This window comes from Cetorhinus maximus, chromosome 11 (genome assembly GCF_964194155.1).
Source record: "Cetorhinus maximus chromosome 11, sCetMax3.hap1.1, whole genome shotgun sequence".
NCBI lineage: Eukaryota > Metazoa > Chordata > Chondrichthyes > Lamniformes > Cetorhinidae > Cetorhinus > Cetorhinus maximus.
Window position 1 is genome coordinate 49287048 of NC_135889.1, and position 288358 is coordinate 49575405.

The following is a 288358-nucleotide window of genomic DNA, read 5'->3' on the forward strand; positions in this document are numbered from 1 at the left end:
CGACATTTTAAGCGCTGACGTGTGGGCTGCGCCACCCGCACGTCAGCCATAAAATTCTGCCCACAGTCTCTGATTAGAGAGGCAGTGAACACCAATGCTGGTGAATGTGCTAAGGGCTGCTGGGACCCAGAGGAGCGAAAGTGCAGTGGGCCTCGGGTTGGGGAGAAATGCAGTGGGCCTGGGGGTTGTGGGTAAAGTGCAGTGGACCTGGGGGTTGGGGGGAAAGTGCAGAGGGCCTGGGGGTTGGGGGGAAAATGCAGTGGGCCTGGGGGTTTGGGGGGAAAGTGCAGTGGACCTGGGGGTTGGGGGGAAAGTGCAACGGGCCTGGGGGTGAGGGAGAAAGTGTGTCGGGCCCGGGGAGAGAAGGTGACGTGGTGAGTGTGTGAGTGTGAGGGAGAGAGAGAGAGAGAGTGTGTGTGTGTGTGTGTGTGTGGGATAGAGTGAATGAGTATATTTGTGTGGGAGAGAGTTAGTGCATGAGGTAGTAAGTGAGTGTGCTGAGGGAGTGAGTGAGTGTGGGAGAGAGTGAGTGAGTGTATGTGTGTGCCTGGCTCACTCCCAGTGTCAGGATTCTCAGTCACCCTCACTGCCACACACCAACACATACTCTCACAGTGAGTTAGGCTGAGTGAGTAAACACTCTGAAACTGGGAGTGAGACAGACACACACACTTTCACCCTCTCACACTCCAATGGTTATTTTTATTTGAAAAAAAATATCAATTTATTGCTTTGACATTGCTTTATTTTTACTTAGCAAGTTGCTTCTTTTCTTCATACTCAACTTTTTTTGAAATTCATGCACATTTCTGAAATCTGTTCATCAGCCCCTTGAGTGAGTAAAAGATGGAAATGTGGTGCCTAACCTCCATGCAAAAAGGTTGGACAAGCCTGGTCTAAGCATCTTTTGCTTTGATTACTTTAAACAAGCAACTCTGGCTGTAAAAGCTCTTGTTTTAAATAGTTAACATAAATTGAAACTATTTTCTTGTACAACTGTGCAGGGCATTGGTGAGATCGCACCTGGAGTACTGTGTACAGTTTTGATCGCCTTCTTTAAGGAGGTACACTTGTTTTGGAGGCAGTTCAGAGAATCCTGTGATGAAGATATTGTCTTATAAGGAATGGTTGAGGAGGTTGGATCAATACTCAATGGAGTTTAGAAGAATGAGAGGTGATCTTGTAAAAACCTATAAGATTCTGAGGGGGCTTGACAGGGTAGATGTTGAGAGGATGTTTCCCCTTGTGGGGGAAACTAGAATTAGGGGGCACAGTTTCAAAATAAGGGGTCCCCCGTCTTAAGATGGAGGTGAGGAGGAATTTCTTTTCTCAGAGCGTTGTTACTCTTTGGAATTCTTTACCCTAGACAACAATGGATGCTGGGTCATTCAAGGCTGTGTTAGGCAGATTCTTAATCTACAAGAGAGTCAAGGGTTTTGGGCGGCAGGCAAGAGAGTGGAGCAAAGGTCACAATCAGATCAACCATGATCTTATTGAATAGTGGAGCAGGCTCTAGGGGCCAAAAAGGCCTATTCCTGCTCTTATTTCTTACATTCTTATGCCCCGATCTACAGCAATTTGAAATACATTAATAGTTGGCACAAAGAAAAGAATCTTTTCTATGGGGCTGGATTTTATGAGAGGTTGTTGTCCCCTAGCTCAAAAGTCAATGGGGAGCCCGCCCACGACCTCGATGGCTGCCCCGTAGCAATTTAATGTTGGGAGAAGTATTACTTGCTTTTAGACAAGATTTCCGCCCCTTTCTCAGGAGGAATTCCTGCCTTTAGAGAGCTGGAGGCCCATTTGATTGGCCAGCAGCTCTGTAGTCCCAGCAGTGTGAAAGTGCTGGCCACTGTTAGAACTACAGCTCGTCCCCAATGCTGAAGAGCCCAGGTAAGACTGGGTTCGGGGGGTCTCTGCAAAGGGCTGCAGGTTGGGGGGTGGGCACGGGCGGGAGGGGAATGACCTTGGGAGGGGTGTCTCCGATAGGCCCGCAAAAGATGTCCCTCCTCTTGCCCGAAAGCAGCATGTGCAGCTAAAGCTGCTAGGCTTCCTGCATGGCATGGGCATCCCACTGCCATGGGTAAAATATCAGCGCTGGGGGGATGAGACCCAAAGGCAGGCATGCAGGCATACACCTTCCCCATCCCATGTCAAATTTCAGACAGGTCAGGGGTGGATGGGTGGATGGCGGGAAGGCCTCCCACTGGGTTTTATGTTCAACCACACCTTCAAACCTGCCAGCTGTGGAGAATAAAACCCTGCCCACAGACTTTTTTTTTGTAAAAATATACTTTATTCATAAAATATCTTCAATCACATTCCAAACCATTTCAAAAACAACATTACAAGGGTACAATCCAGGTTAAACTTTTACAAAATGTATCACCAGGTGCATCAGTACAAACAATATTACAGTCATTTACAGCCTTTCATTTTGATCTGTACAGCCCGAGGGGCTCTAAACAGTTCCCAGTCTCTCGGTGCGCTGTGGTAGAAAGGTCTTAGACAGCGACCCTTCCCCATTGCGCCTTTGCGGCAGCTGCCCCAAGCTTTAGTGCGTCCCTCAGCACGTAGTCCTGGACTTTGGATTGTGCCAGTCCGCAACAATCGGTCAGGGACAACTCTTTGTGCTGGAAGACCAACAAGTTTCGGGCAGACCAAAGCGCGTCTTTCACCGAGTTGATGATCCTCCAGCTGCAGTCGATGTTTGTCTCGGTGTGTGTCCCTGGGAACAGCCCGTAGAGCACAGAGTCCTGTGTCACAGAACTGCTCGGGATGAACCTCGACAGCAACCACTGCATCTCTCTCCAGACTTTCTTTGCAAAGGCACAATCCACAAGGAGGTGAACAACGGTCTCTTCCCCACCACAGCCACCTCGAGGGCAACGTGCAGAGGGGGTGAGCCTCCTGGCGTGTAGGAAGGATCTGACGGGGAGGGCCTTTCTCACCACCAGCCAAGCTACGTCTTGGTGCTTGTTGGAAAGTTCTGGCGATGAGGCATTCTGCCAAATGACTTTGACAGTCTGCTCGGGGAACCATCCCACAGGGTCCACCCTCTCCTTTTCCCCCAGGGCCTCTAGGACGTTACGTGCTGACCACTGCCTGACGGACTTGTGGTCAAAGGTGTTTTTCTGCATAAATTTTTCCACCAGGGACAGGTGGTACGGCACGGTCCAACTACTTGGAGCGTTCCGCGGCAGCGTGGCCAGACCCATCCTTCGCAACACCGGGGACAGGTAGAACCTCAGCACGTAGTGACACTTGGTGTTTGCGTACTGAGGGTCTACGCACCGCTTGATGCAGCCACACACAAAGGTGGCTGCCCACAGACACAAAGCAAAAAAAAAAATCAAAGAATTAAAGGATGTCTGGTGTGTCAACATACACGACAAGTTGAAAGTGCAGGTCACAGATCCACTTTCAGCATGTGATAACATCAAAATAGAATTACCAGTAACTTCAACAATGGACTGGTATATGGCTATAAAGGAAAAAAAACCTTTAGGAGCAGAGGAGAGATGATTGGCAATGAAAGTCAGGGGAAAGAAAGATAAGATCTACTATGTATATTCATCATGAAAATATAACTAAAGAAAGAGATAGCAGGTCAACCACAAGAGTGCACTGTTACATTACAGTATTAATTGTTTCTAGCTGTACCTAGCTCCATCTGGTAGAAGCTGCAGGAATTACAACCATTTTTATCATAAATGAGCTTTAAGTTCGTGTCAATATTAATGGTGATCTATGCTTTGTACTTTAGATAAAACCCCTCACATTTACATAAAAAGTATTTTTATTTGTTAGCTAAGCTTAAATGGATCCGATAATCGCAGTGACATGAAGTAACTAAAAGTCTATGGGTGGAATCGTCTCAGATTTGCACTAAGTGCGGTAGCGTGCGGGCAAAACAACGTCTTACCTGCCGGCCGCAATGGTGGCTTTTCATGCCATATTGTCCCAAACCCACCGCATTAATTATGCATCCCTGGGATACACGCCGTTTTGATGGCGAGCGGGCTCCGATTTGCCTGCCACGCTGTTACCTTGCCACTTCATCACGCCCCAGGCACCACATTTAAAGTGCAGCCGAACTCAGTATTTCCAGCTCAGGTGTTGTGAGTCGTGTCGGAGTTGATAAAGTTGATCTGCAGACACTCCTTGGGTGGAAACTTTAAGTTTATTTTCAAGGTACTCAGCAGCAACTACATGTGTGCTTTCAACTCAAACTCTATCTCTGCATGACTAACTACTGTGGTAGCCCATGCTACTCTCCTATTGGTTACTACAAAACATGTGATCTTCCTTAACAAGCATTATTCTTAAAGGTATATTACACACCAAATAAAACCATAATTACTACATTCCTCCCCCTTTAACTCGGATATACATATTATATTTACAAGTACAAATTTTTTTTATGACAACAAAATATTTACACAGGAGAAGGAGTTTAAAAGTTCAGTCTTTCAGGTGGTTTCTCAATGCTTGGAGAATGTCCCAGCTCTACAACTTCAGACGCTTTGTTGGAAATCTCCTTTTCCGGAGTTGGCTGGACATCAGGTGCTTTGGTGTGCACCTGCAGTTCTGTATCCTCAACTCTTACAGGAACAACAGACATATCAGTCCTGGGTTGAGTATTCTCAACAGGAAACGCAGACGCGTTCATGATCACAGGTGGAACCAATTCTTGGTGATTTGTCTCTCTCTTCCTTAAATGGTCCACATGTTTACGGATGATCCGGCCTTCCACCTCCACGTGGTAAGATAGAGGTCCAGTTACTGCACTTAGTTCACCCGGTAACCACTTTGGTCCTTCTCCAAAGTTCTTCACATATACCGCCTATCCCACAGTAAATTTCCTCTTGCGACATGCCAGTCATGTCTGACTCCTTTCCACCTTCCCCTCTAAATTGGGCATTATTGAGCTCAATCTCGTACTGAGACGGCGTTTCAATAATAACTCTGCAGGTGTGACCTGTTGTTGTGTGAGGGGTGGTCCTGTAATGGAAAAGAAAGTGTGCTAGTTTGGTTGCTAAGGAATTGCCAGTTAGCTTTCTCATGTCTGCCAGTCCATATGAGGAAGGGTGGTACGGTGAAGTTTTTACATGAGTGATACCATTGAGGCTGATAAACCGTTGAAACTCAGCACTTATGAACATCGTGCTGTTATCGGAAATGACTACTGCTGGTGGTCCGTGACTGGCAAAACTTTGGTGTAGTTCTCAACTGTAGCAGCCGACATTGGTGACTTTATCTTATATATGACCAAGCATTTTGAGTGGGCATCGACAATGAGCAGAAACAATGTTCCCTGGAAAGGTCCCACAGAGTCAATGTGTAACTGGACCCAGGGTCTATCTGGCCACTCCCATGGGTGTAATGGAGCTGTCGATGGTAACGTTTGCAGTTGCTGACACAGTGCACACAGCACATAGTGTGTGCACATAGCACACAGCACTTTACTAAACTCTCTGTATTTCGTCATCCATCCCAGGCCACCTGTCTGCTTCTTGGAAAATTCTGCGACTTTTGCTTCCAAAGCCTCTTTGGCTTCATTTAGCTAATTCTTCTTCAGCTCTTCCATCTCTTCTTTGTATGATTGCTGTCTCCTGAAAAATTGAGAATTGTTGGTCTTCTCTGCCAACTCATTCTTCAGTTTATTCAGAGAAGTGCTGAATTCTTTCTGTTTTTCTTCATACTTCTCCAAAGGTTCCAACTTTGACCTGAGGGAATCTTGTAGTATGTGAAGGTCTTTCAGCAGGTTCTCTTTTTCCTTTTGAAGGTTGCTCATCTCGTCTAGAACTCTGTCATCAAGCGTGGTCTCTTTGAGTTCCTTCTGCTGTTCTTCCAGGTTTTGGCTTAAGCAGCCTACATTTCTTCAGGTTTTCGAGTCCTTACACACTCCTTTTTCTAAACAGGAACACTTCCAACTTCCTTTTGGAATCTCATTGGCCTTTGGAACCTCAGTAGCCACTCAAGGTTGATTTCCCTTAGCCAATTTCACCCTAGAAGTCCTCTGCCTCTCGATACCAACACTGATAGTTTTGCTGATTGGCTTCCATAATGGACAGTTACTCCGCTTATGCCCTTGACTTGAATGTCTTCACCCATATATGTTTTTAGTTTGGCAGCTGTTTCTTCTAAATTTATTTGATGTTCACCATTATTCAGATATCTGAAGGTATGTTCCCCAATTACTGTAGCGGAAGCTCCTGTGTGCACTTCCATTCTAACAGGTCTACCATTTACTTTCACTGTTACAAATATTGGTTCTGTCTTTCCAACTTTTAGATTAAACAATGAGTAAATGTCTGAATATGTTGTTTCAGGCTCTTATAAATTGTAGATTTCATTTTGCTTCTTCTTTTGTTTACAAGCCTGCTTGAATCTTTCCTTGCATTGCCTCATCATATGTCCATTTCTGTGACAATAATAGCATTTGATTTTTTTTAAAGTGCCAATTGTTAAAAGACTGCTTGCTTCCACTTCTATTGAAATTATTCTTCGATTTTGCTGCTAAGTTATTTTTCCTGATTCTTCAGCTAGCGGGGGCTGTTTCCTGCTTCTTGTTAGAGCCTTGCATTTTTGAGCCCTTTTTGGCTGGGGTTTCCTGCCCAATGTGGAGGACGGTGCCATTTTTCACACCCTGTATTGCTTTTGAATCTCTTACTACACTTTCCGTGGCCAGCGCTATCTCTAGCGCCTTCTTGAATTCCAGATTTACTTCGGACAGTAATCTTTTCTGAATAGTGTCCTCATTCAAACCACACATTAAATGATCTCTGACCATGCCATTTGGGAGTGTACCAAACTCACAGTGTTCCGTTAACTGCTTCAAATTTTCCACGCAGCATGCAATTGTCTCACCCGGGGGATTAATTTGAATTAAGCTTCAACCTTTGCATCATTACTGAGCACTTTGGTTGATAATGACCCTTCGTGAGCTCCACCAATTCATCAAAACTTATTGAATCTGGGGTGCTGGGTGCCGTCAAATTCTGAATCAAATCGTAGGTTTTATTCTCACATGTACTTAAGAGGATTGCTCGCCTCTTCTCTTCCCCCGTTATCTTGTTCACTTGAGAAGAGAGCACGAGGTGTTCTATGTAAGAAGACCAATTGTCCGTGGCTGGATCAAAAGGATCAATTCTCTCGAATGGCGGCATTTTGAGAGGGGATATCTTTTTCAACTCAAATGGAGCTTTCTACTTACAATCACTGTGCAAGGTACAGTGGAGATTTCTTTTCAATTTGATTTCTTCTGTTCAATCCTGTTTTATCCTCATTGCCAGTTTGTTGTGAGTGGTGGCACAGTTGGTATTATTGACAAAGTTGATCTGCAGACACTTCTTGGGTGGAAACTTTAAGTTTATTTACAAGGTACTCAGCAGCAATGACATATGTGCTTTCAACTCAAACTCTATCTCTGCACTACTAACTACTGAGGTAGCCCAAGATACTCTCCTATTGGTTACTACAGATCATGTGATCTTCCTTAACAAGCATGATTCTTAAAGGTAGATTACACATAATTACTACACCAGGACTGCAGCAAAGAAGAAATGGCACTGTAGGCAAGAAGACTGCAGCACTTGAACGCTTTTTGGATTCAATGGAGGCCTGCTGTGATGTCCTTTACCCCCACTCTGGCTGCAGGGAGGGCAGCTATATTACCACTCCGGCTTGGTAGGCAATGGCAGTGGTGATCAGTGTCAATGTTACACAGAAGAGGCTGGCCATCCAATGCAGATAGAGGATGAATGATCTCATCCATGCAGCCAGGGTATGTCAACTATCTCATCACTCTAAACTCATACACACAAGCACATCATACATTCACTGGCATCTCACTCACTGCCAGCTCAATGGACATCACCACTCACTCTCACACACATTCCCTCACATGTCCATCTGGCCTCATCTCCTCTGGAGACTGCTTCCTCAGTCCCCCACCCCCCCACTCCCCCACCCCCCACTCCCCCATACACCCTAGGCTACCCCACTTTCCCAGTACAGCTCTTCTCCTGCGGCCTCTTCCCTTGCCTGAGGCCACTTCTCCCCCTACCCCAAGCAAGACCTTGCCCTGCAGCCATTGACAAGCCACCTACAAATGGCTGATCTGGTAGGTAGAGACCTGCCCATGAGCCCCACTAAAAGTGATGTGGTGCTGTCTGTGAAGCCTGGTGCTGATGACCAAGGTAGGCAAACAAGCTTTGAAGCCCCGAGCAAAGTGCAGCTTGCCAAGTGCACGCCTTATATATGCTGTTGTGAAACACGTCAGTGTATTTTCCTGCTGACATAGGTGGACGATCCAGTGGACGGGGGACTGAGTCCGGCAGGCTGGCCTTATAATGATATGCTGATGTATTATAATGAGGTTTCTTCGTCTAATGGTGGGGAACACGGCCTGCCATTGGTGGGAGGAGCGGACGATCACAAACTGTCTTCACGACGCGTGAAGCCGAATTTTGGCCTTCTTGTCATATTGTCCGCTCAAGCCATGGAACGCGCCTGATGCCAGTGGACATGGAAAATCCCAGCCCATGAGTTTGCAAAGGAGGAAATAAATGAGCCAAAACACCACAAATGGAAAGAGTAGCATTTTTTTTGTCATATTGGCCCAGGTCTTCCAGTCTCCGGATTGTCGGAGACTGGAAGTACAATCTAAGATGTGCGTCGGGACCCTGAAGAAGTCCTGATGCACTGACCCCTGTGGGAGATGCCCGGGAAGTTTGAACTTCTGATGGGAAATTCTTCTGCTCCCCGAATACTCCACAAATGCCTCAGAGTCTGAGCTAGAGTCGGAGACTTCGAACAGTTCATGGTTCTTACCTGGATAGTTACCCTGGAAATGTTTGACAGATTAAAACCTAGTCTAACACCTGGGTAACTAGAGAGCTGACATCCCATCACTCACATTGACCCCCTGACTACCCCCTGATTAGCCTCCCCAATCCCCCTGACCACCCAACTACATTCTGGCCAGCTGACTACCCTCCGACCTGACCCAACCCGACTACTCCCACCGCTTGACTACCCAACCATTTGACCCAGCTACTCCCCAACCCACCTTCCACCCTAATCACCGGCCGCCCTACCCACCTACCACTCACCCACCTGCCACCCTATGCATCTACTAGCTTACCCACCTACCACTCTACCCACCTGTCACCTCTCTCACCTGCCTCCCCACCCACCTACTACCTCATCTTCCACCCTACACACTTACCCACTTACCTCGCCACCTAACCAACTTATCCATTCATTCATTCATCCACTTACCCATTCACACTGGACATTTAAACCTACTTTACGGCAGCTAGTTTAGTAAAAAAGGGGCATGTCTTGTCCACCCCACGATGCACTGCGCTGAGATGAAGTTGTCCAAGGGCCATTGTGCTCCGCATTTCACGGTAAGCCAGGGTCAAAAGACCTGGAAAGAAAAAGTCCGAATGGCCTAGCAATCCGACGATGATTGCCGCTCCGCAGAAAATCTGGGCCATTGTTTTAAAAGAATCCAATATTCCGAGAAATTTTTTTTTCTAAGCGACCCCCTTTCAATATATCTTTTCTCACAATTCATTGTGCAAAATTAAATTGTGGCAGAACAATTTCAGAAGAAAATACAGAAATATCTCCAAGTACAAAAGAGACAAAGTATTAGTTGCCTCTTTTTGGAAGTGGCACAGAAACATTGTTACTTTTCTTCAAAAAGGACAGGGTGACATTCTTTGTGATGCTGTGTGTAATGGTAAAGGAAGAGATAGTTTCTTCTAGTCACTGCCATGAGTTCTTCGCTTCACCCAATCTTTTCCTGGAAATGCATCGGTTAGGAAAGTGCAGGTAGTCTTTTGGAAGAAAAGGAATGAAAACTGAAGGACAAATCAATGCGAATCACTCTCCTGCCTATCTTCCCAGCCTCTTGCAGGCCCCTTGTCAGAGGGTAAAGTTGCCAGTTTGGCCAGGAATTGATAGTTGATGAAGATATTCTTTTGCATTACTGCTGGCACTAATCTATTTCCACTCAAACTGAGTTGATGCAATCGCTTTTTCCAGTGGATTCTCTGAAACATCTTCCATACAACACAAATCAAACCATGGAACATGAGCAGCTTTTAATTGAATTGCTTCTTAGGGCAGCCCTGAAAGAATTAATTATCCTCAGAAAACACTTCCAGTTGGCTACTTTAATTATGGTTTCCTTTTAAGCATATTAAATTTTAATTACTGTTTTGGCTGCCCCAAAAATGTCTTGTTGGCAAAGATAGGAAGATAGAAGCTTTTTATGTCTAGCAGATATATATGTAAATATATTTCCACATATATTTGATGGCAAAGCAGGATTCTTAAAAAAAACTTTATTCGTGTTCAACAACAAAAAACACATTCCTCAGCACTTGCCCCATCCATATCTAATTATTCAGACTTCCAAATTGTGTGTTCACTTTGCAACATGAATTATTCACTGTTCCATTACAGAATTGACTCTCTTCCAACAAGCTTTGTCTATTTTCACTACAAAAGTAGGCATAGATACATTAATACTTTTAAGGTCTCCAGGAAAATATAGAAGAAGGAATGAAAGATGGGGTTGCCAGCTGGAATAATCAATGATATCTCAGTTGATTGATTGGCTTTATTCTCTGAAGTACTATTTGTTGTATTGTTTCTAGTTAAGTATTTTTGTTTTACTTTAGAATTTCAGACTCTCAGTATCTTGTTTTTCCTTCATGACCAGCAGATGCTTGTCATCTTTCACCCGTAATTCTCTTTGCCTGCCTATGCACACTGTCAAAACTGTAAACCCATCAAATTCTTGTAGCCTAATAGCAATGGGGCATTTTTCTTCCCTGTCACTTATTGCTGCTCTCACTTGCCTCAGGTGCAAGGAAGGTGTGTATGTGGAAAGAACCTATTCTTCAAACCTGTCATATCTTATAGAGCAAAGATAAGAATCATTCAGAAGCAATTTTCCATACTCTTTTCAATTGTAGCAAAGAGTCAGACATACAGCACAGTGCTGGGAGAAAGTGGGGAGTGCGACAGTGAGATTTAATGTCTTCATGGAATTTTTTTTCAGCCTGTTTATTTTGTGTGGAGCTGGCTTTGCTGTGGCTGTTTAACTCAGCCACGACTTTAGTATTCCACTTCACAGTTTCTCGACCAATCAGAGAGCACAGGAGTAATGAAGCCCCATGTCTGTCAGTGGAAGGACCCTGACAGGGGTCAGAATGACTACATTCTCCATAGGTTGCAGAGGCTCAAAAAGCAGAAGAATGGAAGCGAGATGTGGGAAGGTTGCCTCCTGGTTCTCTGACTCTTCACTGGAGGCTCTGCTGCGAGCTGTGAGGGCCAGAACAGAAGTGCAGTTTTCCTCAGACAGGAGGAAGAGGCCAGCCTCTCAAACCAAGCAGGCGTGGCTAGAAGTAGCTGAGGCAGTGAGCAGCAGGAGTTGCTCCCTTGAACCTGGATTCAATGCAGCTGAGTGGCATACAACTTTCAGCTGCTGACTCCCACACACTGGACAGAATATTACGCTCTGTGTGTGGGCATGTGCCCGACATGCCTGAGCGTAAAATGGCGCGCAATATCGTTGGGTGTGCGCCCTGACGTCATCGCGCAGTATCGTGATTTCTCGTTCGGCGGGCGTGCGCCAGAGTCGGCTGCATGCCCGCCAATAATGAAAAGGCCTATTATGGCCATTAACAAGCTAATTAAATTAAAATTTATGCTGCCCACCCAACCTAATGGTTGGCGGGCAGGCGAAAAGGCCAAGTAGCCTTTACATTTTTTAGGAAACCTCATCCACAAGTGAAATGAGGTTTCCTGAAGCAAATAAACATTAGATAAAAACTTTATTTTTGAATTAAAACATGTCCCAGCTCATGTGACAGAGTCCCATGAGGGGACATGTTTTATTAAATTTTTATTCTCTTCATTTTTTTTTTTACACAGCGCTTCATTCTCCTTGAGGCAGCTTCGTGCCTCAGGGAGATTGAAGAACTCTTTCTTGTTCATGCGTGAACTGCGCGCTAGGCCCGGCTCTCCCTCCTCCCCCCCGCCTGTACAGGTAGCGCTTAGCGCTGCTGCTCGCGATCCACAGAGGGCGGGCCTTAATTGGCCACGTGAAATAACATTGCGGAGCCGATCGGGGGTGGCAGTTGGCTTCCAACCTCCCCCACCTGCCCCCGCTTCGCACCCCCGCCAAGGATAAAATCCTACCCCCTGACTTCCCCAGCATTCTCCTGCATTGCACCCCTCAGACTACCATGCCTTGCAGCTCCATTCATCCCTCTCTCTCCAGGCACTAGCTCACATAGCCATCTGAACCACCACCACTTTCACTCACCCTCATATTGTTAATATCCCATATCCATGCCTCATAGTCATCCTCCACAAATGTTGTTATTCCATCCTTTCTAGATAGTCCACTTTTTTTATTCGTTCTCAGAATATGAGCACCAATTGCAAGGAGAGCATTTTATGCCCATTCCTAATTGCCCTTGAACTGAGCAGTCTGTTAGGCCATTTCAGAGGGTAGGTAAGAGTCAACCACATTGCTGTGGGTCTGGAGTCTCATGTAGGCCAGACCGGGTACAGATATCAGATTTCCTTCCCTAAAGGGCATTAAAGCACTCAGTGATTTTTAGAACAATCCAGTAGTTTCATTATTATTAATGAGACTAGTATTTTATTCCAGATCTAATAATTAATTGAATTTAGCCCCAACCCCCTCACCATGGTGGGAATAGAATTCATCTCCCCAGAGCATTAGTCTCGGCTCTGGATTACTCGGTCAGTAACCTAACCGCTATGCTACAGATTCACACTTGCTTTATCTCCTTGCAGAATAAAACTCCAGGGAGAGACAGGGAACCGGGGTTAGGGGTGGGGTGGGGTGTGGTGCCCCTTCATTGATAGCCACCCTGACTGCTTGGAGATCGCAAGGTGGCAGAGTCCATGTACATTGGGAATGAAGAAATAGGGGTCTCCCAGATACCTGCTGACAAAATTAGATATCACACAGACACATGGCACATAACAATCACTCTTGTTGATTTGCTGCCACCAATAACTGAAATGTGATCACTTGTGCAATGGTGATTTTTTAATTCATCCCTCATGTAATTTCTAATTCAGGGCTTTCATCTCCCACGGGCCCACAGGCCACTCAAAAGCTGAAGCAGGAGGTGGCCAAGGAGTCCACAGAAGAGGCCATGCACGCACAGGAAGCACTGTCACATGGTTCATGTGCAGCCTTCACCATCTCAGATACTCGCGCCTCAGTGGGGACTCCAAGGGCAGAATTTTCTGAGGAAGGGAGCGGACACGGAGCCGATTGCCACCCGCGATCAGCTGCGTGCCACCATTTTATGTGAGCGGGCCAATTAAGGCCCGCCCAGCATGACGCATGGCTGGTAGCGCTGGGTGCTACCTGTGCGGGCGGGGAGAGGAGGGAGAGTCGGGGCCTGCGTTCTTCCGCAAGTGCACGCAAAAGAGCACAGAAATCTCCCCGAGGTATGGAGGTGCCTCAGGGAGATTAAGTTCATATGGAAATATTTAAATAAAGAAAGGTAAAGATTATTTAGACATGTCCCTTCATATGACAGTGTCACATGAGCTGGGACATGTTTATGAATTGTGACAAAGATATTTATTCATTTAATAAAACCTTCAGGAAACCTCATCCTGCCCGTGGATGAGGTATACTGAAAAATGCGAAGGCTGCTTGGGCGCTTCACCTGCCCCCAACCTTAAGGTTGGACAGACAGCGTTGACAATTGCTTTAACTGGTTTTTCAATGGCCTTAACAGGCCTTTGACAGTTTGGTGGGTGCACAGCCGCCTCCGGCATGCGTCCGTCGAACGAAAGATCTGAATGAAGTGCGGTGATGTTGGGGTGCACGCCTGACGTCACTGTGGGTCATTTTACGCGACGGAGTGTTGGGCCCGCCCCCGCATGCCAACGTGAAAATTCTGGCCCGAGTAGTTTGTCGCATGTTGAGGTGCACATCACAAGTAAGCAGGACCAGTTGGTGGAGAGCCCCTGTTGGAGGGCGCAGGGCAGTTCAAGTTCTGCCCAGTAGGGCACAGATGCTAAGCCTCAGAGGTCATCTACAATGAGAACTATTCTGGGCAGCAACAGAAAATGTGTGTGGTTCTTTCTGCACTCCAAGAGGCAATTGTGCACCCTTGGAGAGAGTTGGGAGGAGTCTACCTCAAACATGAGTGTCATGATTCCTCAGCCATTTGTGCTGATATCCACCTCCTTGGAAAGGGTGACCATGCTTGCCCTGAACAATGGTCTTCACATTCAGTTTGTCACTTTAAGTCAGATGGAGGAAAGCTTTATCTCACTGAAGTGCAGCAAAGTTCTCTCCAGCTCTTGGCTAAGAGGGAAGTATAGGTGAGCCATTAGAGGGAAGATGGAGAAAGGGCAAAAAGAAGTGAGGATTCTGCTAAAGGCACTGCCACTCCTTATCCCTTACCCCATCCCCCTCCACCTCAGACAGAGCCCCACATGCTGCCTCCTGCCTTGATGACTGAGTTTGCCTCTACACAGATCCAGGTGATGCAGCCATTGATGGGGCTCTCTCTAGGTCCAAAACCCAGAGGACGTTGGTCACGAGCATCTCAGCTGTCAGAGCAGGGAGGAAAGCAACCTGCCTCTAACCCTGCTGAAGCCACAGGGTTTGTACCACTAAGAAGAAATTGGAAAAGGAAAAAAAAGACTTTTTAGTTGTACAAGGGGATTCATTTGGATGATTACAAAAATGTCAGTATATTAATATATTTATTGTAAATATTATATTTATTGTAAACAGTAAATGAATCGTGCAATTATTTCAAGGTTTCATTGCCCATTCATCTCTATCCATGCAGGACAAACTGGCTCACAACAGGAGGGAAAGGTCGCAGACAGGTGGAGGGATGCCAATGATGAAAGTTCTGACAGAATTCGAAAACAGAGCCATCCAGCTGGCCGGCGATGACTGGGACCGGTCCTGTGCTGATGGTGAGGTCGGCGCTGCTCTACCAAGTGAGGATCCAGTAATGCAACATCCATCAGACAACCAGGCTGTGAGTGATGTGTCCTCTTTCACAGGCCACTGCCATGCACTAATTATCTCTCCTTGCTTTCGCAGGCACATCTGCCAAACAGCCGACAGTGTCCATGACCCAGGACCACCAATCAAGCCCCGAAGCAACATCTGAAGAGGAATCAGGAGGCACCCTCCCTGAAGTCCCGTCACAGCGCTCACCCACACCCTCCACCAGCGCAGAGACACACACCTTGGTGGGACCTAGCTTTAGAATAGCCTCAGGGTCATAATCTGGTGAGCACATCGCACTGTTTGATACACAGCAGAGGGCAGCAGGGATTTCCCAGGTCCCCGGCACTCAGAGGACTGCTGGAGGCCAGAATGTTGCTGAGTCCGAGTCAGATGACGAGCCTCTGGACTCGGTCATACCTCAGTTGCTGGAGCTGCAAAGGCAAGCTCGGGAACATCAGGAAGGGATGTCCGCTGCACTCATCAGATTGCAAGGCACGATGGAGGAGTCCGTCCACCTTCAGGCTGAGGTGAGAGCGCCGGCATTGCAATGCACCGAGGTCAACTCTGTTAGGATGGCGGCTGCCATGGAGACCTTGGTCCAGGACGTCACTCCTGCACTGCTGCGCGGGCTTAACTCCATCGCTGATGCCATAGTTGGCCTCCAAAAATATGTACGCAAGAGGGGTGCGGGGCAGCTCGATCTCACTCCAGCTACCCTTTCCGACTATGGAGTCAGCCAGGGGCCCTCGGGCACCCAAAGTGGGGAGGATCAGCAGGTGCACACTCCAGGCCCTTCCATCCAGGTGACTCCGGGAGTGCCTGGCCCATCCGAAAGCCCTCTTCCTATGACCTCCGCAGCTCCAGTTTCACAGGCCAAGGAGGGTGTCGCTGCAACACAGCAGGACCCCGAAATCAGGCCGGGGCCCTCCAAGTCTCGGCCCTCCAGAGGACGCCCACCAAAGTCATCACAGACAGGGTGTCACAGTCAGCAGACTGCCCCCACCCCGGTTATGGATGTCCGGGAAGCACCAGGGTTAGGAAAGCTCGATCTCATTCCAGCTTCCCCTGCTCCTCAGGGAGTCAGCCAGGGACCCCTGGGCACCCAGAGGGAGGAGGATCAGCAGGTGCACACCCCGGGCCCATCCATCCAGGTGACTCTAAGTATCCGGCCCATCTGAATCCCCTCTTCCTGTGATCTCAGCAGCTCTAGAGCCATAGACTGAGGAGGGTGCCACTGCGGGACCCCGAAAGCAGGCCAGGGCCCTCCAAGTCTCGGCCCTCCAGAGGACGCCCACCAAAGTCAACACAGACAGGGTGTCTCAGTCAGCAGGGTGCCTCCACCGTCGCTATGGATGTCCAGGGAGCACCAAGACGTAGTGGCAGAGTTTGGAAAGTTAATTAAAAGTAGTTGCACAGCCTGGCCACAGGTGTTGATCACTTGTACATACTGTTCACTTCCCTGCCTGTGGCTCCTTGTTCTGATGAGTAGTGTTCCTGTCATTCAGATGTGAAACCTTTCTGCACAAGATAAAAGGCAGGTGTCTCAGTCCAGGGCCTCTTCCCTGTGCTCTGTGCGGCCTTCAGACCACAGTGATGGTCCAGCCTCACACTCCCTGGATACATTACTGATGCCTGCACCTCAGCAGTGCTGGTCATTGCTGCCAGAATGTAGTGGGCAGGCATCACAGAGTTTTCTCATTCTCTCTGTGTGCTCTCAGCACCTTTAAGGTGGGGCTGGCCCCCATCACACCAGCATCTGCGACCAGTGACGCTGTGCACCAGCTCCTGAAGGGCTGAGGTGCTGAAGGCAGACGCAGCATCAGATGCATCTAAAGTTTCATGGCTGCGTCTCTGAGATGTCCCTGATCACAGAGCGCAAGCGAGCTGCCCTAGGCCAGACAGGAGTCAAACATTCACAGAGGCTACATGAAGATCTATGGAGTGTCCTCACTGCATGTCGTCATCATCCACCTGTGATCAAGTGGCTATTAGGGCCTCCACTGCATCTCCATGAGAGGAGCATTCTCACAGAGGGTATTGGCGCTGCCATAAGCCAGACTAGAGTCAAACTGTGATGTGAGGATCTATGGGGACACTTCACTGCATATCGTCATCATCCTCCATACATCTGGCAGCTATGAGGGCTCCCGAGTGCGCCTGCCTCATCTAGCCAGTGCGAGAGCCTCATCCCCGTCATCGTCACTGCTGAGGACTCCCTCACCCTCATCCCTGTCGGCGCCATCCTCATCGGAGGAGACATGCAGCTCCTCCATCTCCTCCTCAGCCAGGTCCTTTCCCCATTGCAGCACTAGGTTGTAAAGGACACAGCAGACAACGATGATGCGTGAAATCCTCTGCGGACTGTATTGCAGGGCTCCACCAGGCTGGTCCAGGCACCGGAACCGCATCTTCAGCATCCCGATGGTCTGCTCCACCAAGTTATGAGCTGCTGCATGAGCCTCATAGTGGCGTCGTTCTGCTGCAGTCTGAGGCTGCTGCAAGGGTGTCATCAATCACAGCCTCTGCGTGTGGCCCTTGTCCCCGAGGAGCCAACCCTGCAGCCTCTGTGGACCCTGGAAGACTGCAGGTATCTGCGAGCGACTCAGGGTGTAGGCATCGTGCACACTCCCTAGAAACCGTGCGCACACCTGCAGGATGTATTTCTGGTGGTCGCGTACCAGCTGCAGGTTCAGTGAGTGAAAGCCCTTGTGGTTGATGAAGTCCACTGAGTGTAGCGACGGAGACCTGAGCGCCACGTGGGTGCAGTCAATTGCACCCTGCACCTGTGGGAATCCCGAGATAAGGGTGAATCCAATGGACTTTGCATCCTGGCTGTCCCGGTCCCGGGCGAAATGCACAAAGTTGTGTGCCCTCGAGAAGGTGGCATCCAAGACCTCATGGATGCATTTGTGGGTGGTGGATTGTAAAATCCCACAGAGGTCACCTGTGGAGCCCTGAAAGGAGCCACTGGCATAAAAACTGAGCACCACGGTCACTTTCACAGCCACTGGCAGTGGATTCCCTTCATGTGCCCTTGGCACCAAGTCCTGCAGTAAGTGGCAGATGTGAGCAACCAGGTCCCTAGACATGCGCAGTCGTCAGCGACACTGGTTCTCAGTCATCTGCAGGAATGTCAGGCGGCATCTATAGACCCTGGATGAGGCTAGGCACCGACCAGCCACGGCTTGCTGTCATTCCTGGGTAGTGTGTGTGGGAGCCCCTGCTGCCTCTTCTTCCTGGGGTTGCTGCTCCTGCCTTTGCACAGCCAGGAGCCTCAGTCACTCTCTCCTCCATCTTCTACGATCCCTGTAGGCCATCAGGCATACCGCTAGGTCACCAGGATTCATGATCCTGATTTGGTCCTCCTGCAACATGAAAGAGAGAGAGACGTGGTTATCATGGCTGTACTTAGCGCCTTTCCTGGCCCTGTGTGACCGCCCATTAATGCTTCCTGGAGACTGCTGGTCACCCCTCAGATGGCCAGAGATGAGTGTGCTGCATGGCTGCCCTGTCAACCTGCAACATGGGGGACACTGGTCCAAACTGGGATGCTGAGATTGCAAGGGGCTGTGAGCACCTCCAGCAGTGACTGCTACATGGCCAGCGTTGGAGAGGAGATTGTTCCATGTGTGCAGTCCAACTGCTTCGTGGTCCAATAAAGTGGTGGTGGACTCGAAGTCTGTGCCGGGGGGATGGCGGGGGAGGTGAGGATAAGGTATGGAGCACTTGGTGGCCCTTTGGTGCCTCTGTGTGGGTGGGCAGGCAGGGAGCCCGACCCCAATCATATCACTGTGGCTGCACCTGATCTGTCTCAGTTGCAGAGGCATGGTCAGTTTATACAGGTGTCCCTAATGCATGGCCACTTCCCTTGCTTACCCTGCCCCCCACCTCAATTGCCTGTGCGCGGGATGCAGCGCCAGGGCAGCACTTGACCACCAACCACCCCCCCCACCCATGCCATCACTGACAATGGTTGCCTCCGAGGTTCACCAGCACTTGCCCCCGGACACCTTTTAATTATATGCTGATGTGTTACAATTAGCTCCCCCCTGACTGATGGCGGGAAACGCAGCCTGCCGTTGGAGGGCTGAGCAGATGATCGCGACCTGCCTTCACGCCATATTTTCTGCGCACACTACCTTTCACACAGTAGGCCTACCTACCAGCGGGCTTGGAAAATTCCTCCCCTTATCTCCAAAGGACCGCCAACGGACTCTGCTTTGAGGCATGAAGACCTGTGCAGAATGAAGGCATCATGGCAGGTTTCAGGATATCTTACACAGACGTGTGTGATCATCACAAATGAGCTGAACATTAATAGAGTGAAATCTGTTACAAATGCATAATTTTACAATTAAAATGTTTTAAAGTTGTAATGTTTGGCTCATAAGATATTATTCTGGTTTGGGACACTGTGATTTTAAATGTGGGATTGATGAAAGAAAGCTTGGTCTGGATAGCTTATCAGATAGGTCTGGAGATGCAGCTTAAAGGGGAAGCCCTACTGTGTCACTGGGATGGTGATGAGAGGTGTTCACTCTGAGGATTATAGTGGCCTCTCTGAGTATCTCTTGAGGAGACGTTCAGTCTCTCGGAAGTGGGTTTGAAGTTAAGGTATAAACCTGGGGAGGTGGCGGGGGGCTTAAAGTATTCATGTAATTTTTCCAGATCAAAGAAACGTTTCAAGTCACCTGGTAAACAAGGGAAAATTTTAAAGTGTCCATATAATTTTCAGATCAAATCACAGATTTAAAGATAAAGATAATTAATTTGAATTTCTGTCAGGAAGCAGGCCATGTATGTCAAATTGCTATTAAGGTGGGCTGTGGGGATTAGGAAGCGATTTTTTTGTTTTGGTATATGTGGTAATCTGAGGTGTAATACACCTTTAAGAGAATGTGAGCAGATTGACCACGTGACTGTAAAACCCAATAGCTGTGTGTAGCGCGGGCTACCATGTTAATGTCAGTCTAGAGTAGGGTCTGGCTGGAGAAGCACACACCATGTTAGTGCTCTGTTGTTTGTGTAAATAAATAGCGTGTGCTTCATTTCATACTGGTCTCTGTGTCTGCAGTATATTGTCATCGACTCACCTGCTGACAGATAAGCGTGCAATCAGTTCGCAAGCAAAGCGACCCCTTTTTGAACATAATAGTATATCTCAGCTGTATTGGTCAATATGTGCCTGGTGAAGCTGGGAGAATGCAAATGAGAATCTGCCAGCAGTAAGGACAAGGAGCAGAGAGCCATCAGGAACTAGGGCAGTTTCTGATTTGGAGTCACTCTGCAAGGATGCGAGTGAGGCCCATGCTCAAATGGGAAATCCAAATGTTTAAGGAGTTGAAGTAGAGCTGGAGGTTTCACCTAGCTGGACGTCAGTGCGAGAATTCCCACGAACCCCATCACCTCGGAAGATAACTGGGAAACAGGAAAATTGGAGTGAATTCCTGGAAACTGCAACACACCTTGGTTTGGTTCCAGGAGAATTGAATAACCTCAAGTAACTGTTAGCATAAAAAACGAGTTCTCAGTTGAAATTAAAAATAGAATGGGAAAAGTTCTGTTTGGAGTTTTGGTTAAGTGTATAAGTGCTTACGAGATACAGTGCTAAGTTAATAATGCTTGCTCATTTTCTTTTGTCACTAAAAGATTTTCCCTTTAAAATGTGAATTTGTGCTACGTGGTCTTTTCAGTTAATAACTGGGAATTTAAACTTCCTTTTTAAAAACTACCGGTCTCTGTCGAGATTGTAACAAGTTCCTCCTGATAGACAAATACTGCAGGATGATCTGCGGACACCTTGATTGCCACATGTGCGCAGTCGAGGACTCCCTGTACCTGTGAGAATCCAGCCACTGCAGAAAATGCAAAAGTCCTCTGTGTTTGACTGGCCTCGTCAGTGACAAAGTGAACGTAAGTGGCGACCCTGGCAAACATTGCATCAATCGCCTGGCAGCAGATTGTGAATTCCTGCAGATGTCGCCAGCAGATCCCTGAAAGGAGTCGGTGATGAAGCAATTTAGGGCTGTGATGTTGCCTACCACAGGCAACGTGTGCCCACATGGTCCACTGAGAAGGGGCTCTTATTCCAGGATGCTGCAGTTGACAGCAAGAGCCTGCCACGAAAGCCTGAGCCTCTGAGGCAGTGTTAATCTGCCACGCCCAGGAAACTGAATCTCTGTCTGTATATCCTGTGCTTGGGTGTATCACCTCCTTTGGGCTTGAGCTCTCTGTACATCCCATTTATTCTGTGGAGTGACATGTGACTAAGGAGAAGGCAGCTGCTGTTATTCCTGATGCTCCTGGTGTTACTGCTCCTCTTCTTCCTCATCAGAGGTTCAAGGTAGAGCTGCATAAGCTGACCCCCATGCTGCAGGGAAGACTGACAGCAGGGAAGTGCAGATCAAGGTTAGTGAAGTCTAAAGAGGTGAAATGACTCTCAAAAAGTTGGAAATCACCTGTAAAGCAGTGAAAGCACACTTTGTCCTGTGCACATGAGCCTTTCACATAAGCAGGTGTGCAGTTTCACCCTTTAAAGAGCAACGAGTGCCTGCTGTGTTCTCACCCTATTGATCTTGGCAAGTTTCATCCAGCCCGAGAAACCTGTGTGCTCACTGCTAAAGCCAGAATGCTGCGTTATGGGCAGAATTAATTGGCTCTTAATGTATTTAAATTAGAGAACTGACATTTCCATGAATGTTCCCATACATCTCCAAGTGCTATCTGGTAAAAGCCGGGAGGGGGTGGGGATTATGTTGGCATTTTTTGGTGCTTTAATTCCAGCCTGCACCTGAACCGACCACACCACCCACCCACCCTCTTGCCAGTTAAAATTCTGTCTAAAATTTAATTTTAATTACTACTTAAAGAATTTAAAATTGTTCATTCTGTGAAGCAGTATGATAAACATCTCCTGCTGAATACATTTTTAAAATCTCTGGTGCCTGATAGGTAGGTTCACATTCAAATTAAGCAAAAGACAGGACTGATTTAATTGGCATGATAGACTCAAGGGAAATGCCTTGTACATCTTAGTTTGAATAAGATTTTCCTGACTGAATCATGCATAGGATCTTGATGACACTATTTAGTACTTATCAAAAATTATATGTTAACTGCCTTTCAAACAAATGGAATTCAGAAGTTAAAAGGATATGAAACCCATTGGTGAAATATTTATTTATGAAAACATCTGAAATCATGAGGGATGCAGCAGAACATGACATAAATTGGCGGTGAGGTCTACGACAGGCTCACTTCTCAGATCAGGATTTCTGCTGACCACTCCTTCCCTGCCCACAGCGTAAAAATGGGGATGGGGCAGGGTTGAGCCCCAGTCTGTCGCTTTATAGGGTTGTCTAAGGTGCCAGTAGGCACTGGGAAGTAGTCCTCATTTCTGTCAATGCAGGGTAAGGGCCTAGTTGCATCCTTTTCTCTATCCAATCTGGCTGCAGTGACCTAACAGTATGGGCATTGGTCTTTGGAAGAGTTGTGCTCCTTTAACCCGGTCCTCTCATTTTTGGGTGCTGCAGTGGTGACTCTGCTACACAATCAGCAGGACCTCCTTTGGTGCTGATGGCGGGTTCCACCCTAGTGGTGAGAATCCTGCCAGAGACTCATCATGTATATCAATGGATCCAAATTCAAAGGAATGGGTTGGAGTTTGAGTGGAATCGAAGGCACAGATGGAAGACCTGACCCACGGGAACTCAATTATTTTAAATAGTATTTTGATCTTTAGTTTTAGATGAGCCATTATTCTTGCTTCTCAGCTACTCAATAGCAATTCACCATACCAAAAGGGAGAAATATAGGAAAGTATTGCGAACATGAAATTGTGTACATTCAAGAAGCCTTTCTGTGCTGACCTATATTAGTGTTGTCATTTTTAAAGAACAGGCACACACAAAATAATCCTAATTGGGCAAAGTTTGGGTATGAGGAAATTAATCTGACATGTCACATCATTCAAGTCACTTCAAGTTATGAATTAGATTGACTCACAGTTCCTACTAAATAATTAAAAAAATCTTACAAAATATTCTTATAACAGTTTCCTATTATTGAACCATTAAGACATTGGTTGAAATTATATTTTTCACTCAGTGGACGCATTTACAATGCTTATCTTTTAAAAATAGGTATTATAATTTGTTTCAATTTTCCTTATCCCATTTTTCCATTGTATTTTTCTTAGAAACATAGGGCAAAATTTTCCCCTCCAGGACTAAGTCTTGTGGTGGGGATGAGAATGGGACCGTCTCCTGCCAAGAAGGCTGCTGGGAATTTGCGCCATATCATGTGACCCCAGCCTCATTAATTATGCAGTTTTTTGCGTTGAGGCGGGCTGGATGGCGCACTCCCCGCTGTCATATCCGGACACCAGATTTAAAAGGTGCCCAGACAGCAACTTATCCACCACTCTGCTTGGGGAGGAGGCCCGAAGAGATCAATGAGCTCCAGCGCCCAAGTTCAGTGACGCTTCCCTGGCTGTCTTCCTCGATCAAATGGAGTCCAGGAGCAACGTCCTCTATCCAGAGGATGGAAGAAGAAGGAGATCGAGCAGGGAGACAAACCCTACGTGGGAGAAAGTCTCCAGGGCAGTCAGTGTCCAGGTCCTCCAACAGGGACTGCCCCTTAGTGCAGAAAAAGGATGAATGACCTCATCCATGCCACCAGGGTAAGTGAACCCTCTGCTGATCATGCCCACCTCAATGAATGGTACAGAGGTCATGGGCCTCAGTGGCACCATGATAAGGTCATGCCTCATGCCTCATAGCCCCACTGTAGTCCATCCACTCTGCGGGTGGAAACGCCACTGTGGCTCCCTCACCCTTCCATACAGAGAGCTCACATGCTGTCTTGTGGGTGGGGGGAAGGGGCTCGGGTGTTGAGGGCACCAGCAAGCACCGCAAATGACATGCTTCTCTGAGCCTTAACCTTATTTCTGCAAAGGCTCACCGCTCTGCAGGGTGCTGCCCCAGGACCCCTGTGGACAACCTGCAGTGCATCAATCAGATGGTACACAATCCAGTGGGTTATTTGTAAGACTGGAAGCATGAGAAAGATACATGAAACCCAATTGCGCTCAACCCCATCTTCTCTCTTGGTGCAGGAGAAGTTAAGCCATAATCATGGAGAGAGGGAAAAGACAGGCGGGGGTCAGCCACAATTTAAACAACTGGCTGATTTCGAGAAGCAGGCAGGGGCGGAGTGGGCCAGATTCATCGGAGGTGGAGAGATTGGCTTGCAGCTCCATCCAGTAAGGATCCATGAATGTCATAGAAACCAGTCAGGGTCAAGGGTGCTCCATGTTGGAGGCAGCTCATGCAGCCACTCGCTCTCTCCCCTCTCATTTCCAGATGCCGCCAGGAAGTGGGCAAGGGTAAAAACTGAGGAAGCCCGTCCAGCTCTAACTCAAGCCCAGAGTGGAGCGAGGACATCGCTGATGTAGAAAGTGCACCTGTAGAGGCATCACAGCAGACACCTGCACTCTCCATCAGCACAGACACACATACCTCGGTGGGTATTAGTTTTAGTTTAGGAAGGGTCTCACATCCTGGTGGTCACTGCATGGACCCATGTCTGCAGCATGAGAAGGCAGAGTCAGCCAAGCTCACTGGCACTTGGAGGACTGCTGGGGAAGAGGCATCTGCGAAGTTTGCGCCCATTGATGATGGGCCTCCGGAATCAGCCTTCCAAGAGATGGAGAGGCAGTAAGAGATGGGGAAAAATCAGGCAGAGATGTCGGATGCCCTCAGCAGGGTGGCAAGCGAGGCGGAAGAGTCCATCTGTCAGCAGGCCAACCAAGTGATGCTGACCTGTGCACACAAAGAGGACTTCATAATGAAGGTGGCGGACTCCATGGAGAACCTTGTCTGGCAGATTCTTCCAGAGAGGTGCGCTGACCCCCACTCCATCTCTGTAGGCATGGGTAAGCTTCCACAGTGGCTACGTAAGGTGGGGGCAGGACACCTCGACCTCCCTCCAGGCACCCCTTCCCCTCAAGGAGTCAGGCAGGGGCCCCTCAGGCACCTAAAGGATGAAGGAGCGGCAGTTGGACACCTGTGGGACCTCCACTCAGGTAGTGATTTGATGGTGTACGGCCCTACCAAATCCCCTCTGCCTGCGACCCCTTCAACCTCATCCCCTGTCACCGCAGGGGGAGCAGCTGCCCCACAGCAGGACAGCCGAAGTAAGCCGGGGCCCTCCGGGCCTCGGATCTCCAGAGGGCAGCCGCCAAGGTCGTCCAAGGCAATGAGGCCAACAGGTCAGCAGGCTGCCTCCACCCCTGTTGTGGATGTCAGGGGAGCAGTTAGAAGTGTTAGGGAAAGGAAAATTAAGAAGACCTGAATTCACAAGTGGTTGCATGGGGTGCACTATGATTGTTACACATATTGCACTTTTGAAAATATAGTTCACTTGCACTTTAATCATGACTGATGTGGTTTAATTGCCATAGTCTTTAAGCCTTTGCATACTCCCTCACCACCCCCATCACCTTCCATGACCACTAAAATCAGGCATCTGCAGGGAGGCAAATGTCTTTGCCAGGGCCCTTGTGAGCCATGTGCAAAAAGTCTCCCATGCTGAGTCTTCGCCCTTCACTCTCTCACCTGTCCCAGGGCCCCTAGCATTGTAAAAGCTAATGCTGGTGTTTCCCTTCAGTTGTCCAGTTGAGATGATCTGCATCTCCACCCACCCTGGATGACCGAACCCCCATGCAGCACCTCATGGTCACCACCACGAGGCTCTGCATATTTGTGACCTGCCATGGTGGTAGTAACATTTGAGGTTCACTCTTCCACCTTTTCCCCTCCCCTTGTCGCCCACACTCTTCTACCCATAACCATTGATCCCCCCAAGGAATCATTTTCGACCTCCCCATCATCACCCCTCAACACTCCAGCATCACTTTCCATCCCATCGAGGTAAATTTAGAAGTTCCCTACCTTCCTGAAAATCCCACTCCCGTAATGATAGACATGCCGCCCTCATCCTTCTGATCCCTGAATTCTGCATCCCCTCTAACAACCCTCAGTGCCCCTACACCTGACATCGTCTCAGCCTCACCCTCCCACCCAACTGGCTCCTACTGCCCCCTTTAACCATCACCGTACCCTCCTACCACCGGTACCCTTGGTATGCAAATCCCACTCCCTGCCCCCCCCAGGGATCCACCATTGACTCCACCGACTCCTCCCTCTGAACATCTTTCCCTCAGTAGTCCCACCCATGCCCCTTCACACCTGCACAAGCCCCTCCCACCATCCGCAATCCAAGACGGTCCTTCCCACTCTCCCGCTCCATACCAGCTCACCCATTGCAAGGCCCCCGCTGAATCTATTTTTAGCTTACCACCACCAACTTTCTCTGCTCGCCCCCACCCCCCCTCCGCCAAGGCCTGCACACCCGTTGTACCTCTTCATTCCTCTCCTCCCCATCTTACCCCCACCGCCACCAGCACAGACCCTCAGTGCTCAGCTGTACGTCCTGTAGCCTTCCACCTGCAGCTTGATGATCCCGAACCACGGGAGAAGTTGCTGGTTGAAGACTTGATCACCGGGAGAGGTTGCTGGTTGAAGATCCTACCCTGGGAGAAGTTGCTGTGTCAAGAACAACCACCTGGATGCTGCTGCACAGAGAAGATCCACCTACCCAGTGCTGCACATGGTGTTCCAGGTTCCGGTTGCTAGAGGCATCCATTTTGTCCTCATCTCCGCAAGCTGCCCCAAGTCTTCTTCAGGTGAGTGCCAACTTTTACACTTTGGTCCAGATGTGTTCTGGCCTGGCATGATTTCCCACCGGTGGTGCGGACGATTGTTGGGGTGGGGGGTCGATTCTGGTTGGGCCTTCATCTGCATCTCATTAGCGGGAAGCAAATCAGCTTCAAGCCGACCTCTGGAGGACTTGTAACTCTTTCGGGTCACAACCAATTAAACTAGATTAACAAAATCAGGGACAAAGTAAAAGGGAGGCTCTTAAAGGGAAACTGCAAAAGCAAAAGACAAAATTCAAAGGAAACTTACAAACATCAAACCAAAATGTGATCAAAGGGGTCAATAAAACGCCCCAGTCCCCGCGGTGCCCACCGAGCACAGAAGGCTGGTGGGAATTGTAACCTGCCATGGCGGCCAGGAGCAGGATATCCTGCTGTCATTTTTTGCTGGCGGGAAACTGATTTTTGAGCTTCTGCTGCATTGTTCCCCCCCGCCTACTATTAAACCCACCACGTGATTGGGGGGTGGAGACTGGAAAATTCCGCCCATAGCATCTTACAGCGCAGAAGGAGGCCATTCATCCTATCATGCCTGTGCTGGCTTTTTGAAAGAGCTTTCCAATTAGTCCCAACCCTGTTCTTTCCCTGGAGCATTGCAATTGTTTGGTTAAGTATATAACCAATTCCATTTTGAAAGTTACTATTTACTCTGCTTTTCTTTTTACTTGGGTCCTGTATGCGAACAGAGAGTGTGCAATTAGATACCTGCTACTATAACTGACTGTTATGAGGTACAGAAATGACCCAGCGTGACAAACTGATTATGAATCAGTGCTCCTCCATGGTGAACACCACTTGGAAAAAGCACTGAAGGTTGCAAGGACACAGAATGTGCTCTGGGTGGAGGACTTCAATGTCCATCACCAAGAGTGGCTCGATAGCACTAATACTGATTGACCTGACTGAGCCCTAAAGGAAATATTTACCAGACTAGGCTTGTGGCAGGTGGTGACAGAAATGGCAAGAGGGAAAAACATATTTGACCTCATCCTCACCAAACCCAGGTGCATCTGTCCGTGACAGCATTGGTAGGAGGGACCATTGCACAATTCTTGTGAAGATGAAGTCCTGTCTTCACACTGACACGCTCCATTGTGTGGCACTATGACCATGCTAAATGGGACAGATTTAGAACAGATCCATCGGTTGAAAACTGGACATCCATGAGGTGCTGTGGGCCATCAGCAGCTGCAGAAATGTATTCAACCATAATCAGGGAACCAAAGCTGGTTCAATGAGGAGTGTAGGAGGGTTTGCCAGGAGCAGCACTAGGCATATTTTAAAATGAGATGCCAACCAGGCAAAGCTACAACACAGGACCACATGTATGCTAAACAGTGGAAGCAGCATGCTACAGATCAATAGAGCTAAGCCAGAAAATAAATCAAAGCTCTGCAGTCCTGCCACATATGGCTGTGAATGCTGATGGACAATTAAACAACCAGCTGGAGGGTGAGGAGGAGGCTCCACAATCATCTTCATCCTCAATGTTGGGAGAGGCCAGCACAACAGTACAAAAGACAAGTGTTATGCTCCCTGTAAAGATCAATAGCTTTTAAAAAGAGTTAAATTCCCTAGTGTCTTACTGAAAGAGCTGAAGGAAATATTTCATGTTTTAAGACTATTACTATAATAAGCAAACTAAAATCAACATAGATTAAGCATTACTTAACAGGCAACCAATACATTGAACTAAATAAAAGGTACTTTTGCATCAACTAACTAGCACAACTGAAATATATCTTACAAAACCCTTTCGCCATCTGACGTGCTTCTGGTAGATATGTAGCATTACAGGAACCATCCCACCGTTACTCTCAGAGCCCCAACAGGGTCACTTCTCCCTGCCAGTGTCCTTCGATAATCGTTCCACTCCCCATCCAAGTTTACTCTATCTGATTATTGTCAGCAAGACACACTTCAGCAACTCCTCATTCCCTTCATGAGTCTTATCTGTTCTGTTCCCTTTCTTATAAACAGAATCCAAACGCCTAACAGTATGGTGCTTGGTCATTAGCACTGTGGGAACCATAGTTGTGAGGATCACAACTGAGCATTGCTGTCATACAGTTTCCTCATGATTATCCGCATGTCCCTTTAGTCAGCCAATTATGCTGACATTGAACTCCACCCACCGGAAAAGACCCTTTTCACACTTTGATATATCGCACTTTTATATCAAATGCTTTGCATTGCTATAACTGGAAAGATGGTGTGCGCTTCACAACTTTTACCCTCTCCTGTCACCCACCAACCTCCACCCATCACCATTGACCCACCCAATGTTACCTTTACTCTGCCTTCTGTGATCCTTGAACCTTTTCCCATTATCCTGGACCCCATACCATCCATCTCCACATGCCTTTCCTCCCCTCAGAGTCCATACCCATTACCGTCCCCATGCCCATCCTGACCTTGGCCCTTCCCATTATCTGTGCCACCTTCTTGTCCCCAATGTCACCTATGTCTGCCAGAAACACACCCTGAACCTCCCACCCTACCACATCCCTCTCCCCCCTCTGACTATCACTGTTCCTCCTATCACTGCTGAGTTTGCCCCCCAGGACCCCATGGTTGACTCCACAATTCCCGCCCTCTAAGACACTCTGCCCCTTCCCCAGACACCAGGAAAGTTGAGCAGCCTTTAACTTGCCATCAAAATTGGGAGAACAAAATTCTAAACTGATTTCCCAACTGCGGAAAACTGACTTTTCCCATTACTCTAAATTGTGTGCCCCGGCCAGCCATGAGTCCTGCCGCTAGTGGGAGCGGAAAATTCCACGCAAAGACTTGTTAGGTCAAATGGCTGTTTCTGTGCTGTGAATACTATGCCATGTCAATGACTGAAGTATAAACATCTTCCAATTTGATCACTTTATATTCAACAGAACTGCATTGCATTAAAGCTTATGTAATTGTTAAAAGTTAATTCTCTATTACTGACGTTTTCAAGCATCCAATTGTTTAAATAAACATTCCTAGAATCCTTACTGCATTGTTCATTAAAAAGTTGGTAATTAATTTAAAATGGTGCCTTTTTTGCTTATGTGGGCTAATACTTTTTAATTATCCTTCTCCCAACTTCTAAAATTAGCTTAATTATCCAAGCTCTTTTCACTTACCGTACTAAATTAAAAGAAACTCACTTGATCTCATAGGCAAATCTCCCAGTATTTTATCTTGTTTACACCAGAGGTTTCAACAACTTTGGCTCACCTAAGATTCATCAATGATTGAAAAGGATAAGAATTTCCAGGAAAGTACTGCTTATTGAAATGTGTATGAAATATTGTCCAAAATAAATGACTTTAATGAAAGAACTATTCAAATACAAAATGTATTATATAAGGAGACACAGCCTGAGTTCACTGTATGAAAAAAAATTCAATGCTCGTGTTGCTGCTTCAGAAATTCCTAACTCTGCCACTGCCCTTTTGCTGGTGCTGGTAATGTGCTCACCTGTTGCTCGGATCTGAATCTGGTTCACAGCAATAATATAACTTCAGGAGCTGGCCAGGGTGCATTGCTCCCAAACTGCAATGCATCCTGGTGGAGTCAATGATTTTGCAAGGACCCCTGTTTAACAAATTCCACATTAACAATTGGCTACAGAGAAGGCCCATTTCCAGCTGCTGGAATCAGTATATTCTAAAGTCAAGGAATTCTCGACCCAAGAGGACTGGATGCACAGCCGTTAAGTATATTCAGAAGTGATATAATTGAGATTGATAAGATTTTTGGACTTTAAACAAATCAAGTTATAAGGGGATAGAGTAGGAAAGTATAGTTGAGGTAGAGAATCATCCATAATCTCTTATTGAATGTCCAGAGCTGTATGGCCTACTCCTGCTTCTATTTCTTATGTTGTGCTCTCTGTATGTGCATTGAATGAGGATAGTCTACAATATCAAGATGTGACTGCCACGAAACAGAAGTTGCATGCACCCAATTTGTGACAGAACTGCAAAAGCAATATGAGAAACAGGAGCAGGAGTGGGCCATACAGCCCATCAAGCCTGCTCCACCATTCAATACAAACATGGCTGATATTCGACCTGAACTCCATTTTCCCACCCAGTCCCCATATCAGTTGATTCCCTTAGAGTCCAAACATGCATCGAGCTCACCCTTGAATATACTCGACAACTGAGCATCCACAGCCCCCTGGGAGAGAGAAGTTCAAGATTCGCAGAAGATGTTTCTCCTCATCTTAGTCAAAAATGGCTGAACCCTCACCCTGAAACTATCCCCCCAATCCAGGGGAAACAGCCTGTCAACATCTACCCTGTCAAGCCCTTGCAGAATTTTTATATGCTTCAATGAGATCACTTCACATTCTTCTAAATCCCAGAAAGTATCAGCCTATTCTACTCAGCTACAATTGCTACCAGTGCAGCTGCCCCTCAACATTTTGTATGAATTTGAAGCAAATGCATAGAATAGCAGTCACACAGATTTGCACACCATTTCTCCCATCTGTGCAATGCCTCCCCAGAAAATGCTAGCTGTAATCCCATCTCTTGTTTGCAAAAGTTCAAATGCAGAGTTCACCATCATGTTGAACCATGCTGAAGGCAACATAAGCAGTTTATTGGTAATGGCAGCATAATTTCTCTATGTTTCAACAAACATCAGCATCAGCATTGGGAGACAGCTGCCACTGTTGCTACCTTTAATGCACCTTATGAACTCCAAAAAAAAAGTATAATAAAAATAAAAATATGTGAAGATGTAAAACAATACCAGGCATCTACAATTTAAATTTACATAAGTCCCTTGCCAATTAGACGCAGGGCGGAATTTTCCGTGCCTGATGGCGATGGGTGTGTTTGGCGGCGTGAGCGGACAATACGGTGAAAAGACCAGAAATCGGTTTGCTGACGTCATGAAACTAGTTTGCAATCGTCCACTTAGCTCGTCGATGGTGGGCTGTGTTTCCTGCCATCGGCTGTCAGGAACCTCAATGTAATACATCTGCATAGTATTATAAGGCCAGCCGACCGGAATCATCCCCCTCCCTCCCTGGGTCATCTGCCCAAGTCGGCGCGATTGCACACATGTGCAGACATGTCTTGACAAGTGTGACGTGCCGAAGTCGGTACTTACCGCAAAGGCCTTGCTCACATCGCGGACATCCAAGTAACAGAAGATGCTGGAGCCCAACAGCAATGGCACCTTGGAGAAACATCCATGGCATGTTGGGTGGATTCTCATGGACATGGCTCTGCTGTGAAGCAGCGCATGGAAGTTGAGAGAGTCCCTGTTGAGGGTCTGCTCACAATGGATGATGGTTGAGGGGGTGGAGTGGAAGGTCCAGCTGTGTTTGGGAGAGGAAGATGTACCGGATGGTGGGGGAGGAAGGTCTAGGAGCAATTGGGAGAGGAAGAGGTGCCAGGATGGGGTGAGGTTGGTGGGGGTAATGAAGGTGTCAGGATGGGATGAGGTTGGGAGGGGGGAATGAAGGTATCAGGATGGGGTGAGGTTGGGAGGGGGGAATGAAGGTGTAAGGATGGGATGAGGTTGCGAGGGGGGAATGAAGGTGTCAGGATGGGGTGAGGTTGGGAGGGGGGGAAATGGAGGTGTCAGGATGGGATGAGGTTGGGAGTGGGGAATGAAGGTGTCAGGATGGGGTGAGGTTGGGAGGGGGGGAAATGGAGGTGTCAGGATGGGGTGAGGTTGGGAGGGGGGGAAATGGAGGTGTCAGAATGGGGTGAGGTTGGGAGGGGGGGAATGAAGGTGTCAGGTTGGGGTGAGGTTGGGAGGGGGGAATGAAGGTGTCAGGATGGGATGAGGTTGGGAGTGGGGAATGAAGGTGTCAGGATGGGGTGAGGTTGGGAGGGGGGGAAATGGAGGTGTCAGGATGGGGTGAGGTTGGGAGGGGGGGAAATGGAGGTGTCAGAATGGGGTGAGGTTGGGAGGGGGGGAATGAAGGTGTCAGGGTGGGGTGAGGTTGGGAGGGGGGAATGAATGTGTCAGGGTGGGGTGAGGTTGGGAGGGGGGAATGAAGGTGTCAGGATGGGGTGAAGTTGGGAGGGGAGAATGAAAGTGTCAGGATGGGGTGAGGTTGGGAGGGGGGAATGGAGTGTCAGGATGGAGTGAGGTTGGGAGGGGGGTAAATGGAGGTGTCAGGATGGGATGAGGTTGGGAGTGGGGAATGAAGGTGTCAGGATGGGGTGAGGTTAGGAGGGGGGAATGACGGTGTTAGGTTGGGGTGAGGTTGGGAGGGGGGAATGAAGGTGTCAGGATGGGGTGAGGTTGGGAGGGGGGAATGAAGGTGTCAGGATGGGGTGAGGTTAAGAGGGGGGAATGACGGTGTCAGGTTGGGGTGAGGTTGGGAGTGGGGAATGAAGGTGTCAGGATGGGGTGAGGTTGAGAGGGGGGGAAATGGAGGTGTCAGGATGGGATGAGGTTGGGAGTGGGGAATGAAGGTGTCAGGATGGGGTGAGGTTGGGAGGGGGGGAAATGGAGGTGTCAGGATGGGGTGAGGTTGGGAGGGGGGGAAATGGAGGTGTCAGAATGGGGTGAGGTTGGGAGGGGGGGAATGAAGGTGTCAGGTTGGGGTGAGGTTGGGAGGGGGGAATGAAGGTGTCAGGATGGGATGAGGTTGGGAGTGGGGAATGAAGGTGTCAGGATGGGGTGAGGTTGGGAGGGGGGGAAATGGAGGTGTCAGGATGGGATGAGGTTGGGAGTGGGGAATGAAGGTGTCAGGATGGGGTGAGGTTGGGAGGGGGGGAAATGGAGGTGTCAGGATGGGGTGAGGTTGGGAGGGGGTGAAATGGAGGTGTCAGGATGGGGTGAGGTTGGGAGGGGGGAATGAAGGTGTCAGGATTGGGTGAGGTTGGGAGGGGGATAAATGGAGGTGTCAGGGGGATTGGGGTGAAGGAGTATGGGAGAGGAGGGGGTAATGGGGGGACAACGGCAACTGGGGAGTTGGTGTAATGGGGGTGTAAGGTGTAAGGGAAGGAGTTCAGAGCGGGGAAGGAGTGCGGAGAGGGGAGGGAGTCTGGGGAGAGGAAAGAGTGTGGAGAGGGGTGGCAGTCTTGGGGGAGGAAGGAGTGAGGAGATGGGAGGGAGTAAGGCTGGAGGAAGTGGTTGGGAAGGAGAAGACTAAGTGGGGAGGAAGAAGTAAGGGTTCTGAAGGAGTCAGGAAAGGGGAAGGAGCAATGCTGGAGGAAAGAATTGGCAGAGGGGAAGGCCTAAGGGTGGCAGAAGAACTAAGAGTGCCTGAAGGAAGCGGGAAGGACTAAGTGGGGGTGGAGTCTGGGGAGATGGGAAGGACCAAGGGGTGGGGGGTGGCAGTCTTGGGGGGGTAAGAGATTCCAAGGGAGGGAGGGGTTCAGAGGAGGGGAAGGGGTCTGGAGAGGGGGAAGGTCTCCGGAGGGGGGTATGCACAGGTGAACGTGCATGGAAAGGCTCTGATGAGTCAATGACTGCCTCCTGAGGGAATGCTGAGAATGACCAAGGGCAGAGTGAGGCGGCAGGATGGGAGGCTGAGGGTTCGACGGTAGTGGTAGAACGGATGGCAAAGGTGGTTGGTGGTAACTCGGAGGCAGACATGGACTCTGGGGGTGGGAAGGAGGAGGTCTGGGAGGTGAATGTGGATGGGGGTGGGATTTTTGAGAAGGAAGGGAACGCGTACATTCACCTGGACATCCCCGACGTTAAAGGGTTGCGTCTGGTAGGTCACGGAGGGAAGATGATGCCGGGGGTGGGGGTCGACAGTGACGGGGAAAAGGAAATGGGTGACTGGGGGAGGGGAAAAGACGGAGGAGCTGACGAAAAACAGAGACAAGACCATGTTGTCCAAGTTGAAAGTGAAACAAGAGCCGTTGTGGGCGAGATCAGCTGCTGCTTTGGAGTGTGATCAGTGGGTGGGCAGAGATTCAGGTCGGCTCAGATGGACAACTGAAAGTGAACCCCAGCAGGCAGCATTGAAAATGCTCAGGACATTGAGGTGAGTGTGATACAGGAAGGATCTGGGTTCATGGGAGAGTGCTTGTACGAGGCTCTGAAACGCTCTGCCCCACACACATACACACACCTCTCCCTCCCGAATCACTCATTGGCCAGCTGCTCCCTCTGCAGTGACAGAGGACGAGGTTGAGGGGGTCACAGGCAAAGGGGAACTGGAGGGAGAGGACAGCCTCTGAAATTCCTGAGTGGATGACCCAGGGGTGTCCAGCTGCCGCTCCCCCTCCCGTCGGGTGCCCAAGGGCCCCAGCCTGACTGCTTGAGGGGAAGGAGCACCTGGAGGGATGTCATGCTGCTCCATTTCCTTCTTGCGTTGCCACTTCAGGAACTCACCCATGGCTCTCACGATGGAGTGCAGGTCTGCACACATCTCCACGTTTTGCTGGACCAGGTTCTCCATGGGGCCAGCCATCCTCCCCATGGAGACCTCCATATACGCATATGTGGACACCACCTCACCAGAGAGCAGGCGGACGCACTCCTCTGACTTGTGGGCCACTCTGTTGAGAGGTCCAACAGCTCTGCTTAATGTTCCCCTGCCTTCTACTGACTCTCCAGGATGAGTTGGAAGGCCAAATCCAGAGGCTCGTCGTCTGACTTGGATCTCACAGATGCCTCTTCCCCAGCAGTCCCCTGAGTGCCAGGGAGCTTTTCTGAAGATGCCTCCTCCTGCTGCGGACATGTGTCCATGCAGTAACCACCAGATTGTGAACCCGAGCCTGCTCTAGATCTAGGTCCCACTGCGCTGGTGCAGGGTGTGGGTAAGTGCTGTGACTTGTCTTCCAGGCTGCTTATTTCCAGCTCTTCAATGGAGGAGGTGACCTCTTGGCTGGAGGTGAGGGCTTAGATGGAGCTGAGGGACTGGCTGGCTGAGGGTGTCGGTCGCTTGGCAGAGCTCCCGGTGAACCAAAGTAGAGATAATTACCCCCAGCATGCCCCCAGTTTCATTTTATTCTTCGTCTCATCCGACGCCTCAACAAGAAACGTTTTCTCTTTCTCTCAAGTGCTAAGGAACGCAAGCTCCAACAACTCATCGACACCAACACCCATCTAGGACCCTCCACCCCTGCCTGTTCCTCCGTCCCCACCCCATCTTCCAATCCCAGCCCCAGCCGTGTATTCACTATACCCCCTGACCTTCCCCTCTCCGATGCTGAACGTTCAGTGCTCAGCAAAGGACGTAGTTTCATACCCTTACGCCCTCATCTCAATGAATTTCGGGCTCGGCACGATGCTGAACTCTTCTTCCGCCGTCTTCGTCTCCGTGTTCACTTCTTTGGGCAGGAGTCCTCTCCCCGTTCAACGGATCCTTTTATCCACCTCCAATATTCTCCCTCCACCTGGACCCCTCCCTCTGGATTCTTACCTTCTCATGATCTTTTCATTGAGAACTGTCGGTGTGACATTAGTCGTCTCAATTTCTCTGCTCCCCTCACCCATTCTAACCTGTCTCTCTCTGAACTTACTGCACTCTGTTCTCTCAGGTCCAACCCCAACATTGTCATCAAACCCGCTGACAAGGGTGGTGCTGTTGTTGTCTGGTGCACTGACCTCTACCTCGCGGAGGCTGAGCGTCAACTCGCAGACACTTCCTCCTACCTCTCCCTGGACCATAACCCCACCACTGAACATCAAGCCATTGTTTCCAGGACTGTCACTGACCTCATCTCCTCTGGAGATCTTCCTCCCACAGCTTCCAACCTTATAGTCGCCCAACCTCGGACGGCCCGCTTCTACCTCCTACCCAAAATCCACAAACAGAACTATCCCGGCAGACTGATCATGTCAGCCTGTTCCTGCCCCACGGAACTCATTTCTCGTTATCTTGACTCCCTTCTCTCTCCCCTTGTCCAGTCCCTTCCCACCTACATCCGTGATTCCTCTGACACCTTATGTCACATCAACAATTTCCAGTTCCCTGGCCCCAACCGCTTCCTCTTCACCATGGACGTCCAATCCCTCTACACCTCCATCCCCCACCAGGATGGTCTGAGGGCCCTTAGCTTCTTCCTTGAACAGAGGCCCGAACAATCCCCATCCACCACTACTCTCCTCCGTCTGGCTGAACTTGTTCTCACACTGAACAATTTCTCCTTTAACTCCTCTCACTTCCTCCAAATAAAAGGTGTGGCTATGGGTACCTGCATGGGCCCCAGCTATGCCTGTCTCTTTATGAGGTATGTGGAACATTCCTTGTTCCAGTCCTACTCCGGCCCCCTCCCACAACTCTTTCTCCGGTACATCGATGATTACTTCGGTGCTGCTTCATGCTCTCGTCGGGACCTGGAAAAATTTATTAATTTTGCTTCCAATCTCCACCCCTCCATCATTTTCACATGGTCCATCTCTGACACTTCCCTTCCCTTCCTTGACCTCTCTGTCTCAATTTCTGGTGATAGACTGTCCACCAATATCCATTACAAGCATACCAACTCCCACAGCTACCTCGACCACAGCTCCTCACACCCCGCTTCCTGTAAGGACTCCATCCCATTCTCTCCGTTCCTTCGCCTCCGTCGCATCTGTTCTGATGATGCTACCTTCAAAAACAGTTTCTCTGACATGTCCTCCTTCTTTCTTAACGGAGGTTTTCCACCCACCGTCGTTGACAGGGCCCTCAACCGTGTCTGGCCCATCTCCCGTGCATCCGCCCTCACGCCTTCTCCTCCCTCCCAGAAACATGATAGGGTCCTCCTTGTCCTCACTTATCACCCCACCAGCCTCCGTATTCAAAGGATCATCCTCCGCCATTTCCGCCAACTCCAGCATGATGCCACCACCAAACACATCTTCCCTTCACCCCCCCTGCTGGCATTCCGTAGGGATCGTTCCCTCCGGGACACCCTGGTCCACTCCTCCATCACCCCCTACTCCTCAACCCCCACCTATGGCACCTCCCCATGCCCACGCAGAAGATGCAACACCTGCCCCTTCACTTCCTCTCTCCTCACCGTCCAAGGGCCCAAACACTCCTTTCAAGTGAAGCAGCATTTCACTTGCATTTTCCCTAACTTAGTCTCCTGCATTCGTTGCTCCCAATGCGGTCTCCTCTACATTGGAGAGACCAAACGTAAACTGGGCGACCGCTTTGCAGAACATCTGCGGTCTGTCCGCAAGAAAGACCCAAACCTCCCTGTCGCTTGCCATTTTAACACTCCACCCTGCTCTCTTGCCTACATGTCTGTCCTTGGCTTGCTGCATTGTTCCAGTGAAGCCCAACGCAAACTGGAGGAACAGCACCTCATCTTCCGACTAGGCACTTTACAGCCTTCTGGACTGAATATTGAATTCAACATCTTTAGATCTTGAACTCCCGCGACCATCCCCACCCCCTTTCCGTTTCTTCCCTCTCCCTTTAGTTTTTTCCAATAATTTATATAGGTTTTTCTTTTCCCACCTATTTCCATTATTTTAAAATCTATACCTGTAATGCCCTGTCAGTCTTTCCACCCCACCCCCACTAGAGCTGTACCTTGAGTGTCCTGCCATCCATTCTTAATTAGCACATTCTGTCAGATAATATCACCACCTTCAACACCTCTTTGTTCCTTTATCTGTGACATCTTTTGATTATCTGCTCCTATCACTGCTTGCTTGTCCCTACAGCCACACCGCCCCCCCCGCCAACTTCTCTCCCCCCACCCCCCCCGCCTTAAACCAGCTTATATTTCACCCCTCTCCTAATATTACTCAGTTCTGTTTAAGGGTCGTGAGGACTCGAAACGTCAACTCTTTTCTTCTCTGCCGATGCTGCCAGACCTGCTGAGTTTTTCCAGGTAATTCTGTTTTTGTTTAGAGATAATTGGTGCATGTCAGCAGAGTCAAAAGCAGGAGAGAGAGCACTCACAGTTGCTTTGAGAAATGGATGATGTGGTGCAGGATCTTCACGAGGGTGTTCACTGCCAATCTCACCATCACTACAGGCATGGCCCACATCCTCACCAGTCAGTATGATGGTACCCTCCTCAAATTGAGTGAGTGAGTGAGGGGCCTAATGTGGGCTACTTCACCACCGGCCTGGGACATCTCGCTGCTGATGTGAGCAGGTTTCTCCTGCATGGAAACAGATGGAGGGAGTGAGTAGGACACATGGCACTGCGTGGAATATTTGTGTCGTGAGTGGAGCAATGGAGGCGGTGTGGATGTGATCTCCAGAGGGTACGAGCCTGATGGATATGTGAGGGTGTGTGTGAGAGGACATCATGGTGGGCTTCCATGGAGTTCAAAAAGCGCTCGATGGATGCGTCACTGAAGTGGGAAGCTGCAGTCTTTTTGTCATCCTATCTTCCATGTGGCAGTTGTGGGCTGGAAGAGTTGAGAGGTGTGTGTGCGGCTGCACTTTAATGTGGTGCCTGGTGTGATGAAGCAGCGAGGTGATGGCTCCTTCCCCTCAAGCAGTCAGGCTGGGGCCCTTGGGCACCCGACAGGAGGAGGAGCGGCAGCTGGACACCCCTGGCGATTGAGAGCCCGCCCGCCATGGAAATGGCTTGTTTCCCGGGAATGCATAATCAATACGCCAGGTTTTGTGATGATATATGGTGAGGAGCCGCCATTGTGACCATTTTACCCGCCCGCTACCGCACTTCATGGAAATCTGGGGCAATTCCACTCCCAGTATTCATCACCCCTATCATTAAAATGTTGTAGCTGCAGTATTTACAATATACAGCATGTACTGCAGTGACTCATCAAGGTTACTTCCCTTGCAATCTCTCCCACATAGAAAGACATCACCATTCCTGCACCTTTGCCAGTTGATGTTCTGCAATTCTCTACCAAATATCATTGTTGGAGTACCATCTCTACAGGACTGCAGTGGCTCAAAGGGAAGCCCCACCACCACCTTCGCAGCTGACTATGGATGGGCAACAAATATAGCCCTGCCTGTATTATTCACACCCTGAGAATAAATTTTAAAAAAGGCATATCATAGGAAATATCTTCAAATATTAAAGCTGCATCTCATACTTTGTTAAAGTACTTGAAAAACGATATTAACTGAAATTGCAATTCTTGTTCTCCAAATAGCTGGAAAGTATTTTAAGCACGCTTACTGTAGTGTTTTAGTTCTATTTGTTGCAGGTATTTGCCCATTAAAAATTTTGCATTGCTTACTAATGTGACAGGAGAGTAGAAGAAATCAAAAAGAAAATGTTAAAAACACTTTGGGTGGGTATCTCCACAGAGTTGAATCCAGGTGGCTGGTTGGCAGAATGTGCCGTATCTACATCAGACTGAGGCGGGAAACTGGCGGCCTGCTGTTGCTAGGCCAAAGGAAGACAGGGAGGAAGAGAGGTGGGGAGGCTGGCTTACCTGTGGAACACTCATTCTCCTCTCAGTGTCCAAAAAAATGAGGACGAACACTGCAAAACGACAGCTTGCGTTCTTTAATTCTAAGGGCTGAATTTTCTCAAATTTGCAGTAACTGCGGTAGTGGGCGGGTAAAACAACATTTTAACAGCCGGTCGCGATGGTGGGTTTTCACGCTGCATTGCCCCGAGCCCACCTTATTATTTATGCGCTCCCGGGAAACACGCCTTTTGCATGGTGGCAGGCTCTCATTCGTCTGCCCGCCGTCACCCCGTCACTGCATCACGCCGGAAGCCATGTTTAATGCCCAGCTGCAAACACATCTTAATGCTTCCAGCTCACCACTTGGCCCTAAAACTGAAGAAGAATGCAGCACCCACGTTCGGTGATGCATTTCTCAAGCGACTTTGGATGCCGTGGAGGCCCACCGGGATGTCCTCTACCCTAGCTCTGGCGCAGGATGAGAAGCAACAACACTAACCAGGCTTGGGAGGCGGTGGCAGCGGTGGTCAGTGCCAACACCCTGCAAAAGAGGACAACCACCTAGTGCCGCAAGAGGATGAATGATCTCCTTTGTTCTGCCAGGGTAAGTCACTCATCTCATCACTCAACTCATACACTCATAAACCCATCACACATCCACAGGGCCCGCACTCACTGCTGGTTCAAGGGTTCACTCTCTCACTCACCATCATTATCCTCGTCGCGTCCATGGGACCACCCACCACCCACATGCCAGGCATACTTATCATCTGGCCTGGCAGGCATCCTGCTTACACTTTTTCCATCTCTATCCATGCAGGACAAGCTGATACCCAACAAGAGAGAGAGGTCGCAGACCAGTGGCGGAATGCCCGAAATCAAGGTCCTCATGGGCTTTGAAAACGGAGTCATTCAGCTGGCCAGCGAGGAACTGGTCCGGTCCTGTGCTGACGGTGAGGTCGGTGGTGCTCTACCAAGTGAGGATCCAGCAATGCAACATCCATCAGACAACCATGTCGTGAGTGATGTGTCCTCTTTCACAGGCCACTGCCATGTACTTATCATCTCTCCTTGTTTTCACAGGCACATCTGCCAAACAGCTGACAGAGTCCATGACCCAGGGCCTCCAATCACGCCCCGAAGAAACTTCTGAAGAGGAATCTGGAGGCACCCTTCCTGAAGTCCCATCACAGCGCTCACTCACACCCCCTACTAGTGCAGAGACACACACCTCGGTGGGACCTAGCTGTAGAGTAGCCCTGGATCACAATCTGGTGAGCACATCACACTGTCTGATACACGGCAGGCGCTGGCAGGGACTTCCCAGGTCCCCAGCACTTGGAGGACTGCTGGAGGCCAGAACGTTGTTGAGTCCGGGTCAGATGATGGGCCTCTAGACTCCGTTATGCCACAGTTGCTGGAGCTGCAAAGGCAAGCTCGGGGACATCAGGAAGGGATGTCCGCTGCACTCCTCAGATTGCAAGGTACATTGGAGGAGTCTGTCTGCCTTCACCCTGAGATGATAGCACCAGCATGCCAATGTACCGAGGTCAACACTGGTAGGATGGCGGCTGCCATGGAGAGCTTGGTCCAGGACTACACTCCTGCACGGGCTTAAATCCATCGCTGATGTCATAGTTGGCCTCCAACAGTATGTAAGCAAGAGGGGTGCTGGGCAGTTCAATCTCACTCCAGCTTCCCCTGCTCCTCAGGGAGTCAGCCTGGGGCCCCGGGCACCCATAGGGAGAAGGATCAGCAGGTGCATACTCCGGGCCCATCCATCCAGGTGACTCCGAGAGTGTCTGACCCATCCAACTCCCCTCTTCCTGTGGCCTCAGCAGCTGCAGCTCCACAGGCCGAGAACGGTGCCACTGCCACACAGCAGGACCCCAAAATCAGGCTGGGGCCCTCCAAGTCTTGGCACTGCAGGGGATGCCCGTCAGGGCGTCACAGTCAGCAGGCTGCCTCCACCCCCACTGTGGATGTCCGTGGAGCAACAAGACGTAGTGGCAGGGTTAGGACAGTTAAGGAGAATTGGTTTTACAGCCTGTGCACGGGTGTTAATCACTTGTACATACCGTTCACTATTGTCAATAAACTCCCAAGAATGTCTCCCTGCCTATGGCTCCTTGCTCCGATGAGCAGTGTTCTTGTCACTCAGATGTGAAACTTTTCTGCACAAGATAAAGACAGGTGTCTCAGTCCAGGGCCTCTTCCCTATGCTCTGTGCAGCCTTCAGGCCAAAGTGATAGTCTGGCCTCACACTCCCTGGAGACATTACTGATGCCTGCACCTCGACGGTGCTGGTCATTGCTGCCAGAATGTCATGGGCAGGCATCACAGAGTTCCCTCATTCTCTCTGTGTGCTCTCAGTACCTATAAGGAGGGGCTGGCCCCCATCTCTTCAGCATCTGTGACCACTGATGCTGTGCTCCAGCTCCTGAAGGGCTCTGGTGCTGAAGGCGGACAAAGCATCAGATGCTTCTAAAGTTTCATGGCTGCGTCTCTGAGATGGCCCTGATCATGGAATGCAAGTGAGCTGCCCTCGGCCAGACAGGAGTCAGACATTCACAGAGGCTCTGTGAAGATCTATGGAGTGTCCTCACTGCATGTTGTCATCATCCTCCTGCAATCAAGCGACTATTAGGGCCTCCACTGCCTCTTCATGACAGGAGCATTATCACAGAGGATATTGGCGCTGCCATAAGCCAGACTGGAGTCAAACGTTCACAAATGCAATGTGAGGAACGATGGGATCACCTCACCGCATGTCGTCATCATCCTCCATAAATCTAGCAGCTATGAGAGCCTCCAGAGTGCACCTGCCTCATCTGGCCAATGCGAGGGTCTCATCCCTGCCATCGTCACCTCTGAGGACCGTCAGCATCCTCATCGGAGGAGACCACCAGTTCCCCCATCTCCTCCTCAGCCAGATCGTCTCCCCATTGCAGCGCCAGGTTGTAAAGGGTGCAGTTGATGACGACGATGCGTGACACCCTCTGCGGATTGTATTGCAGGCCTCCACCAGACTGGTCCAGGCATCGAAACCTCAGCATCCCGATGGTTTGCTCTACCAAGGTGCGAGTTGCTGCATGAGCTTCATTATAGCGTTGCTCTGCTGCAGTCTGAGGCCGCCGCATGGGTGCCACCAGCCATGGCCTCTGCAGGTAGCCCTCATCCCCGAGGAGCCATCCCTGCAGCCTCTGTGGATCCTGGAAGACTCCAGGGATATGTGACCGACTGAGTCTGTGCACACTCCCTGGAAACTGTGCGCACACCTGCAGGATGCGTTTCTGGTGGTCGCACACCCACTGCACAGTCAGCGAATACAACCCCTTGCAGTTGATGTAGTTGACTGTTGCAATGGAGATCTGAGCGCCATGTGAGTGCAGTGAATCACACCATGCACCTGTGGGAATCCCGAGATCAGGGCAAATCCCTTGCATCCTGGCTGTCCCGATTCCGGGCGAAATGCACAAAGTTGTGTGCCTTTGTGAAGATGGCATCCGTGACCTCACGGATGCATTTGTGGGTGGCGGATTGTGAGATCCCACAGAGGTCACCTGTGGAGTCCTGAAAGGAGCCACTGGGGTAGAAATTGAGCACCACGGTCACTTTCACAGCCACTGGCAGTGGATGCCCTCCATGTCCCTTTGGTGCCAAGTCCTGCAGTAAGTGGCAGATGTGAGCGACCAGTTCCCTAGACATGCGGTGACACTGGTTTTCGGTCACCTGAAGGAATGAAAGGCGGTGTCGCTAAGTTCCAACCATCCTGTGGCTCTTGGGCGGTGTGTGCGGGAGCCCCAGCCGCCTCTTCTTCCTGAGGTTGCTGCTCCTGCCTCTGCACAGCCAGGAGCCTCAGTCGCTCTCTCCTCCGTTGTCTTTGCTCTCTGTAGGCCATCAGGTGTACAGCTAGTTCACCAGGCTCCATGCTCCTGATGTACTCCCCCTGCAGTGTGAAAAAGAGAGACACATGGTTAGTATGGGTGTACTCAGAACCTGTCCTTGTTAAGTGTGACACCCCCTTAACACTTCCTGGAGAGTGCTGGCCACCACTTGGATGGCCAGAGATTAGTGCGCTGCTTGGCTGCCCTGTTAGCTTGAACCATGGGGGAGACTGTTCCAAACCAGGATGAAGACATTGCAAGGGGCTGTGAGCACCTCCAGCAGTGACTGCTCCATGGCCGGCTTTAGCGAGGAGTTTGTACAACATGTACAGTCCAACCTGCTCCGCAGTCCACTAAAGTGCTCATGAATTTTCAGTCTGTGTCAGGGGCGGGTGGGGGTTGGGCTAGGGTGGTAGCACTGGAGAACTTGGTGGCACTTTGATGCCTCTGCGTTGCTTGAGTGGGCAGATAATCTAGGAGCCCGACCCCAATCATATCAATGTGTCTACGCCTGAACTGTCTCAGTTGCAGAGGAATGGTCACTTTTTACAGGTTTCCCGAATGCGTGGCCACTTCCATTGCCCACCCTACCCCTCCACCCAAAATGCTTGTGCGCTATATTCAGTGCTGCCCTTGCCCATCTCACCCCCCACCCCCCTCAGCCACCAGTCGCCGCTGAGTCAGGGCTGCCCTTAACCACCAACCCCCCTCCCCGCCTCTGCCACCAGTCGTCTCAACAGCAAGGCTGCACCTGCCCCCCTTCACAAGTTGCCTCAACAGCAACATTGCATGCCCCCCCTCGCAGGTCACCTCAACGGCACAGCTGCACTTGCCCCCTGATCCCCCTCACCCTCAAAACTCGCCTCAGAGGCAGGGCTGCACTTGCCCCCTGCTCCCTGTCAGGCAGGGCAGCACTTAACCGCATCGTCCTGATGCCCCTGAAGCCTGCAAAGCAACAGATGACCCTGGTGAGTTCAGCAGAACGGTGCTGTGCACTCACCTCCAGTTCACCCAAAATGCAGGCTGCCAAGTGCACGTCGTCTCTGTGCTGTTGTGAAACACGTCGGCGTGCTTTCCCACCAACGTGGAGGGATGATCCAACGGGGGTGCAAGAGCTTGGCGGGATGGCCTGATAATGCTATGCTAATGCATTACAATGAGGTTCCCGACGACCGATGGTGGGAAACGCGGCTTGCCGTTGGTGGGCTGAGCAGACAATTGCGACCCGACTTCCTGCCGTCTTGGAACCAATCGTGTCATATTGTCCACTCACGCCACCTACCTAAGGCTCAGATTAGTGTCTTTATCAAGCCTGACTCAAGGGGTTACTCCATTTGCTCAGCAGTAGTAGGGGAAACATTGCCAGGACACAAAGATGACAGCAATGGATCAATAGTTCATCACCCGCCTTTTACCAAGCATTACTGCCCCATTTCTGCCAGGAATGAAAATTAACCCTATTGGCTTTAATCTGCTGAGCTGCAGTGCAATTCCAGCATGATTGATAAGCATTGGAAAATCGAATAATCATCTTTAACTTAATTTTATAAACTTCAATTTTAAATAAGATTTTTCACAAGTTATATCTTAATTATTTTATTATTTAAAAAAACTTGATAGATCTTTAACAGCCATTTTGACTCCTCATGCATGATGATAATGGGGCTGAGTACTTACTTCCCTGTTCACACTATTCTCCCACCCGGTGTCAATTTAACTCCAGAGTTTTGGAAGGCATGTGACATGCTTATTGCAGGCACATGAGGATCTTGTTCATATTCACAAATTGGGGTCAGATATATCATTCAGACCCATTATAATTTTAATCACATTGTCATAGTGCGAAAGATGCTAGGATGATACCAGCAAATGGATCCAGGAAACAGTTCTGAAGAAGATCTGCAAGGAAGTTATTTATGAGAATCGTGGTGGCTCCTCCAGACTTCACAATGAAACGTTGGGCTTCCCTATGATAGGTTTCCTTCTGCTGCCAGGCTGTAAGTACCTCCTGACACCACCCCCACCTACACACCCAACGACCTACTTTACAGTGGACTGCTCCCAGGTGTTTCTGGTGTCAGATCTGCTGCTTGAAATCCTGACTCATCATCCCCAGCAGGTTTGGGCAGAGTCTTTTTATAACTGTATAGGGGAGACCACACCTAGGGTACTGTGCACAGTTTTGGTCTCCTTATCAAGGAAGGATATATGTACATTGGAGACAGTACAACACAGGTTCATTAGATTGGCTCCTGGAATGAGGTAGTTGCCCTATGATAAGAGGCTGCGTAAATTAGGCCTATACTCTCTGGAGTTTAGAAGAATGAGAGATGATCTCATTGAAGAATACGCAATTCTGAATTTGCTTGACAGGGTAGACACTGAGAGATTGATTCCACTGGCTGAGGAATGTAGAACATAGGGTCACAGCCTCAGAATTATGAACTGATCATCTAGGATTGAGATAAGGAGACGTTCCTTCACTTAAAGAGTCATGAGTCTTTGTAATTGTTGACCCCAGAGAGTTTTGGATGCTCCATCATTGAATATGTTTCAGGCTCAGATAGACAGGTTTTTGGCCTCTCAGGGAATCGAGAGATATGGGGAATGGGCTGGGAAAGTGGAATTGAGGCTGAAGATCAGCCATACTTTTAATGAATGACAGGGGAATCTTGAGGGGCCAAATGACTGACTCCCGCACCTACTCCTTTCTTAAAAAGAGCAATGGTCCTAATAGTGCCTTCTCAGGAGCATCACTGTATAGTTCCCTAAAGTCTCAAAAATAACCATTCACTACCATTTTTGATTTGAAGAAAAATCTATGCTGATAATTTGAACATTTTTCCCTGAACAAAGGTTCCAATCTTTGTTCCTTAATAAACAATGTCACTGTCAAAATCTGTAAATAGCTTTTTCCATTTTTAAATTTCCTCTAAAACAATATTTATCCATCTGTCAATGTCAGTTACTAACTGGAAAAGAAAAATAGAACATAGAAAATGCTGTCCAGCATGATTATCAAATTCATATTTAACACATCGATTGGTTGTGAACTTCTTTCTAAAGTTTAAATGCAACAAAACAGATATCGCTCAGTTTGGTGCCTTTAAGTAATATAAGAGGCTTCAGTGGCTGGATTTTACAGCACCCCCCCACTGTGACCATGGGCAGAATTTTTCCCTAATTGGCCGGGCGGGCACCCGACCTGAAAGGGAGTAAAATAGTACGAAAAGACGTCGGGCGAACATCCCAATGTCATTGCGCACTCTCGTGATATTTCATTCGGCGGGTGTGCACAAGAGGTGGCAGCGCGCCCACCAACAATTAAGAGGTCAATTAAGGCCCTGAATCAATTCATTAAATTGAATTTTTCGTTGCCCTTCCAACCGTTCGGTTGGCGGGCGGGTGAATAGGCCAGGCGGCCTTTTGCATTTTTAACAAAACCTCATCCACGGGCGGGATGAGGTTTCGGACAGTAAATAAAAAAACCAATAAAAATTTTTAAAACTCATTTTAAACATGTCCCTGCTCATGTGACAGAGTCACACGTGGGGACATGTTTTTCTTATATTTGAAACCTTTCCTTTTAATGTTTGAAAAGCTTCAGCCCCCTGAGGCAGCTCTGTGCCTTCAGGGGGCTTTCACTGAGTGCACCCATGCGCATGTGCACACTTCAGCACTCGTGCTCCTCCCGCCCCCACCCTGGCAGCGCTGAGGCTCTGAGTGCACCTTTGACACCGGCTGGCCGTTAACTAGCCAGCCAGCGTGAAATTGCGGTTGGGGCCCGATTGTGGGCAGTAGTCAGTTTCGCGGCCGCTCTCAGGCCCACCCGCTGTGCCTGCCTGTCAAGGTAAAAACTCTGTCCCCTGTGTTTTTGGTGATGGGGGGAGGGGTGGTGGGGTATGGTGGGCAGCACGTAAAATATGACGGGTGGCTAGCCCACTGCCTTTCCGCCCAGCCCCAATTTATTCCCCATAAAATGTTAGGCACGTGGATGACAAAATCAGCAGCCTGCCCACCATTTTGAAAAAATAATTCATGCGCAATTAGGCTTGTTAGCAAGCCAATTACGCTGCCCACACCATAATACGGTTGGGGTGGGCAGGCAGGTGGGAGTGGGCAGGCCATTTTTTTTAACAAAACTGGTTAAAAGAAAGAAAGGGGTTACATCCCTCAGGGGGTGCCCTGTGCACTTTGGGGGAACCCCCCCAAACCTCCAGAAGTTATCCTTCTTTGCAACTTCCTGCCTGGCCACCAAAACCCACGACCTCCTCCCGACCCTTCCCCGTCCAATACCCTGGAATTACCTCTTTTCGGGATCATCTTCATTTGTCTTCATCGCAGTGCCCGCTACTGAGTTCTGGCGCTGTTGGGACTGCTAGAGCTGCTGGCCAATCTGATTGGCCGGCAGTTCTGGGGGGGCAGGACTTGTTTCCACTGAGGGAGCGGAAGCTCTTCTGTGAACTAGTTTAGGCCACCTCCATCATGTTTTCGCTGCAGGTGGCCTGTTTTAAAGGCGGCTTGTATATAGGGTCTGACTTTTCTGCCTGGGGTTGAGCAGAATGCTCCTCTCATAGAATACTCCGCAGTATCACACAAACAATTATGAATCTTTCAAATTCTCTATGTTAGAAGGCTGAGGATACTTAGTCATTAAGTATATTCAAGACTTTTGGGTACTAAAAGAATTAAGGGATGTGGGGATAGTTTGGGAATTTGAGGTATAAGATCAATCGGCAGAGGAGGCTCAAGGAACCGATTTTCCTGCTCCTATTCCTTACATTCTTATGTTCTTATCAATTGAAGAATATTTCCCCACTGTGGGACTGCCAGAAACAGTCAGGTCAGGAGAAGCTTTGGGTTAGAGACAAAACACCTTCAGCGTTGATAGAGGTCTTTAAGATTGTGAACAGTTTGATAGGCAGGGTAAGGAAAATGTTTCCACTGTCAGGGGGACCAGAACGTGGGGGCATCAACATGAGTCAAAATAAATCCAACAGGAAATTCAGGAGAAACTTCTTTACCATGATAGTTGTGAGAATGTGGAACTTACTACCACAGGGAATGGTTGTAGCAAATAGAATTGATGCATTTAAAGGGAAGCAAAGAGAAAGGAATAGAAGGATATGTTGACAGGGTGAGATAAAGAAGGGTGGGAGGAGGCTTTTGAACACTGTCATGGGCCAGATGGGCCGAATGTCATGTTTCTGTGCTGTAAGCGTTTGTAACTTTGTAACTTTATAAAGAGTCTGTCCTAGACTGTGGTGATCAGGCCTAAGTCATTAAAATGGCCTCACACCTGCATGGCCATATGAGCTTAGCACTCACCTTTTCCTCCACTCGACTGCCCTAAGATAAAATGAAGGCTTCAGAGTTGAACAAAGTTTTTCAGTTTAATTTGACACATTTTTACATTTTTTAGTTTAATTACCTACTTATGTCCCTCTGCTTCCATATTGTCATGAATGCATTAACTTCTCGTATGAAGTTAGCTGAGTGTAACACAATGCATTTTCTCACAGTGCATCTTTGTGGCTCAAATGCAGGCAGGTTATAAATGGGACAAAATTGTTGGAATTCTACTTTTCCCAGGGGTATAATGTATTGTTTGACTGTTTTTGAGTAAATTATATTCAACATATATGAAATGATGTACCGTGTGTGACTGGTATCATATTAACTCCTTATTTGGAGAGCTTCTGGGCTGAAATGATTGAAATAGTGGTATTCTTCGTAAGATGTATCAATATCTGCACTTGGCTAAAAGGCATGTCTTCTGTGGTACATTCAGACTTTCAAACACTGACAACCATTTGAAAAGGTTGCAAAGATTGAATAGCATTGGCATTTAAACGATTGACAGTGGAACTGTTTAAAGGACAGGAGGGCCTGGGGAATAAATACTATAACAGTTTAAATAACTTAGAGGTCTGGATCTTCTCCTCCCTCATTCTTTAGGTTTTAGTAACCTGGAGTTAGCAGATGATTCTAAGTGAGTTTCAATGATTTTATTGAATGATGTAGAGGGCCCTTTTGGCCTCTAAGAAGATTGGTAAATGAATGTTTCTAGGATCAGAGTTTAGAACAATTGCTTCATCTTAACCTCTCTTAGATTCTGACTCTTTATCAAAGAAGGTTTGTGGCTATTTCCAATTAAGGGGAAAAAATAATAAAATGACTTAATCCCTGTTTTGTACATTTGGACATACATTACTGTTAACATTTCAGATCAAATATCCATACTTTGTACAGTGCAGATGGTGGGTGGTTGAATGTTTTCCTGAAGCTATTGAAACATAGAGTAAAGCCATTCAGCTCCATTGATTGAACTCAGTGTTTATACTCCACATGGCCTTCCTCCCACTCTTCCCCCATATCTCTATATTCATTCTCCCTCATGTATTCATCTAGCTACCTTTTAAATGCATCAAACCTACCTGCTTCAATCACTCCATTTTCCCATTATTCTATTTGGTAAGTAATTACTCCTTTTCTATGATCTGTTAGTACTTATCTTATGTTAATGCCACCCTACTTTAGACTGCCCCACAAGTGAAAACAGTTTGCCCACATTCACCCTATCAAACCCTGTAGTAATTATGGTTTGATTTAGTGTGCAATATACCTGTAAGAAGAATATTTGTTAAGGAAAATCACAGATCTTTAGTACCCAATAGGAGCATAGCACAAGCTACCTCAGTAGTTAGTAGTGTAGAGATATAGTTTGAGTTGAAAGCAAACATGTAGTTGCTGCTGAGTACTGTGGTAAAATGAAGTACCCTGTCCCTTTAAGAGAATGCAAGTGTACTTATTATGTGACAGCACTGATGAATCACTGTACAGCGTGGGCAACTGGGAACTGGAAGTTGAGTTCTGGAGGTTTCTGAGTGAGCACTTATGATCAGGTGCTCTGCCCTATGTCTCAATAAAACATCACTGTTTATTCTTACATCAGTCTCTTCCCATTATTGATTGCAAGCAGCAATTGATGAGAACATAGGAAGGCATGTAGTTAGAGTTCGGTTGGCCAACGAACTCATTTACCCAAGAAATAAAAGTGGCGACGAGGATAAAGAACAAAAGAAAATAAATTTCAAGATGGGTGAGCAAAGCATTGAAAAGAGCATCTGCACTTACTTGTAAAATAAGCAACAGCCAGCAATCGGAGCAGAAAGCAGTGCCGCAGTTTAAAATAAAAAAGACGCTGTAGTTGATGAGGGGTCCCGCTAAAACTCGAAAAGAGCATGAAACCCAGCATAGAAAAGCCAACAGCTGCAGAGTCAGAGATTAAAAAAAGGTGATTGCTCTTAAAGCGGCAATACATTTAAAAGGGTAAATACATGAAAAATGGCGATGGACAGAAAATTATAAGAGACCCCAGGGAGAGCGCAACTCCATGGTAAGCCAAATACCTAAATTCATCATTACTTGGAAAGCCTATCGGAAGTGCAGTCCCCTTGCAGTTGTTCATGATGTCGCAGTTCGGGCGTGTCGATCCATTCAACCTCATTTCAGATGACTGGTCTCAGTATTTCGAACACCTAGCGTTCTTTTTTACCGCTAACGACATTGCAGGGGAAGAGAAGAGGGCGATTCCTTAGTCCTCATGTGGGAGCAAAACGTATGGGCTGATCTGCAGCCTTATGTCACCTGCGCCCCAGACTGAAAGACTTTCAACAATAAAAATTGTACAGAGCCACCTGGGACCAAAGCCCTCAGTTACTATGCAGCACTGCAAGTTCAATTCAAGGAGCAGGCTTCCAGAGGAGACAATCGCTGATTATGTGGCCATTTTAAAGGCATTAACTGAGCAATGCGAATTCGGATTGTACAGTAGTGATATGTTGAGAGACCTGCTGATATGCGGGATTGGAGATGATACTATCTAAAGGCGTTTGCTAGCCGAATCTAGTCTAGACTTCAATAAGGCATTAGAATTAGCTACTGCGATGGAGTGTGCTGTTAGAAATTTCGAAATTATAAAACATACACAAAATGGTGCCGTCCATCTGGTCAAGTGGGACAATCTGGCAATAAAAGGAGCGAAAACTTCGGACTCCACGGAAAGGCAGGAAACACTCTCTAGCTCCAGACCATTGAAAACAACAGTACTGCTGTGAAAACCCACAAAATGAATGAGAGAAATACATCCAGGCCTTCAGTGAGTGAATGACAACTCGAACAAGTCGAGTGCTTTTTCTACCACCACTACGGCCACCTAAGGTGGCAAAGCAGATAAAGGCTAAAACAACACTTTAAAGGCAGAAGGAAAAATCGTGAAATATACCTCATGGAAGAGCCAGAAGAAATAGAATCAGACAACCATTCATTATATAACCTGAAAGTGGGTAGACTCGAGCTAATCCAAGTAGTCATTACAGTTAACGGACAACCCATTAAGATGGAAGTTGATACAGGAGCATTGATGTCCGCCATTGGAGAGCATACATTTAGATATCTGAGTAAAGGAACTCATCCTTTGAAGTTAGAAGTTTTGGACACAAAACTGAGGACATACATGGCTGAAGAAATAAGACTGTAAGGGTTATGTCAAGGCTCGGTGACATATGGAGATCAATCTGAAAGGTTGCCCTTGTTAGTGGTAGCTGGATGGATGTCTATGAAGTCCAGTCGCCCATGTCGGCTGCCACTATAGACCGATTGTGGCAGAGTTTTGCAGCGCATGGGTTGCCGGAGGTCCTTGTGTCCAACAACGGGACCACTTTTACCAGTGGGGAGTTCCACAGGTTCATGACTCTTAAAAGCATGACCCCTATCAAAACCTCACCCTACCGCCAGCATCAAATGGCATGGCTGAGCGGGCAGTCCAAACCTTTAAATCCGGGATGAAAAAGATGGAAGGGGATTCCATCAGCACAAGATTGTCCTGGTTCTTGTTCGCATACTGGACCACGCCACACACAACTACCGGCATTGGCCTGGCAGAACTATTAGTGAAGAGTCATCTCCACACCCGCCTGACCTTTATCCGGCCGAAATTAGAGGGGAGGGTGGAGAAAAGCCAAATGGTACAGAAGACCAGGCATGATGGACATGGCCGCGAAAGAACTTTCATGGTGGGAGATGCAGTCCTCGCGAAGAACTTTGGAGATGGGCCCAATTGGCTGTTAGGCGAGGTGAGTGTAGTAACTGGACCCTTTTCCTATAATGTATCAGTAAACGGCTGAATAACTAGATGACACGTGGATAATCTCCACAAAACAGCGGCAGTCCCACAAGAAGAAATGCAGTCTTCATCTACGCTTGAGTTTGTGCCTCGTGTAGAGGACAGGTCACATGATTTGGAAGCACCGGTGGGGCCTGTGGGACCTGAGGGGGTCGGGGACACAGACCTGCCAATTTCCACCGTGGAACCTAATGGACAATTATCCCCTGAAAAGGAGGCCTCGGAAAAATCAGCTGAAGTTGTTGAACTGAGATGCTCAACACATCCAAGAAAGCCTCCTGAGAGACTTGATCTGTAAATAGTTATTGCGTAAATAGTTAATGTGTTTTATGCTTGTTAGCTGTACTTTTAAGTAAAGGGGGAGGGATGTGGTAAAGTGAGGTACCCTGTCCCTTTAAGAGAATGTAAGTGTACTGATCATGTGATAACACTGATGAATCACTGTATAGCGCGGGCAACTGGGAACTGGAAATCCAGTTCTGGAGGTTTCTGAATGTGCACATATGATCTGGTGCTCTGCCCTATGGTATCAATAAACCATCACTGTTTATTCTTACATCAGTCTCTCCCCGTTATTGATTGTAAGCAGCCATTGATGAGAACGTAGGAAGACATGCAGTTAAGAGTTCGGTTGGCCAGCAAACTCATTTAGCCAAGATATAAAATAAACTTGTAAATAAACTTTAAGGGCAGAATTTTGCCCTAGGATCGCGTGCGGGCCCCACCGGCTTGGCGGCGGGCGGCCAGCTGACCCCCGCCACTGAAATGGGGCCCGCCGCCATTTTAAGTGGGCGGGCCAATTAAGGCCCACCCAACGGCATCCCCGACGGGAAGCGCTATGCGCTTCCTGTGCGGGGGGTGGAGGGAATCCCCATCTGTCAAAGTGCGCTCTTTCACACATGCGCGCGAAAGAGCGCACTTCTCCCTGAGGCAAAATGCTGTCTCAGGGAGACCAGTGACAGTCCGAAAAACTTTAAAAATACAAAAGTTAAAAAATTATTAACATGTCCCCCTCATGTGACAATGTCACACGAGGTGGGACATGTTAATAATAAACACTTAAAATTTATTATATTTTTAAAAAAAGGACATGAAACTTCATCCTGCCAGCAGATGAAGCTTCATGAATAATCTGGAGCCCACTTGGGCTCCTGGTCTGCCTGTTAGCCTTAAGGTTGGACGGGCAAGTATTTAATTATCTTAACTAGCCTGTCAATGGCCTCAATTGGCCATTGACAGGTTGGAAGGCGGACAGCTGATTTTGCTGTCTGCCCGCCTTCCTAAAAATTTAAAGGGACCGGGATGACATCGGGGGTTCCTCCCAACGTCATCCCGCGTCATTTTCCCCTCGGCGAGCGGGCCCCGCCCCCAAATCACCGAGGGGTAAATCCTGGCCTAATTTTCCGCCCAATGAGTGTCTGCTGATCAACTCTATCAATAGTACCAACTTGGTCACCACTCACAACAAACCCCTTGATCATTTTTAAGACTGCTACCAGGTTCCCTCTTAGCCTTCTCTATGCCTGAAGAAAGAGCCCCAGTCTGCTTAATCTTTTCAGGTAATTGCATCCTCTGAGCTCTAATAGCATCCTCGTAAGTCAATTCTGCACTTTCACTGGTACTTTAACATCATTTTTGTAGTGCACACAGACTATGAGTGTAACCCAGCGAAAGTTTTATATAAATTTAACATTATCCTCCTGCTGTCATATTCTATTCCTCCAGAAATGAACCCTGGTACTTTGTGACTACTAGGCAGCAAAAGGTGACAAAAATCAAACTATGAAGAGCAATTCTGCCATTATATATTTTAAAGTGAATCTTGTGGCATACCATTGGATCACTCATGTGGAAATTCTTTTTAAATTAAAAATAACACAACTCCCTGTATTTGTAGCATTTATATTGGAACCACAAGAAGCCCATGAGTATCAGCTACTAAAAATGTTTGGCAAATGCCTATCTGGCTTGCAGAGTTCCCAAGCAAACAATAGGCAGTTGGGTTTGAATGTACTTCTGAGCATGGGGACTCACAAAATGGTAAGTTTACATTACAGGCAGGAAGTCAACTGGATATTGCGGCCACCCAGCAGGAGCTGCAGTGGGAGGCTCGGTCCATATTAACTTCACTTACATCCCGCCAGCAATCTGTCCACTCAAAACATGCGTCTGGAGGTAGGCCACTTGTGCTTGGCCCATGAAGATTGGCCCACTCGGTCAGGAAGGTGTTGGGGGTGAGGGAAAGGTGAAGGAGAGTTTTCTGGATTGGAGGCGGTCATGGTGAAAATGCTCCAATTTTATAGGATCTGGTGGAGCACTCCTACTCCTTCGTGTCCCACATTGTAGAGCTTCTGCTTCTTCCCTGCCAGGTTTATTACGTGGGATGTCTGCAGTGGATGTTCCACTCAGTATATCGAAGTGATATGATCCCAATTTTCAAGTGTTTATGGTTGCACATAAATTGGGCAGCTGCCTCAGCAGCCCAATAAAACAATGGCAATAAAATGTCTGCAGGATGGAAATTAAGCCTTATGTTTGTGCTACTTCTATTTGACAAAAGCAAAATACTATGGATGCTAGAAATCTTAAAATGCTGGACCCGCCAGCAGGTCTGACAGCATCTGCGGAGAGAGAAGCAGAGTTAACATTTCAGGGTGATGAAGTCAGAGATGGTTTCGACCAATGAAAGGGGGAAGGGGGAAATGAACAAAAGAGAAGTGTCTGATATAGGTTGGGAGGCAGAAGCGATTAAGTGATGAAAGATTTCATTGTGAAGAGCCAAAGGAAGTGGTAATGGGACAAGCAAAGAAACAAAAAATGTGTCTAGAAGAGGTGTGAAAGGCATTATCGTGAGTGGCTGTCACCCAAAGGCAAAATAAAGAGGGAAACAAGAAAGTCAAACCAAAAAATAACAAAGAAAAAAGGAACAGAATGAAGGCGAAGGTTATGGTCTGAAATTGTTGAACTCACCGTTAAGTCTGGAAGTCTGTTCCTTGAGTTTATGTTGAGCTTTAATGAAAACACTGTAGGAAGCCGAAGACAGAGGGTCAGACTGGGAGCAAGATGGAGAATTAAAATGACAGGAGACTGAATAAACGTGTTTAGCAAAGAGATCACCTTATCTGCATTTGATCTCCCTAGCGTAGAGGAGACTATTTCATGAGAAGTGAATACAGTATACTAAATTGAAGTAAATACACTGAGCGAATTTTTGTTCCCAAGTTGAGAGGACAAAGTTGGGAAAATACCCAACTCTGCAAATCTGACTCGGGAGAAAGTGCTCCAAACCTTCAGATTTTTGTTCCGGGAAGGCAGGCGCTAACAGGAGTCAGGCCCGCTGGCCCCAGAATGAGTTCAGAGGCAGCCGCAAGGGCTGCCAGGTGCCGAGGTAGGTTGGTTAAAAGGGATGCCTCGGTGCTCTGGAACTTTGTCCCAGTTATAATAAAAACAAAAAACAGCCCTCTAGCCCTCAACCCCACATACCCCAATGCCCATCCATGCCTCCCACTCATCCTCATGGTTCTTCATAGCACCCATGCCAGCTTAGTGCCAACTCTTGCCCCCACTCATCCCCACGGCCCCTCATAGCCTCCATGCCAACCCATGCCTCCCATTCATCCCCATGGCCATTTATAGCCCCAATGCAAACTTAGTGCCAACACTTAATGCCTCACAAAAGCCTTTGACACTGTTAACCATGAAGGGTTATGGAGCATCCTCCTCCCTTTTGGTTGCTCCCAAAGGTTTGTCACCATCCTCCCCTTGCTCCACATGCAAGCTGTGATACTGACCAATGGATCCACCACAGACCCGATCCATGTTCAGACTGGGGTCAAGCAAGGCTGTGTCATCGCACCGATGCTCTTCTTGATCTTCCTTGCCTCAATGCTCCACCTCACCCTCAGCAAGTTCCCTGCTGGAGTGGAGCTAAACTACAGAACAAATGGGAGCCTGTTCAACTTCCGCCACCTGCAGGCCAGATCCAAGGTCGTCCCATCCTCTGTCATTGAACTACAATATGCAGATGAGGCTTGCGTCTGCGCACACTGGGAGGCTGAGCTCCAAGCCAACGTCAACACCTTCACCAAGGCATACGAGAGCATGGGCCTTACACGAAACATCCATAAGGCAAAGGTCCTCTGCCAACCTGTCCCCTCCACACCGCACTGCCTCCTCCCCACCCCCGGTTATCAAAATCCACAACGAGGCCTTGGACAACATGGACCACTTTCTATGCCTTGGAAGCCTACTGTCAACAAGGGCAGACATCAATGACAAGGTTCAACACTGCCTTCAGTGTGCCAGCGCAGCCTTTGACTGTCTGAGGAAGAGAGTGTTTGAAGACAAGGCCCTCAAACCCAGCACCATGTTCATGGTCTACAGTGCAGTTGTGATACCTGCCCTCCTATATGGCTCAGAGATGTGGACTAGGTACAGCAGGCACCTCAAAGCTCTGGAGAAGTACCATCAGCGCTGATACGCCAGATCCTGCAAATCCATTGGCAGGATAGGCGCACCAACATCAGTGTTCTCGATTAGGCCAACGTCACCAGCATCGAAGCATTGACCACACTCGATCAGCTCTGCTGGGTGGGCCACATCGTCCACATGCCTGACATGAGGCTCCCCAACCAGCATTCTGTTCGGAGCTTCAACACAGCAAGCGAGCCTCAGGAGGGCAGAGGAGATGCTTCAAGGAGAACCTCAAAGCCTCCTTGGAAAAATGCAACATCCCCACTGACATCTGGGAATCCCTGGCCCAAGAACGCCCGAAGTGGAGGGAAAGCACCCGGGAAGGAGCTGAACACCTTGAGTCTCATCGCTAAGGGCTAGCTGAAGTAAAGCGTTAACAGTGAAAGGAGTGCATGGCATCCTGGGCACCCTACACACTTGTTCTCCCTACCACCGTCTGCCCCAACTGTGACAGAGACTGTGGGTCGCGCATTGGACTCTTCAGTCACCTGAGAACTCATATTTATTGTAGAAGCAAGGCATCCTTAACCCCGAGGGACTGCCTAAGAAGAAGAGTGCCAACTCATGCCAATCCTTGCCCCGCCCCCAAGCCCTCCTTTGCCCTTCGACCCTCCATTCCAACTTACCCAGTGTCAATTATAGGCAGACCTTAGGAGCCATGGTGAGATGGAATAAAATAAAATTCTAAGCATCTATTGGAGACTCCTCTTCCCCCTTCAGGTATCATGCCTAAAAGGTACTGGCAACCATGGACTTCCATTGGATGGGTCCATGATTATGGTGAGCCAAGTACTGCAGTGGTTTGCCATTGCCTTCTATAATATAGCTGACCAGAGAACTCTCCAACTTTAACCACCTGACATCAGGTGTATTGGAAGGATTTACATGCTGATAATCAACCTGTTTAGCCACATTATGAATGCACCTTCCATAGGCATCAAGTCCTGGAGTTGGACTTGAACCCAGAGCTTTAGGCTTATGAGGTAGGGATGCTACCACTGCACCACAATATCTCCTGGTTGCAGGCTTCACTATAATTTAAAAAATGTTAAGGGGTGTTAAAGCTATCAAACCTATTTTGAGTCTGTTACCACCCCATTATCATTGGGTGAAGGCAGTCACATTCGACTACAGGGTTCCTCAGCTATTCCGGCAGTAGAGATTCATTGCTATTACTTGGCAAACAGTGAAACAGCTACTGGGGAAGGAAGTAAACAGCAGCAGCTTTGCAGGAAAGATTTTGGGAAGCTTACCAATGCCTTAATATTGAGCAAAATTATATATTCAATGTTAATTTGCATTGTAGTTTATATTATCATAAAACTTGACATGAAAGGATGTTTGGAGAACTGTAATGAGGTCCTGGTTTTTCCAATGAAGAAAATTAAATGAGTAACATTGTCCCATTTTGGACATTAAGATGCTTCTGGAAGGCTGTCATTTGATTAGTGAATATGCATCATGTGAGTTATTTTGCAAATGTTTATGGATCTTTTCTTTCTTCTGTGTGGGGAAATGTTAAACGTTGTAGGCAGAATTTTACGGCCCTGTTGTGGTGGAGGTGGGGCTATAAAATGTGGTGAGCTGTTGAAAAGCCTATTGGCTTCGGCGGGATCATAAAATCCTGCCGGCGTAAAGTTCTGTCCTAAGTCATTGTGAATCTTTCCCTTTTCCCAGCAATGAGTTTTCGTATGATGTTCTGAATATATTGGATTAATAGGAATAAAATGTTAAAAGGGCCAACCAATTAAATGTTTGCTACAAGCTGATTTTAGCTCAGCACATATGACATGCGGCCACAGTTTATTTCTGAATTGTGTTTTTGAATATTTCTGCATATCAGAGTTGTTTTGAAGGCAGATGTGTCCAGCTGCAAGGATGTAGAAAAGAAACAGACATGATAGCATAAACTCAAAGGGGTTATTTTGGCCAAAAGGTGAGCGGAGGCATTAAATGTGTGCTGTGCTAATAAGACATGCCTGTTTAAAAGTCTGGAGTTAGCATACAATCTTGGTCCTAATTGCTGATTGTCATAATTTGAACTTGCCTGAAACTGCTAAACCAGAAACCTGTAGCTTTAGAGCTCAGTGCTGCTCAGATACAATGGCGCCATTTTATTAAAATAGTCCTACTCACAGTGAGGGGAGGTGGTAGCAGGCCAGGGACCTATTTGTCAGAGAAACAGGCTTTTCTGGGCTCCTTAACTCAGTCATCACACGTTAAAATCCTGCTTTTAGCATACTAGATCAATTAATAAGTACAGGTGTGATACTGATTTACACTCTGTAAATAAACAATTTCTACTGAAAGAGATGCAGGCAGGGGACAGAGTGCTCAAATTGTACCTTGCTTCCTGAGACTTCAACAACCACAGGAATGGAAACAAGACATGGGAAAGCTGCTCCCTCAAGTCTCTGACTTTTCTCTAGAGGTCCTGCTGTGGGATCTGAGGGAGCGAAGTGAAGAGCTGACATCATCCCAAACCAAGCAGGTGTAGATGGAAGTGGTCGGAAGTGAGCAGCAGGGCTGTGGTCCCTTGAACCTGAATTCAGTGTCGCAAGAGGTTCAATAACCTCAGGAGGGCAGAAAAGATGAGAGCTATCTCACTTCCAGCTGAAAACCCTTACGGCCCCCAGCACTCCTCAGACCAACACACCTTGCAGCTCCATTCATTCTTCTCTCTCCAGGTACCTCCTCACAGTCCCATCTGAACAGCCAACACTTTCACTCACCCTAATCTTATTGACATCTGGCACCCATCCCTCATAGTGTGTGTCATTGTTGTTGTGCTATATCTTTAAGGGGTGTATCTAAAACTGCTGTGCATCATCAGACAGGATGCCATGTATAAATTTATGTAAGAATCAGGCAGAAGCTAAGAGCAGTTCTAGAGGCAAGATGTGCTAACTAACCTCCCAGATATTGTTGCATATAGTTTCATCTCTTCAAATAAAAGAACCCACCTAATTGAGTTACCAATCCTCTTCGTGTATTTGGTGTTTCTGTATAAGGTAAAAAACACAACATGGTGGCAGCTGGCGGTGTTTGAAAATTTGAATTGAAGATTTTACAAAACCTGCAACACTGAATGCAATAGAGTTCCAGTGTGTAGAAGTTTGAAGACCTAACAAATTGGTCTGTAGTACTTACAACAGCATGGAAGTCTCTGTGTGAGTGATTTTGCAACAGTGTTGGTGCCCAGTACACAGCGGATCCACGTGGTCGGGGCATCACACATTGCTCCAACGGCGAGCTGTCAGGTCCCAGTAAAACATCTATAAATTGGGGCAGGTAATTCTGAGTCCAATACTGTTGCAAAAACAACTGTTAGCAAACCGACGCTGTAAAGTGTAGCGTTCGACAGGTTTCCATTAACGGGAACAACTACTTCTCCTGTTGACCACCAGAGTGGGAGTACTGAGGGGGTTGGGTGGGGGTGGGGGGGGTGGGGGGTGTGTGTGTGTGTGTGTGGCAACCAAACGTTTGTGACAAGGGCAAGCAAAAGAGTCTGTAGAGCGACAGCCTCCAACAGCTTGATGAAGGCTGAAAATGACCTTCATCGCCATTAAATAATTTTTTTAGGTGTCAGAGCACATTCACACTGAAACACGAGAAAAATGTGGGCCAGCACCAACAGTGCTATCGATCCTAAATCTAACAACAGGGTTTGGCCATCCAAGGAATAGCAAGCAAGTGGAGCCACATAATTTTAACCTTGAAGAGCTGCGCACCTGAATATTTGATCCTGCCACAGATATCATTGAAACTCCTGCAAATACTGACAAGATAATTACAAAATTTCCATCCATGAATTGGAAGGCGACAGACAACCATACTGAGTTCAATTTGTTCAGGCAACAGATTGAACTATGTTTCCTGGACCTGTCTGTCTCCGAACTGGACAAACAAGCCGTCAAAATCAAAATGGCCATAGGAAATGAAGGTCTCCACAGACTGAATACATCAGGAATGTTGAACAATGACCTCAAAGATAGAAGCAAACTATGGTCCACACGGGAAGACCAGTTAAGAGTTAAGCTTAATTTCTGCGTATAGTGTCTTGAATTTATGTCCTTCAGACAGCAATCCAAAGTGACAATGTATCAGTCTGTGAGCCACTGCGGATAGTGTGATTGCAACTTTTCACAAGAAGAACTGGCTATGAGAATCCTCGAGCTCTTGATAGCTTCTACCCCTTTTGAAACATATCAAAAGCATATTTTGAACCAACCCAAAGATTAAAGCTTGGAGACATTGGTAAAAAGTGGACTCAAATATGAAGCAATCCTTATGGGTAGATGGTAGCCAATGCAGGCAGTGCAATCTCATACATGCACCCAGAAATGACCCAGCTTTCCATGACAAGTGCATGGCATGTGGCACCAAAGAACACTGAAGCACCAATGCAAGAAGTCAAACCCAGAACAGATAGCTCGACACTATGACAAGGCACAGTTGGATGCAAGGCAGGTACAGCATTCCAGCAAACAAAGGGAGCATACCAAATACCACAAACAGCAAATACAGAAATGACTAGCCAGACTGCATGTTTGGATGATGAGGATTAGTATTAACACACACAGTGAGCAGGCATTCCATTCAGTCAATGCCACAGAATGGATTGATACCATTGTACCATTCAAAGTCTTTGCCACTATTCACATTATATGTCCACAGAAGCCTGGGAAAAATAACACTGTGGACAAAAATCAGTGTGGATGCAAGTGTTAACATTCTTTCATTTTGCATACTGAAAAGCATTTACTCGCAGAAATTGAAAGGATGGCTCACAGCCTGGCTCAGACATTCTGTCCCTGGAATCCATCACACTTAAATGTCCCTACAACTCACCATGGTCATCCCAGATATTTTATATTGTGGAAACCACAGATCCAGCAATTGCAGGCCCTTGTAGCGTTGAGACCAGACCTTGGTCAACATCCATAGCATGGGCAAGACAATGGCGAAGACAACAGACCACAAGGACAACCCTATTGCCTCTGTAACCAACCTAACATTATTGTACCTGGGTAAGTTTGAAAGGATTGGAAATTTCAAAGGTGATGCAGTATTACGTATACGTACAGATGCAGTTCCTTTCATCGATCCTCAGTGTAAGTGTAGGATCCAGATCCAGAGTAAGCTGAAAGTAGAACTGGATAAGATGGAAAGGATGGCACCACACCGATGGATGTAGCTCCATCACAAGCATTGTTAAAAAAGACGGCTCTATAGAGTTCGTTTAGACCCATGGTGTCTGAAAGGACCACTGAAATGATGCCCATATAAAATTCTCACACTTGAGGAACTAAACCCCAAGGTTGGGACCACCAAATGTTTCACTAAACTTGACGCTAAGAATGGATACTGGTTGGTACATTTGGAAAAGACCTCTAAGGAGCTAACAACATTCCACACTCTGCTCAGGAGATATTGTTTCCACTGATTACCATTTGAGCTTTCTCTAAGCCAAGATCTTTTCCAACAACACATGGACCATATCACTCCTGAAATTCCAGGATGCATCTGCGCAGCAGATGACATGGCTGATGTTGGCAAACCAAACAGGAACATGACCAAAATTTTCACCTCCTAATGGAAGTACGTCGAGAGGGACTTATGTTCAATAGTCAAAAATGCAACTTTGATGTACAACAGATCAACTTTTTCAAGTCAGTATATTTAGGCACCAGCATCCATCTTGATCCAAGCAAGCTGGAAAACATTAGTGTAATAGCACCCCCATGTGGCCTTTTGTGTATGTATATAAACCAAATAGGATTAAACCAGGTCCATGCCGCACACAGTGGCTGGAAATTTCTGGCCACTCCTGCTGGCGGGATCTTCCAGTTCCGCCGAAGTCATTGGACTTTTGAATGGCGCGCTGCATTTACTGGTCCCGCTCCAGCCACGATGGAAAATGCCCCCAGTGTTTTTGTTTTGTGAAGATATCAGAGTCTGGCAACGAGTGTGGGATTGTGGGTTTCCCTAGCCAAACAAATGTAGTTTGGAGAAGCTTTCAGCAAACTAGCTGATGAACTTCTGATTTTTCATTCCAGTGAGAATAGGCTTAAAAATCTGGTCTTAGAGAATTTGTACACATGGGTGGACTGACCTTCAAAGATGGCTACAATAACAGGTATTATTGAGCGACTGGGAGAGTACAGCTGTGATCAAGAGCCTTTCAACGCACATGTGGAACAATTAGAGATGTTTTTCACTGCTCATAATATCCTTAAAGATCTTGAAAATCCAACTGTTGATCAGTCAGTGGGAGAAAGGGGTAATATTTTTAACAGAAGCAGGCCCACAAGTGTAAGAAACGCTCAAGAATTTGCTCTCTCCTGCTAAGCCAAAAGACATGCTGCTGTCAAACATTTTGTGTAAGCTTGAGCAGCAATACAATCCTAAACCATTGGAGGTTGCAGAAAGCTATTATTTTGGAAAAAGGAATCAGTTGCCCAGTGAGGACATTGAAGGGTTTATTGTGGCATTGAAAAAACTGCCCATTCATTGTAATTTGTGTGCAGTTTAATATAGTGAATGCATTCACTGTAAATCGATGACTTTACCAAAGTTAACTTTTGAAATAGCTTGTCAAACAGCATTGCCCTTAGACAACGTAGAACACGACTCGAGAGAATAAAAGCTAAATACTGTGGATGCTGGAAATCTGAAATAAAAACAGAAAATGCTGGAAAAACTCAACAGGTCTGACAGCATCTGTGGAGAGAGAAACAGAGTTAAAGTTTCGAGTCTGTATGACGCTTCTTCAGAAAAGTTTGAGTCAATAATTGCCTGTCATCTGCTGAAATAAATAAGCTGTAGCTGAGTAAGTAGAAGGCTCCAGCAATGGCAGTTAATAGTAGCAGGGCTACAACAAAGTCTTGTCATCAGTGCATAGGCCAACACTGGGACCAGAATTGTCCATTTGTGAAGACAGAGTGCTACAGCTGTAACAAGAAGGGTCATCTTACCAAGACATATTGAAAAAAAGTAAACTGAGAAACGCTGGCTGCAGGAAATGGCAGTCACTTTATACGGTTGTCGAACAGTAGTAGATCGATGAGGGGTCATTTGAGATCCAGATGATCCAAAGGACAAAGATGTCAAGTGGAAATCTACAGAGCATTGTAGTCTAAGTAGCATTGGATGGAGATCCACGAAACATGGAGATCAACATGATGCATCAGTTTGCCTGTTTCCTGAATTGCGACAGCGTGAAAAGTTGAATCAACATCAGCTGGAGAAATCATGAAAAGAGTTACGCAGAAAATTCCCATTATTGGAAGCATGTTGATTCAAGTCCCATACAATGAGCAATGTGCAAAATTGCCCATCATTGTGGTGAATTGTGAAAAACCAGCCTTGTTAGGAAGAAACTGGTTAGCAGCGCTTAAGTTAAATTGGAACGAGCTTTTTTGTATCGAAGCAAAGTTCACCATTCAAGGTGATTTGATCGACAAGTGCTCCCAGATGTTTAGTGAAACCTGAAAACTGATTCAAGCATGCAAGGCCAATGTATGGGTTGAGAGGAACAGAAGATCAGTTTATTGCAGGCCTTGTCCAGTACCCCACGCTCTAAGAGAGAAGGTAGAGCTAGAACTGAAAAGACTGGGGTCTGAGAATGGTATCTCTAAAGTAGAACAGCTTAATTGGGCTACTCCCAAAGCGGTAGAATCAAAGTGAGATGGTAGTGTAAGAATATGTGGGGATTTGAAGGCAACCGTAAATCAGGTACTGGAATGTAATCCATCCAATACTTTGCCAAATGTGGAGGACCAGCTCACAATGTTTTCAGCAGGCCAGATTTTTTCAAAGTTACATCTAACACATGTCCATTTCCAAGTTGAGTTAGACGATGAGTCTAAGTCAGGCTTGTCCAATGTATGGTCTGTGGGCCGGATGCAGCCTGCGAAGCCCCTCCATGTGGTCCCCAGAGCCAGTTTTCAAAATCCCGGTCAAACAGTTAGGTTTGAATGCGAGATTCTAAATGGAGATGCTCCTTCAATCACAGGCTTTTTCTCTCCCGCTTTTGCTGCTGATAGGCTCACTAATGGTGGAGCAGCGAATGCCAGCCGCCGTGTGATTGGGGCCCGAGAAGCCCAGGATCGGGGAGCCCAGGAGCAGGAAGCTGAGGGCTGGGGAATCCAGCTTGGGGGAGCCCAAGAGCAGGTTGCCCAGGAGTGGGGAGCTGAGGGCTGGGGAGCACAGGAGCAGGAAGCTGAGGGCCGGAGAACCCAGGAGCGGAGAGCCCAGGAATGGGGAGCCCAGGAGTGGAGATGCTGGGAAGTAGGGCCTAGGCGTTCAGAGTAGGGAGTGAGGCAGTGAGAGTGGGTTCTACTGGCATCTGAGTAGATGCATGACTGGAGACTGTGTGAGGGAGAGTGTGAGTAGGTAACAGACAGATGTGTGTGTGTGTGTGTGAGGGGGGAGAGTGGGTATGAGGGCCGAGAGAGGGGAGAGTGGGTGTGGAGGGAGAGAGGGGAGAGTGGGTGTGAGGGGGGAGGGAGAGTGTGTTCAGAGGCAGAGCGTGTCCACTGGCTCACTCCCAGTATCAGGGTTTTCAGTCACCCTCACCCACACACATCATCATGCACTCTCACAGTGGGTGAGGGTGCGTGAGTGAGCACCCTGAGACTGGGAATGAACCGGACACACACACTCTCACCCAATTACATGCTAATATTCATCTTTCTTAATTACTTAATTTTTTTTGCTCAGCAAGTTGTTTCATTCCATATCTCTTTTAAAAAAATTCACGTCTAATGTTGTGCTGAACTTTCTTTCCAAAATTTGCTCATCAGCCCCTTGAGTAAGAAACATTTTGAAATGTGCCCACCCCCGCCCACCAGGGGAAAAGGCTGGACAACCCTTGTCTAAGTCAAAGGCCTAACAAATTTGATTGAATTTTTTGAGGAGGCGACCAGGTGTGTAGATGAGGGTAGTGCAGTTGATGTAGTTTATATGGATTTCAGCAAAGCCTTTGACAAGTTCCCCCATGGGAGACTTATAAAGAAGGCAAAGGCACATGGGATACAGGGTAATTTGATAAGGAGGATTCAAAATTGGCTTAGTTGTAGGAGGCAGATGGTGATGACAGAAGAATGTTTTAGTGACTGGAAGCCAGTGCCCAGTGACCACAGGGATCTGTGCTGGGTCCCCTATTATTTGTCATTTATATAAACGAAATAGATGACTATGTGGGGGGTAGGGTTAGCAAGTTTGCGGAAGACACAAAGATTGCCCGGGTGGTTAACAGTGAGGTTGAGTGTCTTGGGCTACAGGAAGATATAGACGGGATGGTCAAATGGGCAGATAAGTGGCAGATGGAATTTAGCCCTGAAAAGTGTGAGGTGATACACTTTGGAAGGAGTAATTTGACAAGGAAGTATTCAATGAACGTCATGGCACTAGGAAGTTCTGAGGAACAAAGGGACCTTGGCGTGTGTGTCCATAGATCTCTGAAGGCAGAGGGGCATGTTAGTGGGGTGGTGAAAAAGGCATATGGGACACTTGCCTTTATCAATCAAGGCATAGATTACAAAAGTAGGGAGGTCATGTTGGAGTTGTATAGAACCTTGGTGAGGCCACAGCTGGAGTACTGTGTGCAGTTCTGGTCGCCACATTATAGGAAGGATGTGATTGCACTGGAGGGGGTGCAGAGGAGATTCACCAGGATGTTGCCTGGGATGAAACATTTAAATTATGAAGAGAGGTTGGATAGACTTGGGGTGTTTTCGTTGGAGCAGAGAAGACTGAGGGACAACCTGATCGAGGTGTACAAGATTATGAGGGGCATGGACAGGGTGGATAGGGAGCAGCTGTTCCCCTTAGTTGAAGGGTCAGTCACAAGGGAGCATAAGTTCAAGGTGAGGGGCAGGAAGTTTAGGGGGGATGTGAGGAAAAGCTTTTTTACCCAGACGGTGGTGATGGCCTGGAATGCACTGCCTGGTAGGGTGGTGGAGGTGGGTTGCCTCACATCCTTTAAAAAGTACCTGGATGAGCACTTGGCACATCATAACATTCAAGGCTATGGGCCAAGTGCTGGTAAATGGGATTAGGTAGGTAGGTCAGGTGTTTCTCACATGTCGGTGCAGACTCGATGGGCTGAAGGGCCTCTTCTGCACTGTGATTCTGTGATTCTGTGTGATTCCATGATATTTCACTATTAATACACACATGGGTCAATATCGGTTTCATAGGCTGCCATTTGGTATTTCCTCAGCCTTGCGAATTTTTCAAGGAATGATAAAACAAATTTTTCAAGGAATTGAGGGAGTAGTGCGCTTTTTGGACACTTATTTCAGCTCTAAACAGGTAGACCCATGAAGACAGACTGAATTAGGTACTCCAATGTTTGAATAAGTATGGAGTTTGGGTGAAGGCACGCAAATATGAATTGTTTCAAAACTCTGTAGAGTATTTGGGTCACAGGGTAGACAAGAATGGATTACATCCTACTAAAGAGCAAGGTTCAAGCAATAAGAAATGCACCACACCCTCAAAATATTTGTGAGCTCAGATCTTTTTTGGGTTTAGTGAATTACTACAATAAATTCATACCAAACTTGGCAACCTTATTGTATCCATTGAATGAACTCATGAGGAAGGGTGTTCTGTGGAATTGGACAAAGGAATGTAAGACCATAAGACATAGGAGCAGAAATTAGCATTCGGCCCATCGAGTCTGCTCCACCATTCAATCATGGCTGATAAGTTTCTCAACCCCATTCTCCCACCTTCTCCCCATAACCTTTGATCCCCTTACCAATCAAGAACCTATCTATCTCGGTCTTAAATACACTCAATGACCTGGCCTCCACAGCCTTCTGTGGCAATGATTTCCATAGATTCACCACTCTCTGGCTAAAGAAGTTTCTCCTCATCTCTGTTCTAAAAGGTCTTCCCTTTACTCTGAGGCTCTGTCCTCGGGTCCTAGTCTCTCCTACTAATGGAAATATCTTCCCCACGTCCACTCTATCCAGGCCTTTCAGTATTCTGTAAGTTTCAATCAGATCCCCCCTCATCCTTCTAAACTCCATCGAGTATAGACCCAGAGTCCTCAAACATTCCTCATATGTTAAGCCTTTCATTCCTGGGATCGTTCTCGTGAACCTCTTCTGGACCCTCTCCAGGGCCAGCACGTCCTTCCTGAGATACGGGATGCAAAATTGCTCACAATATTCTAAATGTGGTCTGACCAGAGCCTTATAAAGCCTCAGCAGCACATCCCTGCTTTTATTTTCTAGTCCTCTCGAAATAAATGCCAACATTGCATTTGCCTTCCTAACTACCAACTCAACCTGCAAGTTAACCTTAAGAGAATCCTGGACTAGGACTCCCAAGTCCCTTTGCACTCCAGATTTCTGAATTCTCTCCCCATTTAGAAAATAGTCTATGGCTCTATTCTTCCTACCAAAGTGCATGACCTCACACTTCCCCACGTTGTATTCCATCTGCCACTTCTTTGCCCATTCTCCTAACCTGTCCAAATCCTTCTGCAGCCTCCCCGTCTCCTCAATACTACCTGTCCCTCCATCTATCTTTGTGGCAAAGCATTACGTTGTATAAAAGTCAACTGGTAGGTGGTACAATGACGATGAGTCCAAAGAGATTAAACTAGCATGTGATGTCTCTCCATACAGAGTAGGTGCTGTGATCTTTCTTGTGTTGGATATTGGTGAGGAGACACTGATTGTATTTGACTCACAAAATCTCGAGAGTGAATTTATGCTCAGATAGAACGTGAAGCATTGGACGGGATTTTCCACATCCACCTGCTGCAAGTCAATGGACTTCTGGCTGGGGCGCCATCTCACCCCGGAAAATCCCAGCCATTGTCTTTGATTGTTGGAGTAAGAAGATTTCATAAATACTTGTTTGGTCATGGTTTCAAAATTGAAACTGAACATAAGCCATTGCTGGCTATTTTGAATTCTTAGTCTCCTATATCCACTTAAGCTGTCACATGAATGCAGAGATGGGCTTTGATTTTGCCTGCTTCTAAGTAGGACATTAAATGCAGATGATTGGAAGATCATTGTAATGATGATATGATACCTAGATTACCTAGAAGTGGAGGGAAGCAGAGAAGATGTCATAGAGTCATAGAGTCATAGAGGTCTACAGCACAGGAAAAGGCCCTTCGTCCCATCGAGTCTGCACCGGTCAAACAAGCACCTAACTATTCTAATCCCATTTTCCAGCACTAGGCCCATAGCCTTGTATGCCATGGCATCACAAGAGCACATCCAAATACTTCTTAAATGTTATGAGAGCTTCTGCCTCTACCACCCTTTCAGGCAGTGAGTTCCAGTACTTTTCTTTTCGCATGCGGGTGAATTGCCAGTCACAGCAGATGAACAGTAGTAGAACAACTCATAGGAACCTCATATTAGCAAGGATGTATGATTATATCACAAATGGGCAGCCAATACAGTTACTGGATTTAGAAATTAGGTTTCTCTTTCGGCATAAGAATGAGTTGTCAGTTGATAAAGATTGTGTTGTGTGGGGAGCCAGAATTGTAATTCCTGAAAAGTACAGTTTGCAATTGCTATCTGATTGACATAGTCAACGCTTAGGGATGTATTTGACAAAGAGTCTAGTGAGAAGCTATCTTTGGTGGCCACAGCATAGAGAATGTCAAGCGGTAGAAAAGAAGCCACCATCAGCACCTTTGCAACCATGGAAATGGCTAGCTTGAGTGTGGCTGAGGTTGCACATAAGTTTTTGCAGAATTTCAACGGCAACAGCTATTCATTGTGATAGATAGCCATTTGAAATGGGATGAAGGGTTTCCGATGAATCGAACAACAACTAGCAAAAATCTAGATATTTGTGCAGTTTGTTTGCTGCTTATGGGTTCTCAGAGGGAATTGTGTCTGTCAACAGACCTCAGTTTTGTTTAGAAGAGTTTGCACAATTCATAAGAATGAATTGGGTAAAGGACACTAGAGTTCCATTGTATCATCCAGCTTCAAACAGAGCCGAAAAGTACGCAGTATAAATCATTAGACGTTCCCTTGGAGAAATGCTAGATACAAATTGGAAGAAACATTCCCCAAGTTCTGAAAGTTTGGATTGAGAAAGGAGGTATCCTCAATGGAATAGGAAACCAGTGGTTAAATTTGATCTGTAAATAAATGATAAATAAGAAATGTATATAAGTGGTATGGAACTCGAACATTGTGTAACTTTTTCATTAAGGAGGGAGGAGTGTAATAGTGCCCTCTTGTAGCCATTTGCACATGCATGTGCATAAACCAAACCAAAATAAACCAGTTTTCATTTGGGTACTAGACTTCACGCTGCACGCAGTGTTTTTGTTTTGCAAGATATCAGAATTAGGAGAATGTCCGCTCGCAAGATAAAAGTGATCTTCAACATTGCTTAGGTTTATTCAATTGTCTTTCATCATACATTACGAATTTTACAGAAAGCCCTATCTCTTTGAGAACTTCTTAAAAAATAAGTACATTTATCTGGCAGGAGATTCATCAACACATGTTTGATGAGCTCGGAAGTCATTGACTGAAGGACCAGCAGCACTTCAATTCTACCACCCAGCAGAGAAAACTACACTAGAGGTTGATGTGTCACAAAAAGGCATTGGAGAGTTCATCCTACAAAAGGGAAGTCTATTGCTTTTGCTTTCAAGTGTCTATCAACAGCCCAAGCCAACTATTCAAATATTGAGCAGGAAACATTAGCCTTGGTTTTTGGAATCCAACGTTTCCACAGTTACTTGCTGCAGAATTCCCAGCCACTGACCTACTCTTGTAGCTACAATGCTTATATGGCTAGTCCAGTTCAGTTTCTGGTTAATGGTAACCCCCCAGGATGTTTATAGTGGGGAAGTCAGTGATGGTAATGCCATTGAATGTCAAGAGGAGATGGGTAGATTCTGTCTTGTTGAAGATGGTCATTGCCTGGCACTGTGTATATTACTTGCCACTTGTCAGCCCAAGTCTGGATATTGCCCAACTCTTGGTGCAATGGACACAGACTGTATAAATATCTGAAGAATATTGCTGGAAAAAGGGTCTAAGTTTTTCATCTTTCACTCATCAGGACACTCGCAAGAGTACCAATATAAGGGGAAGATAACATTTATCTGTATGTGAAGAGAGTGCTGATTGTTTGGCAAGTGGCGTTGCCATGGAGAATGCACCACTGATGGTGACTGACAGTTAAATGCCAAGCATTGTTTAAAATTTAAACCAGGCAGCTTGACACTGATTGGCCAAGGCATTGCCCCGAGGAATGAGTCAGTGAATGGCTGTCACATATTTTGTTTAGCTGAAACAGGCGCAATGTACGTACATGTTCTTTTTGTCTTCAAGGAACAGGGCCCTGTGTATTAATATATGTAGCTTCCAGTAAACACACATGTCCCACACTGTAGCCCAGCTGATAATCTTAAATTGTTTGTCAGCGTAATTCTTAGCACATTGAGGATTATTCAGCAAATGCAGTCCAATCGTGGATTTACATCTAATGTTGGACACTGTGTTTTGACTTTTGCAAGCACGGGCTGGTTGGGTACCTTGCCCGTTGCGAAGAGCGACCGGGACATGCTGATTGATACGATCCATCAGTCTTTGGGACGTACAACCTACATACGTAGCATCACACTGGCACTGAAATTCATAAACCACATTACTCATTTGTGTGATAGGCAGAACATCTTTTTGGCTTGACGGCAGCATCCTGTTAGGGGCGAATACTACTCATGTTGCTACTGCATAGGAGCAGCATGAAACAGCTAGCTTCATCTGTTGCTCAAATGTTTGAGATACCTTGCCCTTCCAGGGTAATCTGAGGTAGACTGGGCACTTGTATTGGTATTCTTGAGAGTGTCCTGATGAGTGCAAGATGAAAAGCTTAGACATGTCTCTTTTTTCAGCAATACTCAAGCTCTTTACTACCAAATGACTATCTGAAAAGTCGCGAATGGTGCTGAACATTCTGCAATTATCCATCAGCATATACTCATGTACTCATTAGACAGAAGATTGGAGCAGTCCTAGAGACCAGATGTGTTAACTAACCTCCTAGATATTGTTGTATAAAGTTTTATCTTTTCAAATAAAAGAACCCGCTTAAATGAGTTACCAATTATCTTCGTATGGTTAGTGTGTTTGTGTAAGGTCCAGAGCACAATAGTAGTCAACGTCCACAAATGTTTTCATTCCCTCTCTCCACACAATCATTTCTCATACTCATAACTCTCTGTTTTCTCTTCTTGGAGGATAAGGGACTGCACAATTTCAGGGAGAAGCGAAGAACCAGGGGAGTGGCCCTTCAGATTTATCCACCTTGATGGCCACTGGTAGTGCTTGTCGCCTGGTTTACTGCGAAGGAGGTCTTGTTCCAGGGTGCTGCAGATGTCAGCAGAGAGCTGCTATGAAAGCCTGAGCTCCCGATACATTGCTGCTCAGTCATGTTGAGAAAGCTGCTCCTCCTGTAGACTTTGTGTTGGGGTATCAGCTCCTTCGAACTGGATCTATATGTCTATCCCTTCTGTCCTGTGAAGTGGCATGTGGCTGAGGAAAAGGCAGCTGGTGCTACTGCCGGTGTTGCTTCTGCCGCTCTTGATGTTTTTACCAGTGTTACTCTGCCTGATATCTTATCCTGCTCTCATACTGTGCCCAGGCCAAGGGGGACCCCTAACAAGATATCCATGACCAAGTACTCCCTTTCTCTTGGTGACTTTTCTTAGGAGGAGTAGCACTAAACTTAGACTCAGACTTTCACTTCCAAGCTGGGTAACGTGAGTCTAGAGATCTCCCAGATCTCCGCATCTGCCTCGGGACTAACTCACTTGAATGGTGGGTTCTTCACTCTGGGGATGTGGGTGCGATATGAAGTTAGGCTTTCCACTCCTGGATGCAGATTAGAGGCAGCCACAGGGGTTCCTGAGTGCTGAGGCAGGCTGTTTAAAATGCCCCCCTTGGTTCTCAAAGACTTTTCCCCATTGTTTTATTAGGTACTTTAGCCCTCAGCCTTCAATACCCCAATGCCCTCCCACCCATTCCCCATGCTCCACCCATGCCAATTCATGCCAACCCATACCCCCATCCACCCAAATGGCTCCTCAGATCCTCCAAGCCAACCCACAGCCCCATTCACCCCCCCCATGACCACTTATAGCTACATTTCAACTTATTGCCAATTCATGCCCCCACCCACCATGAAGGCCCTTTATAGCCCCGTGCCAACTTAATGTCAAATTATGCCAACTCATGCCATCCACCCATCACCCTTTGCCCTTACAACCTCCATGCCAACTCACCCAACATTCACCAAGGGCAGACCTCAGAAGCCATGTTGAGATAAAATAAAGATCTAAGTATCTATTACAGCCTCCACTATAATAAAAAAAATACTTCCATTCATGAAAGCTCATTCAAAATGGTTATCTCTCCTCAAGTACTTAATCTGTTATAAAAACAAACAGACTTGTATTCATAATCCTACATGAAAGACATCAAATCCTTTAATGACCTCTTTGTGCTGTCAAGTAAACTGTGTACTTTTTGAGCATATTTATATGACATACCCTCTGGGTTTTCCTTCTATCTGGAGTTCTTACCAAATAATTCACTTCACTTAATTTCTTTTCAAATTGGTAAGGCCCACTAAACCTGACTCTAAGTGGTTCCTCTGATACTGGCAACAAAACTAACACTTTTCCTCCCAGCTACAAAGCTTACAAGTCTTTGCAATCCTATCTGCTTCTGTTTTCATCACCTGCTGTGATATTTTTAAATGCTCTTTAGCTAATTCACATGTTCTGTTCATTCTTTCCCTGAACTTTGATACATAGTCTAAGAGTAGTTTCTGAATTCTTACTCGCTAACTTTTCCTCATTCTCTCTTCCTGAGCAATCTTATCAAAGATAATATCAGCTAACTGCACTTCAGTCTCTCTGCCCTGTCTTCTAGACTTCTCCTCCTCCTGTTTCAATTTAAGTCTGTGATCGTGTTACTACACAGTCTGGAAACAAACCAGGATGTTCCTCCTGTAACACTTCTGTGGATTGCTTTTTCACAGGCTGTTCAACTACAGTGGACATCACCAACATCTGTGACCCAGCTACATCATTTCCTAAGATAAATTGAATCCCTGAAATAGGCAATTTCTCCACTACTCCTACAATCACTTCACCTGTTTTCAAGCTACTTTTCAAATTCACCTTACACAATGGAATACTTCTTGTTTCTCCATGAATTCCCCTTATTATAACCTTTTCCTGCAAAATGCCCTCGGGACAACAAATATCACTGTCCCATAACATTAAGGATTGACTGACTCCGTATCCCTTAAGATCTGTATATCTTTGCCAACTCCACCTTGTATACATGAACATACCTTTCCCTCACAGATGAAATCTTTAAACATGTCTGCAACCTGCCTTTCAACATTCCTTTGAATAGGCTGTGAACCCAATTTCACATCTTCGGCTAATACTTGTGCTTGCTTTTCTACTTGGAACAGCTCCTACTGGTCTGTCCTGTTCTAAAACCTCTGACTTTACAGCACCTTCCATAGTCCCTACTAATCCAAAAGCTTCCCCATGTAACTCCCAGCACATTGACTTCGTATGGCCAATTTTATTACAATTTAAGCACCTTCCTTCCTAGCCTGAGGTGAAATCTCCTTAAAATCTTCAGCTGTTCCTCCTCTTCCTTGACTACCTACCTTCCTCTTACCTTCCCTTTTTTTTACCCTTCTCAGATTTAAAAGGATATCGAAAAAAAAGGTTTTGATTTATGGACCAGCTCATAATCATCTGCTATCTCTGCTGCCTGCCTAGCCTTTTTAACCCTTTGTTCCTCCACATGGGTTCTTACTACTGAAGGAAGTGAATCTTTAAATTCTTCAAAAGAATTACCTCTCTAAGGGCTTCACAGGTTCCCTCTATTTTTAATGCCCTTATCCACCTGTCAAAATTACTCTGTTTGACTCTTTCAAACTCAGGTAAGTCTGTCCAGGCTGTTTTCTCACATTTCAAAATTTCTGTCTGTATGCCTCTGGAACCAACTCTTTGGTACTCAAAATAGCCTCCTTCACTGCATCATATCCCCTTGATATTTCTTCTGACAGTGATGCTTATACCTCATTAGCTCTATCCACCAACCTAGACTGTGATAGCAATGTCCAAATTTCCTTTGGCCATTTCATCTGTTTAGCTATCTTCTCAAATGAGATAAAGAATGCACAGACATCTCTTTCTTCACTTCGGATGAGCTTGTACAAATTCAAATATCTCCCCACTGGGTTCTGATCTGAAAATATTTCCTCCCTCACCTTCTGGTGTCTCTTTTTTTTAAATTGCCAGCTTTTTAAGCTGGAATTCTGTCCCTCTCTTTTTCTCTTAACTCCATTGCTAATTTCTTCAGTTCCAATTCCCTTTACTGTTTTCTTTCTCTCCTGTCTTTCTGCCTGTTCCCTTTAAAATGCTTGCTCCCTTTCCTTTTCTTCCAATTCAATTTTTTTTCATTTGCAACTGATTTTGAGCCCATTCCAATGACCCACCCCTTGGAGAACTCGATCTCTCGGGTATTTCTTCAAACTTCAAATGCTGTGCTATACCTTCATTTATGTCTGATTTCCTTAACCTTGCAGGTAATCCTAATTGTAACTTATTTGCCAATTTCATTAACTTAGCTTTAGTTACCTTTTGTAAACCAAGCAAGGTTATAACTTCAACTCCCAGACAAGTCTTAGCAACCACCAAAGCCATAATGCAGTCTCCCACTTTAAAATCTCACAATACCACTCCTGGTTCAGTATGCTCCTCACCCTCGTTATCTTTAAATTCACCAATTCCAAGCCAATCAAGGAATTATTCTTTTAATATCCCGCAAAGAGTAATTTATTGTTTTTGTGACATTCCCCCTTAATGATGCTCCTTAAAACCAATCCCTCTGACCAAGCTTATGGTCAACAGCACTAATATCTTGTTATGGGTCTCAGTGTCAAATTTTGTTTGCTAATGCTTCTTTGAAGTCCTTTCAGTGTTTTACTAAGTGTTATAGAACTGCAGGTGTTCTTGAATGTTTCAGAAAATTGTTTCTGAAGCATTCAAGAAGATCTGTACTATGTCAGTACAGAGTTCAGAATAGAGAAATTAGCTGATTATATGGTTTTTGTATGGATTTTTGATTGAAGTTCCATGCATTGAGTACATAAAAATTTGAAATCGATGTGCTTAAGTCAAATTGCATTTTTATCCCATGAGATTCCAGATTAATTTGTACCAGAGTTTTGGGGATCATATTCTGAATTCCATCCATTTTCCCATGATAATCGCAGAGAGTGGCCTTGGAAATGATAAGCGTTGGTTATAGCGGGTGTGTTGGCAAGGTTCAATTCAGTGTTCTAATGAGAAAATATGCACTGGGGATAAATTTTTCAATTTTCCTTTCAAGTTACCTTTTTCCTTATTCCTCCATCTTTCTCTGCCAGTTTTCCCCTTCCCAATTCCACCCTATTCTAATTCACCATCATCCTCTGTCGCTTTGCTCTGTTTCTTTATCAATCCTTAAATCTCATTAATTAAGGAGATAGATTGTTTGGTCTATCATTCAGTAAGTTCCCAGATGCCCTGCTACCCTTGCATTGTTATCATGCGCTTCCAGTGAATTATATTCGAACTGAAGGTTGCAGGAGAAAAAATCTAATTTGGGTACATCACGATATGCATCACACTATCAATAATTGACCCATTGATTTTTAGCTGGCCTGTAGTTCAGCTGGTTGGTAGCCATGCCTTCGATTGTCTAGGTCCTGAGCTCTGAAATTCCTCCCTATCTCCCTCTCTCTCCCCCTAAGATGCTCTTTAAAATCTACCTCTTGGGCAATGCTTTTGTGACCGGTCCTAATGTCTCCCTTTGTGGCTTTGTGTCAGTTTCTTTTTGTGGTGTTGGAGAGAGCGCACAAACCTCCCAAAACCCTCCAAGCGCCACCTGCCCTGCATGTAACAGAGTCCACAGATTGTGCATTGTACTTCTAAGACATCACAGAACTCATCAAAGCAGAGTTGAAGTAAGTCAACGTCAATCCCGTGAGGCTGCCTAAGAAGATGATTATGTTCCTGTGAAGTCCCTTGAGGGATGTTAAAGGTATCATATAAATTCATGTTGATGGGTGCCCTCTGCTATTAATTTTTCCCAGTGACTGTTATTTACAAGTGGATCTTGATAGTGAATGTCAGCAGGCTATTCAGCTATGGGGGCCAACACTGCCAAGTCTGATCTGGCCCTGTTCTATCTTGAGATTCAAATATGTGAAACTCCAGCATGAATCAGTGCCTAGAATGGGAAGCCTGGCTGGGAGAGAAGGGTAAAACTCCAAGAAGTATGACTAATGGGAAACAAAGCAGCAGGTTAGCGTGTGGGGGGGTGGATTCAACTTCATGGAAAATTATGAAAAAACTGAAAAGAAAGGAGACCCCAGGAGAGGCTATTAAAGTCTTCAGAACACAAAATAGGACAGAGTGTTTGGAAAGGGCTAGGAATCTAACTTCAAGCACATCAGATAAAGGGACGACAATGAGAAAGGGGACGGGAAATACAGGACTGAAGGTGTTGTATCTGAATGCACGCAGTATACGAAATAAGGTAAATGAGCTTGTGGCACAGATTGAAATTGGCAGGTATGATGTGGTGGGCATTATGGACACATGGCTGCAAGGGGATCAGGACTGGGAGCTAAATATCCAAGGATATGCATCCTATCGAAAAGTTAGGCAGGTTGGCAGAGGGGGTGCGGTTACTTTGTTAGTAAGAAATGAAATTAAATCGATAGCAAGAAATGATGTAGGGTCAGATGGCGTAGAATCTGTGTGGGTAGAGTTGAGGAACCGCAGAGGTGAAAAAACCATAATGGGAGTTATGTTCAGGCCTCCGAACAGTAGTCAGGATGTGGGGCACAAGATACACCAGGAGAAAGAAAAGGTATGTAAGAAAGGCAAGGTTACAGTGACCATGGGGGATTTCAATATGCAGGTAGACTGGGAAAATCAGGTTGGTAGTGGATCCCAAGAAAAGGAATTTATGGAATGTCTATGAGATGGCTTTTTGGAGCAGCTTGTGGTGGAGCCCACTAGGGAACAGGCAATTCTAGATTTAGTGATGTGTAACGAGGCAGATTTGATAAGGGAGCTTAAGGTGAAGGAACCCTTAGGAGGAAGTGACCATAATATGATAGAATATACCCTGCAACTTGAGAGGAAAAAGCTGGAATCAGATGTAACGGTATTACAGTTGAATAAAGGCAACTACAGAGGCATGAGGGAGGAGCTGGCCAGAATTGACTGGGAGATGAGCCTAGCAGGAAAGACAGTGGAACAGCAATGGCAGGAGTTTCTGGGAGTAATTTGGGAGACACAGCAAAAATTCATCCCTAGGAAGAAGAAGCATATTAAAGGGAGGATGAGGCAACCATGGCTGACAAAGGGAAGTCAGGGACAGCATAAAAGCTAAAGAGAAAGCATACAATGCGGCGAAAAGCAGTGGGAAACCAGGGGATTGGGAAGCCTACAAAGAACAACAGAGGACAACTAAAAAAGAAATAAGGAGGGACAAAATTAAATATGAGGGTAAATTAGCCAGTAATATAAAAGAAGATTGCAAGAGTTTTTTTTAGATATATAAAGGGTAAGAGAGAGGAAAAAGTGGACATTGGGCCACTGGAAAATGACGCTGGAGAAGTAGTAGTGGGGAACAAAGAAATTGTGGAGGAACTGAATGGGTACTTTGCGTCAGTCCTCACAGTGGAAGACATGAGTGACATCCCCAAAGTTCAAGAGAGTCAGGGGGCAGAGGTGAGTATGGTGGCCATTACCAAGGAGAAGGTGCTAGGAAAACTGAAAGGTCTGAAGGTGGATAAATCACCTGGACCAGATGGATTACACCCCAGAGTTCTGAAGGAGATAGCTGAAGAGGTAGTGGAGGTGTTAGTGGCGATCTTTCAGGAATCACTGGAGTCAGGGAGGGTCCCAGAGGACTGGAAAATTGCTAATGTAACCTCCCTGTTTAAGAAGGGAGTGAGGCAAAAGATGGGAAATTACAGGCCGATTAGCCTGACCTCGGTCGTTGGTAAGATTTTAGAGTCCATTATTAAGGCTGAGATTTCAGAATACTTGGAAGTGCATGGTAAAATCGGGCAAAGTCAGCATGGTTTCATCAAGGGGAGGTCATGCCTGACAAATCTGTTAGAATTCTTTGAGGAGTTAACGAGTAGGTTAGACAAAGGAGAGCCAATGGATGTTATCTACTTGGACTTCCATAAGGCTTTTGACAAGGTGCCGTACAGGAGGCTGCTCAGTAAGATAAGAGCCCATGGTGTTAGAGGCAAGGTACTAGCATGGATAGAAGGTTGGCTATCTGGCAGGAGGCAGAGAGTGGGGATAAGGGGGTCTTTCTCAGGATGGTGGCCGGTGACTAGTGGAGTTCCGCAGGTGTCAGTGTTGGGACCACAACTTTTCACTTTATACATTAATGATCTAGATAAAGGAACTGAGGGCATCCTGGCTAGGTTTGCAGATGATACAAAGATAGCTGGAGAGACAGGTAGTATTGAGGAGGTGGGGAGGCTGCAGAAGGATTTGGACAGGTTAGGAGAATGGGCAAAGAAGTGGCAGATGGAATACAACGTGGGGAAGTGTGAGGTCATGCACTTTGGTAGGAAGAATAGAGGCATAGACTATTTTCTAAATGGGGAGAGAATTCAGAAATCTGGAGTGCAAAGGGACTTGGGAGTCCTAGTCCAGGATTCTCTTAAGGTTAACTTGCAGGTTGAGTCAGTAGTTAGGAAGGCAAATGCAATGTTGGCATTTATTTCTAGAGGACTAGAAAATAAAAGCAGGGATGTGCTGCTGAGGCTTTATAAGGCTCTGGTCAGACCACATTTAGAATATTGTGAGCAATTTTGGGCCCCGTATCTCAGGAAGGATGTGCTGGCCCTGGAGAGGGTCCAGAGGAGGTTCACGAGAATGATCCCAGGAACGAAAGGCTTAACATATGAGGAATGTTTGAGGACTCTGGGTCTATACTCGATGGAGTTTAGAAGGATGAGGGGGATCTGATTGAAACTTACAGAATACTGAAAGGCCTGGATAGAGTGGACGTGGGGAAGATGTTTCCATCAGTAGGAGAGACTAGGACCCGAGGGCACAGCCTCAGAGTAAAGGGAAGACCTTTTAGAACAGAGATGAGGAGAAACTTCTTTAGCCAGAGAGTGGTGAATCTATGGAATTCATTGCCACAGAAGGCTGTGGAGGCCAGGTCATTGAGTGTATTTAAGACGGAGATAGATAGGTTCTTGATTGGTAAGGGGATCAAAGGTTACGGGGAGAAGGCGGGAGAATGGGGTTGAGAAACTTATCAGCCATGATTGAATGGTGGAGCAGACTCGATGGGCTGAATGGCCTAATTTCTGCTCCTATGTCTTATGGTCTTATGGTCTTATGGTCTACTTAGGACACACACTGAGATGATGATAGGTTGTGGAAAGCAGCCTAGCATTCAGAATGACATGATGAAAGCCCTTGGGGAAACATCAACAAACCGCTATTGTAACTTTTGGAATCATTTCTTTTCAACTCTCACTGACAGAAGTAGCCTATATTATAGCGTTTTTTTTAAAGCTTGGGGGTTCAAAATAATTTCATAGCTTGAATTTTTTAACATCTTACTGACATAGGGTGAATGTTTAATTTTTAAAGGGTTGGGAAATAACTTTGCAGCTTGACAGTTTTACAGACCTTATCTGTGTCTTTTCAATCCACCGGGTCAGTGATGGGTGTGCGAGGAGCTAGGCGATTACGCTGGAGTGAGACAGAGACTGAGTGAGTAGCAAATTAGGCTCATGTAGTAAGTTCTGGTAAGTCCTTTTCAGGTTTAACTACAGATTAAGAATCAAGCTCTGAGAAAAATAAGTTAGGCTAGCTTGTTAAGTAGAGAATTGACTGGAGTGGCAATTATTTGTCAATCACCTGAAAGCAGTTAGTTCAAGTGGTGTTACTTACTGTAGCAGGAAGCTAAACTTGCTAGTGACTCATCAGAGGGTCTATAAAAGAGACAGGCTTTTCAGATCGCATGCTCAACAAGGGGCGCACAAAGAGACAGGAAACTACCCTGGAGTGAGATGGAGCCAAGTGAGTAGTGAATTAGGCTCACATGGGAATTTGGTGCATGGGGGAAAGAGGTGTGGGATACATAGGAATTATTCTAAGTCAGGAACGGGAGCAGCTGAGAAGAAATGAACCTGGGTGTAAACCTCAGCTTCGGAGCTAAATTTGAAAAAAAGTAATTGAACATCATAGGAAAGCCTTCAGGCATCCATCATTGGTTGCTAAGAACCTGCTGTTAGCGAGTGCCTTTAAATAGCTGTAAATTGGAAAAGCGTGTTATTTTTAGAAAAGTAGCTCCTTGGATTTGAGTAAGAAATGCTAAGAATAAGGGGAAGTCAGGACCAGTAACGTAAAGTAATATAAGTAAACCAAAGTAAAATAAAGTTAACATAAAGGAAGTAAAGTTAAGACATGGCAGAGCAACTCGGTAGTTTGGAACACAAGCCCCATAATATGCGTGAAGTCGGGGACACCACTTATGGCCCAAATGACCACATCTGCAGGAAGTGCTGCCAGCTGCAGAAACTTGAGCTCAGGGTTTCAGAGCTCAAGAGGTGGCTGGAATCATTGTGGTGCATCTTTAAAGCTGAAAGCTACATAGATAGCACGTTCAGAGAGGTGGTCATGCTGCAGGTTACGAGCATGGAGGCAGAAAGGGAATGGGTGACCGCCAGACAGTACAAGGGAATCAGGCAGGCAGTCCAGGAGTTGCCTGGGGTCCCACTTGTGAATCGGTTTTCTATTTTGGATACTGGTGAGGGCGTTGGTTCTTCAGTGGAGTGCAGTCAGAGCCAAGTTTTTGGCACCACGAGTGGCTCGGCTGTACAGGAGGGGAGGAAGAAGAAAGGAAGAGCAGGATGATAGGGGATTCATTAGTTACGGGAACAGACAGGCTTTTCTGTGGCGGTAGATGTGACTTCAGGATGGTATGTTGCCTCCCTGGTGCCAGGGTCAAGGGTGTCACAGAGCGGCTGCAGGACATTCTACTGGGGGAGGGTGAACAGCCAGAGGTCATGGTCCATATTGGTACCAATGACTTGGGTAGTAAGGGAGATATGGTCCTGCAATCAGAATTTAGGGAGCTAGGTAGAAAATTAACAAGATGAACCTCAAAAATTGTAATCTCCAGATTACTCCCAGTTCCACAGGCAAGAAAGTATAGAAATAGGATGATAAGGCAGATGAATGTGTGGCTGGAAAGATGGTGCAGGAAGGTGGGTTTTAGATTCCTGGGTCATTGGGACTGGCTGTGGGGGATATGGCACCTGTACAAGCCAGATCGGTTGCACCTGAACAGAGCCGGGACAGAGTTCCCCACGGGGCATTTTGCTAGTGCTGTTGGAGGTACTTTAAACTAACTCAGCAGGGATGTGAGAACCAGGAGAGAATATTAGAGAGTAATACCAAGGTGCACAAAATACTGGGAGAGAAAGGTAGAAATAGAAGAGGGAATAGTGAGTTAATGGGCGGAGTCGGAGTAAGGGAGAAAATAATAAATTCTGAATCAAGGTTATACTGCATATGTACATGAATGCACGGAATATAGCAAATATGATTGATGAGTTACAGGTGCACATTGCCATGTGGAACTATGGGGCACAACTCTCCCAGATTACCCGCCGGCTGCAATGGTGGCTTCTCACGCTGTATTGTCCCAAACCCGCTGCATTAATTATGCATTCCTGGGAAACATGCTATTTCCATAGTGGGCGGGCTCTCATCTCGCTGCTACATCATGCCGGGTACCACATTTAAAGTGAAGATGCGCGCACATCTCTCAGTGCCTCCAGCCCAAGACTGCGCACGGAAGACAGGGTGACCCTGAAAGGCAAAAAGACTGCAACACCCCCCACCTCACACCCACCCTTCAGTGACATGTCCCTTGAGCACCTTTTGGATGCAGTGGAGGCCCGCCATGCTGTCATCTACCCCCGCTCTGACCGCAGGATGGGCAGCTGCATCACCAATCCAGCATGGGAGGTGGTGGCAGTGGTGGTCAGTGCCAATGCCCTGCAAAAGAGGACAGACACTCAGTGCCGTTACAGGATGAATGGTCTCATCCGTTCCACCAAGGTAACTCATTTTTCTCATCACTCTCAACTCACACACTCTCAAACCATCACACATCCACAGGGATCTCACATCTCAAGGGACAACACCATTAGCTCTCACACACACCCTCACATCTCCATCAGGCTCACACCCTCTCGAGCTCGCGTCCTTATCCTGTCCATGTCTCTGCTCACCGCACAAACATTCCACGCAGTGCCATGTGTCCTACTCACACTCCCTCCATCTGTTTTCATACAAGAGAAGTCTGCTCACATCAGCAGGGAGAGGTCCCAGACTGGGGGCTGGAGTGGCCCACACTAGGCCACTCACTCACTTTGAGGAGTGTCTATCGTGCTGAATGGTGAGGACGTTATCCGTGCAGTGAGGTCAGGGGCGAACACCCTCTTGAAGATTCTGCACCACATCATCCCTCTCTCAAAGCAACTCTGAGTGCTCTTTCTCCTGCTTTTGACTCTGCTGACATGCACTAATTATCTCTACTTTGGTTCATAGGGAGCTCTGCCAAGCGACCGACACCCTCAGTCAGCCAGTCCCTCAGCTTCACCCAGGCCCTCACCTCCAGCCAAGAAGACACCTCCTCCATTGAAGAGCTGGAAATAAGCAGCTTGGAAGACCCTTCACAGTGCTTAGCCACACCCTCCACCAGTGCAGAGACGCACACCTCGGTGGGACCTTGACCTAGAGTAGGCTCGGATCCACAATCTAGTGGTCGCCGCATGGACACACGTCTGCAGCAGGAGGAAGCAGGTTCAGCTGAGCTCCCTGGCACTCTGAGGACTACTGAGGAAGAGGCATCTGTGAGGTCCGAATCAGATGACAAGCCACTGGATTTGGCCTTCCAAATCACCCTGGAGGGTGAGCAGAAGGCGTGGGAGCATCCTGCAGAGCTGTTGAAGCCCTCAACAGGATGGCACGTAAGTTGGAGGAGTCCGTCCGCCTGCTCTCTGATGAAGTGGTGCCCACATGCGTGTGTATGGAGGTCTCCATGGGGAGGCTGGCGGCCGCCATGTAGACCCTGGTCCAGCAAAACACTGAAGTGTGTGCAGACCTGCACTACATCACGGGAGCCATGGGTGAGTTCCTGCAGTGATAATGCGAGAGGGAAACAGGGCACCTCAATGATCCTTTAGATACACCTTCCCTTCAAGGAGTCAGGCCGGGGCCCTTGGGCACCCGAAAGGAGGAGGTGCGGCAGCTGGACACCCCTTCATCATCCATTCAGGAATCTCAGAGGTTGTCCTCTTCCTCTGATTGCTCTTTGCCTGTGAGACCCTCAACCTCATCCTCTGCCAGCACGGAGGGAGCAGCTGGTCAATGTGTGATCCTGGAGGGAGAAGTGTGTATGTGGCAGGGCCTTTCGGAGCCCCATGCAAGCACTCTCCCAGGCACACGGATCCTCCCTGTGTCACGCTCACCTCACTGTCCTGAGCATTTTCAATGCTGCCTGCTGGGGTTCGCTTTCAGTTGTCCATCTGAGCTGATCTGCATCTCTGCCCACCCACTGATCACACTCCCATGCAGCACCTGATCTCACCCACCATGATTCTTGTTTCACTTTCGATTTGGAGAGAATAGTCTTGATTCGGTTTTTTGTACGCTCCCCTGTCTTTTCCCCTCCCCCAGTCACCCATTCCCTTTCCCCCTTCACAGCTGACTCCCCTGGCATCACCTTCCACCTCCCCTCCGTGACCTACCAGCCACACCCCTTTTCCTTCAGGGATGTCTAAGTGAACGTACACATTCCCTTCCTTCTCAAAAATCCCACACCATCCACATTCGCCTCCTTCCCACCCCCAGGTCCGTGTCTACCTCAGAGTGCTCACCAGCCACCCTCGCTGTCCCTTCTATCGCTACTGTTGAACCCTCACCCTGCCACCCTACCACCTCACTCTGCCCTCAGTCATTCTCACTTTCCCTTGTTCCACACTCACCCTCAGTTCGCTCCCCAGGAGGCAGTCAAGGACTCATCAGAGCCCTCCCTTGCATATTCACCTGGACGTCTCCTCCTCTGGACCCCTTCCCCCTTTGGAACCCCTTCCCCATCCGGACTCCCCCCAACCTTGGTCCTCCCCCCCTCCCCACCGTGGCTCCATCCATGCTTAACCCTTCCCCCTTTCCGATTCCTTCAGACACCCTTACTTCTTCTGTCACCCTTAGTCCTTCTCCCCCCCGACTCCTTCCTTCAGCCTCATTTCTCCCTCCAGCATTAGTTCTTCCTCCAGCATTAATCCTTCCCCCTTCCTGACTCCTTTAGACATCCTTACTTCTTCCTCCGGCCTTACTTCTTCCTCCCCCCTTAGTCCTTCCCCCTTCCCAACTCCTTCTTCCACCCTCACATCTTCTTGCAGCCTTACTCCCCCCCTCTCCAAACTCCTTCTCCCCTTCAAACTCCTTCCCTTAAAAACTTTCTACCCCCGCTTACAGCCACCTCCCCAGTTGCCGTCTTTTCCCCTATTACCCCCTCCTCCCGTCCGTAATCCCTCCCACCCAACCTCCCTCCCGACACCTTCACTCCCCCCTCCCAGCCTCACCCCATCCTGACACCTTCACTACCTCCACTCAACCTCACCCCATTGCGACACCTCTTCCTTTCCCACCCCCCTGATACATCTTCCTCTCCCAGACACAGCTGGAATTTCCTCTCCACCCCCCTCGACCATCATCCTTTGTGAGCAGACCCTCAACAGTGACTCTCCAACTTCCGTGAGCTGCTTCATGGCAGAGCCATGGCCGTGAGAATCCATCCAGCATGCCCTGGATGTTCCTCCAGTGTATCATTGGTGTCAGTCTCCAGTATCTCCTGCTCCTCAGATGTCTGCGATGTGAGAAAGGCCCTGTCATTAAGTCCTGACTTCCGCACGTCACATTTGTCAAGAAGTGTTCCGCACTGGTGTCCAATCAGGTGGTTGGGGTGATGATTCCAGTGGGATACTCTAATAATGATATGCAGATGTATTACAATGAGGTTCCTGATGTCCAGTGGCAGGAAACGGCGTTGACAGGCAGAGCAGACAATTGCAAACTGTTTACACAACGTCGTGAAACCAATTTTTGGCCTTCTCGCCATACTGTCCGTTCTCGCTACCGAGCACGCCTGATACCAGCAGGCATGGATGATTCCATCCATGATGCTTTGGTGATAACAGAGACCTGGCTCAAGGAAGGGCAGGGCTGAGTGTTAAATATTCCTGAGTACAAGTTGTCCAGGAAAGATAGGGCAGGAAGAAAAGGAGGAGGGGTGACTGTGTTGGTTAAGGAGAGCATTGCAGTGCTGGAGAAAGAGGATGTCCCAGAGGGTTCCAAAACAGAATCAATTTGGCTAGATCTAAGGACCATAAATGGTGTAATTACATTGCTCGGTGTAGTCTATAGACTGCCAAATAGTGGGAAAGATGTGGAGGAACAAATCTGCAGGGAAATTACAGAAAGGTGCAAACGTTATAGAGTAGTTATAATGGGGGACTTTAATTACCCAACTATAGACTGGGATAGTGGTAGTGTAAAGGGCAAAGAGGGGCAAGAGTTCCTGCAGTGTGCTCAGGAGAATTTTCTACATCAGTATGTGTCCAGTCCAACAAGAAAGAAAGCATTGCTAGACCTGGTTCTTGGAAAAGAGATGGGCCAAGTAGATCAAATGTCAGTGGGGGAACATTTAGGAGACAGTGATCATTGTATCATAAGGTTTAGGATGACAGTAAATAAGGACAATGGGCAATCAAGGGTGAGAATAATTAACTAGACAAGAGCCGACTTGAATGGGGCAAGAACGGAGCTGGGCTGGATAGACTGGAACCATAAGTTGTCTGGAAAAGCAGTTGTTGAACAATAGGCTACCTTCAAAGAAGAAAAGATCTGGGCAGAGTCAAGGTATATTCCTTCAAAATGGAAGTGTAGGCCAACCAAAACCAGAGTTTCATGGATGAAAAAGGAGACAGGGATTAAAATAAAGAAGGAAAAGTGTGCGTCTGACAGGTATCAGGGAGAAAATACAATTGAAAACCAAGCTGAATACAGAAGGTTCAGAGGAGGGATGAAGAAGCAAATAAGAGAAGCAATGAGGGATTATGAGAAAAGACTGGCAGCCAATAAAAAGGGGAATCCCAAAGTCTTTTATTGGCACATAATTAATAAAAGGGTGGTAAAAGGAGGAGTAGGGACAATTAGGGACCAGAAATGGGATTTGCACATGGAGGCAGCGGGCATGACTGAGGTGTGAAATGAATACTTTGCATCTGTCTTTACCAAGGAAGCAGTTGATACCCAGGCCATGGTGACAGAGGGGTTCAAAATTGATAAGGAGAAGGTATTGGATAAACTGTTGGTACTTAAAGTTGACAAAACATTGAGACGGAATGAGATGCATCCAAGGATATTGAAGGAAGTGAGAGTGGAAATTGCAGGGGCACTGGCCATAATCTTTCAGTCTTCCCTAGAATCATGGGAGGTGCCAGAGGACTGGAGAATTGCAAACATAACACCCTTGTTCAAAAATGGTTGTAAGGATAAGCCCAGCAATTACAGACCAGTCAGTTTAACTTTGGTGGTGGGGAAGCTTCTAGAAACAATTATTTGGGATAGAATTAATAGTCACATGGGACAGAATTTTGCCACCAGCGTGCGGGGGTGGGCCCGATATGCTGACTCATAAAATGACGCGCGATGAGGTCGGGCGTGCGTCCCGGCATCACCACGCACCATCGCGATGTTTCGGAGGGCGGGTGTGCTATGACTTCCGAGGCACGCCCAGCATTAATTAACCAGCCACTTAAGGTCCTTGAGGATTTTTCACAGCCTGTGTGATTTTCGGTGCTTTGCACGGGCACAATGGGCAGGCGGGCTGGCTACTTTTTTAAAAACCTCATCCACGGGTGGGATAAGAGGGGTGAGTGGGCTCGCGAATGCGAGTTGTTAGTAATTAACTTTTTAAACTTACTGCTACTTGCTTGTGTGAGTAGGAGAACTTCAATTCTCTTCAGAGCTGCTTTGTCAGGAATAATAGGCTTCAGGTCAGGTCTCTGGAGGAATCATAACACTTGGGGCCTTGCAGGTATCAGACAGCCTTCCCCTACCCTGGGAATGGGGATTGTGGTCTCCGCTGGAGGCACCTCCTCGATGGAGGATGAGAGTGCCAGAAGGGGGAGGAGGGCAGGCGTCTATTTTCAGCCTCCAGGGGAGCCAGCTTTGGTAGGACAGGTGCAGGCACAAGGGGTGCAGGGCCAACAGGAAGTCCAAGGCGGAAAGGGCTGCAGAAGACACCACTATCCTGCTGCCAGGGTTTACAGGCGGCGATGCAGCTACCTCAATATGTCTGAGGTGCAGTGCCGAAGGAGGCTCCACCCCTCCAGGGAGACTGTGACCTCCATCTGTCAGATGATTAGCCCTGAGATCAACTCCAACAGTGTGGGTGGACACTCCATGCCAGTGGTGTTGAAGGTCACGGCTACCCTCAACTTCTATGCCTCTGGCTCTTTCCAGGGGTCAGTGGGTGATCTTTGTGGAGTCTCTCAATCAGCTGTCCATGCTTGTGTCAAGCTGGTGACAGGCGTGCATTGACCTTCATTCACTACCGCTGAGACGAGGCCAGCCAGGCAGAGTGAGCCTGAGGCTTTGCCGTGATTGTTGGCTTCCCCTGTGTCCAGGGTGCAATAGGCTGCACACATGTGGACATCAAGGCAACAGTAGGTGAGCTGGGAGCCTTCATCAACAGGAAGGGCTTCCACTCCATGAACGTGCAGATAGTGTGTGATCACAGGATGCAGATTCTGCAAGTCTGTGCAAGGTACCCAGGCAGCTCCCACAACGCTTACATCCTCAGACACTCCCAGGTGCCAAGGCTCCTCAGTGCTCCAGCCCGGCTGGATGGATGGCTGCTGGGTGACAAGGGCTATCCCTTCAAAAGGTGGCTCATGACGCCTCTCCGCCATCCAAGAACAGAAGCTGAGCAGCGCTACAATAGGAGCCACGCCTCCACAAGGGCTGTGGTGGAGAGAGCCATCGGTCTTCTCAAGATGCACTTCCAATGCCTGGACCGTTCAGGGGGCGCAGCCCAATATCCCCCAGATTGTGTATCACTGATAGTGGTTGCATGCTGCGCTCTCCACAATCTAGCGCTGGAAAGGGGGGACACAGTGGAGGAAGAAGATGTAGACGAAGATGCTCTGGCTGCAGACAATGAGTCCAGTAGTGAGTCTGAGGACGAGCACGCACAGGAGAACGCTGAGGGGATAGACGCTGACCCAGGCAACCTCCAGGGAGGCAGGGACACCCGGGAGGCTTTGATCCAACGCTCCTTCAGCTAGCCTACCAAAGATGAACCACCAACAGGGTTGCAGGCTCCATACTCAATACCTGAGTATCTGCCTGGTTAGGAACATTTAATTCTGTGCCTTGTCAACAAAGCTCAATGACAAACAAGTCACTCATAGCATCATGGGTTCCTCTATACCTGCAGAACTAATGAAAAGCAGCCAGAGGCTTGCGAGAACTAAAACATTTAATGATTGCATACTCGCATACAGAAATGAAAGTGCATTAAATTAGAATGGAAGTGCATTCAGTTGAGCAGCACACCTAATGAAAAGCAACTGAAACTGGGGTAAAAGAAAACCACCAGTTATAAGCCCGTGTTGTGCTGAAGGTGATTTACGTTTACATTTACAGGTGCTACGTCTGGGTGCTCCCCCCTCGCTGGCACCAGCATTGGAGACAGCCTGCTCACTCTGCTGTCCTGTTGACCTTGATGAGATTGGCGGGCATCCTCTGGCCTGTGGAGCCTGTCCTGCCCCACCTGGGAGGGAGCGGCCAGTGGCATCTCCCCAGTCGCTGCAGCCTCATCAGATGCCACAGTCATTGGCAGAGGGGCGGAGGAGTTGCTGCCCTCATCCGGAGTGCCCTGAGAGGAGCCCACAGCGATGACAGGCAGCTCGTGCGTCAACGTGAGGTCGCTTCTGACCTTCCTGCTCACTAATGATGGATGGGCACCTAGCTGGGATACTGGGTGCCTCATCCATCTTCCACGCTGACGCTGACCACCTGAGGTCAAAGCCGCTGTGAGGGCTTACAGGTCAGAGTGCATACCCAGGAGGCCCTGATTGTTCTCCTGGAGGAGCCTCTCCATGAGTCGACACTTAGTCCATGGAAGAGGCAGTGAGCTCGGCCATGAGGGTCATTGCATTACTCATGCTCTGCATGGACTCCTCCATCACAGAGACCATGGCACGCATTCCCTCATGTATCTCCGCCAGATCCTCCCGCACACCCTGCTGGACTTCCAGCATCTGCTGCCTCAGGGACAACTCCAGAGGCACATCAGCCACTGACTGAGCATGTTCCTGGTCCCCGATAGTCCTCCGGGGCTCTCAGCACTCTCTGCCTCCGCCTGCACCTCAACCGAGTTTGAAGTGTCCTCCCCGCTTTGCAACGAGATATTAGCCGACGATCTAATTCCCACCGAGGTTCTGGTATCTGCGCTGGTGCCTGCCTGGCTGAGAGGGTGTGACGCTGGTGCGTTAATGTCTTCTGTGCCCTCAGGGGTCAGCGGCGGTCCCTCAGCCTCCTGAGTCCGGGCGTGCTCCAGTGAGGCTGAATGGAAGAACAAGGACATTTGATTAGTTGAAGTAGTTGCACTGTTAATGTGCACGTCTGGCACCTGGATCAGGATGCGCTCCTCCTTCCATTATCAATGGGGATCCCATGTTGGAGGCTGAGATCAATATATAGTCAACAGTGGAATGTTTGCACTGACAGACATTGTGACCTCAATGCACGGCACTCTTACCTCCCAGTGGCACCCCAACCTCACCGCGGCCGGTTGACCTGGGCGCGTGGCACCTCTCCAGCTCGAGAGCCTTCTACTCATATCTGGTCAGTATGATTTAGGTGAGGCTGCCCTCTGCCAGTCCGCATCCACTCGGCATTATTGTGTGCTGTCTTCTCCTGAAAGGAGAGAGGAGCATTCATTAGTCCACTCTGTACCTGCATTGCCATTGCAGCCTAGCCAACAGCACCTGAGTGACTGATTTTTGACCCTGGAGCAGCAATACACTCACTCCAAGCAGCCAGGGCTGATCCCCTTGCCCAGATGCTGCCTCCATCACATTTGCCACTCACACTCTAAGACCTTCCAAACCCATCAGCATTACCACCTGGAAGGACAAGGGCAGCAGATAGATGGGTACTCCACCACCTGCAAGTTCCCCTCCAAGTCACTCAGTATCCTGACTTTGAAATGTTTCGGCACTCCACCACTGTGCCTAGGTCCAGATCCTGGAGCTCGCCCCAAAACTGCACTGTGGGTGTACCTGCATCACACGCAGTGGATACAGAAGGCAGCTCACCACCACCCTCTCAGGGGCAACTAGGAATGGGCAATAAATGCTGGCCCACCCAGTGACTGCCACATTCAATGAATGAATGCAAAAACAAAATTCCGAGTTTGTGGGTGGGGGGGGAGGGGGGTGGGCTTGCAAGGGACGGGGGGGGCAACCTAACTGCTGTGCTAAGTGGCCCATGCCAACATGGTACTCACCCTTCCTGATTGCAAAGGGTCATTGAACCACTTGCAGCGCTGAACCCAGGTGTGTCTCACCACATCATGGGAGCTGACCCTTTCTGCCACCTCCTCCCAGGCATGTTTTGTCATGTGGGGGGGCCTCCTCCTCCCATCCCTTGGCACAAGGATGTCATGGCATGCTGACACATCCTCGAGGAGGGCAGTGAGGCATCCATCTGAAAATCTTGGGGCATACTGCCCGGCAGACCTGCCCTCTTACCTGGCCTGCTCTCCGAGAGTGCTGTCAGACATCCTCCTGTGCAACATCGGTGGCAGCCTTTGGAAGGCTGCGTGCGCTGTTTTTAAATCGGCCACCGGGTCGCCATTGGACCCAGTTTGGTCATTGGACTCCCGCTGGTGCCCGCCCCTTTCCGCTGTTCTTGGGAGCCGCAATTCATGTAGGGCGGGCCTTAATTGGTCCGCCCAGGTAAAATATCAGCGTGGAGCCAATCGGGTGCAGCAATTGGCTCCGCGCCCGCCCGCATCTACTCCCAAACAGCTCGCCCGCCATAAGAAAAATTCACCCCATGGAAAAAGTGAGTTGATTAGGAAGAGCCAGTACGGACTTCTCAAGGGAAAATTGAGTTTAATTAACTTGCTAGAGTTTTTTGAAGAGGGAACAGGGAGGGCTGATGAGGGCAATGCTGCTGCTGTGGTGTACATGGACTTCCAAAAGGCATTCGATAGAATTCCACACAACAGATTTCTGAGAAAAGTTATAGCTCATGGAATGAAAGGGACTGTAGCAACATGGATACAAAATTGGCTGAGTAGCAGGAAGCAGCGAGTGATGGTTAATGAATATTTTTTGGGCTGGAGGAAGGTTTGAGGTGGAGTTCCCCAGGGGTCGATATTGGGACCCTTGCTTTTCCTGATATATATTAATGATCTAGATCTTAGTGTGCAGGGAACAACTTCAAAGTTTGCGGATGATACAAAAGCTGGAAGCATTGTAAACTGTGAGGGGGACAGTGTAGAACTTCAAAAGGACATAGACAAGCTGATGAAGTGGGCAGGTAGGTGGCAGATGAAGTTCAATGCAGAGAAGAGTGAAGTGATTCAATGTGGTAAGAAGAGCATGGAGAGACAATATAAGATAAGGGGTAAAATGCTAAAGGGTGTGCAGGAGCATAGGGATCTAGGTATATATGTGCATAACCCAATAAAGGTGGCAGGACAGGTGGAGAGAGCAGTTAATAAAGCATGCAGCATCCTAGGCTTTATTAATAGGGACATAGAGTACAAGAGCAGGGAGGTTATGCTCAACTTGTATAAGACACGAGTTAGACCTCGGCTGGAGTATTGTATATTGTTCTGGGCGACACACTTCAGGAAGGATGTGAATATATTGGAGAAAGTGCGGAAGAGGTTTACAAGAATAGTTCCAGGCATGAGAAACTTCAGTTATGAAGATAGATTGGAGAGGCTGGGACTGTTCTCAGCGAGGAGAAGGCTAAGAGGAGATTTGATAGATGTGTTCAAAATCATGAGGGGGTTGGACAGAGCAGATAGGGAGAAACTGTTCCTACTCATAAAAAAATTGAGAGAGGGCACAGATTTAAAAGGATTTGCAAAAGAAGCAAATGCGAGATGAGAAAAAACTTTTTCACACTGAGTGGTTTGGTTCTGGAATGCACTGCCTGGAAGTGTGGTGGAGGCAGGTTCAATCAAGGCATTAGATGATTATTTAAATAGAAACAATGTGCAGAGTTACTAGGGAAAGGCAGGAGAATGGCACTGAGTCAGAATGCTCATTCAGAGAGCTGGTGCAGACACGATGGGCCAAATGGCCTCCTTCTGCACTGTAACAATTCTGTGATTCTGTGTTCTCTCCTTCAAGAGCATTTAAATCTAATCCAAAAATTATAACTCCCACGTTGCAGTTTAAGACTCTTGCTGCAGTAAAAATGGGGTCCGTTTGAACTCAGCGTTGAGTTCAGATGGCCCTGCTGAGTTTGGGTTTCCCTCATGTGTGAGTCACACCCCAACCCCTTCCCCCTACCAATGAAAATGGGTTCTGTCAGCAGTGGGTTGAGACTTCTGGACTGGTCTCTGTGGAGTCTCCATGGCTCTGTGAAAATCTGGGCTCACTCTTTTAAGGCAAAGCGCTCAGACAATTTCTGGAATAAATGTTGCTTGAGCGTTGATGAGGTTTTGGTAAAGTGTCCCAATGTGCTTCTGTGGTCATCTTCACCATTCTAGCAGCAATTGGACATGAAATAGTGAATAACCCTTCAAGTAGTGCTTGAAATATAAAGCAATGTCGCATTTATTCCCAACAGCTGTTGCCATTACAAGAGGGCATTAGAAGGAGTGCTAGCTATTAAAACGCCATGCAGCTCCTTAATGAATGTGACTATGGCAATATAAGTGTCAACCTCTTAATGACCCTCCAGGTGGCCATTCCTAGCACAGCCTTCAACTTTTTCAACAAAATGTTGTCTGGTGCTAAATGTAGCCTAAACCAATGTTTTATCTCAAGTCCTCCCCTTGGCCACCTCGGAGGATCTTTGGTGTTAGATTTGCTGGAAATTTACCCAATCTTCACTGCACTGTTGGAGCACCAGCTCCAGTCAATCATTTCCTTAAACTGTAGCCAGGGCTCATAGAACTCTGTTAGTCATTGGTGCTAGATATGCCACATAATTTCACATCAGGCACAGGTATTACATGACGCTGTGGATTAATGGCAGACTTCCAAAAAAAAACCAATTTTTAAATAACGTGCAGTTGAGATCTGCAATGTTGGAGCTGCCATCTTTTGGATACGATGTTAAACTGAGGCCCTGCCTGCACTCTCAAGTGGATGCATATCCCATGATACTATTTTTAAGAAGCGCAGGGGAGTTCTCCCCAATCTCCTGGCCAATATTTGACCCTCTACCAAAAAGGATTATCTGATCATTATCATAGTGTTGTCTGTGGGAGCTGCTGTGTATAAATTGGCTTCCACATTTCCTTCTTACAACAGTGACTACACTTTATTGGCTGCAAAGTGTTTTGGGATGTTCTAAGGTTGTAAATGGTGCTATGTAAAAGCAAGTCTTTCTTTTTGCACATATACATAAGAAGAGAAAACCATAGCTACACACCAGGATAGGAATTGCTATTCATTATTTATACCAGTAGGCGAACTTCTTACAGGATTGCAGCTGGTATTGAGGATGTGCTTACAAAATATGAAAATAAAGTTGTTTTGCTCCAGAACTGCAAGATTTTCCTCAAAAATAATAGGAGTATCCATGCCAAATCAGTAATGATGATTTCTTGAGATGCACATCCTGCAAAAGATGTGCTTCAGCTGGGAGTGCTGGTTAAGGGAATCACCCTGTATTTTTAAACATTAAATTTGATATTGGAAATTTGTTTTCTACTTAATTGCTCAGAATGAATTTAATATGCCACCTGTGGGCAGGAAAGCAGACGGGTGAACTCGCAAATTAGGGCGCTGTGCCATTGGCAGCGCGCCAGCTGCTGGCCCGTCCCTGCCCCCGCTGAGATTTTACAAGTGGCGGGTGAGACGTCGGGTAGGTCTCCTGCTCGTGGCCCTATTGAGGCCTTTAAATGGGCAATTTTTTGCCGGATTTAGGACCTCATCCCACTGCTGTTCTGCAGTAGCGGGAAAGGCAGGCACTCAACGTGCAGTCCATCAAGTTTAACCCTGCGGGCTGCTGGCCAGTTAAAGGGGTGGAGGAGTGTCTATTGCTGGGCCCACGCTGCTTATTGGAGGTTCTGCCCCACAGTTTTGCCTTCCCAAACCCACCCACCCACTGCTCTACCCAACATGTTCCTCACCCCACACCACCCCACCCCACACCTCCCTCACCGGAGCTTGACAGCTTGGTCCCAGTGAGATCCAGATGTACCTGATTGGCTGACAGCTATATGAGGCCAGGCTTCCTTCTGGAGATGGATTGAAGTCCCGCCTCATACTGATTAAAGGGCCATAAAGGGCGAATAATTAAAGCTGGGCAAGCCGCATACGCGGGCCATCCCTTAGCGTATAATCCAGCCTATAGCTTCTGTTCAAAAATAAAACTTCTGTTTTGCCACTTCATCTATCTATGGAAGTAGATTTGCCAAGATATGCATATTTTAAAGGTTATCAACCTGCTCTTCTACCTATGCAGTGAAAATGATGTTTCAGAACAAAAGATTTTGTATTTGGACAGTGTTGGCACGGTTACATCTGGAAATGGTATATTTCAGAATCTTTAGTTGTTCTTGACAAGTGGTGATGAGGTGTCAAGATGGTAGATTCTTTTGAAAGCTGGAGCTAAATTACCCTGGATGCTTTATGCTCTGCAAGATACCTTGATTATTTCTGTGTGCATCATTTTGCTCTTACTGAATTTATGCTACAGTTACTTATTTATTTGTTCATCTGGGCCAACAGATAGCACTGAAAATGTAAACCTGAAGGGCTTATTATAATTACAGCAAGGAAACATGGACAAAAAAATAGTTCCAATAAATATATGGTGAAATGTTAAACTTGAATCCTATAAAGTACAAGAAATAAGTAGTTTATGCGCACTAAATAAATGCAATGGCAAAAGATTATTTTTAGCAATACATTTTAAAAAGCTGTTTCCATTACTATGTCATGACAAAAGATATCTTCTGTAGAACTATGACTTAATTCCTAAACATATTAAAGAAAAATCCATCTGCACACTTATCATCTTCTTGTTTTTTGTTGCTGTGATTTTTGCTTTAAAATTATCACTTGGAAACAATTCAGGAGCAGGCATTTTGCATCTGATTTTCATAAGTCAGGAAGGCTCCACTGACATTTAAAAATGGCAGGAGGGCCCCTGATGTGGAAGTCCTGCCTCACAAGAGATCCCATTTTTGCTGGTAGTGGAAAAGGGGAAGAGCATGATTCACACAGGAAGGAAACCCAAACTCAGCAGGGCCATTTGAACTTAGTGCTGAGTTCAAACAGACCCCATTTTGGCTGTTGCAAGGGCCTTAACCTTCAGTGGGAGTTCTAAATTTATGGTGTAGATGTAAATGCTCTTAAGAGGCAAATAAGATCTGTTTAACTATCATGATCAGAAGTTTTTTTGTTAAATCTCCCACTCTTTAAACTATAAAGAAAAAACTGGCTACAGCTGTCAGTGACTGTAAAAAAAAAAAACTCTGCTGGACTGCTTTGATTGATAGGTCGGCTGGTGTAGCATCTGTTCGAGCAGTTTTAACTGAGTCCTTTGTTGGCATTCCCTGAAGGGCTATTCATTATGAATGCTTGGCTGAATTTCAAAAGCTACAATTATCTCAACAAGGGGTTCTGAGTTCACAACTTAAAGAGTTTGAACAGAAGTTTGTTTTTATAAGAGATTAACCACTTGAGGAGATGTAAAAGCTTCAATGTTTTCATGAATGGGTGCGTTTTTGATAATTATGCCTGTGTAGTGAGCGGTGTATTAGATGTTTAGAAGTTTATTTTTCTTATCTCCACATGCCTGCTATGGTGGATATTGGGTGAGTTGGAAATGAGTGGCATTGGAGGTATGAGGGGCCATGGGGATGGGTGGGAGGCATGTGTTGGCCTGAGGGTATCAGGGGCCATAGTGGGGAGGTGGGGAGGGTCAATGGATGTGAGGAGTGAGGGCTGGAGGGCCTAAAATCTTCTAAAACAACTGGGGTGAAGTTTCAGAGAACTGAGGAGGCCCATCTAACCAGCCCGCCTCAGGACTTGCCTGCCCCCCCTGGCCACCTATACTCTGCTTTTGGGGTCAGCTGATATGACTGCACTCCACACCCGCCCCACCCTAGAGTGAAAATCTCATGATTCTGGGTATTTTTTACCAAAGTGGGTCTGGCAAGAAATTTCCCAATTCGAATTACCTGCCTCTGTCGCCAAAACCCAGCCCTTTGTCTGAAACTCCTGCTGATGCGTGATCACAAAGTTTTATTCCAGTGGCCTGAAAGGGACGAGCTGCCCACAGCCTAACATTTATTATGTTACCTCAGGCAATGTTCAACGACTATTTATTCACAGATTACCTTTCTCAGTATTGAAGCTGAACATAGAGGGAGATTTTATCTTCCTCCACCCAGTGAAAACAGGGTGCTAGATCTGTTAAAATGGAGGAAGTGGACTTACCACTCAGTTCCTGCTCTGCCACCTTTTTCTTTTGGGCCTTCTGCTGGGTAGTTAGCCACCTGCCTGCATGAGACAGAGCCTCAATAATCTATTCAAACTGTGATCCTGTGACTGACACAGAATCCTGATATCATTCTAATTATCTACTGATTGGAACATGCAATATGGCTGCTTTGGTACATAAAACCTTATGGCACAGGAGAAGAGGCCTGAAAGGGCAAGTCCTAAAACTATTATTATAGAACCAGGAGAAGCAGTTATACTCCTCCAGGATCCGCAAGAATAGTGTGGACCATTCGTAGCCCAGGATCCTTCTCCACTACCACCTACTGGCATTATTGCACTCCATCAGTCATTTGCCTGATGGTTAAATTCCAGAACATGGTAACAAGAGATGACCAACATATAAAAGTTATCTCCATTGTTACAGAATCACAGAATTTTAATGCCACAGAAGGAGGCCATTCAGCCATTGTGCCTGCACCAGCTCTCCAAAAGAGCATTATGACCTAATGCCATTGCCTTGCCTGCTCCCCATACCCCTGCACATTATTTCTGTTCAAATAATCATCTAATGCCTCCTTGAATTCCTCTATTGAACCTGCCTCCACCACACTTCCAGCCAGTGCATTCCAGCCCCGAACCACTTGCTGTGTGAAAAAGCTTTTTCTCACGTCACATTTGCTTCTTTTGCAAAACACTTTAAATCTGTGCCCTCTCGTTCTTGATCCTTTTACGAGTGGGAACAGCTTCTCCCAATCTAGTCTGTCCAGTCCCCTCATGATTTTGAACATTTCTATCAAATCTTCTCTTAGCCTTCTTCTCTTCAAGGAGAACAGTCCCGACCTCTCCAATCTATCTTCGTAACTGAAGTTTCTCATCCCTGGAACCATTCTTGTAAACCAATCCTGCACTCTCTCCAAGGTGTTCACATCCTTTCTATAGTGTGGTGCCCAGAACTGCGCACAATACCTCAGCTGAGGTCTAACGAGTGTCTTATATAAATTCAGCATCACCTCTTTGCTCTTGTACTCTATACACCTATTAATAAAGCCCAGGATACTATGTGCTTTATTAACTACTGTCTACACCTGTTCTGCCACCTTCAATGAGTTTTACACATATACATCCAGGTCTTTCAGCTCCTGCACCCCCTTCAAAATTTCACCCCTTATTTTATATTGTCTGCCCATGTTCTTCCTGCCAAAATGCATCACCTCACACTCCTCTGCATTGCTCTTCATCTGCCATGTATCTGCCCACTGCACCAACTTGTCTTCGTCTTAGATGTTCTACACTGTCTTCCTCACAGTTTGCACTCCCAAGCTCCTTATTATCTGCAAACTTTGAAATTGTCCCCTGCACCCCAAGGCCTAGATCATTAATATATATCAGGAAAAGCAAGGGTCCCAATACCGACCCCTGGGGAACTCCACTGCAAACCTTCCTCCAGCCTGAAAAATATTCATTAACCATTACTCTCTGCTTCCTATTTTTCAGCCAAATTTGTATCCAGGTTGCTACTGTCCCTTTTATTCCATGAGCAATAATTTTTCTCACAAGTCTACAGTGACACTGCATCAAGTGCTTTTTGAAATTCCATGTACCCCACATGAACAGCATTGCCCTGATTGACCTATTCTGTTACCTCTTCAAAAAACTCCAGCAAGTTAATTAAACACAATTTCCCCTTTAGAAATCCATGCTGCCTCTTACTTATCAACCCATATTTTTCCATGTGACTACTAATTCTATCCCAAATAATTATTTCTAGGATCCTGCCCTCCACTGAAGTTAGACTGACTGGTCTGTAATTGCTGAGCTTATCCTTACAACCTTTTTTGAATAAGGGAGTAATATTTGCAATTCTCCAATCCTCTGGCACCTTCCCTGAGTCTAGGGAAGACTGAAAAATTAAGGCCAGTCCCCTTGCAATTTCTACTCTCACTTCCTTCAATATCCTTGGATGTATCTCGCCCTGTCCCGGTGCCTTATCAACTTTAAGTACTGACAGTCTATTCAACACTTCCTCCTTATCAATTTTGAAGCCTTCTAGTGATAGAGTTTCTTCATGTGTCACCATGGCCTGGTAGCATCTACCTCCTTGGTTAAGACGGATGCAAAATATTCATTTAATACCTCAGCTATGGCCCCTTCATCCACATGCAAAATTCCTTTCAGGCCCCTAAACGGCCCTACTCCTCCTTTTACCACCCTTTTACTATTTATATGCTTATAAGAGACTTTGGGATTCCCCTTTTTGTTGGCTGCCAATCTTTTCTCATTACTCCTCTTCGCTTCTCTAATATGCTTTTTCACCTCCCCTCTGAACCTTTTGTATTCGTCTTGGTTCTCAATTGTATTTTCTACCTGACACCAGTCATAAGCACACTTTTTCTTCTTTATCTTAATTTCTATCTCCTTTTTCATCCAGGGAGCTCTGGATTTGTTTACCACCTTTCCCTTTCAATTCTAATTCCTTTTTGAAGGTAGCTCATTGTTCAGCTACAGGTTTTCCTGCCAATCTTTCATTCCAGTCTATCTCGGTCAGCTCCGTTCTTGCCCCATTGAAGTTGGCTCTTGTCCAGTTAATTATTCTTACTCTGGATTGCCTTTCGTCCTTTTCTATCATCATCCTAAAATGTACAGTACAATGATCACTGTCTCCTGAATGTTCCCCCACTGATACTTGACCTACTTGGCACACTTCATTTCCAAGGACTAGGTCCAACAGTGTGTCTTTTCTTGTTGGGCTGGACACATACTGCTGTAGAAAATTCTCCTGAACACAATCCAGGAACTTTTGCCCCTGTCCACCCTTTACACTACCATTGTTCCAGTCTACATTCGGGTAATTAAAGTCCCCCATTATAACTACTCTATAATGCTTGCATCTCTCTGCAATTTCCCTGCAGATTTGTTCTTCTACGTCCTTCTCACTATTTGGTGAACTATAGACTACACCGAGCAATGTAATAGCACCCTTTTGTGCCTTAGCTCTAGCCAAATTGATTTTGCCCTTGAACCCTCTGGGACACCATCTTTCTCCAGCACTGCAATGCTCTCCTTAACCAAAACTGCCAACCTCCTCCTTTCCTATCTTTTCTGAACACCTTGTACCCAGGAATATTTAACATCCAGTCCTGCCCTTCCTTGAGCCAGGTCTCTGTTACAGCCACAACATCATATTTCCACATGGCAATCTGTGCCTGCAACTCCCCAATCTTATTTACTATACTCCGTCTATTCGCATACATGCATAGTAACCCTGACTTAGATTTTGTTACTTTTTCCCTTACCCTAACTCCTCCACTTACTATTCTCTATTCTAGTGTTATCTGTCTCTTCCAGTACTTTGTGCACCCTGGTATTCCTCTCTAATATTTTTCTTGGTTCCCACCCCCTTGCCGAGTTAGTTTAAAGCCCTCCCAACAACACTAGCAAAACACCCTGCAAGAAACTCAGTCTCAGCTCTGTTCAGGTGCAACACGTCTGGCTTGTACAGGTGCCATCTTCTCCAGAGCCAGTTCCAGTGTCCCAGGAATCTAAAGCTCTCCATCCTGCACGATCTTTCCAGCCACGCTTTCATCTGCCTTACGCTCCTATTTCTGTACTCGCTGGCATTTGGCACTGGGAGCAATCTGGAGATTACTACATTTGAGGTCCTGCTAGCTAAATTTCCACCTAGCTCCCTAAATTCTGATTGCAGGACCACATCCCCCTTCCTACCTAAGCCATTGGTACCAATGTGGACCATGACCTCTGGCTGTTCACAATCCCCCAGAAGAATGTCCTGCAGCCACGCTGTGACATCCTTGACCCTGGCACCAGGAAGACAACATACCATACTGAAGTCGCATCTATGGCCACAGAAACACTTGTCTGTTTCCCTAACCAATGAATCCCCTATCACTATTGCTCTTCCTTTCTTCTTCCTCCCCTCCTGTAACAGCTGAGCTTCTTGTGGTACCACAAATTTGGCTCTGACTGCACTCCTCTGAGGAACCAGTGCCCTCACCAGCTTCCAAAACAGAAAACCGATTGGTGAGTGGGACACTAGGGGACTCCTGCACTACCTGCCACTACTTCTCTTGGACTGCCTGGTGGTCACCCATTCCCTCTCTGTCTCCAGGCCCTTAAGCCGTGGTGTGGCCACCTCTCTGAAAGTGCTATCCACGTAGCTCTCAGCATTGTGGATGTGCCACAGTGACTCCAGCCACCGCTTGAGCTCTGGAACCCAGAGCTCAAGTTTCTGCAGCTGGCAGCACTTCCTGTACATGTGGTCATCTAGGACACCGGTAGCATCCTAACTTCACACATATTACAGGACAGGCATACACTTGTCTGAGCTGCCCTGCCATGCCTTAACTCTACTTCCCTTACACTAACTTTATTCTACTTTGGATTATTTATATTACTCGATTATATTGGCCCTAAATTTCCCTTATTCCTGACGCTTTTCAGTTAAATCCAAGTATAACTACTTGTTTAAAAATATTACACTTTTCTAATTTATTCACCAGGTCCTACTTACCAAGGCCACCGCTCTTCTTTCTGAAGAAAGGTAGAAAAGGAAAGGAGCACCTCCTCCCTCCTCGCCGAACTCCCTCAGTCACCTCTGCTGTCGCGCTGTCACCGCTTCTCATGCTGTTTTTATAGCTCCTCTGCTCTCCTCTAGATGCTGCTGACTGCCTGGCTTGGGGTCCTCCTCTCACACTTTCCTCTAGGTTCTGCTGACTGCCTGTCCCAGGGTCTTCCTCTCGTACCTTCCTTTCTTGCCTTTTCTGGTAAGGAAGGAATTAGAACCATTTTCTCTCTTCAGATCTAAGTCAGTTAAAATCTGGTAAAGACACAGAGATTATAGTAATTCAGTCAAATTTTAAGGGAAAGAGCAACTGAGTGATACTGCTGTTTCTGAGGACAGCAGGAGCTGCCAGGTCTCCAGCTTTCCTCCTTCAGCCAATACACCAGTGCACCAATATCCAGGAGTGAATCGCCATGAGGGGAGGGAAACATCATTCCCAGGATCCTACAATAGAACATGGGAACCACCTCTTGCAATACTGGCCCTCACGTTGTAGCTAGAAGAATAGCTCAAAGCTTCCTGGGGAAGCACAATGTTAGGAAAGAGTAGTCAGTATTAGTTCACTTTGCACATTGAAACAGAATGTGCACTGATGTCATGCTCTGTTATTCATGGAGGCTAGAGCTGTACAGAAAAGGATGCATTTATTCCATTCTGACTTATTCAAGCAGGAGATTCTTATTGACTTGATCATGTAGGAGCAAAGAGTGCTGATGTGCAGTCATGTTCGAGGATGAATATTGGATTAAATGATTGGCCTTTTATTTGAAGAGGGGGAGAAGAAATTAAAGCCTAAGATAACTGCGTTAAACTAAAGAGAAGACTTCAATGATTAGCTGTGCTTTGATGTCCCTTGCCGTTGTCATGATATAAAGAAAAATTCAATTAATGGAAATAATGATGCAAAGTATTATGAAACATCCTGACAATTGGAGGTCAGTGCTTTGGAGTGAAAATGCATGTTCTACACAAGATTTTTAAAAATAATCTATAGGAATAAGCTATGCGTTAGTTTTGTTAGCTTTGTTCACATCTCAAAGTACTCGCTATGTCACTTAATACTTTAACCAAACACACACATATCGAGATCTTGCTGAAACTTAATTTACTAATGCTTGTTTTGGCGCCAAGTGATATAACTGTTGGATTATGATTGGTTGTTCAGAGAATACCAACATAGTATTGGAAGTATGAATTCAGTGATGTTTTTCAACAATTATAAAGATATTAAATATTTTACACAGGAAAAGTACTGCTGCATATTGGAACATCAGAGTGTTCTGCTGGGACAGTAAGAGATAGATTTTTATGCATGATCCTCTGCACAATGAATTCCTTATTTTAGCCATGCTACCCTTGAGTGGTTCTTATTGGAAGACAGGGAAAATCAAAGGCCTGAATTTTTCGGATGTTGGGTGCATGTGTTTGGTGGGCCTGGAAGCAGACAGGAAATGGGCCACCGGCCGTGAATGGCCCCCGACCACGATTTCACGCTGGCTGGCCAATTAACGGCCAGCCAGCGTAAAACGCACGCTGAAATGCTCAGCGCTGCTGGAGTGGGGGTGGGAAGAGGGCGGGCACTGATGTAACTGAGGGTGTGGATGAGTGCTTTGAGAGAGCTCCCTGAAGGTAGACAGCTGCCCCAGGGAGCTGCAGACCTCCACAGACTAAAGCACATGAATAAAATGCTGCAAAATATGTCCATGCAGCTCAGTCAAGCACCTGAAAGCATACCTGATAAAAAACCAGTACGCACATAACTCTTTTTATTTTATTTCACCACGGAAATTTCATCCCGCCTTGGATCGAGGTTTGAGCAAAAATGTGAATGCCGCCTGGGAGAATGGCCCGTCCGCCAACTGTAAATGTGGGCCACATAAAATCACAGTTTATTGCATCGCTAATGGGCTTAATTGCCCACTTAATTGTCGGCGGGCGCACTTCAGACTGCCGCACGCACCCACCGAGCGAAATAACACACCCGACATCATCTTGCGCTATTTCGCGTTCGTTTGGTTGGGGCGCGCACTCGTCCATGGGACCTAAAATTCTGGCCAATGTTTCACTGGGGACCATTTGATGAAACTGATGCCTAGCACCAGGTAAGTCATCAACCCTTTGAACTAGAGTTGGCTTGACTCACCCTCAATGAAAATGCTGCACTCTAAATACTTCACATGATGTTTGCCACGTGAGTTAATTTCTATTGCAAAGTATTCTTGATAAGTTCCTCTTAAGTGTATAATTCTTAAGAGGTTTATAAAAATTAGTGAATGACCAATGATCTATTTAACAGGTATAGTTATGAAAGTCTTAATTAGAGCCTTTATCCATTAGCCTCAGCTCAAAGAGGAACTCATTAATGCATATATTAATATTACATAATCTGTAAATTAAATGACAGTGTTGAGTTGCCCACAGGCACAGCCTCCTGTGGGTATAATACAGCATGAGGTGACGAGCAGGGAAACTGTACTTTAATGCTGACTGTAATTCGTTAGCAACAATAGTCAATTTATTTCCCCACAGGAGCTGCTTTCACAGCAGGTGGAAAGATCTAGGCTGTAGATTTCTGCATTAATGATCAGATTTTATTAATTTCAAGAATGATCATCATCTTCACAAATAACTGACAGAGATGTAAAACTTTGTCAGTGCTGTATTATCTTTCACATGTTTCATATTTTAATTTTCATGATTTTCTTCAAAATGTTCTGTCTTGGCTTTTTTACATTTCCTCCTTTGAACCTCTTGCTAAGCCTTGAACCTAATCCAGTTGACGGGTCACACAAAGATCACAACCTCTTCATTTGTGATTTTGAGCCAGTTTCTAGAAACTGAATCCATGTGGTCCCCAAACAGGCATACCTCTGGTTCTCCTGGGTACCCATGGCATAGTGCAATTGTGTTCCAATGCACTGTGGCACATTTCAAAATATTCAAAATTCTCTGATTGTACAAAGATGTTGGCTCATGTTAGTTTATCGTCAGTAAAGGCCCCATTAGATCACTACTCAAGTAAGCTTGACTAGTGAGTAGTGGCAGGATATTCATCATCACAACCAACTCCAACCCTGGACCTGAAATCGTCCAACATCCACACGTGCGCACGTGTCACTGAATAGCGATCAGGAGTTGGAGTCTTGGTTGCTTTTCTTCTCCCCCTAACACAAGGGCTTGAGACCACATGCAGTGTCTCTAAAGCCACCCTGATGAAATCAACTAGTTCATTGCAGACTAATGCTTTCTGGTTATATGGTTCAGTCACACGTTATCTTGATCATCTGTTGTCTTCAGTGGTGCCTACCTGTTAAAATGCATTGTTGATCATCTCCATATCTGTAGGTACAGTTATGAGCTCCCACATCACAATTTCTCTACTGCTGTGCACTAACATAGACGTTTACTATTTTTATTCAGTTTCAGTCTCAACACTGTTATAACCTATCAATCCTGTCTAAAGCCCACAGCCTCCGAATAACTATATCTTTCATATAACAGATCTTAACTAATTCATATTTCTGCATACAAAAGGTACAGTTTAAGTTTTTAATATACTAATCATTCCAAAGAGCCTTGTCCAATGAAACAATAAGATACTATACTGGCTAGTTCATAATTAGAAAATGAACCAGCTATACATTGTGTCCTGAGACATAACAAAAGAATTGACAAATATTTAATACACATTTCAGAAATATAGATTGGATAAAAATAACAAATACGTTCAGAAAACGAAATGGTACAGCAGCCCGCACACAATGAATATTCCTGATTTTATTTTAAAACACTTTTAGAGATATGTTCAAATGATTAAAGATATTTTGCAGTACCGCCAAACATAAATCTTTAAGCTCCATTGTCAGATTAATTCCCTGATGCAAGGATGCAGTTGATGAATGAATAGAAATAAGATTACCATACAGTGCACATTCATGTGTAAAATGAAATTTCTATTACAGTGCATTGCTTCAATGAAATAAGCTTTTATGTTCTCTCCAGGGAGATGCTTGCTGATTTCCGACACAACCTGCTGAAAGCTACACTTTCTAATTATATATTTGTGTGCATCATTAGAGAAGTCATGTGCTGTTTTTTTAATATTACTGCTGTAACAAAGATTACACCTGTCTGTTGATTCATTTCTGCTTTCCTTGTGTAACGTGGCAAAGAATAGGAATTGGTAGAGAAAAAGGGATGGTTATTAGTATCAATGGAAACAGCACTGGTGAAACATTGCTGGATTCAGTTTATGAACAGGAACATTGAAGGGCTTTCTTTATATGATTTGGAGGTAATGTTCATTACCCTAAAAAGAGAGCAGATTAATTAATTGTCTTCAAAAGACATAATTAAATATGCTTATCAGAAAAATAGCATTGCTTTTAATGCTTTAAAATTGTATATTTTATGTCAGAATTGGGTTAAATGCTAACTAAAATGAAAGGAACAATATATTTCCCAAGTGTGTCTTAATTACATATGCAGATCAGATTGATTATAAAACAGAGTTTCCACTGTAACTCCTATGTTTAAGTCTGTCTTGCTCAGATAAATTATAATAATATTACTATGTCATTATTTAAGTGGTTATTTATATGTTATTACTTTAAGTGGTTTTAGGTGGGGTTGGGGCCTGGGTGTAAGTTGGAGGTGACATGAAAAGAGGGACTTGGGAGTGGTCTTGATTATTCCCTGAATGTTCAAGCTGATTTTCAGGAAACTGTGGCCAAAGCAAATATTGTTCTAAGCTGTATGGCTTAGACTGTTCAATTTTGAACTAGAGTCCCAAGAATGGAGTTACATGGGAACTTGGTGAGACCTCATCATTTGCTCTCCCATTTCGAGAACATGTTCAGTCCTAAATATTTTGATGTAATGCAATAGATTTCATGCCCTGTGTTTGGATTTGATGGAGAGCTGGGAATGTCACCTGGTTTAGGTTCTTAACATTATCAACGGTAGCTGGATTGAAAATAAAGTCAATCATTTAAAATGTGATTTAAACACAACAGAATGAAGTGAGCTGAGTGGAAGTTTTATTTTTCTCAAAGAGTGATCAACCTATGGAAAAGAATTCCAGAATTAGTAGTAAGAACTGACTCCTTGCAGTCCTTTGAAAAATCATTAGATTCATTCCTGGAAGACTATTAGATTGCAAAAGAAGACTGTTGATAGTAACCAATGGGTTGGGTTCATGTGGACTTTGCTTTTGTGGGATTGGAGAAGAATCTTTAGTGGAGATTTTTTGAATTGTCTGTAGGCCTCTCCCAGGAAGGCGGGTGAGGAGAAAGGGTGGGGAAATTAGAATGAGTTTGGTATAAAGTGAGCCACTATTTGGCCTTTTGTTGTCCTGAGTACATGACATGATGTAAGACTGCATAAGATAGGCCAGATGGAAATGTATAGAAAAGAACATCTGCATTACTGAAAAAAAACTCATGCTGTCAAGTGTGCTAAGAATTACACCAACAACCAATTTAAGGTTAGCAGTCAGGTTCATAATGTAGCTCACTTACGCTTTTTTGAAGCTGCATATATTCATATGCAGGAACCTGTCCTCTGCAACCAAAAGGAATATGTTCAGATACTGCACCTTTTTTTGAATTAAACAAAATCATAGAGAAACAAGAGATCCTTGGTGCATTTGCCATGGCAGCACCTTGACCAATCAGAGCTGACTTACCAACCAATCAGCACCCTTTTCTCATGCAGTATAAGTTATTGTTCTCTTTGAAATTTGGCATCCTTGTGTTTGTCCTGATGAGTGCAAGATGAAAAGTTTCAGCAGCACACCTCTTTTTTCAGCAATACTCAAATTCTGTGCTACCAAACGACGAGAAGAACTTCTGATATTATTTGACTGACAGAGTACTTAGGCCACAAAATTTGGTTCCATAACACAGGTAGTTTTGGTGCTTTGGGTAACGGTTTAGGAGAAAAATGCCATCTGTGCCAGTTTCGCCCACAGCCGATGTAATCCATGCCAAGCGGGATATTGTTGAAAGTGTTAGCATGGGCATTATGTGTGTGCACCAAAAATATGCAGAGTAGATAGATTGTGACTTCCATTTGCGTCTAATACTGATTTGATGCCTGATTTGCTATTTTTGACTACAGTACTCTAGCTAATGCCCTCTCTTAAACATACAGCTGAACATGCATTCAGCAACAAGAATAAACCCCCAACCAGCCCTATATAACGACATTGGGCAGAATTTTACCCTTGGCATGCAGGATTGACGGGGCAGTTGGAAAGCCGACTGCTGCCCGCGATCAACAGCACAGAACGATTTCACGCTGGTGGGCCAATTAAGGCCTGTCCAACATGATATGCGAGTGGCAGCTACATGTGCGGGCAGGGGGAGGAGGGCGAACAGGCTTAGTGCGAACTTTGCGCATGTGCACGAGAGAGCGCTGAATAGTCTCCCTGAGGCATGGAGCTGCCTCAGGGAGATGAAGAGATATTTTAAAAAATAATAAAGAGCAGAAAAATGTAATAAAACATGTCCCCTCATGTGACTTTGTCACATGAGCAGGGCCAAGTTTTCAGTTAAAAAATAACGTTTTTATTTTATTTGTATTTGCTTTTGGAAACCTCATTCCGCCCGTGGGACGTCAATTGATAACTAAATGGCCTTAAAGGCCTTTTGATTGCTGGTGGGTACACTGCCGGCTCCAGCGTGCACCCACTGACTGAACTATTGTGCGACTGCGCGTTGACGTTGGCACGCTCGGCCAATGTCATTGCGTGTCATTCACGCTCTGTCAGGTCGGGTGCGCGCCAGCCTTCCGAGCTAAAAATTCTGCTCATCATCTTCCAACTTGAAGGTTTGTTGCTTGTTATTTTCTACTTGCTCTTTTGGAGATAGTGGAAGTACTGCATGTTTGGAGAAGTTGTGCAAAATTGGTAAGTTCTGCAGGGAGTATTACTGTACATGGTGAAGCTGTTGGTTGCTACAGCAAGGTCACTGAGTATACCACTTGCTCCCGGTCATGGGATCTAAAGTTACAGTTCTCCTTGTGCTGCAGCATCAGAAGAAGATGGAGCAGCGACAGTAAAAAGCACACACTGCTTACAGGGGATGAGGAGGAAGGCTCTCTGCTGGAGGACTTACCCACCTAGAATCTTCTGAGAACACTTCTCTTATCTGTACCAAAACCAGGAACGGAATGATCAAGGAGCTGGTCACAGAACTGTACCACATTTTAGAACTATTCTCAATAGGTGGGATGTACGGAGATCGCAAAAGGTACCACTCACTCAATGTGCAGTTAGTGTGTGATGTGCATATCAGGTTGGTGAATGCCATATTCTGACAGCAGCCATGACTCTTTTATATTGGGCCAATTCACGTTCCAGCCACCTTTCAGCCATCAAATTACACCAGAATGTGGTTGCTTGGCAAAAAAAAGCTATTCACTGTACACCTGGTGATGACCTGCTTCCACAACCCTGCCACACATGGTAAGTGCTCATACAATGAGGGCCATTCTGCCATCCCTACCTGAGATTTTTCGTATCATTTGACATCATTTGCTTACAGCAGTGTTCATTTGATGCCAGCAAGACTCAGTTGCAATTATTTTGCCAATTTTTGACATCAATTGTTCTCAAATGCAATCATTTTGTCATTATTTGATATTACTTTCACTCAGAAGTAATCATCTGACTATCATTCTATCTCATTTTCACTCAGAACCAAACTTGTGATGTCAAATGATAGTTTTCAACTGACATCATTGTTATCAATTGCTGTCCTGCAGTGATCACAGCAAAATGTGGCTCTTTGGACAGCCAAACTTTTCCTACGTACATCTCAGTTGATTATGTATGCACACCACCCCACCCCACCACCCCCACGCCCCTCAACACCTCCACCCAACCTCTCTCTCTCGCTCTCCCTCACTCTCCCCCTCCCTCCCACCAGAACATTTATTCCCCTCCCCAAGCCCCCTCTTATTTCCCACCCCTTTCTCCCTTCCCTTCTTTCCCCCCTCTCCCCTCTTCCCCCTCCTCCCTGCCTCCTCTTTCCCCTGCCCTTTCCCTCTTCCCCCCGTCCCTTCCCTCTCCCCTCTATTCCCGTGCCCTCTCCTCACATACCCTTCCCCACCCTTCCCTTCCTTCCTCCTCTCCTCTCCTTTCCTATTTCCCTCTTTGCCCCTGCTCCCTCTGCTCTTTCCCCATCCCCACTTAACTCTCTCTCCTTCCCCTGCCCCTCCTTCGCCTCCCCTCTTCCTCCTCCCTTCTTCTCCTGCCCCCTCCCGCTTTCTCACTCCCTGTCCTTCCCTGCCCTTTCCCTCTTTCCCCCTCCCCTTTTCACCTCCCCTTCCCCATTTCTCCTTCCCTCTCCCCTCTTTCCCCCTCCACTCTTTCTCCCCTCCCCTTCCCCCTCCCCTCTTTTCCCCTACACTCCTTGCTCCTCCCTTCTTTCCCCCTCTACTCCTTCCCCCTCCATTCCTTCCCTCTCCTCTCTTCTCCCTCCCCCTTCCCCTCTTTCCCCCTCCCCATCCCCCTCCCCTTCTCCTCCCCTCCTTCCCCCCTTTCCCCTTCCACTCGTTCTCCCCTCCCCTTCCCCTCTTCCCCCTCCCCTCTTCCCTCTCCCCTCTTCCCCTTCCCCTCTCCCCCTCCTCCTCCTCCCTCTTTCCCCCTCCCCCTTTCCTCTCCCTTCTAAACTTCACTCAGTGCCAACACCCAAACATGATGATTTCCAGATTGTGCCAGATCAAGTGATGGTGTTCCTTCTTCCTCAGTCAGTTTTTCCTCAAGAGCTTCAGCCTTAGACAGCAATCGGTCATCAGGCAGGCAGCAGTTCATGCGCATGTGAAAGCATGAATGAGTGAGGGTGGAGTCAGGGCGAGGGAGGGGATGGGGAGAAAACAATAGGTGCATGACTACACCATCTACACCTTGTACACCATAACAGATTGCAGGATGACGGCAAAGTGGTATTTGAGAAGGTACTTTAGACAGAAACATACCATTATCTTTGACAACTTCAGTGATCCAGTGGCTTTGGCCTTAGTGGCAGCTGCTCCTATCGTGGCCAGCACTGTCTTGTCTATGGGGATGAGTACAGGCAGCCAACTCTGCTTCCTGCCAGTTTGCTGCTGCTGCTGTCTATTATTGGCCACCTTGTCCTGCAAAAGAGAGGGAAGTATGTCAGTGGGTGTGGTGCTATGTGTTTGGGTGATATGCCTTTCACAGTGGGATAGCTGGCAATATACAGAAGCTGTGAGATGTGAATGTGCAGCTTTCAGCAGTGTTAAATGTGTGAGATTGAAGTAATGCAGAGGTTTGAGTAGTTGTTGGTATAAATTGCTGGTCTGCAAATGAAGGGGGTGTGGTGAGTAGAGCCGTGTGTGAAGCTCATGCTGCGGTTGGTAGGCCATGTTATGCAAAGCTGCATCTGCTGACCTTGACCATTTGTGTGAGGCCATTAAACTTCTTGCACACTTCATCTAGGTTCCCGGGACAAGGCTGCTGGCATTGACTGCTATAGCCACCTGCTCCTGCTGCCCTCTCAACACTTGTCAGGAGGGTCTCCTGGCTCCCTGAGGGAAGAGGCTTCTAGCATTGACATTAATGACTGGCAGGACCTTGCTACCAATCATCAAAATGGCAACAACATGTCCATCAAGCGGCATTATGTTTTTTGAGTCATAATGTCTTAATGATGAAGCAGAGTGGTGACAGAGAAAGAAAGAAACGGAAGCAAATACTGCACTCCGGGTCCCACTATCTCATGAGACATCCTGCCCCATGTGCCCAAAGATCTATGGATCGAGAATCAGCTTGTTCGGTGACATGAAGGCCCATGACAGAAACGTATCACCCTGGGGAGACAGTCGGTCTGGATTTTTGCGAAGTCTTGTAGCCTCCGTGGACCTTCAAAACTGGAGGGCGGGACCCGGATGTGGAAGTGCAGCTCCTATTCCTGACAGATCCCATTTTCACCGGTAGGGGAAAGGGGGCGGGCGTGACTCCCACACGATGGAAACAGACCCTATTTTCACTGTAGCAAGGGCCTTAACCCGCAGTGTGGGAGTCACAAATTTTTAGAGTAGGTGTAAATGCTTTTGAAGGGCAGATAAGGCCTGTGGATCTGTCCTCATGTGAAGTTTTTCAAATCCACAACCCTTTAAAATTAAAAAAAAAGCTGCCTGCCCGTGTCAGTGAGAGTTGAAAAAACTCTGGGCAGAATTCTCCCATGTCCATGTTGGTGGGTTTAATGGCAGGTGATGGTGCAGGGGGTGGCGGGGAAGAATTTGGCGGGAGATCCAAAAATCAGTTTCGTGCTAGTGTGGAATGATGGTGGGATCTTCCGCTACTGCCCGCCATGGCGGGTTGCGATTCCCACCAGAGGCCAGTGTGAAACTAATTTGCATCCCGCTAATGGGATGCTGATGAAGGCCCGACCGGAATTGTCCCCCACCGCACCTGATCATAGGTGACGCCAGTGGGAAATCACGCCAGTCCAGAACACGTCTGGGCCAACATGGCTTGCAAAAGTCGGGACTTCCCTTTGTAAGGCCTGGGGCAGCTCGCAGAAATCTGAGGAGAAGATGGCGGCCTGCAGCAACCGGACCCTGGGACACCACGTGTAGCACTGGGCCGGTAGCACTTCAACCATGTGGATCATTTCTGTGAAGCAGCCTCCAGGTGGTGGCTCTTCTCAGCACAGATACTTTGCCCAGGGATTGGATCTTATTCCGGCGACTTCATCATGGGATCAGGCCTTTCTTTCAAGGACGTTGTCAAGGCTTCGGACCATCCTCTAGGGATTCCATCAAGGCTTCGGACCATCCTCCAGGGATTTTGTCAAGGGACCTCGCCTTGTGGTCGGATCAAACGGTTGCAGATGGAAGGCAGCAGGTGGTTCTGTTGGGTGGTGAAGGTCTGTTGTTGCAGGGGGGATGTTGAAGGGTAGGAGAGGAATGAAGAGGTGGTCCTGGGGTTCAGGCTTAGAGGGGGACATGGGCAGTAGGGGGTGCTGGGGAAAGGGTATTAGAGGGCTCTTGCGAGGTGGCAGATGGAATGGATGTAAGGGTGGGAAGGGCTGTGGTGGATGCTGGGCAGGGGGAGTGTTATGTACACGTCTGAAGGGGCATGGGGGGGTTGTCGAGGTGTTAAAGGGCATGAGGGGAGGTCAAGGTGTGAAAGGGTTCACAGGGAGAAGTCGGTGGAGTCAATTGTGGACTCCTGTGGTGCGAACTGAGGGTATGCATGGTAGCTGAGAATGGTGAGGGTTACAGGGGGTCGAGGGAGCCAGTAGAGTGGGAGGGTGAAGGTGCAAGGAGTGCCAAGAGTTGGTGGAGATGCAGAGATGGACACGGATTCCGCGGCTGGGCAGGAGGAGGGCGGACAAGTCAATAGTAATGGGGATGGGATTCTCAGGGAGGAAGGATACGTGGACGTTGATCGAACATTGTGACGGAGAAGGGAAAGAATTGAAGGGTGGTTGGAAGTTATGCTAGGGTGTGTCAATGGTTATGGGGGATAGAGTGTAGCTGATTGGGGGAAGGGAAAGAGTGTTGGAACTCAAGGAAAATGTGACTACCACCATTGCTGGTCTGGTTGAAACTATGGAGAGCCTCATAGTGGAGGTCTAAAGATGCTGCATGGGAGTTGGGACATCAGAGGTGGGCGGAGATGCAGGTCATCTCAGCTGGACAACTGAAAGGGACCCCCAGCAGGTAGTATCGACAACAGAGACACATGAGACTTTGATGGATGAAGGCTCAGTGTGCGTGGGACTGTGCCCGCACATTCAGAGGATCGGGCATCCACAGGCAGATGAAGTAGGGGGAGGGGGTAATCGGTAAGCCTTAAGGACAATGCTATAACAAGACAGTGGGCATTATTGAAGGGAAAGTGATTATATTTACATAAGGTCCCTAATTGTGACAATCAATTGTTCATCCATGTACCCAGTTGTGATTCACATTTCTTGATTTTCCTTTCCCTGCTACTTCTTCTAAATGCTCCCCCGACATTTGTAGCAGGGGTGGAGACAGCCTGCTGACCAGTTGGCCCTGTTGCCTTGGATGACCTCGGCAGCCATCCTCTGGAGACACGAGGCCTGAAGGGCCCTGGCTTACTCTGTCCTCCTATGGGCCAGCTGCTGCCTCTGTGCTGACAGCGGCTGGGGTTGAAAGGGTCACAGGCAAAGGATATTTGGAGGGGTTGGACAACCTCTGAGATTCCTGGGTAGATGTCCCATGAGCTGTCCAGCTGCTGCTGCTCCTGCCTTCGAGTCCCCGATCATCCCAGCCTGACTCCTTGAGGGGAAGAGTCACCTGGAGGGAGGTCAAGGTGCCCCGTCCTCTCGCGTAGCCATTGCAGAAACTCCCCCATAGCTACCGTGATGGAGTGCAGTCTGCATGCATCTCCAGCAGGACCAGGTTATCCATGGAGTCGGCCACCCTCCCCATGAAAACCTCGAAGAGTGTACATGTCGACACCACTTCAGCAGTCAACAGGCGGACGGACCCCTGTGCCTCCTGTGCCACCCTGTTGAGGGCCTCTGACACTGCTGTATGATGTTCCCCTGCCTCTTGCTGACTCTCCAGAATCATTTGGAAGGCTAATTCCAGAGGCTCATCATCGGACTCGGAACTTGCAGGTGCCTCTTTTGTAGCACTCCTCCAAGTGCCGGTGAGCTCACCTAACCCTGCCTCCTGCTGCTGCGGACATGTGTCAGTGTGGTGACCACCAGATTGTGAAACCCTTCCTACATTAGAACTCATATCACTGAGGCATGTGTCTCTGGGCTGGTAAAGGGCGCAGGTGTCTGTTGTGATGTATCTACAGTTGCACATCTCTCTTCTTGTGTTCTTTCCTGGCTGCTCTCTGGACTTGGGCTTATGCTGAACACTGACTGAGCTTCTTCTGGCTCGGGCGTTGACCTCTTCCTGTGGCACCTGTAAGTGAGAGAAGAGAGCGCGAGTGACAGCATGAGATGCCTCCAACATAGAGGCACTCTTGGGCCCTGAGGTTTCTATCCATACATGGATCCTTACTGGGTGGAGGACTAAATCTAGTCTCCCCATCTCCAATGCCCCTGTCCTGCTCCACACCTGACAGCTGGGCTGCCCTCTCCTCGAACTCTGTAAGAACCTTCAGTTGTGGGCAACCCCCTCTCATCTTCTCACGCTCTCGCTGTTTGTGGCTTAACTTATCCTGCTCAAAGAAGATGGGACTGAGAGGAATTGTATGTTGCATCCATTTGTACATCGCAATTTCACTTTCACTTCTCATGCTTCCACTCTTAGAGATAATCCACTGGGTTATGTGGCATGGCATTAATGCACTGCATGTAGTCTAGAAAGGTTGTCCTCCAGACCACTGAGTCCATCCACATGCAAGGATAAGGCTCAGCGAAGAATGGATGGACTGCATTTGAGCTTTGAGGCACAACCTTATGCCGTTGTCACCGATGCCAATGTCCCCTGGCATTCACTGGTTTCATTGTGGTTACTGTGAGTAGCTGAAGGTTCACTTATCCTGGCGGAGTGGGTGAGGTCATTCATTCTCTTCTGGCATTGGAGCGCTGGCCTGAGCTGGACAGCCTGGGCGCTGACAGCGTCAGCGGCCTGTGCCCATGCAAGGTTGGTTTTTCTGGCCACCTCCTCCCATCAGCCGGGTAAAGAACGCTCCTCTTGGCCGCCACCTGGTCAAGGAGGATGCGCAAGGATGCATTACTGAACTTAGGAGCAGGAGGTTACTGCCCCCTTCCTGCCATCTCTATGGGTCTTGTTAGTAAGTTGGATGTCCGGGTGCCTTTTAAATAGGGCGCCTAGATTTGGCAGGGCATGCACTATGCATCTCACCTGCTGCCCGCGACGTCGGGAAACCCCTGACTACACAATTAATGACACTGGGGCTGCAAGTTACCATGGGATTTCCCGTTGGCCTCTGCAGGGGGATGCACTCCCTGTCCTTGCCCCGCCACAGGGCTTAGTCCTCGATGGGAGAATTCTGCAGTTCCAATAGCTGTTTATTGAGATTGCCCCACGGACTATCATTATGTCATTATGAATGCTTGGCTACTTGCCATACACTATAATTATCTCAGCAGGGGGTCCTAAATTCACAGTTTGTCAGACAGTTCAAATAGGTTATTAAAGGATTAGCTGTCTTTGATGTGGGGTTATAAATAGGAGGTTTGTTTTATAAGGGACTAAGCACTTGAGAAGATTTAAAAGTTTTGAATGGGATTTCATGAATGGGAGTTTTCTTTTAATATAGTGAAGAATGTCATAGATATTTAGACCTTTATTTTATTTCATTGCAGTATGGCACATGAGCTCTGCCCATGGTGGATACTGGATGTGTTGACATGGAGGGTATAAGGACCAAAGGTGGTGAGTGAGTTCGCTTGAGTTGGCATTAAGTTGGCATGGCGATTATAAGGGGCCATGGGGTGGGTGGGGCATGGGTTGGCATTAAGCTGGCTTGGGGCATGGAGATGGTATGGGAAGTGGGTGGGGGTGGCGGTGGTGATGGGATGTGTGAGAGGTGAGGGCTAGCGGGCCTAAAATTTAATGGAACAACTGGAATAAAGTCCCTGAAAACAGAGGCATCCCTTTTTAACAGCCTGCCTTGGCGCTGGGCAGCCCCTGTAACCACCTCTGATCTGCAACTATCCTGCAACAGCCTCACGCAACACCACCCCACGCACCCCACCCCCCCTCCCCACCCCCCTAACCCCACCCCCACACCCCTGGGCCAAAGATTGCATCAATTTGTGGAGTTTCTCTTGAGGTAGGGGGGAGAGCCAGCAAAGTTCCTGACTCGTGCTACTTACCCCAGGAACGTAAATCTGGGAGGTCATCCTCAAACTGAGGGACAGGTGATGCCGAGTGACCAGACATTGTTTGCTTTGTGATGCTGTTTGAGGGGTAAATATTTGCCAGGACACTGAAAGGATAAGTAACATGCAATCTTTCACGCCCACCTGAAAGTGCAGTTGGAGCTTTGGTTGAATGTTTGATCCAAAAGGCTGCACTTTGAATAGTGCTGGAGCGTGAGCCTAGAATTTGGAATGACACTTGAATCCACAACTTCCTGATGCAGAAGTGAAAATGATACCATTGAGGCAAGGCTGACATTTTCAATTAGATTGTAGATAATTCCTTATGGTATCAGATTGTGTAATGCAGGATCAATTTAAAAAAAACACTAAAAACGCTGAGCATAGAGAAGGGTCATGCTCCGAAGTCACAGAACTATGTGTTAGATAGTAGTGTGAAATTAATTCTTTTTTATGTTTCCAGCCTTGACTCGCTGGTTTACGTTCTTAATAGACAGGGCCTGAGGCAAAGTAAATCCCTGTGCGCTCACACAATTCAGGCAGACAGCCAGAAGGAGTATAGGCATTTACATCTGTCCAGTTGTGAATTTCATGGGATAACATTAAATTATCAGATACCAGAATTTGCTTAGTGCCAAGTCTCATAGAACATTACAGGGGTCCCCTGTGAAGTGATTGCAGAACCTTTATTAAATCCCAAAGGTGAGCTATTAAAGATAAAAAGCCTGTCCAATGCATCATATCATGTTTTAACCAATGCAGTTGTCTGTTCATGCAGATGTATTTCTCCTGTGAGTGTTAGATTGGGAATAAACCACATATAAATCCAAGATTTGCATAAGTTATAATTGGATACATAGGGATCTAGAAAAATTGTTATGTGGGACACAGGGCAGAATTTTCCCGTTGGCGTGCGGTGACATCGGGCGAATGTCCCGACGTCACCGCGCACCATTGCGTGCCATCGCGTTATTTAGTTGGGCGGGCGTGTGATGATGTCCGATGTGCGCTCGCCATTAATTAACGGGCCACTTAAGGCCCTTGACGTGCCAATCGACTGCGATTTTTCGGCGCCCGTGCAATCTTCAGGTGGGTACATGGGCGCAACGGGCAGGTGGGTAGGACACATTTGTATAAACCTCATCCACGGGCGGGGTAAGAGGGCTCAGTGGGGTCGCGAGTGTGCTCTGTCGAATATTGATGTTTCAAAGTTACTGATACTTGCCTGTGTGATCTGCAATACTTCAAAACGCAGACCAGCTGCTTGGTCTGGACTCACAACCTTCAGGTCAGCACTCAGCAGTGAGGAATCTTTTTTGGGCCTCCATGTTTCAGGAAGCCTTTCTTTAGCCTGAGAAAGGGAGCTGAACTCTCCACTGGAGGCACCTCCTCTGAGGAGGAAGAGAGGGCTAGAAGGGGGAGGAGGCCAGGAGTGCACATTGAGCCTCCAAGGGAGCCACCTTTGGGAGGTCAGGCGCAGGCAGAAGGGGCACAGGGCCAAGAGGTTGCACAAGGCGGAAGGGGCCACAGAAGACGCGACTATCCTGCTGCCAGGGTATACAGGCGGCGAAGCAGCTACCTCAGTATGTCAGAGGTGCAGTGCCGAAGAAAGCTCCGTCTCTCAAGGAAGACAGTCAACTATACCTGTCAGATGATTGGGCCTGAGATCTCCCCTAACTGTGTGGGTGGACACGCCATGCCAGTGGCTCTAAAGGTCACAGCTGCTCTCAACTTCTATGCCTCTGGCTCCTTCCAGGAATCAGTGGGTGATCTTTGCGGTGTCTCCCAATCAGCTGTCCACACTTGTGTCAAGCAGGTTACAGACACTTTGTTCAGGCGTGCATTGACCTTCATCCTCTACCGTTGGGAACAGGCAAGCCAGACACAGTGAGCCTGAGGCTTCGCGGCCATTGCTGGCTTCCCCCGCGTCCAGGGTGCAATTGACTGCACACATGTGGCCATCAAGGCGCCAGCAAGTGAACCCGGTGCCTTCGTCAACAGGAAGGGCTTCAACATTATAAACATTAATCTAATGCTATATTTAACTACCTCGCTTAACCATAGTTGAATTGCTTTTCCTTAGGGCTTTTATTCCTTAAAGGAATGAATATTTTTTGCAAATTATGAATTAATTCTTTAAATGTTTGCCATTGCCTAACTAACATTAGATCCTTTAATGTAGCTCCCCAATCTACGACAGACAGCTTGCCTTTCATTCTTACATAGTTTACTTTGTTCAGATGTAAAAGCCTAGTTTCAGATTTAAGTAAATCACTCTCAAACTGAATATTAAATTCTATAAAATCATGATAACTCTTCCCCAGAGGCTCCTTTACTACAAGGTTATTAATTAACATTTTCCCTATTGCACAATACTCAATTCAAAATAGCCTATTCTCTAGCTGGTTCCTTGGGATGTGGATCTGGAAAATTATCTTGCACACGTTACCATGAATTTGTCCTCCAGGCTATTGCTGCAAATCTGCTTTACCGAGGCTATATGAAGATTAAAGTCCCCCATGATTACTGTATAACCATTATTACATGCGTCTTTAATCTCCTGATTTATACTCTGCTTGACACTATAACTACTGTTAGGGAGCCTATAAACTACTGCCACCAGGGATTTATGCCCCTTGCAATTTCTTAGGTCCACCCAAACCGATTCCACATCTTGATTTTCTGAGCTAAGATGCTTTCTCTCTACTCTCTCGATCCCATCCTTTATTATCAGGGCTGACCTTCCTCCTTTTCCATTTTGCCCATCTCTTCTAAAAATTGAGTAACCTGTAATACCCTGAAGACTTCACCCTCATCCATACACAGAGTAAGAGCCTCTTACGTGTCAGATAGAGGGAAGGATGAGGCTCTTACAGGATCCCACCTGGAGTCCCCTTACCAGCCTAACTTGCAGTCATACTGTAGTAATTATGGTTTTATTTAAAGTGTAATGTACCTTTAAGAATAATACTTGTTAGGAGAGATCACATGATCTGTAGTAGGCAATAGGAGAGTAGCGTGGGCTACCTCAGCAGACAGTGTAGAGAGAGAGAGTTGGAATTGAAAGCACAAGTGTAGTTGCTGCTGAGTATATTGTAAATAAACTTAATGGCCAGGATTTTTACCTCATCGGTGGGCTCGGCAGGGGTGGGCGGGAGCGGTCAGGAAGCTGACCGCTGCCCTTGATCGGGGCCGGACCACGATTTCACACTGGAGGGCCAAATAAGCCCCGCCCAGTTTGAAATGCATGCGGCAGTGCTCACCACTGCCTGTGTGGAGGGGGGAGGAGGGTGAGTGCGCAGGTGCATGCAGGAAAAGCTCCCTGAGGCATAGAGCTGCCTCAGGGAGATGCAGATATAAAAAATTAAAAATAAACCATTTTAAGATGTTAAAAACAGTTCCCTCATGTGATCTGTCACATGAGCAGGGACATGTTAGAAATTAGTGTGAATTTTTTTATTTGTCTTTTAATGACGGAGCGAAACCTCATCCTGTCCGTGGATGGATTTCGCATAAAATGCAAAGGCCACTTGGCTTTTTCGCTTGCCCGCCAACCATAAGGTTGGACGGGCAGTGAAAAATTTAATTCAATTGGATTGTTAATGGCCTTAATAGGTCTGTTAATTGCCAGCGGGCATGCTGCCAACTCCCGCGCGCGCCCACTGACTGAAATATCGCCTGAGCGTGCAACGACATCGGGATGCTTGCCAATGTCATCGTGTGTCATTTTACACTCGCTCGGGTTGGGCGCGTGCCCGCCTGACGAGCAGAAAATTCTGCCCAATGTTTCCACTTAAGAAGTGCCTGCAGTTCAACTCTATTACTAATATTACAACTCAACCGCTCTATAACACATACTCTCCTTTCCATGACCACTAACCTAACCCACAGCACTATCTCGACTAAGGGGTATGATTGCCTCCTAGATCAAAGTGTCTAGGTGACTCTCCCCATCACTTATGCTCTGTAATGTCTGCAGCTTGGGCTCCAGCTCAACAACTCTGAAATGAAGTTCCTCAAGCTGTCAATACTTCCCGCAGATAAGGTTGTCTGGGATGGCAATGCTCTTCATGAATTCCCACATGCTGCAGTTGAGGCACACCACCTGCACACATTGCCATCCCTATATAACCTTGTTCTATTTATTTAATTCCTACACCAAGGAACCCGTTCAAACTGGGGCCAAAGAAATTGTTTCAAAGACAATCTGAAAACCTTCTTGAAAATCTGCTCTATTAACATCAACACATGGAAAGCAGATGCCTAATTGCAACCAAACCGGTGATCCATCATCAAAAATGGTGTCAAGAGCTTCCAATCAGCAAGAGCAGCCGCTGACAGGGGAATGGCCATAGAGAGTGGAAAGGGAGGGCAGCTGCTCAAGCCAACAATCTGCCATCACCTCTACCAGCCAACAACTGATGTACTCACCGTGAGGGAGCCTGTGAGGCTAAGACAGGACTCATAAGCCATCCACAAACCTACAACCAACGTTGACATCTCACTTAAAACCCAGCACCCACAAGAAAGAATAATCCTCGACTCGAGGGATTGCTGATGATAATGATTTATTTAATTAATTATTTTATGAAGTTAATCAACTTAGCTTTTAGATTTTTAGATTTTTTAAACAACTTATTTTTTGGTCTAGTTTAATTTATAGGTAAGTAAAGTTAAATATTGATTGGGAACTTTGCTGCTCCCTCTAGTGCTGTGATTCTACTTTGTGACTTATCTCCTGATCTGCTCACACCTTCACAGACCAGCCTGTTTTATTACTTACACTCCCGGGGCTGCTCTTTCTCTCTCTCCCTATCTCCACCCCCCCACTGCCGTGTTATAGTCTCAGGTTTGCTCTCCCTTTCACTGTTTTACACTCTCAGTGCCATGCTGTCTCTCTCTCTCTCCTGCTGCTTAACACTCTCGGATCCACTGGCTCTCTCTTACTACTTTATTTACTTGGGGCTGCACTCTCTCTCTTTCTCTCTTTCTTCCCTCCACTATTCTATCCTCTTGCATCACTCACTTTCTCTCTCTCTCCAGCTGCTTTATATTCTTGGGGCCTCTCTGACTGCTTTATACTCTTGAGGCTGTTCTCTCTCCCCTACAGCTTTATATTCAGGGGGCTGCTCTCTCTCTCTCTCCAACCACTTTATACTCTCAAGGCTTTATACTCTCAAGTTTGCTCTCACTCACTGCTTTATACTCTTGACATGCTCTCTTTCTCTCACTGCTTCATACTCTTGGGCTGCTTTATCTTTGCTATTTTATGCTCTCACTGCTTCTTTCCTTCTCCCTGCTTCTGTATTTGCATAAAACTTGTTACACCTTTAACATTCTCTAGTTCTGTTGAAAGGTTATCAACCTCTCTGCTTCTCTCTCTACAGATGCTGCTGACCTGCTCAGCATTTCCAACAGTTTCTATTTTTTATTTCAGACTAGATAGGTTCAGTTTACCTTCCATTTGGGTGTATTAGTAGTCAGTGAAGTGTCTCAAGAACTCTTTCAGTTGTCCTTATTGCAAATGTGCCTTTTTGACTGCTATTGCTTGCTGTGTTATAATTCATATTGGATTGTGCCTAAATATCATGGATAACTAGGTCTCATATTATTTATTTAATAATCTCAAGCAAAGAGCTCACAGCTCGGTCCATCGCAAAGCCTGAAAGTAACCTAGAAAATTCCTTGAGATGGACGCCTCTAGTATTGTGTGACAGTAATACTAGTTTTCTTTTCTCAGTTGAATACAAGGACATAAATTATATATCATATTACTTATTTATTACTATGCTGTGAAAGTTACACTTTAAGAAATCATTTATTTTTGAGGTAATGATTACCTTGCTGCTGACAAATGGCAGCCTTCTAAATACATGACCTTTAGGAGGTTGTTGTGGGACCAAAGACTGAAAATTCTTCATTTCTGTGGAAATAGAAAGTACAAATCTACTTATCAACCTATATTAGATAATGAAAAATGGGGCAGATGCAGTAATACTGGAATGCAGTAATACCCCTAGCATACTAGACTAAGAATTTCATACCATTTCAGAACATATTTCAGACACAAATGGCTGAGTCCACTATATAACCCCTTTTAAAAACATGGAAAAAAGCAATATGGGAAGAACAATGTTGAAGGTGAAGTATGACATTTTGGTAAACATAAAGGTAAACATCTTTCCCTTCAGTGGATAGTTTATTTGGGTAAAACAATTTTTATTATTGTTCAAGATGCTCAAACTGATATTGGCAGCAATTCTAGATATAATAGGAAAAGTATATGGTTGCTTCATGATTAGAATAAACATGCACCATTTGCATCACGGTTTTACCATTTGGATTAGATTTCCATGAGGAGCATGAGATATAAGATATCTTCAGGATCCCTGGAGCGAAATCTGAAAAAAATCACAGTAGATAATTAAACCTTTTGAAAGTGTGCATCTTGTATCAACATCAAATTCCCTAAGGTCAGAAATGGTACAGATAGAGATAGAGCAACACTCCATTGACCCTACCCCTAAAATTTATGTTGATTTCAACTCCAGAAGAGGACCCTTACCAAACAAGTGTAAAACTCCCATTTCTCACATCAGCCATTTGATGGCCTGAGTCAGATCACCAACATTGAGCCAACCTTACTGTAAGTATTGATTTAATAAAAAGAAAATAGATATAATGGAAGCATGATGTAATAATAGTGGAATGTGCTAATAAGGCATTGATTTTGGTTCATTATGTTTTGGGATCCATCCCCAAACAAAAATTAGTAAGAAACCTGTTTTTTACTTGTTGAAGCCACTAATGACAAAATCATGCAGCATTCCATAGTTGCACTGTTAAATTCACTTTGGGTGATAGGTAAATCACATAATATCTACTAAACCATCTGTTAAAAACCTACCCTGATTTTTTATTTACTTCGGAGTTTTTAAACACAAGAGCTTGACAGGAGTAGAAGTGAATGAAGTTGCAGGCCTCTGCTAAGCTCAGCACTAGTCATCATGACATGTTTTGCAAACTAAACAACAAAGAGGCAAACAGTGAACAACAAAAGTAGCAACCACAATATAGTACAATGCAAGACCTGTTTGAAGGTACTTCTTTGAGGTTGCAATTTTCCTAATTTCTTTTTGTAGATCTGGGAGAATAGAGTGCCAGCACAGTCACTGTCTCTCAGCAAGCAAGCACCACACACCTGGCATCACTGTCACCACCTTTGTAAGGACAAGCAGAGGATCATAGACAGTGAGCATGTGAGGATAGCATGAGTGTGAGTCCTAATTCATGAGGAAGGTGCAGCAAGTGGTGGAGACAGCAGATGACAGGTGCCAGTTTTCCATAGGGCTAGCACAATTTCTTCCTGAGGCCTAGTGGCTAGGGATCCTAACCTCACAGAGCATGACTAATTGAGTGGGATCATTTATAAGAATTATTTATTTTGTTAAAGGCACTATATAAAAAAATGTTGTTCTTGTTATTTTACCAATGCAAAATGGCTTGCATGGGGTAAAGCGATGGTTATGGAGGAGCCCAACAGGAGATCAATGCAGTCATAGATGAATGTTTACATGCACTGCAGTCTATCATGGAATGTGTGGCAATGGACTCCTCATTGGCACATGCTTCTTAAGCACAGTGGTAGCATCTGTCAAGAATCCTTGAACTCCAATGTTCATAAAATTTGTTTATCTGGATTCAGCATTCTGCATCATTAAATAATAGAACCTCAAATCAAGGATTATCAGACCTTATTGCTGCTCTGTGATCTGCTCCAGCACAGATCAGTTGGCCTTGCTCAGCGAGGGCCCAATAGCAGGAGCATGGCTCCATGGATGATGGCGACACAACTGCCTATTCAGCATCTCATGTGCATGTGATAGAAGGGTGTGCAAGCTGTACCAAACATTCACAGGAATACATGCATGTCACTGAATCATTTGCTGGGTCTCTCATGAATCAGCACGAGGATACATGAAGCCACCTGAATCCCAATAGGCTCCCCTGGCAGACAGCCAGCCAACCAGCATACTTGCTCCTCCCACTGTGGAATCTCTCAAAAGGTGTTGGCTAGGGATTGGGTGGCATAATGCCACTGTGGAAAAACTGACTGACATCACTCAAGCAAGGGAACAGATTGGTTACCCTGGATTTGAACTTGATTTCTGATTGTGCAGAATAAGGTAACAGCATAACTAAGATGGTAGTTGAGGAAGTGGACATGTTTTTGGCCACTCTGTGGTATTCAATAATTCTTAAAGAAGCAGTTCAGGCATGTAGCTTTTATACAAATATTTATTGTTGTTTTGGAGTTTCAGGAATTATATCCTACTCTGGCCTTGTTTCAGGCTTGACCTCCCCTGGTCAGACTTTTATGTGGTGACATTTTAGGGCATGAAGCAGTACTGTACTGCAATTCCTAATTTGTTCAGACTTCTGAAGTGTTGCATATATTACCTGTGATACACTCAATAATTATCCTAATAATTACATGGACCATATAAGTCCCACTTAAATAACATATTTAAATCAGGTTTCCACAATACAATTGGAAGACCGAGTTGAAATTCATTACTGCTATTATGTCTTCTGGTTCCCAGAATTAAAAATAATCACATTTTTAGACTTAAAATGCTGGAACTTCCTCTAGTGTATTTCTTACAGTTCTCCCTGTGGCTGGTGGGCTGGTATATTGTTGCTCAGCACTTGACTGCGGTGCAGCAGTAAATGTGACACTCTGGGTGTATATTCTCATAACAATTAGTTCCTAGCTTTTTATCAACAAAATGACAATATCACACCCCTCTTTCTTTAAAAATGCTTCTATATTAATACAACTGTCCCAATCATTTTCTTTTTTTATATATTATATCTAAACTAAAGAAGATTAACAATTTACTTTATACCTGAATATTTATAGGGACTGTTATAGCTTGTTTTTTTTTCTCAATAAACATTATTCACATTATAACTTAGATGGTAAAATGTTGTGCCTCTTCTGAGCTAAAGTAGCATGCTGCAGTCGGTCTTTGGCCTAGAAATACTTCTCCTCAAGCTCTGCATTACGATTCTGCAGCTAAGTTTCTTTTCCAGCCACTCTGCGTGCTTGTCTTCCACCAGTTTTTCAGATTCCTGCTGTGCCCGCTCTGCTTGGCATCATGTATTTCGTATTTCCTTTTTTAAACTCTCCAGCATTTCTCTCAGGAATTTGTACTGACCAAAGGGTGTGTTGAATGTTGTTAATGTTGCGGCAAAGAGCAGTGGGAAACCAGGGGATTGGGAAGCCTACAAAGACCAACAGAGGACAACTAAAAAAGAAATAAGGAGGGAGAAGATTAAATATGAGGGTAAACTAGCCAGTAATATAAAAGAAGATTGCAAGAGTTTTTTTAGATATATAAAGGGTAAGAGAGAGGCAAAAGTGGACATTGGGCCACTGGAAAATGACGCTGGAGAAGTAGTAGTGGGGAACAAAGAAATGGCAGAGGAACTGAATAGGTACTTTGCGTCAGTCTTCACAATGGAAGACACGAGTGACATCCCCAAGGTTCAAGAGAGTTGGGGGGCAGAGGTGAGTATGGTGGCCATTACCAAGGAGAAGGTGCTAGGAAAACTGAAAGGTCTGAAGGTGGATAAATCACCTGGACCAGATGGATTACACCCCAGAGTTCTGAAGGAGATAGCTGAAGAGATAGTGGAGGCGTTAGTGGTGATCTTTCAGGAATCACCGGAGTCAGGGAGGGTCCCAGAAGACTGGAAAATCGCTAATGTGACCCCCCTTTTTAAGAAGGGAGTGAGGCAAAAGACGGGAAATTACAGGCCGATTAGCCTGACCTCGGTCGATGGTAAGATTTTAGAGTCCATTATTAAGGATGAGATTTCAGAATACTTGGAAGTTCATGGTAAAATCGGGCAAAGTCAGCATGGTTTCATCAAGGGGAGGTCATGCCTGACAAATCTGTTAGAATTCTTTGAGGAGTTAACGAGTAGGTTAGACAAAGGAGAGCCAATGGATGTTATCTACTTGGACTTCCAGAAGGAGGCTGCTCAGTAAGATAAGAGCCCAAGGTGTTAGAGGCAAGGTACTAGCATGGATAGAAGATTGGCTATCTGGCAGGAGGCAGAGAGTGGGGATAAGGGGGTCCTTCTCAAGATGGCGGCCGGTGACTAGTGGAGTTCCGCAAGAGTCAGTGTTGGGACCACAACTTTTCACTTTATACATTAATGATCTAGATGAAGGAACTGAGGGCATCCTGGCTAAGTTTGCAGATGATACAAAGATAGGTGGAGGGACAGGTAGTATTGAGGAGGCGGGGAGGCTGCAGAAGGATTTGGACAGGTTAGGAGAATGGGCAAAGAAGTGGCAGATGGAATACAACGTGGGGAAGTGTGAGGTCATGCACTTTGGTAGGAGGAATAGAGGCACAGACTATTTTCTAAATGGGGAGAGAATTCAGAAGTCTGGAGTGCAAAGGGACTTGGGAGTCCTAGTCCAGGATTCTCTTAAGGTTAACTTGCAGGTTGAGTCGGTAGTTAGGAAGGCAAATGCAATGTTGCCATTTATTTCGAGAGGACTAGAAAATAAAAGCAGGGATGTGCTGCTGAGGCTTTATAAGGCTGTGGTCAGACCACATTTAGAATATTGTGAGCAATTTTGGGCCCTGTATCTCAGGAAGGATGTGCTGGCCCTGGAGAGGGTCCAGAGGAGGTTCATGAGAATGATCCCAGGATTGAAAGGCTTAACATATGAGGAACGTTTGAGGACTCTGGGTTTATACTCGATGGAGTTTAGAAGGATGAGGGGGGATCTGATTGAAACTTACAGAATACTGAAAGGCCTGGATAGAGTGGATGTGGAGAAGATGTTTCCATTAGCAGGAGAGACTAGGACCCGAGGACAGAGCCTCAGAGTAAAGGGAAGACCTTTTAGAACAGAGATGAGGAGAAACTTCTTTAGCCAGAGAGTGGTGAATCTATGGAATTCATTGCCACAGAAGGCTGTGGATGTCAGGTCATTGAGTGTATTTAAGACCGAGACAGATAGGTTCTTGATTGGTAAGGGGATCAAAGGTTACGGGGAGAAGGCGGGAGAATGGGGTTGAGAAACTTATCAGCCATGATTGAATGGCGGAGCAGACTCGATGGGCTGAATGGCCTAATTTCTGCTCCTATGTCTTATGGTCTTATGGTCTTATGGTTAACAGCAAAGATTCCTCGTCAAGCTTCATGTTCCAGTAGCCTTTTCTGGCATCAAGTTTGCTGAAAAATCTTGCCCCTGCCAGTGCTGGTGTGATCTCTTCCAGTGTTGGTATAGAGTAGTATTGCTTGTTTAAGATTTTTGTGATCCAGGCAAATTCTTAGCTGTCCATTTGGTTTCTCTCTGATCTTGATGGAATTTATCCAATCTGTAGGCTCTGTGACTCTGGAGATCAGTTTCTTTTTTTCTCCATCTCATAGAGCTCTCTTTCAAGCATTCCTTTTAGATCTATTGGTATTTCATGTGTAGAATCACCAGTGTCTTTGTTGGATCAATAGTGATACGACACTGAGGCAATATTTAAAATCTTCAAAGCATCCAACTGTCTCATCAAAACATGTTGGGTAACTTTGTGCCAAGTTTTCCTTGTTTCTGATCGGAGGGCACTTTTCAGTGGGTGTACTACCTTCAACCTTCACTGTCTCCTCCTTCACCTCATGGTTTACTGAGATAAGCTGCCGCTCTTCACAACTGCTCAACCCCAGGATAATAGGACCATCTATTTCAGTGACATAGGACATATAGTTAACATTTTTCCTTGGTGTGTCCCTCTGATTTGTATGGTCCCTAGCTGTTGAATCTCAGTTTCCTCTTATGCCATTAATGTGACGTTGTTTGGTTTCAGCATCTTCCTTGAGCACCCATTTATTTTTAAATTTTCAGGAAAGATCTTCTGGTACACTCTGAGTGGGATAATGTTACTCTGTATCAATCTTCAGCTTCAGACTTCTGATTGTTGGTTTATTTCTCAACTCTTCCTGATCTGAATGGTTGTGTGTATTTATTTTCCCTGGGAACTGTTGCGTCCAGCCATTTCATGCAGTTGTATGGTTCCTGTGTCAATAGTGTTCTCAAACTCATTGGCATTTTGCAGGGTATGAATGTTTTGGTTTCTTTTCCTTCTCATTTGCCCTGTTGCTCTGTCTCTTATAATTCATTTACCATCTTCTTTCTTTGTAATGCACTTTTTCCAGTGATTGGACTTTCTACAAGCTCTACAATTTGATCCATATGTGGGACATTTCCATCCGTTTGTGAACTAATGTGGCCGTCCACAAACATCTTTCTCCCTGTCTGGTGTATGTTGTTTTGTTGCTGTTTCACTGCATGAACCCTGCTGCCTTGTTCTTGACTTAACTGAAGGCTAACTATTTCGGTAGTCGGCGTCTTCATCTGTCTACTCGTGATTTCATGTGCTCTGGCAGTATCAACAACCTACAATATTGTGAGCTCGTCTTTTCCGATAAATCTTTTTTTTACTTCAGGATGTGCAGGGCCCCTGATGAGCTGATCTAATAGTATTTTATATGTTTCCTTGAATTTACATTTTCTGGCTATATTTTTCAATCTTTTTAAGAAATTGTCAACAGGCTCAGCTGGTTCCTGTTTCAGTCTTTGAAACTTATATCAGTTGATCTGATGGTTTTTCTTTTGCTGGAGATGTCTGCTGAATTTTTCAAAAATCTTGTCTGAGTTTTTATTGTCATCCTTACTCATCTCCCAACTATTAAACAACTTTAACGCCTACCCTTCTGTCCACAAAAGAATGTGGGGGAGGAGAAGCAGGCGTACTTGCAAAGGCCCATCAGAGAACCATTCAGAAACATTGTTACTGATCATCTATGTCGCCCATCTTATACATACTGCAATGCTCAGCCTTCCCTCACTGTGATCAGGGACCTTCACTCACTGTGATCATTGAATTTCCCATTTCCTGATCATCCACATTCCCTCATTGTGATCAATAGCCTTCCCTCATCCTAATTATCGACCTTCCCTCATTCTGATCGTAGATCTTCCCTCATCATGATCATTGAAATTCCCTCACTGTGATTATTGACCTTCCCTAATCCTGATCATTGAAATTCCCTCATCCTGACCATCGACCTTCCCACATCCTGATCATCGAACTTCCCTCATCCTGATCATCGAAATTCCCTCATCCTGACCATCGACCTTCACTCATTGTGATCATCGCCCTTCCCACATCCCGATCATCGATCTTCCCACATCCTGACCATTAACCTTCCCTCATTGTGATCATTGATCTTCTCTCACTGTGATCATTGAATTTCCCATCTCCTGAGCATCCACATTCCCTCATTGTGTTCAGTAACCTTCCCTCATCCTAATTATCGACCTTCCCTCGTTCTGATCATAGATCTTCCCTCACTGTGATCATTGACCATCCTGCAACCTGATCATTAACCTTTCCTAATCCTGATCATTGAAATTCCCTCATCCTGACCATCGACCTTCCCTCATCCTGATCACTGAACTTCCCTCATCTAGATCATTGACCTTCCCTCATTGTCATCATCGACCTTCCCTCATTATAATCATCGATCTTCTCTCACTGTGTTCATCGAATTTCCCATCTCCTGATCATCCACATTCCCTCACTGTGATCATCGACCTTCCCTCATTGTGATCATCGACCTTCCCTACTCTGATCATGGACAGTCCCTTTCTGTAATCATTGACCTACCCTCATCCTGATCTTTGGCCTTCCCTCACTGTGATCTTTGACCTTCCCTCATTGTGATCATCGACATTCCCTCATATTGATCATTGACCTCCGCTCATCCTGATCATCAACCATCCCTCACTGTGATCTTAGACCTTCGCTTATCCTGATCACCAACCTTCCCTCATCCTGATAAGCGATCATCCCTCACCGTGACCATCGGCCTTCCCTCATCCTGATCATCAACCTTCCCTCACTGTGATCTTAGACCTTCGCTTATACTGATCATCAACCTTCCCACACTGTGATCATCGACCTTCCCTCACTCTGACCATCGCTCATCCCTCACCATGATCATTGACCTTCTCTCATCCTGATCATCGACTTCCCTCATCCCAATAATCGATCTTTCCTCACTGTGATCATCGACCTTCCCACATCCTGATCATAGACCTCCCCTCATCCTGATCATCGACCTTCCATCATCCTGATCACTGAACTTCCCTCATCTAGATCATCGACCTTCCCTCATTGTCATCACTGACCTTCTCTTATTGTGATCATCGACCGGCCCTCACTGTATCATCGACCTTCCCTACTCTGATCATGGACAGCCCCTTTCTGTGATCGTTGATCGTCACTTGCTGTGATCATTGACCTACCCTCATTCTGATCATTGAACTTCCCTCATCCTGATCTTTGACCTTCCCTCACTGCGATCATTGACCTTCCGTCATCCTGATCACTGAACTTCCCTCATCCTGATCATCGACCTTACCTCACTTTGATCAGTGACCGTCCCTCGCTGGGATCATCGACCGTCCCTCACTGCAGTCATTGACTATCCTCATTCTGATCATCGACTGTCACTCACTGTGATCATCGAACTTCCCTCATCCTGATCATCGACTTTCTCCCATCCTGAGAATCGACCTTCCCTCACTTTGATCATCAACCTTCCCTCACTGTGATCATTGACCATCCCTCACAATGATCTTTGACCTTCCCTCGCTGTGATCATCGACCATCCCTCACTGAAATAATTGAACATCCATCACTGTGATCTTTGAACTTCCCTCATTGTGATCATCAACCTTTCCTCATTGTGATCATCCGCCTTCCCTCACTGTGATCATCAGCCTTTCCTATTCCTGATCATTGACCTTCCCTCATCCTGAGAACCATCCTTCCCTCACTGTGATAATCAATTCTTTGATGAGGTAACGAGCAGGATAGACAAATGGGAACCAGTAGACGTAATCTATTTGGATTTCCAAAAGGCATTCAATAAGGTACTGCACATAAGGCTACTTAATAAGGTAAGAGCCTATGGTGTTGGGGGTGGTATATTAGCAATGGATAGAGGATTGGCTAACTAATAGAAGACAGAGAGTTGGGATAAGGGGAGCATTTTCATGATGGCAATGTGCAACTAGTGGAGTGCTACAGGAAATAGTGTTGGGGCCTCAATTATTTACAATATATATAAATGACTTGGATGAGGGAAGTGAATGTACTATCGCCAAATTTGTGGATGACACAAAAATAGGTGGGAAGGCAAGTGGTGAAGATGAAACAAGGAGCCTACAGAGGGATATAGGCAGGTTAAGTGAGTGGGCAAAAACTGGGCAGATGGAATATAATGTGGGAAAATGTGAGGTTATGCACTTTGGCAGGAAGAATAGAGGAGCTGAATATTATTTAAATGGAGAAAGACTGCAGAAAGCTGCAGCACAGAGGGACAGGAGAGTCCTTGTGCATGAATCCCAAAAAGCTAACAAAGAAGTTCAACCGTTAATAGGGAAGTCAAATGGAATGTTGACCTTTATTTTGAAGGGAATGGAGTATAAAAAGAGGTAAGTCTTGCTAAAACTATACAAGACACTAGTTAGGCCACACCTAGAATACTGTGAACAACTTTGTTCCCTTTAAGGAAAGATATACTGGCATTGGAGGCAGTCCAGAGAAGGTTCACTAGGTTGATCCCGGGGATGGAGGGATTTTCTTATGAGGAGAGGTTGAGTAGGTTGGGCCTGTGCTCGTTGGAGTTTAGAAGAATGAGAGGTGACCTCATTGAAATATATAAGATTCTTAGGGGGCTTGAAAGAGTAGATGCTGAGAGGTTGTTTTCCCTTGTGGGAGGGTCTAGGACCAGAGGGCATAATCTCAGAGTAAGGGGGCGCCCATTTAAACAGGGATGAGGAGTAATTTCTTCTCTCAGAGGGTAGTTAATCTGCGGAATTCTTTGCCGCAGAGAGCTTTAGATGCTGGGTCGTTAAGTATATTCAAGGCTGAGATGGACAGATATTTAATCAGTGAAGGAATCAAGGGTTATGGGGAAAAGGCAGGAAAGTGGAGCTGAGGATTATCAGATCAGCCATGATCTCATTGAATGGCAGAGCAAACTCGATGGGCCGAATGGCCTACTTCTGCTCCTACATCTTATGGTCTCACCGTGATTATTGACAGTCCCTCACTGTGATCTTCACCTTCCCTCACTGTGATCAGCGAACTTCCCTCATTGTGATCATTGACTTCCCTCACTGTGATCAGCGAACTTCCCTCATCCTGATCATCGACCTTCCCGCATCCTGATCATCGACCTTCCCTCACTGTGATCATTGACCTTCCCTCATTATGACCATCGAGCTTCCCTCACTTGGATCATCGATCTTCCCTCATCCTGATCATCGGCCGTCCCTCACTGTGATCATCGAACTTCCCCCACTCTGATCATTGACTATCCCTCACTATGATCATCGAGCTTCCCTTATTCTGATCATTGAACTCCCTTCATCCTGAGAATCGACCTTCCCTCACTATCATCGACCTTCCCTCACTCTGATCATCACGTTGCCTCACTGTGATCATCGACCTTCCAACGTCCTGATCATAGGCCTTCCCTCACTGTGACCATCAACCTTCCCTCACTGAGATCATCAACCTTACCTCATCCTGATCATTGACAATCTCTCACTATCATGAGTGACATTACACCACTGTAATCATCAAACTTCCCTCACTGTAATCATCGTACTTCCCTCACTGTGATCATCGACCTTCCCTCATCCTAATCATCGACATTCCCTCACTATGATCATCGACCGCCCCTCATCCTCATCATTGACCTTCCCACACTGTGATCATCAACCTTCCCTGTTCCTGATCATCAACCCTCCCTCATTGTGATCATCTAAGTCTCCTCATTGTGAACATTCTTCCCTCCCTGTGATCATTGAAATTCCCTCAATGTATCAACGAGCTTCCCTCATGGTGACTACCGACCTTCCCTCATCGTGATCATCGAATTCCCCTCACTGTGATCATCAAACTTCCCTCATCCTGATCTTCAACTTCCTCTCACTATGATAATCCACCTTCCCTCATTGTGATCATCGAGCTTCCCTCGTTGTAACCTTCAAAATTCCCTCACTGTAATCATCGACCTACCCTCACTGTGATCATCGACCTTTCCTCACTGTGATCATCGACCTTCCCACACTGTTGTATTGACCTTACATCATTGTTATCATTGACCTTCCCTCACTGTTGTCATTGACCTTACATCATTGTAATTATCGGCCTTCCCTCACTGTAATCATCGACCTTCCCTCACTGTGATCAACCAACTTCCCTCATTGTGATCATCAACCTTCCCTCATTGTGATCATCGACCTTCCCTCACTGCAATCATCGACCTTCCCTTATCCTGATAATTGATCTTTCCTCATTGTGATCATCGACCTTCTCTGACTGTTGTCATTGACCTTCCCACACTGTGATCATCGACCTTCCCTCACTGTGATCATTGACCTTCCCTCATTTTTGTCATCAACCTTCTGTCACTGTGATCATCGACCTTTGTTCATTGTGATCATTGATCGTCCCTCACTGTGATCATTGACTTTCTCTCACAGTTATCATCGATCCTTCCCTCATCCTGATCTTGAACCTTCCCTCACTGTGATCATCAAATGTCCCTGACTGAAAGGATCGACCTTTCCTCACTGTGATCATCTACCACCCCATACTATGATCATCGACCTTCCTTCATCCTGATAATTGACCTTTCCTCACTGTGATCATCGACCTTCTCTGACTGTTGTCATCGATTTTCCCTCATTGTGATCATTGACCTTCCCTCACTGTGATCATCGGTCTTCCCTCAACCTGATCTTCGACCTTCCCTCATCCTGATAATCGATCATTCCTCATTATGATCATCGACCTTCCCTCACTGTGATCATTGACCTTCCCTCATCTTGATCCTCGACCTTCCGTCAGTCTTATCATCAACCTTCCCTCGTCTTGACCATCGACCTTCCCTCACTGTGATCATCGACCTTCCCTCATCCTGATCCTCGACCTTCCATCAGTCTTATCATCAACCTTCCCTCGCCTTGATCATCGACCATCCCTCACTGTGCTTATTGACCTACCCTCATCCTGATCATCGAACTTGGGTCCACCTGGCACACATCATGTGCCGCACCATAATACTCACTGTGATCAACGACCATCCCTCATCCTGATCATCGACCTTCTGTCACTGTGATCATCAGCCTCCCCTCATTGTGATCATCAACCTTCCCTCATTGCAGTCATCAGCCTTTCTTCACTGTGGTCATCGCCTTTCCTCATCCTGATCATCGACTTTCCCTCACTGTGATCATCGATCTTCCCTCATCCTGGAAATCAATCTTTCCTCACTATAATCATTGACCTTCCTTCATTGCCTGATTGTGATCATTGACCTTCCCTTACTGTGATAATCGAACTTCCCTCACTGTCATCATTGACCTTCCCTCATCCTGATCTTCGACCTTCCCTCACTGTGATCAGGCCCTTCCCTCATCCTGATCTTCAACCTTCCCTCTCTGTTGTCATTGACCTTCCATCATTGTAATCATCGACCTTCCCTCACTTTGATCATCAACCTGCCCTCAATGTGATCTTCATACTTCTGACACTGTGATCGTAGACCTTACCTCAATCTGATCTTTGACGATCCCACACTTTCATCATCGACCTTCTCTCATACTGATCATGGAGTTTACTGTTTTAATCCACCTTCTCTCATTGTGATCATCAACCTTCCCTCATTGTGCTCACTGATTTTCCCTCATCCTGATCTTCAAACTTCTTTCACTGTGATCATCGACCATCCCTCAATGTGAACATCGACCATCCCTCATTGTGATCATCAAACTTCCCTCACTGTGGTCATTGCCTTCCCTCATCCTGATCATCGACCTTCCCTCATTGTGATTATCAACCGTCCCTCGTTATGCTCATTGACGTTCCCTCATCCTGTTGTCATTGACCTTCCATTATTGAAATCATCGATCTTCCCTCATTGTAATCATCGAACTTCTGTCATTCTCATCATCGACCTACCCTCATCCTGATAATCAATCACTCCTCACTATGATCATCGACCTTCCCTCATCCTGAAAATCGACCTTCCCTCATCCTGATCCTTGACCTTCCGTCAGTCTTATCATCAACCTTCCCTCACTGTGATCACTGACCTTCACTCACCATGATCATCGACCTTCCGTCTCTGTGATCATTGACCTTCCCTCATTGCGAACATCGATCTTCCCTCATTGTAATCATCGAATTTCCCTCACTGTGATCATAAACCTACCCTCATCCTGATCATCGAATTTGGGTCCACCTGGCACACATCATGTGCCGCACCATAATACTCAGTGCGATCAGCGACCATCTCTCTTCGTGATCATCGACCTTCCGTCACTGTGGTCATCACCTTCCCTCATCCTGACCCTCGACTTTCCCTCACTATGATCATCGACCTTCCCTCGTTGTCTGATTGTGATCACCGACCTTCCCTCACTGTGATCATCAACCATAGCTCACTGTCATCATTGACCTTCCCTCACTGTGATAATCGACTTTCTCTCACTATGATCATTGACCTACCTTCATCCTGATCTTTGAACTTCCCTCACTGTGATCAGCGACCTTCCCTCATCCTGATCTTCGACCTTCCCTCTCTGTTGTCATTAACCTTCCATCATTGGAATCATCGACCTTCCCTCACTTTGATCATCGACCTTCCCTCACTGTGATCATCGGCCTTCCCTCAACCTGATCTTCGACCTTCCCTCATTTTCATCATCGACCTTCCATGATTGTGATCATCGGCATTCCCTTATCCTGATCTTCAACCTTCCCTCATTGTGATCATCGACTTTCCCTCATTGCGATGATCAACCTTACCTCATGCTGATAATCGACCTTCCCTCATCCTGATCAATGAACGTCCCTCACTGTGATCATTGACCTTCACTCATCCTCATCATCACCTTTCCTCATTCTCATCATCGATCTTCCCTGATCCTGATCTTCGACCTTCCCTCACAGTGATCATTGACCTTTGGTCACTCTGATCATTTACCTTCTCTCATTGTGATCACCGACCTGCCCTCGCTATGATTATTGATCTTCCCTCGCTGTGATTATCAACCTTCCCTCACTGTTCTGTATGACACTCCTTCCTACTGCACTTACTGATCTTCCCTCACCGCTAGTTTGTCATCTACTGTCCCCAAGCGACTCTGGCTCTGATTTCTTGCTGCAGAACTTCTGTCCCAGCCTCAGACCAGGCTGATAATTTGGCTGGCTGCCAAGCAGGTAACATATTGCATAATCAGGCCTTGCTGTTAAGTTGAACCGGATCTCTGTGTCCCTGGTCTTGCCTCATTCTTCATTCACTTTTGCCTTCCCTCGTATCCTCACTTCCTACCTGTAAATATTTTGACCATAGTATTTGCACTATTACTTTCTGTAACTACTGTATTGCGTTGATAGCCATTATTGCAGTGAACAGCCTTAGAGTTTAAGGTACCTGCCACATGTGAATGGCACAAAATGAAAGCATCATTAAGTGCTGTTGTCACTAACCACCATTGATGGAGTAAAACCCCTTTCTGTCTATGTAGACCATTGTAATTTGACTAAGGGTATGGTTGGCCAAACATGTGCCATTATACATCTATTTTCATTTGGAAATCCAGCATTCCTTCGGACTTGGGAAGCCTTGTTATCTGCTGTTGCCCCTGGGTGGCAACAGAAGCAAAGACATTGACCTTTCGAAATTAATCTTCTGTCAATTGTTTGATGCATTTGTGGGCAGCAAATTCCCTAATACTGCTGATGCCCCAGACTTAACTTGAAAAGAGTCAAAGGTATATACATATAAATGCGATGGCTATCTCATTGGTGGGTCTAGCCTGTGCCTTTTACTGTCATCTCTCGTTCTGGCAGCTCTTGCCTGCTGCTTTTCACTCCAGTACAAAAATCAAATGGCAGCAGAGTCATTCCCACTGTAATAAGCAGTTCCTTCAGACTACTGACAGCTGGGAACCTGCCTCAGCTGGAACAGGTATTTATCATGAGTGAATATTGGAAAGAGTAGCTCAGGAGTTAAAAAGCATGATAAAAATAATACACAGTATCAGCTCTACAGTGCATCATCAGCTCAAACTTGATACAGTAATTTGCTAATAGGCTTACACCAGGGTGAAATGATGGACTCCTAGAATTGCTGGCCATAATTATTCTGTGCCAACAGCTATTTCCGGGCAATATATACAATTTAAACAAGTGTACCAAGGCAAAGAATTTCTTTTTGGAAAGCATTAAGAATTAATTATTGCAGATGTGCCCTGATTAGCTGGGGCGCTATTTTCCATCCCAACTAATGAAATGAAATTTTCTGGAATTATCTATTTTAGGACCATGTATTTCCATAATTTCATTAGTGAGTTATTAATTACAATGAAAAACATGCATTTCTCCCATTCATTTTACAGAAAACTACAATCTAACCTTCTATGTTGCTCTATGTTGCTGAGTCAAGTTCAGCAAAAACTGGATAAAGGTTTCCAAAACTCTTGGACTTTACAGCTGGAATAGAATAAGATTTTTACCTCTTCATTCATATTTAGATTCAATGCAGATTCCAGGGGTACAAGAAAGTGCTCCATTTATTTCCAGCACTCAATCCCTTTGACCAGCATTTTTAACATTTCTCCTCTTCTTGTCTGCTTAAAATGATGAATAGTGACAAGGATAAAATAACTTTGATGTGGCTTTTATGATCAGAACAATAAAGTTGAAAAATTTGCCTAATCGTACAAAACAGAGGATTTGGTTGTATCATGGTTACATTAGTGGACTAGTAGTCCAGAAACATGAGTCTAAATCTCACTATGACAGCTGGGAAATTTGAATTTAATTAATTAAATAAATCTGGAGTAAAAAAATCTGGTATCAGTAGTGGTGATTGTGAAATTATTGGATTGTTGTAAAAACCCACCAGTGTCACTCATGTCCTTTAGGAAAGGAAATTTGCCATCCATACCTGGTCTGGCCTATATGTGACTCCAGACCCACAGCAATGTGGTTGACTCTTAACAGCCTTCTGAAATGGTCCAGCAAACCATTCAGTTGTGTTTAAGAAGGCAGCCCACCATGATCTTCTCAAGGGCAATCCAGGATGGGCAATAAATGTTGGCTTACTGGTGATGTCCACATGGCGTGAACAGATAGAAAAAAACACTCATCAACTTTAGACTAAGGTAGCTCAGGAAGAGTCAAACAACAAGCAATATTCAGGTTGTTATTGTTTCTTACCCAAAAATCAATGTAACAAAGGCAAAAAAGGACAATGTTGATTGAGTTTAAAGGAGCAAAAGGATTTTTTTCTCTGACTACTTATAAGCACATAAAGCAATGTAATAATTCACATCTTAATGATAATATGATACTTCAGTAAACAAAACAAAAAAATGAGGCCACGGGGTCGATTTCAATTGGGCCTCAGGCCTATCCGTTTCAGTGCAGTGTTCATTCCATGAGTCTGTTTCACAATTTCCAACTCATTGCATCTGCATAAATAAGTTTCTTTTGCTGCTTTGACTTTAAGATACTGTCAAATCTAAGAATAAATGCATTTGAACAAAAATTGCAAGAATGGCTGATTTTCTTTGTGATTAACAGCCCACTAAGCAAATTGCATTTTTAGAAATTGTATACTTCCAAGTTGCACAATTGCAGAATTAATTAGCATGTTGTTGCTTAGCTAGAAAGTGGGACTTTCTCCCATCTTCCAATAGAAGAGATTAAATAGACATTCCACACTGAATTTTTTTAATGTTCTGTAAATAAAAGGAAAAAGGTACACAATAATAAAACTTAAAGTTATGAATAGTAATTTCAAGCTCTTTGGTTTTTCTGACTAGAAATTCTCTCTAACTTTCAGCAACTTTTTCACATAATTCAACCTATTTCAATATGCATAATAGCAAGGTGAGAGGTGGAGGCTGAAGCACGACATAAAGATTACAGCAAACCCCTTCCCTCAGGAATAAAACTCATCTATAATATTGCTAATTCTTGACCTGATAATGACTGGTGCAAAGAAAGCAAGAATTGAGAGCCAATGGCCAATTAAAGGAAGATACAAGCTATGGTCATTTTCACCCATTGGATTTTAGGTTTTGTGAAAAAATGCTGATGCTATGAAATGGATTCTTAAATGTAAGTTCTTTTCCTCCATTGGCTCTTTGAAACCACTTGCCAATTCTGTTGCTAAAATAACCTTAATCACTTTCCTGGTGGGACAACAGGGAGGTAAGTTATAATTACTTTGAGTTAAAATAGGAGGCTTGGAGATCTGAGGGGACAACACCACTTTTTGCAATGGCCTTCCCTGTGGAGTTAAGCATAAATAATTTGTAACTCTATCCATTCCTACTAACAGTTCTGGATTTTATACTGGCCACAATGGAATTAATTGCATTGCCAATTGATGTTCTCTGACACCTCAGTTCTCAGTGCCACTTAACTTCAAAAAATTCAATTTTTGCATTACATTCTAATTTTAGAATAGGCAAAATAATTATATCGAAAACAAAATAAAAAGGTGTAAGAGAGTATTGATTAAAATCAATATTATTAGTCATCAGCTGTATATTATTAGTCTTTTTCACTTATTTCACTCTTAGTACAAGTTATCTTAACACATTTCAGAGGTATGATTCTCAAAAGATTTACAACATGATTGTTAAGTGTTTTGTTCCCCTTCAAAGGCTCGTTTAGCTAGTTTGCCAAGCTTCAAAGAGAAGTACATGCAGCATTGTATGACAAAGGCAAAATCCTTGAAGGAAGGTAATACATTTTGTTGATGAAGAGGATATGATCACAAAGAACACATTTTTGGATTTTGTAATCAATAAGTTTTGATCATTCAGTTTACATAGGTCAGAGTGAAATTCAGACATCTGGCAAAAACTTCAAATCAAACAAAGGTCTCTTGTTATGCCAGCAATTGAATCACTAGACATGTTTTCGAATTTGTACACCCAAGGCCAGGCTTTTCAGAGATGAACGGATTCAGTAAGCAATTGTCTGGATTCTCTTTTGTTGAAGATTAATTTCCAGAGAAAAATAAATTTGACAGCTGTAAAATACGGCAAAGATCCTTAACACATATTTATGTTCACCTCCCAGACTCCAAGAGACAAGTTCTGATTACAAGGCTTTAATTATAGATCATAAAGTGATTAAATGCAGTGATATACAAACAGATTTATGATTAAAGATAAAGAAAAGTTCTGTTATGTGTGTAGCATTTCTCTACTAATAAAGAATACATTTCAAAGGCTTCCTCTCACTGGGCTCATAACACGAGATTCTTAAAATTTGTCATTTTAAATGTATGGTCCTTTCCTGGACCAGACACTACTACCTATGTCAAATATAGTACTGCATCAAAACTTCCATGGCAACCAATGTCACCTTCTAGCATAATTTATGTTATGTTACAGGCAGTTAGATTCTCAAACTATCTATCTATATATAAAAAACACTCTCAGTTCTGATTTGCCATAAAGTGATGCTATGTGGAATCTAAGACACAAGGGGATAAAATTGGCATGTGCTTTGCCCATTTTCTAAATGTAAAATGAGCATAATGTTTACCAAATTCTGGATGTTAGGTTCTGTGCCAGCAATATGGCCACTGATGTCAAAGAACTGCCACAATGTCAAAGAGCTATCAAAGCTATCAAATAACTCTCAAAACTCAATGGAACAGTCAAAGCTGTCAAGGGATTTAACTCTGCTAGCCATTTTTTAAAAATGAGTGGAGTTTAAAAAAAAATCACCACTTGCTATTTCACTTTGTTTACATGAGCCTGGGAGGTATCATTATAGGATTTGTACTGCATGACTGATTTTACAACCTAACATTATCACAGTGGAATGCCTGTTAAGTGAGCAGTTTGACTGACAACTCCAAGTTGTTATAGAACAGAAATGTTTGCTTTCACTTGAGATTAAGTACTTAAGTGAAATGTTTGTTTTCATAAGAGATTAGTTGATGGAATTTAAATGTATTGATTTTTTTTATAAATCATAGCATTTTCTTTAAATAGTGATGTATCAATAGACACATAACTATTTTATGTCAGCATGGCTCCCGTGGTTTACCCATTGTGGATATTAGGTGAGTTGGCATGGAACGGGTAAGGGCAAAGGGTGATGTGCATGTTTTGGCATTTAGGCAGTGACTTGGCATAGAGGCTATAAAGGGCCATGGCATAAGTGGGGGGAATGGGCTGACATATGGGGGTAAGAGGGGCCATGGGGGTGGTGGGTAGAGGGCTGTAGGGTGACACTGCGGGTAAGAAGGGCCATGGGGGTGGGTAATGGGGCATAGGATGGTATGGAGAGTACGAGGGGCCACAGGGTGGCATAAAGGGTTTGAGGGTCCATGGAGCAGGTAGAGGGACATAGGGTAGTGTGGGAGCATGAGGGGCCATGGGGCATGGGTAGAGGGCCATAGAGCAGCATAGGGGGTCTGAGGAGCCATAGGCAATGAGTGGGGGCATGATTTGGCACCAGTTGGCATAGATAGGGCATGGGGAGTGCATGAGAGGTGAAAGGTGTGAGGAATGAGGGCTGGAGGGCTTTTTTTGGAGGGCACTGCACCCAGCACTCTTTCTGAAGGCAGCAGACTTGACTTGTAATCCAGTCTGAGCCCCCAGAATGAATAGTTGATCTTCCAGGCTTCTTTATCCCACGTCAAGATTGTGAAGCCGGGAAATGTCCCGACTCTGCGCACCTGACATGGGAGCAAGAATCCAGGCCCCTCTCTGCTCAAAGTCTATCCTCACATTTTTGCATAAGGTCAGCAATGCTGGAAATCACTATCTTTGTCTTTTTATTGTTCCATGAAACAAATTGGAATCCTACTTAAAAATGGAATGGATTCAGGCATCTAAAATGAACATGACAAATGTAACTTCCCTTAAATGAAGCAGTACAGCAGGTCCACACATGTGGGTATCAGTTTTTTTTAAATGAATGGTTCTTTATATTAAATTAGAATGACAAGGATAATCTGAAGTCTATCAGAATGCAGCAAAAATCATTCGGGTTCTTCGCAAAATTATAGAAACCATTGAATCATAGAAATTTACAGAATGGAAGGAGACTGTTCAGCCCATCATGTCTGTGCTGGCTGACAAGCAACCATCCAGACTATTCCCACTTTCAGCTCTTGGTCCATAGCCGTTTCAGTTATAGCATTTCAAGAGCATATCCAAATACTTTCTAAATGTTAGCAGGGTTCCCGCCTCAACCACCCAGTCAGGCAGTGAATTCCAGATCCCCACCACTCTCTGGGTGAAAATATTTCCCCTTGAGTCTTATCTATCCCCTCTAAATCCCCTATCTCTTGCTCTAAATATATTCCTCCTCAAGCAAGGGGGATAGGGCCCCCACCCACTCTCTTTAGATCCCTGATAATTTTAGAGGCTTCAAATGGGTCTCCCCTTGGCCTCTGTTCCAAAGAAAAATATACGTGTCTATCTCATCTTTCCTCTTAACTGAAATTCTCCGGTCCAGGCAGCATTCTCACAAATTTTCTTACAAAGGGCACAAAATAATTAATTTGAAAGAAGAAAAAAACCTTCAGCACTATTAATTGTAGCAACAGAAATTTTGTTGTCCCTAATTACCTATAGAGTTTCTGTTAATCACGTGTGAGGTCAGTTAGGCCCACAGTTGTCTGACCTAATCACACTCATATGGCTGTTGACTTCAAATCTTCAAATCTGCAAACCCAAATTACACCTTCTGCAGGATATGCACGAATCTTACTGTCAACGTTTCTATCTTTTAAAAATAACCTCAGTGGCTGAAAAATTGATTTTGATTTGTGCTTTGAGCGTAACCAGATAACAGTGATCCTCTTATGCTCAACCTCCTGGAGGTGCTGGTAAGATACGTGACATTTCTGAGGCAAACGTGTCTTTACACTTACCTTCCAACATTGCTTTAGTTATGGGGTTGCTGATTTTGTTGCTTTGCAGTGCATTAAGTTAAAAATTAACTTTGAAATTGCAGATTGTATCATTCTCTGAGGATTCTGTTTAAAGTGTGAATGTTGCATTCATAAATAATCTCTACAGTAATACATGTTAGCATTGCTTTTGATGCTGAAACTGAAGGAAACAAGGAGTGTGGAATGTAGGGTGTGCTTATATCAGTGATGGTGAAGGTCAGCATGATTAACAGCACAACCAAGCACATCTATAACAAAGGTAGATGTTACTAAAATTAAGGCAAGATAAGGAGTGTAGATTAGAAAAATTGTTTCTTCACAGAAGGATAAGAGAAGACAGCTACTTTATAATTGCTGAATTTAAAACAAAACATGTAACTGGATTTCTCACAGTAACTTTGAATAAAACTCTGGAATAAAGGTTAGAACTTGTGTAAGGATTTTTTTATTATTGCTTCATGAGATGGGGGCATCGCTGGCTAGGCCAGCATTTATTGCCCGTCCCTAATTGCCTTGAGAACTGAATGGCTTGCTAGGCCATTTCACAGGGCACTTAAGAGTCAACCACATTGCTGTGGTCTGGAGTCACATATAGGCCAGACCAGGCAAGGGCAGCAGATTTCCTTCCCTAAAGGACATGAGTGAACCAGATGGGTTTTTACAACAACCATTTCATGGTCATCATTAGACTTTAATTCCATGTTTTTTATTGAATTCAGATTTCACCATCTGCTGTGGTGGGATTCAAACCCAGGTCCCTAAAGCATTACCCTGAAGCTCTGGATGACTAGTCCAGTAACAATACCACTACACCACCTGAGGTGTAACTAAATTCTTCAAAAACTAAAGTCTATACTACCTGGTAAACTCTCTGGGCAGGATTTTCCCTCCTTCGGGGGTGAAGTTGAAGTACGGGCGCGCCTCCGAATGGCACACCTGATTGGGGGAGCGGCGCCATTTTACGTGGTCAGGCCAATAAAGGCTCGCCTAGCATGACGTGCACATGAAAGTGCTATGCGCTCCCTGTGCGGGTGGGGGGAATCCCTAAACCTGAGAGTGCGCTCTTTCGCGCATTCGCACGAAAGAGTGCACTCATCTCCCTAAGGCTAAGTGCTGCCTCAGGGAGATCGGCTGTACTGTCAAAAATATTAAAAGTAGAAAAAAAAATTCCTTGACATGTCTCCTCATGTGACGGTGTCACATGAGTTGGGACATGTTCATAATTTTTTAAAAAACTTTAATAAAATTTTTAAAAACCGACATGAAACTTCATCCCGCTCGTGGATGGGGTTTGATGCTTTTTCTAGTTCCTGCCAGCTCCTGGCCTGCCCACCAACCTTAAGGTTGGACGGGCAGGTCCATTAATTAGTTAAATGACTCTGTCAATGGCCTCAATTGGCGTTACCGTGGGTCATTTTACGTGTTGGCGAGCGGGCCCCACCCCCCGCTCGCCGACAGGAAAATCCTGCCCTATATTAATATAGAGAGTATATTAATTCATTCAGTGCAACTTTGCATATTTTTCATTTTTTGTACTGGATGATGAACTGGATTAAAGGTAATGGGAATCAATGATTTCAGACTATAAATTTTAACCCCCTACTTTGGGGTAAACTGCCAAGTGAGCAAGGTGGGATGAACACATTTGCAGGTCTAAAACGAAGGACTGGGTTATCCGTATCCTGGTTAGTTGCCCACTTGAACTAGGTGGAAAGTGGCATCAGGCTGGCTTGTAATCAGCTAAATTGCTGAAAGGATGAGGAGAGTTTTCTCAGGCAAGGGGAGGTTTGTGTATGTAAACACAGCTTTTACAGGCTGTTGATGACTTAGCTAGTTGACTTAGTCTTGAGAGAGATGGAACTAGTCACATGGCAATACTAGATTTCTCAAAAGCCTTTGACAAAGTTCCTCATGAAAAGCTCCTGTCCAAACTCCACTACTACAGTATCAGGGGGATGTTATTAAATTGGATCCTGCACTTCCTTACCAACAGAAGACAAAAAATGGAGGGAAGTTAAGTCCCCTAAAAGTGGCGCTGGGTTGGGATCCTGCCCTCTCCCAGGTTTCATTGGGATGGGATTGAAGGCAAGTGGAGAATCCCTATGCAACTGTTGGGTAAAGCAAACATTGTAATTTTACTGCATTTAATCCAGCATTTTGGCTTCAAAAACAGGGCTCCTATTTCCTGACCAGTCAGTAACTCACCAGAGTGCAAAGTGGAGAGAGCTTCTTCAGCAAAACTGACAAGCTGTGAAGGCTTGGATCAGTGAAACTGAAGAGCTCCAGCCGTGGCCAGGTGAAAGACTGCTGCTCAAACACTTCTACTCTCGACAGTTAATCATTATTAGGATAGATATCGACATTCCTGCTTAATTACAGGTTTTAAACGTGGAATTCAGTTCCATAATCACCATGAACAGAGAAAGTGAAGTTTCCTTCCTTCGGCCTTGTATCACTCTCTCTCTCCGTATCACTCTCTCTCTCCGTATCACTCTCTCTCTCCGTATCACTCTCTCTCTCCGTATCACTCTCTCTCCGTATCACTCTCTCTCTCCGTATCACTCTCTCTCTCCGTATCACTCTCTCTCTGTGCTCACTGCTTGAAAGATGCTGGCCGACTTCTTGGGAGGCACTTCACCTGTCTAGCACTTCACTCATCTAAAGCTGCACTTCCTTGCTGCAAGTCTTCCCAAGGCATTGGAGCAGTTTATGTAGCTCCACCTTTCACGTTTGATGAGTATCAACAGCAGAGGGCACACCACTGCCAACTGTTCCAGCAGCAGCAGTAGCAGCACCAGCTGCCTTCTGCACAGCTGCATGCCCATATACAGAGCAGAGGGGATGGACAGTAAAACTCAGCCAGAAGGAGACAAGACCCCTAACAGAGGGTCTACAGGGAAAAAATTAGCTCTCTCAACATGTCTGAGTACCAGTGCCTCAGGAGATTCAGGGTATCGGCAGCCTCCTGAAACAGGATCTCCTTCTCAATGGATGAGTCTTGGCAAAGCCTGCTCCTTCAACTTTCGGGTTCCTGACCCTCTACTAGTCAGGTCAGGAAGGACTGGGGTACAGGACAGGATAGGCCACGGTTTTACTGTAGGGTCCAGAGGAACATTTATGCTCTTCCCTCCACACAAAGGTAAATTTTGGAGAGCTTCTTTGTCTTCCTTGAGTAGTACAGTAACAGAATATTTATGTTGCTAGATTAGTAATCCAAAGGCCAAGATTAATGATCTAGAAATATGAATTCAAACCTTACCATGACAGCTGGGAATTTTAGTTTCAGTTAATTAAATAAATCTGAATTTTTTTTTTAAAAGTATGCATCAGTAGTGATGACCATGGAACTATGGAATTGTTGTAAAAATCCATCTGATTTACTAATGTAATTTAGGAAAGGAACTCTGCTGCCCTTACCTGGCCTGAACTATATGTGACTCGAGACCACAGGAATGCGGTTAACTCTTAACTCCCCTTGGAAATAGCCTAGCAAGTCACTCAGTTGTATTGCAAGGGAACTTAGTGATGGCTAACAAATGCTGATCTTGCCAGTGAGGCCAACACCCTATGAATGAATTTAAAAAAAAGCTGCAACCTGGTTTTGCCTGTTAGAAAAGTCATAATGGTTTCCTTTCTCAGATCCAGGTTAAAATGTGGCTAGATGTTGTTACAATCCCTGTAGAGACTGATAATTTGAAAAGAGATATGAATTCCCCAGTGGTCTATGCACAACAAGATTTTGCATTTTAAGACTTTTACTGTAACAAACCAACTAAAACAACTTCGATTAAACATTACTTGGAAGGCAACTAATACACAAAACTACACAAAAGGTATCTCCCTTTAACTTCTTAACACAACCAAGAACTCCCTGCCATGTTTATACATTATACAGCACACTCCATAGGCACGTAGTCTTAAGTTTAAAGTCCAACTCCTCTGGGCTCTAACAGGATCCCTTCTCTATCCTTTACCAAGGTGAATCTTCAAGTGTCTTTTTAAACAAAGTTCTCTTTGCTCATCTCTTTGAGCATAATGAAATTGACTTCCTGCTGCAAGGTTTCCTCTGGTGATTCTGTGGTCTTTCATTCCTCACAATGTTTGTTTCCTCAGACATGAGTTCCATCCACATCAGCCCTCCACTTGGTGGTTACCTCAAAAGCAGTGCTTTTCTTCTGCTTTGCACAGCAGTACCTGTTATGGTCTTTGTCCCCCAAAACATTCGGACTGATTGACTCTGAGAGTCTGTATGTCTGTATGGCAGTAAGGCTAACTGCTTCTGTCTTTGTATGCAGGTGTTAAAGCTCATAACTGACTTTCATAAAGCATTGACCTGGGCTCCTGCTCCCATGGCAGCCAGATCATATGGGCCTGTCACCAGGCAGAGTTCAGTACAACTTCACACCATCTTCCATTCCAGGACATTCTGTTTTATCTTAAATTTAAAGAGACAGTTCAAAACATAACCAACTTATAAAGTCTGTTGGTCATAACAATGTAATGGGACATGATTGCCATTAATTTAAAAGTCACTCGCCTGAGTCCAGCTTATCTGCCAACAAACCAATGGTGTTAAAATCCAAAATTGCCGAGAATGCAGATATTCCATTTTAATTGCTGTCCTACCCCACTGAAGCTGAATGGGGAGAATTAAACCCTATTTACACTCCTCTGATGTCACCAATTACATGTCTCTACACTCCTTCGAATACATTCTGAAGGGCAAGTTAAGATTCTTGCTTAAAGCTTCACCATTAAATTGCTTGATGTAGCCTTCCAGTTTTGAACATGCTTAATTCCTCCTTTCAGCTGTATAAAATCAGCTACACTGAAATGAAATAAATGTAAACAATGAATTTTCTTGACTTTTATGGATTACCTCGTTGCTATCACAGATTCAAATAGAATTTTACTGTAATATTTCTGATTATGTTATCTTATACCTAGGTAAGCAAGTAAGTACTCAATGGTGATTTCTTTTATAAAAACAACGTTTTTTGAAAGAACATTTTTTAAAGAAACTTTAACAAGCTAGTACAGCATAATTTCTATATGGCTTTCTCATTGGATTGAAATTTGATTGTGCCATGTCAATTTTTCAGGTTTATAACGGATCTCTGAGGGCCCAGTATGGCTGTCGTTGCACCAGCCCCTGACTTCACTGGAAGTGCACCATGTGTCATATTAGATCACAAACCCCAAAAGTGTCCAAGGCACACGTCAAAACTTTTTTAATGCACCACTCACATATCTAAATGAGGGTACCATGCTTGTTGTAGGGCTCTTTTGTGAAATTCGCCCACCCCAGTGTCTGACTCACTGCATGATGAACTTATGCAACAACTCAAAGTGCTGATAGCCAGAAAGGACCCTGCAGTTGATCTTTTCACTTGGTTCAGCTCCATCATACAGATTCATTGCTGGTTTGTTCTCTTAGGCTACTAATTAACTGCTGAGCCTCATCTGGACTGTTATTTCTGTTCCACAGAGAACTTTTGAGTTCCATTGCTCAACTGCTTTAGTTTGCCTTGGAAATAGTTTTGTCCAGCCGTATATGGTAGATCTGCTTTTGGGTCTGGAGGCTGAAGAGCAGGAGCAGTGAGGAAGATAGAAAGAGAACAGGTAGAAGAGGAGTGAGGAGGAGGGGGCTGTACAGGCAAACATATTATCTGTGGGTCTTCAGGGAGCATTCCTCATACTTCAACTTCATCAAGGAGCAATGTGTGAGGTGCCTAAACTTCACCAAGGAACCTGTGGCCAAGCCATAGGCAGCACCACCTGTGCTGTCTAGGTTACTGTGGCCATTAACTTCTGTATCACAGAGTTGTTTCAGGCCGCAGCAGGTGACATCTGTGATGCGTGGTTTGCTGTGCCATGTATGTGATTGAAGCTCCCTACTCCATGATGAACACCTATATCACATTTCCTAGCTTCATAGTAAAGCAGAACTAGAGAGCTCTAGACATGACCCATATTGGCCAGCCCATGGCTCAAGGTACCATAGCCTACACACACACAGATTTATGTGCTTCCCATCAACAGGCTGACCTCTTTCTCAAAAGGGATACTGGTGTAAGATGTTTTACATAGTTTGGTAAGTCTCACAAAGGAGCTGTGAGTCTTGTATAGTTTAATAGTAGGTGCTTATTAACTACTCGTAACTATGTACATATAGTATAATGTCTAAGCTAGGAGTTGCCTCCATGCTTGCATCTACCCCCATCGCTGTCCAGATCAAAACTACCCTCTAGGCTCATTTCATGTGTTCCTTTCTATGCCAGACTTTTATACTACAGATACCACGCCCTGAATTTGCAGCTCACATACAACCACAGGCAGTGCATTATATGCTTGGTTTCCTGGGGTTAGTCATGACTCTTTCATCCTGTGCCAACCCTCTGTGTCATCTTTATTCCAACCAGGTCGTCAGGTCACACATTAGCTACATGGTCATGGTTTGGTTACTTAACATGGAAATTTGGCCTTCACGTGCTGCTTATGTGGACTTTCTGCCCTGTAGCTACTCTATGGCTACATTGTTAGCGTACAGCAAGTGGAAATTTAAATGCTAACAACAAAAGTGCAAAATGAGTGCGATAAAACTGTAGCTTTTCTCTATGCTCAATTTTTATCTTGCATTTTGTATTGTTGGAAGCTGTATGCAAGGAGTAAACTTCCAATCTTAGACTATTGTCAAAGATTGCTGACATTGTTCCTTAGAAGTGCTTTGAAATACCTTGCTGTTTAAAATGCCACTTTAGTCAATTCACATAGCATGTTGCAGAGGCAGTCAGGCTACAAAAAGTATCTTTCTTCACTAAAATATTCCTAATAATTGATAACTGGTGAAAGACTGCTGATCTGAGAAACATTGTCATTTAGTGCTTTGTCCAGTATCTAAGAAGGTGTTTAGCTGGTCTCATTGAAGACTGGGGTCAAACAAGGCTGTGCCATTGCACCAACTCTCTTCTCCATCTTCCTCACTGCAATACTGCACCTCACTTCCAGCAAATTACCCACAGGCATGGAGATAATCTACAGAACAGATGAGAAACTGTTCAGCCTATGCCACCTTCAATCCAAAGCCAAAACCACTCTAACTCAGCCCCTGAGCTGCAGTATGCAGTTGACACTTGTGCGCTCACTCAGAAACTGAGTTCCAGGTCATTATTGATTCCTTGCCCAAAGCATTTGTGAAAATGGGCCTTTCCCTGAGCACCCAGAAAACTTTGGTCCTTGTTATAGAGTTGATTTTCCAGGCAACTTTTCTTGGTGGAAACATTGAACTTTATTAAGGCGGCAGCAGCAGCTACATGTGTGCATCTAACTCTATAACTAAAGAAGAACTCTCTCCTAGAGGTTCACCGTGCTACAAACTGATTGGTTTACACAGATCAAGTGATCTTACAACACAGGATTCTTAAAGCTGCAGTCCTACGTTTATCAAAACTATAATTACTACAGTCCTCTTCCAGCAAGTTCCCACAGCACAAGGTTTCCCCCCATCGATTAGGATCAGTGGCAAGATCCTAGAAATGTAGACCATTTTTCATCTCTTTGGCTCTTCCTCTTGATAAAGACAACATAAATGATGAAATTCATCATCGCCCCCAATGTGCCAACTCAGCCTTTGGCTGATTGAGGATGAGTATCTGAGGACCAGGATCTCAAACCAGAGACTAAGGTCAAGGTTTACTGGACAGCAGTGATCACCGCACTCCTATATGTTTCAGAGCTTGGATAACCTAGAAGCAATGGAGAAGTACCACCAGCGGTGCCTTTGTAAGGTCCTCCAAATCCAGTGGCAAGAAAGGTCATCCTCTGTCAAGTCAACATGCCAGCATAGAGGTGCTAAGCACTTATAATTAGCTCTGCTGGGTAGGACATGTCATTTGTGTGCTGGACACCAGACACCCGAAGCAACTGCTCTACTCAGAACTCGATCGTGACCAGAAAGTCCCTGGCTTGTGACTGATCAAAATGGAGGTTCATTCAGGAAGACATTGAACATATCTCAGGCTTCCTCAGGAACATGCAGAGGCAAAGTCAAGGCGTCGGAGAGAGAACACAAACCCCCAAACACCTCATCTGCCTGACCCTTCAAGCACCAACTGCCCTGCACGTGGTAGATTGCGCATTGGACTTATCAGCCATATCAGAACTCATCGAACCGGAGTGGAAGCAAGCTATCCTCGATCCCAAGGTCCCAAGGGACTACTTAAGAAGAAGATTAGGTCATGGGCCCAGGCAGTATTTTAATTGATTAACAACTGTTTCTGTTACATTTTGAGAGAATGGCAGGGCCATTGTCTGGCTGGACTGTTCAGGGATGGGAGCCAGAGTAGAGCAGAGATTTCTTCTTATAGAATTATATTGGCGATTCAAAGTCAGTGAACAGTTGGTGAGTGAATCTTGTATCTATTCACCAGGAAGATGTCTGTCTTTTAAAAAGTGAGAGTCAAATTAGCAAAAGGAAGTTAACTTCTGTTTAGGAACTAAGCTCAAGTTACATTCTTAATTTTTGATTTTTTAAATTATTCACGGGATGTGGGCGTCGTTGGCTAGGCCAGCATTTATTGCCTATCCCTAACTGCGTTTGAGAAGGTGGTGGTGAGCTGCCTTCTTGAATCACTGCAGTCCATGTGGTGTAGGTACACCCACAGTGCTGTTAGGGAGGGAGTTCCAGGATTTTGACCCAGTAACATTGAAGGAATGGGAATATACTTCCAAGTCAGGGTGATGAGTGGCTTGGAGGGAACTTCCAGGTGGTGGTGTTCCCATGCACCTGCTGTCCTTGTCCTTCTAGTTGGCAATGGTCGTGGGTTTGGAAGGTGCTATCTAAGGAGGCTTGGTAAGTTCCTGCAGTGCATTTTGTAGATGGTACACACTGCTGCTACTGTGCATCGGTGGTGGAGGGGGTGAATGTTTGTGGATGTGGTGCCAATCAAGCGGGCTGCTTTGTCCTGGATGGTTCCAGTTCAGTTTCAATTTGCGAAGCGTACAAGAGTGGCTTGAAGCTAAACTCAAGCTAATGCAATAGTCCAAAAATATAGCAATGAGCTAAACAACAGATTTCCAACTATGGAAAATCATCTACCCAAAACAAAATTCAAGGACGTGTGATGAATTTTCCTCCACAGTGGGATCTGGATAGCTGGCGAATAGAATGCATTGGCTAGCTACCTGGTGGGCCTAGGAATGTAAGATTTAGGAGTAGAAGTGGGCCATTTAGCCCTTCGAGCCTGCTCCACCATTCAGTAAGATCATGGCTGATCTGATAGTGGTCTCAACTCCACTTTCCTGTCTGCCCCCCATAACCCTTGAATCCCTTGTCCAGTAAAAATCTGTCTAACTCTGCCTTGAATAAATACAATGACCAGCCTCCACTGCTTCCTGAGAACGAGAATTGCACATGCTAATGGCCCTCTGAGAGAAATTTTCTCCTCATCTCTGTCTTAAAAGGGAGACCTCTTCTTATTAAACTGCGTCCCATTGTTCTAGACTCCCCCACAAGTGGAAACATCCTTCCGGTATCTACCCTATCAAGTCCCCTCAGGATCTTATGTTTCAATAAGATCACCTCTCATTCTTCTAAACTCCAGTGAGTATAGGCCCAACTTGTTCAACCTTTCTTCATAAGATAAGCCCTTCACTCCAGGAATGAGCCGAGTGAACCTTCTCTGAACTGCTTTGAATGCAATTATGGGGAGAATTTTTCTCCCCGTCAGGGGGTTGGGTGGGAGCGGGTGCGCAGCCGGTTGCCGCCCGCGATCGGCTGCGCGCCACCATTTTAAGGTTAAGGCCCGCCCAGTGTAACGCGCACCCGGAAGCACTGTGCGCTCCCTGTGCGGGCAGGGGGAGGAGAGAGAGTCGGGGTCTGCGGTTTTTTGCGCATGTGTGCGAAAGAGCGCAGAAATCTCCCTGAGACACAGAGCTGTCTCGGAGATTAGTTTGAATTTCAAAATTTTAAATAAAGAAAACAAAATTTAAGACATGTCCCCTCATGTGACAGTGTCTATGACTTTTATAAAAAATTTTAATTAAACTTTAAAAACCTTCATGAAAGCTCATCCCGCCCATGGATGAGGTTTCTTAATAAATGTGAAGGCCGCCTGGGCTCTTCGCCTGCCCGTTAATCTTAAGGTTAGCCAGGCAGCTCCGTTAATTAGTTTCATTGATATTTAAATGGATTTAATGGGCCTTTGACAGTTTGGCGGGCACACAGCCAACTCTGGTGCGCGCCTACCAAACTGAGGATCAGAATGATGCACCGTCACGTTGGGACGCACGCCCGACGTCACCACGCATCATTTTACACGTCGGCAAGTGGGGCCTGCCCCCGCACACTAACCCAAAGATTCTGGCCTATATCTTTTTCAAAGAAGGAGACCAAACTGTACACAGATTTCCAGATGTGGTTTTGCTAAGGCCCCAAACAGCTGCAGTAAAACTTCCCTTCTTTTTTATTCCATTCTCCTTGCAATAAACGCCAACATTCCATTTGCCATCCTAATCACTTTCTGTACCTGCATGTTAACTTTTAGTAATTCATGTGCCAGGATACCCAGATCCCTCTCTATTACAGAGTTTAAATTGTATATTGTATACTGCTTTTCTGTCCTCCCTGCCAAAATGGACAAGCTCACATTTTCCCACATTATACTTCACCTGCCAAATTTTGCCTACTTAACCTGCCTTTATCCCTTTGCAGGCTCTCTACCTCCTCGTAACAACTTACTTTCCTACCGATTTTGGTGTCATAGGCAAATTTTTATCATACGTTCAGTCCCTTCTCCCAAGTCAATGATGTAGGGTTGAATCAAGCCTGCTCGGCGGCTTGAGCGGAAAATGCGGTGAAAAGGCCAAAAATTGGTTTCATGAAGTCGTGAAACCAGTTTGCGATCATCCACTCAGTCCATCGATGGCGGGCTGCGTTCCCCGTCATTGGATGTTTGGAACCTCATTGTAATACATCAGCATATCATTCTAAGGCTAGCCCGCTGGACTCATCCGGACCCGCCTACCCGCGCCCCCCCACCACCACCCCCCCCCCCCCCCCCCCACCCCACCCCCCCTACCACCAACCTCCCTAACCCCTCCGCCGGATCATCTGTCCACATCAGCGTGATTGCACACCGGTGCAGAACACGTCTTGAAAAGTGTGACGTGCAGAAGTCGGGACTTACTACCAGGGCCTTGTTCACATCGTGGACATCCAAGGAGCAGAAGGTGCTGGAGCTCTACACCAACGGCACCCTGGAGGAACATCCATGACATGCTGGGTGGATTCTCATGGATGCGGCTCTGCCGTGAAGCAGCCCACGGGAGCTGGAAAGTCACCGTTGAGGGGCTGCCCACAACGGATGATGGTCAAGGGGTTGGAGAGAAAGGTCCAGCTGCATTTGGGAAAGGAAGATGTACCAGGTGGGTGGGAGGGGAAGGTCTAGGATTGACTGGAAGAGGAGAGGTCTCAAGATGGGGTGAGGTTGGGAGGGGGAGAATGAAAATGTAATGATGGAGTGAGGTTGGTTGGGGGGGAATGAAGGTGTCAGGATGGGGTGAGGTTGGGACAGGGGAATGAAGCTGTGGGTGGGAGGTTGGGGGAAGGGAGTTTGGGGACGAGGGATTAACAAGGGAGAAGACAGCAACTTGGGAGGTAGGTGTAAGAGGGGTGGAAGGTGTAAGGGAAGGAGTTTGGAAGGGGGAAAGAAATGCAGAGAGGGGATGGAGGAAGGGTGGAGGAAGAGGCGCGGAGAAGGGAGAGAGTAAGGCTGGAGGAAAAAGTAAGAGTGGAGGAAGGAGTCAGGAAGGGGGCAAGACTAAGGGTGGAGGAAGAAATAAGGGTGTCTGAAGGAGTCAGGAAGGGAGAAGGACTAAGTGGGGATGGAGTCCAGAGGAGGGGAGGACCAAGGGGGTGGAGTCTTGGGGCGGAAGGGGTCCTGATTTGGGGGGGGGGCGATGTCCAGGTGAACGTGCAAGGGAGGGCTCGATGAGTCTATGACTGCCTCCTGGGGAGAAAACTGAGGGTGGGCGTTGAATGAGGGAAGGGTGAGAATGACCAAGGGCAGAGTGAAAAGGTGGGGTGGGAAGGTGAGTGTTCCACGGTAGTGATAGAAGGGACGGCAAGGGTGTTTGGTGGGGACTCGGAGGCAGACACGGACCCTTGGGGGTGGGAAGGAGGAGGTTGGGGAGGTGAATGTGGATGGGGTGGGATTTTCGGGAAGGAAGGGCAAGTGTACGTTCACCTGGACATCCTGAAGGAAAAGGGTTGTGGCTGGTAGGTCACAGAGGGAGGTGGAAGGTGATGTCAGAGGGGTCAAAAGTGATGGGGGAAAGAAATTGGCTGCTGGGGGAGGGGAAAAGACAGGGGAGCTAATGAAAAAGCGAATCCACACCATTTTCTCTAAATCGAAAGTGAAACGAGTCATGGTGGGCGGGATCAGGTGCTGCATGGGAGCGTGATCACTGGATGGGGTGGAAATGCAGGTCAGCTCAGATGGACAACTGAAAGTGAACCCCAGTAGGCAGCATTGAAAATGCTCAGGACATTGAGGTGACTGTGGTACATGAAGGATTCGTGTGCGTGGGGAAGTATTTGCACAAGTCTCCAAAAGGCCCTGCCATACTGACACACACTTCTCCCTCCAGAATCACTCATTGGCCAGCTGTTCCCTCTGTGGTGATAGAGAACGAGGTTGAAGGGCTCACAGGCCAAGGGGAGTCGGAGGGAGAGGACAGGCTCTGCGATTACTGAGTGGATGACCCAGGGGTGTCCGGCTGCCATTCCTCTTACCTGTGGGTGCCCAAGGGCCCCGGCCTGACTCCTTGAGGGGAAGCAGCATGTGGGGTCGAGGTGCCCCATTTCCCTGTCGCGCTGCCACTGCAGGAACTCACCCACAGCTCCCGTGATGGAGGGCAGGTCTGTACGCATTGCCATGTTTTGTTGTACCAGGGTCCCCATGGCATCTGCCATCCTCCCCATGGAGACCTCCATACACGCACATGTGGGCACCACTTCATCAGAGAGCAGGCGGATAGACTCCTCTGACTCATGTGCCACTTTGCTGGGGGCTTCCAGCAGCTCTGCGTGATGTTCCCACACCTCCTGCTGACCCTCCAGGATGAGTTGGAAGGCCAAATCCAGAGGCTTGTCATCTGACTCGGACCTCACAGATGCCTGATCCCCAACAGTCCTCCGAGTACCAGGGCGTTCGGTTGAACCTGCCTCCTGCTGCTGCTGCGCGGATACGAAATCCACGTGGTGACCACCAGATTGTGAATCCGAGCCTTTTCTAGATCTTGGTCTCACTGAGGTGTGTCTCTCTGCACTGGTGCAGGGTGTGGGTAAGCGCTGTGACTGGTCTTCCAGGCTGCTTATTTCCCGCTCTTTGATGAAGGAGGTGCCCTCTTGGCTGCAGATGAGGACATGGATGGGGCTGAGGGACTGGCTGGCTGAGGGTGTTGGTTGCTTGGCAGAGCTCCCTGTGAACCAAAGTTGAGATAATTAGTGTGTGGCAGCAGAGTCAAAAGCAGGAGAGGGAGCACTCACAGCTGCATTGAGAGAGGGATGATGTGGTACAGGATCCTCACGAGTGTGTTCACCGTCGATCTCACCATTGCCATGGGCATGGTCCAGGTCCTCACCAGTCGGTGCGATAGCACCCTCCTCAAAGTGAATGAGGGGCCTAATGTGGGCCACTCCACTGCACCCTGCACCCCTCCCACCCCCCCACCCCAGACTGGGACCTCTCCCTGCTGATGTGAGCAGGCTTCTCCTGCATGAAAATAGATGGATAGAGTGTGAGCAGGACAGATGGCGCTGCATGGAATGTTTGTGTGGTGAGCAGAGCCATAGACAGGATGAGGATGTGAGCTTGAGAGGGTATGAGTCTGATGGAGATGTGAGGGTGTGTGTGAGAGTTAGTGGTGTTGTCCCCTGAGGTGTGAGATCCCTGTGGCTGTGTGATAGGTTTATGAGTGCGTAAGTTGAGAGTGATGAGAAGAGTGAGCTACCCTGGCGGAACGGATGAGACCATTCATCCTATAACAGCACTGAGTGTCTGTCCTCTTTTGCAGGGCATTGGCGCTGACCACCATTGTCACTGACTCCCATGCTGGATTGGTGATGCAGCTGCCCATCCTGCGGCCAGAGCAGGGGTAGATGACAGCATGGCGGGCCTCCACGGCGTTCGAAAGGTGCTCAAGGGACATGTCACTGAAGCGGGGTGGCTGCAGTCTTTTTGCCTTTTGGTGCCATCCTGCCTTCCATGCAGCAGTCCTGGGCTGGAAGGACTGAGAGGTGTCCCTTGAGGCGAACCTTGCGGTAAAACATTATTTTACCCGCCTCCTACCGCACTTAGTGCAAATCTGGGATGATTCCACCTATAGATTGTAAACAGTTGAGACCCCAACACTGATTCCTGTGGCATTCCATTAGTTACAGCTTGCCAACCTGAAAATGACCCATTTACCCTACTCTCTGCTTCCTTTTAGCGAACCAATCTTTTATCCATGCTAATACGTTACCCCTTACACCATGTAGTCCTATCTTGTACCTTTACCTTTGATGTGACACCTTAACAAATGCCTTCTGGAAATCCAAGTACATGACATCTACAGGTTCCCCATTATTCATTCTCTTTATCTTGCTTGTTAAATGACTTTTCAGGGAATCAAATCCATTTTGAGGACAGGTTCTCATTTACACCGGGCCAGCAGACTGCAGGCAGAAACTGAGTGCCCTTGAGCAGTCTGCCAGTTCCAGAATGGAGGAAGGCAGGTTCCCAGTGAGAAGCATCAAACTACAAAGGATTTGAGCCAATCCATCGATGGCCCAGGCTGTGATTGTGGATCCTTGAAGAGCACTTTGCTCTGCTCACCTCCACAAAAAGGATCAGGAATTAGCTCAACTTAAGGATTGCCACCTGATCTGGCTTGCCATTCAGCTCAGTTCAAAAATGGCAATCGACGAATGTCTACATGTTTAAGGCTCTAATTAGCATCTTAAACATGACCACCAGTCAGTTCAGGACCACTCGTCCAACCAGCGGTTGGCCTGGAGAAACGTTGCTGCAGCCACAAAGGTGGTGAATATGAGGCACTGGGTCATTTCCCACTATTTTTGGTGCCACCATCCTATTCCTGTTAGATGGGGGCCTGAAATTGCAGCCCCATATCTTTAACTGCAGAAAATAAAGCAAGGAAAACAAAAAAGAATGATGAAAACCTGGATATGGTCACTCTAAATATCTGTCATTTCTAAACATGCTTGTCTAACACTCGGCTAAAGATGGTACTACAATGCTTCCACAATGATACTGGCCCATGATAAAATTCAATTGCAGCAATTTAAAGCCAAACATAGGACAAAAGACCTTTTTGGTTAGAGCTGGTCATCAGTAAAAGCAGAAATGAAGATCACCAGATGCTTATAATAAACATTGTTAAATCTTTGTTTTTATAATTTCAAATATAGATATAGTAGGTCCAATTGAGATGTGCAGTACCTTACTCAAATTATCACTTATCTATTCTGTCAATATGCTTTGAGAGTGCTCCAGTTTGAAGAGGAAGAATTTGTATTCCACTTAAGAATCAGTTATGGAGAAGTTTAATTAATTCCTTTCTTCCCGTCTCTGTTGATTGAGTGAATATTCTAATTTGAACAATAAGTGCTGATTACATCATTGGGGAACTGGCTGAACGTGACTGTAATGAGTTCAGTCAAAATGACGGGACTACTGAAGCATTTTGGATTTAATTGCTTTTTCTGTTGTTCAGCCGCTGCCTTAAAACTGTATATCTACGTAATGCATTCCTAGCATTTTATAACAACAATTTGCAGTTATGTAGAGGTGTCCATATAAAAGAAATCTCTTAGGCTGCATTACAAAGGGGAGCATTGGACATTGAAAGGGGAATGGGGGAATTTGGGGCTGGAACAAACAGCAGAAATAAAAACAAAATATCTAACTGAAGTGTTAACCTTCTCCACAGATTCTGTCTGACCTGCTGTATATTTCTAGCATATCTTATTTTTATATCAGATTTCCAGTATCTGCAGTATTCTGCTTTTCGAGCAGGTGCCAGAAATCAGTTTCCGAAGGTCGGAAGGGAGGTAGCAAGCTGAGGTGGCTGCCCTACCACCCTGCCACCTCACCCACCTGCCACTCTACTCACTTACCCACATACCTCACCCACCCTACTCACTTACCCATTCATGTCACCCACGCACCCAAACACTTACCCACTTACCTCACCCACCTATCCACCTACACACCCTACCACCCTATCCAATTATTCATTCATCCACCCACCCATTCATTAACATCAACCATTCACTAGCATTCACACTGGACATTTAAACTTACCTTACAGTAGCTAGCGCCATAAAAAGGGGGCATGGCTTCTGCACTGATTCTCTTCGCAGGCCTCCGCGTGGATTTTTGCACTGAAGAAGTTCTGCAATGTGGATCGGAAGTCTGGCCTTTTTCAACGTGTCCAGGTAAGTGGATAGTTTTCAGTCTGATCAGCATTGAATGAAATTGTTCCGATGCTGATCAGAAGATTTGGGACCTTTTTGGAGTTGGAAATATTTCACTCTGGAAAAGGAGAGCAGGAAAAAGGCACTGTAGCCCTTAGCTTCTTACCTCCTGCTCCTTCTAGGCTACTGCAGGGGATATCTGCAACAACATTCAGACTCCAGTCTATGCTTTCATGAAACAAGTGACTGATATCTTGTTTGCTAAGGCAATAAGCACATTCGTCCCTTTCCTTATGGACATCCTGGAGCAACAGGATAGGGTTTCTGCGGTTCACACTGACAGTGAAATTCCACCAAATTCCAGAGGGCCATTGACTGAATCCATTTCACATTGTGGCATCTTCACACAATACAACTAACTTCATGAATTGCAGGAACTTCCATTCCATCAAGGCGTGACTGGTGCATGATAATTGGCACATTGGGTAGGTGTGTACCTGTTATTTTAGCAGCTGTCATGATGCTTTTTTCATGAGTCAGTCATCCATCCTTAAATCTTTGTCCCTGCATACCAAGTGAGGTGTCGGTTGCTTGGAAACAAGGGCTACCTCCTGCAAACCTGGCTCATAGTTGCTTTTATGAATCTACAGTCAGCTGTGGAACTCTGCTATAATCAGGTCCATGGGTCACTAAGAACCTGCACTAAACAGGGCATTGAAGTTCTCAATCAATGATTCAGATGCCTGGAAAGGACTCCTGCTATCTGAAATCCAACCCAGAAAGAATGTGCTTTGCTTTATCATGCAGACCTCAGTTCAGCAATGTGGACAACATGCGGAGCTATCATTGGAGAATGGCCTTTGTAGGGTGAAGGAGAGCACACTTATGACAAAGAGGATGGCAAGGAAGGAGGAGGTGTCAACATTTGCCTACATCCAGAGCTATGTGGCAGAAGCTTATCAATTAGAACTAATCAACTTATACTTCCTGCTTTAACATTCATGCTCAACATATCTGTCAGTTTGCCCATTCTAAAATAAACAGCACCTGCTCTAAGACCAACACTAAGATTCACATGAGCTGACTTTACAGGGTCACCAGCTATTAGAAGAACACAGAAACCACACAAAAATTTCAAGCAATATCATGTTTTTACTGGCTTATTGAAAGGACTGAACATTATTTTTCACCCTGTTGTGAGCACCAGCTGCTCGTATTAAGTTCTTTCTCACCTACTCTAGTGCTTCTACAAGGCCCTTCGCAACTGACTGAAACAAGGAAGGTGGGAGGCTGCTCTGATAGATTCAAGGGCTCATGAGAGTCTTGGGGTCAGCATCCTAAGCCTTAGGGGATCTGGTTACAGGCAAATCATTCACAGGACAATCTGGCCAAGTAGGTTTTCTGGCATGAAGGTGGATATTGGTTGAGGGAGTCACAGGGGTCCAGGAGTGTTGTCATTATGAGAGATGGCATTGCTTTGCTGCCCCTGTTATTGGGCAGACTATTGGTGGAGCTTCTGGACCACCCAAGAGTTGCCAAAACCTCCTATCATAATATCATAAGAAACAGGAGCAGGAGTAGGCCATTCAGCCAATTGAGCCTGCTCCGCAATTCGATAAGATCATGCTGATCTGATTGTATGGCCTTAACTCCACTTTCCTGTCTCCCCCTCCCCCCATAATGCTTAGCTCCCTTGTCAATCAGAAATCTGTCTAACTCAGCCTTGAATATATTCATGACCCAGTCTCCACTGCTCTATGGGGTAGAGAATTCCCAAGGATAACTAGTCTCTGAGAGAAGAAATTCCTTCTCATCTTAAATGGGGAAACCCTTAATTTTAAACTGTGCCCCTAGTTCTAGATTTCTCCATGAGAAGAAACATTCTGTCAACATCTAACCTGCTAAGCCCCCTTACAATTTTATATGTTTCAATAAGATCACTTTTCATTCTTCTAAACTCCAATGAGTATAGCCCTAACTTGCTTTGTTCATAAAACAACCAAGAGATTTCTGTCCTCAAGAATTGAACTCCTTAGGGTTTAACTAAATGCTACAAAATCAGCAACCAGGAGGAAAAATATTATCAAAATGCTGCTGGGAAATTTGGATGTGAGAGGAAATGCAACATACTTGAGTTAAGGATAAGAAAAAAAAAGTTTATTCTGATACTTTCAGATGCAACCTCAAATATAAGGGTCACACTGGTGTATATCCAAATCTATTGTATACAGTGGATGATAACAATCCATCTCAAGATATTGCTATGTTTAACAAGCATTTATATCCCTTGTTAGGCATGGGGGTTACAATTTGCAACCTGCCCATGCCAGTTCCATTGGAAGTAGGCAACTTAAAACTTGGTGCTCCAACTTGATTTATCTGTTTATTGAGTGGTGCTGTGTATCTTCCTCACTGTAGGCTTCCACTTTACACTGCAAGCGGCCTCTATGTTCAGCAGGTAACTCTTTCGAGTTATCAACAGTCACAGATTGTAACTCTTTCGAGTACATTCACAAGTCGAACAGCATCATGCTGATAGCACATGGTGCAGCCAAGTCTCCATTCTTAAAGGCAGTCTGTCCCTCTTTAAGGGAAGCTGCACTGAATAGAATTGCTGGAATTTAAAAGATTGAAAATGAAATACCAGGGCAGTGAGATGGTTCCAAAATGATGCATGTGGTGCCAGTGGTGTTAGTGCTGGAGGTGAAGAGGAGAAGAGATGCCATGGTTCCACATGAGGTCAAGAGGCCTCAAGATACAGCTTGAGAAGGGAGTGGGAGCAGGTGACCAGGGAGTCTGGACCTGAGGACCTGGCAGCAGTGCCACAAGAAGTCTACCTATCGCATGCGGGTGGTCGAGGTCAGTGAATGCATCTTCACATGACGTCTCCTACCCACTATCACTCATGCTGCCCAATGCACCACACGCCCATCATTCACCTATCAGTAGTCCCTGGCACTCAGGATTCACACCTAATATCCAGATACTCCACTTCAGTCTCGCACTCCTACCGGTGCTGTGAGACTCACACCACTTCTTGCTGCCTCACATACCACTAGCTATTCAGCTTTGGCATACACATCACCCAAACACAGCCCAACACAGTAACTGATATTCTGCCTTCCCTCTTGCAGGACAAAGTGACACACTATAGAAGTTAGCAAAGCAAAACCAGTGAGGGAACAAGGATACCTACATCTTCTGGGCCCTATGGAGGAGTTGGCTTGCCATAGCTTAGGGCAAGCTGTGATGGAAGCTGCACCACCCGGTGTCACTGAGAATGTTATGTTCCTGTCTTATGCCCTTTCTGAACTCACTATTCACTCTCATCCTGCTACCTGGCATGATGAGCAAGCTGAATATGGAACTCTTGCTTCCTATCCCACTCCTCTGACCTCACACCAACCTGGGATTTATTTGCAAAGACCTAGGAATACCTGTATCCAAAATAATGAGGCATACGATGAAGGCAAAATGTGATGGATGATCTTATCCTGACATTCTACTCATTTATATGGCCTAAGTCACCTGAACTGTGACCCTGAGCTGTCCACTGGTAACAGGTGGAAAAAGGTTGGTGGGGAGATGCTTGAATGGAGACTTGGCACAATACAATCTTTAATCAGCTGCTACCCATGGTTGTCACTATTACCTTGAGATTCAGGGACCAGAATGTTCAGCCCACTGTCTCGTAGATGCTTAATTTCCTAGAAAACATCTATACCACCAAGTTCTGTCCATTCATAATGTGTGGTGCAGATGAGGAGAGATAATGAACTCCAATGAAAGGTTCGAGAGTGCTCGGTAAGACTTGATGACTCCATCCTTTCCAGGAAAGTAATCATTCATTTGATGAGATCTAAAAGTGTTCACCTTCAGATGCTATGAGGAAGAATGTTGAGCCTGTGAATATTTCTAGTTGCTGCAATGAAGTCTCATCTATTCAAATAATCAAATTTCCTGAGAGTTATAATCACAGGTAAGCTTGACCCAATATTCAAAGAAGATGCATTGGCTTAAAAGGGAAGCAAAAGAAAAATTAAGAAGGGAATAAATGCTACCCAGGTTAGTTACTCAATAGCAACCATGGGGGTTTGAGGACGGGAGATGGGTGTGGTGTGGGGGAGGGGTGGTGTGGGTGGCATTGTCAATTATCTTTTATTCCTTCCCCAAACTCCTGCAAAGAAGAACTAGAAAGAAAGAGGACAGAAAGAGCACATATAAAACAAGGACCGTTATAACTTCGATTTGAAGAGGATCTAGTTGTGACAGCATCAATGATATACTTCTCAGCAGGTTAGCAGGTTCCCTTTCAGAAGAGCTACTAAAATCAACTTTTAAGAATTTAACAGGAATTTCACAAATTTATGAGGGAGTCATAAGTCTGATGAGAAAGCAAACTGGAGTTATTCAGGTATTTCTTAGGAAGCAGCAAATGAATCTTGGAGGAAGTGGGGAATAATCTTTCTTGAATCTTCTGCCAAAAGAAGGCACAGCCTTCACCATGGTTTGAGTACCTCTATCGACTGAAATAACAAATAGATGTTTCTTGCCAATAGGCAGCTGGCAAGATGCTGTATAAAACAATAGGAAACTTCCTTGCAAAAATCTGCTCTGAGAAGTTTTTGTTTCGACGAAGCTGTTTGGAAATCTCTAATTCAGTGTAAGACAACATTTCAAAACTTGTTGAGTTGAAAGTAAAGAACTCAGTCAGTCTCATGAGAGGCTGGGGGAAACTTGATCAATAAATCTTGGTTTAAATTTGTCTCGTTGCAACAGATTAAGTTGCTGGAAGCATACTATTGAAATAACTAAGCTATGAACACAATTTCAGTCTTCATCTTAACAAATCCAGCAGATGAAATCTAGCTGTTATACTCTGTCAATGTCCACATAATGGTGACTCCATCCTGGAGATGGTAATATTTCAATGGAGGGATAGTTCATTATAAAAGAGTCATATGAAACCTGAATGCTTAGCCTCCTGCTTGATATGAAAGGAAACCAAAATACGCTTATCATAAAGAATGACCAGTAACTAATCAAAATTCCCTTTCTTTCAGGAGAGTTTCTTGGAACCTTTGGACTTCTGTGACATTTTGCTGGATTTACAGGAGCAGCATGAAGGATCTACTGGAAGAAGCACAGTTGGAAAAAGCAGATTTCTTTGCTTGCCTTTCATAAGAGTTGCAATGTAGATCAGAGTTAATGGCCCCAATATTGACAGAAGTGGGTTGCTTAGATATGGAGCTTTGGAAATGGAGAGAATCATTTTGAAAACGACAAGCTGTACTGTGAGGAGCTAGTGAAGTATGAATAAACTTGGATAGTTAGCACATTTGTGAGTTTTGGAAAAAATAAAATATTCTACAAGGAAACTTGAAAACACACGAACACAGAATAATGGTGGATTTTTTAAAATCTCACATGCCCATGATTTCCTCAGGGTTTCTCCTGTTTCAATGTTGCAATTTTGCTGAAATCCTATTGTTGCGTATAAATAGGATTGCTGATGATATTCTGCTGAAGTTACAGCAGTGGAGTGGGAAAAGATTCAAAGTAATTCCCACTGGATGTCTTCTATTGAGCCAGACAAAGGAGGGCTTTCATGGTTGTTAGGCTCTCATTCAATTTGGGCAGAGCAAGCCTGTAAGGAGAACAATGGCTAGACAACATCATCCTCCAGATACTGGGAGCCTGAAACATTAGTCGTTGGAAAGAGAGTAGAATACCTAAAGTTTTCTTAAAGACCAGGCATAGGTGTTTAAGATGTAAGGCCTATAAGGGTGGAAGTCTTGAAGGATGCCCATTTCATTAATATTTGTGTTTAGGTGCAGTGCATTTGGTTAAGATTTGTCCCTCAGAATATATCTGCAGTCCAAATTACCTTTTTCTCACATGTGAAAACCATCTGGTGTAATTCATGGTTAGTGCCACTAGGAGAGACATCAGAAGAATTACGGATAGCAGCAAATAGGAAACAGACTTCCTTTGATACATTTATTTCATTTTGCAAAACTACCAAAACGCAGAATCAGGGAACAAAAATGCACCTTTTGCATCTGGATGTTGACCAGTCATGAAACCTCATGTGATATAGCTCGACATGTTCTGCCAGAATAAAATTGATTAATAACAATCTGATAGGTCAAGTTACTGCTCAGTAATTTGATCCCAAACATGGTGAAGAATTGTGTTAGAAAAAAAAAAAATACTCTATCGTAACTGCATGCAAATTTTATGAGGGAAAAGAGAGGACAGTGCCAACAGTAACAATATAAAGACACTAGGGAGAGTAGAGAAAGGAGAATTCATGAACCCATGACAGAGACAAGATTGGAACTGAGTTAGCCACTTCTGGATTTTATAAGTCTTGTAGGAATTTAACATTCAGGTCCAAAATAAACATAATCAGGTTGCAACCCAGACTCGGAATACAAAACTTGAGCTGGAGGCTTACAGCAAAGTTTATAAAAAGCAGCCTTTTCCTAAAGAAAATGAGCAAAAAACAGACTTATAAAAAAGGCATGAAAGACCAGTGCTCAAGTAAAAACAATGGAACATATCTATAATGAGCTGTTATAAATGCTGAACTTTGTGAGACAGTTATGTTTTGGAAATATCCTTTTAAATCCAAAGTGAAAGAAAATTCTGGAAAGGGTTTAATTGGAATTCCTGGTAAACACCTCAGTTTGGAGAACTGGCCATATGACTCAGGTTGCCATGGGGATGGGAGTAGAGAAGGGATAGAAACTGAAATAAAAAGCCATTTGAGGTGTTGAGCTACAGTTTACGGCACCTCTCACAGTAGCTCACAGAACAGAGGAAAAGCTGCTGCTCAGAAACAGGGAGAAGGGAATTGGCATTCTCCCAGCTACTGGTCCTCTCTGTTCTGGAGAAAATGATAGGGAGTAGAAGTAAAACTCTCTATGGGAAAAACAGTTTTACCAGAGCCGACTAAAACATTTAAAGCGATTGGATACAGGAATCTCTGGAGCTCTGGGTTGTCAGGTTTGCCATGATCTGAAGGAGAGGGGAATTCGTTGAGGTGTGTCTTACTGGTGATAATCTTATCTGGGAAAATCAGGTGGAGTGGAATGCTTATCGAAGGGCACCAGAAGGTTTGGCCTGGCATGGTGGAGTGTGGTGAACCTCCACTTGAGAGCTAGGACTGACCTTGAGACTTTTAGTGTTACATACCTACCAGGAGTGCGGCATATCATAAAGATGCATTTTTGGTTGTATTAGTTCATGCAAAATTTACCTTTTTGTTTAGTTTGATGTATAAGTTGCCTGATTTATACTGATTTTGCTTTGAACTTTACAGTAAATTTTTAAAAAAAGCAACATCTTGTCCATCAGTTTTTTTTCTGTTGGTGTTGTGGGGATTCCTTTCTTCCAAATAAGTTATCGGTCTCTAAGGTGATCATAACAAAGCCAAACTAAGCAGAGGCCAATATTACAGAAAAAAACATTGACACAAGGAGTGCTTATATCAACATTATTTGGCTGTCCCAGCAGTACCCTGGCACTATCTTGTATTTTACTGCACATTGCAAGTAAGCTGCAATTTAAATTACTCTTTATTTATAGAACGATTCACAATCATATCGGAAGTGATATATTTATTCCAAAGATATCTGATATCCTTGACATAATTGTGATGTAACAGAGAATCAACTATTGGTGAACGTTTTCCCGTTGTTATATAAATTAACCATGTATTAAACATAACCATTTTAGTTTTACTGGGAAACATCCAATGTCAATCTTATCTTGGTGCTCTGGAGTGTTGGCCACGTGACAAAGTTCACGTAATCTGTTCAAACCAATTCATGTTTGTAAATATGTGCTTCACATACCCATACAGTAGGCGTGTATAGCTGTTTTTTAGTTCTCAAAAAACATGGGCCCAGCATTTTATTTTGTTGCGCAAGGTGGAATTATTCATTTCTTGAGCCTTTTTAACTCATGCATTTATAATTTCAAATATTTTCAAATATAAAGTAATGGCATACCATGAATTTATCTGTGACATTTGCAGAGAGCTGCTGTGTCCATATCTGGGCTAAATTTAAATTCAGCTCTCCTGGGAAGATATGCTGACCACAGCACCATTTATTCCAACCCTAATACCTATTACACAAATTAACCATACAAAGAGCAGAGGTCTGTGAAAGTTTAACATGCTGTAAAGCAGCTTTATTTCCATGTCACTGGTGATTGAAAATTGCAGTCAGCAATATATTGAACAAAATTCTCGCTTTGCTACTTCAGTGGAGACACTAGTTTTTTACTTTAAGTAGGTTAATGCCTCTGCTAAAATAGCACATTGAGCGATTTGATATGAAAGCTTACAATAGCTTCACACAGTAATTTTGAGGCATGTATATATTCCAAATTAATTGATTGATTTAGGTCATTGCTAATAATTTTTTATATTCTACATACCTTTACTTTCCAAAACAGCTTTTCTAAATTATTGTTTAATATTGTTACAGAGAAGGCATAGAACAAAAATGGCATTTGTTACATTCCTTTGCAAAATATTTGAGGCATTAAATGATTCAGCAAGCTAATCAATGTTTTCGCACTTTCGTAAGAAAATATGGTAAAATGATAGAATATTCACCATAAGAGCATGTTCCTAACTGGCATTCTCATGGCAAATTTAAATATCTAGCTCAAATTTAATGAGAAAATCACTTTCACACATAAGAAAGCTTTTTCAGAAAGGTCATGAAACAGGAAATGCAATCACACTACCAGTTAAAGGCTGTGTGCAGTTACATACAGCTAATTTCATTTGCAGCTTATAATTCAGCAACTTTACCTTCTTTTGAATTGATATAAAAATGTAGTTATAAACCTAACAATTTTAATGCTTAATGTTATATAAAGAATGCAGTGAGGATCAGAGAGAACATTTGCTTAATAAATAGAACACTTCTGCAATTTTAAAAGTTGAACTTCTAAATTGTTGAACCCTTTACATTAGATGTAGTTAGCTATATGAGTATTCAATCTTCCTTATATTTAGATTGTTTGAGGACAGAGATATTTGGTAAGTTGAACTTGTCAAAGTCTGAGGCCACAGCATTTATCATTTTGTTTCACAAGACACAAATTAAGCTCTGGCTCTCAGATCAATGATCACTGCATTAATTGGCAAGAACTAGTAAAGGTCCTATTGTAATGTCTGCAGAGTTGAACTGTGTGATATTAAATTGGCGTGATGGCTATGATTGAGTACTTTGCTGGTAACTCTCCTTGTCCCTGTTAATCACGCATTACCTGCAAGCATATCCATCATTGTACTGCATCCCACAGCATCTCTGCCAATGGGACCCACTATGACATCAGGATTGGGAAATGAGGCTTCTAACAAGGCCAGTCGATAGGTTTATTAAACTCACTTCCAGGACTGCACACACCACAAGAAGCATGAAGCACTTATTAGATTAATCACTTGAGAACACAAAAGAAAGAAAACACAGCAATGAACAGTAATAGAGCCAAAAAAAACCTGTTTAGAAAGTGCCAGCAAAGCTTAATAACGTACAACCTAGTGTTTCTTTTGACAGATGGACCGTGTTGCACCTGTACAGGTTCCCCACTGTCTCTTGTCACACACTTGGCTGCATTGAGCCAGCCTTGCCTCATTTATAAGGGATGGTGCGCTCTGTGGAGACTTTGGGACCTGGTCTTTTTCACTGTATAACTGAACTCATCTAATTAACAGCTACTGGTTGATTGATTTACTTTTGTGGAAACATCTGGCTACCTTTTAAAAAAGTACATCAAAGTACACTTTGCTGCAAGTTACACACACAAGACTGCAGGTTAGAAAATCGTACCACTTGCGAGGGGTTTGGCAGCGTGTGCAGGTAATTTTCAATTTGTGCCAACTTTTTAGCTCTAGGGGGAGCCAGAGTTGAAAAGCAATCTGATGGTTATGCTCCTGTGCACAAAAACATGCTGACAATTCGAGCACAATTCACAAAATTGTTTTAGGAGCTGACATCTGATGCAGGTTCAGTTTTCTAGTGCTATAGCACCAATACAACATAAAATAGTTGTGAAGCAGAATGCTGACCAACAACCAGATCAGTGAAATATTCAAATCAGAGGACAGGCTATCAATTTAATCTCCTCACCTCCCTGACCCTTTTGGCCGCAGCTACTTCTTTGTTTAGGCATCCATTTTGTCTGATTGTTCTTCTGAGTGTTGGCATGTTTTTCTATGTTAAAAGCGCTGTATAAATGCAAGTTGTTATTTCATCAGTTCCCACCTCCACCAGTAGATGGGGCAATCTGCTAAAAGAAAGAAAGGCATGCTTTATATGGTGCATTTTAGATATTAGGATGCCTTGAAGTACATTTCAACTCTTGTAACTGAGAAGGCACAGCAACCAATCTGTACGAAGCAAGCTCCCACAAACAACATTGTGATCATCTGTTTTAGTGGTGTTGATAGAGGGATAAATGTTAGCCAGGATACTGGGGTTAACTCCCTGGACTTCTTCAAAATAGTACCATGGAATCTTTTACATCCACCTGAGAGGGAAAATGAGACCTCAGTTAAATGATTCATCCAAAAAGGACAGCCTCTCCAACGCTCCCAAAGGACTGTATAGGAATGTCAGCCTTAATTGTGTGCCAAGGTCTCTGGAGTAGAACTTAGACCAATATACTTGTGGCTCAAGACGTAAGGGTACTCCCTCTATGCAACTTTAGAAAGCAGGGAGATAAGTAAACGGGATTACCCTATTGGTATCTACAGATTTGACAAGCTAGAGCAGAGTTTATTTCCCTGTCAGAAAATTTTGACATCATTTTGCGTGCAAATGTGTTCAAAAATGATCAGTAATCATCTGGCATCATTCAACAAAGAAAGATGTAATTTGGAATGAGATTTCCATTAGTCATCAGTGCTCATTGCCATCTTTTGACATCAAATTCAATCAAAAGTGATCAAGAAATCAAAGGCTATCATTAGTGTCAAAAGCGATCACTTAGACATCAAACGTGGGCTCCACCCCACACACTCACCCATGCCCTCCCTTCCACTCACACCCTCCCTTCCCACTCAGCCCCACTCACTCATTCAGACTCTCCCTCCCATCCCCACTCACTCATTCAGGCCCTCCCTCCCATCCCCATTCAGCGCTGCCTCCTTCTCCACTTTCCCTCCTACCTGGATTTTGCCACATTGCCAGGAAGTGGGATCTCATCACACCCACCAACTCCCCCCCCGAACTCCCCCCTCAACCCCGCCCCCGGCCCCCTCTCCGCTGCCGATTCAGCCTGCTCAGCCCACTTAAGTCAAATAAATGTTCATGGTACTTAACATGAACAAAGAACAAAGTGTCCATCCCTAACAAGAATGCCAAAAAATTAATGCAAAAAATGTCACCCTTGCTGTGTTCAAGGTACCTTCAACTTACGTCTGCAGGTGCTGCGTCCTGGTGCTTTCCCCTCGCTGACAGTGGCGTTAGAGGCAGCCTGCTGACCCTGTTGTCCTGGTGGTCCTGGTGACCTTGGCAGTTGTCCTCTGGCTGCCGGAGTCTGAGCGGGCTCCGCCTGGGACAGTGTGTCCAGCCCCATAGCTGGGCACTCTTCAATTGTCGTGGCATCATCAGATGCAGCGACCACTGGCAGAGGGGTGGAGGAGCTGTTGGCCTCATCCAGAGCACCCTGAGAGAAGCCCATAGAGAAGACAGGCAGCTCGCCTGCCAGCGTGAGGTGCGTTTGTACCTCCCAGTTCACCATTGCTGGATGGGGACCTAGCAGGGAGACTAGGCGCCTCATCCATCTCTCAGACTGGCAGTGTCCTCCTGAGGTCACTGCCTGTGTGAGGGATGCAGGTCCGAGTGCAACCCCAGGAACCCCTGAGTCTGCTCCTGAAGCTGCCTCTCCATGAGAGTCGCCACTCTCTCCGTGGAGGAGGCTGTGTGCTCGGTGTTAAGAGTAAACACAGAACTCGTGCTCCGCATGGACTCCTCCATGATGGAGACCATGGTATGCAGACCCTCATGGATCTCCGCCAGTTCTCCCCTCGTATCCTGCTGGACATCCGGCATCTGCTGCCTGGTGGACGACTCCAGAGGCTCATCATCTGCCTCAGACTCAGCATGGTCCTGGTCACCAGCTGTGCTCCCACTGTTGGCTCCCTGGCACCTCTCTGTCTCTGCCAGCTCCTCATGTGAGTGTGATGTGCCCTCACCGCTGTGCATTACCCGTGGAGCCGAATACCTAATGCCCACTGATGTGTGAGTATCTATGCTGGTGCCTGGTTCAGAGAGACAGTGTGACACTGGTGCAGGTGTGATGCCTTGCTCAGAGCTCATTGGGGGGGTCCTCAGGGTCCTGTGGATGGTGCATCTGCGGGAGGAAGGCAAAAGGTCAGTACATTCAATCTCCATAGTCACTATGCATGTCAGGCGGGCTGAGGAGACAGTGGAGACCTGCTGCCTGGTGCCATCTGCATTGGAGTTTCAGTGGGCTCTCTGGCTACGACAGTTCGGTTTCTGATGAGAGGAGCCCGTTATGTTTCCAGTGCCCACGACACACGCATCTGTCACCTGCACTCTTACCTTCATCCGGTTCCCCGCCTCACCGTGACCGGAGGAGTGAGCTGGCCCGTGGCATTCCAGCTCCAGTGCATCATTCTCGTGCTTGGTGAGGAAGCACAGGTTTGGCACTCCTCCACCTGTTCTGCAACACTGCACAGCATTATGACTGCTCTTCTCCTGACGGGCAAAATAGCCTTTCCTGGTTCACACCACCCCCCACCCGGGCATTAGGTGGGTCATGTCACTGCGGCACATCTCACCCTGCAATGCACTGAGGCCAGTCATGCTGACATCCCAGCCTTGGCAGGGCAGGCTTCAGTGCCAGTTGGCATACGCACTCTTAGACCACTGAACATTCCGAGAAACGGGCACCCGACTAAAGTTCTCTGCACAGGTCTGTGCCATTTCTGCACTTAACGTGACCCCAGCACATCATTGAATCTTTTGCGGCACTAATCCACGTGCAGCACACCATGTCGTGCCCACTGACCTGGATGGTGACCTCTGTCCTGGCTTTCTTGGTCAAGTGGGGCGGCCTTCTCTTGCTGTACCTGGGCATCAAGATATGCACCTGGCACTGACCTCCTCAACCAGCACTCCCAGGCACTCATCTGAGAAACAGGGGACAGAGTGCCCACCCAACTTGCCCTCCTGCCTTTCATGGCCCCCAGGTGCTGAGGCCATGACTACACACCAGGACACTTCTTGGACAGCTTCCAGAGAGCTCCCTCAGCCTGCCCCACAACTCCTGGCAGCCTTCAGGGAGCTGCCTCTTCCATTGTTGGACCCGGTGCCTGCTGCGTTCCCGCCATTGCGCATGGAAAACACAGCTGGCAGTCGCGTTTCACACCGGGCGGGCCTTAATTGGCCATCCAGTGTAAGATTGCGTTCGTAGCCCGATCTCAGCCAGAAGCGGATTTTATGTCTGCTTCCAGCCCCACCGACTTCGGGCACACCCTGAGGGTAAAATTCAGGCCTGTGTGTTTTAAAGAGAGAGAGCGATTAGGGTGAGTGACTGTTTGTGTGCGTGCGTGCGTGTGTGTGTGTGAGAGACAGACTGTGTTGGTGTGAGAAACTGAGGGACGTGAGCCTCGCTGGCAAGACCAGTATTTGCTGCCGATCTCTAATTTCCACTTAACCTTCTCTGCTCAAAGGAGAACAATCACAGCTTCTCCAATCTGTCCAGTGAAAACGTGGGGATCATTGCTGCGACTGGCAGAAGCTCCTTGTTAACTGTCAGGTGCCACTGTGTGTTCCTTAGCTCTGAATATTGTTTCAGTAAACATATACACACCTTGAGTCAGTGTCAATGCTGGGAAGTGAAGGCAGAGTTGAAGCTGTTGGTTTGAAATTGGCAAGGAATCATCAGAGTGATTGTGAGATGTACAGTGTCACCAGTGAAATTTCACACTGCCACATTGGCTGTACAGTGTGTCACCAGTATACATTTAAACTGTCACGCTGGCTGTACACTGAATCTTACCAGTGATCATTCACACTGCCACACTGGTTGTACAATGTGTCACCAGTGATTATTCATACTGTCACAATGGCTGTACAGTGTGTCACCAGTGTACATTCTATTGTAAGGCGTGGATTAAATTTGTGCCTTACTCTGGTTGTGAATCAGATGTAATGAGTGAGCTGGAAGGCAATGTGAGGGTGTGGTGTGGTGCAGGTTGAATAGCTGCAGTGGGTAGCAGTGGTTTTGTGTCAACTTTCAAACTACATCAGATACAATTTATTAATTCGGCATGCAGTCATCCTTTTAATGGAAAAAGTTAGGAGCCATGTACAGCACAGTAAGATCCCATAAAGAAAACAATTGGATAAATGACCAGTTAATCTGTAGCAAATGTTTCCGAGCTGATTCGGTTTGGTAAAGTGAGCGATTTCTTTTTAAATCCATTCCGCACCGTGCACAAGAGCATGTTCAAACTGAGCGCGGCCCTGCTTATCTCTGACATGTGGGAGAGCTGCCGCCCCTCTCCCACTCCATCCACCCCTGCTGTCGCTGACTTGGGCTTAAATTAGGCCGTCTGATGTCTGCTGCTGGACTGGGGACTGTAGTATAAGGGTGTTTGGGTTAGTAAGGGTTAATGTGGGACTGGGGAAACAATACTGCCCACATTATGATTCTAGAGAGTCACATGATGGTAGACTGTGTACAGAGAGTCTGAGAGAAGTCAGCATGAAGATCGTACCTGAACAGGGTGATACCTTGGAGATATGAATTCAGTTGTTTGTTAACAATGAATGGTTCATGTTCAACCACATAAGCCTCCAGGCTTCATTAGGGAGATACCAAACAACCTTACAATGTGGGGGCAGCAAGTGAAGGACCCCAAAATCCCCAGCAAATAAAGGACCCCAAAATCCTAGGACATGAAACAATAAAAAAACTGCAGCCTGACCTGAGCAGAGTGCGCCTAATTTGAAGATGCTGCCCGAGGTCACCCAAAAAAAAGCACCATTGCAGGCGTGGAGGCTGAAGAGCAGGAGAAAGATCCACTGTGCAGCTGAAAAGGACTCTGCCAGAGCACGCGGAAGCCCATTGCCAAACCTGATTGAACGCAGAGTCAATGGGCCTAGCCAGATCACAAAAAGCATGAGCAAAATTCACTGAAAGGCTGAACTTACCTAATAAAAATAATCAAGGACCTAATCAGGCAGAGAAAACCAACAATTTAACAAGTGCTGCAGCTGGGTCTGTGCATCCACATGGCAGCCGAGGGGACTTGTCTAAATAATTTTATTTTTTATTTTTTACCATCTTTGACACTGAACCTAATCTCCCTGAGGCACGGAGCTGCTTCAGGAAGATTTCTGCGCTCTTTTGCGCGCATACGCGGAAGAGCGCAGGCTCCGACTCTCCCTCCTCCCCTCGTCCGCACAGGTAGTGTTGAGTGCTACTGGGCACGCGTCACGCTGGGCGAGCCTTAATTGGCCCGCCCACGTAAAATGGTGGCGCACAGCCAATCGCGGGCAGCGATCGGCTCTGTGCCCACCCGTGCCCGCTCCCAACTGGCCCGCCCAGAAAGAAAATTCTCCCCCATAGTATCTTAGGCTTAATTAATAGGCGCATTGAGTACAAGAGTAAGGCGATCATGTTGAATTTGTGTAAGACGCTAGCTAGGCCTCGTCTGGAGTACTGCGTCCAGTTCTGGGTGCCATACTTGAGGAAGAATGCGAAGGCATTGGAGAGAGTAGGGAAGAGTCACAAGAATGATTCCAGGGATGAAGAACTGTAACTATGGGGATAGATTGGAGAGGTTGGAACTGTTTTCCTTGGAGAAAAGAAGGCTGATAGGAGACTTGATAGAGGTATTCAAGATCCTGAGGAGAATGGACAGGGTAAATAGTGAGAAAATGCTCCCACTCAAGAAAGCATCAAGAACTAGATGGCACAGATTCAAAATAATTGGCAAAAGGAGTAAAAGTGATGTGAGGGAAATTTTTTTCACCTAGAGGATGGTTGTAGTCTGGAACAAATTCCTTGGGTTGAAGGTGTTGACAGGTTCAATCACAGTATTCAAAAGGGAATTGGATTGCTGTATGAAAAGAAAGAATGAACATGGTTAAGAGAATGAGGCAGGGGAGTGGGACTAGGTAGAATGTTCCTTCAGAGAGCCAATGCAGACTCAATGGGCTGAATGGCCTCCTCCTGCACTGTAAAGATTCTGTGATTCTGTTAAACAAGAGGTACAAGAATGGAACTGCAGAGCTGAAGAAAATGATTGGACGTTTGGAAAAAACTTGAAAAAACATTACATTCCCAAAGGTATTTACAAAGAGGTGGAAAGCAAGTTTGTTAATGCTATATGTGAAAAGGATGACTGTATGGAAAAAGTGATGAGGAAGCATGCAGAGGTCAAACTGCAAAGTGAAAGACTTCAGGAGGAAAAGGAAAGGATGAAGAATTTTTTTGTACAGGGGCAATAGAAAGTAGAAAACTTGCAGTTCCAATTCAACAGTCAGGAAAAGTGTTCTCTACCACTTTTGCAGCATCACCAATTGAAAAAGAAGATGAACATGGATATTATTAGGCTGAAGAACCAGCTCGATGAAAAAGAGGAGGAATTGAAAGGAAAAGCCCTTCAGCTTTTCAACCTACAAGCAGATACTGAAGCCATGAGTAGCACAATTACAGAAATGAAACAATTTACAATTTTTTTGGAGACAGACCTGGCCAACAGTGAAACCAAAATGAGGGACAAGAACAAAACTCTCCTGCAAGCGGAGAAAAAGACAGAAATGAGATCAGAAAATCTGACACTGAAGATCAAGGATCTAGAAGGCAAAGCATTGGGTGCCTCAAACTTACTGAGAACCATTGAGTTGTTGAAAAGTGACATGGCTGAAATGAGAATCAGGAATCTAGAATGTCAAGAAAACAGTTGCAAGAAAAAGTAGAAGTTCTCACAAAGGAGCATGAAGAGTCTCAGAAACAACTAACAGAAGCAAAATTTTAAAATGTGTGTTTGAAGGATAGCACAGAGGAATTAGGCTGTGCTAAGGAGAATCTGTTCACTGCAGAGAACCAACTTAAACGAATGGAAGATGAGTTTGCAAATGAAAGATTCGTTTCTATTAAGTATCGTGAAAAATGCCTGGAACAGGAAAAGGAATTACTGATGAATCAAAATATTTGGTTAAATGCAGAGTTACAAAACTGACGAAATGTTGGACTGTCATGATGAAAAGAGCAATGAAATTCTTGAACTTTGATCCAATCTGAACAGCATGAAAGACGGGATGTGCAGTACGGAAGAGAAAATCCAGACTTTAAAATCAGATAAGGAAAATCCTCCGAAACAGATTGAGGATCTAATGAGTGAATTCAAAGAGTCTAAGGAGCAGTCAGCGACCTTGGAAGAAAGACTCCAAAGGGAACTGAATACTCAGGTGAAGTTGTTAAACTTATGTAAGGGTTCTGCAGATAACACAGACAACTGAATTCACCAGTGTAGTTGCTGAGCTGAATGAGAAGTTAATCAATTTGAAAAAGAACCGGAAAATAAGAGAATAAACAAATATTTGGCTAAACTTATGAAACAAGTGGAAATGAAGGTTCCATTTTTGAAACATCAACTTCCAGGAAGAACATGGTGGAGCCCATTGGAAAAGAAAATCTGACTCCACTCTATGAATGAATAGTGCAAACATTCCCATTGGAAGGAATGGAATGAGCCCAGGGTATCTGATCAAAGAACACGGATGGTTAACAAAGAAAAACATAACACTAAAGAGTGTAAGGAGCAAACCAGATATTGAAACCCGAATACTTGAAACGCCAAATACTACAATTTCAACTCTGAACAAAGTCTGCCCGAAGCAACTGAGACTACCATTCCCTTGAATGGGAAGAGAGCGACATCTTGAAGAGTCATAAAGCTTCCAGATCATCTGAATTTGTAAAGTCAGAGACTTGGGGGGAGAAGGGCTAGCACAGAAATATTATATTGTAAATATATTTGGTTAAGGACTTAGGGGGAGGTGAAGATAGTACCTAGACAGGGTTATACCTTAGAGATATGTATATAGTTGTGTGTTAGCAATAAATGGTTTATGTTCAACAACTCAAGCCTCCAGACCTCTTAGTGAGACACCAAACAACCTTACAACAGGGACCTAAGACCCTGACTGGACCAACTTCTGCCTGCTACCGACTTGGGCCTGCAGCATGGACCACTCCCCAACCCCACACCCTAAACACAAACCCAACCCCACATACTTACCTCCTTTGCCCTGTCCTGTCCTGGATTCCCCTGTGGTGGCTAACTATGGTCAGTGCATGCCCAGACACCAAAGACATTCAGCAGCAGCAAGAGAACACCCTAAGCAGTCCTTCCAATTGCTGCCTGGAGTAATACCGGAAAATTGGATTTCCAGAAAGACCACAAACTGGAGAGCAGGACAGCAGGGCAAATATGGGAAATCCAGAATGGTTGATCACCTCCAAGTCTTGCTCACCGCCACCAACCTGGTCCTCAGACCACTTAGGTTGGTCAATTTTCTTTGATTGGTCATTCCCTTGATTGAATTTTCTAGGATTTTAGAGGGTTTTTAGAATGCTCAATCAAACTACTTGCAACAAAAACTAAAAAGATGGAACATGTATTTGTGAATTAGCATCAAGTGCATAGCTACTCTACTTCTAGTGCATTTTTATCTGTGTGGAATGGAATGAGGTTTTAAAATTTGCATGTACATGTAAGGCCACTCACTGGAATTAGAAAAATGACTTTACGCAACATTTCATATTTTTACTTCTTAACAGTCACTGTATTAATCAGCTCAATACCCACCCTATCATGATAGGTTTGAACAAAAATACCAATGTTGAATGTGTGTTCACACCATACACATTATTAATGCCAATATAACATATTCACATGTACGTTCGGCTCAATGGAACCAGTAGGATGTGAAATGCCTTTGCCAGGAGTCCAGTGGGCTACTGTCTTGGAGACAGGATTGGTCAAGGCATCTTAACAGGTATAGAGGGGGCTGATTTGCATGGACAAGATGAGACAAAACTTGCACCACTGGAAAGGAAAGGAGTTTCTTAGAAACACAAGTTCAGGGAAAAAGGGGGACGTGTTTGGAAAATAGGAACATAAAACTTAGGAGCAGGAATAGGCATTTGGTCCTTCGAACCTGTTCTGCCATTCAATAAGATGATGGTTGATCTGGTTGTGGTCTCAACTTCATTTCCTGCCTGTCCCCATAACTCTTGACTCCCTTGTCTATCAATAATCTATCTAACTCAGCCTTGAATAAATGCTATGACCAACCTCTGTTGCTTTTTGGAGAAGAGAATTCCATGGACTAACTACCTTCTGAGAGAAAAAATTCCCCTCACCCCCATCTTAAAGGGAGATCTCTTATTGTTAAACTATATTAATCACCTCCATTAGTGATTTGTACACTGACCTTATGTTAAACAATCTACTGAATGCACACATAACATATTGCATCAGCTGGGACTTTGAAAAATTCATGGCACAATGTTGTTGATGTCAACTGATGTATGAAACTTAGTCAAATTTTGTTGTGATCATTAGAACATAGAAATATTTCTCACAAATGAGCTCTGATTGCCTTTGATGTCAGTTGAATGCTAATGAGTGCTTTGAAGGAAATTAAATGATGCTAAATGATCGTAAATAATGTTGCTTAAGTGATTTCATTTGATGTCAATTGATGACTAATGATTTCAGCTGATCCCAACCTGGGATGACAAATGATAGCTAAATTATCTTTTTGAGCGCAGATGATGTCAAAAGATGGCTAAATGATAACTTTTGAGCATGAACTATGTCAAATTATGGCTAACTGATCATTTTTGAATTTAGATTATCACAAATAAGCACAAATGATGCCTGTTGAATGCAAATGAAGTCAAAATCTTCTGGTAGGGTTTGCAGCTCAGAAAGGAGTGTTCATGCCTTTTTAAATAGCATATTGTATTCTCACAGGTACATAATTTTTCATTGGGGGAGGATTATCTAAGATGAGACAAAAGAACAAATGTTTTCAGTGCTGATTTTCCTTCAAACAAAACAATTTTATTAACCAATTGGTAAATGGCCAAATCTGTTGCCCATTCTTCAATGTTGACTTCAAATGACCACATGAGCAGAGAGCCTCCATATAAACATATCATTTGAAGAAGTGAGATGGGGAGACAACATGTTATTTTTCAGGAGAAGCGCACAACACTTGTCTTTGGAGATAAAAACAAAAAGCTAAAAGCTACTGCGGATGCTGGAAATCCAAAACAAAAACAGAATTACCTGGAAAAACTCAGCAGGTCTGGCAGCATCGGTGGAGAAGAAATCAGTTAACGTTTCGAGTCTTCACGGCCCTTCGGCAGAACTGAAGCATAGTTAGGAGAAATATGGGGTAAATTTCACCCCTCTCCTAACTATGCTTCAGGTCTGCCGAAGGGCCGTGAAGGCTCAAAACGTTAACTGATTTCTTCTCCACCGATGCTGCCAGACCTGCTGAGTTTTTCCAGGTAATTCTGTACATGTCTTTGGAGTGTGGATTAGGCCAGCAATGAGCAAATTGAAAGTTCACTTGGATATTTGAAACTGCTGAAAAAATGTGGATTAACCAATATTTTCATGAGCTTTAGAAACAACATTTTGAAGGTTACAGGATTATGCCCAAATTTAATAGTATCAGCTTTGTTAGGATAGTGCTGACGAGCTGCAGGTCCCTGTCGTGGTCCCCGGGGGAACTTGTCCTTCTCAGGGGAGGGGGTGAAATTGCCTGGCTCGGGCCTAAGGACAATTTTGAGGCAGCTGTGAGGGAGTCTCTAAGGTCCCTGAGCCACTATCTTTTCAGACATGTTTCCCACGTTGCTCATGGGTAGGATGTTGGTCTCTTAAGTTGGACGTCTTTCAATAACTGGAAAATGGGCTCAACAGGGTCTAATTTCACCCCCTGCAAGGCTTAAGACAAAATAGTTTGCTTGATCGACACTCAATTCACCAACATTTACTCCCTCCATCACAGGTGGACAGTGGCAACAGTATGTACCATATACAAGATACAGCGATTCACCAAGGCTCCTTCGATTGCACCTTCCAAACCCAAAATCTCTACCACCTAGAAGGACAAGGGCAGCAGAAGCATGGAAACACCATCACCTGCAAGGTCCCCTCAAAGTCACTCACCATCCTGACTTGGAACGACATTGCCGGTCCTTCACTGTCACTGGGTCAAAGTTCTAGAACACCCTTCCGAACAGCACTGTGAGTTACCTACACCACATGGACTGCAACAGTTCAAGATGGCACCTCAACACTACCTTTCTCAAGGGCAAACAGTAATGGGCAATAAATGCTGGCCTTGCCAGTGACACCCAATCGGAAAAACGAATAAAACTATAACTAATAGCAAGCTAAATACTTTGGCAGAAAATCAAAAATAAAGTGATATATTTATCATGGGCCGTAGCTTCCTCAGAGTGGCAATCAGTGTCAGATTGCCACTCCATGCCCAATTGCTTACTCTAAGTTTCTTCCATGCCTGTCTCACCCAACTTTGGGTGTGGGGGGGGAGGGTTGGGGCATCGGACCTCGGGTGGGGGGCGGGTGGAAGGCAGACCTGAGGGGGCAAGGGGGGAACCAAACCTCATAGGTGGGTGGTGGTGAGGGGTGGGGGGGAGTTCAGAGGTCGGGTGGGGTCTGGGGGGTGTCGGGCCTGCAGGGTAGGGGATCAGGTCGGGTTAGGCCTGTGGCGGTGGGGGTGGGGGTGTTGGGTGGTGGGTGCTGGTGGTTGGGTTGGGTAGAGGGGGTGTCGGGCCTGCGGGGGAGCTTGGGTCAAATTGGGGGGGTCTGGTGGGGAGAATCCATGGGGGCGGGGGAGGTGAGGAATATTGTGGAGAGGGGTGGTGATTAGTTGGGGGGAGGTGAGGGAGAGTCACCTGGGGCGGCGGGGGGTGGGTGTGTCAGGGCTGTGGGGGGAGTCCCCTGGGTGGGGTGGTGGGGGGGATTAAGTCTGAGTCTTTACAATAGCTACCCAGTAGTTAGAAGAGGTTTCAATCGTTCTAACCCTTTCTGGGTAGATATTTGTGTAACACAGCCGGAACCATCTGAAGTTTGCAATTTAAATCGCATTTCAGATAGTTCGCAGCACAAGGCAATGCCCAGAGGAAGTTTGCACTTCTGGAAATTGCTGTACAAAGCCTTACCCTGTGAAGTTCCAGGAGGGGTTCCCCAGTGCATCTTTGGGGTCCCCCCCCCAATCAGACTCTGGGGAGCTCGGAAGTTATGGCCCAATGTCTACTCTTCACAACTAAAATTCTACCTGGTCATAAAAAAGATAGTTCCCACTTCTCAGTGCAGGGATATACTCTGATGGTGAAAGCAGATGCAGGCTTCATAGCCTAAATGTCAGGCTACAAGTTGATGAAATTCATGTATTTGACAATTCAAATTTTTCTTAACTTATTTATAGATTTTTTAATAATTGTTCTTATGTCCAACACCCCTGTTGATACAACTGCAACATTTTAATTCTTTACTAAAATCTAATTATGTTTAAACTTCTCAGGGAATCTTTCAGATGTTTCTTCTATATCTCTTAAATTAACATGCATTACATTTTCAATTCAACAAATTCTACCATTTAAACTAAATATGTCATCATTGCAAAGGAAAAGAATTGTGCTTTTTCTATGGACATTGTAGAGACCCCTTGACAATGCCAACGAAATGCTCAATAACTGTCTTAAGATTCACAGTGGAAATTAATTTATCCTGAAGGGTATTGAACCTGCTGCATTCAGAATTGCCAGGACTCTCCTATAGTTATTCAAATACTTACCCTTAACTATGTATATATATATATATATATGATTTTCTTTCCATCATTACAATTTTCAGGAGTTAATCTCTTCTGATGACAAGTCTAGCTTAACATTCTATGTTAATAGTTCACACATGCATCCACTCTCTCAATATGCATACATTCTTGCTGTATCAAATCGTCATCACTTGATGTTTGTGGGTTGTCTTTGCCTCTCTAATCTCCGAGCGCCCCTGCTATGAATATTTCAGCTGAAATGTACAGGAGAAAGATTGCTCACCCAACATATTCATCGAACACTCAATGTGGGAACTATGGGCGGAATTCTTCCATCTGGCCCGCGGTGGGTTTTGTGGCAGGCAGGAGCAGAGAATCCAGCGGGAGGCAAAGAAATCGGAAACTTGCCGACTTAAAAACAGGTCATAATTCTTCCGATGGTGTTTCCATGGTGGGTCGGTTATCACGCTGACTAGTGACATGAACACCATTTACTTTCATTAGCATGCCATGAATGCTCATTAAAATGGCTGCTCGCTGGAATTTTGCTATGCCTTCCAATCTTCCATCACACCAGCAGGAAATTATGTCAGCCTCAAATCCATTTGAAAAAGGGTGGCGTGCACAAGTCGGACCTTAGTTCGTTGGTAACTTCGAGGCAAATGGGACAAACCTGCCATAGCACTGCGCCCGTCTTGTTGCGATGAAAGCCACTGTTTTGGGGCTGTAGGGTTGGACTACTCTTTCTCTTTGCTTTCATTGCCCCACAGAACACCACTGTACTGTGGTACTCATGCAGGCCTCCACTGTCAGAGACTAGCACTTCAACAGGGGGTGGGCTGTGAGGCAAGGGTCGGGTTGACAAACACGATGGGGGAAATGGGGAGGGAAGGCTGTGGAATGGCAGTGAGAGGGAAGGCAAACATGAGGGGACCTCTCTGGGGTCACCCTCTAACCTCTTGTTGCTGCCGGAGTGAGCAGGAGTCTGCTTAGAAAGACTCCTTATGATGAAAGCCACTGAAAGCCAATGGCTTCATTCGCATTGTTAAAGGGCTACTCAGAATTCAATGGTTTCACATCACAGTCTCTGCATCTCAAGAATAAGCTATAGGAATGTAGAATTTGGGAATGCAGGCAATAGTGAAGGAGGTACAGCTGTATCCTATATGGCATTTCATCAATGAAGACCTGTCACATGTTCACCAGATTTGACATTCCTAACGAGCCAAAGGACATCCACTCATTGACCATGAACAACTGATTGGTCATTAATCAGAGATTGGAGCACAGAGCTAGGTTGGGTCACTCATCTCAATTAAATCTTCGCATCCCACGCAGAGCTCAAGATGTTACATATCTGTGGTGTCATCTGGGTCACCTCGATGTGTGTGCTAGTGTCTCAGGGACAAGGCAGCATCAGCCACCATGCAAACAGGGTAGGAAAATTTTTGGACTCTGACAGTTTCCAAATGTGTCATCTTCTGAGATTCACTTTCTTGCCCCTTGAATCATTAATGTCTTTAATGTTTCCTTTCAGAGAGAAGGCAGAAGCAGCTATAGATTCAGGGCTCAATGATGCCTTTGTCGGGGTCCTAATGCAATGGAGGAGGCAAAGGAGGGAGAGGCGACTCAGCGCGCTGCTCCAGCAGGAGGGACATGGTCAAGCGGAGCCACAGCATGAACAGGAGGGTCAGGAGGAGAGGCCTAGACAACGGGGGTGAATCATCAGATCTAGAGTTTATCGTCCAAGAGTCTCCTATTCACAAATGAGTGAGAAGCAATGCCGTGCACGTCTGCGCTTGTCCCAAGCTCTGGTACATCACATATGCCACATTCTTCGTGAAGACCTGACGTCATGTGACGTTGGAGGGTATCCCCTGCCAGTGGCTTTGAAGGTGACCGCTGCACCCAATTTCTTGGCCTCTGGTTCTTTCCAAGGATCTGTATGGCATCTCTCAGTTCACAACACATCGATGCATTAAGGAGGTCATAGATGCCCTTTTCAGGAAGGCCCATCATTATGTGAGGTTTGCTCTGGATGAAGATAGCCAGGCTGTGAGATTCACCGGCTTCACCACCATCTCAGGCTTCAAAGTGCAGGGTGCAATAGACTGCACCCATGTGGCAATACGAGCTCCAAGGCAGCAGACCCTGATGTTTATAAACCACAAGGGCTATCATTCCATCAATGTACAACTGGTGTGATCACCGGAAGCACATACTGCATGCTTGTGCGCAGTACCCTGGGAATTTCCATGGCTCCTACACCCTGAGTCACTCCCAGGTGCCTGAGATTTTTGAGGGGCTGCTATATCTGCAGGGATGGCTGCTCGGGGATAAGGGGTACCCACTGAAACACTGGCTTATAACACCGGTGCGTCACCCTCAGTGTTGTTCTGAGGAGACGTACAACGCTGCTTACAGCTCCACACATCCCCTTATATAGCAGACCATAGGGCTTCTGAAAGTGAGCGTCAGATGCTTGGACCGCTCAGGTGGCTCACTACAATACACTCCTGAGAAGGTTTCCCGCATCAGCACAGTGTGTTGCACCCTTCACAATCTGGCAATGCAAAGAGGTGACCAACCGCGAGAGGATAAACTAGAGGAGGTTGAGAGTTCATCAAGGGATGAAGATCCAGAGGTCCAGGAACTTCAGGAGGCTGCTTAGGGTCAGTATGAGCATGATCAGGCCATGGAGGAAGGAAGACGTGGGAGACGTGCCTGTGATATGTTAATTGATGACAGGTTCCAGGAAGAGTAAAGTCAAGTGAGGGAATATGGCCACATCTTTCCGAGCCCTCAAGGCCATCTTCTTTCAACTCAGGGGGTGTCCACCCACTTGCAGCGAGAACAAGTCCCACGTTCACATTTGTGCATTCTGGCCTCATGAATTGCCAGGCCATGATCTTTCTTTTGGTCCATGGGGCCCTGTGAATGAGCTCACTCTGGGAACTGAGAGTCCACTTAGGAACAAGAGCAATGTGAGAGAAGACTTGAAGTCTTCACCGCCATCTAATGATGCAAACACTGCTGCGACTGAGACATGGACATGCCCAGGGATCTCCTCCTCCCGTGCATGTCTTTTCTTCTGCCACTACGACTGAGGAGACACAATGCCGCGAGAATATCAATGCTGATCAGCTGCCCTCACTCAATGGTGTTCCTTGAGGAAGAAGGGCTAGAAACGCTTACATCACACACTTCCAATAAAGATTTAAACACATCTCCCTGACATCACACAAGGTGTGCGGTTGACATCACAGGAATGTGAATCTCACAGTGGGACACTATCACTGACTGGAAGGATGGCTAAACCTCGGAATACGAGGACTCCAAAGTACAAAATCACAATGCCTTCAGTTGACAGGAACATTCACATAACCATCAAATGTATTAACAAAAGTGCAATTTAGTTCCATGTCTAGCACACCCGTGACTGAAAAGTGACATCAATTTTTCTTAACTTTCCGACTCTACTGCTACTCCTGGGCAGCCCCGACATCCGCAGCAGAGGTGGAGGCAGCTGCTGACTGCTATGTTCTGATGTCTGTGATGACCTTGTCGGATGTCCTCTGGTGGCCCGAGGCCTGGAGGACCCTGTCCTGAAAAGGGTCACTGGCTCAGGGGCAGAAGTGCCCTTGGCGGCCTGACAAGCTGGAGGAGATGGGGTTAAAGGCAGAGGGGGCTGTAAATGGCTGAACACCCTTGGAGTGTCCTGAGAGAAGGCTCCCAGGATATCCAACTGATGCTCATCTTCCCTGTGGGTGCTGAGGACCCCGCCCTGACCCCTGTAGGAGATGGTGCACTCGGAGGGAGGTCAAGATGCCTCGTCCTCATATCGCCTACATCCTGATGGTGCCCACCAGGGTGTGTGTCCGCGGAGTGCAAATCAGGCAAGACCTGCTGGACCAAGGTGTCCATGGTGGTCACCAGCCTTCCCATGGTTACTTGAGGTGTTCGCATGTCAGAGCTACAACATCAGACAAAACATGGACGGACTCCTCCATCGTTCTGCTGAGTGATTGCTGAATCTCTGCCTGATGTTCTGCCACCTTTTGTTGCATCTCCAGCATAGATTTGGTGGCTGCTTCCAGAGGCTAATCCTCTGACTTGGACTGAGTGCCAGAGACCTGGGTGGTCCCTGCCTCCGACTGCTGCGGGGAGGTATCAGTGAGGTGTTCCCCAGAAAGTGAGCCCGAGCCTAATCTACATCTGTGCCCCACCGATGTGTGTCTCTGAGCGTGCGTGTGAGCGCCGTGATGGTTCTTCTGAAGATCCCTCATCGGATTAAGTCTGGGGGCTCACACTGGTGGTGCTGAACTGGCTTGGGGGCCTTGATCTGCTGGTGCCTAGAAAATAGATAAGAGAGTTTCAGTTAATGAGCATGAGCTAGGTAATACTGCACATGACTCACTGTGAATGTCAGGATTTAATGAAGTGATGGAGCTGTGATCAATACTGGGTTGCTGGGAGTGATCCCTGCCCTCCCCAGCCAGCCCGGCTGCAGCCTCCCCAAACTCACTGAGGACGATAATGTCGGCCGCCCCTCTCCCGGTCTGTGCTCTCTCGTGCCTGTTGTGTGTCAGCTTGGCCTGTATGAAGAGAAAGAAAGACATGTGATGAGAAGGGATGGAGCAGAGGTTGGGTGAGATGCACGTCCCCTGTGTGTGGTGAGCCCTCCCCAGGAGGACCAGAGGATGGAGTGTGAGCAACATGATAGATGGTATGGTGGTGATGTGAAATTCGCGGTGAGAGAATGAGTGTTGATATGTGTCCCCTGCTAATGGTTGTGTAAGACCCCTGAAATGAGTAACCGTTTGAGTGCACGATGCCATGATGAGAGTTTGATATTGGAGGGAGTTGAAGGATGACTTACCCTGGTGGAGCGGATGAGATCATTCATCCTCTTCCTGCACTGGGTGGCACTTCGGGCACGGACGTCAGCTGTGCTGACCTGCTCCACGACAGTGTCTCAGGCCCGAGAGGTGAGGCTGCTGTGTTTCCTGCTGCCATCAGGGGGGTAGAACACATGCCGTTGTTCCTGCACTCCTCTGACCACGGCCTAGAGGGCCTGGTGGGTGATGCGAGGTGAGGCTCTCGGCCTTTCTCTTATGGGTTACAGACATCTCTGGTGGGCTGGAGAGATAGAGATTGTGTGTTGGACTGGCCTTTAAATATGGCGCCCGGACCTTCAAACTCGCCAGCTGCCAGCAGGAGGACAAATCAGCTCCCGACCTGCCGGGTGATGTGGACCGATATGTGCTTCTGCATAATTAATGAGGCTCCAAGTGCAGAATCAGGCGCGAGTTGTCGCCATTACAGATGACGGACTGGGCACTGCCAAAACCGCCCGCCACAGCACTTACTTTCATTTTGGGAGAATTCCGCCCTATGTTTTCAGCACAACAGACCTGAAGTGAGTGAATCAAACGTAATCTGGTATTTTTAATGATATCTTGCTTGATTAATGTGGCATCATTACAGGTTCACGGGGTAATATCACTTGTTCTACTTTACGAATAAGAGAGTTTTCACTGTCATAATGCCTTCAATTATAATTAAACTCACAAGCAATCAGCTTGCACATACACTTTATCAGCATTCAGGACACAGTAAGCAAATACAGACCCATTACAATTCTATTGAAGGATTATACAGGATTTAATGGACTCAAAAGTCAAGAGTGTTGACAGACATTCCCTATTGTGTAGTAATATTGGTGTAGTATGTGTGACCTACATAGTAGGAAGCATTCAACAAGCATCTAAGTTGACTGCAGTGAATTGAAACTGTAGACTTTTGATGCCCAATTTTAACTTGGAGTGGGAGCGCAGTGTGAGGGGGAAGTATGAAGATTGCATGGCCACAGCTGCATGAGAGCTATTTTAACCCCTGAACCTCATTATCCTTTCAAGGGCTGATTCAGTGTGGGGGTTAAAATCAGGGCTTTGGTGATTTGTTTTTGATAGCTGCTGTATTATTTCTTGATAGTAATTTGCAATTTGCCTTTGTTGCAGTGAGACATCTGTTGTACCATAGTGACTACGGTATTCATTTCATAATCCAGAAGGGGTTTTGCTATCACATGAACGTAGGTCACTGGGATTCTGATTTCTGCACTATTTTCCATTGTAAAATGGTGTAAATATTTTGTGTGCCACACAAGCTATCAATGTGAGTGCTGTGGTAAGTAAAGTTCAACTTATATGCTTGAGTTCAGCATTGTCATTTACATCTATTCAATGTCACTGAATATTTTTAAATAAACACCTTTCGGGAAGTTTGATTTCATCCAGAGCTGGATTTTTTCCTCATGCTGAATGCTTTCCCCATGCTGTGGTTAATATAATGTTCTTCTCTGAAACCTGCAGTACTTACAGCTGTTGCTATTTATTGTTGCTTCTTGTTTTTCCGTGGTGTGATAATCCAATAGTACTGATCCCGACCGCTGGTCTAATTGACAGCCATATGAAACTTGAAAGAATGGATGTTATGGAGGTAAATATGTCACCCATTGCAATACTTATTATGGTTTTTACCAAAATGAGACAGTGCCATCTCACTGTGATGCATAAAAAGGATCATAAGCCAATTATAGTATTCCCATAGACAGCTAGCACTGCTGTAGAAGTTGGGAACAGGCGGCATTATTCCCATATTTTTTACTTTCACAGAAGTTGCATGAATTATCTACCTCACTTCCCACTGAAAGGTAAGGCCTCAGGCACTTTATGCTCAGGAGACAAGTCCTGACTGACCTGTGTCATGGCTTGCAGAATTTGAAGCTCACGCTTTGATTCTCCCTGCTCTTCGATAGCATCCAAAGTGACTATAGCTGTCAAGTTTTGTGTTCTTGGCTCATGGTAGGCACCCTCAAGCGATTACGTAGGTGTTAGTTCGGTTTCAATTGAATGCAGCAGAACGTGGAAACATTGGTAAAAACATCATGTCAGACCACACAGCTCTCCGAATCTCAGCAGCAGAGATGCACATCAACACGATCCCGCGTACAGAGGCCTCCACCATTATAGCTGAGTTTAATAGGACAAGGAAAGTAGGGACTAGATGTGATTTTCAAATGGGATAGTCACTACAGACAAAATAACCTAGGCTCATGTAGAAACAGAAAGTGCTGGAATTGCTCAGCAGGTCAGGCAGCCTCTGTGGAGAGAGAAACAAAGTTAATGGCCGTAATTTTCCGCCCTCGATGGCGCCCGGCGTCATGGCGGGCATGAGAGGACATTATGGCAAGAAGGACAAAAATTGGTTTTACGCCGTCGTGAAACCAGTTTGCGATAGTCTGCTCCATCCATCAATGGCAGGCCGCATTTCCCACCACCAGACGTCAGAAGCACCATTTTAATACATCTTCAACTAATTATAAGCCCTGTTGGCTGGAATCATCCCCAATGCTGGATCATCTGGGCACGTTGGCTTGATTGCACATCAATGTGTTTCACGACTGTACGTAAGCAATGTGCACCTGATGTGCTGCACTTTGCTCGGGACTTTGGGGTTTGTTTGCCTATCTTTCTTCGGGCAGCACTCGCAGTCTTCAGTGCCAGGCTTCACGGTCAGCGCCACATCACTTTTGGGGGGGCTCATGAGCAGGTCTCTACCTACCAGACCAGCCGTAAGGCGGGGGTGGCTTTTCAATGGCTGCAGGGCTATGGCTTTCTTGGGGAAGGGGGAAAAGTGGCCTCAGGCAAGGGAAGAGGCTGCAGGGGGAGGGCTGTTCTGGAGAAGTAGGGTATCCCAGGGTGTATGTTGGGACACAAGTTCATCTGTGCAAGTAGCCTCAAGATGGTGAGGGCTGAGGAGGCAGTCCCCAGAGGAGATGAAGCCAGGTAGACATGTGAGGGTTTGTGTGAGAGAGTGAGTGGTGATGTCCCTTGAGCTGACAGTGAGTGAGATACCAATGAATGTGTGATTGCCTTTGAGTGTGTGAGCTTAGAGTGACAAGATGGTTGCCTTACCCTGGCAGCACAGATGAGAACATTCATCCATTTTCTGCACTGGATGGCCGACCTCTTCTGTGCAGCATTGGCATTGACCAACTCTGCCACCACCTCCCAAGCCGGAGTGGTGAGACTGATGGATCTGCTGCAGCCAGAGCGGGATAGAGGACATCACAGTAGCTCTCCACGCCATCCAGAAGGTGTCCCAGGGATGCGTTATTAAATCGGGGAGCTGCACTCTTCTTGGCTTTTGGGGCCATGTCTTCACCGGTGCCCTCTTGGGCTGCAAGCACTGAGAAGTGTGGGTGTGGCTGCAGTTTATGTGTGGTGCCCTGCGTAAGGAAGCGGTGAGGTAACGGCTTGGCAGACAAATCAGTAGCTGCCTGCCAGCAAGTCGACGTGTTTTCTGTGGCTTCATAATTAATGAGGCGGGAATGGGACGATATGGCACAAAAAGCCACCATTGAGGCCAGCGGGTAAAATGTCCTTTCTCCCGCCGATTACCACACTTAGTGTAAATTTGGGACGATTCCACCCAAAGTTTCAAGTTGATGGTCTTTCCTCAAGATAACTGAAGTCAAAAAGAATTGAAAGCCAAGACTCAAGACTTCAGAAATGTGAATGACTTTGGCACTTGATAATTAAAAAAAAGTATTTGATAACCTGAAGTCAAATAAACAGCCTTCCTTTTCACTGAGTGTCCACTGGGGTGAAACAGGCTTATCCCACACTGTTACACACATTCTTTGCCTCTTTTCATTCTTAAGTAGGTATGATGAGTTGTTACTAAGTCTCAGGAGATTATGAGACAATTCACAAAAATAGAGTTGTTTTTGCATTTATTTTTTAAATATAAATTTTAGACTAAGTAGCAATGCATTCTTCAGACTGCACCAATGCCTAAAGTGAAGAATATTTCAGTTCATGTGGGGCTAGCTAATAGTAGCAACATAAAAAAAAACAAATAAAAGGACAATCCAGGTCTGGGATGTCAGGGAAAATATCACATGTTTCGAAGTTCTGAAAAGTCATATTGGACTCGAAACGTTAACTCTGGCCAGGATTTTCCATTCGTCAGGCGGGTGTGGCGGGCGGGCGGGCCCGTCTGTCAAATGGCCCCCAATTAATAGCCTGGCCAGTGTAAAACACATGCTGATAGCCTCAGCGCTGCTGGGGTGGGAGTGGGAGAACTGCGAGTGCTAAAGTCTGCGCACGCGTGGGGAGGCAGGCATTAAAAGCTCCCTGAGGGCGCAAAGCTACCACAAGGAGCTGAAGAGTTATGGCAACCAAAATAAGGAACTTAAAAATGAGAGAAACATGTCCCCACATTTGATTCAGTCACATGAACAGGGACATATTAAAAATTTTAACTTTTTGAAAAATTACTGTTAGAAACCTTGTCCCACTCGTGGATGAGGTTTCCAAAAAAATCCAAAGGCTGCTTGGCCAATTCACCTGCCCGCCAGCCTTAATGTTGGACTGGCAGCGAAAAGTACTGCTCCATTAATTGATTAAAAGGCTTAATAGCCCCTCTTAATTGTTGGTGGGTGTGCTGCCGACTCTCAAGCGTGCCCGCCGACTGAAATATCGCACGATGACATCAGGACACTCGCCCAACGTCATCGTGCACTATTTTTTCCTGATTAGGTCAGGTGTGCGCTTGCCCATGGGATAAAATCCTGCCCTCTGTTTCTCTCCCCACAGATGCTGCCAGGCCTGCTGAGTTTTTCCAGCACTTTCTGTTTTTATTTAAAATATCATGGGCAGGATTTTACGTTCATCGGGCAGGGGCACACCCGACCCAATCAGGCGTAAAATCATGTGCGATAACGTCGGGCGAACGTCCAATGTATCGCGCACTCTCGCAATCGTTCGGTGGGTGGGCACGTGCGAGGGTAGCCAGCGCGCCCGCTGACAATTATTTAATTACTAAGGCCCTTATGCAATTAATTAATTTGTATTTTTAACTGCCTGTTCAACCGTTCGGTTGGCAGGTGGGCGATTAGGCCAGGTGACCTTTGCATTTTTAGCGAAATCTCATCCAGGGGCAGCATGAGGTTTCCAACAGTAAATAAGAACATAACATAAGAACATAAGAACTAGGAGCAGGAGTAGTCAATTCAGCCCCTCGAGCCTGCCTCGCCATTCAATACGATCATGGCTGATCTCATTTCGGCTTCAACTCCAATTTCCTGCCCTCTCCCCATAACCTTTCAACCCATTACCAATTAAAAATCTGTATCTCCTCCTTAAGTTTATTCAGTGTCCCGGCATCCACTGCACTCTGAGGTAGTGAATTCCACAAATTCACGACCCTTTGAGAAAAGTAATTCCTCCTCATCTCTGATTTAAATCTACCACCCCTTAGCCTAAAACTATGGCCTCTCATTCTAGAATGCCCCACAAGGGAAACATCCACTCCACGTCTACTTTGTCTATCCCCTTTAGATCTCCTCTCATCCTTCTAAACTCTAGCGAGTATAGACCTAAACTGCTCAATCTCTCCTCATAATTTTATAGTTACAGCTTGCCATCCAGAAAAAGACCCATTTATCCCGGCTCTCTGCTTTCTGTTGGTTAGCCAATCCTCTATCCAAGCTAATTTATTACCCCTAACTCTGTGCGACCTTATCTTGTGTATTAATCTTTTGTGCGGCACCTTATCAAAGGCCTTCTGGAAGTCCAGATATACATCTACAGGATCCCCATTATCCACTTTGCTTGTCACATCTTCAAAGAACTCTAGCAAATTAGTCAAACGTGATTTACTCTTCATAAAACCATGCTGGCTCTGATGGATTGCATTTTGACTTTCCAAATGCCCCATTACTACTTCCTTAATAATGGATTCTAACAAATTCCCAATAACAGACGTTAAACTAACCGGTCTATAGTTTCCTACTTTCTGCCTCCCCCCTTTTTGAATAAGGGCTTTATATTAGCATTTTTCCAATCCACTGGAACCTTTCCAGAATCCAGGGAATTTTGGAATATTATAGCCAATGCATCCACTATTTCTGCTGCCACTTCCTTTAAGACCCTAGGATGTAGACCATCAGGTCCTGGGGACTTGTCACCCTTTAATCCCATTAGTTTGCTCAGTACTTTTTCTCTAGTGATGGTGATTGTTCTAAGTTCCTCCTTCTCTATACCCTCTGCACTACCTGTTACTATTGGGGTGGTACTCGTGTCCTCCACCGTGAAAACTGAGGGAAAATATTGATTAAGCATCTATGCCATTTCTGCGTTCCCCACTATTAACTCCCCAGTCTCATCCTCCAAGGGACCAACATTCACTTTAGCTACCCTCTTTCCTTTTATATACTTGTAGAAGCTTTTGCTATCAGTTTTTACATTTTGCACTTGTTTTCTTTCAAAATTTACCTTTGCTCTTTTTATTAGTTTTTTAGTAACTCTTTGTTGATCTTTAAAAGTTTCCCAATCTTCCAGCCTGCCACTGACCTTTGCAATTTGGTATTCCTTAGTTTTTGCCTTTATGTTATCTTTAACTTCCTTGCTTAGCCATGGATGCTTTTTCCCCCTCTTACCAACTTTCTTCCTCTTTACTTGGGAGGAATTGAATATCTCATTAAATATCTGCCACTGTTCATCAACTAAAACCCTTTAAATATTTTTCACCATCATTTTAAACATGTCCCTCTTCGGGTGACTGAGTCACATATGGGGACATGTTTATGTCATCTTTGAAATCTTTATTTTCATATCTCCAATTCTTCAGCTCCCTGAGGCAGCTCTGTGCCCTCAGGGAACTTTCAGCGCACGATCCCCTGCGCATGCGCACACTTCCGTGCTAACTCTCCTCCCGCCCCACCCCGACAGCGCTAAGCGTTTCAGCCCACGTTTCATGCTGGCCAGCCTTTAATTGGCCAGCTAGCGTGAAATCACAGTTGGGGGCCGATTGTGGTCGGCGGATCTTTACCTGGCCTCCTGCGCGCCCACCTGCCCAACGAATGGAAAATCCTGCCCCACGTGTAGCATAAATTATCTTGGATTGTTAAAAATGTTAAACCTTTGCAGGTCTCTAGGCAGTGTTGGTTTCTCTAAACACAGACCTTATTAATCACTAGAAAATTAGATCTTAAAACTGCCTCAGTCCCTTGAATTGCAATGATTCCAATACAAGAAAGAAATCCTGGATAATCAATGTACTCTTCCTGCATTGAAAATCATGTAATCAGGATTTATAAGTTCAATGTATTTCGATTGGAAATTTAAAAAAAACTCCTTTGTAAAAAAGAAAATGATGGTTAAATAAATTGCAATTACATTATGATACATACAAGGATTATACATACGTCAGTTTACATGAGGAAGGGCTAAATTTTCCTCACAGAAGCCAAAAACAGGAGCAGGACTGTTTACAGATCCTGAACGTGCCTCTGGTGAGAGACTGATTAAAGTCAGGCATTTTTAATAAAAAATTACAGAAAACATCAGGCAACCAGGTAGGAGTGGTGTGGAGTGTTTGGTGGGGGGCAGTGGTTGGTGGTTGTGGTGATTGTTGTTAGTCTCCAAAGTGCAACCTTTGGCTGCACTCTACTGAGCAGGCTGGGAAGCCCTTTAGGCCTGTTTGGAGTGCTGGTACCCCAGCCTGCCTTTGGGTGCCTATCTCCAACCAGTTCATCTAACTTCCCCTCACCCCAGTTACATCGGAAAACTATGGGCTAACTGGAAAATCCCAATTGGCCTTCATTGCCTACCCTTAAAAAGACTCTTAATTGTCTCATAAAGGCAGGCAGCTTTCCTGAATCCTGAAACTGTGCCAGCTGGCCTTTGAATTTCCTGGCCACGTTCACCTCCATTCCTGACCTTGGCAGGGCCCAAAAATTCAGCCCTAGATGTTAAGAAATTAACTGTGGTTCCAATTTCCTTATTAATTTGTATCACGCTCATATTTGCAGAATCATGATGTAATATTGCTGACTTTCTAAATAAAGAAAACAATGGCATGAAGAAGTGACAAATCATCTTGGACCAGATGATTTGCATCTAAGATTTAAAGGAAATAAGCGAGAACAATGAAGTTTCCCCAGACATAATCTTTCGAAGTTCTCTTGACTTGAGAAGCTATCCTTTAGATTGAGGAATTGCACATTCCACTCCAGTATTTAAGAAAGGTGACGGGCGGAAACCAAGGAATTATAGATTGGTTGGTCTAACATTGTCTCTGTCCCTGCCTCTGAGCCAGAGCTCCAGTTTCAAATCCCAGTCCAGGACTTGATGGCCACAGAAGGTGTCATAATGTGACCAAATAGGTTGAGTATCAACTTGTAAATCCTTCCAACATATGCCATAGGCAGCAGGTAAGAGCGGGACTGATTCCTAGTCAACCATGTGATGGAAAAAAATTAAAGCCTCTGCCATCACTATGAATAGATCCAGGCTACAACAAGTGTATGTTGCACAGCAACTCAAACTCTTTGAGGGGGCTGATTGGCCCAATTTGTTGAATGGCCTGTCTGGATCAGATTGGTGCTAACAGCACAAGGTTCGATTCCCGTTCCAGCTGGGGTGGATTTGGGACTCTGCCTCTTTGCCCAAACCATGGTGGAGATAATGGTGCTGCAGGTCAGACCTTCCTCCAGGCAGAGAACTGAAGAAGAAGCCTAATATCTGTCATTGGGAAACTGTTAGAGTCTAGATTAAAGGTTAGGGTGACTGAACGACTTTGTATCTTATTGGAAATCCACATCTACTGATTCCCCTTTACCCTATTAGTTACAACCTCATAAAGTGACAAAGAAAATTGTCAAACAAGATTATTCTTTTGTAAAACCATCTTTACTGTGTTCATACTCTGATTTTCTAGGCAGAATCTAATGCTGCTCCCAGGAGTGGGAACAAGGTGAATGGGCGAACTTAATTATGCTGGAGGTGAAAAATCAGCTTCCTGATGGTGGGATTAAAGATGAGTATTAAGTCAGCAGTGGATTGGGGACACATTGGGTTTCCCAACAGCAAGTGGCAGGCACCTATTTTTAATGCATCAGCATGTCATGCATACTCATTAAAACATGTATTCGCCAGATTAAATGGTATCTTTGAGATTAAGTTGGCAGAAAATGTGCCTTCAAATTCACGTCTGGTTAAAGGTGAGCTGGTCTTCCTGGTGGATTTGGAGTGAATCAGAGCTACTTTGTTTGTATGGAGAACATTGTTGGACCAATGAGGGAAGGCTGAGCTGTTGCATTGAGATTGGGAGTCTGCTGTCCTGGGGTGTCAGGGCACGGCTGTCCATGTAAGGGAGGACGGGTCATCACGGCCCTATGAAGGGTTGTGGGGGACAGAGGGAGGGTGCTGGATGACACAGGGAAGACCAAAGGCAGTTCAAGCATGATAGCGGCGAGATCAAGGGTGATTGAGGGCAAGTCAATGGTGAGATTGAGAGAGTGAAGGGTAACCGAGGACTAGGTCAAGGGTGAAAGGGAGATAGAGGGAGGGTCGAGGATGAAGATTGGCAGGTCAAGGGTGATGGAGGGACAGCTCAATGGTGACAAGGGGTAGGTTGAGGGTGCCGGGGTGGGGGAGGCAGTGCCGCAGCTTAGTGGTGAAGGGGTGGGGGGAGACCAGCATAGTGGTGATGGGGCAGCTCTAGGTAGATAGACAGTTGATCAAGGGTGATGGTGGGTGGCTCGAGGGTCAGTGTAAGCAGGGCAAGAGAGATGGAGAGAGGATCGAGGGAGATGAAGACAAGGTCAAAGTTGATAGAGGGAGGCCTTGCAGTTCCAGTGTCAGAGTGGGAGTGTCCAGAGACATAGCTACAACAAAAGGAAGCGGTGGCTGGAAACAAGGTCAAGGAGGAATGTGGCCATGTTGGGATGGATGGAGACCAGGGTGTGGTTGATGTCACATTTGAGTGTGAGGCCATCACACTTGATACTCCAAACATCACTGTGTGCCTTTCCTCTGTTACTCTCAAACCTCCCACATCACCCTTGACTCTGTCACAGTGACAGTGGACATGCCATCTCTCCCCTTTGACTCTACAATCTATGTCGACATTCCTCACCTGAGCCTAGACGCTCCTCACATCATCCTTGATATATCGTTATGGACAGGGTGAGAGAGGACTGCTGAAATCCCTGTTCCCTTCCCAACAGCTCACAACCAGTAAATTTTGAGAGGAAAATGTGTATTTTTTTAACAGACTACTTCCCCCGTTGACTTCACCCAAAATGACAGGCCTTTCTTGTTGTGCAGTTCCATGCCCCGACCCCACCTGGTCTCTTTTCTCGAAGATCTCTGGCCCCTACAGATAGATGACCTGACACAACCCCCTGTCGCCCTCGATTAGTCCATACTCTTTCTGACCCTTCATCCAAGCTAGAGGTATCCTGCTCCCCTCCCCTGTGCCAGAGATTTCCACCAAATCAACCACTCACCTCAGGTCCAAATGGACAAATTCGACTGGTGCACACCACCTTTAAATGATCTTGAAACAAGAATCAAGTTTCCCATGCACTGCTGACTTAATCTTGAAGGTTGAAGTTAATTTGAAAAGTTTTAAGATAATGAGTATTCACGGGATGCAAATGTATTTAAAATAGGAACCTGTCACTGGACAGCATGAGGCCTGATCTGCCACTCAATGGGCTGAATTTTCCGTGCCCGCTGGTGGTGGGTGTAATAGGTGGCGTGAGCGGACAATATGGCGTGATTGGTTTCACGATGGTGGGAAGGCAGGTCGCGATTGTCCGCTCAGCCCACCGATGGCAGGCCACATTTCTCGCCATCGGTCATCTGGGACCTCATTGTAACGTGTATCAGCATATCATTAACAGGCCATCCCGCCAGGCTCTTGCACCCCACTGGATCTGGTCCATGTTGGCTGTAAAGCACGCCGACGTGTTTCACAACAGCACAGAGACGACGTGCACTTGGCAGCCTGCATTTTGGGTGAACTGGAGGTGAGTGCACAGCAACGTTCTGCTGAGCTCGCCGGGGTCACCTGTTGCTTTGCAGGCTTCAGGGGCTTCGGGGGGTTAGGGTTAAGTGCCTAACTTAACTCGGAGGCGACTTTTGAGGGAGAGGTGGGGGCCAAGTGCTGCCCTGCCTCGGTGGCAACTTGTGGTGGAAGGGGGGAGGGGCAGTGGGGCGGTGCAAGGACAGCCCTGCAATCGAAAATAGCGCCCAAGCATTCAGGGTGGGGGGTGGGGGGGCGGGTAAGGGAAGTGACCTTTCCTCTGCAACTGAGACAGTTCAGGCATAGACACATTGATATGATTGGGGCCAGGCCCTTGGCTTATCTGCCCACTCAAGCAACGCAGAGGCGTCAAAGTACCACCAAGTGCTCCAGAGCTACCACAGTCGTCCCCAAACCCCACCCACCCCCAGCACAGACTGCAATTCATGAGCAGTTGGATTGCACACATTGTACAATCTCCTGGCTAAAGTTGGCCCTGGAGCAGTCACTGCTGGAGGTGCTCACAGCCCCTTGCTATGTCATCATCCCGGTTTGGACCAGTCTCCCCCATGGTTCAAGCTAACAGGGCAGCCATGCAGCGCACTAATCTCTGGACATCCAAGTGGTGGCTAGAACTCTCCAGGAAGCAGTAAGTGGCCGTCACACTTAACCAGGACAGGTTCTTAGTATATCCATGCTAACCACATGTCTCTTTCATCCTGCAGGGGAATATATCATGATCATGGAGACTGGTGAACCAACTGTATGCCTGATGGCCTACAGAGCACAAAGATTATGGAGGAGAGAGTGACTGAGGTTCCTGACTGCGCAGAGACAGGAGCAGCAACCTCAGGTAGAAGAGGCAGCTGGGGCTCCCGCACACACCACCCAAGAGCCACAGCGAGCCATCGCAGGCTGGTGCCTAGTGACATCCAGGGTCTATAGACGCCGACTTTCATTCCTGCAGATGACCGAGAACCAGTGTCACCGAAGACTGCATATGTCTAGAGAACTGGTTGCTCACATCTGCCACCTGCTGCAGGATACCGTGCCATGGAGACATGGAGGGCATCCACTGCCAGAGGCCATGAAAGTGACCACGGTGCTCAATTCCTATGCCAGTGGCTCTTTTCAGGACTCCACAGGTGACCTCTGTGGGATATTTCAAGCCTCCACCCACAAAGGCATCCATGAGGTCAAGGATGCCATCTTTGCAAGGGCACACAACTTTGTGCATTTCACCCGGGACCAGTGGAGCCAGGATGCAAGGGGGATTGGATTCACCTGGATCTCGGGATTCCCACAGGTGCAAGGTGTGATTGACTGCACTCGTGTGACGCTCAGATCTCCATTGCAACACACAGCGGTCTACATCAATTGCAAGGGATTCCATTCGCTGAATGTGCAGCTGGTGTGTGTCCACCAGAAACATATCCTGCAGGTGCATGCTTCCAGGGATTGTGCACGATGCCTACATCCTCAGTTGGTCATAGATCCCTGGAGTCTTCCAGCGTCCACAGAGGCTGCAGGGATGGCTCCTCAGGGACAAGGGCCACCCACAGAGGCCGTGACTGATAACATCCGTGCGGCAGCCTCAGACTGCAGCAGAGCGACGGTGTAACAAGGCTCACGCAGCAGCTCGCAACTTGGTGAAGCAGACCATCGGGATGCTGAAGATACAGTTCCGGTGTCTGGACCGGTCTGGTAGAGCCCTGCAATACAGTCCACAGAGGGTGTCACACATCGTTGACGTCTGCTGCGCCCTTTACAACGGTGCTCCAACGGGGAGAAGAGCTGGCTGAGGAGGAGATGGAGGAACTGCACCTCCTCCGATGAGGAGGACTCCGGCGAGGATGAGGCTGAGGAGGTCCTTGGAGACGATAATGACAGGGATGGTGCTCTTGCACTGGCTAAATGAGGCAGGCATGCTCATAGCTGCCAGATTTGTGGAGGATGATGACAACATGCAGTGAGGTGACCCCATAGTTCCTCATATCGCATTTGTGAACTTATGACTCCAGTCTGCCTCGCGGCACCACAAATACCCTCTGTGAGAATACTCCTGTCATGGAGACGCAGTGGAGGCCCTAGTAGTCACTTGATTGCAGAAGGGCGATGACAACATACATTGAGGACACTATATAAATCTTCATACAGTATCTGAGAATATCTTACTCGTTTCTAGCCGAGGGCAGCTTGCTTGCACTCCATGATTAGGGTCATATCCTAGAGACGCAGCCATGAAACTTTAGAAGCACCTGATGCGTTGTCCACCTTCAGCACCTGAGCCCTTCGGGAGCACAGCATCTTTGGTCACAGGTGCTGAAGTGATGGGGGCCAACCCAACCTTAAAGCTGCTGAGAGCACACATAGAGAATGACGGTACTCTGATGCCTGCCCACAACATTCTAGCAGCAATGACAAGCACCACTGAGGTGCAGGCATCAATAATGTCTCCAGGGAGTGTGAGGCCAGACCATCCACTTCAGTCTGAAGGCTGCGCAGAGCACAGGAAAGAGGCCCTGGACTGAGACACCTGCCTTTATCTTGCGCAGAAAGGCTTCACATCTGAGTGACATGAACAAGGAGCCATAGACAGGGTGACATTCTTGGGGGTTTATTGACAATAGTGAACAGTATATACAAGTGATTAACACCCTTGGCCAGGCTGTGCAACTACTTTTACCTAACTTTCCTAACCCTGGTGCTCCCTGGACATCCATAGCGATGGTGGAGGCAGCCTGCTGACTGCGACGCCCTGTCTGTGATGACTTTGGCAGGCGTCCTCTGGAGGGCTGAGACTTGGAGGGCCCCGGCCTGCTTTCGGGGTCCCTCAGCTGCTGAGATCACAGGAAGAGGTGATTCGGATGGGCCGGATACTCGGAGTCACCTGGATGGATGGGCCTGAAGTGTGCACCTGCTGATCCTCCTCCCTCTGGGTGCCCAGGGGCCCCTGGCTGACTCCATGAGGAACAGGGGTAGCTGGAGTGAGATCGAGCTGCCCTGCACTCCTCTTGCATACACACTATTGGAGGCCAACTATGGTGTCAGCAATGGAGTTGAGCCCGCGCAGCAGTGCAAGAGCGAAGTCCTGGACCAAGGTCTCCATGATGGTCAACATCCTACCAGCTTTGACCTCAGTGCATTGCATTGCTGGCACTATCACCTCAGCCTGAAGCAGAGACTCCTCCATTGTGCCTTGCAATCTGAGGAGTGCAGCGGACATCCCTTCCTGATGTTCCCGAGCTTGCCTTTGCAGTTCCAGCAACTGAGGGATGACCGAGTCCAGAGGCTCATCATCTGACTTGGACTCAGCAATGTTCTGGCCTCCAGCAGTCCTCCAAGTGCTGGGGACCTGGGAAGTCCCTGCCACCACCTGCAGTGGATCAGACAGTGCAATGTGCTCAATGTGATCCTGGGGCTACTCTAAAGCCAGGTCCCACCGAGGTGTGTGTCTCTGTGCTGGTGGAGGGTGTGGGTGAGCACTGTGACGGTCTTCAGGGAGCGTGCCTCCAGATTCCCTTTCACAGGTTTCTTTGGGGCTCTGGGTCATGGACTCTGTCGGCTGTTTGGCAGATGTGCCTGTGAAAGCAAGGGGGGGTAATTAGTGCATGGCAGTGGCCTGTGAAACAGGACACATCACTCACAGCATTGTTGTCTGTTGGATGTTGCACTGCTGGATCCTCACTTGGTAGAGCAGCACTGACCTCACCGTCAGCACAGGAATGGTCCAGGCCCTTGCCGTCCAGCTGGATGGCTCTGTTTTCAAAGTCCGTGAGGACCTTGATTTTGGGCATTCCTCCACCGGTCTGCAATCTCTCCATCTTGTTGTGTGCCAGCTTGTCCTGCATGAATAGAGATGAAGAAAGTGTAAGCAGGACACCTGCCAGGCCAGATGTTAAATGTGCCTGGCCTGTGTGAACGTTAAGTCGTCCCATGGATGGTGTGAGGACAATGGTAGTGTGAGAGAGTGAACGGTGATGTGCCTTGAACTGGCAGTGAGTGAGGGCCCTGTGGACATCTGCTGGGTTTGTGGGTGTGCGCTTCGAAAGTAATGAAAAGAGTGACTTACCCTGGTGGAACGGAGGAGATCATTCATTCTCTTATGGCACTGGGTGGCTGTCCTCTTCTGAAGGGCGTTGGCTCTGACCATCGCTGCCACCGCTTTCCAAGCAGGATTGCTCACATTGCTGCCCATCCTGCGGGCAGAGCGGGGGTACAGGGCATCCAGCTGTCGCTCGAGGGACCCGTCATTAAAGCGGGGGGCTGCAGTCTTCTTGCCTTTGAGGGCCATGTCTCCTGGGCAGCAGTGGTGATCTGGAAGCAATGAGCGCTGTGCTTGTGACTGGCCTTTAAACATGGCACCCAGCGTGTAGCCTCATTTCAATATTAAAATCCCATCAGGAAGATTGGGCGTCCAAATTTTCAATTGCTGCAGTGCAAGACATATCCATGAAAACTGAACAGAGAAATCCAGAGAACAAGCTTCTAAAAGTGAGGAGATCGGATTTTGGAGATTTCTTTTTGTTTTTTTACCATGCTTTTACTGCATTTTCCCCCTGTATATTCATTGGATAATCCTGGGTAGTTCTCCAATTTTCAATTCTCATTTCTAGGCAAGCTTTTTATTTGGTGTTTGTGGCGTATTCAAACTAGGAGGATAACTATTTTGGAAAATTAAGAGCAGACTGAAGGATATGTGAGAAGGTAGGTAAGAAGTGTTGACCTGTGGAATTAGGTGAGTTTAATTGAGATTAACCACCTTTCCTGCTACTCAAAATTCTTTTGTTATTATGCCTTTGTAATTCAAAAACACAAAATTGAGGGACAGCTAACAGTTCTCTTTTAGCAAAAGAAAGATTTGAGAATTCATTCACAATTAATCACAATGTCAGGAATTGGACATTTTGAGATCACATTCTCTCAAAATGCATTTGTCATTCACTAGGTAAAACAGACGGTCCCTCCAATTTCTGGTAACGTAGCATTAGGGTGCTCAGGCTTGAAAGGGTTAATGTGTAGGACTGGAGAGACAGTACTGCCTACATGATGATGTAAAACACACATGACCAAAAGTCAAGGGGGACAACGCTCATGCCTCAGACTGTGTAACACTTAGTCATGTATATCTGTCTGTCTATAGTTATGTTTATCCAATGAACCAGTTATAGTTCATACATCCCTATGTCTCCACAATTGTTCCTTAGCCAGTCAAAACCAATGTACAACATGGTGGCCGCAGTGGTGGCAGCTGTGAAGGACCCCTTAATCTCCGAAAATAAACTTTAAATATGTTCGCAAGTCTGATCTGGAAAAATAAGTGCCAAAACTAAAGACTTCGGTAAGAGAGTTGAAAATCTCTTGGTCATGGTCATGTGCTTCACATTACGATATGGGCGGTACTGTTTCTCCAGTCTCACTCTTTACCTCTTTCAAGCCTGAACACCCTAATAGTCGATTTCCCCACAAGCCTTTGTTCTTTGGCAGTTGATCCATGGACAAGGATATCATCCATGTGACATATTTAAAGGCCCTGCAAGATCGTAAACACTGTTCATTCAAAAATATTCATTCGAGCACCAAGATTATGACAGACCGTAAACGATTAAAGCAAGACATGCTGAATGGAGTAAAAAAGCTCGTTAATAATTTTGATTTTTCATCTACCTGCAAAAAGCTGCTGTTGGTATTGAGAACATTGTAGTCTTGGATAGCTTAGTTAAGCTGTCGTCCACCGAGGACATCTGTTGAATTTTCCTCGCCTCAGCCTTATTGAGCTGAGTCAAGTCCATACACATTACCAAGAGTTGAGGGGGGAGAACGCTAATGCCTTAGACTGAGTTACACCCAGTTAAGTATATCCATATGTCCTTATGTTTATCCAATAAACTAGTTACAGTTTAGACATCGTTATGGGCAGAATTTTCCTGGCGGTGTGTGGGGGTGGGCCCCGCACGTCCGCTCGTAAAATGACGCGCGGTGACATCGGGCGAGCGTCCCGATGTCACCGCACACCATCGCGATATTTCATTGGGTGGGCGCGCAATGATATCCGCTGTGCGCTCGCCGTTAATTAACGGGCCACTTAAGGCCTTTGACTCACCAATCGACGCTGATTTTTCGGCACCCGTGCAATCTTCGGGTTGGCGCATGGGTGCAGTGGGCAGGTGGGTAGGACACATTTGTATAAACCTCATCCACAAGTGGGATAAGAGGGCTCACTAGGGTCGCGAGTGTGTTCTATCAAATATTGATTTTTCAGTTTTTGAAACTTGCCTGTGTGATCTGCAATACTTCAAAACGCAGATCAGCTGCTTTGTCTGGATTCTTAACACTCAGGTCAGCACTCTGCAGTGAGGAATCTTTTTTGGGCCTTCAGGTTTCTGGAAGCCTTCCCTTAGCCTGGGAATGGGAGCTGAACTCTCCACTGGAGGCACCTCCTCTAAGGAGGAAGGGAGGGCTAGAAGAGGGAGAGGCCAGGAGTGCACATTCAGCCTCCAGGGGAGCCACCTTTGGGAGGACAGGCGCAGGCACAAGGGGCACAGAACCAAGAGGTAGACCAAGGCAGAAGGGGCCACAAAAGACACCACTATCCTGCTGCCAGGGCATACAGGCCCCGTCTCTCAAGGGAGACGGTCAACTATATCTATCAGATCATTGGACCTGAGATCTCTGCTAACTGTGTGGGTGGACACCCCATGCCAGTGGCTCTAAAGGTCACAGCTGCTCTCAGCTTCTATGCCTCTGGCTCATTCCAGGGGTCAGTGGGTGATCTTTGCGGTGTCTCCCAATCAGCTGTCCACACTTGTGTCAAGCAGGTTACAGACGCTCTGTTCAGGCGTGCATTGACCTTCACCCACTACTGTTGGGACCAGGCAAGCCAGACACAGTGAGCCAGAGGCTTTGCGAACATTGCTGGCTTCCCCCACATCCACGGTGCTATAGTTTGCACACGTGGCCATCAAGGAGCCAGCAGGTGAGCCCGGTGCCTTCGTCAACAGGAAGTGCTTCCACTCCATGAACGTGCAGATAGTGTGTAACCACAGGATGCAGATTCTACAAGTCTGTGCAAGGTACCCAGGCAGCTCCCACGACGCCTACATCCTCAGACACTCCCAGGTGCTGGGGCTCTTCAGTGCTCCAGCCCGGCTTGATGGATGGCTGCAGGATGACAAGGGCTATCCCCTCAGAAGATGGCTCATGACGCCTCTCTGCCATCCAAGAACAGAAGCAGAGCAGCAGTACAATAGGAGCCATGTCTCCACAAGGGCTGTGGTGGAGAGAACCATTGGTTTTCTCAAAATGCACTTCCAATGCCTGGACAGCTCGGGAGGTGCACTCCAGTAACCCCCAGATTGTGTGTTGGTGATAGTGGTTGCATGCTGCGCTCTCTACAATCTTGCGCTGGAAAGGGAGGACACAGTGGGTGAAGAAGACATCGTCGCAGTGGCCGCGGCTGCACATGATGAGTCCAGCAGTGAGTCCGAGGATGAGCACGCACAGGGAAATGCTGGGGGCTAGAAGCTGACCCGGGCATACTCCAGGGAGGCATAGATACCTGGGAGGCTTTAATCCAATGAACCTTCAGCTAGCACACCACAGATGGACCTCCAGGACAAGCCTGGGCTGTAGGCCCCCTACTCGATAGCTATGTTCCAAATCTTCCAGGTTAGGAACAGTAACTAAAGGCCTTGTTAATAAAGCTGAATGTCCCACAAAGCATTCCTAACATTTTTGGAAACCATACACATGCAGAAGAAAAGGGGCAACCTCAGCCATGGTGACATGTCTGAATTTAATATCACAGGCAAAGAAACTTAATGAAACAAAATGACAAGGGTGTTCCAGTTCAAAGCAAATCATAAAGACCTCATCTCGGGCCAGCACAAAAGCACCAGTGATAAACCCATGGTGTGCCTAAGGTGTCTTATGTTTACATTTCTGGGTGCGACATCTTGGTGCTGCCCCATCACTGGGAGTAGCATCTGAGACAGCCTGCTGACTCTGCTGTCCTGTTGGCCTCAATGACCTTGGCGGCCACCCTCTGGCCCGTGAAGCCTGTGCTGGCCCCGCCTGGGAGGGAGCTGCCAGTTCCACAGCTGGCATCTCCCCAGTCATCGCAGCCTCACCGGATGCTACGGTCACTGGGAGAGGGGCGGAGGAGCTGCCACCCTCTTCCGGAGCGCCCTGAGAGGAACCCACAGAGCCAACAGGAAACTGCTGCACCAACGTAAGGTCGCTTCGGACCTCCCTGCTCACTGGGAATGGATGGGCACCAAGCTGGGAAACCAACTGAGGTCAATGCCGATTTGAGGACTTGCTGGTCTGAGCGCATCCCCAGAAGCCCTGGTGGGTCTCCTGGAGGAGCCTCTCCACAAGAGTCGCCACTCTCTCCATGGAGAACGCATAGCACTCAGACGTGTGTCTCATTGCTTCGGCGATCGTCCACGTAGACTCCTCCACCACGGAGACCAAGCCAAGCGTAGCCTCGTGTATCTCCCCCAGATGCTCCCGCACACCCGGCTGCATTTCATGCCCCTGCTGCGTAGCGGACGACTCCAAAGGCACATTATCAGGCAGCGACTGAGCATGTGCCTGGTCCCCTGCAGTCCTCCGACTGCTGGCACCATAGACACTCTCTGTCCCTGCCAGCTCCTCCAGCAACTGTGAAGTGCCCTCACCGCTGTGCTCCGGGACACTAGCCGATGTTCTAATTCCCACCGAGGTGCTAGTATCTGCGCTGGTGCCTGCCTGGCAGAGATGGTGTGATGCTGGTGAGACTTCAGGGCCCTCAGGTGTGAGAGGAGGCCTCTGCTGCTCCTCCTCCCAGCCCTGCTCCGCTGATGCTGAAAGGAAGAACAAGGACATTGGATCAGTTAACGTGGAGACAATGTCAATGTGTATCCCTGTCCCCCGGATCATTATGCGCTCACCCTTCCCTAAGCAATGGTCAAGCCATGTTGCAAAATTAAATCACTTAACATTCAGCACTGCTATAGCTGTTGGGAGAACAATGCTGACCTCACTGCTGGGCAAACATACCTGGCCGTGGCATCCCAGCCTCATCGACACCAGTGGATCTGGGTGTATGGCACCTCTCCACATCCAGGGCCTCCTGCTCAAACCGGCTGAGAATGGCTAACTGCGCCTGGCCACTGCCAGTCCTCACACGCTCTGCTGCATCATGAGCATTCTTCTTCTGAAAATGAGAGAAGAGCATTGATTTGTGCAAATTGCACATGGACTCTGTTCGCGGACGGCCCACACTAACCAGAGTGGGACATTGCAGGGCTCCAGTGCGTCCTCACCCAGCTGCTGCTGAACACTCACACAAAGGTGCTAAGCCTGTTCCCTACCCCGCCACCACCCAGGGCCACATGTTGCCTACATCACATTAGGCACCACATTGTATGTCCTTCCATAGCAAGGGGGCAAAAGCACATGGAGCACAGAGGGTAGCAGATGGTTCGTTGCCACGCCACCTTGAAGCTCCCCTCCCAGTATGTCATCACCCTGACTTGGACATGTTCTGGAGTTGCAGCACTGCGCCTAGGTGCAGCTCCCCCAGGTCGCCCCCAAAACAGTCATGTAGGTCTCAGTGTAACACATGCTGCAGGAGCAGAACCCATCTCATCACCACCCTCTCAGGCTGCCTTCGGCATGGGCAATATCTGCTGGCCCACCCAGTGAAGGACACATGCCATCAATGATTCAATGCAGACACTACACTCAGACTTGGACGGGGGAGGACACCAGTGGGGAAAGCTGACCTGCTGGGTTAAATGCCCAATGCCAACATTGTCCTCACCTTTCTAGAGTGCAACATGTCGTTGAAGCGCTTGCTACACTGGATCCAGGTGCGCCGCACTGTGTCGCAGGAGCTCACCACCTCCTCCCAGGCACATTTCGTCATGTGGGGGGGGCCTCCTCCTCCCGCCCTGGGGAACCAGCACCTACTGCCGTGCTGCCATCTCCTCGAGGAGGGCTGCAAGGCACTCATTGGAAAAACGAGGGGCACACTGGCCCCCTGCCCTACTCTCCGGACTGGCCTGCCCCGATGGCCTACCCTCTGGCCTGGCCTGCCCCGATGGCCTACTCTCCAGCCTGGCCCACGCTGATGGCCCACCCTCCGGACTTGCATAACCTCCATTGCCCCTCTGCAGAGCCCTTCGCCCAGCCATTGCGAGCAGCCTTTCCAAGGCTGCCAGGCCTTCCTTTATACAGGCCGCCGGGTCGCCATTGGACCCGGTGGGCTGAGCGTGCCCGCCGCCGCCCGCCCACTCCCGCTATGCACAGGAGTTGTTAAGTACCCTGGGCAGGCCGTAATTGGCCCGCCCGGGTAAAATGGCAACGCGAACCCGATTGCGAGTGGTGATCACCTCCCCACCATCCAGAAAATTCTGTCCTATGTCTCTGCAATAATTCCTTAGCTAGTCACAACCAGCATAAAACGGATTAAAAGAGGAACTTTGTCCCTCTGATTTTTCATCAGAATATCTACTTTCCTTCAACTCGTAGTCAATGATGGAACTAAATTTCTATGCTATTTCTGTGACCGAAATACATAACCAATTTCTAGCCTGTAACCATGCCCATTCTTCAATTTAAATTACTCCTTAGAAAGCTTTCCCTACAGTGGATACAAACTAGCTTGGGGGAGTGCTGAGCAAATGAGCAGGCCGGTACATTTTCCCGTGGCTAGCAATGGCATTAAAAGGAAACCCTGGGACGATGGGGCACAATTGTGGAACGACATGGGCACCTGCAGCGAGAAGGTCTGCATATTTGTTCATGTTAAACTGTAATGCAAATTTCTCGCGGTCTAAAAATCTTTAGAAGCTTTATGCGGTCCCTCTGGGATTATTTACTGAGAAAATGTTGATGTAGGTTAAACTCTTTGTAGTGCACCCTAAATGACTGCTGTAAGGCATGCAGAATTTCAATTGCTCAGAAAATTAACTCAGTTTAATCAGTGGTAATTCTGATACACTGGGGCATTCTAATTGAATTTTATTCACCAAGAAAACCACAAGCATTCTCAGGACAAGCATTGCGGGGGGAGAAATCAGGCCTAATTATTGCCACTGTTTCCCATACACATAATATTGATGGATGAAATCATTATGATGACAATCCTGTTTTAATTTAGTTGTTCTGTTGAGTCTTTTAGATGCATTTTATTTTATCATGTAATTTAATTTCTCTCACAGTTTGAGTATATAAAGCAGTTTAAATCTTCTATTTATCATTCTGCCATAGTCCTTCATGGAAGTGATGAATTCATAGTTACAGCCTTTGGACACAGCAAACCACTGTGTACAGCAATAGTGAAAAAGGCTCACACAAGCCAATTCAGAACCTTTTTGATGTCTCCTTTCAATCCGTGCTTGAAGGCACTGGTGGCATTTTGGTTGAACTCGAGATTTAACATTCTGTGCTTTTCAGAGCCTTTCCTTTAATTTAAGTTGACAGTTGGGTACCCAGGATTTATCTCACAGTCAGGTTCAAAATAATCGTGCCAGAATGCCCATTTTTTGCTATGGTTTGAGGAGGAAAGTATGCACCCTCAAGCACAGCACTGAAGTAACATGCTGATAACAGGATCACAGCACAGGATTGCACAGAAAAAAACTACTTTAATGCACTATGTTCTATTAGGAATAAGAAAAGGTTTGGTTTATTCATGTGCTGTCATGGGTTGTTGCCTGTTAATAAGCTATCAGTTCTGGTATTAAATTTACATCCAAGATGCACCATAAGTATACAAATGCAGGCAATTTCTTTTCAACAAATATCCCAATTATCATGGGATGTTACCTACGTGGCAAGAACTCAGAATGAAATTATGGTAGGATTTGTCCATTGCATTATTTACTCTGTATTTTTAGGTCTTAATAAGAAATTTTGCTGTGCAACCAGTTACCAGGATATGGGTATAAAACTTACCTGCCAAATGTCATTTCTTTCTTATTGTGATTCAAATCCTTTTTTCTTGGCATCCCTCTTCGATGACGTGATTGAGATGATGAATTCATATGGGTAAATTTCCTTTCGTGCACTCACATCATGTTAAATTGATAACTAACTTTTACTCTATTTTTTTGATCCATCAACAGAGCCTGTGCAATTCATTTTACTTTTTATGAAGTTGAATACATTTCAGAAAATCTGCCTGGAATAATTCACTTGTCCACTTTAGGGCCTCTATTGGCCCAAGGACAGACGGGTGGCCAGACAGCTGCCCCACTGTTGCTAAAATACTAGCAATGGTGGGTAGGTGACAGGCACAGCGTCTCTCCCATCCCACACAATTTTAGGCCGTTTCCCACCGACCCCCTCCACCACCCCCCCCCACATCACCCCGCAGGGTGGGGGCAAAGGTGCAAAATTCCAGCCTTTGTGTTCTGCTGCTAAATGGTCACAATGCACTCATCACTGTCATACATTGTACTATTCCCAGGTATCACACCATTGACATGAAGTAAAAGTATTAAACAGCTTACTGATACTAAAAGGTACAGATCTCAGAAATGCGGTACTTGTTATATTTGCCCAAGACATAAGCAACAAGATCATTCTCCTCAAAACCTTTAATCCCATTACTTAAATTACAAAATGTTCACATTTTTTGAACTATGCAAAAAAGATCTTACAAATCTATTTGTTCATTCTCATCTTCTCCCATCCTAAAGCTTCCTGTTTTAAATTTATTTATATGACTACAAAGCAATATTTGTTCCTCTGTGATTTTCCATAACATGTTTAGTAGTTTTGTTGAAACTGCTATTAGTACCAGACTGCCAGGGAATATAAAATGGATGAAACATGTTTTTAACTTGTGCAGGAAGTGCTGATTCCCTGTGATAAAGAGAAAGCTAGCCCTGCTCCTAGCTGGGCTGGAGAACAAGTCATACAAGATATAGGTATAACTCATAGTCAATACGATTTTGGGCCGAAGAAATACAGGTCTTTCTTTTTCTGACATTTTTCACACGTCCATATGTTTTCCCACTGTCAAGTCTCCAATGACCAGCATTGGAATTGATGATCTTTTGTTATAGTTCAGTGAGTGGTTTCACCTTGACCAGAAGCTTAACTGGACTTAACACCATAAATAATGTGGCTACAAAAGCAGATCAAAGGTTGAAAATCCCATGACAAGTGATTTTCCTGGCATCCAAAAGCTTTTATACCACCTATAAAGCACAAATTAAGGTGTGATGGAAAACTTTCCACTTGCCTAGATGAGTACAGCTCCAACACTTAGGAAACTCAGCACCAACCAGAACAAAGCAATTCAATTGCTCGGCACTCCATCCACCACCTTAAACATTCACTCCCTCCACCACTGGCACAATCCCCCAAGATACACTGCATCAACTCACCAAGGCTTCTTTCATAGCACTGCAAGCTGGAAATATATTGCTGTTCCTTCATTGTCACTGGGTTAAAATCCTGGAACTCTCTACCCAACAGCATTGTGGGAGTACATCCACCTTACATGGTTCAGTAGTTAAAGGGGGAAGCTCACCACCATCTTCTCTAAGGCAACTAGAAATGGGCAATAAACATTGGCCCTACCAGCGATGCTCACATCCCATGAATGAATAAAAAAAGTCCAAGGTTAGCATTAAAATACTTCATAAACACCATCTGTGGGCTCAGTCCAAATATTAGTTGTCTCAGTATAAAAATACCACTTTAAGAAAGCCAAATACTACTATTTCCTATATGAAGAAGTAGAATGGTGGGCACAGATGGCATGATTAAATTAGTTAAGCTATTTGATTGGTCAATTTTGTAGCATTTTCTAGTTTGTGAATGGTAAATTTGAAAAAAAATGAGGGAATTGATTCCCTAGCTTCCTGTTAGTTCCCTTTTACTGAGTGATTTGTTCACATTTAACCAATCAGACAATTTGATTTATATTGTCAAAGCTAGCATGTTATTTGAGCCAATCATTTGCTCTACCAATGTAAGGAATGAATCTCTAAGACCACAGGCAATTATAAGAAAGAAAATGTGAGAAGCAGGCTGAATGCTGTATGTATTAAAACATAACATATAGAAACATAGGAAATTGTAAGATTCCCAGAGGTGGCAAGGAACAAATTGAAGAGGAAAAAAAGAACAGAACCAAGGGATTTACCCAATGGAAGAGAGTGGGAAAGGCCATCATATATAGATTAACAGTGATGACAAGGTAAAATGTGGGAGGCATGCACAGAAAGGTAGAAAGAGCAATAGACAAGACATGCTGACAGACGTTTGCTGTAAGAGATACAATTAAAAACAAAATATCCCTGAGTAATATCGCAAGTTTTTAATAATTATGGTGTCATTTGCAAAGAAAATATTAAAATGTTTGCTGTGGTTGTCAATTTTAGAAGCACATTAATAATAACAAATGTGCAATCTGTGATGCAGTCAATCAAAACTTGCAAGGCTCATAAAATGCTTGCACTGTATATCAGAATTCTACTTGGCAGAAATTCAGTCCACTATGCAGGTTGTTGTAACTGACACAGGGCTGCATTGCAGTCTTTTGTGCAGCTTCCTACTGCTCACCTTTGCTCACTTGAATCATCTGACCTCAACCTACTGTGGCTAAAAATATCTCTTCCACATCTCACTAAATTCATCTCCACTCTCTATTGTTCTCCTAACCTTGATAACTCTCCAGAACACTTCAACATTTTGTCAAACAAATTCAAATTTGTCAACACGCACCAGGTTTGTTGCGACCCCCATTGTTGAGACTTCACTATTCACCATCAGTAGCGGCTCCATTGCAGTTCCAGTTGGCACAAATGCTAAGTCCTTTAATACCTTAATTGATCTTGAACAATAAATCAGCTTTTACCAATAAGACTGACTGGTCAGTTAATCTCCTTGACATTTTCCTCATCTCTAAATGCCTTACAATTCCTCTGGACTGAATCTCAGCTACCAAAATAATGGTAAGGTGGTGTCAGGTCAGAGGGTAACATTTTAAAAAGTCTAAAACAGAAACCCAATCCACTTTGCACACACTCACCTCCATTTTAACAGATGTGGAACAAGGAATCAGGAGACTAATCCACTCCTAGGAGGTGGGTTGGTTATTTAAACAATATGAGGCATTATTCCTTCATTTTAACAGTCATTCTATTTTTAGTTCAAGTTGGCTGACGTTTCTAGGCCTTGGGAAACTCGTCAGGTGAAAGGAGGTGAGGAGGACTGAATCCATGAGACAAGTACCTTTACAGCACTGCTAGTGGGGCAGAAGACATACCCTCCCCTTGACTCTTTTGCTGCCCCCATAACCACCATTGGGCTCCACCCAACTACCATTCACCATCCCCAAACCGCAATCAGACATTCCCATGCGATTGGAGACCCCCAACACAGATGGAATCATCCCTGTGATCAGACCCCCTCCCCCAGCCTGTGATCGGACCCCCAGCCTCCCTCCATGATTGGAACCCAACATCATGATCGAAACACACCCCCTGTCAATCTTTCCTACCCAACTCTCCACCTAACCCAACTGCTCCCAGCCCAGCTCAGCTGCAGTCTTATGCTGTGGGCTTCCCAGCTCAGCAGGCCTCTGGCCTCATAAAATCAGGCTGACAGAAAAACTTGTCAAGGAAAAGAAAGCTTTGCGGGTGTTGGCAATCTGAAATAAAAACAGAAAATGCTGGAAATACTCAGCATGTCTGGCAGCACCTGTGGAGAGAGAAAAACAGAGTTAATGGGCAGAAATTTCACTGAGATGAACCATGGAGGGTGGTCAGTTAGAAAACTGTAGGAACCTACGATTCAGCATTCCTCTGCAGGCTGTGTGTGTCTCTGATGTCAGTGATTCAGTTTACCACCCAGAGGCTGGTGACAACTGGACCAATGGGTGGGGAAGAGGAGCCACTCAGTGACTGACGCAGCAGCAAGCAGATCAGCCAGGGTGAGGAGGAGTTGACTGGGGAGAGGGGTGGTTGACCAGGTTTGTGGCAGGGGATGGGGGATTCAATCAGAGCAGGAAATCAATTAGAGAGGAGTTGATAATAGGAATTGGTAATAGGGTTGAGGGCTGGTATTGGTTGGGTGCGATGGAAGGGGGTCATTTGGAGAAGGGGGTTGATTGAATGGGCTGTCCATCCCATAAGAAGGTCAAGGGCTTGTGGCCTAAATGCTTACTTAGCTAGTCTTGAAAATAATGTTGACACTTCCGTTCACTGGAGCATCGGAAGACTCATCGCAGGCCCCAGTGAAGCGTAGCTCCACTGGATTCAAGGAGGCCATGCCCCTTTTTTATAGCACTGGCTGCCGTAAAGCGGGTAAGTTTAAAGGGCCTGGGGAATTGACAGGTCAGGGAGAAGGTAAGTGTCTAAGGTAAGTGGATAGGGTTTGCAGGGTTGGGGGCATCCGGGGGCGGTCCGGGGGTGATGGGTTGCAGGTCGGGGGAGAGGTGGAGGGGGGGGTGGTGTCAGTTGTAAATCCAGGGATGAGGGGAGGTTGGTCACAGGTCCGGGGGGTGGTGGGGGTGGGGGAGGTTGAACGTCCAGATGGGTCATAGGGTGGAGCGGTCTGAGATCTTGGTGGGGTGGTGGTCGTGGGATGGGGGAGGTCCGAGGTCAGGGCAGGGTGGGTGGGAGTCAGAGGTCTGGAGTTGGGGGGTTGCTTGGAGGTCCGGAGGTGTTCGTGGGGGGTCTGAGGTTGGGAGGAGGAGGTCAGAAATCTGTGGGGAATGGGTGGGACAGGGGTCTGGAGTTGTGGGCAGGGGTCAGTCAAAGGTCAGTAGGGGCGGTGGGCGTGACAGGGGGTTGGAAATCCGTGGGTGGGTGGGAGCGGTCTGAGGTCTGGAGGGGTGGGGGGTGGGGGGGTCGGGGGATGGGGGCTGTCAGAGGTGATGGGGATGGGGGTTCGGAGGTTGGGGTGGTTTTGGGGGTGTTGGAGGTTGGGGATGGGGGGTTTTGGAGCTTCGGGGTGTGCATGGTGTCAGAGGTTGGGGGGTTTCGCGGAGGTCGGGAGGGTGGGTGTGGTGGGGAGAGGTCAGGAAATCCCATTGTGGGAGGGAGCCGAGGGTGTGGAGGGAGTTCCGTGGGGTCAGTCTGGGTCTTTACAATAGTTACTCAGAAGGTAGAAGAGATTTTAATTCTTCTAACTTTTTCTGAGTAACTATTGGTATAGCTGGGCCGAACCATATGAAGTTTGCAATTAAAATCACATCTTTGTATGGTTCCCAGCACAGTGCAATTGTCCAGGGGAAGTTAGCACTTCTGAGCAATTGCCGTGAAAACCTTTATCTGGGAGCTTCCCAGGGGGATTCCCTAGCGCATCTTTGGGATACCCCCCAAATCCGATGCTGGGGAGCTCGTCTTAAAACCAGCTTGAGATCGTCCACTCCACCCATCAATGGTGGGCCGTGTTTCCTGTCACCGCACATCAGAAACCTAGGGCAGAATTTTCTGCCTGTTGGGCGGGCTGGGCAGGAGTGGGCACGGAACCGATTGGCGCGGACCCCAGAAAGGGTCCGCGCCGCCATTTTATGTGGGCAAGCCAATTAAGGCCTGCCCAGCTGTGCGCTCCCTGTGCAGGCAGGGGTGGTTGCCTGAGTCTGGAGTGTGCTCTTTTGTACATGCAAACTTAGTTTTAAGTTTTGGACTTAGTTTAATAAAGTTTAATAAAGTAGCAAGAAAATTTTATGACATGTCCCCTCATGTGAAACTCTCACGTGAGCTGGGACATGTGCATTAATTTCAATAAAAATTTTTGTCAAAATTTAAAATCATTCATGAAACCTAATCCCTCTCGTGGATGAGGCTCCATGAAAAATGCAAAGGCCGCCTGGCTCTTCGTCTGCCCACCAACCTTAAAGTTGGAGGGGCAGCTCTATTAATTACTTCAATTAATTGTGGAACCAACCAAGGAGCAGACTATTCTGAATTTGGTTTTGTGAAATGAGATGGGATTAATTAATGATTCTCTCTAGGGAAGAGTGATCATAGCATGCTAGAATTTTAAGTCCAGTTCGAGAGTGAGAAACTTGGGTCCCACACCAGTGTTCTGGAGTTAAACAAAGGTAACTACATAGGCATGAGGGCAGATTTGGCCTGAGTGGACTGGGCTGGAAGACTGCAAGGTAGGACAGTTGATGAACAGTGGCAGATATTTAAGGAGATATTCAATTCCTCCCAAGTAAAATACATTCCAAAGAGGAAGAAAGATGGTAAGAGGGGGAAAAAGCATCCATGGCTAAGCATAACAAGGCATACCAAATTGCAAAGGTCAGTGGCAGGCTGGAAGATTGGGAAACTTTTAAAGATCAACAAAGGGTTACTAAAAAAATAATAAAAAGAATAAAGGTAAATTATGAAAGAAAACTGGCGCAAAATATAAAAACTGATAGCAAAAGCTTCTACAAATATATAAAAGGAAAGAGAGTAGCTATAGTGAATGTTGGTCCCTGGGGAGTTAATAGTGGGGAACGCAGAAATGGCAGAGATGCTTAATCAATATTTTCCCTCAGTTTTCACGGTGGAGGACACGAGTACCACCCCAATAGTAACAGGTAGTGCAGAGGGTATAGAGAAGGAGGAACTTAGAACAATCACCATCATTAGAGAAAAAGTACTGAGCAAACTAATGGGATTAAAGGGTGACAAGTCCCCAGGACCTGATGGCCTACATCCCAGGGTCTTAAAGGAAGTGGCAGCGGAGATAGTGGATGCACTGGCTATAAAATTCCAAAATTCCCTGGATTCTGGAACGGTTTCAGTCGATTGGAAAAATGCAAATATAACACCCTTATTCAAAAAGGGGGGAGACAGAAAATAGGAAACTATGGACCAGTTCGTTTAGCGTCTGTCGCTGGAAAATTGTTGGAATTCATTATTAAGGAAGTAGCAATGGGACATTTGGAAAGTCAAAATGCAATCCATCAGAGTCAGCATGGTTTTATGAAGGCATTCCTGTGACGGGTCACTGAACTCTTTTTGGCTTTCAGGATGGTGTCTTCACTGGAGCGGTCCTGGGCTGCAAGCATTGAGAACTGTGTGTGCGGCTGCAGCTTAGATATAGCACCCAGAGTGAGGAAACAGTGAGGTAATGGCGTGGCAGGTGTTTCAGAGGCTGCCTGCCAGCGAGACAGCGTGTTTCCTGTGGCTGCTTAATTAATGGGGCGGGAAGTGGATAATATGGTTCGAAAACTTACCATTGCGGCCAGCAGGCAAAACATAGTGCAATTCGGGTACAATTCCACCCTTTGCATTTATGAGTCAGGCATTGAATCATTCTATATTCTATACTCTGTTTACAGTCGCACACAGCAGAGTTTTTAATTTTCCATTTGTGTATCAGGTATCCGCATCTACCATGGTTTGTACGGATGTGATTTAGGGATTCCCATGAGCTTCATGGGAGGTCAAAACCGGGGATGTTCTGAAAAAACTTGTCAAAAGTGAGCATTCTTCTGTAGTTGAGTTCGTTCAGCAGTAGCTCCATTGATCTGCTTGGAGTTAGGCCTCTGAAGCTTTTCTACCCACTCAAGCAGCACAAAAGCATGAAAGTGCCACCAAATGCTCCAGAACTTTTCACCCCTCAGGCGCAGACTGCGAATTAATGTGTGGCTGAGGGGGCAGCAGAACAATTACCCGACTGAGCAAGTTGTAGAATCCTCTTGCGAACGGTGGCCATAGCGCAGTCACTGGTGGAGGCGGTCACAGCCCCTCACAATGTCTTTATTAATGTTTGGACCAGTATCCCTCAAGGTTCAAGCTAACACTGCAGCCTTGCAGTGTGGGTTAGGAGAATGTCTGAGCCTGAGTTGAGAGCACAGCATGCAGCCCAGTGGCTGAAGCGGCAGCCAATTGGTCAAGTGGAGTGAGACGGAGGTGGGTGGGGTCTGGACAACCAATGAGCGCACAATACACTGGCCATCTAAGTGGTGGCCAGCACTCTCCGGCATGTGTGAAGGGGCCTTCAGACTTAACCAAGAGAGGTTCTTAGTATACCCATGCTAACCCACGTATCTCTCTCTTTGATCCTGCAGGAGGAGAACATCAGGATCATGAGCCTGGTGAATTAGTGGTGTGCCTCATGGCTTACAGGGAGCAGAGAAGCAGAAGAAGAGTGATGGAGGCGCCTTGCTAGACCCAGGGTCTATAGACGGCGCTTGTTATTCCTGCAGATGACTGAGAACCAGTGTCGCTGAAAACTGAACATGTCCAGGGAAGGGTTGGTCACATATGCCACCAGCTGCAGGATTTGGTGCCACAGGGACTTGGAGGGCATCCACTGCCTGTGGCTGTGAAAGTGACCGCGGCGCTCAATTTTTACTCCAGTGGCTCCTTCCAGGGCTCCACAGGTGACCTGTGCGGGATCTCACAAGCCTCCACTCACAAGTGTATCCAGGAGGTCACAGATGTCATCTTCGCGAAGGCACAGAACTTTGTGCATTTCACCTGGGATCAGGAAAACCAAGAAGTAAGAGCTCTGGGATTTGCACAGATCTCAGGTATTCCACAGGTGCAGGGTGCCATTGACTGTGTTCACATGGCGCATAGATTTCCATGGCAACAAGCAGTCAACTACATCAACCGCAAGGGCTTCTACTTGCTGAATGTTCAGCTGGTGTGTGACCACCACAAGCCCATGCTACAGGTCTGTGCACGATTCCAGGGAGCTTCCATGACTCCTACATCCTTAGCAGGTCTCAGATCCCTTCTTCCAGGGTCCAGAGAGGCTGCAGGGTTGGCTCCTCGGGGGCAAGGGCTACCCACAGAGGACTTGGCTGATGATGCCTGTGTGACGGCCTCAGACTGCAGCAGAGAGACAGTACAACGAGGCTCATGCTGCAACCTGGACTTCGGCGGAGCAAACAACACGCAATTTGAAAATGAAGTCCTAGTGCCTCAACAGGTCTGGTGTAGCACTGCAATACATTCCCCAGAGGGTGTCGCGCATCATCATTGCTTGCTGTGTGTTACATAACCTGGCACTGCAATAGGGGGAGGACCTGGCTGAGGAGGGGATGGAGGAGCTGCATGTCTCCCTCGATGAGGAGGACGTCGAAGAGGATGATGGGAATGAGATCCTCGAAGGTGAGGATGCTGGCAATGAGGCCATTGCACTGGCCAGACGAGGCAGGCAAGCTCTGGAGGCCCTCATAGCTGCAAGATTCGTGGAGGATGATGACGAGATGCAGTGAGGACAGTCCTGATATCCTCACCTTGCATCTGTGAACGTTTGACTCCTGTGTGGCTGATGGCAGCACAGATACCCTCAAAGATCAGGCTCATGTCATGGAGACGCAGTGGAGGCCTGAATAGTCACTCGATTGCAGGAGGATGATGACGAGATGCAGTGAGGACACTCCATAGATCTTCACACAGCCCCTGTGAATGTCTGACTCCTGTTTGTCTGAGGGCAGCTTGCTTGCGATCAAGGTCATATCAGGGAGACGCAGCTGTGAAACTTTAAATGCACCTGATCCTTTGTCTGCCTTCAGCACCTGTCCCCTTCAGGAGCACAGCATCTCTGGTCACAGGTGCTGACGAGATGAGGGCCAGGCCTACCTTAAAGGTGCTGAGAGCACACAGAGAGAATGAGGGAACTCTGTGACACCTGCACATGACATTCTGGCAGCAATGACAGTACCATCGAGGTGCAGGCATCAGTTATGTGTCCAGTAAGTGTGAAGCCGGACCAACACATTGCACAGGGAAGAGGCCCTGGACTGAGACACCTGCCTTTATCTTGTGCAGGAACCAAGGTTTCAGATCTGAGGGACACGAACACTGCTCATCATAACAAGGAGCCATAGGCAGGGAGACATTCTTGGGATTTTATTTACAATAGTGAACGTTAAGTACAAGTGATTAACACCCACGCCCAGGCTGTGCAACTACATCTGAGGTGTCGGAGGTGTCAGCTGTCGCTCAGTTCATAGCACCCTCGGCTTTGAATCAGAAGGTTGTGGGTTCATGTCCCACTCCCGGAAACCAAGAACTGTGAATGTACTCGAAAGAGTTACATGCGATCTGTTGATAACTCGAAAGAGTTACATCTGAGGTGTCGGAGGTGTCAGCTGTGGCTCAGTTCATAGCACCCTTGCCTTTGAGTCAGAAGGTTGTGGGTTCATGTCCCACTCCCGGGAAAAAAAAAGTCAAGAACTGTGAATGTACTCGAAAGTTTGTTTGCACTTCAGTCCCACGCTCCTGATCTACGGACACCCGGTGCGGAAGGGGGTCGGGAAGGAGGAGGACCTCCTCGTGAACCTGCTCCTGGGCCTGGCCAGGTTGGCCATTAACAGGTTCAGGCAGCGGGTGATCGAGGGGGGAGTCCCGCCCGATTGTTTGTCCCTCTTCCGCGGCTACGTTCGCGGCCGGGTGTCCCTGGAGAGGGAGCACGCGGTGTTTGCCGGCACCATCGAGGCCTTCCGTGCCCGGTGGGTGCCGTGGGGACTGAGGTGTTTTGTTCATCCCTTTAATCACATTTTGGTTTAATGTTTGTAAGTTTCCTTTAAACTTTGTCCTTGGTTTTACAGCTGACCTGAATTAGGGGCTGTGCTTGATTTATCCCTTGTTATTGTTAATTTAGTTAATTGTTTTGACTCGAAAAGAGTTACATCTGAGGTGTCGGAGGTGTCAACTGTGGCTCAGTTCATAGCACCCTCGCCTTTGAATCATAGGGTTGTGGGTTCATGTCCCACTCCCGGAAACCAAGAACTGTGAATGTACTCGAAAGAGTTACAATCTGTGACTGTTGATAACTCAAAAGAGTTACATCTGAGGTGTCGGAGGTGTCAGCTGTGGCTCAGTTCATAGCACCCTCGCCTTTGAATCAGAAGGTTGTGGGTTCATGTCCTACTCTCGGAAACCAAGAACTGTGAATGTACTCGAAAGAGTTACATGCGATCTGTTGATAACTTGAAAGAGTTACATCTGAGGTGTCGGAGGTGTCAGCTGTGGCTCAGTTCATAGCACCCTCGCCTTTGAATCAGAAGGTTGTGGGTTCATTTCCCACTCCCGGAAACCAAGAACTGTGAATGTACTCAAAAGAGTTACAATCTGTGACTGTTGATAACTCGAAAGAGTTAAGTCGGAGGTGTCAGCTGTGGCTCAGTTCATAGCACCCTCGCCTTTGAATCAGAAGGTTGTGGGTTCATGTCCCACTCCCGGAAACCAAGAACTATGAATGTACTCGAAAGAGTTACATCTCCTTAACCTTTCTAACCCTGCCGCTACATTTTGGTGCTCTTTGGACATCCACAGTGGAGGTGGAGGCAGCCTGCTGACTGTTACACCCTGTCCTGTCTGTGACGACCTTGATGGGCGTCCTCTGGTGGGCCAAGACCTGGAGGGCCTCGGCCTGCTTTTGAGGTCCTGCTGTGTGGCAGTTGCACCCTCCTTGGCCTATGGAGCTGGAGCTGCTGGGGTCACAGGGAGAGGGGAGTCAGATGGGCAGGACATGCCCAGAGTCACCTGGGTGCATGGCCCCAGGGTGTGCATCTGCTGATTCTCCTCCCTATGGGTGTCCAAGGGCCTCTGGCTGACTCTTTGAGGAGAAGGAGAAGTTGGAGTGAGATCGAGCTACACCACACCCTTCTTGCGTCAACACTGTTGGAGGTCAAATATGGCACCAGAATTGGAGTTCAGCCCATGCAGCAGTGCAGGACAGTTGTCCTGGACCAACGTCTCCACGGCAGATGCCATCTTACCAGTGTTGACCTCGGTGCATTTGCACGCCGGCACTATTACCTCAGACTGAAGGCAGACAGGCTCCTCCATCATGCCTTGCAATCTGAGGAGTGCAGTGGACATCCCTCCCTGATGTTTCCCAGCTTGCCTTTGCAGCTCCAACAACTGAGGTGTGACCGAGTCCAGAGGCTTGTCATCTGACTCAGACTCAGCAGATTTCTGGCCTCCAGCAGTCCTCCGAGTGTCGGAAACCTGGGAAGTCCCTGCCTCTGCCGCCTACTGTGGAACAGACAATGCGATATGCTCACCAAATTTGTGACCCTGAGGTGTGGGTGAGCGCTGTAATGGGTCTTCAATGAGGGTCTTATCAGATTCTTCTTCCGAAGTTTCTTCGGGGATTGAGTCGAGGACCTGGCCATTGGACCCCCTTGGCTGCTTCCCAGATTGCCTGCAAAAGCCAAGAGTGATACTTAGTGCATGACAGGGGACTGCAGAACAGGGAAGCCGACTCCCAGGATTGTTGTCTGATGGATGTTGCACTGCTGGATCCTCACTTTGTTGAGCATTGCTGACCTCTCCGTCAGCACAGGAACGGTCCAGGTCCTCGTCGGCCAGCTGAATGGCTCTGTTTTCAAAGTCTGTGAGGACCTTGATGTCGGACATTCCTCCACCAGTCTGTGGCCACTTCCTTTTGTTGTGTGCCAGCTTGTCCTGTATGAATACAGATGGAGAGAGTGTAAGCAGGATGCCCGCCAGGCCAGATGAGAAGAATGCCTGGCATGTTTGGGTGATGAGTGGTCCCATGGATGGGATGAGGACATGATCCACAGGGCAGATGAAGATATGTGTGAGAGAGTGAATGATGATGTCCCTTGAATTGGCAGTGTGGCAGTGAACTGACATCCCTGTGGGCTTGTGAGTGTGAGTTGAGAGCGATGAGAAGAATGACTTTCCCTGGTGGATGGAGGAGATCATTCATTCTCTTTTGGCACTGAGTGGCTGTCCTCTTTTGCAGGGTGTTGGTATTGACCATCGCTGCCACTGTCCCCCATGCTGGATTGGTGAACTTGCTTCCTGGTCTTTGCTCAGACCGGAGATAGAGGACTTCATGGCAGCCCTCCACAGTGTCCAGTAGGTGCCTGAGGGGGGCGTCACTAAATTTTGGGGCAGCAAGTTTCCTCCCTTTGACAGCCATGACTTTTCAGCAGCTTCCGATCCCTTAGAGGCCAGCAACCTGGTGTGTTTCCCGGAAATGCATTATTAATGAAGCAGGACACGCCAGGAACGGGATGATACAGAACGAAAAGCCGCCATTGTGGTAGCCGGGTAAAACAAACTACCTGTCGCTTGCCATTTTAACACTCCACCCTGCTCTCTTGCCCACATGTCTGTCCTTGGCTTGCTGCATTGTTCCAGTGAAGCCCAACGCAAACTGGAGGAACAGCACCTCATCTTCCGACTAGGCACTTTACAGCCTTCCGGGATGAATATTGAATTCAACAACTTTAGATCTTAAACTCCCACCCCCCATCCCCACCCCGTTTCTTCCCCCTCCCTTTTGGTTTTTTTCAATAATTTATATAGATTTTTCTTTTCCCACCTATTTCCATTATTTTTAAATCTACAACTAATATCTTGACAGTCTTTCCACCCCACCCCCACTAGAGCTGTACCTTGAGTGCCCTGCCATCCATTCTTAGTTAGCACTTTTCTTAGATAATATCACCACCTTCAACACCTCTTTGATCCTTTTGTCTGTGACATCTTTTGATTATCTGCTCCTATCACTGCTTGCTTGTCCCTACAACCACCCCACCCTCAACTTCTCTCCCCCCGCCCCCCACCTTAAACCAGCTTATATTTCACCCCTCTCCTAACTACACTCAGTTCTGTTGAAGGGTCATGTGGACTCGAAACGTCAACTCTTTTCTTCTCCACCAATGCTGCCAGACCTGCTGAGTTTTTCCAGGTAATTCTGTTTTTGTTTTGGATTTCCAGCATCCGCAGTAGTTTTTTGTTTTTAAAACATCCTTTTTCCTGCCTGCTAATGCACCTTGTGCAAATCTGGGATGATGTATTTTGCTGCTGATCAAGATTGTGTTGAAAGTTCAATTGCTATTCATATAAAAGTATTCACTCATTGCATATCTGAATTGTGTAATTCTACTACAAGACTCTAATCACGAATGAAATTAATTGTAACTAATTGACCATAATAATACCTTGTTGGAGAACAGGTCACTACTTTGTAACAATGAGACCACTTTTACTGTCTATGTGAAGAATGTTATTTTATTTAACCATTTTTGTAACTTCATTCAGAATTACCCGCTTTGTTTCTCATTAATTCTCAGTGTGTTACCACAACACCATGAGATGTAATCATTAGACTTTAACTAGCTACTCACATAAATCAGCTTTCACACGATTCGAGTGTTCTGGAAGAATACTGTTTGATCTCATATTCCTGAACACCTCATCAACATTACAAAGCCAACGTTCATTTTCGGTGACATAATTTTTGGAGCTAAAAAATCTGTGTGATTAACAAGCAAAACCCACATTTCCTTATAAATTGTGCGAAAAAGAGAGAAGAGCTGAGTCTCATGGATCTGGGGGAAACTCTGCCCTGAGCTTGCCTGTATGAAATGAGAGCAAGACCACAATCGGGAGTGTGCCTTAAGCACAGTTACCATCAATTGAATGTTGAATTCTAGTTGTCTTGGCATTAAGTATTCCTCTGTTTCTGCATTGAAAATATTGCATTCTTTTATTTCTCTCTTTGCTGAAGCGTTCCGGTTGCTCAGCCACATTTCTCACCGTAGTACAAGTTGCAGCTAACAAGGTGAATGGATGAGAATCTCTTTACAAGTTCACATAGCACAGCAGGAATTAGATAAGGAGCAGGATTCATGGAGCACAAAATCTTTGGGTCCAATAATATCTCGGATGGCATGTTTGCCCCCGTCAAATCTAAAATCTAATTTTTACAAGCCATACCATTCTTGATTCCATGCCATCAATTGCTCCCGTACCTTTATAGGACTTGACTCAGCCTTTCATGTATATTTAATGTAACTTGGGAATGTAATTGTAGCATCTCATTGCAACATGGACCACAAATGTTTGTTTTTCGCAAGTTAATCTCTTCAATCTCTCTCACAGCGCACCAAGTTATCATTAGATGAGGTGAAATTCGATTTAAGCTGCTTTATTCAGCAGAAGGTGATACATAGGTCCACAGTCGAGACCCTGCAGATTTTATCCGTTATTTTATAACGCCTATCCTCCAAAGCGTACCTCTGTAGATAGACTTTATCTGTTTGTCCTTTGCTTGCCTGTGTGTGTGTCTGTGTGTGCGCGCTGGGGGAGTTCTCTGGGAAGAGATAGATAGTTATACTTCCCAATTACAATTGTGTGTGAACCAGGACTTACAACGTATTAAAAGAAGTTTTGTTTTAAAACAAATTAATTATTCTGAGATTTTGAAAGAAGCCTGGTCAGAGTCTCTTTTCTTCTGCGTATAAGAGGTATAGGTAAACAATTGGCCATTTTTGTAAGAAAATTAAACATTTAAATTAATGGGACAGTCTGCGGAGCAGTGGGGTTTGATAATTCGTGCACTCCTCATCCTGGTCATAACAAATGTTTACCAGCTTGTAGGGCCTGAAAGACATCATCTGCCACATGGATGATGTCCTTGTCCATGGAGCAAATGTCGAAGAACCAAATGATACTTAAAGCCATCTTGAATCGCCCGCAGGAAGCAGGCTAACATTTAATGACGAGTATAAATTCTCTAAAACTTCCTTTCAATTTTGAGACCATGTGCTGAGCAGTGAAGGAGTAATGGTGGACCCACAAAAAGAGTGAATTTAGAGTCACAGAGTCATAGAGTCAGAGGTCTACAGCACAGAAAAAGGCCCTTCGGCCCATCGAGTCTGTGCCAGCCCAACAAGTACCTAACTATTCTAATCCCATTTTCCAGCACTAGGCCCATAGTCTTGTATGCCATGGCATTGCAAGTGCACATCTAAATACTTCTTAAATGTTATGAGGGTTTCTGCCTCTACCACCCCTTCAGGCAGTAAGTTCCAGATTCCCACCACCCTCTGGGTGAAAAAATTCTTCCTCACATCCCCTCTAAACCTCCTGCCCCTTACCTTAAATCTATGCCCCCTGGTTATTGATCCCTCCACCAAGAGGAAAAGTTCCTTCCTGTCTACCCTATCTATGCCCCTCATAATTTTATACACCTCAATCATGTCCCCCCTCAATCTCCACTGTTCCAGGGAAAATAACCCCAGTCTGTCCAATCTCATAACTAAAACTCTCCAGCCCAACTCTACATCCTGGTAAATCTCCTCTGCACTCTCTCTAGTACAATCACTTCCTTCCTATAATGCAGATTCCAGAACTGCATGCAATACTCTAGCTGTGACCTAACCAGTGTTTTATACAGTTTCAGCATAAGCTCCCTGCTGTTATATTCTATGCCTCGGCTAATAAAGGCAAGTATCCCATATGCCTTCTTAATGACCTTATCTACCTGTCCCGCTATCTTAAGGGGCCGGTGGACATGCACATGAAGGTCTGTCTGATCCTCAGTACTTCCCAGGGTCCTACCATTCATCCCCATGGTATTCCCCTGCCTTGTTTGTCCTACTCAAGTGCATCACCTCACACTTATCCAGATTAAATTCCATTTGCCACTGATCGGCCCATCTTACCAGCCCGTCTATATCCTTCTGTAATCTAAGGCTATCCTCCTCACTATTTACCACTCCACCAATTTTTGTGTCATCTGCGAACTTACTGATCAGCCCTCCTACATTCAAGTCTAAACCGTTTATATATATCACAAACAGCAAGGGACCCAACACCGATTCCTATGGAACTCCACTGGACATAGGCATCCAATCACAAAAACACCCCTTGACCATCGCCCACTGCTTCCAGCCACTCAGCCAATTCTGGATCCAATTTGCCAAATTGCCTTGAATCTCATGGGCTCTTACCTTCATTATTAGTCTCCCATGCAGGACCTTATCAAAAGCCTTGCTGAAATCCAAGTAGGCTACGTCAAATGCATTGCCCTCATCTATACAGCTGGTCACCTCTTTGAAAAATTCAATCAAATTGGTCAGACATGACCTCCCCTTAACAAAACCATGCTGACTGTCCTTGATTAATCTCTGCCTCTCCAAGTGTAGATTAATTCTGTCCTTCAGAATTGCTTCCAATAGTTTCCCCACCACTGAGGTTAGACTGACTGGCCTGTAGTTCCATGGTCTATCCCTTCCTCCCTTCTTGAATAACGGTACCACATTGGCTGTCCTCCAGTCCTCCGGCAGCTCTCCTGTGGCCAGAGAGGTATTGAAAATTATTACCAGTGCCTCTGCTATCTCCTCCCTTGCCTAACTCAATAGCCTGGGATACATTTCATCCGGGTCTGGGGATTTATCTACTTTTAAGCCTGCCAGACCACTTAGAACTTCCTCCCTTTCTATGCTAATTTCTTTAATTATATCACAGTCCTTCTGCCTGATTTCCATACCCATGTCGTCCCTCTCACTTGTGAACACTAATACAAAGTATTCATTTAGAACACTGCCTATGTCTTCCGGCTCCACACACAAATTACCACTATGGTCCTTAATGGGCCCTACTCTTTCCCTAGTTATCCTCTTACTCTTAATTTACTTACTAATTAACTTTGGATTTTCCTTTATTTTACCTGCCAATATTTTTTCATGCCCCCTTTTTGCTCTCCTAATTTCCTTTTTAAGTTCCCCCCTACACATTGTATACTCCTCTAGGGCTTCCACTGTTTTGAGCCCTCGGTATCTGCCATAAGCCTCCTTTTTTCTCTTTATCCAATCCTGTATATCCCTCGACATCCAGGGTTCCTTAGATTTGTTGGTCCCACCCTTTGTCTTTACTGGAATATGTTGGCCCTGTACTCCCCCTATTTCCTTCCTGAATGAGTCCCACTGCTCTGATGCAGAATTACCTAAAAGTAGCTGCTCCCAGTCCACCCTGAACAAACCATATCGGATCTTATTTAAATCGGCCTTCCCCCAATTTAGAACTCTGATTTCTGGCTCTTTTCCATAACAACCTTGAATCTAACGGAGTTATGATCACTATCTGCAAAATGTTCCCCCACTGATACCTCTACCACTTGCCGGGATTCATTGTCTAAAATTAAGTCCAGGACCACCCCCTCTCTTGTAGGACCTTCTACGCACTGGCTTCAAAAGCTCTCCTGGATGCATTTTAAGAATTCTGCTCCCTCTAAACCTATCACACTATGACTAACCCAGTTAATGTTGGGGAAGTTGAAATCCCCCACTATTACTACCCTATTATTTTTACACTTCTCTGAAATTTGCCTGCATATGTGCTCTTCTATTTCTCTCTGACTGTTTGGGGGCCTGTAGTACACTCCCAGCAATGTGATTGCACTTTTTTTGTTTTTAAGTTCTACCCATTTGACTTCATTTGAGGATGTTATCCCTCCTTACTGCTGTAATTGATTCCTTGATCAATATTCCGATACCCCCTCCTCTTTTACCCCCTTCCCTGTCTCGCCTGAAGACCATGTATCCTGGAATATTGAGCTGCCGATCCTGCCTCTTTCTCAATGATGTCTCTGTGGCAGCAATAACATCATACTTCCATGTGTTAATTTGTGCCCTCAATTCATCTGCCTTATTCGTCAGACTCCTTGCATTAAAATAAATACCATCCACCCTTGCCAAGCTCCCTTGTGCCTTAACAGACCTATAATTTCTATGCCTTCCAGACTCACTTGCTCTCTCTTCTAATTTTGGCTGTGCATCTCCCCCTGTTGAATCTCCTGTCAGGATCCCATCCCCTTGCCAAGTTAGTTTAAACCCTCCCCAATAGCACTAGCAAACATCCCCACAAGGATGTTGGTCCCATTCTGGTTCAGATGCAACCCGTCTGCCTTGTACAGGTTCTACCGCCCCCAGAAATGGTCCTAATGTCCCAGAAATCTAAAGCCCTCCCTCCTGCACCATCTCTTCAGCCATGCATTCATCTGGGCTAACCTCCTATTTCTATACTTACTAGCACGTGGCACCAGAATTAATCCAGAGATTACTGCCTTTGAGGTCCTGTTTTTTAATCTGCTTCCGAGCTCCTTAAATTCTGCTTGCAGGACCTCATCCCTCTTTCTACCTATGTCGTTGGTAACAATATGTACTACGACCTCTGTCTGTTGGCCCTCCCCCTTTAGAATGCCCTGCAAGCGTTCAGTGACATCCTTGACCCTGGCACCAGGAATGCAACATAGCATCTTGGAGTCACGTCTACAGCCACAGAAACACCTGTCTGTTCCCCTTACTATCGAGTCTCCTACCATTATTGCTCTTCCCTTCTTTTTCCTCCCCCCCCCATGCAGCTGAGCCACTCACAGTGCCATGAGCATGGCTGCACTCCCCAACACGGAAAAATGGTTCTCGAGCAAGATGCACACTGGGGATTTCCTGACTACCTGCTTGACACCTTTCTTCTGACTGATGGCCACCCATTCCCTCTCTGTCTGCACTTCTGTAAGCTGTGGGATGACCACGTCTAAAAACGTGCAATCCACGAAACTCCCAGCCTCGCGGTCGCGCCTCAGTGCCTCCAGCTGCTGCTCAAGCTCCGAAACCCGGAGATCAAGTAGCTGCAGCTGGTGGCACTTCCTGCACACATGGTCATTCAGAGCGCAAGGAGCGTCTAGGACTTCCCACATGTTGCAGGCGGTACATGACACAGGACTGAGCTGTCCTGCCATGCCTCTAATTGAAAAAAAACCCTTACTTTAAGTTAAATCCAGTAAAAAAACATTAAATTATTGATGTACTTTAAATAAAAACTAGGACCCCTTACATTTTCTTAGCTTAACCTATTTTGAACTGGAGAAAAACTGGAGAAAAAAAAACTGGAGAAAAACACTTACCCACTACTCACCAAACAGCTCTCACCTTTGCGCTGAGGTCACTTTTTGAAGCTTCTCCGCACTCGCGCTGGTTCTGATCTCTCCGCCAATCTCTAGTGCTGTCTTGTGATGTCACTCTTGTTATTTTCAACAAGAACTGACTGCAGGATACTCTTCCCAGACTGCTTCACTGTGATGCTGACTGCGGGACACTCTTCTCAAACTGCTTTACCATGATGCTGACTGCAGGACACTCTTCCCAGACTGCATCACCATAATGCTGACTGCAGGACACTCTTCCCAGACTGCTTCACAATGGTGCTGACTGCAGGACACTCTTCTGACCCCGTCATCCATTCCAGGTGTTCAACAATTCCTGGATATGCTAAATCAGCTGGCAAATTTCCTGCCAAAGCTAGCACAAGTCATGGAGCCATTGAGACACCTATTGAAGAAGGCCCAAGCATGGTGTTGGGATGCACACCAGGTGCAAGCATTTACTGTTTATTCATTCATGATGTGGGCGTCTCTGGCTAGGCCAACGTTTATTGCCCATCCTTAATTACCCTTGAGAAGGTTTTGTGAACTGTCTTCTTGAACTGATGCAGTCCATGTTGCACAGGTACACTCATTGTGCTGTTAGGGAGGGGGTTCCAGGATTTTGACCCAGCAACAGTGAAGGAATGGCAATATATTTCCAAATTAGGATGGTGAGCGACTTGGAGGGAAACTTCCAGTTGGTGCTGTTCCCACGCGTCTGCTGCCCTTGTCCTTCTAGTTGTCTGTGGTTGTGGGTTTGGAAGGTGTCATCTGAAGAGGCCTGGTGAATCCCTGCAGTACATCTTGTAGATGATAGACACTGCTGCCAGTGTCCATCGGTGGTGGAGGAAGTGAATGTTTGTGGATGGGGTGCCAATCAAGCAGGCTGCTTTGTCCTGGATGGTGTCAAACTTCTTGAGTGTTTTTGGAGCTGCACTCATCCAGGCAAGTGGAGCGTATTCCATCACATTTCTGACTTGAGCCTTGTAGATGGTTAGGGAGTTACTCGTCACAAGATTCCCTGCCTTTGATCTGGTCTTGTAGCCACAGTACTTATAAGGCTAGTCCAGTTCAGTTTCTGGTCAATGGTAACCCCCAAGATGTTGATAGTGGGAGTTTCAGCGACGGTAACACCATTAAAAACATGCTGCTCTCGCCAGATATCCTGGCTCACTACGATCCATCCCGAAAGACCACAATCTCAGCTAATGCCTCATCTACAGGACTAGGGGCAGTCATGTTTCAAGGGCGACTGGATGGGTGTCTATTAGTCCATTATGTGCCTCGGGTGCCATCTGACACAGAAATGAGGTACGTAGTTATAGAGGAGGCTCTGGCAGTCATGTGGGCTTGTGAGAAATTCTCCAACTATATCATCGAGCTGAAAATAGTATATAGTCATGGTTGTTTCCCCTTGTAGGAGAGTCTAGGACCAGAGGGCATAATCTCAGAGTAAGGGGTCGCCCATTTAAGACTGAGCTGAGGAGAAATTTCTTCTCTCAGAGCATAGTGAATCTGTGGAATTCCTTACCGCAGAGGGCTGTAGAGGCTGGGTCATTAAGTATATTAAGGCGGAGATAGACAGATTTTTAATCAGTAAGGGAATCAAGGGTTACAGGGAAAAGGCAGGAAAATGGAGTTGAGGATTATCAGATCAGCCATGATCTCATTGAATGGCGGAGCAGGCTTGATGGGCTGAACGGTCTACTTCTGCTCCTATGTCTTATGGTCTTATATAGAATAACAGCTCTGCTCAGAGTCACTTAATTCAATTGATACAATGTATATTTGCATAATGATGCAAAATACTGTGAAGAGCATACAATTCTACCTCCACTTGAGTGCTTCATACAGCTTGACTTAAATAGAGCAACCTTTTTGCATTACGTCCTACAGCCCAGTGCAGAACATCACTCCCTGCAATCTCCTATGTTTTTAAAAAAAGTCTTACAGCAATATCTTGCTGACATTTCATATTGTGTTTTCTTTTCAAACAGCCTGTCTCCAATGTCAGCATTTAGTCAAAACTGTCAACTCCACATCTCAGGAACAAAGTTTCATCGGTTAACCTTGCAGTGACCCCAGCTGAGTTCAAATAAATAGGATTGTCATAGCAGCAATGTGTTGCTGGAATGTCAAATTATCTTTCCTTGCACCCCTACATTCCAGCCATGCTGTCCAGTGAATTTAGTTCCATTAAAGTAGCTTTAACTTCCAGGCACATTTTAAAATAACTCATGTAGAAACAGAAACCAGGAGCAGGAGTAAGCCCTTCGAGCCTGCTCCGCCATTCAATATGATCATGGCTGATCCTCCAACTCAATGCCATATTCCCACTTTCTCTCCATACCCCTTGATGCCCCTAATATTCATTGGATCCTCCTGTCATCCCTGCAATGATGTCTGCCATTAGATGGCCAGTGACCTGTGTTAGAACAATTCTTAGCAGATATCCAGTGTGGTTAAAGCCATTCTTCACTGCTAATCCCAATTGATCACCCTGTCTATCACGTCTGGCAGTAACAGTCTCTGGTAGCTGGAAATCCAAGATATCTATGGCACCTATTACAGAGTTAGTGAGAGAAAACTGTTCTGTGCTTGCTTGCTACTGCTGTGGAGATACTCTGAAAATGTCTGTGAAGGATGGCATTCACTCTATGGTAATGTCTATCTGTGTAACTCCCTTGTGAAGGAATATTGGAAATGCTATTCCCTTAATCTGCATTAACTGTTGCAGGATAGTCATTGTGGAACAAAGAATGTTGCCAAAACCTTTTGTTTTTGTATCATTCCCATTTGAAAGTAGGTCCAGAATACCAATCCCTTGCCCATGCAGTTGACCTACAGTATGAACTTATTGTTCAGATGTTTCTTCTTCCTCTCCTTTCAATTCCACTTGTTACTCTTCATGTGCCCTTCTTCAAATTCTCTGACTATAATCGCCAGGGTGTTAATGTTAGTGTTATGGTATAAAGATGAGACCACTCAAGTCTGTGAGTTTCCAGTAAGCAAAGGTTTTATTCAAGCATATGCTGGGAGGACACAGCCTGGTTCCACAGTGTGTCTCTCTGATACTAAGGCTGCGTAGCATATGTATATCTTTTAGTTATCACATTTCACTATACTGCTTAATACAACCTCCAGTCACATACCTAATGAGCAGAATTATTCAGGCTGCAGATGTCTCTGTTATCTCACTGGTAGGCTGGGAAATGCCTTGGTTCTCATGCCTCCCAGTCTGTGTTCTTATTGCCTTAACATTCGTTTACCCATCCTGTGAAGGTCATTAAGTTTTACGACTTGTGATTGTTAATTGGGTTCCCATCATGCCCATCATGCCTATCTGTTGACTATATTTCCCATCATGCTTAGAAAGCTGTTAATGCACATCTTTAATATCGAATTATTTCATTACCCCACTTCAGTCCCTCCTTTTGGACCCCTGGTCAGACACTACCTGGCCCAAGATCCTCTGCCCACCAGGAACTCTAGGGATCTTACTAGGGTCCGGTGGGCTTCGGGCCTGCTACCCTACTGTTCTCTTAGGTCTTTGCCTAAGTTCTACTGACCTAAGCTAGGCCCGGAACCATCATTTCATTAAATTGCAAAATCTTCGTAAATGTTCCCGATTTTTGTATTTCCTGGGAGGGGAGTTTCAGTTGCAGTGGTTACCGAGGTCTACCCTTCATTGGTTAGCATTACCTTCTGCACTGCTTGGGATACCATCAGTCTCTGATGACAGCAAATACTGAGACTAACTACTAAGACTGAAACAGATGCATTGGCTGCTGCCACTCTCATTACTTCACACTAGTTATACTGCATTCTTGCCATCTTGGCTCGATTACTCCAATTTCCTAGCCTTTCCTGTGGCCAGGTTCACCTGCACCCTTCCCCCTGTGATTGCTTGACAGCTTTGTTCCATAAACCTCCTGATAGTGATCAGGGCCCTTTCCACTGCTACCTGAGTCATTTGACCTGGGATGTCGTTGATGTTTAACATGCCGTCCCACCATGGACTGAATACTTAGACAGTGAGGGACCTGCTGCAAGGAGTCAGTGATCTGCAAGCAGAAAGTGTGGTTATTGTCAAGCTGTAATCTGCCATATAGGAATCTCGTCCTGTCGGTCAGAAAGCACCACTGCATAGGGGAGGCTTGGTCTGCCTTGAAGGCCCCTTTAAGAGGGTTAACCGACACCACAATGGCAGAGTGATAACTGATGGGGATCAGGGTATTACAGGAGCAGATGATGTAATGCTGTGACTCAGTACAGCATTCTCATGTTGTCATTAAAAGGGTGTCGACCCACCCAGGGAACGTATACCCACGGGATCCTACCTGGTACACCCACCTGTCCTTTACCACCCCCATGGACTTGAATTTATATCCCTCCCCCGATGTGTTCCGTTAGTGTGTTCCTGTGTTATACTCATCAGAAATCTTATTGTGCCTCCCTTGCCTTCTGTCGCGGGCTATGTAACCACTAATTCCTGTCAGTCTTCCTGTGAACTGATAATGTCTAATTTCTCCACAGCCTGATATATGTATTGAGGCACAGTGCCAAACCTTATGTCTTCAATATCTGACTTAACATTACCTATCAAGTCCTGTGACAACATGTCACATGCCCTCTCCTTAGACTGTGAGTCAGTCATATTAATGATTTTTATTATACCTCTAGTATACCTTCCCCCTGAGCTTGTATAGCTGAAGTTTTTATTCAGTTCCCTGCACTGCAAATCGCAGTCCTCCCACGGTCTCTTTTGTTACCTAGGCGGCATAAGCACTGTAACTTTTCTTTTGCCCAATCAGCCACTAAGGTCAGAGTGAAGTTGGTCAAATTATAGGTCACCTCCATTGTAACATCATGTAACATTACTTTGGGTTTTCCAATTCTAATTATCCCATCCAGGGGCGGTGACATGGTGGCTGGGCACTTGGTGGTTTCTGATACCCGCATGTTGACAAATTAAAGCATCTCGCATCACTACAACCAAACCGACTAACAACATTTATATATTGCGCTTGACAATATTGTCCTTCTAATCCTGACTGCCAAACAAATGGGGGCAGATTGGTCCATCCCATCGTAATGCTCAGTCCTGTGTTGGACACAGACACCAAGCCTGAGCTGGTGTTGTACATTCCTTTTTTTGTCCACATTTCCAGCTGTGTCATTAGCATAAAAGTCGGGGCAATGTTACCTGAGTCAGACTGTCCCCTATTTGATAAGATAACCTGAATAATACAATGACTACCAGTCATGACTCTATCAGGAATCCAAATGCTCAGTTTCCTTATCCACTCTCTGCTCCCTCCTTTTAGGTAGCTGCACGTATTGTCCTGGATGCAGACAGGTGGCTTTATTGAGGTTCAGGGTAGGGAGCCTCCCATGCTGCTGTTATTATTAAGAGGGTGATTACTGCTTCTGCTGTCCTCCGGAGCCATTGCTCTGAAGATTTGTCCGAAAGAAAATGGTTAAGCGAGCTGCTGGTTGCTTTCCTGCTGACAGAAACAGACTGTGAGATATAAGGTTTCACCTGTGGCCAATGCTTCCAAACGTGTCACTAGTCATCATTATCCAGTGAGGTCCTTGCCATCGTGGGGTAGATCCTTGTCATTCCAGTGCCCCCTTAACCATTATTAACCCTTATCCCTCACTTCTGGTATGTCCTGGGGGAGCCACTCCCCCTCAGTTCTTTCCTGGTCTGCTACCTCCTGCTGCTGTCTCACCTCGGACCTCAATTCTTTAAGCTGTCTATGCAATTTTACAATGCACCTTCTTATCCTATCTTTCAATGGTTCAGTATCTTCACTTCCAGAGGGTTCTTTCTGGGAGCTGCATAACTGCTTGTCATCATGGTGCTAATCCTTTGGTCTTACTTGTTGTAGCTCTGAGGAATATTAATATGGTCAGTAATACATCCATCCGTCCTTTTTCCAGCTCTCCCTTTACCTGTAACCATCTTGTGGTAATTGCTGTTTAGCATTATTTCTCCTTTCCCTTTAATAGTCTCAACCAAAGATTCTTTATACTTTTACTTTAAAAATTTTTACTCCCTCTGACCATGGTCATCTTAAAATTCTCTTTAAGTTAGTTTCCCTATTGTCTTGAGTGTTTTAAAATGTTTCCTTGGTTCTAGACGTGGGAGACGACACTCCTGTGTTTTGAATCAGCGGCAGCACGTTCGCCGACAATTAAGAGGCCTATTAAGATCCTTAATCAATCAATTAAATGGAGTTTTTCGCTGCCAGTCCAGCCGTTCGGTTGGCGGGTGAGCCAATAGGCCAAGCGGCCTTTGCATTTTTTGCGAAACCTCATCCATGGGCGGGATGAGGTTTCGACCAGTGATTAAAAAAAAAACTTTTAGAACTCATTTGCAACATGTCCCTGCTTATGTGACAGAGTCACTCACATGAAGGCGCATGTTTTCATTTTTAAAACTTCATTTTTAATGTGCAAAATCTTCAGCTCCCTGAGGCAGCTCTGTGCCTTCAGGGAGCTTTCACTGAGTGCACCCGTGCGCATGCGCTGACTTCCGCGCTCGCCCTCCTCCCTCCCCCACCAAGGCAGCGCTGAGCATTTCAGCGCGCGACTCACACTGACTGGCTGTTAATTGGCCCGCCAGTGTGAAATCGTGGTCGGGGCCTGATGTCAGGTGGCAGACCTTTGCACGGCCACTCCCGGGCCTGCCCGCCGCGCCCGCCCGATGAAGGGAAAATCCTCCCCCATGGCTGTGAATTGCTAATGGCATGTCAATATCCTGTGCCACTGAAAAATTACCATGGATTTTCTGTTGAATGAAAGAGTCATGTTAAAATGAGTCAGCTTTCTGTCCATGATTTGCAGCTTCTTTCCCTTAGAGGATATCGGCCGGAATTTTCCACGCCCTTTCGCGGCGTGCGTCATTGCGGACAGGAGCATGAAATATAGCGAGATATCCAAAAATCAATTTTACGTCATTGTGAAACCAGTTTGCGATTGTCCACTCCATCCGCCAATGATGGACCATATTTCCTTCCTCATTATAAGCCCTGCTCGCTAGAATAATCCCCCCACGCTGGATCACCCGTGTTTCACAACAGGATATAGGCGATGTGCACCCGGCAACCTGCGCTTCGTTCCTCACTTCGAGGTTAGTTCACCTACCTTTCATTGCACAGCACTCGCAGGAATCAACGCCAGGCTTCGCAGGCAGCACCACATCACTTACAGGGGGTTGTCACAGACAAACATCTATCTACCAGACCAGGTAAGGCAGGAGTGACTTTTAATGGGCTGCAGGATTAAAGCTGCAATGGGGAAGGAGTGGAATTGGCCTGAGGCATGGGAAGGGGCTGCAGGGTTAGGGCTGCAATGGGGAAGGAGCGGAATTGGCCTGAGGCATGGGAAGGGGCTGCAGGGTTAGGGCTGCAATGGGGAAGGAGCGGAATTGGCCTGAGGCATGGGAAGGGGCTGCAGGGTTAGGGCTGCGCTGGAAAAGGGTGGAATTTGCCTGAGGCATCGGGAGGGGCTGCCGGGCTAGGCCTGCACTGGTAAAGCGGGGGCAAGTGGCCTCAGACAGGGCGAGGTCTCTAGTGGGGGTTACGAGTGGGGAAGGTTGCACTCAGACACATGACTGGAGGAGGGTGGTGGGGGGGAGGTGGTATGTGTTGAAAAGTGTAAGTGGCCTCAAGATGGGGATGGGTGAGGTCCACATGGACCATAGGCACACCCACTTCAAAATGTTCAGGGGCTAACAAATGGATATGCACCAGATGTATGATAAGGTCAGGGAATACAGGGGGTGGATGGGGAGGAAGGATGTGAGGGAAGGAAACCTGAACATTAACCTCCTCTGAGACAATGCGAGGAGTTTCCATACTCACACAGGGAGGGTCCAAGCTGGTCTGGCAGTGAGAATTCTGCACCGCCATCTTCCAACCTGCAGCAATGACGCATTGCAAAATTAAAATGAAGATAATCTCTTCCTGTGAGGGTGGATTGGGGGGCAGGTACATGCACTGGGGATTGGCGGAGGGGGGGTAGGTTTGGGGGGCTGATTAGATGATTAGATTGACATGCAACTGAACTGTGCATTCCCAAATAAGAAGAGGGGCACAGCTGAGACATGTTAGGAGCCTTTCAATGACACTGCAGGGAATCAGGAAAATGAAGCAATGATGCCCATTCATGCAAAACTAATCCCGCAGAGTGGCACTAATCGATTTCCTTGTTTTAGCCCCTTGTTCGCAGCATGGAAATTCCCCAGAGTAATGACAAACTCCAGAGCAATTGGGCGAATGGACAACTCCAGAAGCCAGCTAGAAAGTTGGCACTGGACGTTTCACTGAAGAGAAGCCTCAGGCCCCCCTCAAATAATCTCACTTCCTGAATAAACATTTACCCTCATGTTTATTCCCAAGAGTGTAGTATTACTGAAATGTCCACGCATAAATGCATTCATGATGGGGGAGGTGGTGGCAGTGGGGTAGTGGTATTATCACTGGAGTGGTAAGCTAGGTTCAAATTTGTATTTGAATTCGAATTTGAATTCAATAAAAAATCTGGAATTAAAAGTGCAATGAGGACTGTAAAACCATTGTCGATTGTCTGGTGCACGAGTGTCCTTCAGGGAAGGAAATCTGCTGTCCTCACCTGGTCTGGCCTATATGTGACTCCAGACCCACAGTAATGTAGTTGACTCTTAAATTGCCCTCTGAAATGGCCTAGCAAATCACTCAATTGTATCAAACTGCTAAAAAGTCAATAAAAAGGAATGAAAGTGGACGGGCCACCTGGCATTGACCGAGGCACCAGAAATGACAATGGCAAATCCTGGACTATCGACCCTGCAAAGTCCACCTTACTAACAGCTGGGGGCTAGTGCCAAAATTGGGAGAGCTGTCTCACAGACTAGTCAAGCAACAGCCTGACATAGTCATCTTCACGGAATCATACCTTGCAGATAATGTCCCAGACTCCACCATTACCATCCCTGGGTATGTCCTGTCCCACCGACAGGACATACCCAGCAGAGGTGGCGGCACAGTGGTATACAGTCGGGAGGGAGTTGCTCTAGGAGTCCTGAACATGGACTCTGGACCCCATGAAGTCTCATGGCATCAGGTCAAACTTGGGCAAGGAAATCTCCTGCTGATTTCCACATACCACCCTCCCTCAGCTGATAAATCAGTGCTCCTCCATCACTTGGAGGAAGCACTGAGGGTGGCAAGGGGACAGAATGTGCTCTGGGTGGAGCACTTCAATGTCCATCACCAAGAGTGGCACGGTAGCACCACCACAGACCAAGCTGGCCGAGGTCCTAAAGGACGTAGCTGCTAGACTGGGTCTGTGGCAGGTGGCGAGGAAACCAACAAGAGGGAAAAAACATACTTGACCTCATCCTCACCAACCTGCCTGTTGCAGATGCATCTGTCCATGACAGTATCAGTAGGAGTGACCACCACACAGTCCTTGTGGAGACGAAACCCCACCTTCACATTGAGGATACCCTCCATCGTGTTATGTGGCACTAGCACTGTCATAAATGGGATAGATTTTGAACAGATCCAGAAATTCAAGACTGGGCATCCATGAGGCACTGTGGGCCATCAGCAGTAGCAGAATTATACTCAACCACAATCTGTAACCTCATGGCCCAACATATCCCCCACTCTATCATTACCACCAAGCCGGAGAATCAACCCTAGTTCAATGAAGAGTGCAGGAGGGCATGCCAGGAGCAGCATCAGGCATACCTAAAAATGAGGTGTCAATCTGGTGAAGCTACAACACAGGACTATTTGTGTGCCAAACATCATAAGCAGCAAGTGGTAGACAGAGCTAAGCAATTCCACAACCAACGGCTCAGTCCTGCCACATCTAGTCGTGAATGGTGGTAGACAATTAACTCACTGGAGGAGGAGGCTCCACAAATATCCCCACCCTCAATGATGGAGGAGCCCAGCACATCAGTGCAAAAGATAAGGCTGAAGCATTTGCAACAATCTTCAGCCAGAAGTGCTGAATGGATGATTCATCTTGGCCCTGGAGGCCCCCAGCATCACAGATGCCAGTCTTCAACCAATTCGATTCACTTCATGTGATATCAAGAAATGGCTGAAGGCACTGGATACTGCAAATGCTAAATGCCCTGACAATGTTCAGACAATAGTACTGAAGATCTGTGTTCCAGAACATGTCGCACCCCTAGCCAAGCTGTTCCAGTACAGCTACAACACTGGCATCTAACCAACAATGTGGTAAATTGACCGAGATTGACATCAAGGTGCCCGAGCAAAACTGAAGTCAATGGGAACCAGGGGGGAAACTCCCCGCTGGTTCGAGTCATACCTAGCACAAAGGAAGATGGTTGTGGTTGTTGGAAGTCAATCATCTCAGTCCCAGGACATCAGAATCGTCCTCGGCCCAACCATCTTCAGCTGCTTCATCAATGACCTTCCTTCCATCATAAGGTCAGAAGCGGAGATGTTTGCTGATGATTGCACAACGTTCAACACCATTCGTGACTCCTCAGATACTGAAGCAGTCCATGTCCAAATGCAGAAAGAGGTGGACAATATCCAGGCTTGGGCTGACAAGTGGCAAGTAACATTCATGTCACACAAGTGCCAGGCAATGACCATCTCCAACAAGGGGAGAATCTAACCATCCCCCCTTGACATTCAATGGCATTACCATCACCGAATCCCCCACTATCAACATCCTAGGGGTTACCATTGACCAGAAACTGAACTGGAATGGTCATATAAATACTGTGGCTACAAGAACAGGTCAGAGGCTAGGAATCCTGCAGCGAGTAACTCACCTCCTGACTCTCCAAAGCCTGTCCATGATCTACAAGGCAAAAGTCAGGAGTGTGATGGAATACTCTCCACTTGCTTGGATGAGTGCAGCTCCAGTCACACTCAAGAAGCTTGACACCATCCAGGACAAAGCAGCCTGCTTAATTGGCACCACATCCACAAACATTCATTCCCTCCACCACTGATGCACACTGACAATAGTATGTACCATCTACAAGATGCATTGCAGAAACTCACCAAGGCTCCTTAGGCAGCACCTTCCAAACCCACGACCACAACCACCTAGAAGGACAAAGGCAATATATACACACCACCTGGAAGTTCCCCTTTAAGCCACTCACCATCCTGACTTGGAAATACATCGTCGTTCCTTCACTGTCGCTGGGTCAAAATCCTGGAACTTCCCTTCCTAACAGCACTCTCTTCCTAACAGCAGTTCAAGAAGGTGGCTCACCATCAACTTCTCAAGGGCAATTAGGGATGGGAAATAAATGCTGGCCTAGCCAGTGATGTCCACATCCCATAAAATGAATAAAAAAACGTCACCAACGCCCTTTTTGACAAGGCCTACAATTACATCAACTTCGACAGAGATCAAGCAAGCCAGGACGCCAGGTAACTGGGCTTTGCTGAGACTTCTGGGTTTCCACAGCTGCAAGGTACCATCGACTGCACTTGTGTGGCTATAGAAGCTCCTTGGCAACAGGCTCTGCAATACATAAACCGAAGAGGCTACCACTTGCTCAATGTACAGCTGATCTGCGACCACAAGAAACTGATAATGCAGGTTTACACCAGATACCCAGGAAACATCCACAACTCATACATCTTGAGTAGATCACAGATTCTGGACATCTTCGAGGGACCAAACAGGATCCAGGGCTGGCTCCTCAGTGACAAAGTGTACTCGCAAAGGATCTGTCTGATAAGGCTCAGGCAGCAGCCTCAGGCTCTTACAGAGAGAAGATACAATGAGGCTCATGTCGCTAGCTAAGCATTGGAGGAGCACACCATAGGGATCCTAAAGATGTGGCTCTGACTCCTGGACAGACCTGGCAGAGCACTCCAATACTGTCCCCAGAGAGTCTCATGAATCACCGTGGCTTGCTGCACCCTGCACAACCTGGCGCTGTAAAGGCGGGGGGACTTGCCAGATGACAAGATGCAGGAGCTGCATGTCTCCTCTGATGAGGAGGATCTTGAACAGAATGAGGGTGATGAGTTTGAGGAAGCTAAGGCTACATGGGAAGAGGCCATAGCATGGGCCAGACGAGGCAGGCATGCACGTGAGGCCCTGATAGCCACCAGATTCCACCAGGAGGATGCTGAGTTGTAGTGAATACCCTCTTGGACATGAGCCCTCCATCATGAGCCAGCATGAACTCCGACACTGGTATACCTCTCATTTTGCCCATGCACTTCAATATTACAGTGAATAGTTACACACAAGTTCTGGTCCTTTGAAGGGTGATGAACCCTTGACAACATGTGTCCTTGCCGAGGTGAGGTGCTAACTGAAGGAGGGCGTCCCAGCATCAGGCATAAGAAAGTGCTGCCTCTTCAAGCGTCTTTCCAGCGTCCCAGTCCCCGCAATGGCACCCTACAGGAGGCAGGAGCTGTTGGTCGATCCTCAGTGGTCTCGTAGCTGTATGCCTTTAATGTGACAAGGCTTCTCAGGGAGATCCATCTGAAGCAATGCAACTACACACTCTGTGTAGCATCGATGATGAATCAGATAATTCACACTCGGGACAAGGCAGCCGATGGCGTTCCACTGCTGTGAATCCATTTATAGATGGCTCAGTCGTCTGTGGTGCATTCTTCCAAATCACACTAACATATGGCACTCTCAGTTAAGGACACTGGGCTGCATTTATCCTCAGCTTGATATGTATACATAGCACCTGAGCATTATGACATCAAACACTTGCCTGCGAGACATTAAAATGCCTTCTCTTAAACACAGACATTGTGTCCTCATAGCCAGCCCTGGCCCTTGCCAAGTCCAAAATGCACACACACCATGAAGCCCTCAGGGCACATGTCATTGCTAATAAAGAGCACACTTCAGCTTCAGTATATCCTCGCTTCTATACCATTGCTCCCTGCCACATAGTCTAAAGCAACCATGTAGCTTCCAGCGCCTGCTCAATGCCTCCATTTCCCATCAGAAATCACCATTTATAATCAGCATCAGTGACCTCGGCAAGTGCTCAGGTGAGGGGACGCACAGCGCTGCATCCCTAGCTTGTGATGAGAGCCTTGTCCCCGCAAGACACACAACTATAGGGTGGGAGATGTACAAGGTTGGGTGTTCAAGTGCCAGGACAATAATATGGCTGAAAGGGGCCGAGCTTTGACACCTTGAGGTGGCAAGTGCCCCCACTTATTAGTGAGCTTAGCAGATGTACTCTCTAAAAGTCGAAAACATAGTTGGTTGACAGCTGTGCACATGAGCTCTGAATGTGGGCTCATAGCCTGAAAACTCTGCCAAGAGACGGAAAGCACATGGAGTTGCACGATATGTGACCCTTCTCCATGCATGAACACATCTCTCCTTGTACACTACACCTTTCAAGAATGCAGATGAGATAGGGGAATACCACTGCATCAATCTTAGCCAAGAATAAACATGAGATAACCCTGTAAAGCATGTGAACAAGGTTCATTCCACAAGCACACTTAACAATAAGGCTGAGGCATCACTGATGTCAAGAATGATGTGCAAAAGGGGCACACACTGTGGTGATATGGAAGCACACTACATAGACGAGAGGCCCATGATAGCGACATCTGTGATAAGTGAGGAGGGACCAGTGTATCACACCGGATTGACAGCAACACAGCTCATCGCAAAAAAGAGGCATACACTAGAGGAGATGTGAAATGGGTGCGATTCAATTTACGTTTGTGTACATTATATACATGTTGTGAACACCCATGCTGCCATTGTGCTCCTAGATCTTTGTAAATTTCCTAATCCTACCGCCATTTCTTGGTGCTCCCCCAACATGCAGCGGAGGTGGAGACAGCCTCCTAACTGGTACACCCTGTTGTCTGTGATGACCTTGATGGATATCCTCTGGAGGGCTGAGACCCGGAGGGTCCCGGCTTGCTTTGGGTGTCCTGCTGTGGGGCAGATGCACCCCCCTCGGCCTGTGGAGCTGGAAGAGACGGGGTCATAGGAGGAGGGGATTCAGATGGGCACGAGAGTCCTGGAGTCCCCTGAGTGGATGACCCCAGGGTGTCCATCTGCTCATCCTCCTCCCTATGGGTGCCCAAGGGCCCCTGGCTGACTCCGTGATGAGAAGGGGCAGCTGGAGCGATATTGAGGTGCCCCGCAACCCTCTCACATTCACACTGATGGATGCCACAAAGGGCTACAGAAATGGAGTGCAGCTCCTGCAGCAGTGCAGGACCGATGTCCTGGACCAAGGTCTCCATGGTGGCCACCATCCTGCCAGTGTTGATGTCAGTGCAGTGGCATACCGGCGCTATCACTTCAGACTGAGTGCAGATGGACTCCTCCATCATACGTTGCAATCTGAGGAATGCAGCTGACATCCTTTCCTGATATTCCCGTGATTGTCGCTTTAGCTCGAGCAACTGAGTTAGAACTGAATCCAGAGGCTCGTCATCAGACTCGGAGTCAGCAGAATTGTGGCCTCCAGTAGTCCTCCGAGTGCTGGCGATCTCGAATGTCTCTGCCTCCATCTGCTGTGGAGCAGATTATGAGCTGTGCTCACCAGATTGTGGCCAGAGGCTGTTATAGAACTAGATCCCACTGAGGTGTGTGTCTCTTCGCAGGCGGAAGGTTTGGATGAGCACTGTGACTGTCTTCTGTGGTGCTGTCCTCTGGTTCCTCATCTGAGATGTCCTCGGGGCTGGGGCTAAAGGCCTGGCTGGTTGAGGGTGTCAAGCGCTTTGCAGAGGTGCCTATGAAAGAAAGTAGAGATAATTAGTGCATGGCAGCTGAATAAAAACCAGAACAGGGCACTCACGGTAATGTTGAGTGAGGGATGAGCTGGTGTAGGATCCTCACGTGGGTGTTTGCCACTGACCTCACCATTGCTGCAACAGGGGCCATGTCCTCTCTGGCCAGCTCAATGGCACAATTTTCAAAGGGAGAGAGAACCTTGAATTTCGGCAGTACATCTGGGACCTATCTCTTTTATTGTGTGTGAGCTTGTCCTGCATAAAGACAGATGGAGAGAGTGTGAGCAAGATACATGCCAGGGCTGATGATAAGAATGCCTGCCTTGTGTGGGTGGTGAGTGGAGCAATGGACAAGATGAGGACAGGGCCTCCAGAGAGTATGAGGCCAGATGGAGATGTGAAGGTGTGTGTGAGAATGAGTGGTGATGCCACTTGAGCTGGCAGTGAGTGAGAGCCCTGTGATTGGGTGATAGGCTTGTGAATGTGTGAGTTTAGAGTGATGTGATCATTGACTTAGCCTGGCGGCACGGATGAGATCACTTAACTTCTTTCTGCACTTGGTGGCATCTAAGCATCGCTAGCACTGACCACCGCTGCCACTGCCTCCCAAGCCTGGAGTGATGAGATTGGTGAATCTCTTACAGCCATCACAGGGGCAGAGGTAGGGCAGTGGCCCTCCATGGTGTCCAGTAGGTGTTCGAGGGTGGGAGCTGCTGTCTTCTTCTATTTGGGGCCAACTGTGGTATCTGTAGCAGTCCTGGGCTGGAGAGATTGAGAAAGATGTGCACGGGTGCTGTTTAAATATGACACCCGGAGGAACCAATGGGCTGACAGTGGGGCAGGTGAATCAGAGGCATGCATAATTAATGAGGTGGGAAGTGTACAATACAGCATGAAAACCCGCCATTTCGGCCAGTGAGAAATTTGCCATTTTTCACGCCCGATCTCGCACTTAGTGCAATGGGGGGAAAATTCCACCCTCAGATGAGCATTTACATTGGGTCCCTATCTTGCATGAAGGACAAGTATGTAAAAGTGTATGTAAAAGTGCTTCTGATGCTGCTGAATTTTTCACTTATTATACTCCAAGGCAATGTGCAAGATCAAATTAATTTACTTAGCAACATTTACTATTGCAGCCTGGACTTGAGATTTATAGGAAGTGTCCTTTGGTATTAGCAGGTCATTCTCATTTGTTTCATTTCCTTCAGCAACACCTCCAACAAATTATCACCAAAAGCAGGAGTCAGTCTTATTGTGCTTAAACCACTTCCAAATCAATTCCAAGACAAGTGGGGGGCTTTCAAACGTCAGTTGATAAGAATTCAGGACCGGCATGTTGCTGGTGCTGACCAAGGGGATGGGCCCTGGCTGCTTGGACTGAGTGCCTTGCGGTTCGAGGCCCACGACTCTGATGTGTCCTGTGAGGTGCTCCTCAGCTGGGGTTGGCCAGGCTGCAATGGCGCTGTAGGTAGAAAGTGGACTAATCAATGCTCTGTCCTTTCAGGAGAAGATGAGCCATAACCAGGCAGAGAGGGCACATACAGGCAAAGGCCCGCCCAACCTCCTGCTGCTCTCCTGGTTCGAGCGGGATGACCTAGAGCTGGAGAGCCAGCTTTGTCCCCGTGCAACCGGGCGTGGAGCACTGGGGGTGCCAGACAAAGGTAAGAGTGCAGTGCACAGAGGTGAGAGTTTCAGGTTGTGCAACCATTCCAGTGTAGTCTCCTCATTGATGGCAGCCTTGAACCTGGAGTCCCCATTGATCATTGAAAGACGATGGCACCATGATGCAGATCTCCATTGTCTCGCCAGGGTGCCTGGCATGCACAGTGACAGTGTGATGACTTTAACTAATGACATGTCCTTGTTCTCCCTTTTAGATTCGCCAGCAGGTATTCGCTCTGCGGACCCCGAAGGGCCACCTCTGTCACTGGAGGACCACCGGGCATCATTTTCACCTGCAATACATCTGATCTTGGAAGCAGGCACCAGAGCAGATATCAGCACCTCGGTGGGCATCAGATGGGCAGCTAGTATCTCAGTGCACATTGGTGAGGGCATTTCACAGTAGCTTGAGGTGGAGGCGGAGGCAGAGAGTGCCCAGGACGCTGGCAGTTGGAGGACTGCTGGAGACCAGGATGATGCTCAGTCGAAGGCTGATGATGAGGCTCTGGAGTCATCCATTAGGCAGTAGATGCTGAATGTCCAGCGGGATGTGCGGGAGGATCTGGCAGAGATCTATGAGGGTCTGCGTGCCATGGCCTCTGTTGTGGAGGAATCCATGCGGAGTGTGAGCACTGCTTTGAACCTCATGGGAAAGCGCACTGCCTCCTCAATTGAGAGAGTGGCGACTCTCATGGAGAGGCAGCTCCAGGGACAGAATGTGGGGTTCTTGGGGTTGTGCTCGGACCTGCAAGCCCTCACAAAGGCAATGACCTCAGGTGGTCAGTGTCAGTGTGGGGGATGGATGAGGCACCCAGTATCCCAGCTCAGTGCCTATCCATCAATGGTGAGCAGGGAGGTCCAGAGCAGCCTCACGTTGGTGCACGAGCTGCCTGTTGTCTCTGCAGGCTCCTCTCAGGGCACTTCGAATGACGACAGCAGCTCCTCTGCCCCTCTGTCAGTGACCATCCCATCTGATGAGGTTGCGATGACTGGGGAGATACCAGCCATGGCACTGGCCGCTCCCTCCGAGGCAGGGCCAGCACAGGCTGCACTGGCGAAAGGACGACCGCCAAGATCATCAGGGCCAACAAGACAGCAGAGTCAGCAGGCTGCCTCCAATGCTGGTGCCAGCAAGGGGGGAGCACCTAGACATAGCACTCGCAAACGTAAGTTAAAGGCACTATGAGCAAAAGAGGGACTAGTTCCAGGGAGCAGAGTCGGAGGGTGGAGTTCCAGAGAGGTGAGTATAAAAACCTTACCTTGGGGATTCGCGGCCTAGTTCCAGGGAGCAGAGTCGGAGGGTGGAGTTCCAGAGAGGTGAGTATAAAAACCTTACCTCAGGGATTCGCGGCCTAGTTCCAGGGAGCAGAGTCGAAGGGTGGAGTTCCAGAGCGGTGAGTATAAAAACCTTACCTTGGGGATTCGCGGCCTAGTTCCAGGGAGCAGAATCGGAGGGTGGAGTTCCAGAGAGGTGAGTATAAAAACCTTACCTTGGGGATTCGCGGCCTAGTTCCAGGGAGCAGAGTCGGAGGGTAGACCTCAGGTCTTAAAAAAAAATTAAAAATGGCGTCATGGTAAATCTGTGACCTGATTGGCTGGTAGGGAATCCACACTGAATTTGAAGCTAAAACATTGCTAAACTAATTAAACCAAATAAATTAATCACTTATTTAATAAGTAGAGGGTATCTAGACCAGAAGCAGGGGATTACTGTTCTTAGAATTTAGCATTTATAGTAGAAATCTAGCCCTAGGGAACATATAGTTAATAAGGAGTCAATAAGCAGTTATTAGATTTAAATTAATTTATTAAATAGTTCTAGAAATGGCAGTTGCTGTGGCGAAGTGCTTCACCTGTGGGATGTGGGAAATCTGTGACGCTTCAAGTGTCCTGGACAACTACATCTGCAGGAAGTGTACCCAATTGCAGCTCCTCACAGATCGCATGGATCGGTTGGAGCAGCATTTGGATGCACTTAGGAGCATTCAGGTGGCAGAAAGCATCATAGACAGGAGTTTTACAGACGTGGTCACACCCAAGGTACAGATGGGTGACTGCTAGAAGGGGCAGGCAGTCAGTGCAGAAATCTCCTGTGGCTGTCCCCCTCTCTAACAGGTATACTGTTTGGATACTGTTGGGGGGGATGGCCTATCAGGGGAAAACAACAGCAGTAGCCAGAGCAGTGGCACCACGGCTGGCTCTGTTGTGCAGCAGGGGGGTTCAAAGCACAGAAGAGCAATTGTCATAGGGGACTCTATAGTTAGGGGCTCAGATAGGCACTTCTGTGGTCGTGAAAGAAACACTATGATGGTATGTTGCCTCCCTGGTGCAAGGGCCCAGGATGTCTCTGATCGGGTATGGGACATTCTGAAGGGGGAGGGAGAACAGCCAGAGGTCGTGGTACACATTGGTACTAACGACATAGGCAGGAAGAGTGACGAGGTCCTGCAACGGGAATTCAGGGAGTTAGGCAGAAAGTTAAAAAACAGGACCTCTACGGTTGTAATCTCAAGATTACTCCCTGTGCCATGTGCCAGTGAGGCTAGAAATAGGAAGATAGTGCAGCTAAACACGTGGCTGAACAGATGGTGTAGGAGGGAGGGTTTCTGATATCTCGATCATTGGGATCTCTTCCGGGGCAGGTGGGACCTGTATAAGAAGGATGGGTTGCATCTAAACTGGAGGGGCGAGGTTTTGTTAGTGTCACTCGGTAGGGTTTAAACTAGTATGGCAGGGGGGTGGGAACCAGAGCAATAGGTCAGCAGGTGAAATAAATGACTGGGAACTAGTGAATATGGCCAGTAGGACTAAGAGGAAGAGCAGGCAGGGAGAAATTACTGAACACAGTGGGACTGGGGGTCTGAAATGGATTTGTTTCAATGCGAGAAATATAACAGGCAAGGCAGGTGAGCTTAGAGCTTGGATTAGTACTTGGGACTATGATGTTATTGCTATTACAGAGACTTGGTTGAAGGATGGACAGGATTGGCAGATAAATGTTCCAGGATTTAGATGTTTCAGGCAGGATAGAGAGGGATGTAGAAGGGGTGGGGGAGTTGCACTGCTGGTTAAGGAGAATATCACAGCTGTACGACAGGTGGACACCTCGTTGGGCTCATGCAGCGAGGCATATGGGTAGAGCTCTGGAATAGGAAGGGTGCAGTCACAATGTTGGGGGTTTACTATAGGCCTCCCAGTTGCCAGCAGGAGATTGAGGAACAGTTATGTGGGCAGATTTTGGAAAGATGTAAAAGCAATAGAGTTGTTGTGGTGGGTGATTTTAACTTTCCCTATATTGACTGGGAATCACTTAGTGCTAGGGGTTTGGATGGTGCAAAATTTGTAAGGTGCATCCAGGAGGGCTTCCTGAGACAATATGTAGATAGTCCAACTAGGGAAGGGGCAATACTGGACCTGGTATTAGGGAATGAACCCAGCCAGGTGGTTGAAGTTTCAGTAGGGGAGCATTTTGGGAAGAGTGACCATAATTCAGTAAGTTTCAAGGTACTGGTGGATAAGGATAACAGGGGTCCTCGGGTTAAGGTGCTTAATTGGGGGAAGGCTAATTATAACAACATTAGGCAGGAACTGAGGAATCTAGACTGGAGGCGGATGTTTGAGGGCAAATCAACAACTGACATGTGGGGGGCTTTCAAACGTCAGTTGATAAGAATTCAGGACCAGCATGTTCCTGCTAGGATGAAGGATAAGTATGGCAAGTTTCAGGAATCTTCGATAATGAAGGATATTGTGAGATTAGTCAAAAAGAAAAGGGAAGCATTCGTAAGGGCTAGAAGGCTGGGAACAGATGAAGCCTGTGGAGAATATAAAGAAAGTAGGAAGAAGCTTAAGCAAGGAGTCAGGAGGGCTAAGAGGGGTCATGAAAAGTCATTGGAAACCAGGATTAAGGAAAATCCCAAGGCCTTTTATACATATGTAAAAAGCAAGAGGGTAGCCAAGGAAAGGGTAGGCCCACTCAGGGACAGAGGTGGGAATCTGTGTGTGGAGCCAGAAGAAATGGGAGAGATACTAAATGAGTACTTCTCATCAGTATTCACCAAAGAGAAGGACTTAGCGGTCAATTTGTCTAGGGAAGAGTGTGTAGATAGCCTGGACCTTGTTGAGATCAAAAAAGAGGTGTTAGGCGTCTTGAAGAATATTAAGGTGGATAAGTCTCCTCGGCCAGATGGGATCTACCCCAGAGTACTGAGGGAGGCAAGGGAGGAGATTGCTGGGGCCTTGACAGAAATCTTTGTATCCTCACTGGCTACGGGTGAGGTCCCAGAGGACTGGAGAATGGCCAATGTTGTTCCATTGTTTAAGAAGAGTAGCAGGGATAATCCAGGAAATTACAGACCGGTGAGCCTTACGTCAGTGGTAGGGAAATTATTGGAGAAGATTCTTTGTGACAGGATTTACTACCATTTGGGAGCAAATGGGCGTATTAGCGAGAGGCAGCATGGTTTTGTGAAGGGGAGGTCGTGTCTCACTAACTTGAACGAGTTTTTCGAGGAAGTGACAAAGATGTTCGACGATGGAAGGGCAGTGGATGTTATATACATGGATTTCAGTAAGGCCTTTGACAAGGTCCCTCATGGCAGACTGGTACAGAAGGTAAAGTCGCACGGGATCAGAGGTGAGCTGGCAAGATGGATAGAGAATTGGCTTGGTTATAGAAGACAGAGGGTAGCAGTGGAAGGGTGCTTTTCTGAATGGAGAGCTGTGACTAGTGGTGTTCCGCAGGGATCAGTGCTGGGACCTTTGCTGTTTGTAGTATACGTAAATGATTTGGAGGAAAATGTAACTGGGATCATTAGTAAGTTTGCAGACAACACTAAGGTTGGAGGAGTTGAGATAGTGAAGAGGATTGTCAAAGGTTACAACGGGATATAGATCGGTTGGAGACTTGGGCAGAGAAATGGCAGATGGAGTTTAATCTGGACAAATGTGAGGTAATGTATTTTGGAAGGTCTAATACAGGTAGAAATTATACAGTAAATGGCAGAACCCTTAAGTGCATCGATGGGCAGAGGGATCTGGGTGTACAGGTCCACAGGTCACTGAAAGTGGCAACGCAGGTGGATAAGGTAGACAGGAAGGCATATGGCATGCTTGCCTTCATCGTCATGGGTATTGAGCATAAAAGCTGGGAAGTCATGCTGCAGCTGTATAGAACCTTGGTTAGGCCACACTTGGAATATTGCGTGCAATTCTGGTCGCCACATTACCAGAAGGATATGGAGGCGTTGGAGAGGGTGCAGAGGAGGTTTACCAGGATGCTGCCTGGTCTGGAGGTTACTAGCTATGAGGAGAGGTTGGAGAAACTCGGATTGTTCTCACTAAAGCGACGGAGATTGAGGGGTGACTTGATAGAAGTTTACAAAATTATGAGTGGCATGGACAGAGTAGATAGTCAGAAGCTTTTTCCCAGGGTGGAAGAGTCAATTACAAGGGGACATAGATTTAAGGTGAGAGGAGAAAACTTTAGAGGAGATGTGCAGGGCAAGTTTTTTACGCAGAGGGTAGTGAGTGTCTGGAATTCGCTGCCAGAGGAGGTGGTGGAAGCAGGTATGATAGTGGCGTTTAAGAGGCAGCTTGACAAATACATGAATAGGATGGGAATAGAGGGATACGGACCTTGGAAGTGCAAAATGTTTTAGTTTGACAGGCAATATGATCGGCGCAGGCTTAGAGGGCCGAAGGGCCTGTTCCTGTGCTGTACTTTTCTTTGTTCTTTGTTATAGGTCATGGGTGATTTTATGTTCATTTATGTTTACTTTATCCATACTGGTCTGGGAATGAAGGCCAGAGAATTCTATGCAAATTGTTTGGAATTGTCAAAATGAGATAAATTTTGTTTTTGTCGTTATGGTCTGAGCATGCTTCACGTTTTTGTTTTATTGGTGCAGGGTACGCCTATATGTAATGCTGGACATGAATGTCTCTTAACTTTATTGCACAGGCACTGGGTGTTCTTTGTGTTCAAATGAAAGGGTCCTTTCAGACATCTGGGATGGAGGCGGCAGCCCTGGCATGCGTTTGAAGCTGATCTTTGGTAACCTAGCTGAAGGAGCGTTGAATCAAGGCGTCCCTGGTGTCCCTGCCTTCTTGGAGGTTACCGAGGTCTGCCTCCACGTCCTCTGCATTCTCCTCACTGCGCTCATCTTCGGACTCACTACTGGCCTCATCATGTTGACCTGTGCAGCTGCCTCAAGCCTCAAGATCCTCTTCCTCCAGTGGGCAACCCTTGTCAGTGCCAGATTGTGGGGCGCGCAGCATGCAATCACGATCAGTGACACCCGCTCTGGGGTGTATTGTAGTGCTCCCCCTGAATGGTCCGGGCATCAGAAGCGCATCTTGAAAAGACCAATGATTCTCTCTACTATCGTCTTTGTGGAGGCATCACTCGTATTGTAACGCTTCTCTGACTCTGTTCTTGGATGGCGGAGAGGCATCATGAGCCACCTCTTCAACGGATAGCCCTTGTCACCCAGCAGCCATCCAGCCAGTCAAGCTGCAGCACTGAAGAGCCTCAGCACCTGGGAGTGTCTGAGGATGTAAGTATCAGGGGAGCTGCCTGGGTGCATTGCACAGACTGGCAGAATCTGCATCCTGTGATCACACACTGTCTGCACGTTCATGGAGTGGAAGCTTTCCGGCTGACCCGCTGGCACCTTGATGGCCACATATGTGCAGTCGATTGCACCTTGGATGTGGAGGAGCCCAGCATTCACTGCAAAGCCTCTGGCTCGCTCAGCCTGACTGGCCTCCTCCGTACGGTAAAGAATAAAGGTCAGTACCCGCCTGAACAGAGCTTCTGTCACCAGCTTGATGCCACTGTGGACAGCTGATTGGGAGACTCCATACAGATCCTCCACTGACCCCTGGAAAGAGCCAGAGGCATAGAAGTTGAGGGCCACTGTGACCTTCAGAGCCACTGGCATGGGGTGTCCATCCACACAGTCGGAGCTGATCTCAGGCCCAATCACCTGGTAAATGGAGGTCATGCTCTCCTTTGAGAGGTGGAGCCTCCTTCAGTCTTGCACCTTGGACATATTGAGGTAGCTGCATTACTGCCTGTAAACTCTGGCAGCAGGATAGTGGTGTCTTCTGCAGCCCCTTCCGGCTTGGGCTTCCTGCTGGCCCTGCGCCCCTTGTGCCTGCGTCTCTCCTCCCACAGGTTCCTCCCTGGGACGATGCATTGGGGCACTTGGCCTCCTTTCTCTTCTGCCCCTCTTTTTCTCATCAGAGGAGGTGCCACCAGCGGAGACCACAATCCCCATTACCAGGGTAAAAGAAGGTTGTCTGATACCTGGAAGGGTCCACACGGCTCACTACTCACACTGGCAATGCTGCTGATCCTTTTTATCCCGCCCTTGGATGAGGTTTGTGCAAATGTCGGCTGGTCGCCTGCCTGTTTTGCCCGTGTGACGAGCAGAAAATTACAAGGAAACATCAGTCGATTGGACTGTTAAGGGCCTTAAGTGGCAGATTAATTAATGATGGGTGCCGCTCCGGCATTTGCGTGCATCTGCCGAGCGAAATATGGCACGTGTGCGTAAAGATGTCGGGACACTCACCCGACATCATCACGCGCTATTTTACTCCTGTTCGGGTCAAGTGCGTGCCCGACCGCGGGATGAAAAATTCTGTGCAAAGTTTCCACCCAAGACTTGCCTGCTGATCAATTCTATCATTAAAAAGTAAACACGGCCACCCTACAACAGCTGTATAGGAAGAGAGAACTTGAATTTATGTAACACCTTTCACAACTTCACTCCCAAAGCACTGTACAGGTAATGAAATATTCCTGATGTAAAATTAATGTTGTGAAACAGGAAATATAGCTGCAAATTTCAAATGGCACGGTCCAACAAACAGCAAAGTGATAATCAGATCATTTGCTTTTTCTTAGTGGTTTGTTGAAGGATAAATATTGGCCAGGCAAATGGGATGAACTTCCTTGCTCTTCCCTGAAATAGTGCCATGGAATCTTTTATGACCACCTGAGAGGGCAGGTGCAGCTGTTTTTTTAACATCTCATCCAGAAGATGACATGTCTGATGGCGCTGCACTCCCTTTGCACTGCACTGATGTGTCAGCCTAGATTATGTGTTTAATTCTTTGGAGTGGGCCTTGAAAAGACAATCATCAGACTCAGATGTGAGAATGCTACCATGAGCCAAGGCTGACACCTAAATGTTATCAAGGCCTACATTGTGCTTTAGTGAAGTTGATCTTCACCTCTTGAATATAGAAAATAGATGTACCCTTGTATTCCACACATATGGAACTAAAAGCAGTTTTACATTAATGGTGAATATATACCATGTTCAGGATGGGTAAATTTATTGAAAGGTTACAATGAATAGGAATGTTTGTTTTCCTTACAGTTAGCATGCAAAATTGAGAAACTATCAATCCAACAGTTTCTGACTTGCAAATATATACACACTAAAACTTACTTAGTCCTGCAACACTATTTAACTGTAACTTCTCCTTCCTGTGTATTGGTGAGGTTCCTACTGTGTCAGATTGCTAAATATGTAAAGTCAAGAAAGTCACTCTATGCATGGAGAAAAAAACAAATCCTTTGTTATATTTAAAGGATTTCATCCGTGAATGATGCCTTCACATTACCGGTCCTGTTCTCCAAGGATAACTTCAACTGGAGTCCTCCTTATCAAAGAAACACATAGAGTCATAGGGGTGAATTTTATGGTCCCCCAACCAGTGTATTTGAAGGCAGGGGGGCACTTAAAATAAAGTGTGTGGCCAGCCTGCCACCTTCCCACCCACCCCTGCCCTGTCCCCCAGGTAAGGTGCCAGGCAGTTTTCCCACCCTTCGGTCTATTGAAGCCATTGAATGGAGAATTAACTGCCACTGAAGGGTCTCATTCCACCTTCATCTGCCAAAATTTTTTGGTCTGCGGGGGAAGGCAGGGGCATGGCAAACAGACTGGCAGCATGCATTGCAAGGGCTTCTAGTGGGCAAGAAGAGGGGATACTACCTTTCAGGGGTCTCTGGTGCCCATCAGAACCACCCCACCTCCACAAAGGTACTCCACCTTGTCCCACCCCCAACCTCTCTATCTAACCTAACACCCCTTCCCCACCCCTGCACCTCCAGCCTCCCCCTCCAAACCCACTGAGGTCTCCCAGCTGTACCTACCCAAAATCTCCAGACTTACCTGAAGTTCGAGGGACATCTTCACTTCTTTCTCAGGGCTGCCTGTGGTCCCAGCAGTGGCTACTACTGTTGTCTGACATTGCTGGGACCACAGAACTGCTGACCAATCAGATTGGCTGGCAGCTCTCTCGGCTGGACGCTCCTGCCCCTGAGGGGCAGATCCCGCAATCTGACCCAATTAAGGCCAGCCTCAGCGTATTATTGCTGAGGCAGCCAGACTTCACATTGGTGAGGTGCCGACCAACGTCTAGCTCACGGAGAGGTGGGTAATCCGTTCCCCCATAAAATAGAAATTTATGGCAGAGAAAGAGGCCCATGGTGCCTCTGCCAGCCAAAAAATAGCTGTTCAGTCTATTTCCTCTTTCCAGCTCTTGGTCCCTGGCCCTTTAGGTTACTTCAAGCTCTGGGGAGATGATGGTGCAGTGGTAATGTCTCTGGACTAGTAATCCAGAGGCCCAGGCTAATCTTCTAGTGGAATTTAAACTCAATTAATAAAATCTGGAATTAAAAAGCTAGTAATGATGACCACAAAACTATCATCGATTGTTGTAAAAACCCATCTGGTTCCTTTAGGGAAGGAAATCTATCATCCTTACCTGGTCTGGCCTACATGTAGACTCCAGGCCCACAGCAATGCGGTTGACTCTTAACTGCCCCCTGAAATGGCTGAGCAAGGCACTCAGTTCAAGGGCAATTAGGGATGGCCAACAAATGCTGGTCTGGCCAGTGACACCCACATCCCATGAAAAAATGAAAATAACCCAAGTCCTTTTAAAATGTAATGCTTATTTCTGCTTCAACCACCCCTACAGGCCGTGAGTTTCAGCTCCTGTTACCCTCTGAGTGAAAAAAAATTCTCCTCAACTCCCCTCTAATCCTTCTACCAGTTATTTTAAAATTCCAATCGATAGCTGGTGTATCTGAATGGAAAGGTGAAGAACAAACAAAAATCTAATCACTTTTAAAGAACCTATGCTCAAAATTAAGATGGGAAATAATTAAACACATCAAACATTTGATTTACTGGAAGAGCTTTAAATGATAGGAAGCAAATTGCAGTTTTAGTAACATGCATCATCTAACATCTGTTTTAGATCCTTGTTGAGGTTTTAATTGCTTTTATATTTAGCACATTGTGCATTAGGTGGATTGTTGCAGTACAAGATTTGACTCTGTGGAATTAAAAAAACATATATTTTGCTGATTTAAGTCATACATTGAAGTTATGTGGTTAGATTAGCCTGTGCTATAATGGTTCTTGAATTCCATTTTCGAGATGTTCATAGCTCTGTAATGAAATACTGCCCTAATTGCAGGTGATACATGATTAGACTATGGACTATAACATCTTTATAAACATTCATGTAAATTATGTAAGTTATTTGTGACTGCTCTTCAGCTTAGAAGCACAAAAACAACATTTTCAACAGACTGAATGAATAAAAATTAAATGAATGAATGAATAAAAAATTTGATTCACATGTCCATTTTAATACATAATTTCCTTTCCACTCATGAAGTATCCATCTCCAGGATGAATGAAAGGCATTTATAATCAGGGCTTTCCATTACCTGTAAGAAAACGTTAAAGTGAGATTGGTGGCTGACTATAATTAACATTGGCAACAGGAATGCAACTGCATCATGGAATCATTAATAATAGAATGCTTTTGAAGAAATTAGTAAGCACTTTCATGTAATAGTGAAGATTTCTAGGTGGGCATTCTTCACCATCTTCTGATGTGCTGCGCTCACTTGAAATCTTAACCTGTCTCTCTTTCAGATACTGCGGGGGGAAAATTTTCCCCCTGTCGGGGGGGGAAGTGCAGGAGCGGGCGTGGACAGGCACGCCTCCGATTGGCGCCCTGCCGCCATCTTATGTGGGCGAGCCATTATAGCCTGCCCAGCCTGACGTCTGCCAGGAAGCGCTATGCGCTCCCTGTGCAGGCAGTGGGGGGGGTTCCCTCAGCCGGGAGTGTGCTCTTTCGCTCTTTCCCTGAGGCTAAGTGCTGCCTCAGGGAGATCGGTTCCAAATTTAAAAATGTTAAGCAAATGATATCAACATTTCCCTGACATGTTCCCTCATGTGACACTGTCACATGAGTTGGGACATGTCCATCACTTTTACTGAAACCTTTATCAAATATTTAAAAACCCTCATGAAATCTCATCCTGCCTGTGGATGAGGTTTCATGCTTTTTCTGAAGTCCGCTAGGGCTCCTGGCCTGCCTGCCAACCCTAAGGTTGGACGGGCAGGTCCAATAATGAGGTTAAGTACTTTTTAAATGGCCTCAATAGGCCGTTGATAGGTCGGCGGGCGCACAGCTGACTCGGCTGCGCCCCCGCCGACCTGAAAATTGTAGTGACGCGGGGTGATGTCGGGAGTTCCACGTCCTCCCGCATCATTTTACGTGTTGGCGAGTAGGTCCCACCCCCGCTCGCCGACCAGAAAATCCTCCCCCAGGATCTCCTGCATATTTCCAACATTTTCCATTTTTATTTTGCACAAAATTGTTCAATGAAAATTATATTTTTAGATTTCCAAAAGCATTTTTTTCATAAAAATCACAATACAGACACATTAGTATCACCGGCAATTCAAATTGCATTTTGAAAACAGAGCTTCTAAGCTGGAAATACAGAAATATCTTGCAACAACAGATAAATACCCACAAGTAATAGACAGACAAGGGAAATGATTGGGATAAAAGAATGTTCAGACTGTAGCCTGTTATATTTTTAGCTATTTTCTAACCTTTTTATTGCAGATTATTTTGGCTCCCATACCTGAGACTGAAGGACAGATGGCCTGTGGGCCAAACTTGGCATGTGAACTTCATCTGTCCACTGCTGCTTCTCATGTTAAGTGCGCAATGCCAATTTCAAGAACAGCGAGTTCCTCTGGGAGCCGAAACAAACTGTATTTCAGTGCTTAATATGAGAAGAAGCAGGTGGTGGATGACTGGCTCGTTCGCAACTCTTTAAATTGCTTGGTTTAATTCTTCCAAGTTGGAATAACTTGGGGGAGGGGCAGGTTTGGTGCAAAAAGGCTTAACTTTTATTTAGGACACATGTAGAGATGCTTACATGCTTGTCGCCACCTCACTGTCAGAAAGCCACGCCCCAAAGCATAGCCCACGCAAAAAGCTTATTGGTCGAACCCACCGCGACCACGTCACATGGTGGTTGATTGACAGGAGAGAGGGATAACAATTCTAGTTACTACATTTCCTCCCCCTTAAGTTCCTTGTGTTAACAACAATATCATGCCTGAAAATTAACAAAACATCTGTAATGTCTCTTGTGACTACAGATTAAGTCTCTGAGGTGCTATGTGCGGACGGTCAGAGCAACAGCAGCTTTACTGAGGGAGGTTCTGGAACAGGAATGATGGGGTCTTGACCGGTGCAAAAAGATGCATCACTGGAACTGGATCTCTGCTGGTCCAATTCTTCATCTGTTTAGCGCATACAGGTGATGAATCCAAAAAAATTAACAACAACACTAACTCTTGTGAAATGGGTGTGTTGGCAGGGCTGCCCGCTAAATGAAGGCGACTAAGTGCATCTGCATTGGCTATCTGTGAGCCAGGGCGGTACATGAATGTGCACTCATAAGCTGATAGTGTCAGGGCCCAACGCTGGATTCTCACTGAAGCTATAGGCAGAATAGCTTTGTCTTCACGGAACAAGCCTGTCAGCGGCTTATGGTCAGACACAATTGTAAAACATCATCCATGCAGGTGTTGGTGAAACTTCTTGACAACAAATACAACTGACAGCCTTTCTTTCTCCAGCTGGAAATAGCCATTTTCAGCCTGCGAGAGTGTTCTTGAAACGTAGCCAATGGGCCTTTCTCACCCGTCCTCCATTTGATGTGACAGTGCAGCTCCTATGTCATAGGGAGAAGCATCACACATCAGCACTAACTCTTTAGCTGGGTCATAATGTACTACCAAGCATGATGACTGAAGCAGTTTCTTCGCTGCTGCAACGGCTTTTTCTTGCTGTGAACCCCATGACCAGCAGTGGTTCTTCCTCAGCAACAAGAGGAGTTGTGCCAGTACAGTGGACAGATTAGGTAAGGAATGGCTTTAATAATTTATCATCCCTGGGAATGGTTTAAAATCAGTCACATTACAGGGTGATGGTGCATCTTTAATGGCTTGGGCCTTGTCTTCAATGAGATGCAACCCCATAACGTCCACTCTGTGACCCAGGTAGGTTACCTCCGATGCCTGGAATGTGCATTTTTCTCGCTTCCAGGAATCTTCTCAGTGCTTCATCAAGATTGGCTAAATGTTCAGCTTCAGTCGGTTCAGTGATGAGGAAGCCACCTAAGTACACAACCACACAGGGAAATCCCTGCAGGAGATTCTTCATGGTTCACTGAAGAATGGCACATGCGGGGGAAACTCCAAACTGCGACCAGGTGTACTGGTAGAGGCCTTTGTGAGTATTGATTGTCACATACTCTCTTGATGTGCTGTCCAATTGCAACTGATAGACATGACTCATGTCTAGCTTTGCGTATGACTTGTCTCCTGCTAACTTGGTGTACAGGTCATCGATTTTGGAAATCAATTTGTCTTACTTTTCTGCTCTGTTGACTGTCAGTTTGTAGTCACCGCATGGACGTATGGCCTGGTCTAGCTTGACAACTGGGATGATGGGTGCGGCCCACTCAGAAAACTGGAAAGGCTGAATTATTCCCAGGTTTTCCGACCTACATAACTCTGCTTCCACTTTTTCTCTCAGTGAGTGAGGCACCGGCCTAGCCTTGAAGAAGCGTGGTGTTTCCTGGGGATCGATGTGTATTTTAGCTTGCACGCCGTTCAGTTTTCCCAATTCATCTTGAAAAAGAGTGTCAAATTTCTTCAAAGAGCTCTGGGATTCCATAAGACTTCAAATGGAATATTTCTGACCAGTCTAGTTTTATTTTTTGCAGTCAATCTCGACCCAAAAGACTGGGCCGCTCCCCGTGTATGACCATCACAGGAAGCTGTGCTGTCTGCTGTTTGTAGCAGACTGGAACGGCAGCAATGCCTTTGACAGGAGTGGATTCGCCAGTGTAGGTTCTCAGTTTGGCGGACGCGCACTTCAATGTCAATGGTCAACTCTCTTCACTGAGGTACTTGAACGTTTGCTCCCCAACAACAGTAGCTGAGGCACCGGTGTCCACCTCCACCTGCAGTTACTTGCCATTCACCTGCACTGTCACTGCAATGGACTCAGATTTAACATCAATCACATGATACAGAGAGTATACATCAGCAGCATCAGCTTCTGCAGTGTCAGTTGACTCAATCAGGTTCATTCTCGGCTTTGCTGTTTGTTTTTAGTTCTGCACTGCCTAGCCAGGTGTCCTTTCTCGTGGCAATAGTTGCACTCTGCCTCTCTAAATCTGCATACGTCTGTTCCAGGATTCTCTCCATATCTATAGCAAATGTGAACCTTGTCAGCTGATGCATTGTAATTAGTCTCCCTGTCTCGTCGTTCAGTAGACAGGGGATTGCGCTGAAAATCTGCTGTGCCACTCTTTGTGCTATGCTCAGCCGCAGGCTTCTGCCTAACATGGTGCACAGCTCCATTATTCACGTGCTGCAAATCCTGAGAGTCTTTTGTGGCACTCTCCATAGCGAGAGAAAGTTCCAGAGCATGCTTAAAAACAATATTCAATTCAGCAAGCAAGCAATGCTGTATGGCATTGTCATTCACTCCACAAACAAGTCTGTCCCGTAGCATTTCATTCCAGGCATCCCCCAAAATCCCAGTACTGGGTTAGTTGTTCCAGATTCACCACAAAGGTAGCAACAGATACCCCCGGATCACGAACTCTCGTGTTGAACTTGAAGCGTTTCATAATTACAGACAGCTTTGGCTGAAAATGCGACTTCACAAGCTCCACCAACTCGTTGTACGACTTAGTACTGGGCACATCCGGGGCAGTCAGGCTTCTGATAAGATTATACGTTTTGCTTCCACACACACTCGGCAAGGTAGCTCACGTTTATCTTCAGTGCTAATTTCATTCACAATGAAATAGAAACTGAGTCCCTCAACATTCTGACTCCAATCCTCTGCGTCTGCATTGTACGGATCAATCAATCCTCCTGAACAACGGCATGATTGGTAAGCCTTCTTTTGCCTCTTCTTGCCTCTGCAGGTGCTGGCTGTTTTCGTTTCTCTTGCGTTTACCGCTTTAAATGCGGTTACCGCTTTAAGACAGTGACCGTTTTTTCAACCCCCCAGGCTGTCAGCAGCTTGTCGGTTCTGGCTCTGCGATTTTCCCCACGCTTTTCGGGATCTCGGCGGGTTCACCGGCAAACAGGCCTGGATTGCTTTTTCTGTGACCTTTTTTAAAGGAAACACTGTAGGAACCCTCCTCCTTTCTCTTCTTCTTGAATTCTGCAGGTCCCGTCTATTTTAAACTTCGGAGCTGTCTGCAGCCGTCAGCTCTCTGCGCTCTGAGTTTCCTGCGCTTTCCAAGACCCCCGCGATCATGGGCCAAGCAACCAGGGTGAAGCATGCAACAGAAGTCGGATTTATCCTCCTCGCCAGATGTAATAACTTGAGGGAGGAGCAGGTTTGGTGCAAAAAGGCTTAACTTTTATTTAGGACACATGTAGAGATGCTTACATGCTTGTCGCCATCTCACTGTCAGAAAGCCACGCCCCAAAGCATAGCCCGTGCAAGAAGCTTATTGGTCGAACCCTCAGCAACCCCATCACACGGTGGTTGATTGGCAGGAGGGAGGGACAACAAATCTAGCTACCGCACAAGTCAAACCCTTAACTGGTTGATATTAACCAATCAGACTTCCAGCTCTGAAGTTTAAAAACTTGATCTGAAAGCTTTCTAGTTTTCAAGCTTCAGGAAAATGGAAGGATAGTGGAAGGGAATGAAAAGAGTGTGGGCGTGGGGCCTGGACAAGGATTGGAGTGAAGACAGTGGGAAAATATGGGGCACTTGAATCTTTTGCGTTCACAGGATTGGAACTTTGTTGTCGGGATCTTGCTTTTTTGTGACGGAGATCTTATTTTATTTGTATCTATGGAGATCTTGATTTTTGCGCGTCCATGGTATCACTTTTTGATGCATGGACTTTGATTTTTTTTGCCTTATAAGTTTTGTACATGGGTTTAAATTTTTTGTGTGCGGGGTATGCTTTAATTCAAGGCTTACATTCCTTAAAATTATGTGATCCACTTACCGGTTCTGGAAGAAGCTATTTGGCCCCCTCCAGCTCCAAAACGTTGGGCATCACACTCTTACGTCGTACTCAGAGGTGAGTCCTAACTCCCCTGACCTTTGAACTCCCAGATATGTCTGGGTTTGCAGTCCAGTTAAAATAAGTGCAAACAACTATTCTCCTTTAATGACACCACTAGAGTAATCTGGGGAGGAGATTTGAATTGGAGGTTGCCATTGAGGCAGGTTTTTTTTTCAAATTAAGGAGAATCCCTATTCAACATATAAATGGTTCTCCTTTGTTGATTCTCAAGATAAGTTTAAGCATATGAACTGCTGTTGTTTTTGCTCCTCCCACTGTATCTCTCCTCTCTATTACTTCGCTTTCTCTTTGCCTTTTAAATTTTCTCCATATGCAATTCTTTTTACCTCTCTCTGTCTTTCATGTCTTTCCTTTTTGTGTTCATTTTTGTAGTGTAAAGGTGTTTGGCATAGCAACGGTTCATGTGGGACTGGAGAACAGTCTCGCCCACAGTATGATGTAGAGACACATGACAGTGGTCAGAAGACAGAGTTGTATGTAGAGAGTCAAGGAGAAGTCAGCATGAAGTTAACTTCTAGTTTGGGCTTTACTTTGTACGTGTGTAAATAATAGTGTGTTACCAATGAACATTACTGCTCAACCTTACAAGCCTCTGAACCTTTTAGAGAGACCTACTGAACAAACCTTTACAACATGGTGGCAGCTCATGAATGAACCCAAAACTGGAGAAGCTGCTGGAGAACCCTGGAGTCTGAAAAATTAAAGGAACAGCATCCTGATCTGACTGAAGTGTACCTGGACCAAAGACAGATGGTGATCACCTAAAAAGAAGCTCCACTGCAGGTGTGGAGGCTGAAGGGTAGAAGAAAAGTCCACTGTGCAGCTAAAGGATTCCACCAGAGCACATGGCGGTCCATTGTGAATCCCCATCAATTGCAGAGTCATAGGACCTAGCAAGGGTGAGCAAAAGTTCAGTTCTAAGGTGGAACTAGCCTTTAAAAGTCTTCAGGCCATTAATCAGTCAGAACGGAGAATCCATTAACTCTTTCGTAAATTAATTATACAGATTAACTGAAGGCTGTGACTACGGTGACCTTAAATCAGAGCTCATACGAGATTGAATAGTTGTTGAAGTGGCTGATGATGCCGTTTTGGACATAAGTTCACCACCCTCTGAGTTAAGAAGTTTCTCCTCATCTCAGTCCTAAATGACCTACCCTGTATCCTGAGATTGTGACCCCTTATTCTAGACACCCCTCTAGCCAGAGGAAACATCATCCCTGCATCCAGTGTGTCCAGTCCTGTCAGAATTTTATACGTTTCATGAGATCCCCCCTCATTCTTCTAAACTCCAGTGAATACAGGTTTAGTCGGCCCAATCCCTCCTCATACGACAATCTTGCCATCCCAAGAATCAGTCTGATGAACCTTCACTGCACTCCCTCTATGGCAAGTATATCCTTCCTTAGATAAGGAGACCAAAACTGTATACAGTACTCTAGGTGTGGACTCACCAAGGCCCTGTACAGCTGCAGTAAGACATTCTTGCTAGTTTACTCAAATCTTCTTGCAATGAAGGCCAGCATACCATTTGCTTTCTTAACTGCTTGCTGCATCTGCTTTCAGTGATTGGTGTACAAGGACACTCAGGTCCCTTTTTACGTCAACATTTTCCAATCTATCACTGTTTAAATAATACTCTGCCATTCGGTTTTTCCCACCAAAGTGGATAGCTTCATACTTATCTATGTTATACTGCGTCTGTCATGTATTTATCCACTCATTCAACATGTCTAAATCACCTTGAAGCCTTTTAACAACCTCCTCATCGCTCATATTCCCACCAAGTTTTGTGTCACCAGCAAACTTGGAAATATTACATTTTGTTCCCTCATCCAAATCATTGATCTATATTGTTAATAGCTGGGGCCCAAGCACTGACCCCTGAGATACCCCACTAATCATTGCCCAACACTCCGAAAAAGATACATTTATTCCTACTTTCTGTTTCCTGTCTGCTACCCAATTCTCAATCCATACCAATACATTACCCCACTCCCATGTGCTTTAATTTTACACACTAACCTCTTACGTGGGACTTTATCAAAAGCTTTCTGAAAATCCAAATACACCACATCCACTGGTTCTCCCTTATCAATTCTGCCAATTCTGTCCTCAAAAATCTCCAGTAGGTTTATCAAACATGATTTCCCTTTCATAAATCCATGTTGACTTTGTCTAATCCCATTGATATTTTTTAAGTGTCCTGTTATCACATCCTTTATAATAGATCCTAGCATTTTCCCTACTACCGATGTTAGGCTAACCGGTCTGTAATTCGCTGTTTTCTCCTTCCCTCCTTTTTTAAATAGTGGGGTTACATTTGCCACTCTGCAATCTGCCGGCACTGTTCTAGAATCTGCAGAATTTTGGAAGATGACAACCAACGCACCCACTATTTCCATGGCCACACTTCCTTTTAGTACCCTGGGGTGTAGCTTATCCGGCCCTGGGGATTTATTGGCTTTCTGTCCCATTAATTTCTCCAGCACCATTGTTTTAGTAATACTACTTTCCTTTAATTCCTCCTTCTCACTAGACCCTCAATTCCCTAGCATTTCTGGGAAGTTATTTGTGTCTTCCTCCGTGAAGACAGAACTAAAGTAGTTGTTTAATTGCTCTACCATTTCCTTGTTCTCTACTATAAATTCTCCCATTTCAGACTGTAAGGGACCTACATTTGTCTTCACTAATCTTTTTCTTTTTACATAATTATAGAAGGTTTTACAATCCTCTTTTATGTTCCTTGCGAGTTAACTCTCATTCTATTTTTCCCCTCTTAATCAATCTCTTGATCCTCCTTTGCTGAATTCTAAACTGTTCCCAATCCTCAGGCTTGTTACTTTTTCTAGCAGCTTCATATGACTCCTGTTTGGATCTAATACTATCCTTGATTTCTTTTGTTTGTCATGGTTGGGCTACTTTTCCTGCTGTGTTTTAGCACCAGAAAGGAATGTATAACTCTTGCAATGCATACATTCATTCCTTAAATATTAGCCATTGTGTGTCCACCGTCATGCCTTTTAATGGAATTCCCCAATCTATCTTAGCCAACTCATGCCTCATAACTTTATATCTTCCTTTGTTAAGATTTGGGACCCTAATTTTAGATCGGACTGCTTCACTTTCCATCCTAATGAAGGACTGCATCATATTATGGTCACTGCTCCCTAAAGGACCCCACACAACAAGATTATTAATTAAATCCCTCTCATTACACAAAACCAAATCTAGGATAGCCCGTTCCCTAGTCAGTTCCTCAACATACTGGCCTAAAAAAACCATCTCGTACCCATTCCAGGAATTAATCCGCCACAGTATTATCGCTGTAGGGAGTCTTGAATTTTCCTACAGGTCATGTGGTTTACAAAGTGTCACATTCGAGCATTTTATTAGCCTTGGAGTTGTCATTGTTAAAAGTGCCATTTGTTAATAAACAATGCCAATAAAATTGATATAATAAAAAAATTAAAAATGTTAATTGGAGAATCCTGCAGGCATATGTTAGTTTTTTACAATAACATTTACCTAGGACAATTTAAGATTATTTTTCTAGCCTGACTGAATTGACTTCCTGCATCTTTTCTGCAGATAGAAATGAGGGAAATCCTTTCAGCAAATTAGGTGACCCACCATCTAGTGGCCAAAATCAATAACTGCAGTGCTCAATGAAAGGACACTACTGTAGTTATATACATGTTTACATGGACACTGGTGCAGTACTTTGAACAAAACGTACCCCTGTAAGGCTTTCCTTTTAACGTAGGATAAACAGTTAATGCGTAAGATATATGGGCTATACTTATTTGTATGTGACTGGTGATTGGTATCCTTCCATCTATGGTGAGGTCAGATGAGATCATCTGCTGCGCTTCTTTTGATGGCTGAACAAGTTGATTCTGGAAAGGCAACGTCTGCCGCAAGTGCCACACATGAAGTTGTCCCTTGCCAGTGGTGTGAGATGATCCCTGCTGACATCTTGCTTGCAGGACTGGAATCTACTTTGGAGCTTCTGAAATCTCATGTCATTGTGGTGATGAATACCTGCCCCCATCTGCATCGATTGTCAGATAGAGTTTCCCACTTGCTGTGATTGATGTTGAGAACATCCATTTTGACAGCATCTTTGAACCGGAGTTTTGGGCACCTTGCACTCTTGGCACGGATACCTCCCCATGCAGCATATTCTTGGGGATGGGGACATTGTCCATCCTGTGCACATGCCCAAGCCAGCAGAGTCTTCTTTGCGTGATTGACACTAGCATGCTTGGTATATTTGCCCTAGAAAGGACTGCTTCGTTGGTGACTTTGGCCTGAAGTTTTGCTCCTGAGTCGGATGCGCAGAGTCAAGAAATCTCCCGACTCCCCTGTTGGAGTCAGGCCCAATGCATTTAGAAACAGTGCAGAGGCAGCCTCAGGGGCTGTCGAGTGCTGAGGCAGGCTGTTGAAAAGGCCCATTTTGGTGCTCTAGGACTTTGCCCCAGTTGTAATGAAAGTAGTTAGGCCCTCTAGCCAACAGCCCTCACACCCTTTCACTCCCACACTCTCCCCATGCCCATGCAAACTAACTCATACAACCTCATGCCCCCATTCACCCTCATGGCCCCTCATACCCTCCATCCCAACCATTGCCCCTCTACTCATCCCAATTTCCCCTCATCCCCTTCATGCCAACCTATGCACCTCAACCCACCCATAGCCCCTCATCTCTCCATGCCAACTGATGCCACTCTACCTGTCTTCCATAGCCTCTTCTTGTCCCTATGCTAATTTATTGTAGCTCATGCCCCCACTCATTCCCATGGCCCCTTATAGTCCTTATGCCAACTTAATGTCAACTCATGCCACCCACCATGCCCCCACTCACTGTCCTTTGCCCTTACATCCATCATGCCAACTGACACAGTATCCATTATGGGCAGACTTCAGGAGCGATCCTGAGATGAAATGAAATAAAATTTTAAATATCTATTACAGATTTCACTATTAAATGTATAAAAAAACTCACTGATGAAAGCACAATCAATACATTTAAATCCCATCAAGTACTTAATCTCTCATAAAAACAAACATTTATTCATTGTCCCACATCAAAGACAGCTAATTCCTTAATAACCTCTCTGAGCTGTCAATAAAACTGAACTTACAGGCTCCTTCCACTGTGATAATGTTAGGTTGTGGAAATGGTCAAGCAATACAATATTAATATTGTAAAGATAGTCCTCAGGCTTACGTCAACAAATAACTTTTGAAATTGCCATCACTATTTTTTTTTCACCTGAGTGACACAGCAGGCTGTTTTTTTTTCAAAATTTAAAGAGCAAGGGATTTAAATAACTTGACAGCTTGACAGTTCCACAGACCTTATTTATCTTATACGCCCATTAATGTCTACTCTTAAAAGTCCCAAAAGGGTGCCTGGCCTTTCCAAAGATTTCCAGTAGTTTAGTGTAAAACTTTTCCTCACATTCATAAATCCCACAAATCATGTTTCAGAAACCTTGGTAACGAAAATTGCTTCTAAGTGAAGGCAGGTGACACTTTTAAATGTGCCACTGCCTCAGTGAACTGCGCGTGTGTGAAATACGTCCCGCCCCTGTTCCCCTCCAAGTGAAAATGGTGGATGCTGGTTACAGGGGTGGGACATTCAGATTAGGGACCCAGCGCCATTTCTGCTAAGGCACAGAGCCCATATGTCTCCCTGAAAATTCAGGCCTTAGTAATGACTCCTTTCCATGTGATGCCAAAAATGTGTCATAGACACCAGAGATCAAAATTATTGAGCCTTTGTTCTTGGTGGGTGTAGGTTGGCCAGGATTTGCTGGCATACAGCAATGTGCTGAGGATACAGGCCTGGATGCCACCATGGTAACATCTTGGTCCTGCAGGTTAGTTTATTATTTTTCCATTTCTATTTTGTTAGTCAACCAAAGTTGCTGAGCTCATCGTCAAGAGACAGGCTGTCTGTAACCATTGATCCAAAGTAGCAGAATTTGCTGACTGCTTCTATCGGTGTGTTGCTGAGTCTGATCATAGGCAGAGATACAACACTCTGTCCAATAAACAGTTTTCTTGACACTGAAGGTGATGGACAACATGACGCAGGCATAGAACAGACGATCCATGAGCCTTCAGAACTGGTGTTCTGCCAGGGTGATAGTGCAGCATCATCAGCATACAGAAGTTCTCCGATCAGGACATGCCCCACTTTTTGTCTTGGCTTTCACCCTTGATAGGTGGAGGAGTTACCCCTCCGATCATGTGTGAAAGTACACTCCTTCCATGTCGGCAGGGAAAACATAGGTCAGGAGGACAGAGAAAAAGATACCAAACAGCGGAGGGTGTGTATTTTATGCCTTGGAGATACGCAGAGATGGTGCGCTCCAGCTTATCTATGTGAACAGGAGTTTTAGTCAATGCTCTTAAAATGTCTGTTCTCATGTTTACAGCAACAAGCCTCAGTTCAGTCTCTCTCTCTCTGATCATACACTTACCTAATCATACACAGGCTTCCCTAATCATGTACAGTGAGCAGTCAATAGACACACATAATCAAACACGAAAACATTGAAGAACTCAACAGCCTAAGTTGAATGAGGCTAGCACCATTTAAAGTTACCTGCAATAAAAGGGGAGGTGCTTTCTGGCTGGATCAGATGCTGGAAGTAGCTGTGGTTATTTTCTATCATTGAAATGGATAGATAGAAAATTGGTTTATTAAAAACTCTGTGTGGTAAGTGATAAATTGTGTTGACAATATAAATAAAACAAGTAATCATAATTCATAAAATAATTATAGACAATCATTAAAATAACAATGTAGAAAATAACAAAAGTTTCACAATTATGAACATTTAAGTATACAAATAATTAAAATGTGTTGAAAAATGGAGATCTCCTTAACTTACAGAATAAAAATGAAAGGACTACTGCAGTCTGCAATTGGTATTAAAGTCCATTGATGATATATTATCAGGTCAAGTTCATTAAATTATCAATCATTTACAATTCATGAGTTTTATTAAGTAGGGGATTGGGCTGCCTTGTAGTCTATTCATTCTATATCTCATTTGCAGAATGTTGTCTTTTCCCTTAATTCCATCTCATATTCACTTTTGTATGGTTGTGGTAAGAGATAGTGGCAATGGGAGGTGGGATTCAAGAGTTTTCTAATGAAGCCCAGACAGAGTATTCTCTGCCTTTCAGCAAGGGAACACATATTCAACTGTTTGATTGTGTCAAAGTAACTTTGGTATGCATTACTCAGAATCAGTTTCAATGCTCATTTCTGACCACTTTCAAACTTGTTCACATTCTCTTTGGTAAGTCTAGCTTTCCAAACCAGCACTGTGTATTCAACAATGGGTCTCACATAACTATTAAACACAGTGAATAGGTTAGTTTGAGATATGTTGTGATGCTTGAGAAGATCCATTTGCTCTCTTAAGCATTTCATGTACTTGGTCATCCCATCTGAAATCACTTCGAATGTAGATTCCTAATTGTTTACTGCATAATCTCAGCATTGTCAAAGTTGATGAGAGGCGAATCAAGAGGTTGTACAGGGCATTAGTGAACCAGATGGGTTTTTATGACAATGGTTTCATGGTCACCATTATTGAGACTAGCTTTTCAATTCCTGATCATTATTTAAACTTAAATTTCACCAGTTACCAAGGTGGGAACATTAGTCTGGGCCTCTGGGTTACCAGTCCAATGACATTACCATTATGCCACAACCCCCCTGGCCCCCTGAACATTGCTGTCCATTTTCCTGGGTTATTGAACTTTGCTCCTCAATAAGTATGACATCACTATGTCCTAAATGCCTAATTTTAAAAAGAGTGATGAGTGACATCACCATTAAGCTGAGCTTCCATCTCATTATGTATGTAAAATGAATAAATCCTTAATTAGAAATTGCTACTTAGAGTTACATGGTGAGGGTGGTGGGTTTTAACCCTATGAACAGTTTGGTAAGGTTACGTGGATAGTTAAATAAATTATTTTTAGATTGTGACTGCAACCTGATTCCAAAGCGCTGACCTCCAGGTTTAATGGAGGCAAGTTTGGATGTTTGAAAGTAATCTACTCGTTGAAGTCAGGAACTTAATTAGTGCAGTTGCACGGGTACTTATCATAGCAATTAACATCCTTAGATGTTAATTAGATCTTTTTAAATTGAATTTCACTGACCTTTAAATTTAACGTCTCCAGCACAGGCCTCTTGAATCACGTTAGTGAAATGGAGGCGAGATTGAGCCTCAGCTCATGCGGGTATTTAAAGTTGTGATTGCCCCATTTGAATAAATGCTCAGTTTTTATAGTTTGTGCCTCAAGCAAACGTTTGCCAGGGAGTTTTTGTGTTGATACAACATCTTCAAAATTTTGGAGCCTTTCACAATGACACGATCAGGACGTGTTTGACATTACTTCAGTAAAGGAAGACCATGACCACCAATGGTAACGACAGGGGCACGGGAGAGGGGTTAAGGTCAAGGTAGGCACTACCCACACAATGGTGTAAACACAGAGGTCTGGAGTTTCCGCTAGGTTGCTCTCGTTTTTGATGAATTGTGCTGAACAAAAAACAATCAAATCAGCACAAAAAGAGTATGGAATTTTAAACACAAATTACATCTAATGCAAATTGAGTTTTCATGATAATTTGTGGTATTTAAAAAATAGAAACTTGCCATGCGGATTAATTCAATTGGGATATAATCAGTTTTGTGGCCACAAAACTGGCCATGTCCCAATTGAACTAATCAGCATGGCAATTTTCTGCTAATTTAACTTGTTTGTGGACCTTCAAAGAGGCTTTAAAATTGAACTGATTCTTTTTAGGCACAAGGACAAGACTAATGTTTTCAAATCTTTTCATTTTAATTTAATTTACCGAGAAGCTGACTACTGTATGGCAACTTAATTAGCAAATGATTCTGTGTAGTTTTTTTAAAGTCACTTTTCAGAAATTAAAAATCAGGTTGCTCATAGCTAACTGAATAAACACTGATTAAAAATGTGTTTTTTATGATAAATCCATATTCAGCTGTATTAATCAAAACTGCACTGGGTTGCCATGCTTGAAAGCTTTTTTCAACCAGAAAAAATTAAATTCTGTTCTAAAATGCTGCCTAATTGCGTTGGTTCACAACATGGGGCCAAATCTTCCGAGGAGTAGTAATCACAGTGGTTTGCCACTCCACTCCTATTTTTTACAGTGAGATGGGGTTCTGCATTTCTGGCCCGGACTTCTGAACCGGACCTTTTCAGAAGTGCGGAGCGTACCTGCTCTGGGAGGTCATTGTCGTAGTGCAGGATCACTGGGGGAAGCCAAGCCATGCCTCCTTTTACAGTACTCGCTGTTGTATTCCAGTAAGTCTTCATTCACTAGCACAGTGAAAAGCTTTGGGACATTTTCTCAGTCTGACAGTTCCTGGGTAACTATCCAGGTAAGTGAGTCAGAAATCTCTGAAGTCTCCGATTCTAACTCAAATTTGGAGACTTTTCCAGAGGGGTTCTGGATGCAGAGGAATTGCTCATCAGATGTTGAAACTTCACGGGCAATTTCAGTCCTCGCATTGGAACTTCTGAGGGGTGCAGTAGCGCTTCCTCTCGACTCTGGTGTCCGACCAGTCTGGAGACGAGAAGATCTGGGCCATAGTTTGTGTTCAGTGATATGCAAATGAATTTGTGCATAAACTTGTGAAGAAAGCACTTCTGAAAACTAGAGCAATTTGCTTGGTGCAAGTCAGAATAGCTGTGCAAGTCACCATGGGCCTCAATATTTTTGCATAAGGTTCCTTCTAGAACACTATCCGAAATATATCAACGGTCTCACAGTTTGCTGCACGTAGATGCATAAGGCAGGTGATGGGTTGATTGATTGTTTGGGCTGGGAGTTATGCAAACTAACCTTATGATTACAATAGCTAGAATGATGGGGCACCTCAGATTCACTTCTCTGGATGGATTTCCACAGGGTCAGGGTGCCATTGATTGCAAACACCAACTTTTCAGGCAGTATATTCCAGATCACAACCAAACTCGATGTGTTAAAAACAAAAACAAAAACAAAAAGTTTCCTCGAATTGTTCCTGGTTATTTCATTAAACACCTTAAATCTGTATTGTCTGGTTACTGATTCTTTCTGTTACTGGAAACATTTTTCCCCTATTTTCTCTATTAAAACAAAACATTAATGATGTTAAACATCTTTATCAAATTTGCTTTTAACCTTCTCTGTTCTAAGGAGCACAACCCTGGGCTGGATTTTACGAGGCATTGTAATCCATGCCCCTCAGCTAAAAAGTCAGTGGGGAGCCTGTCGAAGATTGGGACAGCTGCCCCACATCAAATAAATAGCCGCTTGGCCATTAAGTGAGTTGAGAAGGGACTTCTGCTCCTCAGGAACAGAAAATCCTGCCTCAGAGAGCTGCGGGCCAATCAGAGGCCAGCACCTCTCTAGTACCAACAACGCCACCAGGAGTGGTGGCTACTGTTGGTACTGTAGCAGGCATTCAGCGCTAGATCGGGACTTGGTCATTTTTGGTAGTTGTGGGGTTGAGGGGGAGGTGCAAGGGTTTGAGAGACTGGGATGGAGGGGAACCTAGGGCTTGTTGGGGGTGAACACTCCAATGGGCCCAGGGACGCCAGCTCCCCCCTCCTCCTCCATCTGCCATTACTTGGCCACATAAAGTCCTCAACTGGCCCAAGGGTGGGCAGACCGCCTGGCACCTCTACCGCCCCTTATAAAATTGAGGGAGGGTGAGCATGCAGCAGGCAGCCTTTAACGCTGCATTTTATGAGCCTCCCCAGCTTCAAACCCACTGGCAGGGAATCTAAACTTCTGCCCCATGCCTCTGGAGCATTAGCCAAGACCTCCAGATTACTCATCCAATAACATTACTACTTTGCCACCGTCTAGCGGCATAACCTTACATTGTGCACCCACGTATATAAGGTAACTGCCTGACTCCAGCTTAAGTGTAACACACTCCAAGGAATCCAAACCAATAAGACTGACCTCATTGATATCAAAGACTTATTTTGTCCTTGGTTCTTCATCTATTGCTTTTGCTGCCTGCCTACGTGCAGTGATTCATTTCCACGGCACCATGTTTTAAAAGAGTTGCTCTTTCTGCACTTGTTCCATATTTCCCCCATCGTGTTAAAATAAAACTCTTTATATCTACTCACAGCTTTGCCTACTAATTAAAAAGGAAACAACACATAGAGGCAGGATTGCTTAAAGCAACTTTCACTATTTTGAGGGATATCTCAGTGGCTAACAGTTTTTAAAGTTGCACAAAGACAATAGGGTATGAAAGATGGTGTTGCAAGGTCTCTACCACTGCCACAGGCTCTCTGAATCTATGACTCCAATGCTGCAGAGAGATGAAAGAGATTTGAGCAAGCTACAATGAAGTTTGACTGTAGGCAAAAGGAATGCAAGTATCCACACTTCTCACAGCAATAGGGGAGGAAGCAAATAAAATGTACTCCACCTGGAAGGGTTGGACCATGGATTGGGACAGTGACAAGCCAGAGCTGGCGCTGCTGATGTTTTCTTCATTCTGCTAACCGCACGAGAATATTCTCTTTGAGTGATATAAATTAAACAGTAAAACGCAGCTTGCAGGTGAACAGTATGGCCAGTATTGTACAGCACTGTGAAAGCCTGTTGAAAGGTGTGAGGTTTGAACTTGTACACCTGAAGCAATACATCAAGACCCAGTCATGTTTGGGATTACAGGTTCAAGGATGCGAGAGAGATAGAATCAAGAGGACAATTTAACCTTGGTGAAAATGTGAGATTTATCAGACCGCTGAGGGCATTGCGCAGCAACTCAAACTTATCAGGGAGCTCCGGTGTTCGAAGGTGAGTGTGATACTCAGAGCTGGGGAAATCCTGAGGTATGATAGAGGCAAGCTTTGTGATAATACTAAAGAATCCCCAGTGGTTGGTGGGAACTGTGGGATGAAACAGGAGTTCCACAGAAAGGGTTTTGGCTAGCCTTTGGGAAGATATGCAACAAGTGCAGGAAGAGCAATGCTTTTATAAAATGATGCCATGGGAAAGAATCACTGCACACAGGCAGGCAGCAAAAGCAATGGCAAAGCCCAACATGTTTTATTTAAGCATAGAGAATGAGTTAACTTACATTTGAGGAGCTGCAAGTATCACACGAAGGTGAGACAGAAAAACAAAGGGGTCACCTGAGTTATCAGCAAACAAGTCACATGATGAATCCCATGATAAAGACTCAGCCACTTGCACATATAGAAAAACACATGCCCTGCGTTACAAACTCCAAGTTCTCTTCACACAACCAAAGTCCCTCACCCATGATACAGTCCTGGTAAACCTCATGAATAACCCTCTCCTAGACAAGAGCCACTGAAGGCCCTGCCGAAGACTGCTCCACCTGCGCTTGTACAGGGCAAGACTCAATCAGCAGGAGATGAGATGGCCTGTCAGGTACTGGCTAAGGAGAGGAAAAAGGTAAGAAGAAGGAGTGCATTGAGTGGGGTTTCTTTTGCTATCATTTCTAATCTGGGCCAGTGCTATAAGATTCCTACCTCTCTGCAGCAGGTCAGCTTGATGAAGATCAGTGATACATTTGTAGGGGGTGGTGGTGTGTGTGTCAGCTTCACCTCTGCCTCCAGAGCGGTTCGAATCACTCCCACTCCCTGAGTTCTAGACCTTGGACTTATTTGGGGGTTGTGACAAAGTGCAGCAGACAACTGGTTTTGGTGCAAGAAAAGAAACTGGGTTTATTGAAGTCACAAATGAATTTATAACATTAGGATTACACTGAGATTACACAGACTTACAAAGTACACTTAGTTAAGAATGGGAAACACACGGCATAATGAGGGAAAATCACGCTACTAATCCCCTTACCCTTGTCCCACCCCCAAAACCTAACTAATTTGAACTAGGAGAGGTCAGGGATGATGCTCACCAAACCAGGGTTCCTTGACAGTTCGAAATCCAGCCAGGTAAGCCGGTTGCGGTTTTTGGGGTACGCTCTTTGTGTCCTCTGGGGCCTGCCGTCCCCACGTGGTCCTGGTCTGTGGAATCTGCAAAGGTTCTTCAGTTGGGTGGAGGGCGCGGTTGTGGGTGGTCGATCTTCGTGGAGGGCTGCGGTTGCGGCCTTGTTGTCTTTGGTTGAGCCTGCCACCCCGTGCCCCTCACCGTGATGTTGCCTGCGGGCCTGCAAACCTCCAGATCTCCTCCATGCTTAAACTCTGCTTCAATCGCTCCAAAAACTGCTCACTGCCCAAAACTGCCCACTCTCCTCCCTTTCGTAACTGGTGGCCCAGTTATACTGTTTTTTTTCGAATTTCTTATCTGAAACCAAATCAAGGTTAGTTCTTTGTCTGATTTGGGCTTCTTCAGGTGATTGTTGTCTCGTTGTTTTTAATGGGCTCACATGATGTATATTGTTGTCTTCCTGCCCCTGTAACTAGTTTTGAACTGAAAACCATTATATATGTGGAGTATTGATAGGTTCACATAATTGCATTGATTGCTGTCTTCCTGCCTTAGTAGTTAGTAGCGATTATTTATGCACAATTTTGATGGGCTTTAGTTTCGTGTAAGATGAAGTCTTTCTCTGGGTTGATTGTTTTAAAGGGAAGAATGCGTATTCTTACTCCTCTCGTCCTAGCCTCCTGTCTGCAGGGTTCTACACTTAACCCAGCAGTTGGGTTCTTTGCCATAAAAGTCCAGAAGTCATATCCTTGTTGATGATATGAAAAATGTGGGAATTTTGAGAACCCTTCACTTTGTAAAGCTACAGCTAATGTATCAGCAATGAGTTTAAGGTAGAAGACAAGTTGGCATCCAAAGCCTGCATAGACTGCCTAGAGAAATTTGACAGCTGTGCTTGAAGTTCCATGGAGGCAGACTCTCTCCATCACAGATATTTTCAAATTTCTCTGTGTTACCATTCCACCAGAGGTCAAGTTGGGCTTGATCTTCGCTATGTGGAGAGTATGCGTGGCATGTCTGTAAGTAGCTGAAGAAGAGTCATACGGACTCGAAATGTTAACTATGTTTCTCTCTCTACAGATGCTGTCAGACCTGCTGAGTTTTTCCAGCATTTTCCAGCATTCCACCTCCTGCCTCCTCTGGCACTGTCCCTTTAAATAGAATTGAGACCTCATTATGTGGGGGCTTATAACCCTGTTGCACAATTTAGAGGCACGGAACCTGTAAGTGAACACTTATTGCTTCAATCGAGCTGAAAATTGGAGAATTCAATGTGCTGGTTTGACTTCTAGCATTCACCCTCACAATTCCAACCCACCCCACCCACTTGGAAATCACTTTCATGTTAATAGTCTTAGCATAGAGACAGGCCATTTGTCCCAACTGATCTATGCAAGCATTTACATTCCACACAGGTTTCCTCCTGTTTTTTTTACATCTATCCTTATTGGCATATCCTTCTTTTCTTCCTCATATGTTTATTTAGTTTGCTCTTAAATGTATCAGTGCTAGTTGCCTCAGCTACTCCTTGTAGCAGCTAGTTTCACATTTTAATCACACTCTGTGTAGTGTTCAATTGTTCTGTGTTTGATTATGTGAGTCTATTTACTATTGATGCTCACTGTGTTTGATTGGTTAAGCTTGGATGTGGACTCAAGGGAAAGTAAACAAAGCTGTAGAAAGAGCTGAAAGCCTGAGCTGAAGCATGGAGTAGACATTTTAAAGCATTGTGAATAAAACCTGTTACACACATGGAAACTTGTGTCATTGTGTTATCTCTGCATAGATCTGAGATATAAAATATATAACACTCTGGATGAAGAAATTTCTCCTGAATTCCCTCTTGGATTCATTAGTGACTATCTTCTGTTGATGATCTCTAGTTTTGGACTCTCCCACACGTCAAAAAGTTTTCTCTGTACCTACCCTATCAAACCCTTTCATAATCTTAAAGACCTCTATCGGGTCACCTGTAAGTCTTTTCTTTTCAAGAGAAAACCTATTTAGCTTGTTCTGATAAGTCTGCCAGTTCTGGTATCAAACTTGTGAATCTGTTTTGCACCTTTTCCAGAGCCTCCTATATACTTTTTATAATGTGGAGACAAGAACTCTACAAATGTGGTCTAACAAAGGTTCAGTTCAAAAGTAACATGTCTTGCCCGCTTTTCAATTCTGTGTCTCTAGAAATTGTAAGGCCTTATTAACCAGTGTCATTACTTTTCAGCAATTTTGTGCAGCCAAATACTTTTGCTCCTCTACCCCATTTTGACTTCTATTATTTAAGCTGTATGTACGCTCAATTTTCCTACCAAAATACACCACCTCATACTTTTTAAAAGTTTGATGCATTTTGCCCCTCGTGCATATGCTTTTGCTGATACCAACTGAGTTACACTATCCAGCAATGTCAATATTGTAGTATAGCAATTCTTTACAGAAGTGGAATTTCTGTCATATGAATTCCTACTTTAAGCAATGCTTTGCTTAATTCACAATTCTCCAGTTAAAAAAACACAGCTGTCTTATGTTCTTACGTTTTATGTTGTTAGATCACCTAAGTAATGTTATACTTCATCACTCATTTGCCTCTCACAGATGAAATAGGCTCACTGCAAAATCTGGAGTCTTCATTTAAAGGTAAGTCAATTCAAATCTTTGTTCCACTTTCTAGATTTCTTGCCATTATGAAAAGAGAACTCTGAATTGTACAGCACCTTTTATGACCTCTGGATCTCCCAAATTACTTTGCAGCCAACAAAAACTAGCAGTCTTTGGAGGGATTCTTGTGGGCTTTAAAACCCAGAGGATGCTGGTGACCGGAGTATCTCAGCACTCAGAATGGGGAACTGAGCAGCCTGCCTCTAGCTCTGCTGCACAGAATTGATGTGAAGAGGAAAAGCAAAGATTGGTAGTTGTGCCAGGGTCTGCACAAGGGTATTTTATACAAAGTTAGATTGTTAACTTTCTATTTCATTTTTGAGCCACGTAAATATTATTTATTTGCACCACTTTCCTGTCTTGCCCATTTTTGGTTGCTGCCCGACAAAGATGCTTTCTAAGACAAGACTTAACACTAAGCAATGAGTGGCTATGAAAGGGATATTTGGATATTTGGAGGGCTTGTATTGTTGGGGGTAGAAGAGATGGAGGAACTGGGGTTAGCTTGATTGTCAGATAGGGGCACTGGTGAAATCTAACTGAGCCTCACCGCGATGTTAGCATCCTGGAAATGCCAGGCAACTGCATTGGTCACTTCCTCCTTCTCTGAAGAGACTCTGTGCCTTGTTCCTCCTGAAAGTCCAAACCACAATGTTGTGCAGAGCACTGTAGACCATGATCATTCCAGAGATCCTGGATTGGTGGGTATTGAAGGGTGCCTTAATCATGCCAATTGCTTGCTCAATAATACATCTGATTGTAATATGGCACTCATTGTATCGGTTCTGGGCTTTATTGCTTGTGTTCCTCATGGGTGTAGTTTTAAGTGAATATCTCTTGTCTTTGAGCAGCCAGTGGTAAGTTAACATATGGATGTGAAGAGATCAAGGAGGGTGCACTGCGGCGGGATGAAATCGTCATTGTCCAAAAATCTTGCACACTCTTGCATAAACAAGTTGCACACCAGCTAAACATGGAGTGGAAGTCTTTGTAGTTCACAAACACTCCTGGGTGATCTGGGGATGTTTTAATTGGCATGTGTGTGCGGGCAATGATGTCCTGAACCCATGAGAAGCCAATCAGAGTGGAAAACCTGACTGCCTGCTCGTTCTGACAGGCCAAGCTGGTGTATTGTCCCCTGTGTCAAACATGGCACCAGTCACCAGCATAATGTATTTGTGGGTGGCTGACTGTGAGATTCTGTAAGTATTGCCAGCAAACTCCTTGGAAGCTACCTGAGGAAAAAAAGTTGAGGGCAATTGTGATTTTGACAGCCACTGGAAAAGCATGGCCACCAGGTCCAATTGGCAGCAGGTCTTGTTGCAGCAGACTGCAAATGTCTGCCTCCACTTCACACGAGACCCTGAGCCTCTTGAGACACAGGTGTTCCAACATGGTCAGGAAGTTAATTGTCTGCTTATACACCCTATATTGTGAGTATTGCCTTCTTTGAACTGTGCCCTTCTGGTCACCTCCTGTGCAGCAACAGGCCTGTGACCAAAAGGCTGCTGCTGGTGGGCAGCTACTGTTGGTGCTCTTCCTGTTGTCACTGGTGCTGGTGATGAATCCTGGTCTGCAGAGGTCCCAGCTAAAACAGCAAAAGTGGCACCATGCAGATCTGACCCACAAACTTAGCCTTTTGTAGAATTAGACAAGAAAGATGTGAGGTTTCAATGCTAATGGGAATTTCTGCCTGTCATTTCTTTAGCCACCTCAATTGTTGCAGTGCTCTTGCCTTGCTGTCAGTGATGAGCTCTAGGAAGCTCGGGAAACCTGCGAGTCGACAGTTAAACCCCAGGACAAAGCCCCTGGTAATATCACTCACAATCAGCTATTAACATATTGAAATTCAACTCATCTCTCCAAAAGGGTTGCTTACATGCAGCCTAACGTGTTACAGTTAAATACGGAAGTTGATTGGTTGGAGTTGGCTTCCTAACGTGTGGTCAATTTCAGTGCTTTTAATCCTCAAGCAAATCCCAAACTCAAATGCTTCTGGAAGAAAAGATTCCTCCCATTGCCTCATTCTCTATTTCAATTTATTTTAGCTAAATGTACAGACGTTTAGTTCAAATTTATTTGATAGTTGTATTTATAAAGTTGTAGAAAAGCCACAGTGGATTCTGAGCTAGTTATTTAAATCACAGCAATAACAGTGCAATGAAGTTTGAATTGTTGTCTCATTTAATTACAAGATCATTCAGTGTCTTTTGATGAAGCGACCTCCTGCTTCTGTCTCAACCTCAGTCCATCTGCCACCAAAACCCTCATCGGCTCATTAGTGATGAGTAACGAAACATAACTGGTTAACAATTTGACACTACGGGAACATCTTGGGAATAGTGACCATAATGTGATTGCATTTGAAATTAGATTTGAGAGGGAGAAGGGAGAGTCATCAGCCAAGATCTTAAATTTAAATAATACAAATTTCAAAGCAGTGAGAAATGAATTGACCACAGTAAACTCGGTGGAACTATTCATAGATAAACTGACAGACAAATAGTCAGCAATAAAATGTATCAGTAAGTGGCCCTAAAAGTGGGTGGAATTTTCTGAGCCCGCTGGTGGCACGTGTGATAGATGGCGTGCGCGGGAAGTATGGCGTGTCCTGGTTCATGATGGCATGAAGGCAGGTCCACCATCGGTCAGCGGGGAGCTAATTGTAATACATGATATAATAAAAAGCCCATTCTGCCAGGCTCTTGGAACCCCACCATACTGTCCATCTACGTCGACGTGTTTCACAACAGCAGGCAATGTGCACTTGGCGGCCTTCTCTTTTGGGGAACTGAAGTGAGTGAGCAGCAGCGTTCTCCATAGCTCACCTGTTGTTTACAGGCCTCAGGGGCACCGGGGGATCGGGGAGGGAGGGGTGGTGGTGGGGGAGTGGGAGAAACTGATGCCTGGCCCCGGAGGCGACTGCTGAGGCGGTGGGATGGGGTGTCCTGGGGCAAGTGCTGGCCAGCCTCGGAGGCAACCGCTGTCGGCAGGGGTGGTCAAGTGCTGCATCCCGCGCACAGGCAATCGAAGTGGGAGTCAGGGTAAGAGAGGGAAGTGGCCAAGCATTAGGGACACCTGTACAAACTGACCATGCCTTTGCAACTGAGACAGATCAGGCGCAGCCACAGCGATATCGGGCTCCTAGCCTGTCCACCCATGCAAGCAATGTGATGGCACCAAAAGGTCGCCAAGCGCTCCATACCTTACCCCTGTACCCCCCCACCCCCCCGCCCCCACTGTCCCCTCCACCCCCCACCCCTGGCACAGACTTCCAGTCCGCCACCACTTTATTGGACCGTGGAGCAGTTGGTCTGCACATATTGTACAACCTTCTCACCAACACTGGCCATGTAGCAGTCACTGCTGGAGGTGCTCACAGCCCCTTACAATCTCAGATTCCCGGTTTGGACCAGTGTCCCCCATGTTCCAGGTTGACAGGGCAGTCATGCAGCGCACTCATCTCTGGCCATCTGAGAGGTGACCAGCACTCTCCGGGAAGCATTAAAGGGCAGTTACACAGGGCTAGGAAAGGCGCTAAGTACAGCCATGATAATCATGTCTCTCTGTCTCTTTCATGCCGCAGGAGGACCAGGTCAGGATCATGGACCCTGGTGACCTAGCTGTATGCCTGATGGCCTACAGAGATGTAAAAGACTGAGGAGAGCGTGACTGAGGCTCCTGGCTGTGCAAATAAAGGAGCAGCAACCTCATGAAGAAGGGGCACCAGGAGTGACAGCGAGCCGTGGCTGGTTAGCACCTAGCGACACACAGAGTCTATAAATACCGCCTTTCATTCCTGCAGATGACTGAGAACCAATGTTGCCGGTGACTGCACATGTCTAGAGACCTGGTGTCTCACATCTGCCACTTACTGCAGGACTTGGCACCAAGGGGACATGGAGGGCATCCACTGCCAGTGGCTGTGAAAGTGACCGTGGTGCTCAATTTCTACCCCAGTGGCTCCTTTCAGGTCTCCGCAGGTGACCTCTGTGGGATTTCACAATCTGCCACCCACAAATGCATCCATGGGGTCACGGATGCCATCTTCTCGAGGGCACATAATTTTGTGCATTTCGCCCATGACTGGGACAGCCAGGATGTAAGGGCCATTGGATTCACCCTGATTTCAGGATTCCCACAGATGCAGGGTGCGATTGACTGCACTCATGTGGCTCTCAGGTTTCCGTTGCTACACTCGGTGAACTTCATCAACCGCAAGGGCTTCCACTCACTGAACGTGTAGCTGGTATGTGACCACCAGAAATGCATCCTGCAAGTGTGTGCACGGTTTCCAGGGACTGTGTACGAGGCCTACGTCCTGAGTCACTTGCAGATCCCTGCAGTCTAGCAGGATCCACAGGAGCTGCAGGGTTGGCTCCTTGGGGACAAGGCTACCCTCAGGGGCCGTGGCTGATGACACCCGTGCAGCGGCATCAGACTGCAGCAGAGCGACAGTATAATGAGGCTCATGCTGCAACTCGCAACTTGGTGGAGCAGACCATCGGGATGCTGAAAATGAGGTTCCGGTGCCTGGACCGGTCTGGTGGAGCCCTGCAATACAGTTCGCAGAGGGTGTCACGCATCGTCGTCATCTGTTGTGCTCTTTACAATCTGGCACTCCAACAGGGAGATGAGCTGGCTGAGGAGATGGAGGAGCTGGAGGTATTCTCGGATGAGGAGGACACCAATGGAGATGAGGGTGAGGGGGTCCTCGGTGGTGACGATGATGGGGATGAGGCTCTCGCACTGGATAGACGAGGCCAGGGTGTTTGGGAGGCCCCAATAGCTGCCAGATTTGTGTAGGATGATGATGACATGCAGTGAGGTGTCCCCATAGATCCTCACATCGCAGTTGTGAACGTATGACTCCAGTTTGGCTTATGGCAGCGCCAATACCCTCTGTGAGAATGCTCCTGTCATGGAGATGCAGTGGAGGCCCTAATAGTCACTCGATTGCAGGAGGATGATGACAACATGCAGTGAGGACACTCTATAGATCTTCACATAGCTTCTGAGAATGTCTGGCTCCTGTCTGGCCGAGGGCAGCTCGCTTGCACTCCATGATCAGGGCCATCTCAGAGACGCAGCCATGAAACTTTATATGTATCTGATGCTGTGTCTGTCTTCAGCACCTCAGCCTTTCAGGAGCTGGAGCACAGCATCACTGGTCGCAGATGCTGGCCTGTGAAGGTGGAGCTGCGAAGGTCACGGGAAGAGGGGAGTTGGATGGGCCGGTTACTCTCGGAGTCATCTGGGTGGATGGCCCTGGAGCGTGCACCTGCTGATCCTCCTTCCTATGGGTGCCTGAGGGTCCCTGACTGAATCCATGAGTGGAAGAGGTAACTGGAGTGAGATTGAGCTGCCCATCATCCCTGTCGCGTACGCACTGTTGGAGGCCAACTATGGCATCAGCGATGGAGTTGAGCCTGCGCAGCAGTGCAGGAGTGACATATTGGACCAAGGTCTACATGGCGGCCGCCATCCTGCCAGTGTTGACCTCGATTCAATGGCATGCTGGCGCTATCACCTCAGCCTGAAGATGGACGGACTCCTGTATCGTGCCTTGCAATCTGAGGAGTGCAACTGACATCATTTCCTGATGTTCCCGAGCTTGTCTTTGCAGCTCCAGCAACTGTGACATGACTGAGCCCAGAGGCTCGTCATCTGGCTCGGACTCAGCAATGTTCTGGCCTCCAGCAATCCTCCGAGGGCCGGGGACCTGGGAAGTCCCTGCCTCTGCCTACTGTGGGTCAGAAAGTGCAATCTGCTCACCAGTATGTGATCCTGAGGCTATTCTAAAACTAGGTCCCACCGAGGACCTGCTGGTGGAGGGTGTGGGTGAGCACAGTAACGGAACTTCAGGGAGGGCGCCTCCAGATTCCTCTTCAGGGGTTTCTTTGGGGCTTGATTGGAGGCCTTGGGTCATGGACCCTGTTGACTCTTTGATGTGCCTGCAAAAGCAAGGAGAGATAATTAGTGCATGGCAGTGGCATGTGAAGGAGGACACACCAACATGGTTGCCTGATGGATGTTGCACTGCTTGATCCTCACTTGGTAGAGCAGCGCCAACCTCACCGTCAGCACAGGGCTGGTCCCGGTCATCGCCAGCCAGCTGGATGGCTCTGTTTTCGAATTCTGTCAGAACTTTGATCTTCGGCACCCCTCCACCTGACCACCGCTGTCACTGCCTGGTGGCTTTGCTGCCCATCCTGTGGCCAGAGCGGGGGTAAAGCACATCCCGGCGGAACTCCATGGCATCCAGCAGTCACTCGAGGGACCCGTCGTTGAAGCGAGGGGCTGCAGTCTTTTTTCCTTTGCTGGCCATGACTCCTAGGCAGCGGTGGTGAGCTGGTGGCGATGAGCGCTTTGCTGGTGGCTGCCTTTTAAAGATGGCAGCCGGCGTGGTGCAACAGCGAGGTGATGGCAGGTGGGCAAATGAGAGACTGCCCGCCATGGAAATGGCGTGATTCACAGGAGTGAATAAATAATAAGGCGGGCTTGGGATGATACGGTGTGAAAACTCACCATTTTCGTCAGTGGGTAGGACTCCATTTTACCCGTCCACTACTGCGCTTATTGCAATTCTGGGAGAATTCCGCTCAAAGGCTCCACTTGTATAGTTAAGCAATTGTGGTACAAATAATGTACAAAACAATATCAAACTAAAAGAACAGCCTGGAACGTGAGCATGGTCTATTCTGTCCCTGACCCAAGGGCATTGAGGCCAATTGTACTGCAGCCTTTGCTGAGGTCTGTTAACTCAGCAGATATCTGCGATCAAATAAAGGATCAAACTAACTCATTGACTTACACAATTGATGTGATTTTCAGCCAATAAGCAGTGTGTGTAGTATTAACACCTAGTCAATCACAATAGATTTTTAAGTTATGTGAAATATAACATCTTGCCATGTTCTAATATGCTTCTATTTTTGTTAACTGTATTGGACCAGGTTGTTCTATTGACGATGATCGAAAGTTTTAGTCGGAGCTGATCTCTCTGATATCTTGCCTAATATTTCAGTAAATGATCTTATTCAGTACGGAAATTTAAAGATTTATCAAGATATCACCTTTAGTGTGCAATGTCGTTAATCATGCACTGATGTCTCCAAATCAAATTCCTCAAGCTTGCTATGTCAAACTCATTTTCATTTTCTTTGTGTTGATATTTTGTGGTATCTGGGAAACATAAAAAAAATGAGGCTTGAAATATTGTTTAGACAAACACTTCATCAACGCAGATTCCTTTAAACAGCATTTTGTGTGCAGCCATTGTTAAGTTGCTGTTCATGACTCAGGCTGGCTATTATTCTGCTCATTCCTAGTTTTCAATTGCTTTATGCCTGCTTTATTGGGAGAATAAAAAAATCTGCAGTGTCAGGTTATATATGTGTGTACATGCTATATTAAAAGATAATAAACTTTTCAGTGACTTCCCTCAGTTTTTGAGATAGGCACATGATGAGGCCATAACTTCAACTGTTCGTGCTTTATATGAAGCAAGTGGTGAATTCATGCCATCCCTTGAGCCCTTCACAGCTGTGACATCAAATACACAGGAACTTACTTCATGGTCTAAAAAAAAACCAATGAAATTCACCTCAAGCTCTTAAAGTGAAAGCGCTTGCCACTTTAGCTGAAATTGAGGGAGCCCGCAGTGCACTATAATGATAGAAAACCTTTTTGCTTTAGGATTGGCCTCTATAATCTGGTAAAAATCCCAAGACAATTATTTTTAACATAATTAATTTAATATGTAAAACATGGAACAATGAATGCAAAAATATTAATCGTTTAATATATAAATGAACTATATTTATTTTTA